The sequence below is a fragment of the Haemorhous mexicanus genome, chromosome 6, assembly GCF_027477595.1.
Source record: "Haemorhous mexicanus isolate bHaeMex1 chromosome 6, bHaeMex1.pri, whole genome shotgun sequence".
Taxonomy (NCBI): domain Eukaryota; kingdom Metazoa; phylum Chordata; class Aves; order Passeriformes; family Fringillidae; genus Haemorhous; species Haemorhous mexicanus.
The window spans coordinates 45,491,741-45,767,698 of NC_082346.1; the positions used below are offsets into that span (position 1 = coordinate 45,491,741).

The 275,958-nt window shown below is 37.6% G+C and overlaps 3 protein-coding genes across 12 annotated transcripts; 1 reads left to right on the top strand and 2 right to left on the bottom strand.

The window, feature by feature from the left end:
- Positions 1-7,475: 7,475 nt before the first annotated feature.
- Positions 7,476-173,330, bottom strand: CEP128 (centrosomal protein 128). 10 transcript variants are annotated; one of them, XM_059850089.1, is made up of 26 exons: positions 173,220-173,330; positions 172,024-172,063; positions 170,397-170,554; positions 168,952-169,038; positions 167,400-167,526; positions 166,355-166,476; positions 163,159-163,250; positions 162,381-162,453; positions 155,442-155,558; positions 148,219-148,305; positions 146,663-146,737; positions 145,247-145,382; positions 143,356-143,516; positions 138,395-138,745; positions 134,674-135,324; positions 130,777-130,941; positions 127,810-127,986; positions 126,200-126,259; positions 124,321-124,513; positions 105,228-105,277; positions 102,557-102,580; positions 90,633-90,710; positions 88,651-88,764; positions 84,916-85,021; positions 80,631-80,771; positions 7,476-11,593 (listed from the first exon to the last, which is right to left on the bottom strand). In XM_059850089.1, exons 1-25 carry the CDS (start codon positions 173,304-173,306, stop codon positions 80,665-80,667), a joined length of 3,438 nt encoding a protein of 1,145 aa, XP_059706072.1. In that variant the 5' UTR covers positions 173,307-173,330; the 3' UTR covers positions 7,476-11,593; positions 80,631-80,664. The 10 variants fall into 10 exon arrangements, with proteins under 10 accessions (XP_059706072.1, XP_059706077.1, XP_059706073.1 ...); XM_059850090.1 differs by lacking the exon at positions 7,476-11,593 and adding an exon at positions 71,659-76,941; XM_059850094.1 differs by lacking the exon at positions 80,631-80,771.
- A 10,975-nt stretch (positions 173,331-184,305) lies between these two features.
- TSHR (thyroid stimulating hormone receptor) lies at positions 184,306-226,504 on the top strand. The gene is made up of 10 exons (XM_059850101.1): positions 184,306-184,562; positions 195,005-195,076; positions 198,010-198,084; positions 206,893-206,967; positions 208,121-208,195; positions 210,911-210,988; positions 211,975-212,043; positions 218,284-218,361; positions 223,570-223,758; positions 224,527-226,504. Exons 1-10 carry the CDS (start codon positions 184,387-184,389, stop codon positions 225,929-225,931), a joined length of 2,292 nt encoding a protein of 763 aa, XP_059706084.1. The 5' UTR covers positions 184,306-184,386; the 3' UTR covers positions 225,932-226,504.
- An 8,522-nt stretch (positions 226,505-235,026) lies between these two features.
- Positions 235,027-261,418, bottom strand: GTF2A1 (general transcription factor IIA subunit 1). The gene is made up of 9 exons (XM_059850100.1): positions 261,224-261,418; positions 254,044-254,145; positions 252,220-252,424; positions 249,870-249,934; positions 247,669-247,744; positions 245,736-245,869; positions 244,508-244,828; positions 242,573-242,662; positions 235,027-239,526 (listed from the first exon to the last, which is right to left on the bottom strand). The coding sequence occupies exons 1-9, from the start codon at positions 261,251-261,253 to the stop codon at positions 239,419-239,421; spliced, it is 1,131 nt and encodes a 376-aa protein (XP_059706083.1). The 5' UTR covers positions 261,254-261,418; the 3' UTR covers positions 235,027-239,418.
- Positions 261,419-275,958: the final 14,540 nt, after the last annotated feature.

The window sequence follows — 275,958 nt, forward strand, 5'->3', positions numbered from 1 at the left end:
TTTATTTTTTTAGCTCCTTTCCTCAACCCATTCTCTAACCTTCCTAAAGGCTATCCCAACTGAGGGTTGTCAAAATTTTCTGGCGTCCCAAAATGACTCCATACTGCCTTTTCCTAGAAAGTCTTGGAAAATTTCCATTTTCTATCCCACAGGCAAACACAAGTTCCTATCAGTATTGTCATATTATGCTTCTTTCTGTAGAACATGCTGCTATCCCTGATCTCCAGCTTGTGGTTTTTGCCTGCTTTTTAGCTTTTAAGTTAAAGTGTGTTGTTTGGGATCTTGGACAGTTTCAAACTCACAGCTGATATTTAGCAAGATAGAAATAACAGTCTGCATTTTTATTGTATAATTACGGGAAGAATGCACACAAAAGGTCACAGTCTATTGCCCTGCATCTTAGCTCAAGTCTTCAGCTGCCATAGGTTTGTAGAAGCCAGAATCAGCCTCACCCAAGGACAGTCTCTCTTATGAGGTCCAGTGGTTCACGCTGAGTTCCAGACAGGACTCCATTCTGGAGCAGAGAAGTGCCTTTCTCTGAGCATTTCAGCACTTCCTTTTCTGTCTGGAACTTCTAAAACATCATAAAGAAGGAATGTAGCAGTGGCTGTGAAAGCCTGACTGAAGCTTTTTACCTAAAAATTACTTGCCGTGTCAATGCTAGCTGTATTTGCTGCTTTTCTTACAGCTCAGACTATTTGAAGATGCGGCTTCATGACACCTCAAGAGCTGGAAACAAATTTTTATTTTAAATCTTCGGGGGGAAAAATGAGTCAAAAAACATTCTCAAACCTAAGGCTCAAAACACAATGAAAATTTCCCTTGCTATTTTTATTACTATTATATATTATGAAATAACATGGTCTTAAATCATGCCAGGAAAGATTCAGATTAAATATTAGATAAAATATGTTGCCCAGAGAAGTGATAGAGTCACCATCTCTTGAAGTGTTCAAGAGGTTCTAGATGTGAACCCTTGGGGATGTGGTTTAGGGGTGGTTACAATTCTAAATTGATGGTTGGACTAGATGGTCATGGGGGTCTCTTCCAACCCTAAAGTTCCTGTGATTTTCTGTGATTCTGTGTCAAGTGTCCACAGTGTTAGAGGACTGATGCACAGAGGCTGGGTGTTCTGAGCCAGCAAGGGGATACTTACTGGACAGTCAGTGAAAATGTTAAACACACACTGATGTGCAGTAGGCCTCCCTACTGCCATGGCCCTCTTAAACCAAGGATGCACTTTGGCATAGAATGGAAATTATCCACAAATGTATTAAGACTCTGACAACAACCAACAACGTGTGTGTGCATACATACTTCTCTGAACATACTCATTTTCCACAAGACAGGTGCTCACAACTAGGTAATGGGTACATAGTTTATATTTCTAACAGAGAAGAATTACTGATGCATTTGGAATTTCCAGAATGTCAGGAAAGTGTGATGTAGAAATGTCTGCACATTGGCCCTATTCTGATTCTTTTTGCAACTATAATTGGCCACTGTTAGAGGCATGATACTAAGATAGTTGGGCCTTTAATTTTAAAAAATATTTTCATTATTTCATTGCAAAAATTATGTCATGTGGTGAGCACTGAAACACGTCCAGCCCTTATAGATGCTCTTGGGACAATCAGAGCAACAGTATCACTGTTCATACATGGATACACCAGTAGAGAAAGATACCAGAAGGACTTGGATCTTCTTAATTCAAATTCTTTTTCTAATTGAAGACTGCTGTCATTGAACAGCTATACACTGTAATATGTAAGAGAAAATTATTTCCTCTTTACTTCTCCAGCTGGGTAATATAGCATGGAGCATTTAACCCAGATTTTGATAATGGTCACAGTGTGTTATATTTTGATTTTCTGAGAATGTTAAAAGGAAAATAAATGAGGTTTTACATGAAGAGGACTATTAGTTATTTCCAGTTCTTCAGGGCATTCACAGTTCATTTCAGAGGGCAGAGAAATAGTTTTTTGCTTAGTACTTTTGAAAATTATTAATTTGCCTTAGGATTCCAGCTGGACCTAATTTGAGTCAGTAGTTAAAGTGGTAATTTCTGTTTTTATAAATGGGAATGACCATCACACATGTTGGATTCTGGTGTGCAACACTTTCTGGTATATTTCAAAAGCAGTATTAAGCTTATCTCTATATCTCCCTGACCTTTTTTTGAAGATTATTTGCTGGGATGAACAAATAACCCAGAAAAGGCTTGTGATAATGGAACTTGTGGCAAATACACAGGGATAAAGCTGCAGTAAATTCTCATTTCACCATCCTGCTGTATATTCCTCTAGCCAAAGCTCAAGGGAGGTGCAGATGCAATCTGCTGACCAGCTGACATTCCCATATCCAGTTAAAAGGTATCATGAAGACCCATGCCAGCTTCTGCTGTCATGACTTTTTTGTAGGAGTTCTCCTTGCAAAGCCAGATTGTTAATTCAAAAATCCTTGATTTTGATTGAAGTATAGAATTGTTTGACAAATATATTCATAAATTCAGAGGTAGGATTGCAGAACCTCAAGCATCAAGCAATAACAGAAAACTTTTAAATACCATTACCTACACCGCTGTTCTATCCTTGATAAATTACTGGAAGACTAAGGTATTTAATATCTGTTACAGCATTATGTGAACATTTATTAAATGCATAAATGTAAACAAATATATTCATCTCTACTGCCTCTTCATTTTTAAAGATTCTGTTAAATACAACCTGCCTCTTGCAAGTAGAATTTTTCTATTTTTTTTCTATTTTACATATAAATTTTATGTTTTTCATTCACAGAATTGCACTAGTAATTTTACTAGTGGAGTAAAAACTCCACTGTCCAAGGAGGAGAGAATTTACATGCTCTTCATCTCATCACTGCTTCTTCACAATATCCAGGTGACTGTAAAAATACAGATTTCTTTCTGTAGATGTTTGGACATCAGGGCATTTCCCAGTGCAACTTTATGCTAGTCTCAGAGTCAAGCATATATATTTAGAGGTACCTTTTTAATGACTAACAAATGTCAAAGAGAAAAGGTGCACCTCTTGGCTTTCATGAGGATGACTAGTCTACTTCCATGAATCACTAAATGTGATTAATCCAATATTTGTAAGGAGTCTATCGCTTTGATTATAATCAACTTTCCTTGGAAACCACAAAGATATAGCATTTAATATTCATATTTTTACAGACTTAAAAATTATATCCATGACTATTTCAATGAGTCAGGTGCCAAATAGTTCACTGTGATGTAATTATGCTCTATTCTAGTTTAGCATCTACTTTTGTATACATTTCTGTCAAGACAGTGATTCATCGGTAACAGATTAGGTAGTGAGAAAATATTTGTAAATTGTAGCATACAGTATGGATAGGATAAAAGAGAGAAAAAAATGCATTAAATATGCAGAATTCAGACCTGATTAATATAAAACTTCAGACTGGGACTGAAGTTCAAACATGTGCTGGAAGTTAAGCTCTGAACAGAAAGAGAATATCTTACCTAAGTGTATCAAAAACCTCACAGGCTATCTTAGGAAAGTTTCAGCTCATAATTACAAAACCTCACAAAACCCTAATACTTCCACTGTCTTGATCTATGACATCTCTAATTTGTATAAACCAGCATCAAACTTCAGAATTAAGAATCACATCAATGTGTGCTACTCTGGAAAACTGCATCACTTTAAGTTTTTTACTCAATCAGAAAAAACATGAAAGCAGGATAGACCTGAAGTGGTTAAATAGAATTGAAATGCCTTTCTGCCCTGTTTTCCTGCCTTGGAAATGCTCTCTTCCAAATTCTGCTTGAGCACCCTGCCCTTAACAAAATCCCTGAAGTAGAGAACTGAGGTTATAAGAAATCCTCATTTGCATCCCAGAACAGGTCTTAGAAGCTGCCATCTCTCTTTCACTTTCAACTGAAAACATTGGCTCTTGCCTTGCCTCTCCCTCTGGAATATTTTAATTCTATAGCTATGTTATTTAACTTGGTAAAGCATTTGTTTGGGGAAGTACGTGGAATGAAAGACTTTATAGAAGTTTAACATTCTATCCTCTTGCCTCATACTTCTCTGAATAGATAATATCATTGACACAAATCACTGGACAAAAAAAAAAAAGTCATGAGAACTGAAGATGTGTGGGCACTGAAATATTTCAAGAATTGAATAATGCTTTCCTTTCTCTGTTTAGTCTGACAGACAACAATGTGTCTTGAACACTTTGGAACTGAATGATGGAGAAGATGAAAAAGACTTTTGAGAAATGCCTTTCTTATTTCAAATGCTTCACTTTGCCTTTCAAGAGTGTGTACAAGATGGGCATAATGTTTATATTACTAAGGGCAATGTATAAGCCACATAAATAGTCCTAGTTACAATCTAGTTCCATCCTTCCTGCCCTGCAAATAATGACTGCAAGTTTAAACTAGTCTTTGGTTCTGCAGGAAATGCTATTTTATTGTAACTTCTAATTGTGAATTACAATTATATTTGTAATTGGAGAAGTCTGTGGTTTTTCTTAGCATGAGGAAATCTCTAGCATTTCTAGTAGCCAAAAACCTTCAGGCTTCTAGGAAATGTCCAGATTCCTTTAACAATGCAAGCTAGGGCCAGAATATGAAATTCCTCTTTGAATGAAGACAACAAGATCCTGTTCACAACACAGAAGAGTTTACCGTTGTCATTTTTTTAAAAGCTGAGCTCTTAGTTTTATAGATATTCACTAAATAGGAAGATAAAAAGAATTATTTAAGTTTGTTTGTTGCAGGCCTGGTCTTCTCCAGTGCAGACCATGTTCTTCCTTCTGTGGGCAGTGGGACTTTATGGTCCCCTCAGTGCCTGGGAACACTGCAGCTGCCTGCAGCACTTCATGCACCAGCTTTCCTCCACAGACCACCTGCAAAGTGAGCCAAGGGCAGAAGGTGTGGGTCTTTTCCTCACTCATTGTAGATACACAGAGAAGCAGCCAAAATGACAGACAAAAATGACATTTTACCAACTGAAAGTACAGCAACAATGGCTGGAGATCGATCATTGATGGATGTACTAGATTAGGACCTCTATCATGTGTAACCAAGTAGCAACCTACTTCATTCCCTTTTTTAGCATTACACCATACATCTTAGCATGTTTTGTCAAAAGATAACACACTACACTGCAACAATGATTTGTGTATGATGTGTACAAACTCAAAAAGATTGAAGGACTTTGAATTAGTTAAAATCTCATATTTTTCATATATAGTATTTACCTGACTCACACTGAGACTGATCTCTTTGGTTTCTCACAAGCTTAAGAGTACAAACAAACATTTTTGGAATACACATTTTCTGTGCTGCCTCTAAAAGCATCTTCCCTGAGCTTGCAGACTGTGAATGAAATTAGTACTTGCAGTGCCATCAGCTAGCCTTGACAGGCCCAGATGGATGCTCTGAAATCTGATAGTCCAGAAAACCTGCAGCGATGCACCACGAGAAGGAACCTGGAAGTCATGAGAAACCTGCTAGAGACAGTAGTCTTAAGATCCTCTGAACTCAAAGACTTTCAGATGCATTATAGTCAATTTCAAGGAAAATTCCCTGTAGAACATGCAAATTTTAAGATTAAGAAATGGGAAGTGCCTGAAAAAATATGTGACTTTAAATTTCAGAACAAATATATTTTGTCCTTGATAGGTGATTTATTATGCTGCAAAGAAGGACTTGGCAGTAGTGGTGTATGAGAACCTGAACAGGAGCAAACAGTGTGCACTTGCAGCCCAGAAATCCAACCATATCCTGGGCTGAAACAAAAGAATCCTGCCCAGCAGGGTGGAGCAGGTGATTCTGTCTCCCTGTTCCAGTCTCATGAGACCCCACCTGCAGTGCTGCACCCAGCTCTATCCTCAGCACATGGACCTGTTGGAGCAGGTCCAGAGGAGGGCCACAGAAATGCAGCACCTCTCTGGGAGGATGGGCTGGAAGAGTTGGGGTTTGGGGAGATCTTACTGCAGTCTTTCAGTGCTTAAAGGGGGTTTGTAAGAGAGATGAGGACAGCTTTCTGGTAAGGCCTGTTGCAGTGGGGTTTTAAACTAAAAGATGGTAATTGGGACTAATATAAGAATTTTTATGAGAATGGTGAAACCCTGGATCAGGTTGCCCAGAGAAATTGTGGATGCCCCATTCCTGGAATCAAAGTCAGGTTAGATGGGGTTCATTTCAGAGGCAATTGGATTAGGCAACTTTGAAACATCCCTTCCAAACCCAGTTATTCTGTGATTCTATACTCTTAGCAGATCTTCCACATCAAAAATGCTACAGAAGCCAAAAACACTAGAAGTTATTTTAAGAATCCACCTTCAGTCTGGCTAAGACTAATTTCCTAACACCCTACAATATATCTCAGGGATGTAACTATTTCCCAATACCTTTTTTGTAAAAGTGGCTGCACTGTATTTGCAAGAGTTACATGGAAAGACACATCACCCCGCTTGAGAGATATCTGAAAAAACAGCTGTTTTTCCTTTGCAGTGCAGCATGAAACTCGGACTGAGTCAAGTTATAGAAATTTTCCTTTCTAATAAAATTGAGGTTAGACATGGAAAATTATCCCATGAACAAATGAAAGCTTGAAGCTTAATAGAAACATTTCAAAGAACTCAGGGAATTTGGCTATCCTATTCCTGAAGAAAAGTGACTAAAAATAAAATAACACAATTGCTTTTTCTTATGCAAACAATTAAACAATTCTTAAAACAATTTGTAATTGTTTTAAATTGTTTAAAAATCCATGGGTAAATCCTACTTTTAAACAAAGACATTTTAAAAAACTTTAGATAGTTACAATACTTTAAACACTATTGTTACTTGCTTCATGTGATCAGCTTTAAGTAGACTGCTTTGTTTTGATATGCCCATGTACATTTCTGACACCTTAAAAGCAATTATTGAAATCATTATCTTTGTCATTTCAGGAGCATTTACAGATTTTATAAGAAATACAATGTTTTTATTTAAGGAAAATTTTGTCCCCCAGAAAGAAACTGTTTGCTTTAAGGCAGGGACTTATAAAAGAAGAAATCTAACACTTTTTTTCCTGTCTGCTCCCCTAGCTCCACTGCAAGCTGTGAAAGGATTGTGCCCTGGAACAGGGAAGACCCTACATAGAGCTTTTGCTTTAGTGGTGGCATAAGCCTGCCCAGCAGATCCAAAAAGCCTTTTCCAGACTTCCAATGCTGTAAGCCTTGGCTTCACAGCAGGAGCCTGAGACCCCTTCCAGCCGGGTGGTGAAGCCCAGTCAGGCTTCAGACCTGGAGTGAGCAGCCCTAGCCTGGAAATGCTCCTGCAGCTACCTAACCCAGAGCTGCTAATGCTGCCTGGCAGTGTTAAATCTGGCCAGGTTCAGAATCCAGGTCAGGCTCAAATTCTCTGAAAGTTTGTTAAAAATGAGACATTTTGGACAACACATTCAAGACTCAACAAAAAGGCATTTTTAAAGTAAATTCTTTTACTGTGCAATTCACAACAAATACCAACTGTGAGTTAGCTCATTACATAAACAGCAAGGGATTGGATTTTGGCTACCTTCAGTAACTCAGTCTATTGCTCTTTCTAAGGAGAATATAAGTCTCTAGTGAGATGCTAATTAAGCTTCTTGTTTCTCTTGATACCTATGTGAGTGTTACCATATTGCAGGATTTATTTTTTTTTTACAGTCACTAATAGATATTCTCACAAAAGCCTCTAACACAGGAAAGTAATTATCCCCATTTTAAAGCCAAAGTACAAAACACTGGCTGTAATGTACATGGTTGGTGAAGGGTATTTGTGGATGCACCAGAGCATTAACCCTATTTTTGAGTTCCTACTCCAGCCTGCTTTGCTGACCTTAGAACTTCTGTTTTCATTTTTTTCCCCCTTACTGCAACAGTACAGTCTCAATGTCACATTTTTGTCTTTCAGCTGCATCTATTTAATTATGAGTCAGTAGAACAAAAGAAGAACAAAGTGATTATTCTGCAATGTGAATTTTCAGAATGTTTATCTGTTTATAGATATATGAATGAAAATAATGTTTGAGCATATAAATAGAAAATTAGAGCTTTATTGTGGCTTCTTTGAAAGCCTGGAATGCATCTCAGAAGAAAGAAACGGAAACAAAAAAAAAGTCTTTATTCCAGCTGATAAATGTTTGTTCTCTCAATTCTTAAATCCATGGCAGAGAAGGCTAATGAAAGAAGCCCACAGCAGTGGCTAGATGTATTAATTTAACTTTTATTTTGAACATAAGAATATTTTTAAAAAATGATACAAAACCAGGTTTTTATGGTGTTTAATTAATCAGCACATAAATGAAAATAGGCAAGAATTATGTGTGTTAAATGCTGAATTATTCTGAGAATTAATACTGTATTTCTTTTTTTTTTTTCCCAGAAATGTTACATTTTTTCTTTTGCTAGCTGAATGTGGGTTTTGAAATAGACTCAATTCCTACAGAGCTGCTTTTGAGGGTCAGAAAAATATAAACTATGGCCTCAGACCATCTTCTTGATTTACACAGTGATTCCTCAACAAGTAAAGAGCCACCTCAAGGGGCTTTCCAGACCCTTTTCCTGTTATTGTGGGTTCAGCTATCCCATACACCACTAGCAGTATCTCCAAAACTTAGAAAAGTTAATTCTCATTCATAGTTTGAGACTAGAGGTATACAGAGGACATCCAGAAAAGATAAAAAGCCACAGTGCTGAGGTGGATCTGACATGACTTTGTAGGTATTTGCACTTTAGTGACTTCAGTACAAGTTTAATTCCCAACTCTATTCACCCAAAACCTTCTGAGGAGAAAAGGACATCGTTGCCAAGTGTAGGATGGGAGTGTTTAAGGAGCTCCAGCCCCATCCCTCCTCAGTGACCCTCATTGCTCCCCTTGCCTATAGTGCAGATAGGACGTTCAGGAACAGAACCTTTTGTTCTAGGAGAGGAAGGGCTACAGTAAATCCTAATCCTTTGTTTTTGGCATCACAAGAGTATCCACAGCAACTAAACTGATGTGATACAGAAAGGAATGTGACTTCAAGTGCCAGCAGCTGGTGAATGCCTGAGGTGCAAAAATCCTGTTGTCATGTGGATACCCCCAGCAATGCCATATGCATGAAGCAAATTATATTGACACATCAAAAATACAAATGGAAAAAGGCTGGTTTTTCCTCAAGTGTTGTTTCTGCCTCAGACTTCAGTCAGTTTAGTCACCACAACAAAATACTTCAAGGGAGCCAAAGATGGCAACTAAGTCCTCAAGGCACCTCTGTCAGTCACTGAATGGCTATTTATTTAAAAGGTCAGTAGGAAATATAAGTAACTACATCAAATTTCTGCATTTCCCATTGTTTTTTCAGAGTTCATTTATTATCTGTGTTGAATGAACAATGCAGATGAGAAAACCAAGGATAAACCCAAAGTGTGGAGAGCAGTAAACTGCTTATAAATTGGCCTTAGAACTTTGGATTTGGGAAAGTTCTTTTCCCAGACTCACCTCAGGTTTGCCTTAAGAGTATGACAAAGACCTTTTTGTTGTGTCTTTAGAATACCTAGCACAATGGGGCCCTGATCCACGACTGCAGCCTCTGGGCATTGCCACAGTACAAACAAATAACAATAGCTTGCAGCCAAAGACATTGCTGAGAATTGCTTAGCAGGCAAGCAAGCTTCTTATAGAAGTGTGTGCTCTGAGCACTTGCTCCGTTCACAGAGCCTGGGTTTTCAGAGCACTCTTTGTTGAAAAAGCAACTGTTGGAAATATCCTCTTGACCCTGAATCAGGGCCAAGATAGAAGATATTAGAGCCACTTTTCTGTACATATTACATCACTGAAAGAGTCTTCCAGGATGTGAGTTTGGTGTGTGTTTGACCAAGGCCTGCTCCAATGTCACAGCACTCATGTAAGACGACCATGGAGCAAACACATAGTAGGAAATAATTACACTACACATCTACCTATTTATGTCTGTGTGCATACATAGACACGACTGGGAGTAAAAATAAAATTGTTGTTGCAGGCATTGGGCTGGTACACTGAAAATATGTACCTGTTTCCTGGCTCTGGCACAGATATTTGCATGCCCTTTGGCAATTCTTATTTTCTTTTCCTCCTTAAAACAAAAGGAAAACAAGAATGCTTCTCCTGCCTCACAGGCATCATAAAGATTTCTAAGCACTCTTAAATATTCAGAGGCTGTGTAATGAAGCCAGGGAGATAAGTAGGAATTCAGACAAGTACATCACTGAATTGGGGATGAGAACTCAAATTAAAGTTATATAGAAAATAATTCTCGGGTTGTATCGCTTCAACTGCATTTTTCCACCTAAATATGGGTGGGTCTGGCTTCAAAAGTATTACAGCCTTTCAGTAATTCCCCAGCTCCACTCATTTTGCATTTCTTCAATAGTTAGAAAACAGTGCCAGTTTTTCATGTGTACAGATTGTGTGAGAACAGAGCAATAATCTTAACTTTTGAAAAATATGGCTGTTTCTGTGTCTAGGTCCGTTACCACAGGGAGAATATCCAACATATATTTTCCAGATCATTAGACATATTGCACACCAAGTCTAACATAAGATTTCAGTTAGATGATATCAGTAAAGCCCCTTTCTGGAGCGCCTTCACTACTGAGTGCAAGCCAAAACAGACAGGGTAGGGCTGCACTCTGGTTCTTGCACTTCAGTTTTGTCAGTTTTTCATGTGAACAAAACTCTGTCTTGATATTACATTTTAGACCATGACTCTTGTTTATTTCTATCCAGAACAAAGTCTGTAGACAAAGTCAATATATTTTATCAGATTAACTAGCAGCCAAGTTTTCAGGCACACGGGTCATTCTTCATGCCTCTTTTTCCATTCTCTGCCATTGTAGGTCTCACCTGACTTAGAAATTTCTTACAGACAAAACACACTTCTCAGGAAAGACTTGTCCCTCCCTCCCCTGGGATAAAAAGATGAAAACGTGGTAAACATTGCTTCCCTGGGAAAGAACCACAGAAATGCCGGGATACAAGTGGGCCACCCCGTCCAACGGTGCCCACAGGCTCAGCTGTATAATGGGATAGCACTAGCCTTGCTCTAAGCACTGTTTTTCACCTTCTTGCACAAGAGATTTCTCACATGAAAATCTATGAGCCTTGTTTATTCTGTTCCCTCCTACATTGAGAATTTCTTTAAAGCATATGGATATTTACAAAACAGTATTTTCCTCTCTTACCAAAAAAGACACCAAAGCTGTAGTTTTATTCCCAGCAGTCAGCTGTTTTCCCACCCATCCAGCAGTTCTTCCTGTCTCCCAATTTTTTCTTTCACAATAGAGATATCTTGAGTGATTTTTGGGGGGTACCTTGCCTTCCTCTGCAGTTCTCCCTGTCATTTCTGTTCTGCAGAGAACAATTTAGGTGTTTTCAGAGCGTCCAGGCAGCACACAGGGACCCTGCTTATCAGCATCCAACCACAGTGGTGATGGGTAGTGGCAGAAGTGGGGAGTTGCAATGGTGCTCCTCTTGTGCAGGGGCAGCTGCCCCACTGGGCAGTAGAAACTTCTGGCAGCATTTGTGCCTCTCATCCTAGAGACAGAAGATAAAAAAGTACAGGAAGAAAGTAAGGATCCAACCTGTCTCTTGAATATAGACTTGAAGGGAACTATGTCTTCCATATAGGCACAGGGGTAATGACTGGCACCAAATGCAGACATTTAGGGGTAAAATTAGAGTACAAGAGCAGCTTTAGCAGTTTAAAAGACACAGCACCATTAATGATCTTTTTTCAGTCAGACCCAATTACAACTGTTTACAGAGTCCTTTCTCTTTCCCTCAGAGGCTTTGGCTGAATTCCCATTATTTCCGGGACCAAACCCAATTATGCCACTGACCACAGCATTCTGACTGCTTATTGCAATTCCATGGCAAGGACAGGGAACTCCCAGAAACAAGAACGAGATTGATTTGCTCCATGCTGTACCTGGAAACAGCTTCCAAAGCAGCATGTTATGCCAAAAAACTATGCCTCAGAGCAGCCAATTATTTTGTGCAATTCTAGATTACAACTGAGACTATTCCCTATCATTTCTTTTTGAAAAGCACTTTTTTCCAGGTAAAAAATATTGGCAGAGTCTCCCCTCGGCTGAAATTTTAGAGCTCTGTATTTTCATGAGCACAGTTCTAGGAGGCAATTAAAAGGTGGTGAGTTGGGGGAAAAGGGGCTAGGGGTGAAGTAGGATATAACAGGTTAAACTTACAAAGCACTTGTACATACCAGTGAAACCATCAGTTCTTAGAAAAACTCATGTTATCCCAGGTCTGACCCATCTCAGCAAATGTGCTTACTCACACCAGAAAAAAACGTGTTTGAAATGCATTGCAAGATGATTTATTGGCATATTTCATACCACCATTTCAGTTTATATCAGCAGTCAGGCAGGCTGATCTTTTCTACTCAAGATTGTTATCAGCTTTTCTGTCATTGTAGAGTACCGTAAGATATTAGCAACCAAGGAAAAAGTACACAGGACAGAATATAAATTCTCCCTTGAAAGAAACAATTGGGACTCCTATGTGAGTGTAAGGCAGCTCAGTAAGCACAGAGCAAGCACAGTAGCATGTGACAGCTGCAGAAGGAATGTCCTGTGGAACAGAGAGCATTTCAGGAGGGCTTAGTCACAACAAAGTGAGGTGAGAGTCCTAAGAACTAGCATTTTTAAGTGAGCCCTTTGGCAAACTTTGAAAAGAAGACACTTTGAGGGACTAGGTTATGAGAAATGCAACTACTGGCTAAAATTAACCCAAGTATTTGCAAGCCAGCAGGAAAGTAATTTTAGTTTTTATGCAATGTATAAGAAATGCATAAAGGTCTTCAGGCACATAGGGCAAGTATGGGAACATTTGGTAGTATTCAAGTGTTCTAATCAGATTAAAGAAAATGCAATCACATTTCAGATGGGTGAAAAAATGGGCATTTGCCAATTAACCATATCAGGGACTTTCCCCCAAATTTTACTTAGCTGAAGTTAACTTTGTGATTTACCCTACAAGGCACAGCACTTCTGGGAAACCATTGCCATCACAAACATGGCCAAGGCTTCACGGATAACTGCAGCGTGTCACAATCCACTGCCATCACATAATTTTGATTTTTCTCATATTGAAAGTTGGTCTGACAAAGTTAAATACAAAGACAGAAGCAGACATTATCTTCTCTTAAATGACTATATCCCAATAAAGTTTTAAACTGTAGCTGGAGTATGCTTTATTTTCCACTGGGTTTTTTATTTGGGTTTGGGTTTGTTTTTTTGAGGGGGGGTGGTTGTTTTGTTGTTGGTGTTGGGTTTTGGGGATTTTTTTGTTTGTTTGTTTGGTTGGTTTGGTTTTTTGGTTTTGATTGGTTGGTTGGAGTTTTTCAGTTTCTAAATCTCATTTTACTCACTCAGCACTCACCTCCTCCTATTTTTGTCTGCACTCAGAAGCCAATACCCTGCACAGTCCTAGGTCTGGCCATCATAAAACTATTCAGTCAGCCCAGCCCAGGATTCAGAGCTGAATTTCTTGGAAGTCTAGGCCTTGAAGGCCTAATGCTTCAATAATTAATCATTTTTTTCCAGAGGTTAGGAAATCCTCTGAAGAGCCCTAATCCAACTAAACACTTAAGTAGGTGCCCTACTTTCAACATGAGTCTCCTTTGTTGAGTGGAACAAAGAAATACATAGGAGAGTACACTTGAAGGCCAGAAAGGAAACCTGAAAGATGAGGCAGGAATAAGGTACAAGATTCTGATTCCTACTTGCACATGGAAAGTATTCATTCCCTAGAACTTTCTCAAATTACTTTGTTAATAAGCAGCATCAAAACCAAAATATATAAATACACAATAACTTTTTATTGGTTCTTGGATTTTGTTGGACTAGCTCTCACAGAGATCTGAAAAGAACAAAGACAGTCATTCTTTGATTAATTCTCACCTTTTTCCAAAGGGGAGCTGCAGTTTCTATAAATAATAGGACTTTATATTCTCGGGCCTGATTTTGAGGATTTCTAGCAGGCACAGGAGTATTGTCATCCTTGTAATCAACAGTGACAGCAGCACATGAGTTCACCGGCAATATTACTGAGGAAGGGAGCTGCTACAGCCTAAAGTACAGTACTGCTCACCTGGAGGGGCTTGTACATTCCACCATTACACAACATATGGCCAAGTGTTCTGTCACATGGAAACTGCTTGAGATGGAAAAATATAAATGCCCTTTCTCACTGCTGCAGAGAACTGGGTATTACTCCGCTCTACACCTGTTACTAAGCAAAAGTCAAGCTCTTCATGAAGTAACACTTCCCCAAATGATTATCTGAAAGCGACAAGTTCTTATCTGCTTTCTCCACAACTGCATTCCTTTCATTTTCTTTTCTCTCTGTGACCTGCCTTTCCTTGTCTTTTTGTCTTCTTTTTCATCACACCTTTTTGCTTCAGTTAAAAGCAAAGAAATATACACGTTTCCTTTCTTCAAGCTGAGCTTTTGTACATTTTGTGACCAGAGACTCTATGGCTAAAGCAATATTCATGTGCCTCCATAGCTGCAAGGCCAAATACTTCGAAAGAATTTGAAAAGGAATGACTAACTGTTGTGGTTTAGGAATGGTATTCTCCAATTCAGAGTTCCCAGTAAAAAGCTCCAAACCATGCGCTTCCTCCGCCCCCTGTGGTGGGCTGGAGAGAACTGGAGGCACGGCACAAAAGATAAAGATCACAGGCTGAGTTAAGAGTGATGAACTGGAGGCATCAATGAGATACAAAAATTGACAGTCCCAGCAAAAACATTAATAACAGAGTGTAGAAGAGGCGCAAACAATTACAGTGCAAGCGCTCAGTAGATGGAAACTGGCAATACCAGCTGCCCCTGCAACTTCCTGAGTGGAAGGGACCCCTTCCCAAACCACCCCCTGCACATGTGTGAGGGTGTATAGAATAACCTCAGGGTCCAAGCCATGCCCCTCCTGGCTACTGCAAAAATTAACCTTGTCCTGGCTGGAACCAGGACAAAGACAAAGAAGAGATGCATCTTTCCAACTCAAGGGCAGTGGTAATTTGCTCATAGACTGATACTAGCAGTGTCAATTCCTTTATGCACCCTCTGTTCTTTAGACAGTATTATAAAATTATGGATATTACTTGTAGCTTTGGCTATTTTTTTTTTTTTTTTTTTTTTTGGTCTAGGTCACTATATTTTAGGGATGTTTACCCCTAACTTTATCTCTCATCCATTGCTCTAGTGCTGTTTTACTGGTCTCCTAGAAGGAACACCTTCTAATACCACACTACTGCTTGCCTGTCTGCCCTCCTTCTCCCTCTCTCTGTAGCCTCTTTAATCTGTTTACTTTATGCAGTTAAAACCAAGCACAAGCATTTCTATGTTTCAGATGGTTATATTCCATTCTGTTTGCGCTTCTGCTTTTCAGAAGCTTTATGAATCTGTTAGGGGAGAATTTTTTGGGGCCAATTCCAGACAAGTTCTAGGCTGATCATGGTATTTCAGGTCAGAAATACAACAATTCATTTAAAAGACAAGTTCTCACATTAATTCATCCTCATAGTAAAGCCCTGAGGCAATGAAAGACCACAAAACCAAGTACTAACTAAACATGAGACAATGGGTCACTTCAGGTTTAGTGACTATTAAGATACTGTATTTATTCTTCAAATCCCCATACATACAGTGGAACTTGTTTTTCATGTATGCCATAGAATTTGTATTGTATATGTTGAAAGACTCTTTTTTTTCTTCCTGGTAGTGGGGAATCTGTGTTATTTGCACATTGCAAAACTTGTTCCACAGGTATGTTGTGAAATTTTATTGGGTATTTCACAGTTTGTGATTGATGTCATGTAAAAGTTGTCCAGCTCAGCTTTGTGTTTTACTGATTTATGAGTACTGCATAAATGTGATTTGTTGCTTGGTTTTCCTGGGATGCAAGGCTAATACTACTATTTAAAAAGTCAACACTAACTAACACTTTCCTTTATGACCCTGAAAGAATTGTTAAAGCACAAGCTGTATATCTGTGTGTATTCTTTAGCATGGAATAGAATAGTGTTCAACCCTGGCTGTCTTAAATAGGTGGTTTTGAAATTGAATTTACTGGAAATAGAATTCCCACTTGCTTTAATAGAAATTAAAGCAAGGGGGTTTTGATACTTTTGATGGGGTAACCACAGTAATTGTCTGATTACCATGTGTTTTGAATAGGGAGAGACCACTGAGTTAGTGAGTTTCACAAAGCAAACTGACATGTATTGTATCTGATTGTATAGCCCAAGAATATATATGGACCAGGATACTAGGAATGCTGCTAAGGATCCTCAGTGAAAGGGAAAGCATCTATTAATGGTCCTTCATGAACATTTAGGCCTATGATTATTTTTCAAATGCTGTAAATCATGCCAACCATCTCTAAGCTTCCCCTGTTCCCTTTCTCTTTGTGTGTGACAAAAGGGCCCATGTTTTCTTACTTAGGAAAACTTAGACCATTCTACAGCTGAAGGTGAAGTATGTCTAAGAACAGTAGGATTACTTAAAGTGTTGAGAGGAAGCCATGATATGACTTAAAGGAATTTGTCTAAATCATTTGTCTTAAATGTAAAATACTATAAAAAAGGATAAGATGTGATGTTCCCATCATCCCTTTTTCTGCAGTTCCAAGCAAGACTAAGTTCTAGGCAATTAAAATCTCTTAGCTTTATTTTAAAATTACCACACATTCATATTTTTTTTCGTGCTAAATCATTTCAGTGATTGAATTAACAGCCTTTTCAGTTTCATAGGCTACTACACCTCTAGTCAAAGTATACCAGACCTAATATAATTAATGTCTCCCTTTCACCACTTCCTTAAAAGAGCTGTGCTTGTAACAGAGCCATTTTACCATGCTCACACTCCAACTGCAGTCCATTATTGTTAGTATCTGGATCACTTTACAAGTGCAAACTATTACAATTATTCATGTCTGAAATGGCTTCTACATTTCTCAGTCTCAGCTGGAGCCAAACAGGAGCACCAAAATACTACAGGAAGTGTTTTCTTTGTAGTATATTTGGGCATACACCAAAAACTTAATTTTAGGAATGTTAGACTGTTTATAAAGCAGGCAAATTATTGTATTCTTCTTCACCAAAAAAGAGCTTGAGTTTCCTTGAGATGTCTACTTCTGTGCGACTGACAAAAAATTAATTTACATGGGGAAAAAACACGTGAAGGTCTGTCTAAACTCGCTCCCCCTCCAGAAATTAGTATTTTATCTTACACAAGTAAATTTTCTTATAATAGATCTCCCTGAATAAAGTTGAGAGAAGGTTCAAAAGAGGCAGGCAAAACCAGGCATCACTTCTGTGGCATCCTGGTGTCTCCATTGCACTGGCTCCACAGTAGGGCTGGTCTTTCCCCAGCACTTAGGAAAGCATTGAGCTCTGGACCTCAGCTTAGGAAAGTGTTCCCCACTCAGCTGTGAAAGGGAGGGAAGGATGACCACTACCTGCAAGCACTAATTTGAAATCATGAACCCACCTTATGATTTCAGAAAGCTAACTCTGAATGGCAAAATTTCTCTCCTTTTATCACCAGCCTTCAAGTTTCCACTCCTAGGGAAGCAGTGGCAGCCAGCCATGCCTGGAGAAACCTCGCGCTGTCCTCGGCTATGCCAGGTCACAGCAGGCAGGAAACCATGCTGGGCTGTCTGAGCCATGGCTGCTCCAGGTCAGTGGCTATTTGACTTGCACATACCTCAAGTGATGTGTGCAGCATTATAATCACCCTTCTCAAATGAGTGTGTTTTTTCCCTCCACATGCATGCATTCCCAGAGGGACCAAACCTTCTTCTCAGTATGTACTTTAGATCTGCTGCCAATACATGAAAGATGATGAGCAAGAAGATATTATTGCTTACTTTCAACAGAAGAAACTATTGTTCAGTCAGCAAATGGATAATTATCTTCTAATTCATCAAAGTGTTGTTGAATCTGAAGAGGATTTACTTTAGAACAGAAAAGTGTTGGGAAATAAAGCCAACTTCCTCACCACCCAAACTTTTCTGTTTTTCTCAGACTGAACCAGAAGTAATTCATTTTGAAAGTTCAGAAATAGTTGAAGAATTCTTGCTTCTTCCAGCTCTTCTGTGTTGTGTCTGCACTTCTGGATTCCAGATAAATCTGGAAGTAAATGTGAAGTAATGGTCTCATGGCATTTTGGCAGGAACCTCTGGAAACCTCACAAAACAGCTTTTTTCAGACTCAAGGCCGGTTTTAAAAGATCATAACTTCAGCTATTTAAGAAATACATTCTTTCTGTCAGAAAACTCACTTTTTCATGTACCAGTAGGCATGATTAAAAACCATCCAATTAAAACAGCCACGAAAAAAATACACAAGAATCAAGTAAAAAAAATTATGGAGACAGCTCCAAGGTGCAATGTTTCATCTGAGTCTAGTTCAATATTGAGGACATTTAGATACAGAAACAGAACCTATGTTGGGGTCTTATTTCCAGCGTGAATCTCAACCAAACAATCTTTACAATTGTCCCTAGCCCCCAGTAAATGTATCAATCTAGACGTGTATAACATTTCTATTGTTGGCACATATATAAACTTCAGCTGCTGTCACACCAGGATCTACTTTGACATGCAAACCAAGTATGTATAAGGAGGTTGCCTCTTTGGGTGACAGAGAGCACTTTTAGCTGGAATAAAGGGGCCACAGTAGCAAAAGAGAGACTTGTGTAGCAATAAAAGTCTTACAGAGAGGCAAAGTAGGAGGGCCTCATGTCATGTATCTGCCCACTGACCACAGTGTCTGTTCCTCATTTGTGTCTGCTCCTCATTCTCTTGGGCAGGAACAAAGACAGGTTGATGGTAGCTCACTTTATTCATTAATCTTCTAGGTGATATAGGCATTTATGTTGTCTGTGCCTCATACTACCATGTGTAATTTCAACATGATATAAATGCATTTATTTCTAAAAACCTCCAAGTTTATTTATATGCAGGGACAACATATATTTTTACATTGAAAAGCCTCAAGCATGTAGGTTTTTAACTGATCCCTATTATAAATTTGGCTAAGTGAAAATCAAATTCTGCACAGCATATTTTGATACGTACAGTGCCCTGACTTTCCACTAATTTCAATACTCACTGTCTGTTGTTATTGCTCCAGAAATAAAACAGCTCCTAAAATCATGGTTTTGTTAAAAACCAGGAGAGTTTGGTCTGGCTCAGTGCTTAATAAACATCATTTTCTGGTAAAATCTGATTGGTTTTTCCCAAAATTTTTCCATTGCTTTATTTCTGAGTATTTAAACACGTGTAGATTGATTTGACCCTGCTCCTCACAGAGTCCCTAAATGTTATGCAACAGTAACACAAATCAATATCAAAGCTGTGTTCTGTGCCACTGAACATTCATTCTTTCACTATATTTGTACAAAATTCTACTACAGAAAGTCTGAGCAAGACGAAAGCATTTGCTTATCCCTGGCAAAGGGACATGGCACTGCTTTGGAGCAGCACCACCACTCATTTCACACCGTCACCTCAAAAAAATCCTTTCCAAATGAAAATCACTGCAGTGCTGCAGGACCTGACACACTGATCTATAACCACAGGTGATGCTGGGGAACAGAATTTGTTTTGTCTTCTCATGAGGGTGTGTTCCAAAGTAAGAGCCCTCCTGACCTATACATCAGAAAGATAGAAAACTTAAATCACTACCACACTTCAGTGGCAAATAAGAGGATTCAAATTTCAAGCCATGCAAAGCAGAATTGCAATGCATGTTTACAGGAACCTGGATGCCAGCTTAGATTTCCAAGGTTCATATTCAGATGTTTGATCCAATTTTCAAAAATCAGTATTAGAGAACAGTGTTCACATGATGAAATGTTCAGAAGAATAAACCTGCTGTTCTGAAGGTGAAGAAACACAAAGCCACCTGTGCCTGCATAGCCCTTGTCAGGGCTATAAGTACATGAAGAAATGCAGATGAGTGACTTAAAAGCATATTTTTTAATGTATGACATACAAATGGTATATTTGCCAGAAGGTTGATATTAAGGATCATGAAGGACATATCTCAAAATGCATCAGGAAGAGACTGCAGAAAGATCTTAAGGACCCTTATAATAAATAAGCCATTAAGCAGATTCAGTGACTACAGCTTGATGAAAACTGCTGAAATTATTATTCATGCTGGAAGTTCACCTAACAATAATCTACTGTGTGCAGTGTTTGCAGAAAAGGCAGAGATGCCTGGATAAAAATAGGTATCCCCAAAATTCTCTACAAGTGTGTAACTCTTTAATCTCCTCAGCAAAATGTCAACTATGCTATATAATCACAAAAATGCATGCACACATAGGTGCAAGCGCACAAACAAACTTCCAATTCTAAGAAACAGGTAGGCTGATTCACCCTCCTGTTGGGGAAATGAGCATACTCGTGCTTTAATCTTTTCCTGTGGGGAGGTGTCCTGGTTCCAGCCAGGACAGAGTTAATTTTTTGCAGTAGTCAGGATGGGGTATGCCCAGGGCATGCAGGTTATCCCATACTGCCTCATATCAGTGCTGGGGTTGGGAAAAGGAGCCTCTTGAGAGGAGAAGGAGATCCTGCCAGGCAGAGGGAGTGCTGGGGTAACGCTGGCTCTCAACCACAGGGAGAGGTTGGGTACCAGCAATTCTGGGCTGGAAGGAGAGGTGGGCCTGGCGTGGCCGAGGGAGCAGATGAGCATTGGCTGTTGTTGGGAGTTTCAGGGATGCATAATAATGTTTCTTTTCTTGAACCTTCTATTTTGTTTCTGTTACTGTTCATTTTCTTATCTCACTGCTGTTTCCAATAAATTGTTCTTATCTCGACCCATGATCTTCATCTTTTGTGCCTCCAATTCTCCTCTCCCTTCTGCCACAGGTGAGGGGAAGGGTGGAAGGAGAGAAGTGTGTGGCCTGGAGTGATTTCAGGGGAAATACTACCATGCCTAAACCATGACAGGAAGAAAAGAGAGCTGTTCATCATGAGTGCCCAGCACAGCTGGAAGGGGCAGCTTGTGTCCTAGACAGCCATAGATAAAGGCCCTGTTCTCTTCTAACTGAACCATACTGGCAAAGGGTCACAGTACCCCCCAGGCCATCATGGTCTTCTGTTCCTAGTGAGGTGTAAGGACAAAGGTCAGTTTCCCAGGCCTCAACCCTCCCCAGAATGACAAAGGGGATATTCCTATCATTTCCCTCATCCCACAAGTATGTACCATAATTTCCTCTTTCTTACTAATCAGTCTCTTCCCATAGATGAACCCTTAATTGCTGTAAATGGGTTATGACATGAAGCTACAGATACTTTTGGAAAATCCTTCTATTTTGTTGTCTTAAGCCCATAAGAGCCATCAGTGACAATCCAGTGTAGTCCTTTAGTTGACTCTTTCATCTGTCTTTATAGTGAATTGCTGACAAGGCTTGCTATTGCAAAAGGAGACTAAATAAAGACAAAATATCCTAAAAGCAGCAAGACCCTAACAAATAAAAAGCAAGCACCTTGGATTCAGTTGCTGCAAAACTGCTGGCTGAGATTTTTTTCACTCATAGCCCATGCAAAGCCAATGCTCTGAAATTGGAGTGTGGAAGGACAGTTCACTGCAAGTGATTTCTGCAGGCAGCCCAATTGCCTGGCCTAGGCAGGGACAGCTGCACGTGCTTGCCTGACTTTCAGTGTACAAAACATGCTCAGGAAGAGCATTTGGTCAGGATTAAAATTTTGGCTACTTCTTGTGTCCACAGAACAGAATTTGAGGACTTTGGCCCTGACCTCTGGGTCAACATGCATAGGTGGCCAGAGCTGAAGCACCTCAGTTAAGTGATGAGATTTCTTTTTTTTCTGGATGTAGTGGGGGGGGAAGTGCTGGGGACAGGGGTAGGAGAAGGGTGCAATGTGTGCTTGCAAAGCACTGTAAGGAACTTTTGAAATGAAGGGCATTGTTGCATTGCCTTAAACAATAGTCTGGAATTGGTTTTCTATTACGATACAGGACATAATTCTCAGGCATGTTTGTGTTTTCAAAAACTGTTTTCCTCAACTACACAGTAGTTTATAAACTCTTTTTTCCCCCCAAACAAAAAAACAGAATCTTAAAGTCTCTGATAATGACATGACTCCAGCCATAGGGGCCCTTGGTCCTGGTGTTTGTCATTTAATCCATTTATGTGTGGTGATTTTTATGGGAACTCTCTTTATGGCTAGCACTCCATCCTTAATAAAATGGACAGAACATTTACTCATTAGAGTACATTCCCTCAGAGAAACAGTGGGAGGAAAGAGATTAACAGAAGATTGCATAACCAGAACCAATTAAAGGCAATATCCTAAATTATTTAAATCTTAGAGCTCTTCGCCATTAGCATGACTGAGGCTGCGATGCAAATCCAACTTTCCATTGCATTTTTCCTCTTCCATTCTCTTAAAATAAGCATCGACATCAGAATATCCTCCTAGAGGTCTACTGGACCTTTTCATATTGAAAGGGATCCAGAGAGCTGTGCAGACTGTGTGAGTTGAGGGCATGATACAGTTCTCAGGCTGTTCACATCCATGTTGTTTTTTTTCTATATGTCTCAATGAAGTGTATCTCCCTGCAGCTAACAAATTCAAATCACATCAGCCCTCACTTTACTAACAATGAAGCTCAAACTTCACAGCTTTTAGTTGCACCAAGCATAAGCTAAGGACTTCTGATCCATGAGCATACTGCACAGAAATAAAAGAGCACTGAGTCTTTTCAGGTCAGCAGAGTGCTGACCCCCCAAGTGCCAACACTTCTACTCACACAAGTGCTGTGGAAACATTGGTAACCACAAGGAATTGAGGCTCTAGTTCTGTTTTTCAGTCCAAGCTCACCAGAAATCTCAGAGCTTCCTACAGAGCAATGTCTTTGCTGCAGGTGGTAAAAGTAGAAATTGTGGTGTTTGCCCCACCTGCTGATTGTTTATAAGATTATAAAAAATTGGCAAGTAGAAATACGTCAGCAGGTGTGACTGCCATTCAGACCTCATCATCCATGACTGTTTTGCTCCATTTCAGCTGTTCCTCCTATGCTGGGAGTAGTTTTGAGGTTAGGAGCACTCCTAAATTACCCCATTTGTCTTCTACACTAGAACTGTGTTGGTCTCAGGTAATTTGTACTCTCTGTTCAGTCATTAAAACTGTGCCTCTCTTGAAATATAAAGTCTAAGGGTAGTTTTGATATTTTCTTCATAAAAATGTTTTCTCATCACGTGCATACTTTAGCAAAGTGTTACTGTTTTTCCTTTCAGGCTCTGTAATGGAATATATCATTTGCACAATATATCATTTGCACAGCAACTTCTTGCCTGTTCTGCTACTCAGCCACACACCAGAATTTGTATTAGGGCTCTTACACTACAATCCTATTCAGTATCATTTTATGTAATAATGTTTTCTTGGTTTTTTTTTTTTTTTTAACACAGAGTTATTGTAACAACATAAATTAAACTCACAAAACTATGTTTGGAAAAATGTTTCCCTACTGACTAGCAGAGGAATATTTATAATTGGCTTCATCTGATTTATTCTATTACCTGTCTTTTCTGCTGATGTGAGTGTCATTATTCGGGGGTTTTTCAAATACTTACATTTCCTTAAGTTATAAGGGAATGGCTATTCAACTTTCAACTTTTCCCAAATAATGCATTCTTTCAAGATATCTCAAGATAGGAACTCCAAAGATACAATAAACAGTGATATCACTGTGGAAGCTGGTGCTGCATTTAACATCTGAACACATGGAAGAGAGCAAGGAAGTTCTGGTAAAGAAAGATGACTCTACCTTGACTTCTACCACGCCACAGCTTTTTAGCTGCAGAGAATTTCTGTTCAGAAGAAATCAAACTGGGATGGTGACTACCATGAAATTCACTTTGAGAAGGACTGATAGAAAAAACACTTTTCAAGAAAATGAGATTTACTCTGAGGCCCATTAAATTCTCTTCATAGTTCTGTTGCTTCCCCTCATGTCAGTAAAACCACATTTCCTCAAAGTTACCTAAGGAACCCAACAAGTCGGACAAAAAATACTTCAGCCAATAATACCTTACTCTTTCTGGCATTGCAATGGAATATTTTGCATTTGATTAAACTATTAATAGTGAAACATTGTTTATAAATCGGGGTGGTTTTCAGCATCAAAAGAGTAAAGGAGAGCCAAAACAACATTTCTTCTCCTTTTAGGTGAGACAAACACATCTGTGATGAATTCTTTGCCTTTACATTTTAAAAAAAAGTCTTGGTTGTTACATTTTGACTATGTTTGTATTTTGGTACAAACATAAGAAACAACAGCAAAATAGAAATGAACCCTACAACTTTCCGTCTGCAATTTCAAAATTAACACAAGGACCTGAAGATACTATGTCATCTTGGCTACCATAAGGTAGTAAACAATGGGTTGGTTTTGCTCCCAAACAGGGTAATGATGGCATTTCGTTCTACTCCAGGGAGAAAAGAACTGGGTTAACATACTCCACCTATTCTGAGAAATTAATTGGTACAATTCCTCCCATTTCAGGAGCTCATTAACTGTTCTTAGTCCTAAATGAGTTGGGCATTTCAGAAACATCCGTTCCTTTCACCTTTGTTAAACCTGGTAGCAATGTTGATACTATTTATTTCAGAGTTGATGAACCCCAGTTAAATTGGTTTACTAAAACATGTGCTACCTTTCCTCAAAGCTAATGCTTATTGCTTGAAAAATTGGCTTTCCATCAAAGACATTTCTTAAAATTTCTGTGTATTATTAAAACTTGTCCTTGCCCTGATGCACTTCATTAGGGAAATGTTTGACTGGCTCCAGATGCATGTGATAAAAATCCATGTGCATATCAACATTTTTATTCTGTGACTTTTAAAAGGTTGGCTGCAGGAGAATGAATTCAATGCAAGTAGTTATCTTAGATGGGCACTGCTTAAGTTGTCATTCACAGGCAATGTGACCATCATTCACAAGGTGATATCAAACCCTATCACTTCACCAGCAGGGTGGATTTTTTCATTTTTAAATGTTTTAGGAGAAGAATAGTCTAATGGATGTAGTCACTACACCTAGGGACCCAGTGAAGTCTTGTATGAGGCCATATGTTCTATGAACCGTATTTGCTGCTCTTCCTACATTTGCCTGTATTCCAGTAGTATAAATGGAAGAAGAGTGTTGGTGTTGCTAAAGTCAATGAGAAGACACAGAGCTGCATAAAACAGGCGTGGAACTAAGCATGTGCTCCTGTTTTTACATTCAGCAATCTGAGACTGGAAAACAAGCCCAAGAGGGAAGGCAGAGCTCATGCTTTCTTTCTTTCTCTCTCTCTCTGTGGGTCTGACACTGTGCCAGGGAGCTTGGGCTCCTTCCAGGGGTGGGTTCCTCACCATGTTCTCCACTTGGAGGTTACTCAAAAGTGGTCCAGATTAGATAAGCAGAGCACTGCTGAGCAGACAGTATCAAATTAATTAAAAGTTGAACCTAACAGAACCACAGTGGCCACAGTTGATTTCACCATGGCCATACAGAGGATGACAGCCCAGAGCCAAACTTCTTGGTCAGTGGGAGCCCCCAATGCCAGGGCTGAACCATGGAGCTTCTCATCAAACAAGGTCTGGCTACACAGCTGAGGAAGATTGGTGCAGACAAGCACATCCCAGTGGGCTTCACTTTTAAACCTATTTGGGTTTACAAGTAGATTTTAAGAGATTCAGGGTTGCTCTGTGAAAATTTTCAGCTTCATTTCAGATAGTTGCAGCTAAGAACCCTGAAGCTGGCCAAATTTCCAGTGAAACTATTTGTTAGTTTTCAGTTTATCACACAGATGCTATACATGGTTATCATGTTTCTTGTGGGTTTTTGTTTTCCTCCACACTCCATAAAAATATTTCATATTTATTCCAAAAAATGCCTGAATGTTTGCAAGTTGAGAAGAGTAATCTTCAAAATGTGACAAAAGAACTTATCCTTCTATTTATTTAACTCATAAAAAAAATATATATCCCTGGCTTTTGCTCAAACCATAAATGTTTCTTTCAAGGAAAGATTTACAGGACTCAAACCCAACACATTTTGCAGCTGCTGACACCTACAGAAATCTACACATAGCTCTTGTAGGGTACTTTATTTAGCAGTTATTCTGTTTTATGATTTTGGATTTGGCACGCTGTCTTTTGTATATTTTACTGTCTAAACAAATGAAAGTGTAGGGACTATGGGAAGCAGCAGTAGGGATGTGAATAGCTCCAGAATCTTCAAGAAGTAGGAGACAAAGATATCAATGTCTCAGACTGGGTGGGCAGAGTGTGACAGATGAGGTTCCATCTGCCCAGAGACCATAAGAGGTGATACAGAACCTGGGCAGAGCGGCAGGAAGCAGAATGGCAGGCTGGTCCTGGAAGACAGAGAAGTACAAGGTGGGAAAAAAAGGGCTGCTCTGGAGAAAGGGTTATAACAGAGACTTTGCATACTGGCCTCAATCTAAACAGTCAGTTCAAGAGAGTCAATTTGAACTGGTTCCAGCTCAGAATACAGAGCACAAAGTCACAAAGAAACAATGCTTGGTGCTCTGCAAACACATACAACTGTCCTTCTTTGGGGCTAACAGAGAATTTAAGACAGAAAATATAGTTCAGGCCTATCCAGCAGTTGTTGATACTTTCAACTATAAATAAATGAAGTAGAATTGTTTAAGAAAATGTTTCAGAAAGAAAGTGAAAATAAATTTTACTGCACTAGTGCACATTATTTTCATATGAGATTTCTGGTCTTGTCTTACCTCAGTAGCAACCCATGCCAAGAGTGCATATGCCTTATATGATGGTTTGCTTTCATATTCCTACCAAATACCAAACTCCCTTTCAGATCAAGGGCAACCTGGGCAAGGAAGAAACACAGGACTGGATCTTTGGAACTATGGAACTGTGCAGGGCTATGTTGCTCACAAGTGTATTAATTCACAAAATGGAGGGAGCATAAATAATACAGAACATGGACTTGAACATTTTTTCTTTGTTTCTTACAAAATCAAATTTATTCTCATTTGGATAATGATCTTTGATGTACAACAATAGAGGAGACTTCTGAGCCATTTCACACCTCTCTATTTCTCCTTCTCAACTAAATCAGCTGTTATGAACATTTGTCTGTAGGATAGGTAATGATGTAGAAAGAGTCAAAAATAATATCAAAGGAAGGGAAAAAACTGTCAGCTGTAGCATGGCTGATAAAGTTACTTTTCAGGTGCTTAGAGGAGCCAAGGATGTGCTCTGGTGCTTTTTAATACAAGCAGAGACCTATTTTATAGTCTAATCAAATTTGATGGAGTTATTCAGCTTAGTTTGGACCAGACACAATAACATATCTCATGGAAAGCAGCATCTGGCTCAATATGATAGAACTCCCACCATAACAAATAATTTAATGAATGCTCACCACTCCCAGAGGTGCTTAAATTACATAAGCGGATTAAAACACATTTAAACCTGTTAGTGTGCCAGTCCTGAAACACTATTACAAACCAGCTGAAAATCCCACAGAAGTACAGTTTCTCAGATGTCAGACCTCTGCTTGTGCCATTTTTTTCTGATTTCAGCATCCCATTTGTTGCCTGGAGCGCTGTGTGCTCCTAGCAGGGAGAGCTTATGGTGAGGCAGAGATCTTGTGTGTTACTTTTACACCCATCTATGAAATGGTCTTCATAAAGAGTGAGCCAGACTGTCAGCTGATGCTCAGATTAGGACAGATCTACTGACACAAACTGGAGCCTTTCCAGTTCACACCATGTGAGAACAAGGTGGTCCATTTCTTCAGATGCTTTGAAAATATTTTCTCCTTTACCACAGTTCAAAAAATCTCTACTGAAATTATCACTAGCATTTTTTGCCTCACTACTGTTAGTTTCAAAGCATTTTTAAAGTGAGAAGGACAAAAGCTACCATCTCCTTCACAGAAAAGTAGCATGGGGAAGAGGTAGATCAAGTAGCTCGATCTTAAAAAAGAAAAAAAAAAAAACAGAGCTCATTATAAAATTGTAATGATAATGTAACTATACTTCTTTTACACTAGGTGTTTTGTCTCAGACTAGATTTAAGGTGGTTTTTGAGTGCACCCCTCACAGAGGCTGTAAGCTATATACATCCAAGCCCCCTTTGCCACAACCAGCAGGTGTTGCATACTTCACTCTTACCCTAAATGATCTCCTAGGCTGCCAGTTTAGACATATGTCCAACTTCCCTATCATCCTTCCTGCCTTGTTGACTTCTATTGCTTGTTTACATTGCATAAATACCACACTCCTTCCCAGCCCCAAATTTAGCTCTAAAAGTGCTTTACAACCCATGAAGGCTAATTTCACCTCACATCTGGCTGGACACATAAAGGAGAAGCCTGCAGAGAATGTGCCATATGAACAATTTCCCTAAATATAATTAATAAAAGAACTGAAATGGAGAAACAAAACAAACTTCCCTATAAAAGAAAAAGTGTGTGTTTTTTGGGTTAGGACTATGGGAAGAAAGGAACAAAGGTGTCAAAGGAAGAGATGAAGATGAAGCAGTTGCCTAAAACTATGTTATTTTCACTGCTTCTACATTAAACAGGTGTCACAGCTCTTTTATTATGACTCTCTCACCAGCTTTCTTTTCTCCCACAGAGCTTTCCTGTAAGCTTCTATCTCTCCTGTGACTCAGGAGTGTCACAGAAAGTGCTAAAAATGCTGATTCAGTTTGAGCTACCCATGCACATTTCTAAATGTGTATTAGCACCATTTATGTGCAGTTCAGTTCTTGCTGGGTCATATGGCCACATAAGAAGCCAAAAGGAAAACAGTACCATCTCCAGTCAGTCTTCTTATGTTGTGTCTGGATTTGGCAAACTGGAAGAGAGAGAAAATATCTGAGGGACAGAAATTTCCAGGATATCTTTCCAACATGTAACTCTAGTACCATTAAGATCACTACAGGTAAAGTGTATTGATTCTCAATCCTGCACTGCTTTGAATTTAAAAAAAATTGCATTAAGGGAACAGAATTCAAGAAATTATACACAATGAAAAGATACTTCCCTTCTATCAATTTGTTCAGCATGGAAAAGACGAGACAGAGGGGAGACCTTGCTGCAGTCTACAGCTTCTCATGAGGGAAGTGGAGGGGCAGGCACTGACCTCTTCTCTCGCTGATCAGTGACAGAACTCAAGAGAGTGGCATGAAACTGAGTCAGGGGAGGTTTAGGTTGGATATAAGGAAAAGGTTCTTTACCTAGAGGGTGGTTGGGCACTGGAACAGGATCCCCAGGGAAAGTGATCACAGGACCAGCCTGACAGAGCTCAAAAAGCATTTGGACAATGCTCTTGGACACATGGTGTGGGTACTGGGGCTGTTGTGGGCAGGGCCAGGAGTTGGACTCAATGATCTTTGTGGGTCCTTTCCACATCAGGATATTCTGTGGTTCTGATTTCTCTGCTTGCTCAGAAGCCAGCAATTCCATGTCTCACCAAGAGTTGGAAAGAATTTAGTGATGAATTATCTCAATTTAAATAGTATCTATGGGCTATACCATATCATGAGTTCTTCAGGATTTAGAACCTGACGAAGTGCACCTATGAACAATGAAGGCATTCTGATTTACATAAAATAGAAACAAAAATACTAAAGATGGGGTATAAAACTGGAACAGCCTTCATGTGAAAGAGGATCAAGAGGGTCTACTAAACCTCTATAGGCAGTCTGAACAGGTCACAAGGTTGGTGCTCAGATTGGGTGTCTGATGGAATAAGTTCTCAAAGCGAGTGTTCAAATAGTGTTGAGGGTCATTTTGTCATGTCCTGTCTCCTACCCACTCTTCTGCCCAGTCACTGCAACTATCAGTGTGTACAAGACATTTTTATGGCCCATCTTTGCCTCTTCCTACCCAAAATCTGAGGCACATGAACATGAATTGGACAGAAGCAGTAGTATTATGCTATTGCAAGGAATGTGAGTTTTCTGAGATATCTATTAAGAAAACTAAATTAAAATTACTCTCACCTTGCCCTCTCTCTTACTCCTTTCTCTCTGTGAAAACGTTAATTTAGAAATGTCCTTACTGAAAAGTGTATATGAAATACTAAGGGAGTGCAAAGGAGAAACTTTTCCCAACAGATAACACATCTAATTTTTCAATATGTTTTTTCAAGCACATATTAGAAAATATCTGAAAAATATTGCTGTGAAGTCTTGGAAAAAAACACTCATGCATTCAACTTCTGTAATTCTACCCATTACTAACAGGGTTAACAACATTTAAGCATTATTATTTCAGCAGATCACCAAAGACCAGGGATGAAATCCAGTTCTGCATTTCAAAGCCACAATACTGAACTGTGGACTAAAGGCACAGAGATGTGACATGGCTGCTGCCTTTCTGTGAAGCCCCAGGCATTCAGAATGAACTTGATGGACCATTGTTTGAAATTTCGCAATTGTTGTTATTGAGTAAGATGCAAAACTGAACTGAGTGGGGTGGGTGAAGAGAGAGATCATTAATTCTTTATTCATGTATTTGTCACAGACAAGTGGACACATGAAGATGGAAAGATGATACAGAGCTATTGAGAGAGGTAAACCATGTACATCTCTGAACCACTGGTTCCAAGGAGAGAGGATTAAGTCAAAACACTTCATTATTTTTAAATCTGTAATAAGAAGCTAGATTAACAGCTACCAAATACAGTCATCAGCAGAAGTTTGGTGCCTTGAGCTTTAGGTATTTCATCACCTTAACAACTCATCAGAAGCTCTGATATAATCTTGTAATAGACTGAAAAGTGAAGATGTTTACTTCCTAATCCTTCTAGAGACTCAATTTTCAGGCTCTCATCCAAAGTCTAATTTAAAGAGATGAAAACTGCAATTTTTTCCAGTTCTTCCTTAGATGCGAATTTTCTTTTCATTCTGATGTACCTTTGTTTGCTTGCTAGATGGAAATCCTTTTATATATTCCCCAACACAAGACCAGTTAAGCCTATCTTTTTATAGCTTTTCAGCAGATTAAGGATGGGACCTTTTGTGAATTCTTTCAAGAGTGAAATCTGCAGCATGACTGAAATCTCCTGCTGCTGTTTAAAAAAAACCCCACCACCCACATGGACATGCTTAGATCCCCCAAAAAGCATCTGCAGCAGTTTTTAAATGCAATGTAATCTCTGCAAAAAGGAGGTGCACATATATTAATAAAAGCACAGCTAAGGTTGCTAGCACTGCTACTTCTACATTAAGCAATTTTCATTTTACAGACTTTTGAATAGCAAAACTCAGCATTTCTGCTTTGTGAGGGTAAAGCTGTGTCACACTGAAGCTGCTACCTCTCTGCTGCTAAACTATAAGTACTCACACTATAAATAAGAGCATCTCCTGAAAAAAAACAACAAAATAGCATAGGAAATATTAACACCACTGCTCATCAGGAGAGATATAATCTTGGAAATGAGCATGAAAAAGGTCAAAATGTATTCCCTTATATAGGTTTTCAATGACTGTGTGTCTTGAAACCAACTTGCATCCTATTAGAGCTCTGTACTCTGTTCTCTGTGCATACGAGTGTATTCCTGAGGGACAAGAAAGATATAAAAAGGATTAAATCAGTCTGCAAGATATTTCTCCTGTTCTGTCCACAAAGCACTGCAGAAAGAGGGGCCCCAGCCCTTCTACCCATTTGTGCTGTCTACTGCAGAGCCTTGGAAGTGACCAGATATTTTCACTGGAGAAACAGCTTTTAAACAGCTTCCTTTTGAAAATTATTATAACAAATTCTTACAGCACCTGGAAGAGTCAACCTAAAAGCTACTAGAAGCCTCTAGTCAATGAGTTCACCTTGCATTTTAAGGGTACTTGTGATGGCAGCTCTTCGGAGCTCTTTACGTTTTTCCAGCTGGCGCCTGCACTGAGATCCCATTTTCCTGTAAATCTCATCATGATGCACAGCACTCCCTGTGCTCTTGGCCATCATTAAATATTTTGAAGGACCCTAGCAGACACAAACTTCTTAACTAAAGAAAACATGAAAGCAGGTCTTTTTTCCTGTTACCTTATCTATAATTTAAATCTCTCTATACACCTCAAAGTTTCTCAGGATTCTTTCCAATCCTTAGAAAATCATTTTTCTATACACTAACTTCAGTTCCTCGTGGCTTGTTTGTGAATCACCAATCTTTTGATTTTGTGAAACATTCCTGCTTGGACATCATGGTTCAGAGTTGGATTAAGCTTAAATCTGCAGCATCTAAACCTGAGACTGAAGAGACCTTTTCCATTTCTTTGTCTCACTACCAAGGCTGTGTCATGCTCTATGGCAGATTTACTATTAACCACTCATCTTAGTGCCAAAAGGTCTCCCTTGGAATCAGGGCCCTACTGTACCATGCACTGTGCAAGCAGATGGACAGCCCTTGTCCAGCAAGAGTAACAAAGGAAGTGTGCTCACCCACTGTCCTGGTCTTTCTTGAGTCAATCTAGTGAAAAGCATTGTTGATTCAGGTAAGAAATCTCTCTCCCTCACCTTCCCAGAACTAGATTCAGAAATTTGTCATAACTAGAGGACAGATTTTATAACAGTTGTTGCAAAGGCAGGGGATGTATAGGCCTTCACATGACAAGCAAAAAAGGACCTGATCTGCAGGAAAAAGCATCAAAATGACAATTAAGAAAAAAATCAATTGAACAGAAAGGAGTTTTGTCAGTAAAGAAGAGCCAGCGTGCAGTAAAGGTCCTTACACTGTTAACATCCCTTCAAGAGGGATCACAGAGGAGATCACAAAGGGTTAATCACAACGACATTTCCAGTAAGTATCAGTTTCAATATTTCCCACAAGTTGTATCTTTTAATACTTGTTTCCAAATTATATACGCTGCGCTTCTATTCTACATGGTATGTTTAACGTTGAGAATTTTATATCCTAGTCAACTACCAGAAATAATAGCTGAAATCAGAGCTCTTTACACAAACAGAGCTTTTTCAAGCACAATATTTTCCAAGGGAAACAGCTACTGGAAATAAGAATTGTCTAAAAATCTAGATTAAGAGAGAGAATGCAGGAAAAAGATCACATTTCGGATTTGAATTTGGCATGCAACTTCATACTAAAAATTTATTAATTCTTAATGGACAGTTAATGCTTTCCTAGCCAACATTCTAACCAACTGCAACTAAAAAATCCTTCTCTGATCCATTCCTGGGAGGAACACATGTAAAGCTATGCTTTCTGTGCCAGTTTTGAAATTCATTTAATTTGGAGTCCACTATAACAGTTGCAGTTTTGGCGAAGTTATCGCAGAGGTCCTCTGCAGCAGAGGTAACTCATTAAACTGCAAAAGATTATGAAACTGGTCTAAAACCAAAAGCATATTCATTCCTTTGTTGTGCCTATAGCTTTCTTCTCACTGTCACACTTCTGGGCAGTGAGAGGATGGATGAGGTAAAGTGAAAAAAAAAAAAAAAGGTATTAAGGAAGAGTAAAAATGGGAGGGATGGGAGGGAGAGAGATGAAGAAAATTTCTTAACATGGAACTCACATATGGGAAAAGGACACAGCAGAAACAGATGATATATAACATCATCTCATCATGATGCAACTGATTAATCTCACTGGAGGTCATGCAGCGTAGGAAGGGTTTTCAGTTTCATTTGGAGAAAGATAAAGGTCACCATTCAAACGAACTAGCTGCGGGAAGCTTTCTTGTCTGTGTTTCTTTTGCCAAATAATCTTCAAAATGAGGTCTGGCTCTCAATCTTGTTTAAGGGTGGGACCTCTCTTGTCTTCTTTTCTTGTGGAGACTAAAGAAAAGCAAATAGCTCTTTGGGATGTTTTGTTTTCATGCTAAACCTTTCCCGGGTTTGCCAGAAAGAAAACCAGAGTAGACTAAGTGCCCTAACAAGTGAGAATTTCCCCAGCTCTAACTTACTTAGGAGATTTTCACTGAGTGTTTTAGGCAAACCTTCCCAACACATAAATCTCACTGCTGCAAACTTATCCACCTCCTTAGGTGGACCCTGAAAAGACAACAGTGACTGTGTTTGCTATAAGATGCCTTTCAGCATTGATGCTCACATCTTCATGTGTATCTTTAGCACGTACATGAGGGAGCAAGGGAATACCATATTGCTTATCTTTTGAAGATGGGGATAACCAGCAGAACTATATTCAATGTTAAAAGGTTTCAGAATCAATTTATTTTAATTGTGAAAAAGTGAAATTATGCAACAATTCTGCAGCTTGAGTTTGACAAATACTGAATTTAAAAGTGTCAGACTGCATTAAACAGCCACTAAGTCTGAACTCCAACACTATACTTAGTTGTTTTTTTTTTCCAAACTAACATTAAAAGAGTTATAAAACTGCCATCTCTGTTGTTTATTTTCATTTTTTGGTCTTCTGTGAGTACTTTAGGCCAAGTTTAACTTTCTCTATTACACTGAAAAACATATTAGGCACAGACACGAGCCAGGTTCAAAAAATAAATTATGAAAGAACTATCATATTTCACCATTAAAATAATTTTCTCTTTAGAGAAAAGATTTGAGCACGGTAGATAAGTGACATTACAGACCCACTCTCTGAATATTTTTAAATTATAACAACCCAGCTTTTTACTTGAGTCCTTTCTTGCAAATCTAGTGCAATTGCTTTCAGTGTGGTTACATAGCATCTGTGCTGAAAACCTGTGGTGGTCTTCTCATATTTAGTGCCACAGTTCAGTTCCAGAAGCATTTGCAGTTGATTCTAGGCTGATGTAAATTCTGTATGCTTTTCTTCTTATTTCCCTCAGTATATCTAGCACAGTGTACAACCCCTAAATAAGTGCACGTTGCTGACCTAGCAGTTCCAAGCAGAGCAAAGCCCTGATGGAGCTGGAGTTCAGCAGCACAGTAACACAGCATCTGCATGCTCAGGAGCATCACCAGACTGACCTCCCCACTCCTGTGAGCTTGTGTCCATGCACTGAGTGCAATCCACTTTCTGGTCTGCCACTGATGGTGCTTACACAGCATTTAGAGAGTCCAAAGAAGAGGCCAGAAGTCTTTAGATGGTATTTCCTAAAGATTCTCATTTCCTTGTTCAGCTTCATATATCCTCTCAGCATATTTACAGATAAAGCATTAATTTAGATTTTGTAATGAACTGCCTGTGTCTTCCATTATGAAGTACTGGAGAAAGATCAAATTAGAGACAGGTGTCCCTTGTCTACTTCAAGTGGCATCACATCATTAAATGCCTGTTGTTTCAAGCAGTGACAAGCAAATTGGAAAATTAAAACAAAAGAAAGGAGAAAATGCTATGCAATGGCAGGGCTATTACCACCTGCATGATTGAGAGCAGATGCAGCTACTCAATCTCTCCAACTGATAGAGAAAGTGTTCTATATTTAGAGGAAGGTTGAAGCCATAAAAATATACTTAGACCATTCTATTCCCAGGTCATTGATGCCTCAGGAGGCAGACTTTGCCCTCCTGTACTAGCTACCTCTGTGCCATAAATGTCCCTGCTCAGTGGGGAGTCAACAATACCAAAAAAAAGGAAGAAAAAATAAGTTCAAGGCAGTTCTCAAGGAAAAGCTCTTGTGTAGAAGATATGCTGTGTATTTGCTGAGGATGTTGGGAAACAAAATTACACAGAATGTACTAAGCATCAAGTATCAAACAGAAAATGAAATCCTGGTTTTTCAAAGCTGTTAAACCTTCCATTCACTCTCAGTGTAAAAATAATTTTGTTTTCAAGATTAGGTCAATGACAAAAGAAAAGTAAATAGTTCTGTGAAAAAATACAGTGCACATCAATTCTGTAGCCATTAGCAGGAAAATGGGAAACAAAATATACCTGGAATTTCCAAGTATATTCTATAAAAAACTGAACTAACATAATTCCACAAGACAATGTGAAAGACAGTCCACTGGGATGACAGAATGTTTACTCTAATTATCTCTCCAACAGAAGGTCCTTGTTCAAAATTAAAAACCCAATTCTGCTCTGATAGAACGAGTGCCAACTCTGTTTGTCTAAATGACTTTTCTTCACAACTGATGGTAACAACTGAGGGTAAGCACTGAGGAAAGCAGGGAATCCTAAGAATGACTTTGATAGAGGCATTTGTTTCTTTAGTAGGTCTATCAGTCAGATTTTCTGTGAAAAGGAAGGAACTACCTTACTGCAATCAAAGAAGTGCGCTACTTCCCCACACTAATTTTTTTCCTTCTTTCAAGTTTAAAATTAATACATTACTGCATAGAAGAGAAATTCTAATGAGAATACTCAGACTGTAGCAGCTCTTTGTTGCTCAGCTATTGGCAATTAAAGTATTAATGCTAAATATAAAAAACAAGGAAGAACCACATAAATATGAACCTCTAATGAGCTCTAAAAGGAAGCACAAGTCAGATTTCTTTCTGAGCTTTCTAAATGAAAATGTATCCAGGGTTATGTAACTATAGAGATTGGGTTTTTTACTTAGCTCTGAAGTTAATTTTTATATTGCATGTAGCAATTTTTAAAAATTACTCCACAGCATTATTGGCACACATGAGTTAATATCTAATAGGTCTAGTGACAAAATCTATCATAATATACCAAGTTTTTTTTTTCCTAATTAAATCCATGAAAATCAGAAATAAAAGCAGCCAAGGGTAGCTACAGCTGAAATATAACAATAGAATACTAAAGAGAGTGTGCCCAAGAGCAGAGTCCTACCCGAAAAAAATTGTAGAGGAACAAGCCAGATTAAATATCCATATAACAGTAATTGCCCATAGCATAATGAGCCAAATTAATCTCTGGAGTTTATGAGAGTTGAATTTGGCTTTAAGCAAGATTCTTGCTTATGGGAAATTCCGAGGATGGGAAAGAACTAAAACAGAATACCACTTTCAATGAAAGCTAACATTCAAAAATCAAAGTATCCTTTCATAAGGTTATCTGAATCATGCCAGCTGTCCTCATCCAAATATTCATTTGTCTCAGATTCAGGCAGTGAAAAACTATGTCTATTCATTAATGAAGCATATCTGCACAACTACTGGAGCTACCTGCTTTGGTAAGGAGCAACGAGTCACCAGAGGAGATTTCTATACTTCAGGTATTCATGTGCCACCTAGATGTAGTACTCCATGGAGAACAGACATGCTTTATAGAATATTTGGTGTTCTTAAATTCTCACACATCCAATATATTTGTCTGTCAAGGTACATGGATATTCATCCCTATATGCTTATGTGTGTGCATTCATGTGCCTTTCTGTCTCTTACTTCTCCATCTCTCACAAAAAACCAGATAGCATGATGCTTCAGTTTTACTACACTACTTTTTGATCTGAGACAGAAAAAAACCCAAAGCTACAATAAACACAAAAATAATTATAGGACTTGTAAATGTGCAAGCACTGAGGCTTTGTCCATCATGTATCTCAGACAAAAAAATATCTGTCACTACTAGGTGCTACTGCAACATAAATATACATGGACATACATGTCAAGCACATTAATTTACCTCAAAATCTACAAAGAACATCTACAGCCTCAGCATAGTTAACATTTTCACCTGTAAGGAAAAAAGATGCACGGCTGTATAATCACTGTTAATTACTGAGAACCTACAGTGGATGAAGTTGAAGACCACAGGCTTTCACGTTTAATGTTGTTTTATTAAGCTTCAAGGCAGCTTTTAAGTTACTCCAGCCTTCTATACAAATATAGGGATTGCAGCATGCTGGAAGAAGGACACAGGACTCACACTGTAGGGAGTTTTCAGTGGGAATTCCCAGCACCAAATCCATTTCAGAAAGGTTTAAACTGATCATCACATGTAAGTAGGTCCCCATTTTGCTCACCTAATCAAAGAATTTGAAGACCAGCAATGGGAGAATGTAATGAGGAAAAAAAAATCTCTCTCTCTTAGAGGAGATCCCCTGTTTGGATGTGCAGAATACAACTGTAGACAGGCCCTTTCAGCAGCAGCCTGTGTGTCCTGACCCAAACTTCCAATGAGCTGGCTCCTCATCTCTTGTCTGTAAGCATTCCCAGCCCAGAGACAGACATCCTTAGATCACATGGTCCCTTTAATTCCCACTAGTAAATGTTTTGGTCTAGGTGGAGTCAGTTTTTCCTCAGAATTTCCACGCACATGAGAGGGAATACTCAGCCACCACAATACTCAGCCATTAGCTCTGGCCAGCTGCAGTAAATCCTTCCCAATTCAGTCAGCTTATTACTGGAATGAAACATCAGCTTCATTCTATCACTCTTTGTTCCTCAAGTGTAAAATTACAAGTCAGCCGAGGGTCATACGTTACCATAACACCAAAGAACAGAAAGTCTGATAAGATCCAGAAGAACAACTCACACTCATTTTAAAGGATTTTGCCTGAAACATTCAGCTCTCACACTGGAGAAGTAGATGCAGTCCACAAGGTTAAATCACTGGAGGAGAAAACAGGAGAGTGGCTGCAACTTGAACATAATTTAGGAAGCAGGGCTTTGTGTTTCAGGCTCCATAAGAACCATGGATGAGACATACTGGGTACTTCAGTGAGTTTGTGCTGCTCAAAGTATCAAGAACAGCAAGAGCAGACCCCCTTGTGGGGATCTTCCCCTTCAGCCTTTCTTTCAGGTGTGACATTAACTTCTAGAACATCACTGCAGTCGCACTTAGTCTTTACTAAAGGCCTCAGTTTGGGCATCAGTACATCTTTTTGGAGACCAGCTACTTTAAAACAGCTACAACATGGTCATAGACCACAGTGGAATTGTCAGGGAGAAGCTACCTACTCTATCACAAACTCTAAAAACTTTAGAAAGGGACTCCTCAACCTTTCAAAACCAGTCAGTAAGTCAGCAAAAGAATGCATTACAGCACATATGGTTTATTTATGGCTATCTATAGATACAGGATTCATTTTTACCATGTGTATGAGTATTTTAAGCCTCAGTGGTGATTGAATTTTCCCAACAACACCTTCAAGACTAGATAACACTGAACTGCAGTAGAGATAAATTAGGGTCTAAAATTACTTGTATCACTGAAGTTCATGCTTGCTGCTAGTGTATATGCACGTGTTTGCAAATGAACAGCCTAATCCTTCTGTGTTGTCTGGTACTCCCTAGTCACCCCTGAAGCCAGTATTTCATTTACACATTGTGATCTTGGTATCCAGTGTGATTTGCAAGCTTCTGAGGAAAGTCCTCAGCTTCAGGTCTCCACATTACCTCGCCTTCCAAACATTAAAAAATAATAATTTTAAAGCGGGAAGTGTAAGGTGTAATCTTCTCACTGGCCTGACTGGAAATTGAAATGAGAAAGCATTGGAAAATCGTGCTTTATACACAGCCATGGGAAACAGATGAAGGTCAACTCACATCAGGAAATTCTTTCAGACATCCTGCAGAGGCCATACATGACAACGTTGTTGTTTATGGCTGTTTTTTTCACTATGGAAAGAGATGTGACCAGACCTGGGTATACATGAACAGGAAAAGGTAATATAGCTCTGTGCTGCCATTCAGCCACCTGTGATGAGCTCCTATGCCCTTTCTTAAAATTACACTAGATATTTAAGCTGATCCAATGGGATATGGATGCTGAAAGAAGCAGTACTACATTTTATTCCCTACTATCACCTACATGGTGCCATCCAGTCTCTTGTCTCTGGAGTGTTTCTGATGCTTTTCAGAGATGTTCTGAAAAAACATCTTCAAAAATAAGTACATGTGTTCTCTGTACCCCCTTTTGGCTTGTGGTCCTTCTCATGAAACCTCATCCTCTTTCTGTCCTTCCTCTTTTCAAATGCATCCGTCCTGTGACTTTCTTTAAGGCTTTCTGCTCCTTAGCCCTATACTGCTGGTTATTGACAGGTTATATAAAATCCTTGTGGGCCAGTTTGACAGAGAGAAAAAATGTAATATAAAAAGCTAAAGGGCCTCACAGCAAAACTGAGTTAATCCCATTATTTGTTACACTTAACTTCCCTATGCTTACTCAAATCTCTGTCTTCCTCTTTTATCTGTCTTTACTAAAGGCATTTTATTAGACTAGAATAACCTTAATGACTGCAAAAGATGGAGCAATATTTGGCACAATTCATATTTAGTAAATATTCAAAACATTGTGTTTGTTCTTTTGTGCATCTTCTGTGGACATAACTATTTTGTCACACCTAGGAGTGAAAGCATGCAATTCTACACTATACATGCTAAAGAAAATACTACATTTGTATTACCAGACCAGCTGGGAAAGTCATTTTAAAGAAAGGAACTTCAGGGATGGACACTAAATTAAATTATCATAAATAAATTCTTGCTAATCCAGTAAAAGAAATACAAATATGCAAACCTGCTATGACTGAACAAGGTGTAATAATCAAGTAACAACACTTGTCAGTGACACTTCAGCATGCAGAACTGGCTCAGCCAGTTCAGGAAAACTGTGGGAAACACTGAGGTATGAGCAGTTGCAGTTACTGTGGACAGTAGATGGTAAACAGCTGGTAATCTCCTAAAAACAGGTGCTAGGAACCACTAAGTTAGCTCTGGTGGCCAAATTCCTATTAATTTAAGAAATATTTTAACTATATAAATGTACACATTAAAATTAAGAATGTATTAGAAATAACATCACATACTTAGTATATACTTTCATTCCAGATACTTGACTGGAAGAACCACACCTAAATGTACACAGATTCCATTAGGGCATCTGCTACAAACAGTGCCCCTAGTAGGCCATCAGACAGGGAAATCAAATTCATTTCATGGTGTCCCAAACATTCCAACTGCAGGACGTGGTTTGTTTGTTTATTTTCGCAACTCGCACAAAGGAAATCCATGAAATTCTCTATTGAAGGGAAATCTTTCCCAAGATCTAGTTACAAAAAGAAACTCTCCAAGCTGTGTGTGGCCACATTCCCAGCTGTACCATTGTTCATTAGATGTAACTAAGGAGGAGGCTGAGGATGAGATCCATGAAAAACCAATGCATTTCTCCTATCCTGGGGGCAGTTTTTCACCAGCCCTGCCCTTCCATAGATGAAAGCAATCCCAGGGCTCTTCTAATCTATACCAGCTGCTTCACCAAGCCCCATGTTGGTCAGGACTTGCTGCAACACACCAAAGTCAGGTTCCCTTCTCCCTCTCCCCTGCTGCAACCTCCATGTGTAAGGTTGATATAAAGCATGAGGCAGGAAAACATCCAACATGGGAGGTGTGCAAAGAGAGCATCACTATGCCAGAGAAACCTGACTGCTTCCCCTACTCCTCTTAACACAGCAGCAGTGAAGAGGGGATGAAAGGGAGACCAGTCTCTAGTCTGTGCCTGTCAGATCTGTTTATTCTTACCCATGGCCCCAGCTCACAGTGGTCTTCAACACAAGTCTGCAGAAATGACCACCTCAAGACCAACAAGAACATGACCCATGAAAATTTACCATAAATCGTAGGCCACCACTGTCCCCAGGGAATTTTACTTTCTGAATATCTCAGGATTTATGAGAATCATGAGTTCATAGTATGTATTAAAAGCAAAATAAAAAAAGTGTGCTAACTTAACACAATTAAGCAAATGTAAATGGTGCAATGGTTGAAAGGCTGGTTTTGTTCTGCAGTTATGAGGTAATCAAATTCTGCAAACCAAAGTTCACCTTGGAAATAGGGGACAGGGTGGGATGGGCAAAGTCTCTCTGGTAGCCTGATGCCAAGATTTTGTAACCCCAGTGACAGTAAAGTCATTGCTGCCTGCTTAACAGATCAGAGCCTGCAAATCCACACAGCATGAAGCATTTTTAACTCTCTGTCCCTGCAATCTACAGCATCAACTCAGCAACATATTTGTTACAAGGGGGAGTAAAACAAGAAGAAAGAATAAAATTAGAATGCCACCAAAGGCACTGAACTTCTAGTGAGAAAAAAATATTTCTGTGCAGAAAGTTTCTGAAGATGAAAGAGTGGGAACAGAGCCCAGTGGACCCTTGAATGCCAGTAAATGATTTATCATCAAATGGTCACAACTGCTTCTTCTAAGACAGGATCAAAAGTTGTGGACATTACAAAGGCTTAGAAAAAGGCTTAGAGCTCATTGTGAGATCTTCTTTAGAGTACTCAACCATATAAAAGCCATCAGAAAAAGTTAGTACACGTGGTAAACAGACAGAACAGAAATTTTAAAAGGTGGGGAGAGTTAAGATTGAAGTAATTTTAAAACTGTACAGATTTACTTCCTTTTTTTTGCTTTCTGATGCTGTTTTGAATGCACTGTTGTCTCCAGTAAAGCCTGTATTCCTATCCTGAAGTATACAGTAGGGAAATGCTGTTTTTTTAAAAAGCAGGAAAATCACAAACACTGTGTGGTAGAAGAAAATAGTTCTCTCTCATATTTGGTCACTTATATCTGTGGGGGAACAAAACAAAAAATCCAGAGTGCTGAATTTATGCTTACACTAAATGCAGATTAAAAGAGAAATTACAACATTAAAATAAAAAAAAAAGCCACTGAAATGAAATATCTACAAAAAGTAATCTTTTGTATCAGCATTTTCTGTGTTTTGCTCAAAAAATCCCCAGACTCCCAAAATACACAAACACAAAAATTTTCATAAAGCTCTCTGGTGAAAAATTGTTGATTATCAAACCTTTGACAAAATGCTTTTAAAATTTAAGTTTTACATTTCTGATTTATTTAGCTTAGTTGTTAAAAAGCTTTTTCATAGAAAATTAATATATCCACTACTACTCTGTGTATGTAGCTGTTCCTTAGAGTAAAAACAGATTCTTATCAGATTCCTAGGCTGATAGAAATCTTATGGGTGTAAACCAGTGCTGGAGACTATATCATGGTCTACCTCAAAGGTTAGGCTCCACAGTGACATTTAGTCTAAAAGGTTTTGCTTAGAGGTAGAAGAGGCAAGCCCAGATTGCATATTTAAACACTGTTCATTCCATCAGAAGATCTCCTGTCAGTGTCCAAAAATAACTCAAAACCCAGTCTTTATTGGATGGAATGCAAGACACATCCCTTTATATCTCTATGAGAAAGCAAAAATGCTGCATGGCCAAACTCAAGTACCAAGCTCTCATTGTTCAAGAGCAGAAAGTACAGTCAAGTAGGGAGGTACTGGGAGTGTGATGAAATTTAATGAAATTTGGATGGGTTTTTTTCCTAAACGGCTGTGAACTACCATAATAAGTGAAAGTCAAAGTCAAAGTCACATCTTTGAAAAAGTGCCCAAGTGAATCCCATTTTATCCAAACTATGCTGAAAAGACACAGATGAAGACTGATTCTAAATACATGATGACTATTTTTCTAGTAGTTTTAATAAAGGAGAAAAATAAACTATTTCTTATTTCTACTGTTACCTGCAGTACCCTGAAGTGAATGAACACCATGGCTCCTGCCCAGGATCCCTGTTAATTCCATTTGTACATCTAAAAATCAGTACGAGGGGGAAGCATGACAAAGCCTGAAATGTGAAACATGGAACTTTCTGCTTTAACTATTCAGATCTGGCACGCATACATACAGCTTTTAAACCCCAGCTTGTCCCTGGAGTGCATCATAGCAGCCAAAAGATTGTTCCAATTAACACCTGCTACTATTGGTCCCAAAGGGTCACTCTGAGATCTGAGGATGTCAGAGCAAAGAACAGCCTCAGCAGCTGTAAAGAAAAGGGGACTGGACCTTACTACACAGTTCTTGCTGTGAAAGGGGAGAGATCATCCAGTGTTTGGAAGAACTGGGCTAAGGGAAGTCTTGAGACAAAGGAAAGTCACAAACTACATTTTGCAGCACTGGAAAAGTCAGGTCTGTGATATATGTTTTGTTGCACATAATCAAAATAATTGTAAAACCTTTCAGTTTTAGCCAGCTTCAAGTGATCCAGTCTTTGCAAGTGAAATTGCTTTTTGGAGAGAGGAAAAGAGCTATTTTTTCCCAAAAATTTCTAAGAAAAAAGATGAAAATCGATCAGCCCATCTGACACAAGATAGATGAATTTTGTTGTCCTCACAAGAGCAAAAAGCAACCTTTCCCATAGCAATCCAAGTCTCTGAAAGTTCCCTAAAGTGAGCCTTCTATCTTCAGATGCTATACAACCACCAACCTGTGGAGCAACATATTTCCATTTAACACGTCCAGTGCCCCCAGTCCTTCTCTCCCCTCGTAGCATTCACCCTCTGGACTTTTAGTCTCCCATGTCCCACTACTCAGTGCTTGGCAAGAAATAAGTGAGGGGCAAGGGAACAGCAGGACAGTCATGTGCCACCTGTCCACTGCATTATTTTTTTTTCCTATTGGTTAATGAGTCTCAGAGAAGTTCCCATCTACTGGCCTCCTTCAGCCTTGGTAATCCTACTTGGAGTACTTTTTTGAGAATTTTCAAGCATTTCTTTTATCTTAAGGAAAATCTAGAAAATTAAATGAAAAAAAAAAAGCCATCGTGAACGCACTGTTATGTTCTTGCAGACATTTATCTAATGACTAATGTTATCCATGTATATACAAAGTTATACAGAGGCATAAATGTTTCAAAATCTGATCCAAGTCTGGTAAACCACTTTCAAAATCAGGAAATTCCAATGGAAAGGTTAGCTACATTTGTATCTGTATTATTTTCTGCTCTTGCTTCCATTTTTGGTGAAAATTTTAATATAACCCTAGTCTCTTAGTCTAAAGTATAAAATAAACAGCAGATTTAAGCTGTCATGGACTCTAAGGCTAATGATGCCACTCAAGTGAGCGAGAGACCATGGAGAGGAATTTTGTTTGTTCATACTGAGAATATTTTTAAAAAGCTGAAGGAATAAAAAATGCTTTATAGCATAAGGAAATCAGACTCAAGTTTTACAGAACAGCTGTGGTTAAGACCTCAGATCTGGGAAATTTCTGACTAAGAACCTTTCATCTTAAAAGTCCGTTTATAACATTGGACAAGTCTCTCTCTTTGAGCCTGCCTCAGCAGAGATGAGCTTCAGTACAATAAAGGAAATAAACAAAAAACTCAGAGGAAAATCAGACTGTAATGAACTATTCTTCAAACATAACTAGTCCTCAGAGTACATCCAGGAACCTGTCAGAACTGAACACCAAACTCTGGCTTACACATTCAAGCAGGATGCCTTTACAGACATAATTCATAATTTTTAACATATTATCAGCACTGATATACATCAGAGTACTTACTGTACTTGAAATTTGGCTCAAATACTATACTACATATGCAAAAGGAAAAGAAGAAAAGGACAAAGGGGAAAGAGAAGGAACAAATACTACAGAGCAGTTTGTACTTAACTGCAGCTATTCTACATTTATTGCTCAGAGCCATTTTCCAGATGCACGTGTGCATGCAAGCAAGAGGAACTTATCTAGTACACATGAGTGCACCAGACTAGCTCCTTTTGCTGCTACAAATGCAGCAACAGCCAAACCATAAATGAGAACTAAGCAGATTAAAAAATTTACCCCATTCAGTATTCTTAAGCCACTTTTCATTTGAGTTACATACTAATGTTCTTTAAAGGCCTAGTAAAGACAAAGAAAAAAAAAAATTCCAGCAATTACTTGCATTTCATACCTTAGGTGGTACATGAATCAGCATCATCACAACTTCACATTTTTCTCAAGGATTAATTCTCTCAGCTAAGGAAAGAAAACTATTCTTTTCTTCCACTAGTGGTGTACTTGGCTAGTAATGAAGCATATGCAAAGCTAAGCAAGAAGAGTGTTAAATTAAAGACAATTTGAAAGATTAACAGCATTCAGCTGTGCTGCTGAAGGGGGGGATTATCTGCTTAGTGCCACACCCCAGCTATGCTAATTGAAGTGAAGATCAGGGGGGAAAGACCAAGCCTCAAAAGACAAGTCCAGGTTCTGTTTATAACACTACCCTTTAACATCATCTGTTCTACAGACCTTAAAAAAACCCAAAATCCAAACACCAGGACCAGTCTCAAATAAATTCACTTAATGAAAGTTGTCAGCCTAAGCAGGGGAAAATTTATTTATTCATAGAACTTGTACAGTGTAGGAAGCTGAACTGAAAGCTTACTCCATGCCTTCTTGCCAATGGGCCTGCTCCCTATCCTGGAAGAATGCTGGATATTTTCAGAAATAAGAACAAACATAATTAGAAATATGAGGCATACATACATTTTTAGCATATTTATTCACCACCACCTCTCAAAACTGAGCAAGAGTCATTAACAGACAGCCTGGATTGGTGTTTGCACCTTTTCCAAGCACTGGTACTGTTCACTCTCTGACATATCATTGCCAGGGGAAGGGGCAGTGGGCAGTGGGAGGGGTCGGGTAATGCCCCTTCCAGGCAATCTCACATCCATCCTTTGTCTACCTTTGTTATTAGTATTTTTGTTATTGGTATTGTTCACTTTCTTATCTCATTGCTGTTTCCAGTAAATTGTCCTTATCACAACCTGTAATCTTTACCTTTTGTGCCTCCAATCCTCCTCTCCAGCCTCCTGAAGAGGAGAGGAACAGGGGAAAGGGGGGGAGTGAGCAAGTGAGCGGCAGCTTGGTTTGGAGAATCTCTGTGGAAGCACTAAATGGGGAAGTACCATTCCTAAACCACAACAGACTTCTTTCATGGATTATGAATACAACAACCTGATACAGTTTACCATGATCTGATCTCAAAACTATTTTTTTTCTATTTATTGCATTGCTTTTGCCTTCTCCCAAATTGTACTGTGAAGTCTCTAGAGGAGGGACCACTATTTACATGTCTTTCCTTTTGTTTTTTAAATTATTAACAAACATGCACAGCTTTTCTGGAGACATCAGAACATGTCCTTTCCCTGTGGAGATTTCCTAGGCTTTGAACTTAATGCATGAAGGATATTAGTGCCTATATGCCCTCTGTGGTCTTTCAGGAGTGCAACAGCTTTATCTAACCAGTGATCAGGTGGCCTAGATCAGAATAAATTTTCCATCCAGAATTAATGAAGTTTGACGTGTTCCATCTCCACCACCCACTGCTAGAAAGAGGTGCAGCATCCCTTCACCACTGATGGCACCACTGTTTGTAGTATTTCATTGTAAACTGAAAAAGGGAAATGATCCTGCTTCAAAATAACCCATCGGAAAAGAAGGGTATTTTTTTCAGCCCTTGATCTAGTTTATTAAATGGTCTCAGAAAGATTTGTGCCAACAAACCTGAGAGGGAAGTGCCAATGACAGCAACAAAGTAGGGCAGTGGGTCCTTTGGTTTTGTCCCATAGGGCATGGCCTTCTAGAATGAACTACGCTTTTTAGAAACCGGTTTTAACATTTGGACATCACTCAAGTTTCAGTGAGAGCAACCACTGAGCTTTTTTAAGCACCTGGAAGCAGCAGACAAATGATGCAACACATTCTCCTGTTACATAGCTAAAGACAAGACTAAATATTAGATTGGGGTTGTTTTGGCTTTTTTTTTTTTTTTCTGTTGGGAGCTCATCCAAAAAGAAAGCAGCAAAATACTTTTAAACTCATGGCCTTTATGTTAGATGTTTTTTTCTATGTCTTGTCTCTTTTGTCACTTTTATTCCATTTAAAAATTTCTATGTTATAATAGGTCCATTGTCTATCTAATCCAAGAGGCTGATGTCCAGAGCTTTGAAGAAAAAAATAACATCCTGGTGTTGTCTGTCCATCAGAAGCAGCAAGCACCCTCAGAGAGTTTCAAAGCCACATAACTGTGCTTCTCCTGCTTCCAAGTCCCATATTGTCAGTGGTTTCAGAGTGCAAAATAGCACAGTCCATTAGAGGGGCTTGTGAAATGAGGAGAGGTATCTACTCCATTTATCTCAGGACATTATATCAGTTCCTGATACTATTTTCACTGGAAATTCATGACACAGGAAAGCCTTTACAGAGGTGAAAGGATTTCACACATGGCATGGGAAGCTTATCTTATCTCTGCTGCTCTTCCAAACTTTGTACTATATTCCAGGAAGTATTGATTTTTTATTTATTTTTACATTTCTGGAATAGATTCAAGCGAGCCCTATTCTGAACATTGAAAGAGGTGAATGTCCTATATTTTATCTGGGAAAACCTGGAAGGTCCCAGCATTTCACAGTATTCCCTTATCACTTTGTTCATGCCAGGGGCATATTTAACAAATGCTTCATGTTTAAAAATTTCAGGGTAAGAAAATTATGGAAGCTAAACTGAATACATTATGTTGCCAGGTACTGTAAAATTATTTTCTTTGCTTCTGATGGCTTGAAGATTGGCAATTTTTAAAGAGGATTGTAACTACAAATTCACTACACTAAATTTGGTAGCACGCAGAATGTCACATTAAATTTGCAAAAACAGGAATAAACTCATTTAAAAAAAGGTGCTTCTGAGATTTGAGTTGTAAAGAAAAAGAACTAGCTCAGCTGTCTTCAATACAAAATAAATGTTGTTTTACAACTGACTAATCATTTTCAAGTTATGGCAACAACTAAAAATGTTATTCGTATTTGTAGTGCAAAAGTGCCTATATTTAAATTACCTGAAGTACCTTCTTTTTTTCTCTTTCATCTTCCTTTCTCCTCTAAAGAGTCTCATGCAGAGGCAGAGATTGCACAAGCAGCAAGGGTTTAAAGACAATTCTGTCTGAGAGTTGTATCTAAACTTCCTATCCATTCCTACATTGTACTTCAGTGGGGCCCAAGGCAAGGTAGATCCAAAATTGAACAATGGGTATGAGGCATTTTTAAATGTTTTATGTTAAAACTAAATGTTTAATGTGTATAACTTCAAAACACTTATAATAGCATACAATTCGAAAGTCCTTTTTATAACTTTTAATTAAATGCTATTAAAAGAGAGCATACAACCCATAGTATTTAAGTCAGAATTAACAGAAATGTAAATACAAAATAGTAATTGGTAGATTTCCAGTTAGTGGGGAAATGAGCCACAAAAGTCAAAGTGGGTCCAGATAGCTTATCTTCATATAGACTTACCACTGAAAAAGAGGGAACTAAAAATCAACAACATATACCGATATCTGAACATGCTGAGGACTTATGACATCAATCATCATGTGCTTGTAAGATGGTTACAAGCACATACAGTAAAAATATCCCACGTTGTATTGTAAATTCCAATTATTTCTACAGCTGGGACATACAAATTATCATGCCAAAGGTTACAAACTAATCCGAGCCTGAAGCAGGAGCAGAGGTATCTATTTCTGCACCCCACCTTTTAATCAGCAGATAGCATAACCACAGGTAAGAACCATACATAGAACCATAGGTAAGAACAAATACATCTCCCAGTTAACATTTTTCATTAGTTGACTTTTTATAATGCTCCATAATTTCACATACAGAAATAGTGTTCTTAAATTCCATTAAAATAAAATTAATTCTTTAGGTGAGCATGTTGAGATTTTGTTCCCTTCATTCTACGTCTGTTTTTCTGTTACTTGCATCTAGCAAAATTAAATCCCCAGAATAAACAAAAATATTGACATGGGCCTTTTTTCTTGGACATTGTAAGCCAGCAAAATAAAGCACTTTTTCTTCCCCACATATTTCCACACATTTTTTCAGTTTTCTTTCTCAAGGGAAGCTGTACACATCCCAGTTGCATCTCTTATACTTCCCCTATTTAATCCTCTTTTCCCACAACTGCCACTTGAAGCAAATGTTTAAGTCAAATGTTTAAGCATGCTCCTTGAAAGCCACCGATCCTGATCTCTCTCTTTTTATTTTCCTTTCTTTATAGTTAATTTGTAATATTATTCAAGCCACTGTTCTAGTGAAAATGTTGGCTAATAGGACTAAGATCATCCCAGAAATGGCACTTATTAAAAGAGCAGGAGAGATCCATCTGGTGCTTTGGCTGTGTGACAGTCCTGGACCTTAAAGATCTGAGTTCAATTTTCTACTCTACAGTAAACATCCTGTATGCCTTTTAGCAATATCATGAGTCTATCCAAACTCCATTGCTGGAGCACAGGTAACATTTTCCTGCTGTCCTATAGAGCCACATCAAGATGCTTTGTCACTAGAAATATATTCCCTTCCTCTTCACTGCTTCTTTCTTTTTACTTTGTTCTGTTCTACAGCCACTCCTCCTATCAGCAGCTTCTAACCACAGCTTGGAATAGCCAACATTTATTGGATTCTCAGGACAAAGCTTTACTGCACATAAAGTCTCAGAAAGTGCCAGAAGAAAGCAGAATAAAATCAGCTTTTAAAGTGTGAAAGCACCCCTTCAGAAAATTTCAGTGGCAGCATGCTAAGTGAAAAAATAGCACAGTAAAGCGAGTCAAAAACAAGAAGAAAAAAAATCATGGTGAGAAACTTGCAAAAGACTTAAGAAATTAATTATAAGCTGTCATCAACTTCTGTTCACCCTAAAGCACTAAGGTGACTCAAGATGAAGATGGGAGGCACTAATTGTGGTACATTGCATCTTGTACCTAAAACTGCTTTGGTACTAGAGGATGGTCAACATGACACTGATTCTTCTTCAGAAGTGTCAGACACCCAAGGAGGACCTCACCAATGAGCCTCCCAGCCCTCTGAAATGTTAGTGGCATTTATCCTACATATTGAAATTAATGGACATGTGGATGAATATGAATAGAGAAGAGTCAACACTATTTGTTTCTTGTGGGTTTTTTTACAGAAAATTTGTGCCTCGCAAATTTATTTAATTTCTCTGAAGAAGCAATTAAGAATGTGGACAAGGAGTATCCCTTTGATATGGTCTACTCGTATTTTTAAAAGGCATTCAGTAATGTTCCTCACCCAAAGACTCTTAAATAATCTAAACAACATGGGAATGACTTAGGATGGATAAAGAACTGTTTAGGAGATCAGAAACAGAGCCAAAGAACAAAAAGACAGTGGAGTCCCACAGGGTTTTGTGCTGGGACCTGAGGTCCTCAGTGTATTCATAAATGAATTAAAGGGGGAAGAATACTGAGGTGACAAAGAATGGTGCTGACACTAAACTATTCAAGGCAATAAAGACAAAAGACAGTGTCAGAAAAGCCTCATGATAATGAGTGGCTTGGCAAAGAAATGACAGTTGAAATTCAGCTTAGATAAATGCATATGAGGAAAAACAACCTGAACTTCACATATAAACTCTTGCTCCAGGCTGACTAATTCAAGGCAGGATGAAAATGTTGAGGATTTACTAAATAGTTTGATGAAAACATAATCTGAATAATTTGTAACAGTCAGGAAAAGACTGTAGAACACCAGCAGTCATAAGAAGAGGATTATTCCACTGTATAATTCCTTGACTCAGTGGTACTGGGAAAATTGTGAGTAGGTCTGACCTCTCCTCCCCAAAAGAAGGAGAATTGGAGGAGATATCAAAAAAGGACATGTAGTAGTATTGTAGGGAGCCCAAACCAGAAAAACACTAATTAAGGTTCCACAGTCTGAAACTGAGAACATTTAATCTGAATTATAGTAGCGGTTTAAAAGAAAAATAGTAAAATGTGGAAGAATTTTTAGTAAACTTTTCAATTTAATAACTAGAGAACAGCAAGATGATAAGGGCTAGATTCAAAAGTATCAGAAGGAGGTACTTCTTGATTACTGTGCTGTTTAACCTGTGGCCATAGTAGACAAAGGTTATGCAGGTTCAAAAAGGGAATGTACAACCCACAGAAAAAAAATTTATCAAAATCTTAAAGGGATGTTCTCCTGGTTGCTGGGAGAATATTCTCAGGAAATATCAGTATGGAATTGCCTGTACTTACCTTCTCTTGTCATTGTCTACATGTACTGTTTCTGGTTTGGTTTGAAGGCATTCATTGGTGCAGTCATGCTACAAATTTAGAACTGCAAATTCTGGGATAAATGCTTGTTATTACATTTCCTTCAAATTTTAGGATGTCCAGCTTCATACTTGGCATCACAAATTGACAACAGTGTTATACAAGGGAGCATCAACATAACAGGGGTGGGCATAAGGTTGTTGTGGTTATAAAGCTTAATAGAATACTTCATCTGGAACTTTCTCTACCTTCTCCTCCCCATTGCAGCTGCTTGCTTCCCTGAGTAGCAATCAATACTTGTCATCTTGGAGTCTATGCTCTGCACTAATTGTGGTCCTGTGCAGGGAGCAGCAGGTGGTTTCTGAACATCCCTGTCTCAGAGATCCTGGTGCAATAAGGTTCAAGACTTATGAGGGAACCACTTCTCTGATGACCATTCACATTTTGACTCTTGCATAACTTCTGATTCTTTTCCTGATATGAATTCAAGCAGGAAATGTGTAAAGTAGCTGAAGAAAGTTGAGTAAAAGTGGGATGATGGTGAACAAGGGTATTTCCCAGCCTACTGTCTAGGCAGCAGCAGCATAATTGTGACTTTCTAGCTCTTTCCAAAGAGATAGAAAGAATTAGAATCCTGTTTTTTCATTATTCCACTTTGACAGCTTCTTCTGTTTAGAGTATCAATTCTTCACATGGTACTCTCTCTCAGAAGCCTGTACCACTGCTAGCACAAAGGGGCCTTGACACTTGCAAGTGATATTGCAATGCATGAAGTCTGGTAGTCATGGGTGCTCTTGGTATCTTGATCTGTCCCTCTGCAAATGGGATCTGGATAGGATCCTCCAGATCCTGTTCTGCTGCTCTTCATAGCTTTCCAGGCTAGGGAAGTAAAATGGGTGATCTGGCAGAAGGTTTTAATGCAAAAAAAACAAGGAACCACTTTTCACTCGACAAATCATTATGATGGGGAATCCATTACAATATGAATTGAACACTAAATAAACAAATGAAAAGGGTTCGGGAATCAGAATAATGGAAAGCATTATCACTGCTAGAAGTGTCCTGGATGCAGTTTCTAAACCCCTGCTTAAGGGAAACTGAATACAGAGTTCACTCAATACATTCTTCTCCAGGCCTTTTCTGCTGGGCACTGTCACGGATAGGCTGATGAATTACACAGATCACGGCTCAGACAAGGAATGGCTGTTCACATGTTCTTACACTGTAATTTCTGTAATTGATTGATGTCTTTAACTCCTTGTCAGGTGTTAAAGGAGATGAAGGACAGATTGACTAGTAAAGTTATCTTTGGCAGAAGACAGTTTGAAATCCTTGGATGCCATTAAAAATGTCAGTCATTAACATTTTATCAGACTGGGCACTACTAATACACGGAAGTTAAGCTGACAGATTGATACTGAACCTAATAATATCTGCAGGGTAAAAGTGAAAGCAAGGAAGATAAGATTACTTCATCAAACAGTCTGACTGCATTAGTAAGAAAAGGTGTTTCCTACTTAAAAGAGGTAAATGTTTCAAATATAGACATATCTGTATTTCTTCACCTAAATTTGAAATAATACACAAAACTTTTTGTTCCTTTATGAACAAATTTAGGTTAAATAGCAGGGGAAAAATATTCCTAGGTATGAACATATTCTTATATTAGTATTTAGTATATGGACATAACATCCTTCTGAGGTCTCTGCCTGTACCAGGACTGACTGTATTCACAATGTGACACACATCTTTCCTAAGGCAGTATTGCACTACAAAAGTTTTAGCCTAAGAAAGCAGGTACTGCACAGAAGATGAGAAGACAGAGAAGCAGCCAGACAAAATATTTTTGTGAACTTCATATTTAAAGTCAATTACTCCCACTGGGGCAGCTGTGCACTATTGCTCCCTGTGAATATTCAGGAAGAAATGAATAGTGATATTCAAAAATGAACTGTGATCAGTCATGTCAAGGTCTGGATAAATATCAATAGCGGCTGCAGGTACGTGATGTTAAAGGCATGTGCTAAATCTGAGATATTTAGCATAAGTTCTTCTTCCCTCAACAGAAATTCATCAGTGAGCACAATCAGATCCCTTCCTACAGCATATATAATTATGTTTGTGGAACTCGTGTGTTGCTGGACACCCTACATCATGCCTTAAATGAGAGTGAAAACTTCAAAACAGAGACATGCTGAAGATTTTTGTTAGCATCAGAAAACAGTTATCCATTAGGGAAGCCAAGGGAAACCCAGAAAAAAAAGAACCCAAAGGAAATTGGCATCTTGCCTTTCAGATGGAAGGCATTCAAAAATAAACTTCAGACAATGGCTCTAACACCTCCCTACTGATTTTTACCAGCCAAGTAACAATTTGCAGTCACAGCTCAAAACTGTGCCTGAAGCTCTGAAATGTCATTATGGAGAACTGTTTAATACTAAAGCAAAGATGACAACTGCATTTGTCTCCACAGGACTGAATTCTACAACAATGGAAGCAGACACTGTGGTCCAGATTCCAGGATCTTATGGACTCCTTTCCGTTACAGGGCATGAAACAATGCAAATTAAACACAATGCTCATAAGCAGGATGTGTTCTACCAGCTACACAGTAAAAGCTATTTTCAGCTTCAGAGTTTCAACTATTGTTTCTGCCTTGAGCTTAGGTAGTATATAAGGCAATGGAGGTTGGCCTGCAAGTTACAGAAAGCAGGCTGTAATTTCATTTAAAGCTTCTCCACTCAAAGAAAATTAAGAGGAGAGACTGGTCTCCAGACTCTTGTTCATTAGAAATACATTTGGATAGCAAAAGCTGTAATACCAAGTTCTTCTGCAGAATGCAAACAAAACTCTCTAGATTCTGCCATACTTATATTAGTCTCCTTGACTCTGAGTTTGCACTTTTTCTGTTACAAAATTACTGAAGTAGTTTCTTCTGATCTTGAAAGCAGATTGTACTAGAAAAAAGTAGAAAAGTACTACTTAAATTACTTAGGACATGTTCTGCATGGAATGTAAAACAACAAATATCTCTGCATCCTACCAATATCTCTTCATCTTAGTTGAGAGTTATCAGCGATGATTTTCATTTTATCTAATTGTCCTATTCAGCCTACAATCTTGACTGTGGCAGAATCAGTCAAATATCACATTTTTAAGTAGCTCTATTGATGTAAACCTCAGGATGTTGAGTATAACTTGCTCAGGCAGGGCCATTGGCCATGATGACACCTCTAGTTCCCAAACTTATGCTGAAAAGTACACATGCACAGAGGAGACATGCCTTTAATCAGAGCTAGTTAGAAGCTGTAACAGTTCCATAAACTTTCTGGTGAAGAAAGTAAATGCAATTTATAAAAAAGGTACACACACTAGAAGGTAAATGTCCCATATTTTTAGATTATAACCAATAAGAAATTATAACAATAGGAAAGTAACATTTGCTTCTTAATTTACAACCTTTTCATGTTGAGTGTTGAGTTCATAATGTTCAGAAGGTAGCCTGATTTTTACAGCAATCCATACCAGTGATTTTGATGACAAAGCTAGTAAAATACTCAAGCTTTCAAAGGTGGTCTGGGAATAGAAATCAGAAGTGCTCACCAGTTATTTTTTCAAGGTTAAAGAAATATTTGAAGTCCTTATTTTCTGTATCTATAGCTTGAAGCAAAGCTCTTTCTTTCCTATAAATATGGAGTTGCATCACTTATGAACTGTAAAAGACAGATCAGCTCTTTGAAAGAAGTGTCAGTTGCTGCCTCAACAGTAACAACTGATCATGTTTGCAAGGGCCAGCTCTAGACTTGAGTAGACTCCATCTATACGGAATGGATATCACATTTCTGACTCTGGTCCTATGTTTGGACATACAATCCACAAATGGTTAATGGGGGAGCGATTAAAGATCCCACAACAGAAGATGCCCTTCAGTTGTTGCAGAGTAGTGCTCAGAACCACATTTAAAATCTTTGTAATTAAAGAATTGTAGCATCAGCCTTAACATGCTTAGATTCAGTATCCATGAAGCAGAAAAAAAAACCACCAAAGAAAACACAAGAAAATAAATTCAAAAAATCTACACAATTGCATTCTCTTTCAAAAGTAAAAAACACCAAATACCAAGAATTTTTCTTTTAAAAACAGCTGGAAGGAACATCTAAGAGAGGTAGAACCTTTCAAGCAGTATGGTGTCTACCCAAATGTGCCTAAAGAGGCACGAGGTGAATGCACACTATTAGGAAGCCTTATGACAAAGTAAAATTATACCAACATGGCCAAGTAGAAAGTTAATACACATAATTAATAAATTCAGAAAAATAAAATGTTATCCAAAATCCTGAACTGACCCAAGCAAAATCATCAACTCATATAAGTTAAAAAATACCATGAAAACTGCCATGCTGAAGACGTCAATGTTGGAAACAATTTTCAAAAAAACAAAAAAACTTGGATCAAAATAGGTACATATGTCATGTAGCCTCTTGTTTAATATGAGCTTTGTCCCTAAGAATGGGAAAGTGACATGCTTTATGCCAATTTTAAATAATATTGCAGTGGAGACTCCCCACCTTGTGGAAGTGCCAGCTGTCTGAAAGGCTGCTTGGCTGTTCAGTGCAGACATGTATTGTTTACCCCATTCAACCATGTTCCAGGGAGCCAAACTTCTTGGAACACTACTTAAATTTGATTCCTGCCCCAAGGGACCTTGGTTTGCTCTCCAAAAGAACTAGGACTGGCAGAATCCTCCATTAAAAATCTGTCTCATAAAGAGTTAATATCTCACTAACACACAGTTGCTAACCTGAGATCATTTAAGGAAGAGAATGGATCTGAAAACATTCCAGTTTCACAGAGAAAAGCTCTCAATTTTCACTCTGAAGCCTCTAGTGTTCTGTTCCAATATCTAACCTGTTCTGTTTCTCATCAAAACCAGCAAAACTAGATTTACCAGACTTTTTTTTTAATCTAGATGGTCTCAGTTTTAAGAAGATTGAAAATTTTTTTTGCATTCAAGTGCAATTCAGACCATGAAAGACCAGGTATCCTCAGCTGGCATGGTCTGAGTACACGCAGGATCCTCTCACCATCTGTCAGGCTTTGAATGTCATACTCATTTCCCAGATGCTTTGGGGCACTTCTGTGCCAAAGATTTAGCAGGAATTATATTCTGTTGTTTAGCTGGCTGGCTGATTTGCTTATTACTTCTCCCTTCAGATGGCTGTTTCTGATTCAAACCATATGCAGCCATTTTTTCAACCACCTTCAGCGTCCTTCTCAAAAATAACTACTCCATGAGGCAAAAAACCCCTGCCATTTATACTGCAGTCCAAACATAAAGCAGAACTGATAACAATATTCAGAATACCTCAAGCCATGAATAATGAATTAAAGTTTTGCTAATATTATGTGAAGGCATCTAAAGTCAGCTACTCCAATTCTGCAAACTGAATCACTCATCCTAAAGGATTGACTGTTCCACTATAGATATTAGTTACTTAGAGCTGTGAATTTTTTTACAGTGCTTTTTAAAAAACATAAACCCAAGATGTAAATTAATATTATAGAGTGATCAGCAAGAATGGAACTGGGATGGTATGTCTGAATTTTAGAAGGTTTCAGGGTAAATAATAGCAAAGATTTTAAGATAGCCAAAATGTGAAAAGAAGAAAATCTCATAATTTGACAATAGCTTCTAGGTTGCAGCATCAAAATCTGAATTTAATATTACTGTTGTGAGACTTCCAAAATCCTGCCTGTATGGTCAAAGATGGAACCTGGTGCACTAGATCCTGCACACGAGAACTGTCAGGGTTCCATTCTCATTGACTTAAACAAATCAAAAACTGAGATTGAAAGGCTCCTCAATGGCTCAAGTAGGTATAGACAAGAGAAAAGAGAAAAAGAATCCTAGTTGCCTTTCCTTCCTGAAATTGATGCTAATTTTGGAATGCACTTTAGTGATGAGATTTCACTCTAATGTGATATCCAGAAAATGAACTTTGATGCCTATCTTGCTTTCTTTTTGATTGCAAGAGTGTTTAAGTTTCTAACTCATTTAATTTCTAATTCTGTTGAAGAGTGGAAGTGCTACTTCCTACCTAGATTTCCTAGACTTCTCTCCCTTCTTTTCAAATGTCAATTATTATCCAGCATCTCAGAAACAAACTAGTGGGTATTTAAAACATTTGCCAGCAGAAACACCTTGATAAAGTTACACAAAGTACAAGCTCAAGCATTGCCTAATCAGTTTGGATTAAGCACATCAAGTTTTATTCACTCAGCTGGAAAACTAACATTTGTTCAGCTTGGAAATTCTAATTCTTTGTGCTTGCTGGTGCTAAAAATGTGCAGTTATCTCTAGCACAGTGTTTATTCAGTACCTGTGCAAGCATCCACTGCTTGGTTAGATTAAGCTGACAAAATTCCAAAGTTATTTGGAATTCCCAAAGATAATGTTTAAACAAAAAAATCTTTAATGCTTGGAAGGATACTGTTTTCTTCTCTTCCACATTCTCTGCTGTGAAAATTGGTATGCTTCTACTGTCAGTAAAGTTTTGACCCAGTCCTATTTTTTCCCTAAAGGATGCCATCGAAAATGAACAATTCAGTTAATAAATGCTGCTCTCTTTTACCAGCAACACAACAGCTTTGGGCAAGGCTGTTCTACTCAGAAAGGAAACTAAGACAAGCTTTGAGTTACCTTGCTTGGGAGGAAGTCCTGCTGCAGAAGTACAGAATATATATACCCTGGATAAGTTGAAAATCCTGTCATTCTGGCTAGCAAAGCATTGTCCTCCATTAAGAGTGTTTCTGAAGAAGGTTGGCTTGCTCAGGAGTATGAGAGAAGGTATTTTAGTATGTAAAACAGTTAGGTTCTCATTCCCATGACAACTCTGGTTGTTGTTTCTCACAAAGCTTTCCATAAACAGCAAACTGTTTTGATCTCTTAGTCATAGTCTTGCATTAACACTTACCTGTTTGCCAGTAAACAAAATCATTTTTACAGTGGTTTTTTAATATCTCAGTGTACTTGACTTTTCAGTCTTTTAGGAAGATAATAAACAATGTAATTGTTCTTTTTGCTCTTCCTAATAAAATCAATATTTCTTCCTCAAGTAATCTCTTTGATTCCAGCATGGACTGTTTGGTTTTTGACTGAGATACTGTACTGGGACATGTATTATATTAGATCTTAAATCTCTTCCTTCTTTTTTCTCTGCATCTTACTCAACTTCAATTTTCATTCATATTTTTTTAGCTCTGTTACTCTTACTCCTTTTTCTATCACTGATGATGTGAATCTTTTCTACCTGTTGTCTCAGAAGTATTTTCTTGGCATTAGCAAGGACTTCTCACTTTGGTGTCATTGTTTTCATCTCTAAATTTCTCTCCTAGAACTCCCAATCATCTCCAACTTTCTTAGCAAGAAGCACAGCTTCTGGAACTACTGCACAAACACAAGACGATGGATGTATGCAGAGCAGACATTCTTAGGTGTTCAAGATGAATTTCTGTCCTCACAAATCCTCTGCCTTCTCTCATTTAGCATCATATTCTCACTTTGCATTTGATTAATTATTTCACTGTCTCTTCAACTAGCCTTTGGCAGCCATCTTGCCAACAGTTCTGCAGTTCACAAGTCTCTGACCCTCCTAATTCTTTCTGCTCTGTTTCATGCAGATTCCTATATGCATTCCTCAGTGTTTGATAGCTTTATTCTGCTTCCTCGATGTCCGTCCATCCATCCATCCATCCATCCATCCATCCATCCATCCATCCATCCATCCATCCATCCATCCATCCTTTGTCAATTTTTGCTCATGCTTTACTAGCAATGGCTTCAGGATGGCAGAGTGCCATGATTTTGACTGCATTCCTCTACTCTCTTCATACAGAGAGAGTAAAGCAGATTAGACTGACTGTATTGAATAAGGCAGGATGAGAACCCATTCCAGTCCAAATCAGTGAGTGTTCTGCTTAAGAACCTGGCTCTTTACCAGTTTCTTTTTTGCCTCAACTGAACTACAAGGCAGAAATCACAGAGATGGTACTAACCTTTTTTTCTTCTGTATGTTTTATAATCTATCATAGATTCAAATCATACTGTCTTAAACTGCAGAATAATCTGAAATTTTAATGGAAAATACTAGGCATAATGCTAGCTGTGATAATGGAAATGCAGCATGAATCTTCAGTACAATAAAAGTAGTGTGTCTACAGAATTGCAGCAAGCAGATACGGGATATAGTAACTGACTTGTATTACGGTCTCTACATACACAGTGTCAAACTTCTGAAGCTTATTATTTTATCAGAATCACAGAATCACTGAATATTCTGAGTTAGAAGTGACGCATATGTGTCTTTGAGGAAAACTCCTGGTCCAGCACAGCACCAGTCCCAAGAATCACATCACATGCCCAAGAGTACTGTCCAAATGTCTCTTGAGCTCTTTCAGGTTTGGTGCTGTGATCACTTCCTTACAGAGCCTCTTCCATTGCCCAACCACCCTCTGGGTGAAGAGCGTTTTCCTAATATTGAACCTAAACCTCCCTCAGCACAGCTTCAGGCCATTTCCTTGAGTCTTGTCACTGTTTACCCCAGAGAGGAGATCAGTGCCTGCCCCTCCTCTTCCCCTTGTGAGCAAGTTGTAACTGCAATGAGGTCTTCCCTCAGTCTCCTCCAGGCTGAACAGATCAAGTACCTCAGTCACTCCTCATACAGCTTCCTCTCCAGGCCCTTCACCATTGTCACACTCTTTTGGATGCTCCCTAATAGTTGAATGTCTTTCTTATATTGTGGTGCCCAAAACTGCCCCCAGCACTTGAGGTGAGGCTGCCCCAGTGCAGAGCAGAGCAGGACAATCCCCTCCCTTGCCTGGCTGGCCACACTGTACCTGATGTACCCCAGGACAACACTGGCCCTCCTGGCTGCCAGGGCACTGCTGGATGAGGTTCACCTTGCCAGTGACCAGGATCCATGGTGCTGCTCTCCAGTCTCTTATTCCCCAGTCTGTCCGTACATCCACGGTTGCCCCATCCCAGATGCAGAATCCATCACTTTCCCTTGATGAACTCCATTTAATTTTGGTGACTGCCCAGCCCTCTAATTTGTCAAGGTCTCTCTGCAGAGCCTCCTTGCCTTCTAGGGAGTCAACAACTCCTCCCTGTTTTGTATCATCTACGAACTTGCTTAGTATCTCCTCCAGTTGTGCATCCAAGTCATTTACGAAGATGTTGAAGAGCACAGGGCCGAGGATGGAGCCCTGTGGAACACCACTAGTGACCAGTCACCAGTCTGATGTCACCCCATTCACTGTGGCCCTTTGTGCCCAACCTGTGATCCAGCTGCTCACACATCATAGGATGTGTTTATCCAGCTATTTTCCTTCAGAGAGTTTGTAGGTACCTGTGGAGGTGAAAGTGATATTCAAGAAAACAGTAAATACTGCCAACTGCTTTAAACAAAGTGCTCACAGAATGCTGAAACTTCACAGAGTCACAAAGGCTGTCTGCATTAGCAAACAATACAAGTGGATCTGTAGATCAATGCAGGGTGTTCTGAAGCTCCCACATCTCAGCCGTCTGCTTTTTATGGAATTTCATGTCAGACTAGGTTCATTTTGGTCACTTAGAATGAAAGTGGTCATGAATACAGTTTGAAGTTGTCTCAAGGCTCATTCCTTCTGCTGGTGTCTCTCAGAGGCTGCTTTGCATTTGGCATGCGGAATGAAACTTCTAATTTAATTTCGATTGAATGGAGCCTTGTTCTTCTGCACCAGAACTGATAACTGAATTAATATTTAACAAATTTATTTTAATCTCTAGAAAACTCTATTCATTTTACTTTGACTGGCGGATTTTTGATGTAAGTTGTGGTCAGGTTCAATTATCTTAAAAGAAACCATCAATCTCTCCAGTTCAGTATCTAGACAAGCACCTGGAAAATACTAAGAGAACCATTTGCAACTCTGACAGCTGAAATTAGGGAGGGGTGGGGTGGTAGTATTTGTTTTATTTGAAAGATTGGTGTAAATTAGTTGACTCTGCATTCAAGAAGTTTGTAAATGTCTAAAACTTATTTCACTTTAAAAACCCACAGAAAATTAAAGGAAGTAGTAACGCTAGCTAGCATCTTGTTAAATCCTCATGTCTGAACTCTGATGCTGTTTGTTTTTCATGCACTCCAAAGTCTCTGAGTAGATATTTATTCTCCTTCATTCACAGATGATAGTCCACTTTGAGACACATGAGGTAATTTATAAATGAATATAGAAAAACTCAAAATGACACTTAACAGCAATAGCTCCACTTACAAAGTCCCTGCAGCAAAAAAACTTGGAAGCAGCATGGGAAAGCCAATGCAATCATTGTGGTATTTTAAATTATTCACAATGTTGTGCAACACAAGCATGTTACTCTATATTGGAAAATAAATGGTTTTATAAAGCAGACAAAGGTGGATAAAAAAGGTCTTATGCAAGATCAAGATTACAACTGGAACTATCAGTTATTCCCTGGTTTTGTGTTTTTGAACCAGCAGAAATTGTATTTCTTCTCGCAGCCTTCTTTTTTTTTTTCCTTTGGCGAGGCTATGTACCAATGGAAAGTCTGATCAACTTTAAAAAACAAATAGTTTTGTGTGGCTTCTAGTGATATTCACTGGCCAATTTTTAAGAGAGGTTAGTGAAATTTTGGGAGCCAAAAGGTAATCATTATTTTTTAAAAGTTCTAATTAAGATGTCAGACTGGGCAGTGGAATGTATTTAGAATCCCATGTAATTTGACTGTGTTGGCCTATTTAGGTAAATTGCTTTGGAAAGACAAATAAACCAGCTACTTAAAATGTCCAAGAGGGCCAGGCTTCAATCCAGTGTTTCAAACAATGACTGAAGCAACAGCCTTTTGTAACTATCAGGCAGTCCAACAATAGACATACAAATGTCAAACTCTGATAGAAAGAATGATACAAGCACGTGGATCACTATCACTAATAGAATAAACAGTACAAAGTGTTATTTAACTGCAAATGCCCAGCTTTTTTTTGCCTTTGAACTGCAGACCTTTGGAGACCATATTAAAGGAAATGAACCCCTAGAGTTTGAAACATCTGAAGCTGAGACATCATCCCACATAAACCCATGGGATTATTTGGGTTTGTTTAGTTCCTTTCACTAGATGTGCTAAATCTGTATAACCAACCCAAGATTTAGAACATATTAATACTGAGCTATCAGTAACTTGAAGCTCTAAACCTATACTACAATACTTGAAAGCTACATAGAGTCTGACATAGTAATGTAGCCTTTTAATTAATTTGCACCACAAAGAACATTACACACACTCAGTTGCCTTTTCCTTTCAGCAATAGGGAGAGGCAAGGGTAGAAAGGGTTAGAAAAGGGTTTTGTTTTCCAGAGGCAGTAGCTTTGTAGTTTCTTGTCCTTGCCTGCATCAGTGTAGGGTAGGTTTAGGCATGGACAGCTTTCCCAGGAGGAGGCCAATGGACCTCTTGGTAGTTTATCCCAATGGCACACTTTTGGTGTTCTTGGAGCAGCTTTTCTGTTCTGACGGCTGATTTTCATCTGCTGCACGTACGCAAAGGCCAGGATTTTTTCCAATCTTCATGATCCTGTGATTTAAATGCTTTGTAGTGCTTTAGATTCACTTGTGTTTTCAGATTTTTGTGCTGTTGATCCCAACCCAGTTTCTCCTGCCCTTTGCATCTCATGTGACACAACCACAGCTCAGTTTCAGGAGCTTACAAAGGAAACTGTGAAGTTGCCAGAACACATGAAACAAAACTTCCTCTCTGAGCTGGGGGCATAGCAAACACAGTAGTGCTCTGTAGCACTTTGGCATAGCAGCAGGGGTGTGCTGCCTCCCCAAGCACCCTTCCTGTTCTCAGGCTGTAGCAGGGAAGCGGGACACTCAATTACTGCCATGCCAGGCAGCCCCAAGGAGGACAGGAAAGGTATTTGCTCTTACTTGGGCAGACCTTGATCATTCCCTTGATTTTTTTGTTTGTATTTTTTTGCTGCTGCTGTTGTTAAGTGGGAAGCGAACGTTTTCCTAGCTGGAAGGTGAAAAAAAGAGAAGCAATTTTGCATGTCTTTGCAGCTGAAGTACCTGTTCCAACATTGCCTGGAAATTTTTTTGGGAGGCATAAATTACACTCAATTTCTGTCCCCTCACTGGCATCTGAATTTCCACAGCTTAATGAAACAGTTATATTGAATTTTAACCTACTGTTCTTCTCTGCCTTTCTTTAAAGACAACAGGGAGAATAAAGCAATATTTACTGAAAGAAAAAAAACCCTCAACAAGTTTCTGCAACCATTAATTTTATGCTGGAACCTGAAGTACTAAATCAACTCAACTTCCAATTCATTAATCAGGTTTAAAGCAATAGCAGCAGAGTGCTATGGCACAAACCTGAATAATTCCAAAGCCTTGGGGAACTGCAGTTCACATGACACACAGGTATAGCAGCTCTGAGCCAGGACAGCAAGCAAATTATGTAAAATATTAGATACAGAGTAAGCCCTGGCATGGCCTACTTCCTTGGCATGTTATTTTACATAATTAAAATTAAATTCTTCATATTTCTTCTCTTTCCATAAATAGCAAAGAAGATTGGGAGCAGTATCGATGTTTCCTGACAGCTGTAAATAATCACAGGCTCCCGCCTTTTGAAGGGTTTTTTTTTTTTCCTTCCATAACTGATGCATTTGCTTTCAAGGTCTTCCTGTGTTGATTTATTCCCTCAACTGATATCTAATTCTACTCTGTTCTTGACATGGCTATTACTCCCAATTGTTCACTTACACAAACTGAGCAAAGCAAAATCTACAGACACAATTCAAGGCTCCTGACAGTTTCAAAAAATTCAGAACTGGAGAGCAGAATGATATCTTACATTTTGTGATGAAAAAAGCGCCACTGTGCTCTTTTCCTGTTTAGCCTACTAACAAAGTCAACTAGTTAGATTATTTAATGTCCTTTTTAGTGCAGATAAAGACCTTTGCCCATAAATACCTAAATAGATTACTGCAGAGTCTTTCAGATAATGCAATTTTCTGAAAGATAACTGGGGACCTGGACTCTTTCTGGTTTAGCCACAAGTTCTGGTTTAGCTACAAGCTGTGGCCAAGACATTCTTCATACCTGGAAATGAAAATGAAATTTCAAAGTAGATATAACTCCTTATCTACCATAAGAAAAAAGAGGGAAGGTTTATTTACAGACTTGGCACACAGGAAGAAAAGGTACAGAATAACTATGAATAGTAAAACATTTTGCAGAAGTAACAGCTCATTCATGCCATTCACTGTGCAAGTGGCCATTATTCTTGAGCATAATACTAATTATTTTATTTACCAACCACCTCCATTGCATTCCCAGTGTTTGGCACGTAGCATTAACAATATAATAAATAATAATTAAAAGTTCATCAAATACACAATAGAGAAGGCAAGCAAACACTAAATAGAGTAATGGAGCATTGAAAAGTAGGCTTTTACATCTCATCCCCCATGTAGCTTCCAGCATCCTGCTGTGACATTGTTTCAGTACCGAAACAAATGGAACAACCCCTGTTGAGTCACCCACATCAGTCCTTCTGGCACCGTGGCAGACACCGCTGTCAGCAAAGGCTTCACTGAAGAACAGCCCTCCCTGCCATAACCTCTCTGCTGCCTGTAGCACACGCCTGGCTAGAAGTAGGTCAAGACTCCAGTGGTCATAGGAATTGTTAAGGAGAAACCCTCCTCTATTCCACAAAACAATGGACTTCCCCAGAACCATTAAGTTTGAAAAAACATGGAACCTTCCAGAAAACACTTCCAGATAGGCAGAGATGAGAACAGATTTAAGAGCCTGGTTGTGTGCAGCAGTGGCTGCTGTTCTGCAGATTAAATTTGGTGTGTGCCTGAAAAAAAATTTAGGTTTGTGTGCACTCTGTACTATCTCACAAAAGCTAATTGCTTTCACACATCTAAAAGGGAAGAAGTTTCCTTCCTAGCTGCAAAAAAGCAGCAGCCTCCCCACACATGTCTAACCAGAAAAACAGAACAAAATTGCAAGTTTCCTTTTAGGAGGTTTCTGAGATACAGTTTGCCAGAAGCTGGGAGAATAGTTTGAGGAGGCAGTGCCAGATACTTGCCTAAACTCTTGCCTAGCAATTTATTCCTCACCCATGTTGGAGACAGGACACTGAGCTAGATGGCCCTTTGCTATAGAGCAATATGGAGTAACACACACTTGTTCCCAGCTTTAAAATTAGCAAATTAGCTCTGAAAAGCTGTGAATTAAACTTTCTTTCTTAAATCACAGTAAATATGAGATTTACTGTCTAGGAGACTGCAGAAACACTTGATAACATGGTACATGCTGACTAGGATTGAACAAGGTTGGACTTGATGATCTTGGAGATCTTTTCCAACTTCAATAATTCTATGACTCTTAATGATTCTGTGTTAGAGCAGTCTGCTGAGATCCAACAAAAGATTACATGGGCTTTGAATTTCAGTATAAAAAACCAATCCAATATAAAACAATAATCCTCTACTGTGAGATAAAAAAGACACAGTTATAGTTATTAGTCTATACCTGATTAATCTAGGCTATGTGAGGGAACATCGATTCTTCCCAATTTCATTCAGAAACTCCACTTTGAAGAAAGCAGTTTTGCTATGCCCCAGATATGTTCTGTCCATCCATCCCCTTTGACCAACAAAATGAGCTAGTCTCATTTATTTTATTAGCCAGTCTTATCTGTTCAACAGAACAGCCTTGGTTTCTCAGAAAAAACGGTGTTCTCTTCTCTTGAAACTAGGTTGTGCCTGAGGGACATACCCTCCATCAAAGTTCAGAGAATCTGTTTCATATGTTCTTTTCAAAATGCTGTAGAATAAAACCAGAAAATTCCAACCTCTGTTGAGTAGCTAACCACTCCAACAGAACTTTCTTCCTTGTTAAAAAATTCCCATCCAGATGGGATCCTTGCTGCTAAAGCACTTGCAACATACCAGGCAGCCACAGCAGAAACTGATGACAAAAGAAACAACTTAAATCTCTAATTTTCTACATTATTTTTGAAGAGCACATTTCATGATAAAAGAAGGGTCTTCAGAAGACAATTTTCTTATTGCACTAAGAATTAGGTCACTCGAATTGGAAATTTGCAGGAGGCATATTCAGAAAGCTAACCACATCCACACTGCATGATTATGTCACAGAACTCTGCTAAAGAATCTTACAGATGATAAAACTCATACAAGTTCTAAAAGCATCAGAACAAATTCATGGCAGCAAAAAGAAACCTCAAGGCTATCATTAACTAGGAGACTATCACCACAGGTTCAGGAATTCCATGAAACGAAAATTGTTACATGATGGAAATATACGCTTAAAAACCCACATCATATATTATGAAAATTCTCAATACTTTCTTGATATCAGGAGACAGAATTCTAGATTAGATGAAATTTTGTTTGAAATGGTAGCACTCTAACTGGGTTTACACAGCCCAAAAAACTATTGCCTTTATTTGCACTCAGGTACTTTTCCTTTTCAACAGAGTATTCACATGTTAGGCAGTCTCCTCTGAGCTCTGCATGGGGAAAGTTGGCTAAATCAGGGGTTACTGCCAGCCAGTGACATCTGCAGCCATAGCCTCAAAATACTTCAACTTGGCAGTAATGGGATATGTGGAACGGCTGGAAATGAGCAAGAAAGGTTTCCTTCGTGAGTCTTAACTGGAAAGATCCCAAAGGAGATGGAAGATATCATTTGCCCTAGGAAGGACTAGGAAGAAACTTCCTTACTGGACAGTTATGTGCATGTTAAGTAAGGACGTGATACCAAGAAGAAAAATCTCCAGCCAACTTGTGACTAATTAACAGCCTTCTGGTAGAAGACCAGAGTAGCTGCTTCCTCCAAGGACAGAGGCTGGAGCTAGGAGCAGGAAACAGGAAGGAGAATTAGGGGACAAACTAGAATAGCTGCCAGGGAATGAACAGGAACAAAAAAATAAGTGGACAGGTGCACGTAAATAGTCCTGCTGAGCAGAAGGCTTCTGTCATTGTGAGAGAAATGTTAAAGGTTAAATGACTTAAACCACTGGAGGTTTGCAAAAGCAGCAGGTGCTTTGCTAAGGCCAAGTTTGCACCCCCCACCAAATGTGAGGGGAGTTTTTGTGTGTTATGGCAAAACCTCAGATCTGCAAAGGAACAGCCCAGGTGCAGAGAGGGTGCACTCCCACCACCAGAGGATGATCACAACAAACGTCAACCTTTGTTTAGCAACAAGATGGGATTTGAGCAGGTAAGTGGAAAGGCTGATAAGCAGCAGATCCTACAAGGTGGGAAAATGTTTTTTATCATGTCAATGCCCTCCTTCCTCATGAGGCTCAGGTGCAAAACTTCCCTCCCCGTGGGACTCTGGTGTAAAATTTCCCTTCCCCTGCTACAGGGAGGTACTGGGACATCTACAAAGAAGTCTGAAGGTGTTCATCCCTTCTGATGAGGCACAACAGGCTCAACTATGCAGGTGTGAGAAAAGCCATCATGTCTCAGAAGAGATCAAAGACTCCTCAAGTGCCCCCAACTCATTTCTGGGGCTTTCCACCAAAGAATTAAGTATGATCCATTGTGCTGCATCAGACAGTATAAAATCCCTACCAAGGCAGGTATCTTGGTGTTCCTACCTGAACCTGAATGTACTGAATGTTTAAATCCATTGAACTACTTCTTTTACAGGCTCCCCCCACTCCCAAAGGGTCAAGACAGTGACCATCACTTCGACCTACAGACATCTAAATTGCATCAATCAAGTATTTTGTGGACCCAGGGGTTCCTCTCACTCTTGTCCTTTCTTTCTTACTTTCCTTTTTCCTTATGTGCTATCTTTATACTTTTGTATTGTTATAGTAGTATAGACAAAAACCAAAATGGCTACATACCTCCTTTCCACTGAAACCAAATTGCCCCAAAATACAGAGATACAGAATTAAGGATATAGATATAGATACACACACACACATACACACACAAGTCATTCAGTGTCATTTCACTCTAATGCAGCCCAATGGATCTATTAACAAAAAACTGTTACCCTGCCTCAGGGGTGGGTCCTAACAAATGCTTAGGCAAAAAAGTGGAAGATTAAAAGTATCTGTAAAAAAATTTTCTCCTGATTACAAATGAGCCTTTCTTTCAGGCTTGGTCTTATATCAACAACATGATGATTTTCTAAGATGCAGACAATGATTCACAGTGCGTCCTAGGTCCCCAGGAATTTCAATCACTGCTCAGGTATGGATTTGTTTTCTGTTCTCCTCTGCAATGTCCTATTTTCACCTAATGCTTAGTTCTTCCTGTTCAAGTGCCCCATCTCACAAATTGAAAATTTTTCTGCCTAAGCACATTCAGTTACTCCTCAGGAAAAGTCATCTTCTTGCCTTTTTTCAAAAGTTCCTGACCCCATCAGCCTCAAACAAATAAAGCAAATGTGACTCATTGAATGGGGATTACAAGACAAAATGGAAGGTTGCATATGCCCTGAGGGCAAGATCAACAGAAGGTATGTCAAGAGAACAACTCTCAGGAGCTCAGATAAAATTACTAAAATCCTGGCTGCAAAATCTGAAAATACATTCTTCTAGCCTACATTATGCTAACAAATTTTGCTATTTTGGTGTATATCTATCCACCTGTATTTGATGCATGTCTTAAAAGTTGAGTTTATTCTATTTCTACCACAAAACAGAGTTTACAATAAACTAAGAGAAATAACACTGCATTTCCATATTCTGGAGAATTTTTGGGACCATCTCTTAGTAATGTCATAGTATAGTTTTTTCCAAGGGACTGTAAGGAAATCATAAGCTACCCTCTATCACTGTTGTTGGTTGCAGGTCTATGCTAGATTCAGTTTTAGATCACTGCCTGTTTGGAAGTTTTGTCACAAAACTGACGATTGAAAATTACTATATAAAATTGACTGCGCTTGCACTTTGCTATACACAGACTGTTTCAAAATTCTCAGCTCCTGAGATAAAATCCAAATTGTGATTTTCAGCATTGTCTGTTGCTCTTATTCACCAGTTTTGGGGAATCTTTTGTAGACCCAATCTTGTACTCTAGTTTAGTTCCTATCAGAATTTGAGTCACCAGGAGGTACACAGGGTCAGGTCAGGAAGACAATCACTTGATAGTTCAGTGGGTTCCTGGCTTATAAAACAAGCATAAGTTAAGGTCCACGCTAACTGAGGGCCAGCTGGGACTTTTATTTGAGGTCACAGAATTTTTCTGAGACTACAACTAAAATTCATATGAAGCCAATTTGTCCACTCTTTTTATCAACCTACTTTCCTTACCTATTGAGAAGTGTTGCTTGAGCTGTAGTGGTGTCCATTGCCAAGAGCGTTAGAGATGTTGACTGACCTGTCCTCATAGGCATCCTGTCTCCTGTAGAACCACTGATGCTTCCAGCAGTAGTTCTCAGGCAGTTTTCCAGACAGTAGTATGTACTGCTTTTAAAATTCTACTTAAGGATCACGTTCAGAAGGTATCCACACGGGAAACTAGAATAAACTACTTGTTTTCACTTGTAAAGGAGCCTGTAGGGTATTTATCTACATCACAAGAGCTCAATTGTAGGGGCCAAGGCAATGGTGGTAGAGCCTCTGGGACAGCAGATTTAAGAAGGAGGCAAAAGTGTTGTGCAACGTGTGAAAGAAACAACTCTGTTATCAGTGAAAACAATGGTCCAAAGAAAACTAAGTTTGTCATAAAACAATTGCAGATCAGAAAACTATGTAAAATACATGCAAAACCTCTTAATTTCAAAAGGCAAGGGAATATGTAATTGAGGAAAATGAAATTAGTAAAATAATTACAGGTTTTCAATAACTGATTTCTCAGTATATAAAGAAACTATATTTTGGCCAGTTTGTTGAGAGAAACCAGAATAAGAAAACTTCATTATATGCAATTATGCAATACGTTTTGGTTTGGTTTGGTTTCACTTTGTATTTTAAAATACAACACAAAGCTTTGTTTTCCATTAAATGCTTCCATAGAATTTTAGCTGTGTCAACTTCCCAGCAACAATGATTTTTGTTTCATTAAATACTGTCATGGCTCAATCTCTTTGCTTGTTTAACTGCATCCCACTTCACTGCCTCCAGGGGTGTCTTTTATTTAAGGTAATAAAGAATTTACCCTGGAATCCAGATAAAGCACACATGGATAGACCCCACTCTGTGGGTGGACATGGTGCCTATACTGCAAGCAATAAGCATCTAAGGCAGATGCCTGATTCTCCTTTTTACTAAATGGAGATTTAAATTATATAGTTAGAGCAGTTCACTGCAATTTGATCAAACCCTGACTGCTTACTTTGGGCTGAGATGAAGGATGCTGCAGATCCCATTGACTACAAAGCAGGTTCATTTAGATGGAGGCATGTGTTCTGTCCACACTCAATCTCAATCAGATGAATCTTGTTCATACTCCCTAAGACACTATAGGCACAACAGCCTCTCCTAATTAAGGGCACCTCTGGAAACACTGTCAGAAATGGCCAGTGTAAAGACCCACTCCTGCTGTAACACCATAATACATTGCCAGATGTTTGGGTCCTTAATGACACACAAATCTTTGACCTAAAGAAGTATTTTGAATACAAACTTCTGAAGAAAGTTTCATTATAAGTAGTTATCACCTTAGTTTTTAAACAAATATTACAGTAGGAGAAAGAAAACTAAATAAAAAATCCACTTGTTCCTAGAGACAAGAAGAAAACTGGGCAACATAATTCCATATCACACATCTATATTTCACAAGACTAAAAAAGATCAATTACATAAAACAGGCCTTTACATAAGTTTGGCAATGTTAGGTAAATGAATACAGATGCTAGGCATTGCTTGGAAAAATAATTTATTATGTTAGCTTACAAAAATGACAAGTTTTTATGTTACACTTTAAAAATTACAAGTACAGCTAGCAACTTTGATCCTGCAAAGGTACCAACTGTCTCCTGAGATGCAATGAAGACTTGCAACCCTGCCTTCAGGAACTGCTTGGAGTAAGTCCCAAGTCAGCAAAAGCGCAATGTAGTTTGATATTTTTGTTACTGCCACATTGGCTAACATTTTACAGTCTAATTGCAGAAAGTAGGTACAAATGTTGGTGTTAAATTAACATATGAACTTTCCTAGTAGAGCCTTAACCAAACTTAAACATACCTGCAGACTGTGCCAAGCTTTCAGCTTGCAGCAACATACTCAGAGCACAAAAGACAGCTTTCATATACTTCATACTGCAATCACTCGAGAAGATCTCAGCACTTAGTACTTTGATTGGTACTTAGGCTTTACGCATGAGATTTCATTCTGGCTTCATATTGGTATAAATCAGGCTCAGGCATTCTGAAGTCAGAGCAGCAACTCAACAATAAAATTGGTGTTCTGGTGTGACATGAGTCACAGCTCGCGTGCAACCAAGGATCTCCAATTTCACAGGTTGGTAAGGACATGTGCATTAAACCAACATGGTAACAGTTCTTCCTTCTATACTTCTACAATGCACTGTTCCTAAACCTGCACGAGGTGTTCTGAAAATGCAACCTGCAGACTTACTTTTATGTGTATCCATGTGATTTACAGGAAGTAACAGTCAAGCAGTAGTTCGGCTGAACTTGATCTAAAGGGTCCTTTCCAACCTAAATGATTCTAAGATTCTAGATATATTTTTTTTTATTCATTACATACTTCTCAAGATAGTAAAGTTGAACTTTTTTCCTCCTCAAAGATGGCAGATAATGGAAAAAGTGGACTGCAAATACCTCGTGAAGTTATCCTGGAACTAAAATATCATACGACAAAAAAGCCAAAATTGGTTTTATTTTGTGAGTCTTTTGTTAAGAAAGAATACCAACAGTACTGGAATTTAGATGTAAGACATAATTAGCTTCTCCCTACACACATAAAAATCCCCATTTTGGGTACTCATTGATTTACTAGTGGAAAAACTGACATGAAACAAAACATTTAGTCACGAGTGTGAAATACAATTCATATTAACATATGAACCATCTCTCCTTGGAGATGGCTTAATTACTTTGAAAAAGATGTAGTAGACCACATAAAGGTGGAACAAAGAGCTGCTTCAGAATTTTTCAAATTTCATAAGCTTGGATTGATATTATTCAGAAGTACTATGGTTTTCATTATATAACTAACTTTGATTTAGTCTTCTTGAAAAAAATACAGGAACCTAAATGAACTCAAAATCTCATTTCTTAGATTCTGAAAAAATTAAAATATAAAAATGAGATAGTGTCAAATCATTCCAAGTGTTTTGCAGTTTGTTACCATATGATTCTTATAAGATCATGTATTTTTCGGCAAGCATTTGTTGTTCATCAAACCAACATATATTGCAGACCTTCAGAATGCAATGAAAAAATAGACAAAGAAAATATTTCTCTCCCGTTTTCTAAAACTCTGTACAAAATCGTAACTCCACTGATACTACAGACAAGGCCTCTGCTAGCTTTACTGCAGTCAGGATTTCCAAGCAGAAAAGGTAATCTTTCTTTTTGAGCAATAAAATTTTACACTGCATGAACACATTTCTATATGTCAATGTCTATAAGAAAGAGACATAATTATGTGGACAGGATATACCTCATGCCTACACAGCTATGAGAAGTCTGAACACACCTTTACATTTCAGAAATCAAGTCTGAAGGAAACTGCAATAGTTCTGGTTACTACACTAAGGTGAACCTCAACACGTACGAAGAGCTGGACTCCTTGCTTTCCTGAGATAAAGTCCCTCAAGGACTTTATCTCAGGAAATAATTCAATGTTGAGGAATTTCATTCCACTATGCCTATTTCTATCACATTAACCAATACAATAAGTTTTAGAAGTATTCAACAGACCTTTCTGACTTCATACCAGCACAGAAACATTCCATGTCCATATTATTTGTTGAAATTCTGCAGATTCTTTGCTGCTACTTTATTCTATACTGCAGGGACAATAGTTGACTGGGAAATATGATGTAATATATTCAGTGTCACATGTATGAATTGCCTTGGCAATCTTAGTTTTGGAATATCCCAACCAAAATGCTAGTTCACAAGAATAATTGTGCTCCAGTTTTAAAACACTAACTGCAAAAAAAACACTGTATTTCATTCAAATGAAATTAAAATAAAAGATCTGGAGGAAAGTGACTCATGTATCAACTAACTTAATTAGGAGTGCTTGTAATGAAGTATCAGAATTAGATGGTTAGGTTTTTTTTGCTGTGGTTAAAACCCAAATTAAACAGAAACTGGCAGCATGAAATGGCAAAAGACATTCCAGAAATCAAAACCAAATAACATATTTTCTTCTCATATGCCCCAAGGGAAAAGAAAATAAAAATATAATATCAGCATTTGCTAATAAGAACATATAGAAATGTCAACCTTAAAAGTGATACACCTCCAAAACCTCAGTAATACACTGTTACTGTATTGACACCCTCACCTACAATTCAAGTATTTTTCTATTTGTTGCTTTCTTCTGGTAATGCAATACCACAGCAGAAATTTGAACACTTGAGCTATTTGTTAAAATACACTGCAAGAGCCAGTATTCCTTCTGTAACACATCAGCTGCCTCCAGTGGAATTATTTAAACTTTGCTACTCAGTGCATAGCACACGTAACAGACTTACCCTAAGTATGGAACTTAGTTAAGTCTAAATCAAAGTGAGCAAGTCTCCCATGTTAGGAGAGGATAAGAAGTGGGTTGATGTCTGTTCATTAACATATTCAGGAGCTTTATTTTAGTCTGTCACTCTACTGAAATTTAAGCAATTACTCACATTCTGGAAAAAATAAGTGTTTCTTGACTTTGGTACTTCATTTTTTCATATTTGCAGAGATTTTTTGACTACCATATAAGAATAATTTGTCTCACTTTTAAAAACTTTTTAGATTAGTTTTTCCTTAATTTGTAGACCTCTAATTGATCAATGGACAACATACTAACAGATTCACATTCCATGGCTAGTGAGCCTCCCTGTTGATGTAGCTCACACTAAACAAAGGTTTCTGCATCTTCCAGCTTTACCACTGCACTGGAGACTGCCCCAGTGAAGACAAAACAAACAACTCCAAGGTTTCTGATAGACTTGTTGACATTCTGTTAGTCAAAACATGTAACAAAAGTTCTGCCAGCTCCATGATGTCTTCATGGTTGCAGCTGTTTGAGTGAAATGGTGCTGTCAGTGCTGCACCCGTGAAAGCCTCAAAAAAGCTGCATGTGAGCTCCCTACACCAAACAGCCAGAGATGCAAACTGTTCTCTTGGCCACCGCAAAACACAGTTCATCTTCATCATTTTCCACACTAAGTAAAAAACTGTGTCACTCCTGGTTTCTGTCAAGAGCCTCATGCCAGAAACATAAATTGGGCTGTTTCCCAGTTCAATGCTTGTTTCTGTGTGAGCGACACAGAAATCCTTTTGATCACATTTAGCAAATTTCAGTAGTAAAATATTTTTCAAAAATACTTTAGGTGTCAACAACTGTTTATAAGGAAGATGATTTGATACTATCACACTGAAGAAATACACTTTTTAATATGAATATTTTAGGTTCTAGACTAAGCACTTAGACAGATATCCTGAATTTGTTGTAGTCTCATTTTTTGCCTCGAATCAATATTATTTCAGTGTTATTGCCTCAAAGTCTATCCTTTACCATTTCCTTCTACAAACCAATAGTAAAATCAGTGCTGGCAACCAGAAAATCTAGATGAATGTAGTAAGAGATATTTACTTTGGCCTGTGGAATAACCTTTAAAATTAGACAGCATGTGACCTGATGTTAGTCCATTTACTATGTAGCTTTTATTTTAGTAAACTTAAAGTAAGAGTGTCAGAGTCCATATGAAAAGAGCTTGCAAGAAAAAACTGCCATCAACACTAATGTAATTCCTTGGAAACATAAACTACCAAAATTATTGACAGTGGGTAGGTGAAGAAATGATGATATGTCTTCTGACACAGTAGTGTTCTGTAGATGGCAGATGAGAAATGCAGTCTAACATCAAAACAATTCTGGTGTGAAGAGAGATGAAAATAACAGACTACTCAAGAACAACTGTTATACTTACTCACACAAAACACCTATCAAGGAGCCATGTCCCTAAAAACAGACAGCAAAATTATCCTTAGAGATATCTCTGTGAAGTTCGTGTTTTCAAATGTAAAAATTTAAAAAAAACATGTTAACAACTGTGTACCAAAAATATTTAGCTGCAAATAGCACCTGGTAGATTCTCAAATAAAAAGACTAGAAATTTAAAAACATCATATTCTCACACTACAGATTTTGTCATTATTAGAAGAAAAGAAAAAAAAAATCTCCCTATTTCAGCCAGAAAAATGACAGAAGTGCAACTTTAGCTTTAGAAACAGGAGAGCTCTTGTTGCTAGCACAAATGATAAAAGTTGGATATTGCTGGATTTTAAAAACAGCAATGTCCTTCATTTTTGCTGTAAACATTTCCAGAAGCATTGCAGATTTTTGAATGACTTGGTTATTGGCTTCTGCCATGTTGTACTCTTGTACAGAGCTCTAAAATATTGTTCAGATTTAAAATCTAATTTAGTTATTTACATAGAAAAGTAAGTAAGTTCATATTCACAGCAGCCCAGACATGCTTACAGTAAAGAGTTGAGTTGTGCTAGAGTAGAAAGTACTCTAGCATGAAAAAAAAAATTATCCAAGATGGAATTTGATTTAGGGATCACTTTCATTCAGATGTAAATACTAGCTATAAGGTACTTTTTAAGCTAAGGCAACAAGAATATAAGTATTCTGAAACTTTAATTTAATCATGAATTGCTTTCCATCCCTTCTACTGTTAGTTTTCCTCTACAACTGCTTCTAAATTCTACAATTACATCAAAATCACAGGACTTTGCGTGATGTCCTCCTGCACATCCATTTTTGACAAGGCTGAGTTGTCAGATATTGACCTGCAGCTCACATGAACTTCAGTATCAATTACATCTGTGGGGTGACAAGGGCTACGAGAGAGATAAATTTGTTACTAACACACTGCAGACACAAGGAGTTTAACATGGGTACTGTAAAATTCTACTGTAACAAGTAGTGCCACAAAAATTTATGAAAAAATTTTTCTGCATGTTATAGATGTGAGAGCACATCCAGGCTGCAGACTTCTAATATTCAGCCATAAAAATTATAATTCCTACTGATTTCCCTTCAGAGTAATACTGGCATTTTCATTCATGAAAAACCATTCAGTGCTACCCAGTGCAGAGACTATGCCTTGCAAGCCAGAGATGAACTGCTATGTAGATTCCTTAGCTCAGAAATGGATTTTAGAATCGTAGTTTCTTTGTTCTATGGGTTTTTAATATATTTTCTTTATTTACTTTGCTGCCATAGTTAGTACAAATGTGGCTGAGCTTTGAATATCCAAGGAGTACTTTCACCATCACTGAAGACCGGTTTCCATCAAAAATTTGGGAAGTAAATGTAAGAAAATTGCTTTGTTTTGCACTGTCAAATTTTATTTTTTATTTTTATTTTGACATTTCTTCTTAGGATGACATAATTACACAATAAAAGTAAATTATTTTGTCTATTTAGTAAATATAATCTCAAAAGTAATTAAGTACTCTCAAGTCTGCTGTAAAACATTAGGAACTGAAGGGCATAAAATTTATAGCTTATTCATGTGACAGCTATTTGAGGCTAATATAGAGGGCCAATGCATTTTTGAAAGCACAGTATTGAAAACACTGTATTTCAGTAGAGCATTAAAAAAACAAAAAGCCTGATACTAGCTCATAAAATCTGTATGTACTTAGTACATACATAAAAATTTACCTGATTTACTAAATGCTAAACAGAACAAAAATTTAAACCATCATTTTTTGTGTGTGCAATACCACATTTTTGATTATTGAAAATTACTGTTTTGGGTAAGAATTGAGTAACAGGTCATTAAAGGGTTAAAGTATTAAAAAATCTGGCTACCAGAAGGGACAGCAATTTTTAAGATGTGAAATATACAAAAGGTTATATTTAAAAGTTTTCTGCTTTTTTACTTTAAAAACTGAAAGGGTGCAGAAGAGTATTATTTCAGACTAACATGGAAAAAATATTATTTCTTAAACCACAAAGGGACAGTTTCACATAATGTCATGAACGGAACTTTAGCCTTCAGTAAAGAGGAAACAAAATTCACTTTGTAATATGAACCTCTATCAAAGGTGGAAGAGAGACAAATATTGCATGCTATCGAGACTGCCATGCCAAGAGGGTGAATTCAAGAAAGAATTTCCTGGCTTTGGAGTCCCTAAGTCTAGTCAGTAAGAATTTTTTTTTGTGTGTGTGTGTATATGTGTGTGCATGGTTTGACATCTCTTCTGTTCTTCCACCCCTTCTAGAAAATTTTATAAAAGGATAGAAAACTGATGAAAACCCAGTCACACAGGCAAAGGCAAATTACTAAGCACTGAACATACTTAAAGTTTTAAAGCCAAAATTGTTCACCCAGTAGTAATTTCTGTCCTATATAACACAGAAGTCAATTCAATACTTGATGTAATAGTGAGGGAGATCAGACTGCTTATCCTTAGTTTTCTAACAATATGAAGCAGTAGTGATCCTGTTTTAAGAATACATATTTCAGATTTCTAAGTTACAAGTCAGGAAAAAATGTATAAACACATAAAATAGTATGATTATCACAAATTCCTTAGGAAAAAGAGAGGACATAATATTTCTGGTATTACTTCTCAGCTAAGACTCTCAAAGGCCCATTTATTTACCTACTTTCATGTCACAAAAACATTTAAACTTTGGTAAAACAGTTTGGGTATATCCATCAGTAATCCATGCACCAGACCTCACTACCACATAAGGTGTTTTGAGAACATGATTTACTGTCTATGTTTTGGCCATAATTTGTAGGTACCATACAGTCTGCAAGCTGGTAACATTTTGTTTTGTAATTTTTTAAGTTTCAGCAGTCCAAACCAGTTAAAGTATTTTAAATGCCACCTTTCCAACTCTGCTCTGATCTAATAAAAAAAAATAAATTACAAATGTTGGATCCACTTAAAGTAAGTTTAGTTTATAGTAGCTGTGGCCTGAACTAAACACTGTTTCATGACAGCCACACTCTTTGTAGAGAGCAGAAGTTTATTTGTTGATTTTTGTTCTTGTTCCTGTCATGGCCATTGAGATCAGAATAGATGGATGTGCCTGTTTTGTTTTCTTGACCCTCTGAATGAGGAGATGTGCCAGAAGTCTGCAAAAAGCCAATGCCAGCACTACCATGCACAGCACAATACACTACAAAAGGTAAAGAAAACTTTTTAACCAAGTCAGATTTTTTTTTTAAGCAGTTTAAGTTCATGGAAAATGAACAGAGAATAAACTCAGTATTTTTCACATTTCTGTGTCTGATTTTGATGTTCTTGGCATGTTGCTCTGTTTGAAACAGGTTCAGCACAAGGTGATTGTCAAGAATTGCACTGTCCAGAGCACCCACTGGGACTACAGAACACTTCATCAGAGTATTGGGGAAAAAAAAGAGTCCTCTTTTGAGATGGCACATCATGACCTGTGAATTACACCTGAGACACCCACAGTGCTAAAAAATAACAGTGTTTCAGAGAAGAAATAGGCTTCTTAAATATGACAGAAGTCTGCAAAACAAAATTGTTTGAATGGTGTTAATGTTGCTACAGTACCCTGGTAGCTTTGGCAAATCTTTTAAGGCACACTAGCAGTGATCTAGCCAGAAGGAGCTGAGAGGAGAATGAAACAAGAATCATAAGAAACACTTGCATTTCTTTAGACAGCAGAATTCTTAGACAGAAAATTCTTCTTCGATTTGCTCTTTGAGACTACTGTAAAGCAAAATTGTGTTTGATTTGTTTAGAATAGTGATATCTGAACAAATACAAATGTGCAATATTGTATTTCCATAGTATTTGACAATCGATATAACACATCTTCTCTAATAGAGAACACTATAGAATAAATAAATGAACATTAAACATTGCTTTTAAAATTTTCACAGAAACAAAGAAGTGCCTTTCAACACTATTGATACAGATGGGTGAGATTCAGATTCTTTAAAGTGCCTAATTGGGGCCATCTAATAAAACTGTTCTGGCCAAATGAATAATTCTAGACAACTTATAATACATATATGCTGAACCTGAAACCAAGATGTGAATTTTTAATTGCTTTGAGAAAATTTTTTTATCACTTCTTTCTTAAATGATTTTTTCAAACTGAGGGACCTAAAATCACAAATGTGTCTGTACAACACTGTATAATTACTCTCTATCATAGTAGTAGGCAATTTCTGAATTTTTTTTCATTATTTATAATGTTATTAAACATAATAAAAAAACAAGTGTCAGAACAATTCCTGTATAGGGGTAAATAAGCTCATAGCAAAGATTAATGTCACAGGTAGTTCACAGTACTTCAGGAATACAACAAATTTAGTCTAAGAGGACAGCAGAAACAAATACAATAGAACAGCAAAATCTCAGAAAGCCTTTGGTGTGCAAGTCACCTAAATTACCAAAAGAGTTCCTTAGAATTAGTCTTGGTGCTCTTTCATTTGAGTGTTTGGCAATTGTTGAATCATTAAGGGGGCACTCCTACAGCAGATGGAATTACTACTGTTCAAAACCAAAAAAAAAAGTGGAATGGAATTTACCACAGAGAAAACTGGTGTGGTTTCGTAAAATATTCTACTGCTTTCCTCCTTCTGCTTGCAGCTTCATATCACTAAGAGCAACTTTAGCAGAATCTTCCTTGATGCCACTTGTATCCAAAGGAACCATCCCTTTCATAAGTGCTAGAAATAAGTCACAAAAAAAGGTGATTAAGCATCTTCAGAATCATACATTAAGTCAGTTAGACTCAATGAGCTTAGAGGCCTTTTCAAACCTATGATTCTTGGATTTGTTTGACTGGCTATTAGTTTTCATTTAAAACATGTGTTTCATTATATGATATTATAATTTATTCAGCAAGTAATAAATATTCAATATTCATAATTGAGAAGAGAATATTTTCTCTGTTTTCTAGAGAAATAGACTTTAATACTCTATAATAAAGGTATAGCCATGAGCTTTCTCATACACAAGAAATGTAGATTCTGTTTAAAAAGATTGATTCTTTCACTAAGATATATTTTCCATTTATTTTTCCAGAATTTTTGTTTAAATAAGATAAGACAAACCTCTCAAAAACTTTGTGAAGGAATATGTTTACCAACAGAGTGGACTTAAGTCACCAAGTGACACTGAACAGGTGCTCATACAATGTCATACTGTGTATATACCTTCACAGCAGGGTACACATATAGTGCTTATTTCTAAATATATTAACTCAAAATCCAAACAATACGAATTGACAAAACATCTTATCATAAAATGCTGAAGAAAAAAGTCAAAAATCGAAACATTTAGCAAAAGGTAGAAATTAAGGGAAGGAAAGTGCCTAGCAGCTTATACAACATACCCTTCTCCTAATGGCCTTCTTTATAGCACAAGCATGCAAGAAAAGTGGCCCAACTGAATATCCAGGATGAAATTTTTAACAACCTAGTAAAATTGTAGCAGTACATAACCAAAAGTTATTTAACAAGGAGCAAGGCTTCCCAGTTTGGTTAGGAGGGGTGAGATGTTTTCACTTTCAGAAGAATGAAATCACTGTGTTTGGAACATTGGTATAACAGTGAGTTCTAAGTATTCAGCATAAAGTTTTCAGAATTGGTTCAAAGCTCTGCTGATGTATGCTATGTCAGTGGTACCTCCTGTGGACAGTATTCAAAGTAAGGCAAAAAAATCTTAAAGCAAGTTCATTGCTTAACTAATTCAATTTGCATTTTTCTAAGTGATGATGTCAAGTTTCCAGTCATTCCAAGTTCTTATGCTTAAGCAGCCCTAGGTTTTGTTCTAGAAGGGTGCCCATAGCATAGTGATGTTGCAATGTCTTTTTACTTGTAAGTACATTACATTATTTATAAATGCTAATAAAAATAGCCTTAAGAACTTATGAAAAAGAGTACATAGAGGGATAAAGACAGGCAGCAGCAATACAGTGCAAAAGTTAATTGTTCTGACAATAAAGGCTACATTCAGGACAACTTGGTTTTATTCAGCTGTGGTATCAGTCCTACTACATACCATGTTGACACAAGAGTGTTGTCCATCTCAACTTATGAAGCCCTGGAACATAAATTCCCAACAACAATAGAAAGCCTCTAAGACATATGGTTTCTGGGAAACCATCCAGGTTAAAACCTCAAAGTGATGAAAAGTGCAAAGAAAAAGGCAGGACTCAATTCACAAGGCTAATGCAAAGCATGTGTAACTCAAGGGACTTTTGTACCCAAAATTTCAGGAAAATACAGTGGCCAAAACCAGTTTCTGAGGATTATTCTTTAGATAACAACTAGTAGTGACTGTCTGGACCAGCCATTTTGGTCTGATAATAATAAGGACTGCAAACCACATCTAGTGAATGTTTCATTGAACAAATTATTTTCTCATTTCAACTTCTTAATTTCTAAGAAAATGGGTACAGAAATAAAAGTGTGTCCCCTCTCGACATATTTTAAAATATCTTTGTAATGGAAAAATTGTTATAATTGCAGAAATTTTACCAAAAACAAAACACAATATTGATGTTAATTACTTGTAAATTACTTTCCTTTTAACTGCTTGCTGCATTGGCAAATTTTTAGTGTGTATATATATATATATATATATATATATATATATATATATATACACACATACACACAAATATATATGGAAACAGATTGTTGTTCCCTTATTTATTTTCCCATACTATTTGTCCTTCTTTCATCAACCAATTTTAAACTTAAGTCCCATGATCTCCCTCACAAATAAGTTAAATTACATCAAATGAATCTGCTCTCCTTCTGGGTGTTCTCCACAAGTGACAGGAGACCCACATTGGGAAGGAAGCTTCTAGTACTAGTTATTGAATCTATAGTCTGTAAGGCTTCATGAGTTGAAGAGAGATGGAATGGGGAAATATAAATCAAGAAGCCTTGCAAACTGCTCCAAAAGGCAAATGAAAGAAAAAAAATTCCATCCTTCTGTTTCTGAAGAAGGAGACAATTAATCACAGAAAATAGATGATGACATGTATAGGAAGATTTATTAAAAGCTACAGCAGCTTTGGGAGCAAAGATGTCAAATTATATTTCACTGTCAAAGTCTCAAATGAAAATTAATTAATATAATTACTGAAATTTAAAGTTCATTATATTTTTGTGACTATCATGACTGAAGTAGCTGTCTTTTCATTTGCCACTCCCTGAAAAATGTCCTTAATGCTAATACCACAGCAGAATTTTCACTGTCCTCAAGAACTATACCAACAACCTCAAAATACACATTTGACTGGTGGAAATCAGTTTCAGCATGAAATGACAGTCAGTCAAAAACCAAAGTCTGTGGAGTAATCCACATATTTCAGTGCCATAAGCACTAAGTAGTGAATTGAATCACCACAGTCTTTTGTTAATAATTTATTTTTTGATTTCCAGAAAATTAGGTACTTAGTGCTGGAAAAAAACAGTTGAATCAGAGAATAAATATGCACAACTGTTTCATCAGATTGGTATTCAGATCACATGGATCCTACTTCTCTTAAAACTGCCTAAAATTTATTAAAAAGTTTTAAAGCAACAAAGTCCTAGCTTGTTTAATTCAGGTTAAGCAGTATAAAGACATTGTAATATTTTAGGAACATTTATGCTGCATTTTTAAATTTCAGTAAATTTTTGCAGTGACCACTTCTGGAATTCTTGGGACTGGAAGGGACTGCTGGAAGCCATTTATCTGAACATTCTGTGAGGCATTGGTTACTTCTCTATAGCCAAAACAGGTTCAGCTGTACTTTGATTTGCAAGACTTTGACAGGGATGAGGTTTGGGAAAACAGAAAAATCAACTCTGAGTCAAGGTAAAGTGTTCCTGTAGTACAGATGATACAGAGGTACTAGCTCCTATGCCTTATTCCTACTACTGTTATTCAATATGATTTGCAAAAAGATACTAACCCCAACCCATAGATTCTGAAAGGAAGAGAAACCAATTACCTTTAACCTCATCAAATCAGCTCAAGACTTACTAGTGAGCAGCAATGTACCACAGCACTCACAGAAAGATGCAACACTTTCAAAGTGCAATGAAGCCTAAAATAGTCTTCAATAGAATGCAACTTTCTAAATAGCTTCCCAGTACACAAACTGGCTATATTGAAAATAAATGGAAGATGATTACCTTCTAAAGAGAAGTATTTTGATATCCATGTACTGATATGCTGAAAAACCCCCTTAAAAACCTGGTTTTTAAGTTAGTTTTGACAGTCATGCAAAGGTGTGCCTATGTATCCAGTCAAGACCTAATACATTGTCTATGTTTTATTGAGCATTTCCCAGCTGTATCTGAGATCCCATGACTTCACATGAACACAAGTTGTATATGCACAAGAGGGTAGAGAAAAAACCTGTTAAAAACACTATTGAAATAGAATTAGTGAATTCAACTTTCACTGAGAAAATGCTACACAAGCATGGGACTAACCGGCACACATGAAAGATCTTGGAAAGAATCCATGTTTGAGGACATCTCTCTGGTCCCTCAGAAGACCAGAGGGTCTACACAGCTAACAGAGGATGACTCATTAAGCAGAGATTCAGAATTCAAGGGCAGCCCTTTTCTTTGCAATAGATAAACAAAATATATTGAATGTCCCAGTCAAAAAAACCCAAACTGTCAGTGGATGTAGTGAAGTACTTCCTGGTCAAAGACATCCATCCAGCATCTAAAACACAGAAGAATACTTAAGATAGTTCCAGCCCTTCTTTTTTTGAAAAGTAGCATCTCACTTATCCAGGAAAAAAATTTTAGAAGAAAAATTGTGTTACCAGAAGATTTTTTTCTGTGATATACTTACAACCTGAACTGGAAAGCGGTGAGCTGCACAAAAAGCTGTTTTGAGTTCGCCAGCTAGAATGAGCAGCCACTTCTACATCAGAAATTTCAGCATCCATTTTCACATCCTGTGGGAACCAAATAAAAATAATTTTATCTGTTCCTATCAAGCAGCTGCAAACTTTAACAAAAAGTAGTAGCACACATACAGGCACATGCTGTGATTTCAAACACTGGAAAAGACTGATTTGAATTCTCTGAATTCTCAGTATTGCACTTAGGTTCAAATTAATTTGCTTACAAGTTTTATCCCCCCTTCACCACTATAATATGTCTGCAAAAAACTGCTTTGCCTTGAGAAAAGCACTGGCAGCACTGCAAGTCTTTGCCACAACAGCACATTGTAAAAATGCTCTTTCCTATTCACATCACATCCACAATTCAGCACATACCATATCAGCAGGGCAGACATCAGTGAATAATGACTTCCTCATCAATGAATGGTTCATACTAATTCAATGAAGTTCCACAAGTAGTAATAAATACAAATCTATTTTCTCTGCCACTGAGGAAACTTAAAAGTTCATTGATTTCTCATATCAAAACACCTAAAGGTACCTTTGAATTTTTTTGTTAAACCATTAAATAAACCATAGTACAATGTTACTATTTATGGCTAAACCCATACAGCATAGCTTCTTGGTGAGGTAAGTCATTTGGTCTATAAGCTAAAAAGAGAAGATAAATTTAAAAAGGTAATTTAAACAAAAATGCCTGAAAAATCTCTATTAGCTCTGCAGCAAGTAGTCCCCAGTTACAATACCATCCAAAATAAAGATTAAAAGCTTGGCTTGGTATCCAAATTACTCAGTTTCTTGAAATGAGAAGTAATAATTCATCGATTCATAAAACACACAGTTTTACTGCTGAATTCTTATCATAAAAAGCCTCAGGGAATTTTGTTAAAACATCTTGCAATTTATCATTTATGCTGATACTTAATTTTATGTTGATACATAAGATTTGAAAACTAAACAAAAAAAATTTACATTAATTTAGAGATACAATAAGCTTTTGTTCCATCACTGAAGAAGGATTTACTCCTGTTAAGACTAATGGGAATTATACATATTAATCCCCTTATGTGCTGATGACAGACTTAATACCTAAAGTGTTCATAGCACAATAATAATTTTTAAAGAATAAAAAACGTTTTTGTCTTTCCATTCTGCTTCCAGAAATGCTTTAAAAGAAGAGCTTTTAAACAAGAAAGGTGCTTCTACCAGTACCTGCAACACAAAACGGCTTTCTTTTTACAGAAATATTAATGTATAGAATGTGCCTTTGTCATGTGCTTCATGGACAATTAAGTCTGTTGTGTTTGAGTAGATGGTCAATCATCTGTGGCAGGGAAAGTCTCCTAAAATATTTGTATCTCTACATCAAAATATTTATGTCTAGTTTTCCTCTGGCTTTCTGCTTTGATTTTGCTTCTGCTGCAATTTTCTTTCAATATGTTATATTTACGAGATTTTCACCCAATTTCATCTTTATCTAGCAGTCTATCTATTATTTGGCCAGTTCTTAGTTGAAAAATCAAGATTGTTGTACCTGATGATATTCTGCCAGCCTATGGCCTACTTTTATTGCTGGAAATCTTCCATTTTAAAATATACAAATAGAAATTATGATTTTTCTGGGCTTCTAAGCAACAGGTATTTTAAAGCCATCTGACAAGACTACAGAAGAGTAGGAAGATGGAGTGGGGAAAAAAGAAATCATAAGAAAGAAAGAAAAAGACCTGCTTTTAGAGGAGCATTCAACTTTAGTTTAATTTTTCCTCCTTAAAATGAAAAAAGATGGACACAAGATAAGATAATGCCTGTCTGAGATCAATGTTGGCAAGCAAGTGTATTATAAGAAAGGCTAGAAAAAAAAACATAACAGAGGAAAAAGATTAATTTCAGAAGTAATTTCACCTAAAATGATCAATGTAAAAATTTTATAAGAAACATGAATTTTCTTATCACCTATCAACTATTTGTCTACTTTGTATAGCAGGGGCACTGTGTATACAGCACAAACCAGAAATATCAGAAAGAATCAACTTTGGTGTCCTCAAATCTACACTCTTCCAGCAATCAATTTTAGAGACTCCCAACTGACAAAGAGTAAAATAAATAAATAAATAAATAAATAAATAAATAAATAAATAAATAAAAGCCATTTGAGTTGGTTTCAAAGGAGTGCAAGAAAGGCAAGCATTAAAAAGGTTTTTTTTTAGTCTAAGCTAGCCTGATCACTGAAATCAGATTAGCACCCGTCTGTTACTTGGTTTTGAACATTCTGTTCTATTTGCAACAGCCGTGACAGCAAAGAGTACTGAATGTCATGCAAAAACCCAATTAGGCCTGACTAAATGGAAACCATTAAATGCTCTCGGTTGTCTAAAGAAAGAGAATTGTTGTGGAATCAGCTTTGTACTGGATTCTGATTCAAATCACACAAGCTCAATAAGTTCAGTCAGCTTAGTGCAATGTTATGTTCTACTGTCAGCTGATTGCATTCCACTTAGCTTTTCAATGTTTTCCAAATTTCAATAGCTACTGATTTAGTAACGCTTGTGTGGAGGGAAGAGAAATTCAAGATTTTGAAGATTACCACCAGCAACACACTGATTGTGCCTGTTTCCTCCTTTCAATTCTTTCTTACAGAAGAGCAAGATAGCTTTTTCAAGTAACTTAGTATATTCTCACAACAGCAACTTACTAAGCTAAAATATTCTGTATTTATTTTACCTTTTCCAGTTTTAAAAAGGCATGCTCTAATGTCCTCATTTTACAGAAGGAAGACAGTTACATATAAGTTAGGGAACACAAAGATCATTTTCATAAGAGTGTGTGATCCTCAATTTAAGCTCAATTGCTTAGAGACAAAGGTATGCTGCATTGCCAAAGAAACTGATTTGATTGAGACATGTAGCAGAAATACCAGTATAATTCTTCAGGTCTGATGACTTATTTCAAACACCTGCATAAGAAATAGTAGTTCTGCTGAAGTAAGCTGCTATCACAATGACAGTGATATGACAATGAACAAGCTAGTAAGGGAAAGAAAGCATGTTAATAATTGGAAAATTGAACTCATTACAGGGAAAGTTTCTAAAGAAGAGCACTGTATTTGTATTGTAGGGAGTTAGTTATTCATGCTTAGCACTGCTGTAAGTCCAGTGAGTGACCTTTAGCAAACCACTTCCCTTCTGTTTGCCTGGATTTCATTTATGTATGAAAGAGACATCATACAGAATTGTTTCCAAAAAATGCAAATATTAACTACTGAAGAATTACTACATGTAATTTATAAATTAGTCAACCTTTCCATAGGGGAAACAGGTGTCTATCTATATCTTTTACTTGAAAGGACAAGAGAAAATTGAACAATTAAAAAATTGCTGTAGACAGCAATTTGACAAAGCAGGTAAACACTTCAGAGTAGTAAGATACAGTAAGATACCTTTCTGTAAAAGCTGAAAGATATTTGGAAAGTATCCATGACATGAATACAATGAAAGCAACCTTGAATTCATCAAATTTCCTGCCATATCAATATACCTGCCATGCCATCAGCCATGCCAGCTATATGAAGCAGAAACATTCATGCATGATTTCAGTCTGTGTTTGTACTAGGAGTTAATAAGGTAAGGTTATGTTGCTGATTGAAAGTAATTGGCACACAGAAGTGGAGTACACACACATACCTTGACTTGCCCAACTCTTTGCTTTGAATCTTCCAGCTGCTGCTGCAAAGAAGTTACTAAGTCTTTATACCTCATATACCTCTCCTCAATCATCTCTCTTCGGCAGTGGGACTCCTAGAAATACATTTAAAGATTTATATTATTTCATAATATAAAAAGTAGCTAGAAATTCTGACTATTGTAAACAAAGGTATCAGCAAGGATTTTCACCACAGCAAGAACGAATTAAGAACTAACTTTCAGAGGCTGAACTACAGGCACCATACAAAAGCATAATGTTCTGTACAGAAAAATATTGTTAAAATACATGCAGATCAAAATGAAAATGGCCTTATCCTTAACTGCTGAATGATTTCTTGTAACACTTTCCAAACTTCAGCAATATCATACCCTTCTAAGAAAAATTCTGTAATGGTGGAAAATTAATTTCAACACTATGGAAACAAGCACTTGAAGAAAAGATGGTTCTAACGATATGGACAAAACAGTATTTTCAACAAGAAAACATAATGCTTCTCACTGAACTAGCTAATGATTCACTTGAATTAACCAACCTCCTAGACAACCTGAGAGGTTTATCAAAATTTACTTCCTCTTGCTTTCTCCCTTCCTATGAAAACATTGAAGGAAGAACTTGCTAGCCACTGTACAAAAAAATCCAATATGGTATTTGGAAATAGAAACAGTAATGAAGCTCCAAACTGACACTGTTCTCAAAGCTAGGGCATAAAGCTTAGCCCTCTTGAATAATAAATTATTTCTTAAACAAAACACTGTGTTGATAGAGGCTCATCTTCAGAAAACCATATTAAAAAAATTAAGCATGATGGAGAAAGACAAAACCTGACTGAAACCAAAGATTTTGCATTCCAATCTCACAAATATTGGCTAAGTTATAACTAGAGCAAACCAGAAAATTACAGTGTAATTTCATAGCCGTGTTAAGTGAGAGAGGGCAAGTGTGAAGGAGATTGCAGATGCCTGCTGAGAACAAAATTTTTCTTTTAGTAGAAACAGAAGGTAAACATAAACCTCGGTCAGAGCAAAAAAAGCTCTTCTGGGGATACTTGGAATGTGAAATTAAAACTATACATCTCAACAATATTGTTCATAAAAAACCCAAACATTTTAACCAGTACTTGCATCACCAAATCTGTTGCTGATGACAGCAATAAAATGGTGCAGAATTATTAACTGATGACCTCATGCAGGAACACAAAATAAAAAATGCTCCGAACAAGTATGTTTTGAAATTTTTATGACAACCACAGATGAGAAATTTTACATATCAAATAAAATGCAAATCATTATGTATTTGTTGATATGTGGTTTAATATTGATTTAAAATTTATATTGTGAAGGAAGTTACAAATTATTTTCTATTAAACTGCCCATTTCATAAATGGAAAGTAACAATGGTACAGGGGTTTAGCCACTTAGCCACTGAAAATCTAATCTGAGTCTTATCACTCTTGACAGTACATCACCACTACTGTTAATATGTCCTACTGTGTCCAAACACATCTTGATTGGACAGTGGTACTCCAAAAATAAGAAACAAGTATTGTCATTATGTCAAAACAAAAAGTTGTAAAGAACATCTATCTTCACTCATTAAGTTAAAAAACTGAAAGAACTGGCATAATTCATTTAATTATAAAATTTTCAATTTTAACATGTAATATCAGAATTTACCACTCCATAAAAATATTCTGAAACAGTAATTAACACATGACCTGTTATGCCCAGTTATCAATGTTTGCCTGCATTATGGAGCAGTATTAATTATCAGAACTAAATTTATAACTTCAAAAAGATCCATAAAAACACGAAAATAAATTTCAGTATGTTTCTGTCTATATAATACATACATATGCAACTGCAAACATCTTATTAAGCAACTTATCTGTACATTCATAGAGATTATTAATAAACCAAAGTATTTCAGAAGTACTGAGAGAGTCAAATGAAATCTTTCTCACTCCAGTATCTCTGCAATCTTCTAACAGGCTCAGTTTCTCAGGCACAGACTCCAGGTGGTTTAAAGCCACTCGGGTACTCTAAAGAACAGAACACAAGTTAAAACATTAAAAATGAAACCATTCTTTCAGCCCTCTCACATATTACAAACCCCAGTCTTCTTAGTATACTAGTTCAAGCTTCCTCAGTTAGGGTGTTGACTTGCCCTAAAGCTCAATCAAAAGTAGCTGTGGGACTCACTGAAGCAGCCATGTCAGAGGCTCCAGCCAGCCAGCCAGACCTACTGATAGGAGATGGAGCTCTCCAGGTCAGAGGCTGCCATAAGTGACTCTTCATGAGGCTGGGGCTGACCATTCTCTTGCAGAAGGTGAGCTGTGCTTGAGGAGCTGGTCACCAGCTACAGGAGGAAGACAACAGGCTACAAAGTGTTTGAGCGAACAAGCAAAAGAGAGACTGATTATTTTCAGAGTCTCAAGACTCTGAGGAGTCAGGAACCTCCATTATAATGAAGAAGTAGATGGACTCAGAATGGTGCAGGGGAATTAGTCAAAGGACTGCTAGCCTAGGGTCTGTTAAAAGATGAAGACTGGAAGCAGGTCCCAGCATGTACAAGGAGGAAGGTTCCTCCACCTTCTCAGAATTCAACAGGCAGGACTGGCACCCTCTACAACACATGTGAGGCTCTGGAACCAGAAGTCTAGACTACTGATGAGGTGGGTGAAGGCCCTTCTGGGATAGTGTGGCCTCATAAAACAACACCACCTGTATTCTGCACCAAGACCTCTGTTAAGAGAAAAATGAAGGGTAGTTGTAAAAGGAAACACCCTTCTAAAGCGAATGGAGGGCCTCCTTACGCAGACTGGACCCAGGTCACAGGGAAGTCTGCTGTCTCCAGGGACTAGAATAAGAGACATTACTGATATGGGAAGAATACAGAGTCATTGTACAGCTTGTCACTGTAGGGAGAAAATTCATGAGGCCAAAGCCCTACTGGAGTTGAAGCTGGCCAGAAATGTGGAGGACAATAAAAAGAGTTTTTAAAAATATATTCATGGCAACAGGCAGTGCAAGAAAACCCTCATCCCTTTACAGGATGAGGATGGTCAAACATAGACAGAGACAAGGCAATGGCATTTAATGTATTCTTTGCCTCTGTCTTCAACATGGATTGACCAAGGGGATCACAGTGCCCTGAGCAAATGGACCATAACTGTGAGAATGATCAACCCCCAGCCGTCCCTGAACTTGTATGGGATTTGCTGCTTCAGTTGGATCCCTACAGGTCTATAGGGAGTGAAGGCATTCATTCAAGACTTCTCAAAGAGCCAGGTGATGTCATCACAAAACCTCTCTTCATATTTTTTGAGTGGTCCTGGGGATCTGGAGCAGTTCCAGATTACTGGAAGCCAGCGAACCTTGTCACAATTTAAAAGAAGGGCAAGAAAGAGGACCCCAGCAATTACAGGACTGTCAGTTTCACTTTAGTGCCTGGCAAAGCTATGGAAAAGATTATGCTAGGAGGTATTGAAAAACACCTGAAAGACAACACTGCCATTGCTCACAGCCATCTTGATTTCATGACAGGAAAGTCCTCTTATTATCAAATCTGATTTCCTTTTATGACCCCCTTGAGTCCTGTGTGAAGTTTTGGTCACCACACCATAAGAAATGTATTGAATTGCTAAAGAGCATCCTGAGGAGGGCAATGAAGATGGTGAAGGACCTTGAGGGGAAGCTGTGTGAGGAGTGACTGAGGTCACCTGCTCTGCTCAGCCTGGAGGAGATGGAGGGGAGACCACACTGCAGTTACAACTTCCTCATGAGAGGAAGAGTAGGTGCAGGCACTGATCTCTTCTCTCTGGTGGAGACAGTAACAGGACCTGAAGAAATGGCCTGAAGTTGTGTCAGGGAAGGTTCAAGTTGGATATAAGAAGAAGATTCTTCACCCAGAGGGTGGCTGGGCACTGTATCAGGCTCCCCAGGGAAAGTGATCACAGCACCAAGCCTGCCAGAATTCAAGAAGAGTTAGGACAATGCTCTTGGGCATATGGGGTGACTCTTGGGAATAGTGCTGTGCAGAGACAGGAGAGGAGTAAGACTCAATGATCCTTGTAGGTCCCTTCAAACTCAGTATAATTCTGTGAGTAGAGGTTTTTTTTAATGAAAGTGTATACAGTGAGCACTTAGCTAAATATAGAGCAATCAAATCTCCTATTTTCAGATTAGGCATATGGTATGTACTACTGAAAAATTAATTACCACTCTAGGAAGAGTTAGGGTTGGTGTCAACAACAAGATTTCACATTCACACTCATCACACAAAAAATGTAGTCTATTGCAAACTGCAAAGAACTGAAGAAAATAAATATAATGGTTTTGGTTTTTTGTCCAGATGAAGCTGGTTGATCATGCACAAAGAACAGTCATGTCCCACAGGTCAAATGCCTCTGCAGCTTCTGCAGCTTCTCAAAGGCTGCCCTTCTTGCCAAAGAGCAAGTAAAACCAGAACTGCTTGTACTTTCTGAACAACAGTTAGTATTTACTCCACAATTCTCAAAATCCCACTTCTTTGGATAAGGTTCTGCTAGTCTGGTATTGAATCTTCCTGTAATGGGCTTAATTAACCATATTAATGCCTTGGTACTTTAAAGCAAAATCTTAAATAAAATCCATCAATGCTGAAATCCAATATTATGTTGTAAAGCCTGTGCAAACCAAGTTAACTTGCTCTTAACTACAAAAGCTCTGTTACTAGTTCTGGAAAATCTCAATCTGACCACCATGAAAAACATTCCATTTAGATCCCAGAGACTAAAAGTTTCAGTCGCAACAGAAGAAGAAAAATTAATGGGAGCTTCTTTGCACAAGTGGCATCAACTTTAAAAAGATGGAGACCAGGAGTGAGGAGTGGACAATCAGAAATGAACAAAGTAACCTAAATGAAGACATACCATCTGTTTAAAAGCAGGGATGTCTGCCTTGTTGTTAGCTCCAAACATTCTGGTTTTAAGGTTTTAAGAAATATTCATAACAAACAAAGGTCAAATTTTATAAACAATGGGATTCATTTGTGGATTGAACTTGTAGTCAATATTCAGTACCAATAAACTAAATTAGATAGGGGATATGAGATTTGTTCTTCTTTTTCTGCAATTATATGTATGGAAAGATATTATGTATAGATAGCTATCTATCTATTTACCCACCTTGTTTTAATACAGATGACCTCTTATCTGTTCTCATAAAAAAAAGAACTCAGGCCCTAGGTGTAAGCCTATGCCTTAAGCCATTCATTTCTCAATTCCTTCTCTAATTTCAATGCCAAGACCTCATGTCAACACTGTCTATAAATGGATTTAAGGAAGATGTTAATCACCTGTTCTTCCAAAGTCTCTCCTAAATATATCCCCTCTATTTCCTGCACTTTTTGTAGTGGAAAAAAAAATTTTATGTTTCTCTGCTAATCTGTACTAGTTATGTTATTAAATATAATCCTGAAAGCAGAAGACCAGCCTTTGGGTTAGATGCATATTCAGTCTTTGGTTTTTTGGTTTTGTTGAGAATCATGTGGATAAAGACTGGTACAGGCTACTTGGATTTCTGAAAGGTGTTTTGGACTCCTAAAGTTTAAATCTAACTTCATGTTCAAAATAATGGGCTCTAAGGTAACCATTGCTGCTCAGGAAGCAGATCTTGGGGTTGTGATGCATATTACCAAGAATCTGCTAATGCAGTGCTCAGTATCAATCAGAAAACCAAAATCAACATTCAATATAATCAGGAAAGGATAAAAAAACCCAGAGAGCATAACTGTCCCAAATCATTAATCCAATTGCATCTTGACTGCTGAGTGCAGATGTGATTTTCATTTCAAAAGGGAAATAAGGAAAGGTCAGAGAAACTGAACAAGAATTTTCAAAGCCATGGTGTGCTGTTTCCAAGTGAGAAATGATAAACACAATACTCTAGAGAATAGGACTCTTCAGCTAGTTAGAGAGATGCCTGAGAAGACTAATTACCAATTTGTGTAAAATCAGAAGTCACATGAAGTTAGAAAATTTTATATGGCTTCAAGCAGAAAATTGGGCAAGTTCATGAATGAGGAAGACCATAGAATGGTTCCAAATTCACAGAAACTACATCTAAGTCTGGAAGCCTTTGAGCTTTGAACAGCTGAAATCAGAATGAATGAATGGGAAACAAAATACATGTCAGTCCTGTTCATACAGTCTTACCTAAGCATTTTACTTTGGCCATTGTTGCAGTGTCAATAGCTGGGCTAGATTGACCTTAGGTCTTGACCAGAAGGGTTCTTTTTATATTGTAAAATTCTCACAGTCCTCTGAGAAGTCTGAGGGACTTGAATAGAATAACTCACACACTAACACTTTCAAAAAATGTGTGTCTTTTCCATAAAACAAATGAAAAGAATGGTAGTGATGTGCAAACAGAAACAGAAAAAAAGAAAATTTTCTTGTTAAGAGAGGTTCAGTAAGGAAGGTGGCAATGAAGAAATACATTGAAGAATGTGAGAGAAAGATGATGAAAGAGCTATTAGCTGGTCCATAGAAGTGGTCTGGTAATTAATGAAAATCACAGCAACCTCCTCAAGATGGTTCAAATGCCATACTTGTATCATTAATGACTACACTCTACTCTATTAAAAAGATAGATTTAGCCACACAGATAAAATGTGGAAAAGGATGTTAGAAGCACCTGATATAGAGGCCAATTAAGTACTGTTAAATTTTTTCCCAGAAATCGGAAAGCCATATGCCATCATGCATAAAAATAATCCTAAAGACAGCAATCACATCTGTCTGCTTATGTATAACAAGCAACAGCAGGTACTGACCCAGAGCACTGATGGTACTGATAAGAGGAAAAAACACCCATTGTACTGTCTGAGGCAGTATTAATGGAATTTTACTTAACAGCAGTGCTCTTCAATAGACAGAGTGCCACTAATCTTTCTGTTTTTAAAAGAAAGACTATTTACTTTTAAAAGGGGTGTTCTATTTTTCACAGAGAATGACAAAACAAATTACTTATTTTCCATGACTTCATACAAACATTTTGATGTTTAAACTGCATGTGAACAGTTAATCCTCCTATACTGATGTGTTCTTGGTAATAGACGGTTTCACACTGTCTCAAGGGACAGATCTAAATCAAAATCAGACACATTTTATTTTTAGTCTCAAAGCTGCAATGCTAAATGCAAATAAATCAAAGCAGGTTTGTATATAGTACTCCTGAGGTTTGCCTTTATAGTCAATATATTGAAAAGACATAAACATAAACCAGAAACCAAACTTCATTGACTTTCAAGTATAGTGCTCCTTTCTTTTCTGAGGTAGGTAAAAACAAATGGCTATCTGTATTGCACAGATATTTTTTTTTTAATAAGAGTTGATTTAAGTACCAGTTAGCTAATCCTCAAAGAATAGCCATAAAAAGATTAAATGCAATGTCATTTTAACTGGCTGCAATGGATGCCAGCAGGCAGTTACAATTCAAACGGAAAATACAGCATTAGAGGTGACATAAAATGACTTATTTTTAAATGACCTTAGTGTACTGAATACCTAAATAGCAAGAACAGGATGCACACAGCATGATTAAAAGTATCTTTTGATTTCCCTGTTAAGATCTGTGAAACTATGAACTATCAGCTTCAATCTCTAGCTCTACACTGATAAATACTTTTCTTTTAAACAGGTGGCTCTGCTTGAGAGGTCTGAGGTGCTCTGCTGACTTTTATACACCAGGCAAACTCCACAATAGCTGGGACATTCTGTGAATAGTACATCATATGTAGAGAGGGAACTTCCAGAGAAAACAAAAAAATGTAGTTTATGTCTTTACATTCCACATATATCATGACTCCAATTATACCACTGTTTTGATGATTTCAGCACATCAAGAAGTGAAATTACCTATACAAAGGTAGGCAACACATGTAACTTTATCAAATTACAATTTGAATGCTCAATTGGCTTTTTTTTTTTCCTGTATTACATTGTTTCATGAGAGCTTTAACAAGTAAGATTTTTTTAAGCAAAAACTACACTAACGGAAAACAAATGACCTTTGCTAACAAAAGCATTGCCAATGTCAAACTACTTGAACATTCAATTTGGATTGCCGATGTTTTTGCATGGGGTGGACCACATTTTAATTAAAGGAACTTCATGAATGCTTCCTTTCCTGTTTGCAATGACATGGACTGTCTTTTCTCTCATCATGAGCACATGAGCTAACTAGGGGAATGTTTACATGGGAAAATATTAGGAAACTATTTTATGAATTTGCAGTTGTTTGATGCATACTAGCAGCTGGAAACATAGAGGAAACTGTTGTCTTTTGGCAAGCTAGCTTTCTGTGAATCATCAGTCAGTGCTCCAAGTACTCTGGGGGTCCACAGGAGTAGTTTTTGAGAATCCATTCTTTATCATTTGCTAAGATTTTGATCAGAGACATCCAGATATAATTCCTAGGAACTAAAAGAAATATAACACAAGAAGTAGAGAGTGTAAAGTATTGCAATGTTAGTGGGAACACATTCTCAGAAGGTGTAAAAACTTCCTTGTTTCTCATCTTTAACATTATGAAGCATTGCGGGCTAAAAATCTTTACATGTAATTTATGTTAAAGTTTTGTATGCTAACAGTATTTCATCAAGCCTTCCAGAAAGCATTGCAAAAAATTCAATTAACACAGCCTTCATGGGAAAGAAGAAATATCATTCAGTTTTTCAGGTGAGAAAAATTAAAATAGAAAGAGAAGTGATTTAAAGAAGGACTCACAGCAAATCAGTGTCAGAGTGGGAAAAGAATTAGGAGTTTTCCTTATGGATTTCCCTATTTTAATAAAAAGCTTCACAATAGTGAAAGAAAAAAAAACCTGTGGTGGCATCAATAAGGTGCAACTGATGCCTGTGCTCCTATGGTTATAACTAGATCAAATAGAAAGCATTTAAAACTAAAGTGAAGGGCCTAGCAGCACATTAGAAACATCTAGTCAATAGTCTGCTATCAAACAAAATTTAACTTATTTTGTGATATACAAACCACACCAAGAAAAATACAGCACAAATCTATGTCTTATCAAGTTACATTCTGTGGAAGAACTCAGATACATATTCCACAGATGAAAGGCTAACAATTCATATAAGAAGCAGTTGAGGGAGCTGGGTTGTTTATCATGGAGAAAAGGAGACTCGGGGGACATTATTTACTCTTTGCAACTGACTGAAAGGAGGCTGTAGCCAGGTGGGGGTTGGTCACTTTCCCCAGGCAAGTGACAGGACAAGAAGAAATGGTCTCCAGCTGCTCAAGCTGCTGTTCAAGTTGGATATTAAGAAGAATTTCTTCAATAAAAGGACATTAGAACGGGCTGCCAAGGGAGGGGGTGGAGCCACCATCCCTGGAAGTGTTTAAGAAAGGACTGGATGTGGCACTTGGTGCTATAATATGGTGGACAAGGTGGTGTTTAGTCAAAAGTTGGACATGAGGGTTTTGGAGGTCTTTTCCAACCTCAGTGATTCTATGATTCTCTGATTTCTCATGAGGATCTTGTGGAAGAACTCATAGGTTCTCTTTTTAAAATTACATTTACATGCATATATAGCTACGTTAAAAAAAAATTGAGAACACTGTATACTACTACTCCTAGTTCAACTGTAAAAAATAATTTTAGATAACTTAAGTCTTTTGCAATAAGCATTTTTCTTGAGATTTTTACTTTCTCTAATTAAAAACCGAAGGACTTCGGTTTATTAAACTTTGGCAAAAATGTTCAATATTTGCAACATGTGGAACATATTTTCCTAATTTTGAAAGGAACTTAGAGCATGTAGGGGTTCCACCAGGAGCATTGCCAGCAAGTCAAGTGAGGTGATCCCTCTCTTCTAGTCAGCCAACATTTGGAGTGCTGAGTCCAGTTCAGGGTTCTTCTGTACAAAAGAGACATACAAGAGCCAGTCCAGCAAAGGACAACAAATTTTTAAGGGATTGGAGCATCTCTCCTGTGAGGAAAAGCTGAGAAAGCTGGGATTGTTTAGTGTGGAGAAAAAAAGGCTCTGGGAGGTCTCATCAATGTGCACAAGGATATGAAGGAAAGGGGTAAAGAAAAGGGAGCCAGGCTCTTTTCAGTGCTGCCCAGAGACAAGCAGTAGGCACAAACTGAAACACAGGAGGTTCTGTCTGAAGACAGGAAATGCTTTTCACTCTGAGGGCTAGAAAACTAAAGGTGATTGCATTAGAAAAAACCTGAAAGAGCAAGTGAAACACCAAATAGTAGGGGGCAGAGGATGGACAAGTAGGTGGGTATTAAACAAGAGCAATAAATACGGAGGGTGAGAAGATAACATCAAGGAAGAAGGGAAGAGAAAACTGATCATTAGGAGGAAAGAAACAGTGGGCTGCCAGCCCACAGGACACAGAAGTTACTTGGTGGCAATGAGCAGAGGAAAGGTTCTGGGAAGCCCAGCAAAGGGAAGTGACACACTGGCTCCCCGATGAAAGGAAAGGAAAGGGCGAGGCAGGCAGGACAGAGGATCTCAAACTGCTCCTGGTCATTTTTTTAAGATCAAAGAATGGCTGTGTTCTGGGAGGACCAGAAAGCCTTTGATGTAATGGTAGTTTTGGCAAGACACTACAGAATCAAAGCAAGAGGAAAAGAAAGTATTAACCCTTCCATTCAGTGTTTCCTTAACATTCATACAAACAAAGTATGAAAACTATGAAATAGTCTCAAGAGCTAAAAGCAAGACTTACTTATTGATGGAAGGCACACAGAGAGAGACAGAAGGGGAGAACAAGCACAAAAATGCATGGTGTCAGGCAGTCGCATAATCTCTCTACAAAATGCATTTGGTATTGTTATCCTTCCAATTCTTTTAAATTGGATGATAAACCATAAAACTGATGCAAATTTGAGCCCGCTACTACAGGAGAATAATCTAATAGCTTTTACATTGCTGAGCGGATTCAAAGAGAAATCTGTTTTACTGGTATTCAAAACCTTACTTTCATGAACATAAAAATGCATTACAACAAAATGCATAAATGTTCACACTGAACCAAAAAATTCATATTAAATAACAATTTTGCTGAATACTTACAGCATTACTGACATTAACCTAGATTTATGGACATTGTAACAAAAAAGCTGAATTGTATCCAGGAAAGTCTGATCCAAGTATTCTAAGAAAGTGGTAACCTCACTCTGGGTTCTCTACTAAAAAAGCAACAAGCTGTTTTATTGATCATAGGATATAGCATGCATATGTTCACCGGAACAACTTCAGGATGTGGTTGATTTCAAAATAAATTTTGCAGTCTTCTATGTCAGACTAGTACTAGTAAGGCAGAGGAACATGACTTGCAGCTTATGCTCACGAAGAACAGTATATACTTTATAGAAACCCACTAAAATCCCAAATGTGTTTGGGACAGTAGCAGTGTGCACCTACAAAATGCATCCTGACATCTTTATGAGAAATAAATACGCTTTCCATTGTAGCCTCATCTGAGAATACAATGCAGATTGTTTTCCCCCAAAAAATCATACACCTTTCTCTATAAATAATAGAGAGCCAAATCACTAAAGTATACTCAAGAATAAAATAATTCATTTAATTGAAAGATGAATCAAATTCATTCTCTCAAAATGTCAAACTAAATAACTGATTACTAAAGTAATTAGGATATTTACTTGTTAATAGCTATTAAATAGCTATGAAATAATTAAATTCAGTTTAATTAACAGCATTAAACCAAATTAAAAAGCCAAACAAAACACAATCTCTAGATACTCAAAATCTCAGTTTTGCCTATACTTGTTACTCCTCCTGGCACTCTTCAAGAGTTGAAAGATTATTCCAGAAAACATCCATGTTCTTCAACTCCATTTATATCCACTAGTGAGTCTGTCTAACAAACCTTGTTCTTCCTTACCTTCCAGCTTCTGCTCCTGACCTGCACAACTTGCTGGAGCAAGAAGTGGTGTACCTATCTATCGACTCATACAGCAAAATTGATCTGATTGAAAAAAAGAGCCAAAATATCCAAAAGCTTCTTCTAAATGGGTATATTTGTTCTCAGGCTCCTTAAGGGAGTGATCAGATCATGTGTAATATCTTGAAGGAGATTCATAATAATGGCACTTTCCTCTGGAAACAGGAGCTGGCTAAGGAAATAGAAGACTCAAGAAGCTGCCAGGTACTGTAGACAGGAGGAGATGGAGCTTCCAGCTCAAACAGACTGCTGTGAGGAGAAGGAGCTGAAAGGGCTCAGAGAGAGGCAAGGGACCTCCTTGTTTGCTGCAACCCACAAAATCATTGGATTTTGGAGTTGGATTAAGCTGCACCTGGAAGGTTAATTCACCCAGAGCTGAGTGGAATCTGAAAGGTTCTTGTTACATTTCTTTCCCAATTTTTTTTTTTTTTTTTTAATTATCTAAGTTGGCAAGTTCATCTCATGGCCACTACAACAATTCTACTGGCAAGTGCAGGAGTTGGAAGTGCGTACATTGTAGAAAAAGGGAGAACAGTGGGATAGTATGATAAATAGGTCATCCTTTTCTTCTATTTGAACAATAACTTACAAATCTTCCTTTCTAAAGCTGGAGACACTGGAAGTATAGAAGGGAGAAAAGCTCCAGAAAAAATAGAAAGAAACATTTGTCACAAAAAAAGGACTGAATGTGCATGACATTGGGGTATTTGCAAGCAACTGTCCTCAGCCTGTGTCAAAACAGCTCTGGGAGCAAGAAGGACAAGAAATTTACAGGCAGCTTAACTCCTGGTTTGTGAGAAATGGATGTCAATGGATAAATGCCTGACTGGTTGCCATGTAAGCAAAGCATGAATAAGAGAAGGTCCTGAACAGAATTAATGTCCTGTCAACACCTGACACAGCACCATGTGAAGTGCCAGGACACTGAATGTCAGCGTTAGCTTCCTGTTTCCACAAGGCAGGTGTTGCAGCACAGCACTCTGATTTCCAAAGGGCCTTTCATGACTGAATGAAAGATTTTTTTAACAGATTGAATACATTTAAATATATGTTTGAAATCAGAAACTGTTTTCACAGATGCAGAGACTATCAGAAAGAATAAAGTAATAATTTGCACAAATAAATTTTAGAAGTTTATACTTGCAGCATTGATATTGTCTCAGAAGTGGTTTCTTTAGATGAAACTTTCTGGATTTCTCATGAAAAGAAACTATGGGCCTAATACATACAATTTGTGATATCTTATTTGACATTCCTACATGAAGGGAAAGAAGAATTGTTTCAAAATTATAGGGCAAACTGAAACTCATTCCAACTATTCCACCCGACAGACTTACTACCTTGGGACATCTGGAAAATGCATTCATGGCATGTACAGGCATAAAGTTTTGTTCTTCCAACTTAATGTCATATCAAATTATATTAATTAGTGGTTAAAAATACATTCCTTTACTCTTTTAGTTGCAGCATGGATATGGGCAGATGAACTGATTCTGTCCTGCACCCTTCTGACCAAACAAGTAAGCACACAGAGTAGTCACTGAAATAATTAGATCTATCACATTGACCTCAACCATTAGAAGTTAGAAAAATAACATCTTTTGTATGGATAAAATCTACAGCATTTCTCTTCCCAGGGATGGGATGAGGACTGAACTGTATAGAAAAGTGACAACACTGAAATACACTGTATTTCATATAATCAATACATGAATACTGTAGTAAAAATCTACATGGAGAGCTGCAGTGCAAAATTATCACATCTTCTCTTAAAAGTAAAATGACAGTTAAAAACCCAGAACTGCAACCTTTTTAAAAAAATATATAAATAATATTTTCATAATTTAGACAAATTATCATCAATGTAATTGGGATTGGTTTGGAAATTAATTTAAGAAACTTACCATTTCTAAGGCCATAATACGTTCCTAAAAGCAAAATACAAGATGCCATTAGAAAACAAAGAATATAAACACAGTGTAAGTCAAAAAATGATGAATAGGATTAATTTTGGGGTTTTGGTGGTCTCATACATACAGTTTTTTGTAAAAGACTCACTAAATAGGAACTTTTGTACTTCACTAGATGTCTTTACCATACCATCCCGCTTAGAAAATTGCCCCAAAAATAAGAAACCACCCAGAAACAAGGTGAGAAAGGATTTGACAAAAATTACTCCACAATATATTTTTTCAATTAGTGCATTAGGTTTTCAATATTGCTTATTTTACTCTTATATATCCCAAAAAATTATTTCTTTTTTTGATCATCTCTGACTGTAAATCTAGCATGATTTGAAATTCATATCATCTTATCACCAGGCTTAGTTTTCTTTTACGCATTTCCTTAGAAAACTAAAAAGTAAATTCTATATCATTATTCTTTCATCTAGAAATAGCTCTGAATAATGTTTTATTAATAACAGGATGACATTAGTCAAACAAATAAAACAAACCTGTGTCAGTTTTAATCCAGCACAAAGTACAGAGAACCCAGAATTAGCTAATTTACTGTATATATTTCAATGTTCTTTTCCGTTGTGAAGAATTTTTAAGAAAAATATGAAGTTAGTAAAATCAAGATAGTGTACTCTGGTACTATATCCTAAGTATGGTGTTTTAAGCTATTTGATGAAACATATATTCAAGTGTTTAGGTGAGTCCACATTTAGAGTACATGACCATTAAGATGTTACAGGAACTCTAATCTTAGTCAAATATTACTCAATTTTTTCTCAGGCAAGGTAGTATGCCACCTGCTAAAGTCTTTATTCTTCCTTAGAAGCAAGTCTGAGATACAGATTATTTCCATGCATCAGAACAAACTTATGACAAGAATTATTATATTGAAAACTCAGACATTTTTATTCTGTTTGCTCCTCCACAAAATTGCAGTGGCAAACACTCATATTTATTTAAAGATTCTGCAACAAAGTACATACTCATTACCATTAAAAAAATAGTATTTACATATCTCATAAATTTCTAGTGATAATGCACATCAATTCAAATAATTTTTTTTTTTAATTTAAAGAGGACTATTTTGAAAAAAAGGTATTGGAGTGAGGATGTTTCCAATGATAGGATAAAGAGTGTTTTCAAAATAACTCATGGGTTAAATAAAGTGCATGATATAGATGCCAAATTCTAAAAGTATAATAAACCTTACAATCTCGGCAGATAATTTTCTGGACTAGCATCTAATGTATTAGGAAATTTTCCGTGGATAATTTATACAGCACTTGACTGTGAAAGCATGGATTTCTGAAGGGAGAAAAAACTGCTATCAAGCATTTGAATATGAAAGAACAGGAGCCAGAGCACTACAATTCACACACTTAACCAGAACTGCTAGCTAGGGAAAGGAATAAAGCAGTTTAATCAAGAACATGACAGTCGGGCAGGCACATAGAGCTATGCAAGACACTACTATGATGCAACTTCCTGCAGTCTAAAATTACTCCCCATTCAATCAGAAGTAATATCATTAGAACAATTTGTCAACCATGAAACTTCACATGAAAGCAGATGCAGAATTGCTTCACATGAAAGGAGATCTTTTTACATTGATGTAATTAGATATGCACCTGTGTAAACTGCTTACGCAGACAAGCTCTCAGCCTTGTTGAACTCGAGCTGCCAGAAAGCCAGGCCAAGATTTTTGTTAGAACAGGAAACAGCTGGATTGGTGTGTTGTGCAACTTTTGGGTCTTGCAACTTGTCTCTTCTAACTGGATCAAACTGTTTGTACACTAACTTCTTTGATACCTCTAGCCCTCAAAATGCCTGCTATTTATTATATGAGAAGAGAAGGCTTATCTTCAAACAAACTCCTATGGTCAAAACTCAGGTCAATACATAATGTGATTTTCCTTATGAGCCTTATCTTCATCAATTTCCCTTACACATCAATTCCCCTTACACCCCCTTTCAGTACACTTACAGAACGCTGACTCATTGATACTCTTCATATTGCATGTAAACTTTTTTATGTTCAAATTGGGTATTGTTTGTAGCAATTTGTTGTTAAAATTTACTTTTTTTCTTTCTGTATCCCGAAGAATGCACACATTACCCTCCCTCACAGTCTCCTGACCCTCACAAGTCAGACATTCCAGCCTGTTTTTGCTTTCTTAGCCATTTCAAATTGAAAGAGTATTTTTTCTTTGACTGCAATGCTTAGCACAAACAGCTTTACTGCTAGATGACATACAATAAGGATTTATAATATTGTATCAGGTCCTAGAAAATACTGAGTGGTCCATTCTTCCTCAGAAAGGTGACTATGAACATTTAGTGCTTCAGAGGCTTTAAATACTTACTTGGAATACTTTATTTTCAGTTTCATTCAGTTTTACAATAGAAAGTAACACAGCCCAGAAAATTTAACCCAACCAATGAAAAAACTCAGCAGTGAGTATTACCAGCTATTGGGTCTGTATATTGTCTGCATATATTTCCAAATCTGAATTTAAGCTAGAAGGCAGTTCAGAAAATCATAATGCTGTAATACAATATGGTAGTTTAAAGAAATTTAACAAAACAATGTAGCTAGTTAATTGAGCAGAAAATATACCTGGAGAGCTCCCACTTCTTCTTCTCTTCTGTGTGTCTTCTCTAGTAGCTCTGCAAAATGAAAAATGGAACTTGTAAATTCAACTTCCTGTCTCATGGCCTGATAGAAAAAATATTGTGTAAAACAGTCATTGAGTTTTTTATTTTACAGATTTCACAACACCCCTCTTCAGCTGATCAAATAATAGATTAAAAGTGTCAGTGATATGATTGTTTCCAAGCATGGGCTGTTGAGGTAACTAAAAAAACAGCCTCAAGAACACAGTTTGACTGGGGGGAAAAGAGCTTTAAAATTCACAGATAAACTTTTCTATACTGAAATAAATCTTCTGGTGGATTTTTAGAACTGAATAAAAAAAAAAATCAAAGAGATTCTGCCTAAAAATTAACTAAAACTGGCTGTCAAAGCAATGCAATTATATATGAAAAGTTACTGTAGAATCCTGCAGACTATTTTGACTCACACTAATTACCTGCTCTCAGTAAAGTGGAACAATTTTGCTAAGGAAAATAATTCACTGTTACAAAATATTAGAAAAGTTTGTTACAGTCTTTACAAGATAAAATACTAATATCTTGTATAGTCATGTGTGACAATTATAGACATTGGCACATATATGCACATTAATTTTTTTTAATTCTGTGGCTTATGAGTTGCTTTTCCCTTTTACTTCATTCACCTAGTTTTATGATTAAAATAATGTTTTTGATAAATTGTAACATATTTAGAATTCTCGGACCTTGAAGTTATAACCTCATAAAGAGCAGGAAAAACAAAAAAAACATCCTGCAGGCTTGTGGCTATTTCAACTATGAGAAGTTCTCATGAGTTTTGCATGAGAAGAGCATTGCTTTATCTAAACCAGAGACTGACTTTGAATTCAGACATGCTCCAGTTTGCTAGCAATTAGGAGCATTAGGAGATTATGAAACTGCCTTGACAACGTCAGAGGACGGAATTCTGACTGTCAATTTCCTCAGCATCCTAGTACAGAACAGCTAACTGAAAGTACCTGTGTTTGCCTCCATAAGAAATAAACTTTATTGATACTTACACAGTCATAAAGATAAGCTTCAATGATTTCCAATAGCAACTACATAAAATATTCTACTGACATTAGTCATCTTTCCTTTAAATCTCTGATCTCTTCTCCTTCTCTGTGAGCACCCAAACCCTCTTTTTTCATAGCTTATTATTAATTTCTGACTGCATGTGGATTGAGACGTATTTCCAAGCACCAGTCCTTTAAGAGATGTAGATACCATGTAAAAAATTTTAGTTAATTGTTTCACAAGCTGAGAGATCGACTTGCTATTATTTCTTCTTAACTTCTATGCCATTTTTTCCAAATCCTTTCTTAAACTTAGTAAAATTACCATTTCTTCAGTTTGTTTTGGTGCATCTGTGTTTTTCTGGATTGTTCTTTGGTATGCTTTTTCAGTCCAGCGATCCAACTGCCACATAAATTACTGTAGCCAAATGCACTGCCATCAACATTAGTACAAGAATTTTGGGTTGAAAAGTAGCTGTCCTGTTTGCTTACTTTGGGTATATTCCAGTATTAGATGTAAGCTGATAAAAATTGGTATTGTAATACAAGCTTTAAAAAAATTTAGGAGCAAGGAATAAGTTATGAGGAAAGGGTGGGAAATGAAAAATTCATCCCCATGTCCCATCTGACCAAAACCCCTCAACTATTATTACTTGACTTTGGTGTATTTTCGTTCTAATGTAGTAATTAAGATTCTACTGTATAGACACAATTGTTCTAAGTGAAAAGGTCGCTATTACAAGGTTCCTTTCAAACATCTTCTACAAAGGCAAAATAAGTTGAACTGTTTTCTGCTAACAGTCTCTAGATTTGAAAGCTCTGCATCTCAAATTAGGGTTATCTAGAATTCATTTACTTTATTCTACCCCTGCCAAAATCAGCTGTCCTGCAGGATGCTTCACAAAACTCTGTCCCTGGAAGGGCAGGCAGGTGTTCAAGTTGTGTTAACTGACAAAATATACACCTGTACAGAGCCATCCTTTATGAACATATATCCAAAAATCAAGTTCTGCATTTCAACTGATGATTCCATTAAGTATTCTATGTGAAATAATGACATGTTTTCTCCAAAGCTGAAGTAAAAAAAAAAAAAAAAAAAGAAGCCATGTATACTAAACAGCTATACAAAAAGTCATATATAGCACATTATATCATTCCTCTGGACATCATTTACCATGACAGAATAACTTTGCTTACTTGATCTGAAAAGCTCTGTTGAGTTATTTTATCATTTGTACAATACTTTCCATATTTAAGTTCCTGTGCGAACTTAAATATATGTTTTATGCTTTAAGTCATGTGCCAGGAAATAATGTTGCAATAAAGTTAAGACAGAGAATGCATTGTGTCTGCAACAGTGCAAAGATGGTCACTGGCCCTAGTGGAAGCTCCTGTCATCCATCCCATGAAAAGCCTCTGAGTTTTTCCAGTTAAAATTCTGTTAGTAAAAGAAGTTGCACAGTGACAAGGGTTGCTACAACAATCCTGCTATCATCTTCTTTCAAGGTCTAATGTAACCACAGGGTACTTGCGGATTTTTCAAAGCAATACATCATTATTCTCATGGGGCACAGAACATCAATTTATAAATTTACTAGAAGAAATAGCATTATTGAAAAAGGCACCTTTAGGCATTGATGGCTCTTCTCAAAAGATGAATAATAGATGGAAAAAGACAAAAAGTGAAATGAGATGTAGAAACAAAGATATTCATCAATATATTCCCTTTTTATTTCTAGCTAAATATGAATCTTGCAATCCAATAAGGGACTATAAGCTAAAACTATTAAAAAATCAGATATATTTCAGATGTTTAAAACCTCACAAAATCAGCGGCAAGCTCAGGACATGGTCTGCAAAATTAGGGATCATACTTTTCTGCAGCCACACAAAAACAATTTATTTACAGTGCCTAAATTCCAAATCATGTAAAGGTTATATCTTGCTGAGCTCTGCATCAGTAAAGACCAACTGAGTGTCCTTGAAGTTACACTACAGTGACTTAGATGTGACTAATCAAACTTACAGGAAAAATATAGGTTATGATTTAAAACAGTCTGTCAGAATCATTATCTCTAGCAGTTTTCCTGACACTGAACCACCACAGTATGTTTCAAAACACTGCAAATACTAAGCTGGAGGTGAATATTATAAATTCCATCATACCACACAGACAAGTGAGGGGAAAAAAGGCTTATTTGAAAAGATTTTTCACACACAGACCCCCCAGTCATAATTTTTACTACTTTTACATGAAAAGTGTCAGAAAATAGATTTAAGAGCAGATATTTATTGATTGAAATGAGTAAAATGCAACAGTACTATCTTATTTATTCTAGCTGATCCATTAACATGCCAATAACTAACTAGAATGTTAAAACTCTTTTATGCACTAAAATATTCAACTCCTTTATCTTTGTGCTGAGTATAACAAAGGTGGCAAACAGGACATTGACTTTATATTAACTGGAGCATCAATTTCTTGATTTCAAACACTGCATGACCTCCCATTTTAGAAATTGAAGATAATGATAGACAACATTCCTCTTTACATTCTCAGAGAAGATTGACATGCCAGAGAAAAATCTGCAAATTGGACCAACAGCACATTTTTATGTGCATCTTGTTCTAGCCAAGGAGAAGGTGCAAATACGGAAGTGCACACAGAGTCAATTCTTATAGCCATAGATATCTACTCATACAGTGAAAAATCCTAAAATGTGATTCAGTGATGAGTACATTCACACAACAATTCAGTTTTGAATTCATAGGTAATATGCTGTAAACTAGCCTAGATATCTTCAGGCTATGGGTAGGTCTGACTGAATACTCTCACCTCTCCCTAGCAGTTACAGATCACACAGGAAAATAAAGAACAACTCACATAATACAAAAAATACAGCTACTATGTGGCACTAAAGCAAGAAATCCAGGTTACTACCAGAAAAGGATGGCAGTTTGGAAAAAAATTGTCAGCATAATTTTTGCATCACCAAGCTAAAAAAAGTTCTCCAAAATACAAGTCAGGGCTTTCAGTTATATATTTGCAAAACCACTTTGGATTTCCCAAAGTTTGTAACCCTAGACATTAAGGTTTTAAGTTATATAAGTGAATATCAAACTCTTGAGAAATCACTTAATTAGACACCCTGATCACATTACTTTTAAATATGCTTAGATCAAAAATTGTAAGGCTTTTTTATGTCAAGTATTTCCCATCATTCTCACTTCAAATATGCATCCTACAGCTTTCACTCACTGTTTGGATATGCTCCCCACAAAACTGCTGAACAGATACTACAGCATTCCTGCAGATGCATAAGGCAGCCAAGCAGGTTTCCATCAAGCATGAAGGAATTTTCAAGCAGCTGAATATATCAGTTTCTCTCAGCTAGAAATTACTTATCTTGCTCACATCTACACAGCCAAGTTTTATCACCTACCACTTACAATTTTTTCCCTTCACACAATCAATCTGACATGAAGGCCCTATTTTCAGAGTGAATCAAGAAGTTTCTAGCTGAACTAGTGTAACCAAAGTGTTTCACAAGATATATATATATATATATATATATATATATATATATATATATATATATATATATATATATATATAAATTCATGGCCAGTAAAGGCAGAACAACTGCAGTTTTGCCCTGTACCTGTGTTAAGTTGTGATGAATGACTTCACAGTACTGTGACAACTCTCACAATCCAGAAACACTCAATACTAAAGGATGCTTCAATGAGGCTGAAGCTTCCTATTGTCAGGCCCAACACCACAAATCACCCTGGCACTAAAGCAACTGAGATGTAAAATAGTAGCGGCACCTGCTTCACACTATTTTAATTGTAACAGTACTTGCAAGCCATTAAGGGAATTTCTACATAACCATATTATTATCATCTTGAAAGAGCTTTAGAGAAATAGGTATCTCTTAGAACATTAATTTTTGCTAGTGTGGAACAAGGTCCATACATTATTTGTATTTCAGAATGTGTTTAGGTAGTTCCAAGCAAAATTTAAAAAAAGAAAGGAAAAAAAAAAGTCTCAAGTGATTTTTACTATTGATTAGAGCTTTCCTAGTTCATTACCAAACTATTATATTAATATTGAGCACATTCCACTGTCTTCAAAGATTTTAGTTCAGTTCCCACCACTGCAAGTAATGCAATACTCATGATCACCAAGACCAAAACAGCTGTTTATCTGTATCTAAATCAAAAGTTCTCTCATCCACATTGAAAAAGAGCTTGAGACTTAAAAGAATACCATTTTTAAAAAGTAAGAATATTTTGAAATATTCTTTGCCTGTTAAGCTCCTAGCAATTTATTAGCTACTGTAGTTGTTAGCAAGTTACATAGTCAAGATTTCAAAATAATATACTTCATAGAAAACTTGAACTTTTTTAAAATTAATTCATTCTTTTGATAACTTTTAGGGATACACTTGTATTTTTACTGTGTAAATTCAAAGCAGATTCTTCAACCTACAGTGATACATTGGCTTACCCTAACATGAAGCAGCAACCTAATCATAACAGAAGAAGAAATGGAAGAAAAGCGTCAGAACTTAAAAGAGAAGGAAACAATTAACTGTTCAGATTCCCTAAGAGACTTACCACTATACTAGAAACAGAACTGTTTTCTTTCTATTCCCTGAGGTTTAGGCAGGCCTGATATTTTGTAGCAAAACTTTTAAAGGTTCACATCTCCAGTTTGGCCTTGTCTATATTTCTCTATTTGCACAGAAGTTAATTACTATTGGGGGGAAAAAAGAAAAAAGGATAGCTTATAGAAGGGAAATGTAATCATTTAAGAGCTGTGTGGGACATCAGAGAAGTGTGATTTAATATTCTCAGAGAATTTCTATTCAAGTTATACTCATGACTTTTAGAAGACTTCTAGGAATGAATGATACATTACTGGCTTATTTCCCTTTCACTTTGATTGGTAATTGATATAGATCATTCACTTATGAATATCTCCCACACTACTTTTAGAAAACCTCTTCCAACTTTTTACTTGTCCCAAGAATCAGTCCAAAATTCTCCTCATCGGTTTTATAACCTCTCTGTATCTGTTATTACCTGAACTGCTACAGTGTCTGCCTTACGGTGAATTCAGAAGTTCAAGAATGGATATATATATATATGTGTGTATATATATATGTACATATATATATATATATATTCAAATGCACAGCTTAAGTACACAAGATACTTGGCCAAGTTGCTGTAACCTCTTCTACAGTCCAAATATGATTGCACTGGAATAGTTTGTCTGAATATGAGATTAAATATATTCAAAAAACTAAACTAGAAGGTTACCAATTTAAAAATTATAGGTCCCAATGTGCTACTTTTTAAGAGGCCTTTATCAAAAGAATGAGAAGGTTTTTTTCCCAAAGCTTACATGAGATCTTTTAGTTCTATTCCTGGCTCCCCTCTATTCCTGGGAAATTTTCTGTGCTTCATTTGAACATGGCTAAAGAAAATATTTCTCTATCTTCTGACGTGAAGCTCTAACAAAGTGCACTGAAATCCACGCAAAATATTCCTATGAACTTCCTAATGAATACAAAAGGTGACGACAGCCCAAAACTTCACTACGTCTTAGCAAATGCCTAAGCTATGAGCTGGGAGAGAGAGCATGGCTATAATATTTGTTTAGGACCATACTGATTCCCAGTTGAAACTACTGTAGGAGGTTGTGAAAATAGATGAAGTTAACACATCATGAAGCAGCAATAAGCATTTTGTTGTTTTGCTTTGAATGACACTTATGTACCAGTGGACATGCTGTAGAGGATTCCAAAAGCTCCTGAGGGACCTTGAGGCTTCTAGTTAAAAACAAAAAAATCACTAAAGAACAACTTTCCAAAACAGGCATCACCTCCTAGATGCTTTAGTAAGTTGCAGTAAGTTTCAATAGGAAACAGTGATAGAGACAAATAAGAAGGCTAACCTTGAAGTGATAAATGTGGCAAAAAATTAGACCATTGATGTCACAGACACTGATATAGGAGATTTCATATTCCTGACAATGAAAAGCTGCTGCTTAAGTTTGAGACGAGTTGATTAATTAATGAGTCTACCTAAAACAGAAATCTGCATTTAAATCTCACAGGTCGTTAAAGATCCTGTGACGAGTGTCCTTGCACTACGGACCTTAACCTGCTTCACTGCTGTAGGATGATACCACAATGGCTTTTCTTACTGAAAGCCTTTACTAAGCCATGATTCTACTGACAGAAAAAAAACTACAGCAGGCTAGAATTTTCTTTAAACCTCTCTTTAACAATTTCTTTAAAAATGCATTTAAATACACATATTTCACAGTAAATTAATAATTCAGAAATAAGAACTTTCTTGTCTGAAAACAAGAACTTCAGATATCAAGAACGATACAACCGAAAAAAAAAAACCTCCAAACATGAATAAAATCATGGAAAATTGATCCAGTAAAGCAAAAAGTTTATCTAAAAGGCATGGCTTCTGCCATGAAAATTAAAATGGGACACACACCAAATACCAAAAATGCAGTTGACAATTTTTTTCCGATTATTTTTAATTAATGGCTTGGATAGCTGGTTTGGAAATGGCTTAGGAGTATTGAGTAATATATGATTAGAGAGGGGTACAACTAGGAGACATGGAACAAGGGATGGAAAAGTAGCACTGATGGGAGTGAGAGAAACAGAAGTAAGAATTCTACCTTTTATCTGCAGTGATATTAAATGTCTCCATGAATGGGAAACTGCAATTTGACCCAGTAACTCATGATTAGCTCGGATTTGTGTGTGTGAGCTATCATCACACCTGCTGGTAGCACAGATCTATGCAAGGAAACTGACAATGGCTTTTTCTTCCATAGTTTTGATTAGAAAACCTATTAAATAAGCTGGAAAGAAAAAAAACCAGCATTATATAAAAGAAAAATAAAAAAAAAGAAATGTCTCAAAGCAAGGTCCTCATAATAGCTGACACTTTAAACAGAAAATGCAGCTGAACACCTATCACTGCATATAATACATAATTGTTACAACTCTCTCCTGAATGGAGAAACATTTCCTTTCTGATAATGAATAACATTTTCCAGGAGCACACAGAAAGAAATTGAAACTTAATTTGTTTTCATTTACCAACTGCAAGCTAGAAAGATAATTTGTCATTTCTTGTTTTAGAAAATTATGTTGATATGTTTATGGGCATGGTAGCTATATAAAAATTATGGGATGACATATGTAAATGACAAAGCAGGAAATTGAATGCCACTTGCTCCAGTGAGCTTTCTCTTAATATCCTAGGATTTTCTTGTTTTGATGTTTATCATCCCAACAATATATATGCATATCAGCAAATTTCCTTTTGGCTACATCTGAAAGGCAGCTGCAGATCTTAATGCAAATGCACACAGAACTGATCTTGGACCTATCAGCTAAGGAATGGTCAATGATTAAGGGTACCCATGCTTTTGAAGCAGCTAGTGCAGCTCATTTGAATTGAAGTAACTGGGCCATCCAAAAGAGGCCAACAGCTGCAAGACAGAAAGCATTTCTAGCCAAGGTCACTTGTTACTTGAGATGAGTAATTCTCCCAAGCCTAGAAGTGCATTTCTTAATTGGGCTGTTTGAAGATCAGAACTAAATCCATTTGCAATATTCACAGTATAGGAGAACAGATAATATGGAAAGCTCAGAGATAATGGTCCAGAAATGAAGTTTCTCTACCAACCTCAGGAAAAAAGGGATCTTTTAAGCAGCTTGGATATTTTGTCAGAAGAGTAAAGCACACAAAAAGAGTCCTATCTCCATGGGATTCACTGCTTGCTAAATGCTACTAGATGGCCCTATGTATCACTAGGACCCAAACAGCTTCTGAGAAAACACTTACTTCAACCAAACAAACATACATGCAGAGGTCATTATGTCTCATTGACATCCAACATAATGCAATTAGAAATCATATAACTGTCTATTACACATGCTACAGACGAAGATGCAATAAACTGAGCTGGCAACTATGAAGAAAGCTATAATAGCAATGTTTACTTGTAATTTTTTCAGATGCAGATAGGCTTTAAGTTTATTCCTTGGTGGGACAATCCTGTTTTTCTACTATCCCATGGTAACTGATGATATACAACTGAGACTTACCAGACTTCTATACTTTCACCCCTTTTTCTAGTATAATCTTCCTTTGCTGCAACAACATTTGCTGCCGGCATATTTTTTTGAAAACACCTTAATTGACATAAGGATTGGATTTTTTTCTGTATGACAACCTACTGTTTTAATAATGACAATAAAATACAAACCATAGACAACCTTCAGTATCAAAGTAATATTTAAAATTATTCATGCTGGGTTTCTCTACTCTGTCAAGCTTTCTGACAGCATCTTTTCCAGACCAACACTTTACACACAGTATAATGTCGCAGTGCAACACACAACTGCACTTCTCCTCTACACACTTGATCCTCAAAGTACATTTGTCCCAAAGCACTAGCATGATCAGTAACAGATATTTTCCCATTTAATAAAAACTTGGTTTACTGTAAATGTGTGTCCTTCTGCTGTCTTGATGTGTATTTTCAACACTCGCAAAAAAGTTTACTTGAGCTGAAATAAATTAGTATTACAACTTCTTCTGGAATAAACTCTCTCTCTTGGATCTTGTTTGCTCTGCTAAGGCAGTGCAAACAAAGTCTTTAGAGCAAATGAAAAAAACAGTCATCTCTTACAGGACACAGATTAAAAGCACTGCTCAGAAAAAAGAATAAATTTAGATAATCAGCTTGGAACCACAGTACATATGCAACTTGCACACTATACTTCAGGGCGCACATCAGATGAGAACAGTACCTATGCAACAAATCTTAAGGTACAAGACACCTGATACTACTTTTTCTTGACCTGGTGTTATAAAATATTATTCATATTGGTGATTCAGGCAGAGAAAGAAGCTACCCAGCTTCCAATGACCACACACAATTACAGAGCTTATATAGCTCTGTAAAAATGCCCTGATTACAGCTGATCCTAGTGACACTATGGGCACTGACACTTCCTCCTAACCAGATGCAGCGTGGTTCCTGGATCTGTCCAATACTGTTACACTACTACTCAAGTAAATTAGATTATTACAAGATAGTGAATCATCATCAAAAAAATTTCCAATGAACAAAAAGAAATTAATTACAAAAACCTCATGAGTAGCAACAAATAGAATGCTCAAATTCAATCACACTATATTTGTACATTACCACTTCAGGAAATATGAAACTCTAATTTTGTGAACTAAAAGCATTTTATGTTGCCATTCTTATAGTAAGAACAGGTTAACAAATGAAAAATGTGCAATCATGCAGCTGAATGGCCCACATAATCATACCATTGATTCTCAATTACAGTAAGGATGGAAATTTTCATAATTTAGTAGTAATAACACTGTCTTTATTGTAAATAAGTCTTTGGAAGTCAAAATTCCTTCCAGATAACATTACAGCAAGACTACAAAATACTTAGAGTAATTTTAGAAGTCACACACTGAAGTGTTTTAAAATCAGATCAAAATAGGAGCGGCAGTGTACTATAAAAACCTTAGATTTCAAAATAAAATCATTCCTGAAACAGCCAAAAAAGAAATCTTAGAAAGCTTTCAGTTTTTATTCCCCTCATCATGCAATCTTCCCACAATATCAGAAGCCAGCCTGAAGATGTTATACTATATACATATTGTATATAACTTACATATATCAGAAAGAACAGAGTATTTTTGTATTTTGTATTTTCAAATTTGAGATGTTTTTGCAACAGGTTAGAAATACTTCAATCTTAAATTTCAGATCTTATCCTACTGTTGCTTATTTTCTCTCTTTCACTGTAATACATGAATAGCCCATGGTACTCATTAAACCAGTCTGTGTAGATAAGTCTCATTGACCAAGGATGAAGTATTAATATTTCTCCAGCTTTTAAGAAAATAAGCATGTATATAGTAGAATATTCGCATTCCACTTGCACGTAAGAAGTCACATCAATAAAACATAGCCCAACATATTTATAATCCCTTTAATACACTTGAGAAACACCAGCTCAACATTCCAACAGCTTGGAGAGGAAAGTCCCTTCTTCCTCAGACAAGAGGATGACACGAAGCTATGCAAAACAAACTTACTCCCAAATTCCATGACTCATGGCTCATGTCTTGACAGAAGCAAGGCATCTGAAAAACTAAGTTCTCTGCCAATTTAAATAGGCTTCTGCTAAAAAATAAGCTGGTTTGTAACAGGCATTAAGAACTTGATTGGGAAAACTGTGGAGTGCCAAACAGCTATTAAAGGTCATTGTATTATATTCAATAGCGTCCTAACTTAATTCTGCCCTTTGAGCTCTTCCTTAAAAAAATGTGCTCCATGGATTTTAAGCATGTTGCATTAGAACAAAATTACTTCACTAGGATTTTTTCATTTTATATAGTGTCTTGTAAGAAACGGTATACTGTCTGATCATTTGATTTTGCAAGTAGAAGCAGTTTCCCATACAGACAACATTCCAGCCTTACTTTCAGAAAATTCTGCTCCTAGAATTTCAATTCAATCAAGAAAGTAATGTTCTACAGCTGAGGCATCAAATATAATTAAAATCAGGAAGACAAAGTTTTTGTCCTGCCAGCTGAAGTACATGCCATGTTGATGCAGTATGTACATATGCATGAAGTACATAAATATATATTTCAATGAATCTGTTTTCTTGGGTTTGCACTTGGTTTCTTTTTTTAGTGGTAGGCACCTCAATTCACCAGGTGTACCAAAACAAAAAAAAAAAATCCACAACAAAATCATAAGTGTTAGAATTGTGAAACAAAAGGTGATAAATTTTACATTTAAATGGTTTCCACTAAACACAGATTTACATACTAGCAATATATAATGTTGTACAAAGGTACTGCTCAAATACTCAAAAATAAGTAGTGCAATATGAACATGTGTACTTTAAAAAATAATTCTTAGAGTAGAAAGGTGGTGTAGAATTAAGAAATCCAGCTGAAGAATAGGAGACCAAGCTTTACCCTCACCTGTCTCTTTTTTTTTATACATAACCATGAGCAAGCACATTCTCTCTGACTCAGATACTGTACCTGTTTAAGCAAATAAATAAAACTTTACAGCAACAATATTTACTGTTTAATGACCTGCAACTCAAGTCCTTTAAAATAGGCAGAAGCATCCGAAATCATGCCCTTTACTATGTTATGACTTTATCCTAGAGACATAATAGATGCAGACAAGTAAAATACTGTGAGACTCTCTGTCCACCCCTTTTAAAGAAGATTCAGATATATGTGCCCATTATTAGGTGCCTACAATTTTTTAAAAACTACATAGAGGAACCTGTTATTTAGGAAAAACAATTAGTAGCTTATTGTTCTAATCACTCATACTGTATGAACTGTATAGTTAATTTGCTTGTCTTGCTTGGTTCTAAAACATTTTAAGGATTTTCCCCTTTAACTGCAAAATATTTAAAATATTTAAATGTACCAATCATGGTTCCCATTTTCTTAAAAAAAAAACAAGAAGGAAAAAAAAGATGTTAGATATAGACAGTTATTACCTTGAACATGCTGATCAGAGTAAATATTCAACCTAGGAATTTGTCATATTTAACCCACTAGAAGGAAAAAATGGGTAAACAGATTAAATATCACTTATGTAATTTAATCTTTATATAGAAAAATCCAAAACCAGATAGACTTTCTTTTTTTTAAGAATTAATTTAAAATGTATATACTGTAACTAAAATGATTTTGTTGTATACAGTCAACAATAAGAATTGGTTTTACTGATGACCAATTCTTCTCAAAGTGAGGAATTTTTTGGTACTGACATGGCACTTAAACTTCAATTTTCCAAATACACTATATCATTAGGACTCACTTTAGGAAAAAAAAAGATCTTAGGTCAGCTGAAAGGATATAAAAACTTTTAACATAGCAATGAGCTACACTGAAAATCATATTCTACTACAGCCTAAAAAATTATAGGCAAAACCATTACAACAAGCACTGATTTTGAAAGACATTGAATCTTTGCAAGAGCAAGAGCCAAGATTTTGAATACTTCTTTAAGTTCAAAAATTTTGCTATACTAAATCTTATATAGCATTTTTTTCATTTCTGTTCAAATTTCCAACGTGATTCATTTGTATTTTAAACTAAGATGGCTTTGACCAAGGGAATAGGCACAACAGGAGAGGAACACAGAGCCCTTGGTTCAGTTTATATCCTATAAGACAGCATATTATTTAAATAAACTGACATCTTCTCAGATATTGAAGAGTTTCTTCAGGATGTCATTGTTACCTAAAGAAGAATAAATGACAGATAGCATGCTCCTGTTACATACTTCTCAGAAAAATACTGAATTTAAGACAAGTGTGGAAGTGCCTGGGTTGCTTGGGGTAGGATTTTTTTGGTTGGGTTTTTAAAATTTAATAGCTGTAAAATGGTGATATCAGTTTGGTATAGAAACATATTACATAGCCTGAAAGCATGACAGCACCTTTGATATTAATTCAAGGAGTCCTGATAAAGTTGTACAGTTGATTACAAGATTCTCTTAATTATACAGTGTTAAATCACTGTTAAGCTGCAATTGTGCTTATAAAGAGTCCAATGCCATCATTTCAACAGCTGTAAAAAAACCCCCAGTTCATAGAACATCATCTCTTTTAGCTTGGTTTAAAGAAAAAAGATAATTTTAATAATACATTTTAATTATTTAATATACACTGAATCCCCATCCCCCAGGTCACTTCTGTTAATTTTGGTTTAGTTTCTGGTATGTGCAGGTAAACCAAGAAATAAATCTAATAAATATAAACTCTTACTGTTAATGAGCAGTACAAACTCACTAACTTAACGGACTCATCATGCTTTCCACACCAAAAAACTGTACATAAGTTTCAGATAATCATCTAAAGTATGTGATTCAGAAGGAAAAAAAAAAACAAAGGAAGTCTTAAAAGCATCTTAGCTACAGTTTGATCCCATCTCTTACCTTCTCTTTTTTACAATGGCAGCCATATTTTTATGAGTGCATAAAAAGATAATGTCAAATGAAAATGGTTCCACAAAACAAATAAATAATTACAGCAATGCATGTCCAGTTAGATATTTCCAGTTTTCCGATTAAAAAAATTCCACAGGGCAGGATTTCTAAATGATTTGGGTTTATTTCCATTCTTCTAAGGCTCTGAACGCAGGTTCATTTTGGCAAAGTTTAAAATAACTTAGAAGTCCTCCCTCCTCCTTCCCCCATCACATTAAAAAAACTAAGCATTATTTAAAGGGCAAGAACACTATTAAGAAGAAATAAATTATTTCAATAGTAATCATATTTCAACTTAATCCATTTTGAAGCTCACTATGAAAACCAAGTACTATAAAAAGCTTCTCTGAAATCCTTGAGATTCCTTCCTGTATGTATGCTTAAAAGAGTGCTCTCTCTAGTTGATGCTCCCATTCACTGTTCAATAAAAGATGACTTGAAAATACCTTGTGATGTTTCTTGTTGCCACAGAAAGGACTCTTTTTCATACAAAGGAATATCATGCAATATATGAGAAAAAGAAATTTAACAAAAAAGAAATAATCAAAGCTGAAAGGGCAGAATCAGGCTTAAAGCTGTCTTCAAAACAGCATATGTACTTTACTATTTAATGAAACATAATAGGTCATACTAGAAAGATTTTACACTGTTTTGATTTTCACTGGTTTCCAATCTCATTCTTTTCCTCAGTTTAATAGCAGATATTGCTCTGGGTCACTATATTTACATTCAATGTACTATACTGTTTCTTATTTTAAATTTCTTACTCTTTCTGCTTTAGTGCTCCTGACTCAAACAAAAATTGGACTTCCTGACTTTAAAATAGAAAAAAAAAAAAGAAATATAATTTGAAAGATTAGGTTTTGTCAAAGCAAAGTTTTACCTACATTTTAATCTACTTTAATATACCAGGCTCTTTTGAGTTTACGTTATCCACAGCAGTTGAATAACAGATATCATTACTGAACCTAACAGAAAAAAAAATTAAAATAAACTGATGTCTTGTTTCAGGAATCACTCCCCAAAATCTTTGTAAATTTTACTTGTTTAATGTGATGAAACTAGAGGTAACTGTATGATTCATAGAGCTGACAACACCACAAAAACCAGCTAAAATGCAAGTATTTCAAAATTTGACTTTTGTATCCTCAAATATAAGACAATGAACAATGATAAATGCATGAGTGATAAACTTAATACATAAAGAAAAACACCACACATTTACCCAGAACAGTTTTGTGCTTGTGACAAAAGCATCTAACATTAGTCCATCACAGCTCAGGACCACAGCTGTTACCTTCCCAAGATTTACTTAGCAGTATATATATATATATATATATATATATATATATATATATATATATATATATATATATATAGCAGTATAGTTATAAATGTTATACCTATATAACAGATTCTGAATATGCAATAATTCAAATGTGATTGTGGAGCATTATTTCAGTAGACACTGAGAATTGATACAGAATATATCCTGCATCACCTGGGACTTAGTGTAAAACAGTTCTCACAGAGTATTTTGAGATAAATTAAATTAGTCATATAAATACAAGCAATGCACCTTCTCTTCTTACATCACTACAGCCATACTAATGCTGTTTCACTAACAAAAAGAACAGATATGGTCTTGCCAAATGTTAGGTCTTATTTTGCTAAACATTTATTTGTTGACTATCAGTATCTTCTCTGAATTAGCAGTATATTATCCTGAAACAAAAGAACTGTGCAGACTTCACATCCACCACTATATAACATAGTATGTCTAGCTTATATACATGTCAGTATATTCCAAGATTTTCTTGTAAAGGCAATTAAAGTAAATCTGGGTTTATAAAACCATTGGGTCCACCCAGGATCAAATATAGACTATCACTGATTTGAATGATGAGCTTTTCAGAGTACACCGTCTGGCTGGATCATATAGAAATAATTAAATGAAGGAAATTTATGCCAGGTCTTGGGTACAATTGCTGACAATGGCATTAAAAAATAATAAAAAATCCTGTTACCTAAACTAATTTTTAAATTGTTCTTAAGAACACCATGGCATGCTCAGTGATTCCAGAATGAAAATTAAATTCTTAGTTAAAAAATGGGAACTTATGCATTTTATTTCCTCAGACCTTTGTCTATTTTCTTAACATATTGAATACCTAGTGCAGTAAATTTAATTCTAAGACCAAAATCACTCCAAGATGAAACACAAAATCCAAGCTGTTACTGAAATATCCCATTGTGTAGCATGCTAGATAAATACCTTGTTAAGCAGTGAACTGCATCCAAAGTACCAATCTGCAAACCTGAAATCAGAAGTCACATCCTCTTCAGTTCTTCTGTATTTCTAAATATTGCTAGACTTCTGAATTTCTAAACTCTCCATCATGATACTCTTACCAAGAATGGAAGACAAATGTAGCTGATCTTGAAGCATTACCAGATAACTATGAAATTTCTGCTACTCTGTAAACAATCCTGAAACTCTGTGCTTCACAACTGTATTTTGTTTCATTCGCTCTTCTCTCATGGATGATTCTCTAGGTTAGCTTACTTGTATTTGTCAGGATTATACCACATGGACAGCCAGTTTATACTACCACAGGTACCACTGTGATAAAGTTAACACTTCTACAGAGATTTGTAAGGAGGTTTCAAAAGCGTACAATACCCCAGGTATTTACAAATGCCTTGGTGAAGGGAAAATACAGAAAAATACATAGTTAAAAGTTTTAGTAGACCTATTTAGCTAATAAAACTTCCTTAAACACAATCATCAACAAAGCAATTTAAATATTTATGCCACCTACTTTTGCTATGTCCACCATAAATCTCTATTTTTATTCCCTCTCCCCAAAAAACCCATGAGTAAATTACATTATCAGATCCACAGAAAGGAAATTAACAACCAATTTCTTGAGAATATGATTTCTCTGTCTGATTTTCATAAGTTTTGATTTAAGTGAACTTAAATTAATGGACTATTTTCAGACCATATCAGGTACTCAGACAAGTGGTTTGTGTCAGTGGCGACAGTCAATCACAACCATGGATATTCATGGTTATTCACAGAATCTGATAAAATGCTCCATCTAAAATCTGCATCATTGCAACAGAAAATATTTTCATTCATTTGATCAAATTTGATTGCATATCTATTTAATTTAGCAATACCTTAAAGGATACTTTGGTGTTTAAAAAAAAAAAGTGAAGGGCTTTTTGATCAATTAAATACATTCTGCCTTCATTTGCTTTATTCCTGTACCTGGGATTTGCCCATAATTTCATTACTGGGTGCCTTAGTATTGTGTAAATACTCCCATTTTTTATGCTTAAGTAAGAAAAGCCAACCAGCATTCTGTATCCTTAATTTAATTTTTTTATCATTTTGATGGATTGCTTTCTCCTTTTGGCTTAACACCTTTTTTATGCTTTTAGCTGTGTTTTCTTTTTCCCCTCTGGGAAAGTAGCTTTTCCAATTTTCATGTTCAAGTCATTTATCCATTAAACTATTTACATGTTTACATTCTTGTATTACTTGCTTCATAATCAAGGCTGGGCTTTTCATTCAGTATGTAAGAGTATTTGTTCGAGATATAAAAACAGTCAGACTCAGTCTTGCACCCTTTTTTTAAATAAAAACTCCTTTTAAACATTTAAATGTATCCCTTGGTGAACAACAGTACTCAAAACTCAGATTAACAGATATACATTCTACTATTTCTCTACCTTCTACAACTTCTAAAAAATAACTGATTTGGTATAATGAAGATCATAATTTCAAATTAAAAAGAAAAATCTAAGCTGACAAGACTGTAAAACAAACCAATTAAATTCACATGGAGATTGTAAATCCATTATTCTTGCATGCACTGTCACATGCACTGTCATGACATGCACATGTCAAAAGAGATAGAAATAAAATTTAAAAACCCCAAGTGATATACAGTATCACTGCTCACCACCAAGCAATGTCCAGCCCCTTCTCCAGCTGTGACTGGCTCCTCCCAGACAACTCTCCTGTGTTTGTACACTGGGAATAAAATTCTAATACATGGAATACACCTCTGACAGTTCCCCCGGCCTGATAATATTCCCTTGCAGCTATTTGTGCACCATCTCACTATTAGAGCATGGAAAACTGAAAAGTCCTTGACTTGGAGTGTAACTAAATCATCAGTGTGTTTTCAACATTACTATCCATATTAAATCCAGAACAGAGCACGTTTCAGCTACTAGGAAGAGAATTAACTTGGTTCTTGCCAAAACCAAGCAGTTTTGTTCTTTGTTGCAATTCACAAAACATTTTCAATAAGTGAACTACTAGAAGCTGTAACTACACTGACTAAAAGTTTACTCTTATCTGAATCTGCATCAATCAGCACAAAGTGACACCGAACAAAATAATGAAAGAGAATAATTATTCTGCCCAGTTATATCAGTATGGAGTCCTGAATAAAGGCCGGAACGAGATTTCGGAAGAAAATCTAAAAGGTGACACATTTCTACCAAAACTGAGGGAACAGAATACAATGAAAGATCGTACCACAACACAGTGAGCTATGCAATAGCAGTCTACAGACTGCCTCAGACTTTTGTATAATCCCTTTTTGCCCAGGTCGTGCAATGTTCCAGATGGTACAGCTGGGAAATAATTTCTATGTCCACTGTGCATGATGTAAGCTCCTGTGTTACTCAGCCACTGTATTGGTTTGAAACGTGGCTGACTGCATTTGCCTTTTTTGTCAGCAAGGGAAAACAAAGCCATAAACGAAACATTATTCTTGGTTAGCACTAGCCCATTGCAATTTGAAATAACTAGTTGATAAAATGACTGTGCCACAGAAATTATAATTAATAGAATTTTAAATTCTTTATCACTTTTATTAGCAAAAATGGAATCTGTAACATACCTCTTTTTTCTCTGTGAACTTCTTCCAAAAGTTTTTCCTGGCTTTTTATCTGTTTAAAGAGAGACTGATGTTCAGTCTCCTTTATCTGTGTAAAGTGCTTGAGCTGTTCTCGGCTCTGCAGCAAGTAGCATCGCAGCTTTTTTTCCTTACTTTCTCTTTCCTTTACCTCCTCACACAGCCACTGAAGCTTAGTCTACATTTAAAACAAAAGGTACAATAAAAAGCAAAGAATTCTAATAAAAATAAGAGGACATAAATGTTCACTGACCAAATTATGTTTGGAATCACAGATTACTCAATTGTAGCTATCCGACCAATAATAATAGGGGGCATTCAGATATATTAAGAGAACATAACTTGATTTTCAAGAGAGCCAAAAGACATATTTTGGTTGATAATTATATGTGCAAAGTGATTTTCTTTTATATTGCTTTATTTCTTTTAAAACGGAAGTATGAATTTGCTAGGGTGATATGGAAATTCACATTGAATTAGTTTACACATAGACACCAAGAGATAGGCCTTCCTTTCAGAGTACCTTTTTCTATTTTATATTGGCAGAATTTAAAAATATTTCCCCTTTCTGAAAAAGTGACATCAAGCCTTTCTAGTCAGCTAAAAGTCAATATTTAAGGTTCACTCAGAGGAGAAAAAGATCTCGTTGATAAGGCTGTGATCAATTTAATAAATCTAGAAGTGATGAAATGGAGTACAATATGGAAACTTCCACACAGTCTATTTAAAAATAAAAGAAAATAAAAGTGGCATTTTAAGCAGCCATTCATTCTAAACTTCCCTCTAGCAGCTAAATAAACTTAGGTTTTCAAAGTATTATTAGGTGGTCTTTGAAAGTTCATTTTAATAATATGTCAGTGTCACTTTTTCAAATGAAGAAAACACTTCCTCCATAACATTTCTCCTTTGATTCCAATCTTATTTCTGTCATCTATAGTGGAAGTCTTCCTTGGTCTACAAGTCTCACACAGACCAGATGCCATAAATAACCTTCTCTTACATGCAAACATTTGCAATTTGTTTGCTTAAGTCAATTTTCCTGTGGCTTTAACCTTTCTATATGAAGCAAAACCACTAGTTGTCTTCCACAGTTTGTGATCTATTTTAAAAATGAGAAATTTACTTCTTTTAAAAGACAGAGGGTAAGAAGCATGCTATGTGTGTGAGCTGAGGGAAAGCTGCAAAATCAAAGGCAAGATTTATGAGTTACAGTCATCACCTTGAAGATGTTCTCAAGCATGTGTGCCCCCATATTATAGGATTTGAAAGCTTCAACGGGGAGAGAAAAATCATTCATTTTCTGAGAATCCAATCTAATACATTTTAGATTGAATAAATACCAGCCTTATTTAAAATAATTTCTAGCCTTGTGATAATGCTGTAAGAGAAACTTAACCTGCTGGCTACATTCTCATGCTTTACTTGTCTAAAAAAATTCGAACCAAATCTAAAGGCTATCACTGCTCTTACCTCAATGCCTTTTTTTTTTGGTGAAAACAATATTGCTATTTATTTTGCTATAGAGATGGCTATTTCTTGTTGATAGAAACATTTGGAAAAATATTCTATCAGCTGAAATAACAGTCTGGATATATCAGAATAATTGCCAAAGGAATGCTTTTGTATTTTTCCTTTTACCCTTGAAGTGCCATTTTAAATGGACTTTCAACTAAATCAGATCCATCCATTCACAGACTCATCCCCTCACTCAACTGTAATATAGGGTTAGGGCTGGAAAGGCTCAAAAGGACCTGAAGGATCATCCAGTTCCAACCCCCTGACACACGTAGGGACACCTCCCACTGCACCATCAAATGCTGGATATTAGCTTACTCAGTAAAATTTCAGGAGGTTTGACTATTACCTTTGTTTCTGCTAACCAGCGATGAGGATCGTTCAGTACTGTTGGTGTAAGGGATATTGCCTATGAAAAAGCAGGTGACAAAGAAATAGACATAAAATGGGAATTAGGCATAGAAGGAAGAAAGTCTTTTCTGCTTACTGGAAATTCATCAAAGAAATACATTTCTTATCAAGGAAGATTAAGCCTAGTGCTTAACTTCTCTCAATACAAATATTTATCCATCAAATTCCTCCTGCTTACCCAAGCTGCAGTGGCGACTTCAAGTAAAGGGTGAAACTTTTCAGAAATCTTAACAATACCTGAAGCACTGGGCAGAGGAACAATATTATAAAGGAATATGCTTACCTTTAAGAAAGAAAAAAATTCATACCAGGACCACAAAACTAACTTTTTTTTTCACATTAACTGTCTAGTCAAAAACTCGCATTCAGAACTGGTTTAAGTTGGCCAGTGATAAAAAACCAAGGAGAATTGTATAAACAGGGATCTGCAAAACCTTATCCAGAAACCAAAAAATCTTCATAAGGTGAGGAACAAGTCCAAGAAGGCATGGTTCAATGATCGAAAATCTGGCAACAACAGCAGATTATAAAACTTATTAAAAAAAAAAAGACCTATCTGTAAGGATACAGAGGAGAAAGCTTGTTTGTCAAATACATTTTCTTAGAATTCTCATCTAGTTTTGTGCTGCAATACCCCAACTCCATGTGTAAGTGGAGAAATGCTGTCAATCATGAAAAAAAAAAATCTATTTCAAAAGCAGCCCAGCTCAGTCAAATGACCAAAAGCAACAAAGTACTTTCTGTTTAAACAGCAAGACAAAAAAAAGATGTAATCTGAGTGTACTCTAGGTTGTAGCTAAGGCTAAAAAGCCACTAGGTCAAGCACTTTTAAGTGCGGCGACAAGCTGAGTCAGACTGTCTGTTCTCTTTATTCTCAGAAATGTACAATGTTGATTTAAGAGGATCAGTCATGTAGAATCATATGGAGGCAGCAAGAGTGGTTTCTGTACCTGAGGAACAAATGAGAATGCTCAGAAGAAAAGCTACAGAGAGACAGGGGTTGCAGAAGAGGTAAAATAGCAAAAAAAGTTCCAGCAAGCTACCAGTTTCCTGAAAATTTGAGTCTCAGTTTTCTGGATACAAGGGCCTGCCCCTCAAAAGAGGGGGGTATAAACTCTTCCCATTTTCAGTATTCAGTTCTCTACATAAAAAACAAAGCATCCAAGTGATTTTTTAACAAAAAATTTCTTTCATTTTCTCCCAGTTTTAAAAGCATTTTAGGTCCTTCCTAAGGATTTCCCGATTCTAGGAACATCGCCTAAGAAAACCTACCTCAAAATTTTGGCTAATAAAAGGTCCTTTCATACAAACAAAAGGAGAACTATTCCTCAAAAAAAGAAAAAAGAAAAAAAGATAGTACCAATTAATGCATGGACAGTCCTTCATAGTATCCTATTCTAATACATAGCAACGTCCCTTTGTACCAGCTAAATGTCCATAATTCTATTAGAATGATTATCTATGCAACAGTGAAAACAATGCATACAAATTCCACTACAAATTTTCATCAAGAAAAAAACCTGCAGCATACTTAAAACTTAAAATTACTTTGAATTTCTCCATGGAGTCCCGAGAAAAGATTTCACAAGCAGCATCAATTTCACTTCCTATCATGGAGAGAATGGATTGCTGTTCCATTTCTAATTGACGCAACTGATCTTTAAACTGCAGTCTGGCCTCACTCATCTTTCTCAAATGATCTTCTTCATTGCTGATCTGTTTTTCCTGGAGTGAAAAAGGAAAAACAAAACAAAGATAAATAATTGCATTAATAATATAACCTATGTCATCAGCCTTGTAACATTCAATCTCATAATCAGACCATACTCAGTCATGCTAAGTTCAGCTCCTTGCCATGGAAAAATAATACCTTCTAAGAGCACTTCTAAGTTCCTCCCTTGGCTCTCCTCATTATCCTGTAAATCAGTTATGAGGAAACTGCTACCAAATCCAAACCCAACAATCATAAAGCCTATTTTCAAACTCAAAATAGATGTTCTAATACAAATCTCCTCATGAGTAGAAAAAAAGCGCAGAGTAAATACTCCCATTATTATCTTTTGCCTTGAATCTGTTGTAGGTATATAATCTCTATGATCAGAAAAGAGATCCCAGAAGGAAAATTTTATTGGCAGTCAGTGTGCTAAAACTACTCAAAGAATATCTCATAAGAGAGTGAGTGGCACTGAGGAAAGTATTTTAGGTTATCAGCTAATGTCAGAAAGTTTATCAAATATATTTCTAAAATTCATATTCTCTTCTTTTATATTTGATAGAACCACCATAAAACCAAACAAAACTGCTGCTAGATTACACAAAATATTGAATTATGCATTATAAATAGTACAGGAAAACCTATCCTGTGAGAATAAGTGAAATTGAAACACACCTATCTGCTGCTGAGATCAGGAGGATGTAATGCAGCAACGGGCAAACACTTTAACAGGCACATTCCAATGTCTCTGAGTTGCACCAAGAATGGTGAGAACAGCAAGGATTTTAAAAATGTATTAACTGTGGACCTCCACAATGACAAGGTACAACTGTTTCAAGTCTATTTGTTGAAAATCTTCATAAACTGCTCTTATGAGACACCAATGCAGAGTTAGGTAATGTCTAACACCCAAGTTCCATAAATGGGATATATATGGAATCATAGAATAATTTATGTTGGAACACAGTTATCATAAAGTCCAACTAAAAACACCATACTGCCAAGTCCACCACTAAACCATATCCCTGAACATCACATGTACACAGCCTGTTCCAATGCCTGAATAAATTTTTCCTAATATCCAATCTCAATCTCCCCTGACACAGCTTAAGGCTATTTGCTCTTGTCCTATCACTTGCTGCTAACTGGGAGACAAGACCAACATCCACCTTGCTATCTTCTTTCAGGATATATATGTATATATAGGTGTTTATTTCTACTAGCAAAACAGGTGTTTTTAATGTAGGTGGCCTACAACTGGAAACACCAGTACTTGACAAGCAGTCTGATTTTTTCACTTAATTAATACAAAAATATTTGGGACAGTAGTTATTTCAAACTGATGAAATCATAAGATTTTTTTAAGATAGACAAGTTTCAGTATTTATGTACTATAAAGATGGAAGTTGAAAGATGGGAGTTGAAATAATAGTTTTGACCTAGACTAGTATTCTGAAAGCAATAAGATTGCACTGTATATATTTCCAGTATCTGTATTCTGTTACCTCACTATTCACTGAATGCATTCCAACACATGTCAAAGTTCATTCCCAAAGACCATGACTAAAACACAACACATAACTTTATTTTTTTTTCTTCTCTGTTTGATTTTCTGAATGTGCCAACATTCCTTATCATTCTACATCCAGAGCCTACAGGAGAAAAAAGTCATTAATGACTCAGAAGTGCACAGAGGGAAAATGAAAGAAACCAACCATTATGCTCTACGCCTTCACCTTTCATGAAAAAAATAAATCTGAGCTAGCTATAATACCTATGCCCCTTTGAATTAGCATTTGCATTAAGAACAGAATATTAAAAGTAAAAAATGCATGGAAAAGAAATAAAATACTCTGTAACAAAATAAGCTTCTGCTGTGTCGCCACAATTGTAAGCTAGCATGAGATTTCTCAAGAAGTAATATTATTTCCCCCATCCTAACATCCCTTTTGACAATCCACAAAACCAAAATAGCAACTCTTCTCTTAAGTTAACCATTAATGCAAGCTAATAGATGTCTCCATCTGCCTTTACCTTCAACAGTTGAGACCACAGGATTGCATGCTTAAAACCTTCTCTGATCTTTTTCAATTTTTTTTTCAGTGTCTTCCCAATATTAGGTAAGGTTGGAGCTAATATAAAACAGACTACAGAAGCCCATGTACATTCCTATAAACACATTTTCTTAATGATAGATGTTATACAACTAAAATGCCAACAGAGGAAAAACACATTTTTGAATTTTCATTTTAAGTACTTTTTACTAGTCTGACAAGTTGAGCTTTTAAACCACTTCCTGATAGTTTACCAAGCTAAATAAATGCCAGATTTAACATTTTTCTAACTCTGTACTATAAAAGAAAACCCCAAAAAACCAAAAATCCTCCACCCCAACATTAGTTAGAATTTCTTTTACTATGCATACATTGCATATCTACTTCACATTGCCTCTAAATTATTCATAGCTCCACTGCATCTTGAAGAAAAATATGAAGAAAACTAGAAGTAGCTGATTAAACATTTGTTAGTTGTCTACATCAGACATCAGGCAAGCAACAGAAATTATATTTCTAGTCCTAAATAATATTAGCAAGTCTTGGGAGGGATACAGTTCATAATCCAGCCAAAGCATTTTTGTCTTCTTTCATTCATAAAGAAACCATGTATTATGGCACAACTGGGTGTACTTTTTAATACGTAAATGCTGGGATTTTTTAGGTTTACCATTTCTATAATCCATCATTTATTTTAGGTATTTATCAGCAGAGAAACAAATCATGGTTAATATCAGTTAATTTTACCTTTTTCTCCAGTTCTTGTTTTACAAAATCACATTTCCGTTTCAGTTTTATATTTTCTTCCTTATTTTGGGTTAATTCTTGTGTCAATTTATCACACTCAACTTTTATTTTTTCCAGTTGTCGACACTGAGCCTTGACTATGTTTTTCTCTTCTAAAAGTTCCATCTGATGGTAAAGGGAAAAAAGATTACAAAGTCACTGTATGGGTTATTTTAAAACACACCCAAACTCTAAAGTTTTGCATCAGTGGAACGCTATTGCCAAATGATAACTGTAAAAAATTCAATTAAGCTCTAAGTGCAATTATTTATCTGAACATGGAAAACATGCACCACAGAGTTGCAGAACCATACAGTGTTTTAAAAGCAGAAAACAGAAGTCTCAGGTTCTTCATTTCAGCTCTGCTACACTCATCAGCTTACATCATCCTGAGAAGCCTAGTATTTATGCAGCTTTTCCATTACTTAAATAATTTGGAATCAGAAAATCTAAAACTCATTTAATTTCAGGAACCAATGCTAAATTTATAACTGCAAGGAAACAACAGCACAGATTTTGTATTTTTAAGTTCTAGATTTATGTGGGTCTGTGCTATAACTTTGTACATTAATGCTACTCACGAAACTTTGCAGAGAAAAATGAAGACAACATGTAAGGATCTAGAAAGCCCCAAAACAATGAGTAAATAATGTATATTTCTTTCCAGTGAAAAAAATAATTGACTAAAAATGAAAGATTGGAGAAATGCTCTACAATATCTAGAAATTTTTTAAAAATACAACAAAGAAGCAAATTAACACACACATTCCTCAAAAGCAGTTTCATATTAGATGAATTGCGGGATGCAGTTAAACACAAAAATAAACTTGCCAAGTAAATTTCTTTCTGAGGAAAAGCAAAAATTCTATTCCACAATTACAAGTTTTATGAATTAATTTAGACACTAGATCTAGACACTAATTTAGACACTAAGCAGATCATAAAAACTCTTCCAAAGGACAACTTGAGAAAGAACTTCGGCATTCACAGTCTACAAAGACTTAAGACTACAAGACAGGCCTGCAATGCCCAAAACATTTTCTGTGAATATGCTTATAAAAATCAGCTTTTCAGTTCCTACTAAAGGTAACTGCATTATAATATCTATGCAGATGAAGACAATCCAAGAAAAACTCCTCACCAATATTACCCCTGAGACACAGAAGAGAAAGTTAATAATTTCCAGTACGGACAAGTAGATATGACTATAATTTAATTGATCTTTATTGAACCCAATTTCAACATTTAATAATCTTCAGGAAAAAATGGATGGCACAATGGGAAAATGTATAGAAAATAATTTAAAGAGAAATATACACACATACACAATTTTATATGTACAGATACATATCTCTATATAAGTTTAGATTAAAAATTAGTACTTCAAATACTTCCATACTGTCAGGCAGCAGGAAATTTTGTGTGTCATCATTCTAAGAAAACAAGCATGTTTTTAAAGCAAATGAGGATATATATTAAAATTAGGTGACAGATTCGGAGCTTCTGAGCACAAAGCCAAATGGGGATCACCAAGCCAACTACTTGAATTCCTATGCCTAGTGTATCAATCCTCTTAAATACAATAAGACATTGTAGAGGCATTGGTTGGGAATCCTTTAGGATGTTCTAGCAGAAACCAAATTAAAAGTTCAAACATCAGAACCTCAGTAATGAAACAGTAAGATCCTTCTTAACGCTGGTATCTTAAAAAACTATGTTCTCCTCCAGTTCTCTTGCATCATACAATATTTTTATGGTACCTTCCCTATTACCCCAAAAAATCCCTAACTACTTAATAATTTTTCAATCCAATGCTGCACTACAGAAAAACAGGCAAAAGTGGGGCAGAAAGTACCATACAGAATAGGCAAGAGAGGAAAGAACTAAAATCGAAAGCCACTTCTTTTTACAATCGATGCAGAAGTTAAACACAGGACTCTCTACCCTCAATTTCCTGGAAGTAACTAATAATGCATCCTCTTTATGTTTAAGGCTTTGGATTCTACAAATATATTAAATTTCCCTTCACTTCTCAAGTCTCTCTCAACCGACCTTTATTTTTAAAGCTTTAACTACTTTTGGACAGGATACGTTATATTCCTTTCCAAAAACAGTTACAAAGGTTGGACACAGCTGAGGCATAAATAAGGTCAATTATTACTGTAACAGTAAAAGACAGCTGGTTGCTAGACAAAAAATCTTAGCAGCTTGAAAAAAAATAATAGGTTAAAAAAACCCCAGCTTTTTCTGTTGGATTTCCCTAAACACTACTCTAACAACAAAATACTTTTTTAAAAAAAGAGTAAAAAAAAAATATAAAATGTATGTTAAGTTTACCTTACTTTGGAAGAAAACTATGTCCATAAAATTGAAATCCAAATGCAATGTAATGATGAGTTCAGACAAAAAGTAACCAAATCACCTGCAGGATGACATGTTCCCATCAGATCTTCCTAGAGATGCATATGATTTTCTATTTTGTTTCATTTTCAGTCTCTTAATCAAGAGAATATTGTGCATTATCATTTTGAATAATTCTAAAAAATTTGCCTACTCTAATATCTTAGAAAATTCATCTCCCTCAAACCTTCTGCTCTTAAAAAATAAATGTCAATTTAGGATTCTGGGGAAGGCATGGAACTGTAAATGAAATATGGAACTGAATTTTTTTAATACTCTGTTTAGGTTCACAATCAGTAAAAATAAAAAGGTCCTAACTGTAGGATTTGCTGTTTCATAGAAAAACACAGTCACAATCAACTTATTTTTTCTTATGAGCATCCAGAATACACTTTCCTTCTTTCCACTTGATATCAAATGTACACTCTTAATTTCAATGTCATTGCCACAGAAAAAACCACTTTTGGACAGACTACTTAAATAATGATATAGACACTAAAAATTAGGTCTCCAATGTTAAGCACTGCTGTCAAAATATTTGATTTTAATTATCCTTCTACTAAAAACCACCTAGAGGTTTTTTTATTGCTTTCTTCACTTAAAGGTTTCTATGTTACCAATTGCTTAAGAATTATTATCAAGTCATGAATGATACGTTACATAACTAAACACTAGCCCCAACAGAGATCCCTGAGGGACATCACTCATCACTGCTGTACATCAGGACTCCATCTGAACTCAGCCACTGACCACAATCCTCTGAATGTGACCATTCAGCCAATTTATTATCTCTCTAACAGTCCACCCATCAAATCCATCTCACTCCAATTTAGAGAAGGATGTCGTGGGGCACTGTGTCAAACACTTTACAAAAGTCCAGATAAATGACAACTGTAGCCCTTCCCTTGCCCCCTGATGTAGTCACTCCATCAGAGAAGGCCACTGGGTTGGTCAGACAGGACCTGCCCTTGGTGAAGCTGTGCTGTCTGAAATCATCTCCCTGATCTCCTTGTAGCTTAAGCATAGCTTCTAAAAGGTTTTTTTCCATGATCTTCCCAGGACAAGAGAAAAGGCTGACAGGTCAGTAGCTCACACAATCCTCCTTTCTACTCTTTTAAAAGATGGTGTCCTGGGGTGACAGTATGGTACAATGCTTCCCCCTTTCCAGTCACTTGGGACTTCACCTACCTGCCTTATTAAAACATTACAGCATCGTATATTTCCTTTTATTTTGATCATATCTATTTTACTATTTTTGAACTAAGATTTTGACCTAAAACTGGCACTGTAATACTTTTACCCTGAACTTTACACTTTTACAATGGCTTGCAACAACATGTGTGTTAAGTGCTTTAAAGCCCACGCTTTATTACCTTCATCATTCAATGGCAGGGGCTGTGTGTGGGGTGTGTGGGAGGAGGGGGAAAGTCTGACATTGGAATTCTTCACAATAAATACCTTTAGCATTCTAATCTGAGCCTCTGCATCATCTTTTTCTTGTTTAAGGAGTTTCGTGAGTTCTTGAACATTTTGTTCATGTTTGATTTTCACATTTTGTAACTCTGATCTAAGATCTGCCAACTCCTGTTGGTGAATTTCTCTTTCCATCTTCAGCTGCCTGTTAGCTGAAATCATCTCTTCATGACTAGATTCCTGCTGTTTCTGGAGGTCTGAGAGGCTCTTAAGTAATTCCTTTTTGGCTTTCTCCTCTTCTGCAATTCTGTTTGTCAGTTCCACACGTACGGCGCTTAAATGTTTTACATCTGCTTGCATTTCTAGGAGTCGTTCTTGGTCTTTTTTATGAAACAAGTTAATAGCTGCAAGTTCTGTCTTCAAGTGTTCCTTCTCAGCTTGCATTTGATTTTGTAGAAAGACTTGCTTTTTCAACTCATTGTCCAATTTTTTTACAGTACCTTGAACTTCTTTGATCTCTTCTTCAAGAGCTACCTGGTGTGACTCCATTTCATTCAGTTTTACCTCTTTACAGTGGAGGAGTTCTTCCTGCTGGGCTCTCTTTGTAAGCACATCATTCAGCTCCTTCCGCAGGTTTTCTATTTGGTTTATAGCTGAGAGAAGCTGACTTTTGAGATCATCTTTTTCTTTAAGGGCCTAGGAAAGAAAAAAAAAAACATTCTAATCTGAAGTAATTAAAGACAATTGTTGGAAGGATGTCCTTAGACATCAGGAATGTCTATGGAACAATTAACATATGTATGCAAAAATATAAAATTTTTGCTTGCTATGAACTCAGTTCCAATGTATTTACTTTTTCTTTAAATTTACACACAGATCATGTGCAATCTCAAACTTGGACTTGTCCTTAAATTATATAGCCTTCTAAATAGGGATAGTTCTGGTTAATTCTCTGCTTCTCATACTCTCTCTTTGCAGACTGAGAAGCGTTTCCTTATTGGTTCCTCCAAATAGCAAGATGGAGAAAATGAGGTAATAGAGTAATGCAGCAGCATACAGGGATGACTACTGGACATAACACTGTGCCTACAGTCCTTTCCATATGGTGACTTATTTTGTTTATTTTCTAAAATATTACATAGAAAATATATCAACATTAACTTACTTTTGAAATTATGCCCAGTAGATTAATTAATAGCAGTTAAAAGCTTGGCTCACTTATGCATCAAAGCCAAGAAATAACAACATCATCTCCCAAACAGAAATCAATCAAATGTAATAAAATAATAAAAATTCCAGTGTTTTCCTGGATCTTCAGGGCTTGGGTTTTTTTTCCAACATTGATATATTTCATGTTAAAATTAGCACAGAATCACAGAATGCATAAGCTTGAAAGGACCACAGTGGGTCATCTGGTGAAACCTCCCTGCTCAAGCACACTTGTCCTAGAACACAGACACAGGATGGCATCCAGACGATTCTTGAATATCTTCAGTAAGGGAGACTATGCAACCCATTTGGGCAATCTGTTCCAATATATCAGATTCTTTAAACTGACTTAATAAATTTTATACTAAATTTTACTGAGCATTTTCATCAATTCCACAAGCAGTGCACATTTCTTACAGATACAGCAAAATTACTCGAAACAATCCAGAACAAAAAGGCAATTAGGGTTAAAAGTGTGCAGTTAAAAATAATAAACCAATTTGCAATTACATCAAGAATAAGCAACACAAAGCAAAATACAAATGTGATAAATTGAGGACATGGACTGATGACCATCATGGGTTTTTCCAGAAAAAAAAACCTACCAGACAAAAAGACACTCCTAAACCTATCTTATAATGCTACTGGAAGAATTTGGCTTAAAAAACCCAAAACACCACCAAAAACCAAACAAAATCAAAACTAAAGTAAAATTTCAAACTACAACCTATAAGTTACTTGCTTTGAGTATGCTTGCTACATTACATACTTTAAAGAACATATTTTTCACAAGATGTCAGAAACTCCACTGTCAAACTATATTAAGGACAACCACATGGGCAAAACTTCAACCAAACTATCCCAGAAACTCCAAAAGAATGAAACCTAAACAATCTTTCTATAGCACATCAGTTGTCTGCCAATATTTCAAAAATCTCAAAATTGCAAGCTATGATTGCAACCCAATTTTGAAATTTTTCCATCAACCCTTTGAAGTCTTCTAACAGAAATCAAAGACAACAAACGGCCATTTCTTCCTTTATTGTTTTTACAGATTTTTGTCTCAGACGTTAATTGTCTGTATTTCAAAGCTAGTTAAATTATGTTCATCTAGTTACCTCAAGTTTATACTAAATGCTGCATCTAGACTGATTATATCCCTATAAGTAAACTACTTCCCACTTTATATTGAGAACATAAGAACAATAAGAACAAATACTGACAGCTTTTCTTAAATGGAGCTTAAGCCAAAGTTTAACCACTGCATTTAGCATGTGAATATACCTGCCACATAAAAAGAGGTAAAATCCATATCAAGGAATCTTACATAACAAAGAAAATTTCAATGTGGACAGTATTATCAAGTGCCTCTACAAAGACCAGCCTATGTGTTTACACGAACAGTGATTCCAGAACCTTTTTGGGAGCTATTGCTTCTTATTCACAATTTGTCTCTACTTTTTCCTTCTTATTTGTCCATTTGATAGACACCCATGATTTTGAAATGATTCAGGTTTTCTTCCTCTGCTTACAACCTCTATTTTCTTAGGCAAGAGTGACCAACTTCTTAAATCTTTGAGAATCTTACTTTCCCAGACAAGCACTAGGACTAACAAATTAAGATTACTATAGAATGAATTGTTGGAGCATGGAAAGAGGAAATATTAATAAAAAGTAAGAAATATGACAGGCAATAGGAAAGAAATAGCAACACCAGGAATCAAAGTTTAGATTTGCTAGAGTTTATTAATTTCAACTCAGTAATAGCCCCAGTTGTGACTTCTCCTGTGCTTTGACCATGCTTGTATTCATGTACCAATCTCAGAACACACCACTGGATCAGAAACCACACAGAACTAATAGACATCCTATACTGCACCCCATTTAGCTCTTGAAAACCCCAATCTTTGAGCAAGACAAAGCAGAGGATGGAGCCAGCTCAAGACCATCACATTCAGTAACTTAAACTGGATGGATGCCATGAGATGAAAAGACGATACAGCACTGTAAAGAAAAGCCATACAATATCACAGACTGCATCAGCAGAGCATGTAAGTTAAGATAAAAGCTCACAGCATAGAGTTAAGCACTATATGAGCCACTATAGAAACATGCAACTTTTGACCCAGCCACTGGAAAGTACAGACCCACAGACTCATTGCAACAGAATGGTGGTTTCTACCATTATTCCGACTGAGGATGATAAACATTAATATGGATGTGAGTGCTCATCTTTAAAACAGTGTCAGCAGCTGAACACAGAAAGGAATTCTTCTAAGTCAAAAACCAAAAAACCTGTTTTTTCCTGAGAAACTTTAGAGGAAAAAGAGAGGAATAAGTGGTCTATCATACTGAACAAAGACAAATGAAAAACCCAGAAATGTTACACAATTATTTTCAAATTGATTTTTCAAAGAAAAAGTTCTGAAAATTATACAGAAGAGGAGGTCCAGAACCTAATGCGGAAAGCAGTTTAAGTCACAGTTTGCAAGTAAACTCCTTCTCTTCTTTTTTAAAACAAAGGGAAAGGGTACCAAAGCAAATCAACAAATCTTACCTGACTATTCTTGTCCATCAGTTCACTTATAGTTTGATTTTGCTTTTCTACCTCACGATCCAGTTTCTTACACTTCAATTTCCATTGGCGGATGGTTTCCTGGGCTCTCACCTTCAAATCTTCTTTTTTTTTCTCGATCTCCAGCCTGAGTGCCTCTGAGTGCTTGAATTCACTGAGATACCGTTCTGCTTCCTTGGTACTCTCTTCAACCTGTTGAACTAACTCAGCAGACTGGAGTTCCGTTTGTCTACGTCCACTCTCACAAGCCTTGTAGCAATTCTGTATCTCCTTTAGCTGGTCCAGCATTTTTTCCTGCTGCTTCTCCCTGTTTTCCAGGTCAGATGTTAAAACCTGGATTCATCATAGCAAAATACAAATATTCTGTAAAGATATGCAGTATGAAACTTTATCAAACAATATACTGCCACATTAAATCACATTTTTATTAAATATGAACAGCATAAAAGATCTTCTTGACTATCAAGGAAAGTCCTGTTAGCCCAGAGAATCTCTCCCTCTGCAACGGTAAAGAATTCCAACACAAGACATAAAATACATACTACTCAATTCTTTCTGCATTTGTTCCTCTTCTGGTTGTTCTTGTTATTTTTCTGTATTTTAAGTTTGAGATCAATCATTGGCCATATATTATACACTACACAAATAAGAAATAAACCAAACAGTAAGATATAAGGAGATTAATGTAAAGAGATGAGAGGAAAAGGAGAACTGGAAAGGACAGAACAGCATTCACCACAACCACTGGAATTTATAGTTTATGAGCTAATTGTTACCCAGTTTTATGCTGGTTGTCTTTATGAAAGCAATGTGCTAAATAAAGGTATATTTAAAAGTACTGAATACAAAGAGAATACAGTAGCTTGGTAAATGCTTCTAGAACAAAGTGCAAAGACATTTGAAAATGTAGGAGGCATATATAAGCCTTTCAAATATGAATTAAATTTAAGACACACCTCTTAAAAATAAGATTGTTCAGAGAAATATGATTTGAGAAATGAAGCGACTCATAAGAAACTCAGGAATAATAGCGTCCATACATCTTCTGGAAGGACATGCTCAGAAAACAGTTTTTGAAAGTACACTAGCAAAATTGTATTTTACTGAGATCATCACATAGAAATTCACATTAGTATTCTGAATTTTGGACCTATTTAGACTGCTTTCATACCATTCAGCTTTTTCATGAATGAAAGATAAATTTGATAGACCTGATCTATAGCCAGTGAAACATATTATCAAGCCTCAGAGGATTGAAATACTTTAACGTGGGTTAGATTTCAGAATGACTGAAAAAAACTGGCAGATGTAGCCTGAAATAAACAGACCACAATTCAAAATGGACAAGGGGAAAGTATTTTATCTGTGAAAGAATGGGCAACTTTACTGATGGATATAGAATGACTATTTAGACAAAGATACTTCCACAAGGTTGGGGGAAGGAGGGAGACTTGGGTTTGTTGGTAAGAGCTCTCTCCTCGTCAGTTTGTTAGTTTGGGGGGGTTTTCTTCCATCCAAACTAGGCCAACACCTCCTAGGAGGCAGTAAATTGTACCAATCTCTTTGAGATAGCATTTGCTGTTCTAAAAAGATAACCAAAACAAGCTCATAAGCTACAGCTAGCAAAATTTTAATCAAAACAAGCTTAATTTCCAATGAAAACAGATTACAATACTTCTTTAAAGACAAAGATTTAAATTGAGTATAGCAGAAGTTAAAAATAGCCTCATAAAATACAATCAGATATTACATTTACTGTTCCACAGATTTTCTAAAATGGGTCATCATTTTTTCAGTCATGTGATTACACATGCTATTATCACTTCCTATTTCATGTCTTTCTGGAGACACCATAGAGGATGTCAGACTAAATTAATGGTACTCAACGCTGCACCATTAAAAACTAGTTATTTATATATAATTTCCCCAGAGTTTTGTTAACTTCATTAACAAAACTTCTGCTCCCACAAACTTTTTAATGAAATATGAGTCTAATCTTAAACACATAAAATAACGTTCAACTAACCGTAAACATTCCTCTTATCGTGTCAAAGTAAATCAACCTCCAATTTATTGATTTACAGTACAATAAAAAAGAGGAACATTTGTTTTAGATATTACCTTGCAACTAATTTATCAACCAAACTATTTGCACGAGGAGGAAAATTGGATTTTGACATGGATGTACCAATATAAAGTGACTTTTAATGTTTTATTTTTACAATATGTGTAAATAAGATAAACCTTAGCAAAGAGTTTGCACTTGGCTTAAAAGAGCTAAGCCAGCACAGATCCAACAGTTGAAATCAGGTAGAAAACAGCATCATAGCCAGTCAATATTTCATAAAACCAACTCTGTAAAGCAAGAGGATAGAGAAAGTATCTCCACACTCTGTTTCTATATCAAACAGGAATCCCAAATAGACTGATCTGTACTTCTGAATTCCTAGTTACGTACGATAAATGTGTATTTCTGTGTTAACACGGGTACAGTTGCCAAAATTCTTTCTGATCTACAGGGCTTGTGCTACTGGCCTTTAACTGGCTAAGAGCTTCATTTGTAGTAGAAAAAGTAAAAGTAAATTTTAGTGAGGATATGAATCAATATTTATAAAACTGAAAGATTTATATTACTTAAGAATTCTAACATTAATTAAACATATCAATAATTTCCCCGAGAAAAACTGATATATTTTAACAAACTGACTGCTGTAATGGACAATACTATAAGAATACTAACATCAAATCCAAATGAAGAGTAATTAGTAAATCAAACAAGTTCCCAGGCTAAAAGAGTCTAAAAGACTCTAAAGAATCTAAAAACACTTATGGAGAAAGCAGGGTATTGCATCTTTGCAATTTGTGCACTTATTTCTTAGTCATAATAGTTAAATCTTAATAGTTAGCCACAATGGTCCTGTATTTATTTGGCTTCATGCAGAAAAATGTATTTAAGATAGTTGTAAACATTTGGAAAAATCTCACAATCGCTCCCTCACATAAACTAGAGTAGCTGAAATAAATATTCTATTTAAAAGCTAATTTAAGATTGAACTCACTTCTAAACATGAGCTTAAGAATATGTTTTAACCTTTTTCATCCTCTGTATTTTACATCACACTGAGATTTTATAGCAACTGTTGGAGGCTAAACAATGCACACAACTCAAATTGTTGCAAACAATGACATTTTAATAAATCAAAAGAAATTTCTAGTATCACATGTACATCAGAGGCAAGTTAGATTCTCCCACTAAACAAAATCACACCCAAGTCAAACACGACTGGTCACTTCCAACTGGGAATCAGACTATCTGATAGGAGCAGCTGTCAGAACAGGCTTGACAAAATGCTTTGTTAGTACACAAGTTTAGAAATTCACATCCTTGCATTCCTTGATGTCTCATTAAAAGAAAAACACACTAGCTATTTTCCTGTTACTGCCCCTGTAGGAGAAAGGCAGTGGGAAGCAGATAAGAAGTACAAAGTATTTTCTGTTGAGAAAATGAGGGAAGTCAAAGATTTCCAACTCAGAGAAATGACAATGACCCCAACTGAGCACGATTGCATGAGTATTTTCAGGGCAGGAAATTAGTATTATAAAATCATTCTGACCCTTAAGAAAGCATGTTCTACAAGCAGAAGTTTAAAATAATTGGTTTTATGTGGGTTCTTACCCCATTAATTCCTGTCACCAAAATAATTCGTTTCTAAGGCACAACAAAACAAAAAATCAGAATGTTTTCACTTAGTCATGGGTTTTATTGACCAGCTAGAATACAAATGCTGATGGACACCAGGAAATGAGTTCTGCTCATCTTACCCTCCACAAAAACACTTTAGGTCTTTTTAAACCTATTCAATGACCAAATTTCATAAAGCATGTAGGAACTTATTTTGAGAAGGCCATTTTTTTCCAAATGTAATTTGATGTATTAGTTTGATTTAAATCAGCAGAGAAGCAGACAAGGTAAAGGAGCAAGAGAAGTAAACCAAAGAGTATATTCCTGCAAATTTATGAAGACAAAAAAATAAATTCCTACATTTGAATTGCCAAAGTGATGTGATATCATTTCACAGATAAGTACCTTCATTAGGAAAATATATACAAAATCCCTTGCTTACAGAATGCCAAAATACAAGCTGAACAAAAAGTGAAGTCCTTGACTACTGAAATAATACACATGGTTTTGCAAACAGTCTTTTCCCCTGACAGTCACAGAAGACAGAAGAAAATTGTTACTGTTCAGGCATTCTACTACCAATGACAAATCTAAACAAGAGCAAGAAATACAGAAATTTTCCATCTTAAACAAGAAGGTTACTGCCTACTTTGATCTCATTTTATGGTCAAAGTCTTCTAACTAAAATTCCAGTACAAAAGGCTGCTCTTAGCCTTCTCATAGAGAATCACATTAAACATTATGATATGCTTACCATAAAGAAGACTACTAATACGTATGATTATATTACTATATTGCATTTGTTACTAAAAAAAGCGAAATTGTGACCTACTTTTGTTACTCTACTACACTCTCTCATAGAACAAGGTATCTCCATTTTTAAAGTTGAACTTCAGCTCTGAGGAATGATGGAATGGGGAATAAGTGAGTAAGTACTACCTTATAAAAGCAGTTCCAAAAACCATTATTAACGGTAAGTGCTGATAAAATCAGATCAACTTTTCTTTGCACATGGCAAAGAGAAGAAATCCAAACCATGAAATCATGGGCAATGGCAAATATCTTTTTTGGTATTACATGGGAGAGAAAAAATCACTTTTCAAACTTCTTTACACAATAAATAAGGAGCATGACAGTTACTCTTAGTTTAAAGTTTTAAAGGTTAATCCCTGATCTGATACATCACCTAATGTTAAACAGATGAGAAATTATTTAAAAACCAAAAATGCCACCAAGCAAAAAGCAGCAAAACCCAACTTACCTGTATGTGCATTACAAGCTGTGCTTTCTCCTTGTCCTTGCGCTCTATACATCTCTTCAGTTCTTCTACCTCTGACATTACAGCATTATGACTCAGCTTTGCTTTAAGTTCCAAAATATGTTTCTCTAGATCTTGCTTCTCTCTCTCATATCTTTCAGCTACTGTAAAACAGCAAAAACAGAGCAACACATTCAGCAGAAATACCAACTCATGGTAAATTAATTTAATCTCAATTAATTTTTGGCAATTTGTTTCTCCACTTGAGACTATTCTACAACTACTGATTTTCACCAAAATATCTGTGAAAAATGGTATACCTGTATCATAAGCTAATAACATTTTAATAACAGAATAAAACAGTACTTTTCCATCATTTTATAGGGGTTTCCACTCTTCCCCCTGCACACAGCTGCTCCCCTCAAATAAAAAACCAACCAAAACAACCAAAGCCGCAGGAAAACTGAATAAAATAAAATAGGATGGGAGAAACAATGGGGAAGTTCTGGAGAAAATGAAATTTGGCCAGCAGCTTCAAGGCCAAGGTTTTATCTCACCAGAGTAACACCTCCCAATTTGAAAGTCACATTATCTGCAAATTTTATGTCTGAATCCTGAAACTACAACCAAAGATTTTGATAAGAGTAAGCTATAAATTCTCTCAATCAGAAATCCAAAGGTCTTAAGTCATAAATAACTACTGGAGGCAAACGGAAAAAAATCCTCTCCTTGTCTTCTTCCCATATATCTTTGACAAAACAGGAATAACACAGCAAGGTGAAACACAACTGCAAAAATTATATAAATGTATGCATGTATTTTAAGAGTTACAGTACATTTTTATTTTCTTCGTATTTTTACATCTGTTTTGATTTATAAGATCAATAGGAAAGTTAAAATATGCTTTTATTAATATTAAAGGCATATTGTTTCAAATAAACTAACATTCAAATAGATACACTACCATGATTGGAGGAAAAAACTATTGAAATTATTATTTTGCTTTACAGTTCTGAAGCTAAGCCCATTTCCAGTGCTCTTTATGAGGTTTGTAAAATATGGAGTCAGAGTCCTATTTTAAAAACCAAGAGAATTCAGAAGCTGAAGCACAAAAATACAAAAATATGTCATTATCCAAACCAATTTAACAGTCCCATAGACACTGGACTCTAGAATAGAGTCACTATTTCTTTATTACTTTGAGTAATAGATTGCTACGGTAATAAGGAGAAAGACAAAGACTTTCTCTATTGCCTATTTGATTATGTTTGAAAAGTTTAAATACAGATAGATAACTAGTAATTAATTGAAGACCTTGCTAAAGTGGTAATTTAATATGCAATTATATTTTGAAATTGTTTAAAGTATTTGTCTTCTAAATAAAACTATTCCAACTCTAAAACTCTAACATAGTGCAAGCAGAAGCCCTGACTGTATCATATGGAAAAATTTTCTTAACCACTCAGGAACATGTTGCTTAGAAATTCTACCAGAAAGTCATCAGCCTCATTAACTACTTAATCAATGACTCTTGTTATGATTTTCAAGATGGCAGAATGCAAACTGCAACTGGACTGAAATGCAAGTTTCTGGAAAATTATTACTTAGAAATAATACACATTTTTCTTCTGTAAAAACACTATTCAGTTTGCTAAAATTATCTCAAAAGCAATGTTTTGATTTTGCAAATCAAAATATTTTATAATAAATTAACTGACATTGCTATTTGTCTGTTAATATTTAGGTGTGCCAATACATATTAACTTAAATCTGAGGAATTAATTGGCTGGTTTTGACAAAACAACAGAAGAATTAGATTGCAACTCTAAGATAAAATTCATGTCCGTGCCTACTAAGTAGCTCGCAGCTCTCCAGTGCAAAATATTAGTTGTACCTGCTCTAATTCTCCTGTCATCATCTTGTGCATCCTGATAGCTCTGGCGATGGTGCATAGCAGCATATGAGATTTGATGTTGCAATTCTGCACGGTCTTCTTCTGCTCTCAAAAGCTCAGAACGAAGATCCTCAATCTAAAATGTATGCATAAAAGTGTGTGTGTGTATATATATATATATTAATATATATATTAATATATATATATTAATATATATATTAAAGTATATATATACATCAAAAGTTTAATGAAAAATAGAACAAAAACCATAAATACCATACTTCTATTAAACACTATAAAGAAAAATATGATACACAAAAAATATTTATCAATACATCTTGAGAGTACTGCAGATGGTAAACAAAAAGACAAACTATTTGCTTACAGGCCACAAATTGATTATTCAAAATTAAAGGAGACCTTTTATGTTGACCACAGATGAGCAATAATTTCCCTAGACCAAAAAAAATGCTACCATTTTATATGTTGCAATTATCTTTTTTCATAGCTAGTGAAAATGTCTATCCAAATTTAATAAATAGTATGTTTTATTTAAACTGTGCTCCTTAAAAATACAATGTATTTATTCATAAGAAACACAGCGGTCTTCACATTTTTCCTTTCTATCATATATAGTAGAGCACTTACAAGGATGACAACATGTAGGAAAATAGAGAAAATCCAACATGCTAAAGTTCAGTTGAAGAAATATACCTCTAATTCCTATTACTCTATATGCCATTCACAATGATGTAAATACAAAACAGTAATATAGCTAACTCAAACTTCTGTTAGATACACAAGACAAACAACTAATGCTAAAAGATGAGAATGCCAATTGCCCCCTGCCTAGTTATTTCAGTCTTTTAATCCAGCCCCTCTAAAGAAAAGATGTTTAGGAGAAAGGACTTTTTTCTAAAGTTATAATCCAAATTCCTACAAATTTTAATAATACATGCACTAATAGCTATTATTTAAAGCACACTTTAAATACTTTTTCAGGTATTTATTTACTTTTATTGCATGTTACAGTGTAGCAAATACTTCTAGGTCATTGATTTATCTCATTTCACCAATTATAGCACATGCTTTGCAGAAAAATGGTACTAATATAGGAATAGTTCTAAAGCATATCATGAAAGGAAATTTCACAAAATGTGCTTATGTACTGAAAACATACCATTACTATCACTACTATAATTAATGCATATAAACATATACACATAAAAGTTTGGAAAGCAGAAAAAAAGTATAACGAGCTCAGTCCACACACACACTTAAACCTGTCTCCCTATACCTCATGTTTTCCTTCATAAAACAATTTTATCAGAGTATGAGATAAGAATATTCAACAAAAAGACTCCGACACAACATAATATGAAAACCTTAGGATTTTTACCACACTAAAGCAGTTACCTGATGCAAAAGAGCTTCTCTACTGCCTTCAGATTCACTCAACTTTTTCCGGGACTGCTCCAATTCCTGCTCAAGCTTTCATTTCAGAGGATGATGAAGAAAGAAAAGCAATGTAGGCATCATAATATAAAAGTGTATTTTAACATTTAATTTTGACACAAAATCATCCATATGAGCATTTATTTGAAATCTGGTATAATATACACAGTATTTTTTTTTGTCCAAAATTTTAAGCAAACCTTCATTTATACTAAATCCCTGCTATATTTATTTAAATTACATAAAGAGAATGTTACTTACAGTCTATAATTTTTGTGCAATGGTCTATATCACATAAAGATACAAAATAATTTATATTATCCAAAGCAAAATCACAAAAGCAAATTTTTACTGGGTTAAAAGTAAAAAAATGGAAGGCAAGTTTTAACAAAGTTTCAAAAACATTTTTCTGGATCTGAAACATACTTTCAAACTCAAAATTAAAAACAACTTAGTATTTTAAGTGACCTATGGTAAATAACTTATTCCTAGAAGTGTTAAAGATGACACACATTGGTAGAACTGTAATTGGTAAAATCTGTGGGGTTTCTGTGTTGTGCATGATGATGTATATGAATTATTCTGGAAACAAGATGACAAAAAATTGAAGTGCCCTAAATTTCATAAAACTGAAAGTTTTCCTAAAACCATAATATTCAAAATGTGTAATCAGAAATAGTCATCAAACCGATGACGATGAAAAAAAAAAATAAAGCAAAACCTTCAAAATATTTTTTGACTTCTTCCATAAATAGTTCAAAGATCCACTTGGAAATAAATAGAGGTTTTGACAGTAGAAATTGTTATTGTTGAGATAGCAATCTCAAGGAGGATGTTGAAAGCCTGGCAAATGGGCAAAGTAAACAGGACCAACATTAAGGGAATGAAGAGAACAACATAAGGTAAAACACTACATAAAACACTACAGTTCATAAAGGCTTAGCGTAAAGGGGTATATCTTTGAAAGATGCTAAACTTGATGCAAGAGGAAAAAACAAACAGGGAAAGTGTAATGCAGCCCTCGCATCCTGCTAGAACAGAAATACAAGAAACTTTGTTTTCTATGAAAAGAAAGAGTGAAATATGGCAACAGTTCAGTGAGAGTAATTAATAACAACTATGGTGCAAAAAAACCAGCATAAGTTAGTTGTAGGGATGAAGAAAAGCTGCTTTGAGCTGCTGCAAATAAGCAACAGTAGACTACATACAAATTCAGAGACAAAATAGAGAAAGAAATCAAGGATTACGCACAAGTTATAAATCTGTCTGCCTGGCAGGATGGAAGAGTCATTAGAAGTAACGTACTGTAGCTGAAGAGCTTTGAAGGAGAGACACAAGCTGAGCATAGCTATATTCACAGAGCCTCTGATGCAGAAAAAAATCCCACACCTTGAATTCTTAAAGAGTAAAGAAAGTTTTGCTCTGCTGATTTCTCAGAAAAAGGAAGCATATACTGTAGCAGATGACACTATACTCTCATTTAAAACCAAACAAAAAGGAAAAAAATTACATCTTACCTGGTACTTTTCGCTTTCATATTTCACAAGTTTATTTCTCATGAGCTCTTCTGCTTCATCTGCTTTAACATCTTGCTTCCTTAAAACCTTTGGAGGAAAAAAATATATTGCAAACTTCATCACAAAATTTACAGAAGCTATCATTCCAAGGTTTTTAAAATAAAGAATGTGCTGATACATTTAAGAAAGAAGATCTAGACAAATGCTTTCTGCCTGCATCTAATATTTCCATGTAAAGCCAATGTATATTGTTATGTAAAGATAAATATAAGTTCATGCATACATAAACACACCCATGCAGAGAACAGGGACAAACACAAAGTCTAAAGCAGCACTAACATCCTTCCGATGTATAGAGCTCCAGACTCTCAAGTTGACCCCAAACACCTTTGGATTAAGGTCTAAAAGGCTCAAGAGATCCCCTACAGATTAGCTGTGCACATATCAGAGAAAAAGAATATATTCTCTAATATAAAGTGTGCGTGTTATGAAATTCAATGCACAGTAGTCAAGAAAACACTACCATAAGGTTGTGTGAGAAGTCAAAAGAAAAAAAAATTAAAAGGTTATTTTTTTTTCTGAATCTGGACAGATGCTTAAAGCCACAGAACTACAACTGAATCAACTGAAACTTTCCTGATCAAAAATTTTCAACATTGATGTGCCCTCCCTTGACAACAATAACAAAAAATTAAACAAATCCATGGGGACTTTTCCCATTCCCTCTCAGAATGAGGTATCTAAAATCACATGTGGACACTTTCTAAACCATCTTAGAGAAATAAAAGTGCATTAAATATTAATTTCAAAACCTTAGTCCCTCTGCAAACCAACACTACTTGCAAACACAGCCAATCACTGCAAAGAAAGTATGAGACATGAAAGATATTAGTGACATGTAATATTTGCCACATAAACAACCCAAGTTTAGATATCTCAAGCCATGGTAAAATCATCGAATCATTTTAAATATCACTTAGAAACATCGGCTGAAAGAGATCAGTAGCCATATACTGATAATTTGCCATGAATTTCTGTAACTGTTTATAAATCACAGTTTTTATCTGTGCAACATGATCAATGATTTTTCATACTAGTCACAGATCAATTAATTAGGTACCTGAGCACAAATCTTTTACTTTCATCCCATATCTTGAAGCACAAGTACGTCTATTCCTTTCATAATTACTTGCTAAAACAACAACAGAACAACAACAAAAATTCATAGCCTTTCTAGAAAGAAATTTCTTTTTCCCAGTCTGTCATTCCCAAGCAGCATTTTCATTTTACATTTATAGGAAAATCTCCTCCTATCTTCCTTGAAATCTGTCCCTATAAATTGTGTCATTTCATTCAGTTTTTGAACATTGTCTCTTCACTGTGCACAGAAGACCAATTTCAGTGTGTGAAAACAGAATACAAGATATTAATCAACTGCAGTGAAGCCAAGCATTCAGCTTTAGAAATTTTGGCTTTAAAAGCAGCTTTCTGAAGAAAATAAATGACTTTATATACTTACCTTCCTCTTACAACCTCACTTCAGAAAACCTAAGGGTTTCAGTACAGTTTGGATTACTCTTCTGCCTGAACAGCTTACATTAAATCTGAGACCATGGAAGACATTAATCATAATTATGCCACTGAAAATATTATGCCACATAAAGAGTTATACTTTTAGTCATACTGATCCCTAATCAGATAATAGAAGAATGTTAGACATTTAAGGTGCTTTCCTAAGTATTCAAGAGAGATTTAAATCTATCCTTCCAGTCAACTATAAAACTCAACACTGCACATATTTTACTCAAAAAGGCTCCTGAGAGAAGTCCCAAAAAGCAACATGAACAAAAGTCTAAGATCATCTCTTCAGCTAATACTGGTTTTGCATTACCCAAGTTCATTGAGGTTTTGTTTTGGTTTGCGTTTTTTTGTTTACTTTTAATGACCAGAAGTATTGGTCCAGAACAACCTACTTGAAATATATGATGTCTATTAACTGCAATCAACCATCAGCAAAATTTACTAGCAAAATTAGAAACTTTGCTCTACACAGTCAACTTCAGGCCAACTTCATTTTTGGCACTAAGTTAATAATTAACATAGTACCAAATGTGCACATTTTCATTTGGCTAGATTTGGCTAGAGAGGTCAGAATCATAAAGAAAATATTACAGCTGGGCTGGATTCAGGAATACTAGTAAAATTTTCAAAGATTATTCCTGCTGAAAGCAAAAAATACCTCTGCATCAGTATCACGTCCTAATTCCCAAAAGAAACCATGGAGATAAATATGCCATTTCAACTTCACTGACCGATATTCAGGCTATTAAATAGAAATAATTTCAAACAGAAATACATCCTTTACTGTAACTGATACTATAAATATAACCTTCCGTTTTATTTTCTGCATACTGTAAAAACAGCCCATAGCCATTTCATTTTAAGGAAAATAACAGCTCATATATAGAGAGAGATATAGATAGATACCCCAGAGTTAAAATACGGCAAAAAAAGAGCAATGTTACAATAAATGAAACATACTACATGTGCACTGCTTGGACTGTGAAACATGCATTGTACCAGTAGGTGCCAGGTAAGCAGTTAATCAAAATGTTACAAGGAAATGGAAACATCTCATCATCCACAGCCAGACAAACGTCAGCTGTTACTAACAATTCAGAAATTGTACAGGTAGAAGTTAATTCTGTGTTTTGCCTCCTTTCTGTACTCTTTTTAAAATAATCCTCTCTTGCTGTTTTGGGCCATATTTGATTTTTCCTCCACTACAGATCACTATACAAGCTTCCTCAGGGGAGGGGTAAAAGAAAAAAAAACAAAAAAACATGTAAAGATCCAACTGATTCTTTGATTTCATTTGTTGTCCCCAAAGAAGGGGTTGAGGAAGTCACATGTCAAAAATGGGAACTAGGAAAAGGATGCTAAGGACAGCAGTTCAAGCACACATTCCTCCCTGATGGCTCCCAAACAGCAGGCAGACACTGCCCAGAGTAGCTGAAGCACCAAGGAATGGGAACAGGCCTACAGTCAACAGGATTCTCCTACCAAGATCCTCCTCTGAAAGCATGAGTGTCCAGGTTGGTCTGAAAGAGACTGACAAGGTTGATGAGGCCTTGAAGGAGGCCACAAGGAGACAGAGAACTTCCCTGTACAGAGGTCTTCCCAGCATGGCTTTGGGAAGGACCAGCTCCATGTTCCACTGCCTGCTAGGTGGTCAGGCTAGATGAACTTCTGATTTGACCAAGGAAGGTAATTCTTACAGGTCTTTATAAAGAGCTCGCTAGCACAAGACAGCATTAGAATACAAATGTAACTGGTATACCCCAACTGAGCATACCTCTTCCATATACACAGAGCATCTATTGAACCCCAAAACTTCACAATCATAACTTATTGCTTCATATTGCTTTTCTTATACATGAGGAAAACTATGGGATGATTGTGAAACAACTCAAGTCCTCAATCCTTCCAACATATGATAACCTTTCAAGAGCAAATAATAATTTTTACAGCAATTTAAGCCTACTTTTCTTAGGGTTTGGGTTTTGGTCTCAGTTTGGTTTTGCTGTATTGTTTTTTCTTTTCAAATAAATCCAGACTTTTTGAAAGCTGTGTACAGACCACAAACTGAAACTTGCTCTTTCAAAGTGACACTGATCAGTGAGTTTTTCCTACTATCACAAACATACAAGTAGAACAGCCGCAAGCTATAACTTAAAGCAAGGCAAAAATGTACCACATCCTAATCTGAATGAAAATACTTTCTCTAACTTGCTACATTAGTGATCAGCATGACTCCAAGTATGCACCCTAAACATACCAGCCAGGCAATTAAAAAGGGAATACCTAGCTATTTCAGTGACAGATATGTATGAGACTTGCTCATGCTCCAAGCAAGAGTCAGATTCAAACTACAGTCAAAACAGAAACTATTGGCCACAGGTGGCATAGCACAGAGCCAAAGAGCAAGTATCAACAATGCACTAAAATATCCAGGTGGCTCAGAGCACAGATCAAGTTTATGTTTGTCTAAAAAGATCAGTGATAAAAATACGCAAAAAACAATGTTCAATAACATTTCTAACCATCAGTTTACACCACACTCTGTCCATCAGCTTCTTGCAGGTTATGGTATTTGTAGTGGGAGGCAAACAACATCTAAGTATACAGTTGCACTAGGAGAAAGTTAAAAAATGCTTCCTGACCTAGCCAAGTTGCTAGCTTAAGACATAACTGCAGGCACTGCCTTACTACAGTCAGTGGATCCAAAAGGTTCAATAATGATGATTCTGTTGACCTAAAGCATGCCAAGCATGAACACATGGACACATTTCACCAAAATCCAGGAAGCCAAGCAGAAAATTTTGTAAAGCCATCCCGGACACCCAATGCACAGAAAAGAATGCAAAGAAAACATTTTTAAGAATGATACTTGATCTTGTTTTAGAAAATAAATGTAAAAATGCAAGCAAAAAGTAAGAGGTGATGGTGTCTTTATATTCAAAAAAAAAAAAAAAAGTCATCCTGGGGAATCTCAAGATAGTTTTCATTTACACAACAAATGCAGTTGTTAAAGCAATTCATGTATACAGGTCGATACCCCTGGCAAGAAAAGAGTATTTGTTCTTCTTTCTAATCAGAAACATGCTTATATCAGGAATATAGAACAAACTAAGATATATGATTTGCATGAATTTCTTTGCTAATTGCTGTTTTCTAATTTGCCGTAATTGCTGATTAAATGTACCGATACACACTAAGGTGAAAGAGACATAAAATGTGCAGAAAATAGTTTTTCTACAACTACACACAGCACAGACAGGTTAAAGATTCAAAACAAAAATGCAAATTTAAAACTTAAAGATACAAAATTTTATACATCAAGCTTTCTTAATGGTCAGTATATACATAGATACCTTCCTGGTTCGTAATCAGTCTATGATTATGATGTAATATGTAATACTACAATACAAACAAGAAGTTTGCACATTATACAAAAAACTGAGAGAAAGAAAAGACAGAAAAGAGAAAGGCCAAAATAAACACAATCATCATGTTGTGTTAGATCCTGAAAATATATAATTTAATAATGGCACTTTAGGAAGGTGACTCTCTTAAGATGGTAAAACACTGACAAGTAGTGGTCAGTTACAGGCACTGCACCTCACTGAAAAAAAAAATAGCATTTAATCCTCACAAGTGTCACACAATTTCTTAATTAGAGCAACTACTGATCACATGCAAAAGTAAAATTTGATTTGGTCTGAAATGTGTAACAGGCAAACTAATGAAAAAATTATATCATTAAACAGACACAAACACTTTAAACAGTACTTCTCTGTAAATCATCCAGGCCATATTAAATGACAGGATTTCAAAATTCAGCCCAAACACTACCCTCCTTTCCAGTAATGTTACTTGGGAAGCATCTTGGAGAAATAAGTGAAAACAGAGGTAGACTTCAATAGAACATTTTGTCTGTGCAATGATTACCACAAGGCTGAAGCCACTGTCAGTGTTTAGAGTCTATCTAACTCACAATTCAAATTACAAGGGATAAGAAACAGAATAACAAAATAACAAGCTCAAAATTATGCATAAATATGTTTCATCCAAATAACACTTGTAGCAAAATACATACTTACTTTATTCTCACTAGGCTATGAAAAAGTCAACAGGGCAGTTCAAGCACATTCTTTCTAAAATACAGCAACTTAAACTGTATCTTAGAAAGGGGCTCCTCCGGAAAAATAACTTACAAAAATTAAGTAGAATTTACAGAAGAAACTATTAAACCATCTTAATTCACAGCTGGACATCTTTGGGGAATAGAAGGTCTAGGACGTACTTACTATTTCTTTTTGTATGGAATTCAAACGACGAGCTACCAAGAATAAAAGCACCCAGCCTGGAGGCTCATGATCACATAAACTATGATCCTTCCTATGATCTATGAAAGATCATATGGAAATTCTCTGAACTACATTTGAACCCACTCACTTGAGTTCAAGTTTTCTTTCTAAGGAAACTATGGCAGTGTCAATATATCTTTAGAGAATACAAGACATCATCTTGTAAAGGATAAAATAAGAATGTTCCACTCTGCAGATAACACTATCAAATCACACCAATACACTGCATTAGGCATCCCTTCCCCAGCCTGAAGGCACAACTGAAGAACCTAGAAGTGGACATAGGCATATTAAAGAGCAGTGAAAACTGAAATTCAGTACTCTAGTTCTTTTCACCAACTAGGACATGAACTGGAAGGAAAATGAAACAATAAGTCTTTCTGAAATACTGGCAGAAGAATTCCAAGCCTTTTGATAAACGTTACTTTTTTATCTATATTTTAAAAAATCAAATAATCCTGCAAAATATGACATCTTTGAACAATCTCTAGCTTTACATGAAATACATAGCATCATGAGCAAGGTTTCTCAGTATCACTTCATAGTATAAAGCCTTCCAAAAACCTATGTTGCATACACTAAGAGTGAAAACCAAGGAATTGCATATTTCTTCTCAATTATAGTATCCTATTGCATAGACAGAGATAACATTGCAAATTTTATCTTAAGCGGAGTGAAATAAAAAGCACACTATGTTAAGACACAGATTTTCCGAACAGAAGTAAAATCAAAAAGAAGTATTTTTCATATGTTTTCTAAAACAAGAAGGAAAAAAGCTAATAGCTGTCTCAAATTTTAACTTATATTCTAAATATTTCTATTTGTCTTCTAAACAGTATTTTCTATTTCATCAGGTATTGCTGAATAAAACTGAAAAGCAGTAAAAAGTTCTTTGGCCACTACAGTGCTTTAGATTGCTTGTTCAAATAAATTAAAGTGTTCGTTTACATGAGCAAGCAAAGTTTACCTTTTAGAAAATAAAACCTTTTAACTGAAAAAGCCCAGCTAATGACTTGCTTTTGTTTGCTTAGGTTTTCAGGAAGGGCATAGGGGATAGGTTGTTAGAAGATCTGTGGCAGTTACCAAAAAGGTCTAAATATAGTAAAGACAATATAATGAAGGACTGAGACTATGCTTGGTATTATCTGGTCATCAAAACTATGTGAGCTGGACTGAGAGTAAAAACATGTGCCCAAGATATGAGCACTTCTGCCAATTTGACAGGTAAAGGCTCACAAATGCAAGACATTCCTAACTAAATCCTAAATCAAAGGGAAGCTTTTGTTTGTATACCTCCTGTAATTGAAGGGACACATGGCCCAGCTGGTCCTGGCGCCTTTCTACGAGCTGTCTTTCAGCACGCATCTCTTCTTCTATCTCCTGAAGTCTCCTCTCTACTCGTTCTGATACCTTCAAAAGGAAAAAACACATGCTGTAGGAAATTAGTGTGCCTTTTAATACATGTGAAAATATCAATGGCAAAAAAGATTATGGGGCAAAATGAAAAGAGAACATTATTCGTATTTTATTAAAGCAGATTTAGAATGGTAGAGAAAATAATTAGTTATAGCAGTCAGTACTCCAGAAGTACTCAGGCAGGGAACCAAACAGTTATCTTGTTGGCAGTATTCTCCTTTATGTGTATGCATATTTTTCTCTACAGTGGTAGCTCTACTTAAGGGTTAAATATCTCATTATCAAGGTCAGAGCAGCCTAATGTGAAGTTGCAATACAAAAGTCATAGCTTCTCTGTCACAAGCCTGATTAACCTCTGGAAGGACATTTCTTTCATATCGCCAGCCTGCAAAACAGGCCAATGTTTGCCTCTTTCATCATCCAAAATCTGCGAGTAAAAAGTAGTAAACAAGAACTAAATACATGAGAATGACTGTAACAACACAAAATGATTACATCACTTTAAGCTTTTTTCCCAGAATTTTGTGAATCCATGTAGAAACTAATACAAACAACAACAGGTGTTTAATAAAGCAACTTGGATTATGAACATAAAAGTTCAATCAGACTAGAATGCCAGAATTACTTCACTTTTGCAATTCAAGCTGCTAGCAGACAGCACCCTCTCGAGGCAGCAAATTAAATTTATTTTGTAAAAGATTAGCAAGAAAAATATTTATGTATAATTTCCTCCCTACCTTAAAACTAATTATCTTAAAACACTAGAAAGCAATATATTCACTACCAAATTATAATTAGATAAAAAGAGAGAGATAAAAAAAGATTAAAAATAAAGGATCATTCGACTATTAGCTTTTGATGTATGTGGAGGTAAGTTATCTTTCTCTGCTAAGCACACTTCTATTAGCACTAGGCATATGCATGCATAGATAATTTTACCATGAGCAACACAACTTATGTAGTAACAGAAACAAAATCGAGGCTACACTTATGATCTGAGCTTCACAAGACTTAATGAACAAAACATTCTTTTTCTTTACAACAGAATACATCTCTCAGAAAACATTTCTTGTTTGTGCAGCCAAATGAACAGTCAGCTTACAGTCTGGAATATTGTATTTTTTCCTAAAACCATCAGGAGATGCCTGGTACTGCATCAAACCACACATTTTCATGAAGCTATGAAAGCTCTGCAGCCATACTCAGAAAAATTACTTACCAAAACCTAATATATAAAAAATTATGAAGACCACACTGCAATGTTTGTTTTGACAAGTACCACTTAGCGTTACTTCTCAGAATTCATAAAATACTCCACCTACCAGAAACAACGATACTATGTAGTAGGAACAGAAAATAACACTGTCACTAAACTTGTTATGTCTTTGCTGAAACCAAGGAAATAAACTGTCATATTTTTCCCCATACATATCTAACATGAAGAAATGAAACAGCAATGTTTTAACATTTCTTGAAAAAAGTTTTGACTATGTGCTTCTGAAGACAGAAGCTTTCTCGGCTCTCTCATGAATCTTTTTCAATGAAGCACTTTCTTAATAGCTTTAGTGCTATTAAGCACTAATTTAGTGTACTAATTATAGTGCACTATTAAGAAAGAAAACATACAATTTTGACTTGACAGAAGATTCAAAAGTAGCATCACCCCCAAAGATGACATTCCAAAGGAGAGTTCAGTAGCTTCTTCACTGTCACGGGTCTAGCATGCACAGCAGATAACATGACACAAGGCAGCACTAGACAGGCTTTAGATTCCTCCGAAGTTCAGATTTCATTATAAATTATCACTAACTCAGAACAAGTAAGACAGTAACTTTGTGAGGTGATTTGCCTTGCCTCTGACTTCCTTCAGCTCACTCCAGGATACAACTGTATTATTTCTAACAAGGTACTAAAACAGATGGATTATATATCATAATATTTGTCAAGGAAATTTCAGCTACAGACATAATCCTCTTTAACCAAAAAAAAAACCAAAAAACAAAAAACCCCACAACCAACACAAACCACCAAACATTTTTATGCTACTTATAACTCCTATTTGTTTCCCATATTTTGTATATTGGTATAGTATTGGTAACACCTTTGCACTTCAGCAAGGCTTTAATGTCCCTCAAGAATTAGGTTCCCTCTTTTTGTAGCCTCTCTGACTTTCCTAAGATTGTCACAGAGCCTGTGGCATACAACAGCAGGGATTTAAAAAAAATAATTAGAAACAGGTAATTTATTAAATAGTACATGCAGAATAAACTTAAAAACATACTTGTCTTCCTTTGCCCCAAATGACCCAACTCAGAACAACACTTCTACCATTTAAGTATGTATCTTGATCTCTGAATGTTATCAAAAATCTTAGTGTAGACAAGTGCTTCACCAAAGGACAGTACAAAGAATATGGAGGCTCTACACAATGACATTTAATACTAGCACTAAATTACTGCATTCAGAACATATTAGAATGTGATTTCAAGCATGCATTTTTAGCAACAGACTATCTGAATAACAATGATACTAGAGCTGTCTCCACACACAGCTTTAAGGCAGCTTAACCTGTTTTCATAGATTTTGCTTCTATCAAAAAGTTTCTCCCCTCCCCCACAATTAAACACAAAGAACAGACTGTCCTTTTTAAAGCTAGGGTGACATTTAAGTCATGCAGCTAAATATAATCTCGTGGAAGATGCTGGATGCTTACTGTACAAAAAGCACCATCCTACTTATTGAATTTCTGACCTGTTTTTCAGCTTTCCACTGTTATTTCTAGTGCAAAAGCCCTGCTAATGGAAATGTATTATTTCAACAGATTTTTGCTGCTGTTCTTGTTCCGACTCATTTTTTCATCAATGCATACTTGAAATGGGAGTATTACAATCACAAAAGAGCAAACTTTTTTCAGAGATATAACTTAAAATATTGTTAAACTTTTCCCTCATGGCAAATGATAATATGCGTTCTAACTTTTACAAGTCACCGGTGCAGTACCAAAAATCCTTTTACCAGATCTCCTGAGGGACAGTTCATTATCTGACAATAATCCTGGCTCTATGAGGTATCATAACCACAGTAACTCCATGTAAGACCCATTTCACTTGACATTGTTGTCCTCTGCCAGAGACAGTCTACCATCACTTTATAACAGCACCATCTCAATTAAGCATCTATTTAATTTTAACTAAACTGTGCTCTGATGAAGTTGCTTTCTGTAAAAGATGCATAAAGATCAGCATCTTGTGCTATTTGAGATGTGCTTCTATCCAAGCAATTGCAACAAAATATCCAAGAGGGCTATGTTATATAACCATAAAGTAAATATTCTTTTGATTGCTTATATGCCTGTCTAGCAAACATCCAAACCCTTTTCAAGAACAAAGGAATCTCACTCACAAAATGCCTAGCTAAGAAAGAGATTCTGATATAGAGAGTTGCAGAACCAGAAAGGCTTTTTAGCAAAACTGCACATAAATTCTCAAGTACAAGGCCACGAAGAGTGCTTGACTTGAAGCAGGCATCCAGCTATGCTCGAGTCACCACCTTCAATGTCATCTGTTTTTTATATTGGCATGGAAAAGCTCACTTTACAGGTAAAATATTGTGCTTTGATTGCAATGTTTGAATCCTAAAGTACTCAAATGCAGCATCAAAAAGGCTCTAAGAATCATAAACCTTATAAAAAATAAATTCTGAACTAGTGATTCAGAAGAACTGTAGTGACTTGGACCTTTATCATCACATATCTACATTCAGGCAATTTTCAAACAGCCCCACAGTAAGAATTTCAATATATGTCTCTAAAAAATAAAGGACTTAAGGACACTGAACTGAAAAGAATGTTTCTACCATGAGCTCATCCTGTGAAATTATCAAGATTTCACGTTGACAATTTATTGCCAAGAATCATACAGCAGAATATAAATACAAGGATGGCAATCCTTGAGGTGATAAACACTCCCAAGCCTAAAGGCACGAAGGACAAAAGTTCCTGAACAACTTTGCATAAGGAAGTTTTGAGAAAAAAGGTATTATGTCTTACCCAACTCACTTTCACCAATGCCAATCAATTCTGAATTAAGCAATCTCATTAGAAAAATTCCTACACATACTAAAGGATGTCAAATAACTACAATAACAGACCCTAGTTTCTACATGCACTCTAATCTCATGTTTTGCTATGCATACCATCAGAGTTATTTTTATTCTTAATATCCATACTAAATTCCTCTTTTTTGCATTTACTTTATCTCACTGATTCTGTCAGCCTCATCAGGTAATAGGAGATCACTAGGCTTTGAACAAGGGCAAGGGATCCACACCTAGGATTGGGGAGCCCTGGTAAAGCACAATGTTGCTACCACTAGGGTTTTTTAAGTGGTGGGGAATTGGCTGAACACAATAGTGCACTAAGTCAGAATTTTTTTGGCTCGAAAAGTAACACTCTGAAAAGCCTCTGAAGAAACTGAACAACCTCCCAAGTTAAAATTAGGGATGAAAAATTAGATTTAAAACCCAAACAGATAAACACCCTACAACAACTAACAAAAAAACCAAAGACAAAACACATCAACCAAATCACACATAAAAAAAAAAAAACCAAAAAAAACCCAAGAAACCAGATCAGCAAAAAAGCAGCAGCTCCTCACACAATATATATAATCTATTTTCAGAACCCCTTGCTATAAGACAAGATCATAATATATGCAAGTTATAACAAAGACTGGACAAGCTCCAAAAAAGAAATCCACAGAGGGATTATTTCTCAGTACAGAAAGCAGACAGATCACTTCCAGGCCAAGAAGCTCCTAACTCACAGGTGAGTGGACTTCTATTGTACAAAATTATCATTACATGACTTTCTGTTCTTATATTGTACAGTAAACTTCCACTTTTTGGCCATTCATCATACATGGCTAGATCCTTCCAAATGACCTGTTTCTTCTGCAAACTGAACCCCAGCTATTCTTCTATCTTTTCCAGGAAGTCTTTGAATTAGTGGTCTTTTTTATTTTTCCCCTTTTTCTTTTTTCCCCCTCTCCTCTTTCCAGTCTTCTTTCCATCTGGCTTTATGATGTTCTTCATAAAGTCAGTCATCATCAATAAGCAGAATAGTCCAGGTGAATTCTTACTAGTCCTACACAAAAAAATCATCTCACCGCAGCTTACTGCAACATTTGTGTCTTCACTGAAAGAATATCAGTAAATATTTCAGTTTTCATAGCTTTATTGCATTATAATGTTCCCTCCTAACTAAGAGGCTTATTCTTCTGATATTGCCCTTACCATTAACATTCTACAGAAGACTTCCTTGTTATACCTCACCTCTCTCATTTTTTGCTTCTCTCAGGTCAAAAGTTGTAACCTTCAATTTCATATCTTGAAACCCTACTGTAGGAGGTCAAAGAGCCAGTTATTTCTTTCATTAATGAACAGACAGTGGATGCCTCCATTCCAGAGGATTGAGGAAGGTTTGTTTCTCTCACACAATGGCACTGAACAGTTGTAATGTAGACAGCTGTAGCAGCTATTTTCTTGAGAATCACCATGGTTAAAACTGAGTTTGCTAATTTCCTGGTACATGAAAGAGAAAAAAAAATAAGTATACTGAGAAGTCTGCTACAAGAAAAACACAGCATTTTCCAAGTACCGAGAATTCTTTATCAGATAAACTTACTTTATCCTACCAGGCTACTAGGAGAAATCAAAATTAACAAACTAACAAAGACAATCCCATCATATTTTGATGGGCTTTGTCAGACTACAAAGGCTGACAAGGCAAGTCTTCTTTCCCTGATGGACCCTATCATATCAAGAACATGACTTGTACAGATAGTGTATCTTGAATCAATGTCCAATTTAATCTAGAAACATGAATTTACACAAGTATATTTATTAAGTCTGCTGGTACCAACAAGTGGTCCATGCCAACTTTATTGCTATCAGTGACAAACACATCATTACAGCCCTTGACAGAGCATTTAGTTCCAATTCATGCAATTTTAGAGCAAGATGAATCACCTACAGGAAAATATGCACATATAACACTTGCTCTGAAAAGTCAGCTTTGCTACTAGTATCACAGTAAATGCTTACATAAAGCATACACTCAAGAACTACCTACAGATTCTCACCTACTAATTACTGGGGTGATTCTCAACTTCTCTTGTTCCTACAGCAATATGCTGTTTGACTTTGATCTCAATAGCAGATCTCTCTCAGATTTAAGTAACAGAGTGCAGTTAGTCTGCTTCCAGCAGATACAGGAGACAAAAAAGAAAAGACTGTCATTGCTGTCCTGCCTCCTTTGCTACATTTTGTTAGGAAGCATTTAGAGAAGAGTACAGCACAAAGAGACTCCTTCCATTTTGCTACACAGATGATAAGGATTGAAAAGAACAGGGAGGGAGGGATGGAGGAAGAAGAAACAATAGTATTTATCATCATAACATGGGAAAGCTTGTATCTTTCCAAAGGTACCTCCAACAACTATAACAGATTTCAAACCAATGTTCAAAGTTAAAAAGCAGCTTTCTCCAAGGCTGTGAATTTTGAAACAGAAAAATTCACAATACACACACCTGTAAAACACTTGTAGTTAAAACAAGCACCTGAAATATAAAACTTGTCTTGCTGATTTCATTATCGAAGGGTATCATTTCAACAACCTATAGCAGCCAAAATAAGATCATGTTCAGATATACATATCAGTATGTCATACCAATTACCAACAGATACATTAAACTAGAAGCCCAAATCTTGTTTAGAATACGAGATTTAAATAATCCTTTTCACGTTAGTCACACTCACCGTTTCTTGTCTTTGGGACTCAGTGAGCTTTTCAGACAATTCTTCTAGAGTCTTTCTTAATTCAGCATCAGTCCTTCATAGAAAAATATAAGTAAGACAATATTCTACAGTGCAAAAGCTAAGCAACACCCACGATAATTTTAAGCAGCAACAACCCCCCCAAAATTTTTTGCTATCTCGATTTGCTCTACAGCCCATTCATAATAATTTACAGCATAATGAGAAACAAGCCTCAAGTGGAAAATTCATGATAGAAAGCATTCCCATTCCTCAAGTGTAGAAACAGAGCATCTAAGTATCAGCCAGGTATCAGGTTAACAAGTAAAAAATTATGAACACATCTACACATCCTTTTGAACAGTCCTTTCCTCCCAGGAATTAACAGTCTAACTCCTGTTATTGCTATTGAACAAAGCACCACATGTTGAGAAAGTAATATATATTATGGCCTGCAGGAGAGCTTGCCCGAAGGGACTCAGTAACAAGAACAAACTAGGAGCACAGCTATAATAAAAGAAATCTCCTAGATCTTGTCATTTTGTGCATATATTTGAAAAAGCTGAGGAAAGCCCCATATATTATACAGACTGGAATTGGTAGGTGTTATTTACATTTGTAAATACTGCAGAAGATGACATAAAACAAGCAGTTCATAATCCTTCTTTCATCTACATGTTGCACAATCACTCATTCTCCCCAAAATTATTTTTTGAAACAAAGGAGTTTAAGAATTTTTTTTCCACACTGTTCTCCACACAGAGTTATATTCTGTTTATACCGATTTCTTCTTGAAAGCTCGCGACTGATGTCATCTCCCAGGCGAACTTGTTCACTGCTGAGATCTCGAAGAGACTGGTGGAAAGAATGCAGCTGTAAATGAAAGTACAGAAATTATGCCAAGGCTTAGGAATGCTTTTTTCTGTGATATTCCAAAAATACATATCTACACATATACACAATTTTTAAAATAAAGCAGATAAAATAACAACAAAAAAACCCCCAAAAAAACTCCATGAACTGTAGTTGAGACTGGATGACTGGATGAGGCTTAAGCACTTCTATTTCCATCACAATACTTGCTCATTGTAGTTTAACTTTCAGTACTTTATTTGCTAAACCAAGTTTCCTAACTATGTTTTTTTTCCTGTGGTTTAGAGCTTAGACACTATACCACCTCTTTAACTAAATGCAAAGCAAATTGAAATATCTGAACAAGTAATGTTCAGGAGAGACATATTTCATATTAATAGATACTAGTATTGATAAAACAAAGTTCTGCCCAGCTATCTATGCCACCATAAATAGATTACATAGGAACTTGAAATGAAACAAGCAGAACAGTATAATGTATTCAGGAACTACCAAGAATAGCTGTTTTACCTTGCCCGAGACTTTATACTCTTTTTTCAGACCTTGGGAAAAAAAAATAAAAAAAAAAAACCCGCACATGTTCTTTCTGAAAAGTGCTTTCTGAAAAACCTCCTATTTTCCCCATTCAGCAGGCTCCTAATTTATCATCAAAGTTTTAGAGAGCAAATAAAAAAATGAATAGGTCATTCATTCTTCATGGAACAGAAAGTGACAGTTAATCCATCCTAATGCTATCAACATCCTAAACCTATTGCTGTCAACAATTCCATGGCCAGGACTATCATTATAAAAAACCCTAATTTATAATATTCCTTTGTTCTGTGTCCTAGATTTAAACCTGGATCTTCCACAACCAAGCTGACTGCCCTCATTCAGACACAGGCACTACTACCCACCCTGTGTGATTAACCATAAATTCCCACCTGACCTGAGAGACTTTGAAATAACACGTTGTATTTTCAAAATGTACGCGCTAAGAAGCAGAGGGACTTAAATGTGTTAAAAGACCGTTTAGATGAAAAATTACTTCAGCCAGAAAAAGTCAGAATGGGAATAAAGAGACAGTGGCTGCAGAAAAAAGAAAAAGCCACAACTTTACTTAATCAGTACAGCTTTATCTCAGGTGTAATTTCTACCTATAATCGTGATCAATGGCTACTTCTAGTTCATCATTCCTCAGAGCACTATACTCTTCTTACAAAACAGTTAATGAAAAGAAAAAGGCCACACTCACTCACTGAAAAGCAAGAATAAGGAATAAACCAGCAGTTATCATAAAACCAGAAAAAAAAAATGCTATTTGCCTACATAGTTACGTAATATGAAGTATTCAAGGGAGTTCCTGCATTGCAGGAATTCCCTTGAATAAAGTTTCCAAGATATTTGTAGAATATGTAGAAATAATCTAAATTAGTCCTAAGGATTTTGGATGGTTGGGAGGAAAGATTTCCATACAATATTATTTCCGTCCAAGGATTATTACCTTGGGAGAGGAAAGAATGGGGGAAGAACTAGATCGAAAAGACAATGAAGTAGGGTTAAATAAAAATCTAAAATTTCTATCATTTCCCAAAAAGTAAACTGAGAAAACTTGTTGTAGTTAAGTTTAAACTATATGGAAGCTGAGACGGATTTAATAAAGTGAATATGAATACCTTACAATCAGCTTCTTTAATATTAGTCTACACAGATTCACTCAAGCAAGTTTAGCCACCCTGTCTGAAAAAATCAAAAACAGGTACTGAAATCTCTTTTCTACCTGTAGGATAACACTATAGAAACACTATAATAGAAACACTATAATCTTATCCATTAAGGTAATTAATTTATTTTTTCTGAAGTCTGCAACCAGATACAGGTTAAGGAATATGAAAATTACCTGTGCCACACACATCTTCTCCTCTCATCATCTCCCTGAAATACAGGCTCAAATTATCCCACTCACAGGTCAGACCAAGAACTAAGATGAAGAACTACCTGGTTCAAAATCAAGTCAAGCAACACTGGACTAAAAGCAAAAGCACTAAGACCCTACTCCATTAACTGAGGCAGAATAACCCCCTTCCACAGCCTCACTGAACTTCAGCACGAAGGTGAATGTTAACTGGCTGGAAGGGACCTCTGGAGGTCACACCATCCAAGCCCCCTGCTCTGGATACTGACAACCTAGTCAGACAGAGAAAGTCAGATAAACTTACCCAAGAACTGTTCTGGGGAGTTTTGAGAAGGCTGAGAGAAAGAATTAAAGCAATCTTGCAGCTGGTGTTTCGAACAGTTGTTTTCCCACAAGATGTTTACCAAAGCGTGTCTCCTTAATTAGCCAATCATGTGAGGTGTGTTGATTAAAGGACCAGTCAGGTCCACCTGTGTCTGAGCAGTGCATAAAAAGGAATGGGTTCCTAATAAAATTATTATTAGCCTCCTGAAGAGATCTGGAGTTTGTCACTCATTCATCCATTCCTGACTCAATGGTGACACCCTTCCTTCAAGGGAGCATCACTGAGCAAAGGTGACAGAGGAACTTGTCTAGGTGGGTTCTGAATGTCTCCAGACAGGGAGACTCCATAACCTCCCTGGGCAGCCTGTGTCAGTGCTCTGCCATACTCACTGTAAAGCTCTCCCTCACACTGAGGTGGAATTCTTGTGTTTTAGTTTATGGCCATTTCTCCCTGTCCTGTGACTGGGCACTACTGAACAGACTGGCACCATCCTTCTTGACGTTCACGTTAGATATTAATATGCATAACTGAAATGCCCTCTCAGTCTTCTCCAGACTAAACAGGCTATTCAGAGATTATTTTTCTTTGTCATTAGACAGCCTAAAAAGTAGGAAGATTATTTTCATATTTTACTTTTGATATCACTACCATCTGCATCTTTTTCTCTACAATGATTTGCATGAAACTTCATGACAGATACAAGAGGTGACTGCCTAATGAAAAAAGCAGGTAACGCTGAAAGCACAAATCATAACTGAAACATTCTTAGCTGCATCCTCAGAATCACCGCATTTAATGTAAAAGCAAAGAGTCTTTGAGACTCTGACTCTCAAAGAGTAACCATACTGCCTGTTTGGAACAGCAGCTCCCTTTAGTGCTCTGTACCTGCTCCACATTATCTGCCTCACTGACAAACCGAACGCTTGCAGATCTAGACCTTCGGTGTTTATTGCCCTGTGAGTCTCCGTAATCCCTGAGAGGAGAAGTGGGCAGGAAGTGGCGGTTGCCTGCAGGAGATATGATACAAAAAAAAAAGCAGGAAAACAAAATTTTGTATGGGAAATTTTTCGTTTTGCTTCACAAAAAAAGGCTTATTTCATGTTGACAATATCCTTCTAGGGCACATGACAGACAAAACAACTACTGAATTACATTTCATGCATATGACTCTTAGCTCTTCCCAGGATCTTCTTGACTTGAAACATTTCTTACCCATGACATACAAGTATTCTAGAAAAAGGAATTGTTTCTCCAAGGAGTAGTTTTTCCTAAAATTTTATTTGCCCAACCAACCACTTTTTCCTCCAGGTGAATCTATCAGAGCTTCAAACTATTATATTTCATAGCTTTTACATAGGAATTAAATTTTTAGAGCTTTCTACTAAAATACATCAAATACTGCCTCTCAAAGGAATACTCCTCCCAAACATACCTTTTCCCAAAATATAATGAATTTTGTGAGACATACAAGGAAAAAAAACTATTGTTTAGTGTGTCATAAATAATTTCTGATTTTTTCTTTTCCACTGTTTCCAAACATCCATAATCTCATGCATTTAAAATTTAAATTCCCTTTTTGCTGTGAAGCAAGCTTCAGAAGCTGCAATATCTTTTGGATTTAGCTTTAACTTGTATGTACCTACAACTCATGCAGTGGAAAATTAATTTCCTCAGCTGAAAGAATTAACATTTCATTTAGATCTCCTGGGATATCAGCAGAAAATAGAGAAACAGAAAGCTGGAAAAAATTACCACACAAACAACCGCTTAACTTAAGGCAGGTCTCCCAAATTTCTAAACTCAGTTTCTTTGAAGTAATCAATGATGACTTTCTATAAGACTACCTCTACACATTTTTCTTGATTTCCTCTTTGCATAACACAGCCGTACGACATAATTCAAGCATACCCAAGCCCTTCAAGTATTTTACCTGATGTTCCTTCTCCATCCAGGTCACTGGGATATAAGCTTGAGAGAGATGCACTTCTCATTCCAGAGTTTCGTGCTAGTCGCTGGCTCCTCAATTGACCTATAGATTGTTCCAGTGTTTCTTTTAACTGCATTAAAGTTATAATTTATTGAAATATGAACACAAACTTGTTTTTTAAAAAGCATGGAAAATATTATTTATTTAAAAGTTCTTAAGAGAATAAGAGCTATTTTTAAGCCAAGTACAGCTATGAATTAATAACAGCTTTTCCTCAATATCTATCACATTCCTGTAATTATAGCAAAACACGCTTCCAACATTGGCAGCTTCAAATATCAAGTTTCTTAAAAAAGTGGAGCACCACATGGTGCACCACCGTGAAAACTCAAAAGTTTATCTCTTACAACCCAAATAAGACCTATTTGCCAGCAATGCTCATTAACAGTTCTGCAAAATTCAGAAAATAACGTCAAAGACATTATTTTTTACTGGAATTCTTCCACCAGCCCTACCTGGAATCAATTTTACATGGTTATCAAATATCCCTATGCAGCTTTACAGAAACCCCTATTTTTAGAAGTTTTACTTTCAGGAAAAGAAAGCCATTCCCAATTTAAGAGTACAGAACTAGCTATATTCAAAAATTAGTTCTTCATTTTTCAAACTTACATCTCATTTTTTTACAATTGCATTTGTTAACCTTGGTTCTTAGCCACTTGCCTTGTTTCACCTTTATTTGACAATCCACAAAACATCAGTTTCTAAGGGTTCTCCTTTTTCTAAGAGAAGCTTGTAAACAATGGTTAAATAGATGCTTTACTCCTGCAGAATTATATAGTGTTGGATCTCTTTGAAGAAAAAAAGCTTTCTTTTCTACACATTTGCTTCTTCACTTTCTCTACCTTCACATGTAAAATACTCTACATTTCATATGTTTTAAGGCAGCACATGCTGCAGCTTGTTTGTAACCAAATTGTAAACCTCTCTTGCCCTAGCAGCACTAATTTGTTCTGTTTTCTCCAAGACACCTGTTTTCAAGCTTGGAGAAGGCTGAGTTTTGAGTTTCTAAAACAAGAAGACTAATTTTAGAATTTTCATCCTTTCTGCAATTTAGAGCAAGCTGGTCAACAGATCCAGAAACTGTTGTAGAATGACAGGAAAAAAAGCTACACCAGTATGATCACAATCTCATTCCCTGCTGTAATTCAGCTTTTATCTTACCACTTCTTCCTGAAAAAGAAACATGTTCCCTAATACTCTATTTCAGCTACGTATCTTGTACTTGCATAGTACCATAACATCATCTACTGGGTGCTTAAAAACCAGAGAAGTAATGAGCCTACAAAACCTGTCAGAGTTTCGTTACACAACATATTACTATATTATGATTTAGTTTGCTCAAATAAATATTAAAAGATTCTGTTTACAGCTACTTAACTCCTTATATATTCTGTCCATTAATACCAAGTTTGTTTGTTTTTACCAATACCAAGCAATGAATTCTACTAATGGAAAAGACCAAAAAAGTTAAGATAAACTGAAAGTTGCTCACAGTTGTTATTGCTTTGGTTTGTTCCTTGTTGTATTCTCTGTATTGTCCTAGCAAATGGTCAACGTGTCTTAGATTTCTGTTGGTATCCTTAAATAAAAAAGTTTTAGAAAAAAGTCAAAATAGAAACCTCCTCTAATCAAACATTACTGTTGTCTTTATTCTTATTGATTTCTAAGATTAAATTGAAACACAAATGCTTTCTAAAGGGTCTAAGCATTCAAAATCCTATTCGAGTAACCAGAATCTGAAGGGATACAGCTTGGCTAAAGGGAGGAAAATGAAGAAGGAAAAAAAAGCCAACCAAATTCTATAATTTCAACAGTACAACAGTAAGGACTCAGCATCAAATAAAAAGTTTTTTCAAGTTTCAGCCATTCTGGAGAAACATCTTTTTAATCCAAAAATCTTAACATTATCTGCTTGTAGAACAGAATAGTTATCTGAGAAATAACAAGTTTTTGAAGGTGAACACACTAGGTAAGGTCAGTGCATGAGTATTTTCTGACCAGATAAACACCTGGATCAGATGGAAGATCTGCTGAAAAGCAGTCCACAAAAAGCAATTTGCTTAAAATCAGAATTTCAGAAGAGCAGCTAGAAAGAGGTTTGACAGAACCAGAATACCAAAGAATGCCTTTTAAAAAGTAGTCAGACTGTACTCTTATTATTATTTCTAGATTGATGTTTATTTTCCAGATAAGAAGTTCTGAATTTTAAATTTACCATTCTATATTGATTTTTTTCTCTTCTCATATATTAAAAGGAAAGAAAAAATATTGCTAGCCAAACAATAAGTAATAAAACATACACCCACCCACTCTAGGTATTCAGAACTGTCAACTAGAGAAGAATGGGAATAAATTCTCCAACAATAATGGTGTCAGGATAACTAAATGTCGCCTCCCATTTGCAAAACAGATATTCCCTCTGCACTATCCACTTTTTATTGCTCTCTTACTAGTTTAGAAACAATACTTCTCAGAGTGCTTTTTCACATCTAGAAAATATTTTAAATGTAAGCTCTCTCCTGAAGGAACTGACCACTTACATACTTAACAGAAATCTGGAAATTTTTCACAGTACAATGACAACCGAGACAAGGCTGAAACTTTCTGCTGGAAAATTTCATGTCTTTTGTGAGAATTTAACAAAGCTGATTTGCCCTTACTCAGTTTGTTAACTTTATAAATAGTATTCCCCAATACATCATTGTTTCTAACAACATTCTACTACTGTCTGATATAGCATCTGTATAAAAGTGTGACAAACCACACACTTTCAACTCAAAAGCAGTATAAATTATTTCCCAAAACCATCTTTGGTTGGCAGAGAAAGCAATGTTTCCTATCTACAGTACACTCCATGACTTTAGAAATTAAAATTTGACCCTGTGTTACAGAAATGCAGGCACTATAAATACTTTAAAGCTGTATTTTGTAAACAACCTGCAAAGTGCTTGCTAAAGTATGGATCTTCTCTGTAACTTCTTCAGCACCATAGTTCTGACCTCTGCTGTGGGATGCTCTCAAAGGCCGCCTTCCAACCCGACCTGTAAATAAGTTGTCTGAATCACTGGATGACTCTGCCATCAGTGTCTTGAAGCCTAGGCAGGAAGACCAGAAAAAAGTAATGTATGTTAATTCCTGTCTGTATCTGAAGTCTTGCACTTCAATATTCCCAAAACAACTTCATAAACTCAGATTACATTTGCCTTTCGGGTTTGGGTCAGCAGGATGTACTTTTCAAGCAGATCTTCCAACTGCTCCTCAGTTACTACCTTTGTTCACGCTATGCAGAAGGCAGAGCCTCTTAGGAGCAAATTAAATCAAAACGTGCAATCTCACTGCTTCCAAATGTTCAGTACCCATGATCAAACCACAGCCCAAAGCAAAATCTCCCTCCCAAACACAGAGTGGAGACATCAATGTTTTAGCAATCTTCCTGGTCTGCAGGACCGCTCTCCTTTACCTCCCACTACTCACTAAGCTGTCTTCAGAATGGGGATTGCTAAATCTCAAGGATGGCAAGATAGGTCAACAATCATCAGATGGGTGAAATGATTAAAAACTACAGACAGCTGTGCCTTGTATGGTAAAATCACATAGCAACTGATTAAAACAACAATCCTCAAAAGGTAGGTTAGATTGAAATTTTTTCTTAAACTATTACACACTGCAACAGTTTTCCTTAAGGCCATGGAATGACATGGTGAAAGAAGAAGAAATAGACTGGCAAACTCTTGAACCCCTGTAGTCAACAACAACAACAACAACAACAACAAAAAAAAAAAAAAAAAAAAAAAGTGACAGTAAAGATGACATTCTCCTAGCCATGAGAGCTGAAATTTCCAAAAGAAAATATGGATGGATTCAAATCTTACATTATATTTTATAGAGAGGCAACTTGATGTTTTTCCAAGTCTTATTTAATTTTCAAAAGGTTGCAAATTTGTGTCCCCCAGACTTGGATAAAAACCTTTCAAACATGTTCTTTCAAACATGAAAGAACAGCAAATCAATGTGCTCAGTCTGTGCTCAAATAAATCAGTAATCCTTATGTTTTCTGAACCTCATCTTTCTTCTTATCTCACCTCATTAAGACACATTTTACTAACAGTATCAGATTATATTATTCCAGTGCCTCACTCTAGTCAGCTGCAATGAAGACTCAATGAGACTGAAAAAGAATAAACACTAAACACTAGGAAACAGAAATTATGGGATATTTTCAAAGACAAAGAATAATAAAATAAATAAAACATTGGTACAAATAATAACATGGAATAATACTGGTGTTACTGTAATTTTGTAAAAAAAAAAAAAAAAAATCAACAAAACCCACTAAAGAAGTAGACCTAACCAAAAGAGCCCCAACTACTGAAAAGCAATGAGTGAGGGAAAAAAGGGAAAAAAAGATTTACAGCAGGAAAGATTAATGGGTTTATTTTCGGCTGTCCAAAAATAGGCTCATTAAGATATATACTAGCCAAAGCACAGAAGAAAGGTCACTAATCAGGGTAAAAACAAACGAAAGCACAGGATAAGGAGGACATCTTGTCTGAAGAAAACTTACTATTTATGGTTAAGCATTCCTCTTTGTTCTTATGAACAACCTAAAAGGAACCACAAGTACTTTTAAGGTGAAGAAGTTGTTTCACATAAGGCAATATCCTCATTTTTAAAGGAACCGTGCAAGTTTCACTTTAGATTTAAAAAATAAAAATCACAAAGAAGTAGAAATTTGTAGAAATGTTCCATATGCACATCTGCCTATCAAATGAAACAAACAAAAAAAAGCTTACCACTTTTTCCAAAAAGCTACACTAATTTCAGCACATATGACCTACTGGACAGTAAGAATCATGTGGCTGTTCCTGGTTTTTAGTTCCACCCAAGCAGATCATAACCTTTGCTGAACTGATGAAAAGCATCCATACTCAGTATCTTCCTTTCCCAGAGGAAGCAGAGCATTTCAGCTTCACTGAGGACTTCTTAAGAAATCTGCCAGGTAAGAAGTAGAGCTGACAATCTCAACGTCAAACTCTTCAGCTCAAGTAAACAAAAGATAAAGTCAGTGTACACAACCTGATTATTCCTCAAGTGTTTTATTTGTTCAGCTCCACGCAGACTAATCTATCACTAGGTAACTAACCTAGTGTTAAAGTAATGGTTGAAGCCTTATAGCTAAGACTGAGCACAACAAAAAAGAAAATTATAATCATTTCGGAAAGGAACAACATGACACCTGAAAGGCCCTTTCCTTCAGTGTTTGTATTTGAGTCAGGAAAAAGACAGAAAGGTGATCCTATATGGTGATATTTCACCATGGTGCCATGAGGCATCAGTACCCCATTTTAATATCTATTTGTCACACCGCGCTCCCAGCACTCTTCAGGAGCACAACACAGAAAACGGTTCCTTCGAACTCTTCATAAGCAAGTAACGCCCTCGGGAAATCCTCCTCCTGCCGGGCACGCAGGGAACTTCACTAACGCCCGACCCCAACTCTGAGAGTCTCCTGGTTCTTCCGCCCAGACAGGAGCACAGAACAGAGCCGGGCACGCTGCCGGCCGGGCCTCCGGAGCGTCCCGAGGCACCCCGCGGCCGCCGCTCCCATCCGCGCCCACCCTCCCGCCCGCGGCGCTCCAAGCCGGACAGCCGCCTCCCGCACACCGCCCTGGCCGCGGCCCTTCCCGCATCCCCAGCCCGCACCGCACAGCGCTCGGAGGCGAGGCCACCCCGTCCCCAGGCACCTTCCGCCCGCCTCACCTCGCCGCTATGGCAACTTGAACTAGCCGCCCTGCCGCCAGCTGCCGGGGCCGCGGGCCGGGCGCCGGGCCCCCCGCAGCGCTCCATGGGACACAGAGTCCACAAGTCGCGGGCCCGCCATGGAAAAGGCAGTGTGCGGGACTTCAACTCCCGAGAGGCTTTGCGGCGGCAGCAGGCGAGGGCCGGGCGGGTCCCGCCTTGCTGGGAGGCCGCTGGGCCTGGGGAGAGCGCCGGTGGGAGGTTCCGCAAGTGACCTGGTGTTTATGAACGTTGTTTTGTGAAACGCTAAGTTTTTACAAAATACACATTGGTGTTTACAAACATGTCAGCTAAATGACTGCGAAGAGCAGAAACAAAAGCTGTTGTACTGGTAAAGCCGGCGAGCCTGTTCCGCTTCCGAGCAGACGGCTGATAGGCTGGGGAAAGGAGTGTGAGCTGCAGAGAGCAGCTGTTTCTTACAAGGAGGCATCTCCCTTCCTGGTTCTTGACTTCTTGTTTCCTTATGCCACGAATTTCCCTGCTCCCAAATGTTGTATCCATTACCCTTGTGTGCAGTAAAAATGACCAAGTATTACACACTGCTACTCTGACTGGCCTTGAAAAGGGAAAAGGGATAAAGAGTGTTGTGACCGATTACAGGAAGTGTCTCCTGGGCCTCTGAAACTTGGGCAGAGCTTGCAGTAGGCTCACAGTCACTGGAATATTTGATCACCTATAGGTGAGAACTCCAACCAGAGGTAAACACAGTGAGCTTGGGTTTTTAATACATATTATATCTGATGCCTCTGGAATCTACTCCAGGCAGTGACCACTGGCCTTTGAGCACAGTAATAAGGCATGGCTGGCAATCCGTAGTGTCTACCTTCATTCCTGTCCTACAGGACTGTTTCACGAGCTCACAATACAGCAGGCATGCTTGAATGCCATATGATTACAACACACTTCATGTGTAAGCCAGGTCTCCCACACTGGCAGCTTTCACCAGCAGTCCAGGCAGTGGCTGCTGGCCCCGTGTTTTTGTGGTCATGCTTAAGAGGTATTAACATCATCTGAGCTGAAAGCAGGTGAGACACAGAACAGGAATGTAAGGATATAATTTATTTCACTGCCAGCTGAAGCATTAATGAATAAGTAGTAAAGAAATAAGTCTTCCATAGCTTCAATATATGGGCACAGTCCTGGCCTTTCCTTTGCAAACTGCAGCTTAGTAATGTCTAAATGCAGGGTGAGAGTCAGGACTTCGGGTCAGGCTTCTGCTTATGGAGGTCTCTGGGAGACAGGCCCTAAATTTTACTGAGTTCTCTGAGGATTTTTCTCTCAGTTTTGTACCTGGCAGTGGTCTTACTACTCCATAGACTCAACAGAATTTATCTATGAGCAAATTTCTTTTCCTGCCCTAGTGCTGTCTCTCAGGCCATCACAGAGAGGATGAAGGGGTAAGTAACGTGTCCTGGATGTGACTGGTACATACATGAGAAGTGTATTTACATCTGTGCTGAGTGGAAGCTGATGCCAGTGCCTGAGACCGACACACCAGACACAGCCACATGTTCTAAAGACCAGGCTAACCATACATGTGCCAACTGAGAAAGAAGCTAGTCAGCAAAAGCACTTGGTAGTTTGTAACAGAAGAAGCAGATACTTCAAAAAGCTGCCTGTATACAGCTACATTGTCAGCTGCAGCATTGCACAAATACTCTCACATATGCCTATGAAATAAAGCTTATGCCAATGATTAAGACATAGGTTTTTCATCCCCATCAAGTTAAGGCTTGCTTGGTATAAAAATTGAGATACTAAAAACTGTCACAGAAAACATGTAAGCGGGCATATATGCCAAGATTTCTGTCATAGTTTAGGAATGGTATTCCTCAATTTAGTATTCCCACTGAAAAACCCCAAACCTGCTCCCTTACTTTCCACCATCCCCCTCCACTTCCCCCACCCCACCCCAGTGGGCTGCAGAGGAGAATTGGAGACATAAAAGATAAAGATCACAGGTTCATGAGAACAATTTACTGAAAACAGCAAAAATATTATATAAAAAAAAATTATATAAAAAAAGGAAACTGTGGAAAATAACCCTGCAATAATAGACAATACCAGATGGCTTCCTCCACCACATTTCCTCAGCTGGAAAGAGCTCCTTCCCAGAGGAGATTCCCTTTCCCCTGCACCCAACAAACAAACGGCTTAGGTGGTACAAAATAACCTTCGGGTCCTGACCGTGCCCCCTTCTGGCTACAACTAGAGTAAACCCTGTCCTCGCTGGAACCAGGACATCCTGGATTTTGTGTATCTTTGCTGAGAAAGATTCAAAGCATCCAGATCCCACCACTCTCAGCAGTGAAGAATGCAGCATTTCACTGATGTTTTCACACTCAGTTGATTCAGTGAACATCAGTATAAAGTAACAAACTGCTTGAAATGCTCTGTGGGTTTTGTACAACATATTTGGTGCCAACTTCTGGTGTCTTCTGTTCTCTTCAAAATTTGAGGAATGAAAGAAAGAACAGATAAGTGTGATAGGGTTGTTCATGAGGGTTGTAATTTACCAGTGCAAACTGTCAGCTCAGTAAGTCTGTTGCTTGTACCTGTGGATTTTGATTTACAGAGGAGATGGATGTAATAGAGGGTTTTTACTACACCGTTCTGTAGAGCAGGGGCAGGCCTAAGATTTGTGTGCTTGTATTTGTCTCTGTGTCCACTGCCCTGGTGGTCCATTTGGCCCAGCAGACTGTGTTCATCAGTGACAGCAGGAGGTTATATTGAGTGAGAGGCTACGTACAGGTTAACCCTCTGTAATTTCTTCTGATATCTCCATTTGTCTTGTCAGAGCTCATTTGTAAGAAGGCTGTTTCCTTTGGTGTCTGTTTACAGGCCTGTAGACCCTAACTTTGTATAATCCTCTGTGCCTTCCCTATCTCCTTGCAGTGATTTCTGGAAGCTTACTTTGAGTGTGTGAAAAAGTGCTTTATTACTACTCTATGGTTTTGCATAATTTAAGGGCCTTTGCTGAAGACTGTGCTAAAGGCAGATTGAAAATCTAAATAAACTGTATCTAGAGTTCTGTTGACAGCTTCAGAAGACTTTCAAAACATATAAGGAACATCTGTCCTTCAAAAAAGCTTTTCTGATTCTTCCTTCAAAGAGAATGCATACATTAGTTTTATTCTTCCTAGTAGTTTATACTGATATACCTGCTACAGTTGTCAGAGTCATATTTTTGGAATTCTCTTTTTGAATCTAAATAGTATTGTGATTTTTTTTGTTTGTTTGTTTGTTTACTTTTGTCATAAGGATGTGAAATATGTGCATAAGATTGCTACAGTACATCTTCAGTTTGGAATGAGGATGATGAGAAATGATTTAACTGTGTACAACAAACCACTATAGTAGACATAATTATAAAGTAGTTGTTAAACTTTATAAGAACAGAACCCTTTGATTTTATTAGATGAATTTGAATACATATATACCAGCATTCTGTTATCTGAAGTGCTGTGTTAGACAGTAACATGATGGTGCTTGAATTTAGAGAGGCCAGCATGGTCTTTCTACTTCAGGTTAGAAGTGCTGCTTGATTAATGCTGTTGTGCCCCTTGATTAATACAAATATATAATACAAATACAGATCTTGGTTAAACTTAAAAAAAAAAAAAAGGAAATATTATTCTGAGCCATTACATTACTGCATATGTATAAATAAATGTGTATTGAGTCTGAGGACAGAGACCTTAAGGGTCGAAAATCCAGAAGGACTATAACTTTTTTTTTAAGCTTAAATTTAATTTTAAAAATTTTTGTGTTTGTCACCAATGATACCTTTTCATGGTATATTACTTGTCCTCCATGACTAGTCATTAGTCATGTAGCTTTCAGGAGATTGTTTCGCTATTTCCATCACAAGACTATAAAAAAAAAAAAAAGACAACACAAAATAAATAACTGTCCTACAGATTAATCTTTCATGGTACTCAGAAAATGAGTTCTTTTATGAACAGCTATCATAAATGCATAAAAGAGGAGAAGCACCATGTGGTAGATGAATTGTCACCTAAGTCAGTGAGCTTGAAAGCCATTTTTTATTTATGATTGTTGTAATAAACAGTCAAACTCTTCTATTAAACATGCTGGTCTCCTTATTAAAGCAAGTATGTGCCATGACCCAAGTCAAAGAAAAGTGCAAGATCTGTCTGAAGTCTGAAATATGAGGGCAAATTCATTTTTGCTAGAGGTTATTTCTAAGCCTGGATGCCCATGCAAGAGATGCAGACAGAGCAGAATGAAGTCAAAGATGGCTAGAAAGCTGACTTTAGATGAAGAAGCACAGGGAATGTAAGCCTGAGGGGAAAAACTATACAAAGAGAGACAGAAGTCCATAGGCCCTGGGATGCACCCATGGCTGCTGAGGTAGCTACTGATGAGGGATAATTAATCTTTTCATTGAGGAAAAGCTGAGAATCTGGGCTGTCTAGCCTGGAGAAGAGAAGGTTTGGAGGATCTAACGATTGTGTGTAAATACTTGAAGAGAGAGTGTCCAGTGAGAAGGCAAGAGGCAATGGGCACAAATAGAACAGGACTTTCTGTCATCATCAGAAAACTCTTCAGTTTTGAGGGTGACCAAACACTGGCACAGGGTGCATGAAGAGGCTGTGGATCTACATCCTTGGAATGATCAAAAGCTGTCTGAACACAGTTCTGGGCAACTAGCTCTAGGTGACCCTGCTTGATCAGGGGCTTGGGCAGATGGCTTCCAGGGTGCCTTCCAATCTCAATGTTTCTGTGACTCAGTGATAGACAAATATACTGCCTGAAAACAGCTCTCATCATTCTTACCTAAACTAATTGCTTAAGGCCAAGAAATAGTTTCATCTTGCTTTTCTGTCTGAGCACTCTTAGAATTGACAGCCTCAGGCTTTATAAGGCTTTACACAGCAGTGCCTTCTCTTTATCTGCAGCCTACTGGGTATTTCGATTTTCACAGATTTTCATGGATTTTTCTTACAGTAAGGAAAAGCACAAGAGTTCCTCAATATCCCATAACCATGAAACTCCAAAACAACCTTAAAATAGGAGACAATTTTTTTTATACAAACATGAATCTTCAAGAACCTAGTATAAAATTATTTCATATAGCTGTTCAAACACTTGATGAATGATGCTGTGTCAAAGCAGTGTGTCTAATGTATTTTTTTCTTAGAGGCCAGAAATTATTTGCTATACTGAAATAGAAACAGGTAGGAATTGGCATATCTTCCAAGCATCTAGTATGGCAAAACACATGGATTAGTCATAAAAAAAAAAAACCCATCAAGTCTTTTAATCTACTCTTTACTGATTTGTTTTCCCAATTTAAACATTTCCTCATGCTGATATTCCTAGATGTGGTTGCTGATACCTGGTGATCTATGTGGAATATCAATTAGACCTAATTGCTTCTTTGTTAGAACCTGTTGTAGTTTACCTGATTTGTGTATAAACCATATAAGCAGTGAAAGGATAAGTGAGAAACCACATCAAATCTGGCAGATGATAATAATGTTATTTTTTTCAGAAAGCACCACAAAAATGATGGAATTTGGAGCCTTGCAGTGCTTGAGATGATATGTACTAAATGAGAAACTGTGGCTGTCACTAGAGGGAGTGCCTGTACCAGTGGAAAAAGATTCCTGCCAATCCTTGCTGTGTTTAAATTAATAGGAACATGCAGAGGTCTGTGAAAAAGAACAAGGAAAAAAATCTGCAATATACAGTGATTTTAAAGTGACTTTCTTTTCTATATGTTTATTTGAATCAGAGCACAAGACATTCTAATTGATAAAAATTATTCAGTTGCTCTAGCCTCAGGGCATACAGGATTTTGCATGTCTGTTCTTAGGATTGTATTTATAGTTGTGGATGTACACTTGTTGGTGATACTTTTAATACATTAACTGGTTTTAGTATATAAAAGAGAAACATTTATTAATATTCTACAGGGTTGAAAAGTTGCCAGTCACTCTAAGCTGCTAGATGCCATCACTTTTCAAAACAGATGTGATCAGAACTATTGATTATTGTTCTTTTTTACAGCTTAAAACACTTGCAGACTTGACTAAGCTAAGCAACTGTGTTCTATCATTCCTTCAGTATAGGTCATGTTTCTAAACCTACTATTTTCTAAACCTTACTCTCCTGTCAATAATCCTGTTTATCTCCTTCTTGATGATAAAGTATTCCAGACAACACTATAAATGCAAAATTAAATTGAATAATTGCAACATATTTCCATATTTATGCCTTGCAGGGTGTGTCTTATTGCATGTAGCTACCTGTGTTTTTCTATTCAGAATTTACATTCTAATCTAGAGTTCAGACACCTCCCTAGCCTGGGGTTGTCTGTAGACTTACAAATATACTCTTCTCTCCCCCATCATTGGGCCTGTCGTTGAAAAAGTTGAACAGAAGGACTGGGAACTGACTAGAAGAAGCCAGAGCATGGCAATGCAAGGCTAGCAGCTCCCTCAGGGCCAGGCACCAGGAGCTACAGAGGATCCTCCTAGAGCTGCAGACAGGCCCTGGCAGCCCATCCCCTCCCACCAGCCCTGCTAGGGGCTGGGCAGCTGGTGGCTTTTGGGGCAGCTACAACCGCAGGTACTGTCACCTCCTTGGGGAATTGGGACAGGCTGAGGCTGGGCTAGGATGGCAGCCAGGGTGTCAGGGCTGGCATAGCAGGGCCCATGAACAGGCAGCCCCAGTGTGGTGGTGCTGGGGCTGATAGCCCTGAAGGCTGACACAGTCCTGAGTTTTGTGCAGGCTGGAGAAAGGTCCCAGTGGAGGCAGCGAGGTCCATCAGTGCTCTCAGCTCCGACAGGCTGCTGTAGGAAGGGACTGCAGCGTGGCCACAGCACAGTGAGTGGCCTTGTCAACAGGACACAGTCCTGCAGCATCTCAGCAAGACTGGGTTGGTGATACTGACAGTCACAGCAAGGCAAGGAATGAAAATAGATCCAGCGTCCAGATATGAGGAGCAAGAGACACCTGGAGACAAGACTACAATGTAGGTCCAAGGTCTGCCAAAGAGACAGGACTGGAGAGAAGAAGAGACAATGCTACCTTCCACATAGGTCCGCAGTAAATGTAGGAAAACCATTCAGCAAGACAAGGCTGTGGGAGTCAGGCTGGGAATGAGTTCATTGTTTGAATATCTCAGGTCTGAGCTGACCCAGAGTCCCAGAGGTGTCAGAGAGAGTACGTGGTGCTGGGGTGGTTAGGTTGGCCAGGGCAGAGCCCTGACAGAGGGAAACAACTGAACAGTGATTGCAGACTTGTAACCAGAAAATTCCTTAAACATGCTAGAAACTATAATGCAAACATCATTTTACTTAGAACATAACTTTTCCGAGAGAAAACAGTGCCCACAGAAACACCATGTGGTTTGCAACAGCCATTTTTCTCCCCAAACTCTGTTAATGTTCCTGGCTCAGAATGTGCAAGCCAAGTCTTGAAGCACAGAAGGAGGTGCATCCAGACCTGGAGCCCTTCCCAGGCTGAAGGTGCATGTTCTGTCCTGCTTCCTTCAAAGCTATTTGGCCTTCAATGACAGGAGTCCCTTGCTTCTCTCATTTATGGTTCAAACCCAGAAATTATGTATTAAGCAGTTCTTATTTATTTTAGAGTTTATTTTGAACATCTTGGTGTCAGCTTTGCCATTTTTTTAGTATGGAAATTTTTATCATTTCCATTTTTGATCCCTTAGAAATAGCTGGGAAGATACTTTTCCTTCCATTCACACTTTCTGGACTATCACCACTGCCACAGAGCTGTTGCCATGCCAAAGCTTCTGATGCCAGTATTTATGTGCCTGTTCCTTTTCCCTAATAAATGAAAGGTAATCTAAAATACTTTGCTCTCAGTGAAAGAGCAATGAAGCAAGTTACCCTTCCTCTTGTTTAGGAATCTGAAACACAATTATGATGGCGTAGCTAATGCAGGTTACCCTATTAGTAATGGTAAGTACACTAGACGAGTGAGTATTTAGTTTATGATCATCTACTGAAATTATTCCAATCTTGGGACTACTTATCTTCCCACCAGTAAACCTGTTTTTCCTTTGCTTTGTCCATACACAGTGAAACAAAAGTAACTATGAAGTTGGAATAAAAGAGGGAGAGAGGCAGGTTGCCAGAGAGTACACACAAGATACTGCAACAAATCACTCCAGCAGTAGTGTAATTAGAGACAGGATACACATCTCTGGTCTTTTCTGGCAAACTAGGTCATGTTGTGAGAAGTAAGAACTCCTCTGTTGTGCTCAGAGTCGTTCTAGGTCATCAAAATTGGTTGTGAGAAAACAGAGATTAAGCTGGAAAAGAATTTTATGCTACTTGAAGCTGACAAGCTGCCTCTGGACAGTGCCAGGCAATATTGTTTGCTGGATGAAACAAATATAACTTGTACCCACTGCATCTGGAACTCAGGTGTAGAATAGGCTCATGACAGCTAAGAAATAGGTCCAAAAGACAACAGAAATACCTTTGATGATACATTTGTTTTGCTAGATGGTTTTGTATGCTTTGTTGTTAGCCTGTGTCAACCAAAATATATCTTTGCCAAAGCCAAAAGGTACAGAGAGTTTAATTTCTCATTTTTAATAAGGTATACAGTGTCCCTGGGACAAGCTGTTACTTTTGCAGTAAGAAGCAGAAAACCAGAGGAGAATGTAGGCAGGTATAGCACTGTATGATTTTTGTAACATGTAACACATAGGTGAAACTTAAGTGGCTGATTACGCCCATTGGGTGGAGGATCCAAGGCAAGCCTAAATCCACTAAACTTTTATGTTTGTTTGATCTCTGATATATCTGCATTTAATTTTTAAAAATTATGGCCATGGAAACCACAACAACTTGAGAAGAAAAAAGAAGGCAAGTCCCACAGATCCTGGCAAAAGCCTTAATATAGTACAGGTGGGCACTGAGGTGGTGTTTCCAGATCTGGGAAAAATCAGCAGTGTTGAATGGAGCACGCAGTACAGAACCCTGAGCTTGCCCCACTACCCCATTCTGGTGATTTACCCTCAGAGATCAATAAGGCCTCAAATTATTATGAAATAATACAATTGTGTCCCACAATTGATATCATAGTGGATGAGAATTTTTATCTTGTCTATGGTTAAAGATACGGACAGGAAGACGGTATGCCTCATGGATGCCAGGCAATATTACCCTGAGCATGTTGGACAAGTGTAGGTTTTGCAGATTGTAGCAACTGTGGTAATGTTGTACTTGCTTACTCTCAGCTATGCCAAACAGTATATGGTGCATCTAGTTTCCACAGAGGACAAGATGGCTGGGACAGGAGCAGATGGGGTAGCAGCACAGAAGTAGGTGTGTTTCCACTCTCAGAACCTGTACTTCTTTTTGGCTTTCTTTTTCATGAAATGTGTCATTAGGTCTTGGCTGAGAAAGAACATGATCCCTCTGCTGAGAGATGGCAAGCTTGAACACCTTGGTAGCAGCCTCGAGCAAGCCAGTCTGGCTTACACCATGCTGGAGTTGTCTCCCTTAGCACTGACCAAAGTGGTGAACAGTTACAGAGCCCCATGTCTGACTTGGCAAGACTGAGTTGCAATTTTGTCTCATCTGTGCCTCTGTGGACTGTGTATCTCCCTTGTTCATTTACCTTGAAATTCAGTGATCTGCTAGTGGCTTTGTTGTTATTTAGTCAGGTTGGTACAGACACCAGAATGTGGTGGTGAGTGGTGGCTTCTAGGGCTGCAGGTGTGTTACAGATGTGAGCAGTGTGTCAGAAGGACATGACTGAACAGGGTAGAGGACAGCCAGTGTTTCTAAGGGAATTCATGCAATGCAGTGTGAAATTCTCTAGGACACTCTTGTGGGTGCTTCAGCTCCACACCTCTCTGGGACACTCTGAAGGATATCCCATCCTAAATGGGATAAGTGTAGCTGATGGGATTCCTCACTTACACAAGCTCTAACTGCTTAACAAAAACCCATAAGATCAGGATTTATATTAAAATTTCTTTATGGTCATAGTATCATTTGCTTACCTTAAAAAGATGTATTGAGGGGATTCATTACATTTAGGAAATTCACATATTGGTGAACTGACTTAAAGTACTTTTAAAGAGTACTTATATCAAAATAGTATCTGATGTATTGTACTCAAAATGTTTGAATAACTCCAGTGTAGCTGGAGGGGGACTAATTATCCAAGAATATTGTAATCTAATTTATACTGTACATAGGTTACATTTTCAAGTTTCCTCCTCTGAAGACTACAAACATTTATGTTGACGTTTTTCTTGTTGTGTACCTACTTAAGGTGACAATAATTCCACTTTATTTCTGTCAAAGTCATTTTTTTCTTTGGTGAATGGATTTTATCTTGTCTGATAATGTGGGAGATGCTACTCTCTCCTATTTTTCTCTGTCCTGTCATTTTCAAAATCACTCTTTTGAACTTTTGAACTTGAAGGGACATCTACTTTTTTCCCAACCTTGCAGAGGTCTGCTTTAACTTCACTGCTTTCACAGGTGAGTTAGTATGGCTCTTACTCAGCCCCTTCCTCCCGTTCCTTTATGCAAAGATTCCAGGAGGAATGGTGAGAGTCCGACGTTTCACTGCTGCCTTTGAAAACGGCTCGACGGGCCGGTCCCGCTGCCGGCGCGGGTGTCGCCCCGGCCGGGCAGAGCAGGGCTGGGCAGGGCTGGGCTGGGTAGGGCAGAGAGCCCGCTGGCCCCGCGCAGTCCCGGCCGCCCGCGGCAGGCGGCCCCGGAGCCCCAGGGCTGCGGACGGAGCGCAGGCAGCGGCGGGGTCCCGGGAGCGGCCGCGGTGGGAGCGGGGAACGGGCGCTGCCGGGAGCTCGCCCCGGGCAACCCCGCTGGAGGGGTGCGGAGGAGCAGGGCGCCAGGTCCAGGATGGCCGGCGGGATGGGCGCGGGGCCGGGGCCAGGAGAGGGACCCTGCCCGATGGTGAGGGCGCTCAGGGCTTGCTGAGACCTTTCCTGATCCCGCTTAGTGAGGAGGCGGCGTTGTCCAGCACAGGTGCCGCCTTTCCCCGGCAGCTTCTCCCGGCGGGCAGCGTGGTCTGCCCGTGCGGCTCTGGGATCTCCTCGTCTCCTCGGAGAAGCGAGGGGCAGAGCGGGAGCGGACGGCGGAAGATGCTGTGCCTCACGGTAGCCTTCCTTCACCAGTTGCTGCTGGTGCTGGTGCTGTGCAGCCGGGGTGCAGGGAGGTGTCCTTCAGCCTTCTGCGAGTGCTCTGACTGGGAGGACTACAAAATCACTTGCAGGGACATCTACTTTATTCCCAGCCTTCCGGAGGACACCCAGACCCTGTGAGTACATTGGGACGGTTTAGGGAAGCCAGCTGTGAGTGTTCATACTTTGCAGGCAGGAGATGCTCTGAGCTGATGTCCTATGAGATGAGGAAGTGGTGAGAGGGGAGAGGTGCTGCAGATTACCTGGGCGGTACAGGATGGCGGAACGGCAGTGTGCAGACTCTGCGTGTGGCAGGAGAAGGTAGGAAAAGTGACTCTCAAACCTTAAAGAGCTGTGAAGAGATGGTTCATTGGATCTTAAGACTTCTGTGAAAAATGTGGGAAAATAAGTAACTGGGCTGTTTGTGGGCAAAGTGAGCAGTAGGCTGGATTCTGTGTGGCAAGTACTTAGGGGATGAGAGGAAGGAAAGGTAGATCAAACACAATTTTGTGATTAAAAACCAATAGGAACTGGATATGTCACCTCACAAAGACTCCCACAAAATCCTCTCTGCATTTTCAGCTTCTTTGTCAAAGCTGGAAAAGAAAAATAATCTGTGAGAATTGAGAATCCAACTATACTGTCTGGGAGACAGGGTACTTCAGATGAAAGTGTGGAGTATGGGATAAAGCAGCAAGTTTAGAGCTTGCCAAAGGGATAGAGTAACTCAGGTAGCTCAGCCTAAGTGTTTGCTAAGTGTTTGGTACATTACGGGCACACTGGGTTCCTGCTGCCAGTCCAGATGAGCATCTTGTGTCGTATCTGTCAAAGACTGTAATGAGACTGAAAGGGCACCTGCCAGCTACAACTGAGCAGATGAATCACTCCTGGCTTTTACTTTGTTTCTTGAGGTACAAAAGTTTTATAGTCTTTATGGAAAGGTTCACTTGTAAATATAGATTACTTTCTGATAAAGTAAATGAACTCAAACTCAGTTGATTTAATTGCAAGGTGACCAGTAACAGATTGATTCCTTTATGTCTTGAAAATGATTCTCAGGACTTTATATAAATAAGATCCATTAAATTATTTGCACTTATTTGAGTGCTTCTCAGATTTTTTAACATTGAAAGTAAAAGCTTAAATTGGTGACTTTCCTAGAAAGAAAGAAAAAAATATTTATGTTATTTCCATTATTTTTGCTTGCCTTTAATTTTTTGGATGGTTAGACTGCAGTATTTCAGTTAAGATTTTAAATTATACAAATTTTTTTGTTATTATACTTTTATACACACAGTTTATTTAGGTTGAAATTGCAGTAATGCTACAACATGCACCAAGTAGGATGTTCTTTGAAATCTACCACAATAAGTTAGAAAATATAGCTCTTTCAGTTTATAGGAGAAAATGCCTTTGTACAGGCATTTAAAATAGTTAATAGAAACAATGAGATCACATAATGAAATCTGATACTTTTCTTGAAATATGCTGCTTTGATGGCTGAGAAGTACCTCTCTGCATACAGCTCCACAAATAAAGCACTTTGGCCACTGGAATTCTAGTGTTTTAAACACCAGTAGTAATGGGGGCTGTAAAATAATAAGCCATTGTTTTGAAAAGACAAAAACACCCTGTGAAGATCTGATTTCCATGGGAAAAGCAACTAATGAAAACAACAGAGAAATATTTTTCTGTTTATTTGGGAGGAAATATAATCATGTGCACGTATTGGAGTGACCATTGCAAACTTCTCAAGATGTGTACTCCCTGCCATGTCAAGAAAATATTCCAGGTAATGACAATTGTGGTTTTATAGCATATGGTAGAAGTGGTAGAATGTGTGCTGCAGAGTCTTTTATTTGAAAGAAAATGGGAGAATTATCTGAGGAAATAAGGAAAACAGAATTTTCACACACAACCTCCCCAAACAAACAAACAAGCAAACAAAACACAACCCAATCAAACACCAAAAAAAACCACCACATTTTTTTACTTCAGTTTGAAATTTTCTCTTTGGATAAAGTGTTTTTATTTTCCTTCTCTTCTCTTATTTGAATTGCTGAAGTCTAGTGGACTGTACCTGATTCTGTAGTCCCTTGCTCTCTGCAAATGTCCTAATATTTCCTTCCCTCCAAATGTTAAATGGGAGTCATAACATTTACTAAATGTGGTTTTTGTTCAGAGTGCTTTCAGATGCTTCAGACTGGATTGTTTGCAAGTGGCAGTTAAAACAGCACACAGAATTTTGTGAGATTGTAAAGTGTGTGCCCCTGATTCCGTCATGTTTTCATCCTTTTGCCATACAATAGGCAGCAGTTCTGAATCAAAGACAAAAGACTCCAAAATAATTGAAGTTTCTGTTAACCGTAAGAACAAATAAACACTTCTTTGAGGTGAGATATGTAGCTGTACTTATTGCACATTTTATGTTAAAACTCTCTACCATTTTCCCTAAATGCAGCAAGTTTGTTACTTTAGGCAAAGTAATTCTGCTTCTTGGTGGTAATGAGTGAACCTTAAGGTTGCCAATTTAAAAATGGTTTTGTGTGGCTATTCAGTTTTGTAGGGTTTGTAGGACTAAGAGACTGGTGAGTCTAGGAATGCTTTGCCAGCTTTTGGAGATGATGAGCCCTTTTCAATGCACAGGATCTTGAAACTCCAATTAAAGTTTCATTCTGATTATTCAATCAGAGCTGTTCTCATTTCTCTTTTACTACTTTAAAAGAATGGGGTGAACCATTTTTTAAGAAATACTTACAGGGAATTCCAATAAAAGTTTTTTTCTAACTCTTTTAGTAGAAAAGTGATAAACTGTTATTTATCCAAATATAGTTAATGCAGGTGCTTATCCAGAATTCCTGAATGAACAGATATTGATTTAGGAGATGACCTTTTTTCAGTATAAGATTTTTTTTTTTTGTTTACTTACACATCACCAAAACCCCACTGAACATTTTTCCAAAGATATAATTGCATCATAATTCTTGAATTATTGTAATATGCTTCTTAGCATCATGATGATGACATATTCAGGTGATATCACTATCCCAGCATCACCTCAATGTACTTAGCAATTATTTTCATTTTATAAATCTATTTCTAGTTGGTTTTAATTTTTTTTCTTTGACAATAAAACTATTTGCTTCTTATTCAGTGTGCATTACATCTCCTGCATTCACTTACTAAAATAACTTAAACTCTTTCTTTTCCCTTCCCTTCCCTTCCCTTCCCTTCCCTTCCCTTCCCTTCCCTTCCCTTCCCTTCCCTTCCCTTCCCTTCCCTTCCCTTCCCTTCCCTTCCCTTCCCTTCCCTTCCCTTCCCTTCCCTTCCCTTCCCTTCCCTTCCCTTCCCTTCCCTTCCCTTCCCTTCCCTTCCCTTCCCTTCCCTTCCCTTCCCTTCCCTTCCCTTCCCTTCCCTTCCCTTCCCTTCCCTTCCCTTCCCTTCCCTTCCCTTCCCTTCCCTTCCCTTCCCTTCCCTTCCCTTCCCTTCCCTTCCCTTCCCTTCCCTTCCCTTCCCTTCCCTTCCCTTCCCTTCCCTTCCCTTCCCTTCCCTTCCCTTCCCATCCTGTACCCAGGTGCTATTTTCATATCAACACAATCAAATTTGATTGAAATTGAACAAGAGGATGTTTGGCAAGGACAGAGGAACTGGTATATAAATAGATGCAACCAGTACAGTCTTCAAAAATATGCTCTTTACATTAGGTACAAAGTTACAGCTGTGCATTTGCTCCAGTAAATTTGCCATAGATAGGGTATTGCCTTTTGATTAATGCCCAAATATTCTGTATATTCTGTAGGTAATATAGAATGGCTGCACATTTTGAAATAATGTTTTAGTTGCAATTAATTCATTTTCAAAAAAATATGTGGTTATTTTAATTTGTAAAAGTATTTGACAATTCTGAAGACAAAGCCAGATTCAAACCTTCTTAAAATAATTAATTTTTTTTTTTTACCAAACACCGTTATACTTACCAAATCCATGAAATTGTTTTATCAATTGCCTGTCAGGTAATGATAGAAATAATTCTATGTACATGGCTGCAACATAAAATGTTTCCTAAATACTGTATTTTACATAAAGCTATACTTTCTTGTCAATTCTGATGATTTTTATTGTATTTACCTACACATTATGCTTAGAAAGACATCGTATTGCTTCTATAATCCTGCTATTAACACATCACAATCCTGAATTTGATATACAGTAGGTCCAATACACTAGGTTGAAAAATTAGTTTGTATTATTGTCTCAGTTAAATTGAAATGTTACAGTAAAAGGATTTGTTCATAATCCCAGTGGTAAATTGAAACACTGTTCTAAGGGTTCTTGAAGTAACTTATGAACTGTCCACTGCTTTACTGTACATACACAGGCCAACTCAAAGTGAGCAGATGAAGAACAGGAATACAGAAACTGCTAAAGACCAAAATAATATCTTGAGAACATTGAATACAATATTTTCTTTCATACCTTATCAGCCATTGTATCAGTAACATTTCTTGGACATTTGGAACATTTAAATTTCCTGTGTCATGGCACAGAAACTTATCAAATGCTAGGAACTGTACAAGCACAAACCAAAAAGACATAGAAACAGGCATTACTTCAGCATTTTTGAACTACACACATAGTTTGCTCAACAGAAAGCAGGAGGACTGCAAGTAGTTCTTTTTTAAATACTGTGAAAAGATGAACCTCAATAAGAATATCAGACATTTTTACAGAAGACACTGGTAATAAGGCAGTAGAAATTAATTTGTATAATTTCCTTGTTTGTTAAGATGACGAGTTTTGATCATCATAGTAGCAAAAGACTAGTTTATACCAGACTTAAAAAACTTTTATTTTTGGAGTTGATTTCAACAGTGATTTAAGAGACTGATTCTCTAAGTGTTACACTACACTGAATCTTGAATTGCTATTATAATCAGTTTTCATTACAGTGTTTTCTTTTGACATAACATTTCCAACCCATTACACTTCAGAAGCAAACAACAGCCTTCTCTTGAATAGGGAAACAGAGCTTATTGATACATCTGTAGAAGGAAAGGAAAAAGCTTAAATTTTACAAAAAAAAAAAAAATCCATGTGACTACTGAGGAATATTTTTCAGATTTTTTGTAAATAGCTAATATCAGTGGAGAGGGCAACTTTTAATGAATCTGACTCATACAGTCTGTTTATATATTTGCAAAATCAAGAAATTTTTGATGTTTTCCTTAACATGGGTTTACAGAACCTCCAAACGGTCTATAAAAGGTGATTATATTTTGAAAACTGGACTGTCTCAGGAAGAGTTTTAAAAATGTCTAAATGATCTGCCTTCATCACCAAGTGTGACTGAACCTTCCCACATGAAGTTCAGAGAGACGACTATGAAATGCTAATTTTCCAAAACAGGAATAGGGAAAATGAGATACTGTCTCAGTTCCACAAAAACTCAACTTTAAACATGCTTTTGTGTTATGCTGGACTCAGCCCTTACATATTCTTATGTTCACAGAATACACATTAAAGAGTCTCAAAAAAATTAACAATATATATTGTGAAGCTGCTAATGGCATAACAGCTTCTTAACCACACTTAGGTGGCTACTTCGTGGTAGCCACATTTTAGAGAGTAGAAAAAGTAGCTTGTTTTACTCAAAAATGAGAAGTGAGCCATCTGCAAAAGGCCATTTTATGTCAACACCTTCTGTTCTATTCAAGTTTGTACAAACCAGCCAGTGCCCTGGTACCTTACCCCAGCCAATGGAAAGCGATACTCAAGATTTTGCAAAGTGCAGTGCTATGGACTCAAGTTGAAGCAGTGAGGCCAGCCATAGTAAGCACTACAATTTAAGCCTAAATGTAGGCAATGAGCTGCTAACATATACTAAAAGAAGATTAGTTATCTCTTGAACTCCAGCCAGTGAGTGTCATCTGATGAATGCAAAGAAATAGGCATTTTAAATGGCACTCTACAAAGAAAGGCTGAACAACACAACATGAAAAGATTGAGCTAGTTTTTTCTCACAAATAAGTAGATACATAAATATAAAATTGAATAATCGAATTGAATTGAAACCTAATACTATAATTTAGCATAGAATAATACAGTAGTTTGGGTTGGAATGCACCTTTGAAGATCATCTAGTCCAACCACCTCTTGAATGAGCAGGGACATCTTCAACTAGATCAGGTCAGAGTACCATCCAGCCTGACCTTCCAGAGATGATTTATCTACCACCTTTATGAGCAATCTGTGCCTGGATTTCACCACAATCATTGTAAAAATGTCTTCTTTACATCTAGTCTGAATTGACTATCTTTTAGTTTAAAATCGTAACTCCCTGCCTTATTGCAGCAGGCTCTACTAAAAAGTGTGTCCCCAACTTTGTTAGAAGCCCTCTTTAAGTACTGGGAGGCTGCAATAAAGTGTCACTGGAGCCTTCTCTTCTGCAAGCTGAAAAAGCCCAGCAGAAGAAAAGTTCATCCTTTCCTCACACAGAGGGGTTCCAGCTCAACCTTTCCACACAGAGGGATTCCAGCTCAACCTTTCCACACAGAGGGATTCCAGCTCAACCTTTCCTTACTGAGAAGGGTTCCAGCTCAACCTTTCCTCACACAGAGGGGTTCCAGCTCTGATCATTTTCATGGCCCTCCACTGAGCCCACACCAGCAGGGGCACATCTTTCCTGTGCCTAGTATTCCAGAGCTGGATGCAGTACTCCAGGTGGGGACTCTCTAGAGCCGAGGGGCAGAATCCCCTCCCTTGCCCTGTGCACTTGGAGCCTTGGATAAATGACATCTGCAGCCCTTCCCTTGCCCCTGATGTAGTCACTCCATCAGAGAAGGCCACTGGGTTGGTCAGACTGGACTTGCCCTTGGTGAAGCTGTGCTGACTGTCTCACATCACCTCTGTTTTCCATGTGCCTTAGCATAGCTTCTGGGAGGATCTTCCCAGGAACAGAGATGAGATTGACAGGTCTGTAGTTATCCCACTCCTCTTTTCCACCCTTTTAAAAGATGGGTACAATGTTTCATCCCTTCCAGTCACCTGGGACTTCACCCGATTGCCATATTAAAACCCTACTACCTCATATATTTTCTTGTATTGTGATCACAGACATGCCTATTTCATTACTTTTGAACTAAATTTTGAGTTTGACCTAAACCCAGCACTGCTACCTTTTTTACCCTGAACTTTAAACTTTTATGATGGCCTGCTATGAAACGTGCTCTAACTACAAAAGAGAAGAGCTGAGTTTCTGAAATATTGAACTAAAAGCCTATAAATTGCTGCAAAGGAAGTTCAAACAGGATCATGAAATTTCAGAAAAGAGCAGTCAGAAGAGGCTCACTTCCTAAGGGAAAGAGAGTAAGATTAGGCTGTAATTGCTGGCTACTATTGCTTTTAATCAGAGAACCACTAAGTGCCTATAATTGCTGCCAGCTGCTCAGCAGAGGTCAAAAAGTCAAACTGAATGTTAGGAATTATTAAGATTAAATATAGATGAAAATAAAGGATATTTTTTGCCTCTGATTATGTACATAGTGTCTGCAAAAGGACATTCAAATGTATGAAATTACTTGCACACAAAAAATAACTACATAGCAGCCACTAGCCTGTGTTCCCTCAGATCCTCCATTTTGCCTCACTAGAAGATGTGCATGGTGCTTTTCTTTTTCAGACATAACCTCCCTTGATCACCATGATATTTCAAAGATGATAGGGTAGCCTTAGAATGATATCAGCCAGCACCCTCATTGCCCTTAGGTGCAACATGTCAGGTCCCATGGATTGCTGTATGTCCAGTACACTTCAGTGCTTCTTTGGTCTATCCTCTACTCCAGGTAATGCTCCATTTCCTCAGGCTGCACTGCCAGGCAAAGGCCTGGAGCAAATGAAAAGAAAAAAAAGTTGCAGAGAAGTGGCCTGATTTTGGCTGGAATAGAGTTAATTTTCTTCATAGTACCATGTATGGTGCTATGTATTGGATTGGATTTGTATTTGTGCTGGAAAAAAAGTTGATTATTCAGGGATGTGTAAGTTATTGTTGGGCAGTGCTTAGAGAGTCACAGCCTTTTATGCTTCTCATACTACCCCACCAGGCTGGAGGTGCACAAGGAGCTGGGAGGGGACACAGCAAGCTGGCACTTTGCTTTGTTGAAACTCATACAGTTGCCTTGGCCCATCATTCCAGCCTGTAGAGGACCCTCTACAGAGCCTTCCTACCCTCCAGCAGATCAACATTCCTGCCCATCTTGGTGTCATCTGAAAACTGACTGAGGATGGGATCATTCCTTCCTGCAAAGACTTTTTTTACTCAAATCCAGTCAGAAGCACTGGGTGATAACAAATTGAGCATGGATAAGCTCCAACATTGTGGATTGGTGTTTTCTATTTGCTATAAATTCACAAGTAACCAACCTAAATTCTTGCCTGTCAGTCTGAGAGTGTCCATATGTACCTCAGTTTGTATGAAGAGGATACATTAGCAGTAAGAGCTTACTTTCAGTACCTACTTGTCCCAAACACTGACCTGTACAATTTCATTTTGAAGGAATCTAGTATTTCTTTAATTTCTTAGGGCTGAGCCAGTTTTGAGGGATACTTTATGTTATTCTGTGGGACTGCTAGTTGTATGAAAGCAGCTATGTCGTCTTGCATGTTCAGAAGTCATTCCCTACTTGCAGAGTTCCTTTGCTGTGTGAATCATTCCCTCATTCCTACTCTGTTGGTAATACTAGCACTGGACACTAGGTGGTAATCATCTTCTGGTAAGCTTAGCACAAATGTCACCATGTGAAATGCCTTTTTATAACTATTTTTGCACCACTGAAAGACTACAATGCATTTATTTCAGAATAATTTAAAAATATATTTTTGTTTGTGTTGGATTTAATTTGATATAAAAAAACTAGAAACGAATGTGTCAATAGCTGCTTACCTAGCCACTACTTTGTTATGTTTATTTCTGCTTTATTAAAGCTAGAAGGTCACTGTTTCTTATAATTTTCTCAGAAAAATGAATTTTGAATGTAAAATTTTTTACTTTGTTTTAAATTGACAAACTCTGTTTCATTTTGACATAGGGTAAATTTTCCCCCCTGTATTGGTGGAGAATAGTTCATTAAAATACATAAAGGTTTTGTTGAGATGATTCAAATTATAAATCATATAATTTCAATCTGAAATTCTTTGGGTGGTGTTTATTTACTTATTGTGTTTTGTAGATGTGCATTCTTTTAAAATGAAGAGACAACTATGTAAAATTATATATTTACTTCCCTAATGTATCTTACTGAAGTAATATCACTGATACTGCTGTGGATGTTAAAATAATGTCTATATGGACATAACCTCTGGATCAATTGACATTCCCATGGTTGGGAGCTTGTTTGGAGCCAGGTGTATTGAGGTCAGGAGAAATATCAACCCACTGTTGGAAGAGTAGAAGTCTTTACTCATTCTTGTAACAAATATATGGAGTAGAGAAGGTAGACTGAGGAAGTAGATTCTTCCCTTGGGATTATAGCAATGTACATTCTCTTAATTTATAGTTTAATTCAAGACAAAACCTTGGAGATTTTCTACATATATTTTTATTATTAAACTCTGTTTCTGCAGTTTTATTTCTTGTATGCAAGTTCCAGAAGTTTGATAAATCTCAAGATAATAATATATTTGGCTATGTAAATCAAATATAATTGTAGTAATCAGGTACTTGGCATTATGAAACAAAACAGAAACAGGAAATCATTCTAATTTGTTTATTTCTTTTTCCTTTAACTGTTGTTAAATAGCAGTTAGGGGAAAAGTTTATCATTTGTTCTTGATTATTCTTCAAACTAATCATTGACTAGATGCTCTGTAAGTGTATTCCCAAACTGTATTGGAAAACCAAAGATTAACAACAACAGGTTGTAACTGTAAGTTTAACAGCTATCATAGGCTGATTTTCAGAAGTATTTCTTATTTAGAGGAATGAGTCTGCTGGAGATTCATGCTGTTAAGAGCTTGGCTGCTCGTAAGTATCTCCCTTAAATATTGTGGGTTTTTCTGAAATCTCCTGCAGATGGGTAAGGTACACTCCACCCCCGCGTCAGATGTTTGAGGAGAAAGAATGTTCTATTTATTACAAAGAAAATGCAGAATTCTGGGGAGGTAGTTGCAATTGCTCTAATTCAATATTGGCTGACATGCCTGAATTTCTTGCTCAGAATGAGGGATGGGATTTCGTTGTGGAGCTTGAAATGATTAAAAGAATTCTCTTAATACTTCATTAATTTCAATGGCCAAATATGTTTTGCTGATCATGCTCTGGAGTTTTGGAAGGTCCATTATCACCACTGACTGTTGAATTCTTGGGAGGGATGATGCAGAAAGCTGCAATTTAGATTGATGGAGCACAGCAAACAAAACAAGCCACATAATGAAACAAGAATAGAAATGAGGCAAAGATGGCAACACGGAGAAAAGGCAAGATAAGAACAAAAATATTGGAGCAGAGCTGAAGCTGTGTAGGACTTTTTAATCTTAAATTGTAGCTACCAAAGGATATTAACTGCCAAATTTTTTGTTTCTCTAGGAGGTTTTTGGAGACTCATCTAAGAAAAATTCCAAGTGATGCTTTTTCCAATCTCCCCAACATCTCTAGGATGTAAGTTCTGTTCAGTTTCTGATACTATTCTTTTAAATTTTTGTTAAAAATTACTCTTCTTCTCCAAAATTCTGTCTTTGTGTATAAAGATTTATGAAATGAAAATATTAGTGTACCTTTGCTACCTCACCACTTACATTTTAGAACTGAAAGTAATAATTCTATTGTTTATAACCTGAACCAGTCATAGGAAGGCATTCTGTGCATTTGTGAACAAGACCACTCCTCCTTTATTGATGTTGATGTGATAAATAAAGCTATTAAACATTTTTTTAGTTTGCAAATTACAGGAACTCATTTCACTTATAACAAATTAAGGTATTCAATTGCTGGTCCTGGCTAAAAATTTAAATTTGTCCCATAAAGGCGGCTATGTTAAGGAAACTCGCCTGTCCGACCATCCAGGAGCCACTCTGAGAGTCATGTTCACACCATTGCCAGCTCGACCCCACATTTCCCATAGCAAAGTCTCAGATGTCCAGATCTTTGAATGGTTTCATCCTGATTCAATAACTAAATAAGAAAATAGCCCGAGTTTGGTGCCTCCAAGGAGGGACTCCGAACAAAGGAATCCCTGGGGTTTTACACCCTCACAATTGAAGTGCCCCAGTGTCGTGGTCCTTGGCTCCTGCTGTGTCTCTGAGTGTGCCCCTCACCTGGCTGGGCCAAAGGACTTTGTTATGTAAAAGGTCAGCAGTTCATGGCCTCGGGCTCCTCCCACCCAGAGCTCACCTGCAGCTCACACTGCAGCTGCAGACCGAGCTACCTGTGCTGGATGGATTCCTCAGCGGCTGCCCTGGCACTGTACTGCTCTTTGATGTCAGCAGTCTGGATAAAAAGGTGTCCCACATTTGTTTGTTCTTTGTTGCTGGCCCATAGTCTGTGATCCTGTGCATGTCTGTTTGATGCAGTGAATTTCTGTCACCCCACAATTCCCGCCCCAGAATCAGAGCTGTGTAACTTAGAAAGGACCTCAGGAGGGCTTTAGTCCACAATCTGCTCACATGATCCAACCAGAATGGATAGGGCTCTAACTCAGTCTGCTGCTCAGTTTATCTGTGGCCACTATTAACTGACTAAGCCACCTCATTAAGCAATAGGCCCACTTTTTTCTTGTTCAGCTTTTTATTACTAATGTAGCAATAGGAATTCTTCTTGCCCTTGATGTTTCATGCAAGTCTCAATTCTAGATGAACTTTGAATAGCTGAGGATTACCATTTAAGAATTCATGGAAAAGGACTTTTGGGGGAACATGGTCTGCCTATTATACTTTATTACTTCATCCTGATATATTGAAATAAAGACTTCCTAAAATCCTTTTAAGTAATGGTTCTTGGATATCTGCAGCTTCATTTACCATCTGAGTTTAAACAGATAGATGGGGTCTTGTTTAGGGGTTTTTCGAGAGGGAGGGATATCCCTCACATGATATATAGTATTATATATAAAAAGGATAAATTTAGTTTAGAACAGAGTTTGATTCAATATAAAAGGGTGTCAGCCCTCCTTTAGCTCCAAAAGGTCCCCTGGAAATTTAAGTTTTAATAGTTTCAATGCCCATCTGGATATTTCTTATAGCATTACTACTACCCCAAAACATGAATTCCCACCCCCTTGATATAAACTTCAGGTTGGGGAAGCAGTACCTGTGTTTTAACTACAACTTTTACGTGTATGTCTTGGCCTCTAATGTACCATGTCTCATTTGCCTCTCCCAGCCCATAATTTCCGTGCAATGAAAATTACCAGATCGTTCCTGGTTTTGCAAATTCATCTAGAAAATGTTCTGAAGTTTCAACAGGGCAATATATACTGTGTTTATTATTCAAAATACAGCAGTTAGCAACTCATTTTGGTATATGGTGTCTACTATATGATTTCCACAAATAAACATGTTTTTTTATCTGTACTGAATAGAAAATTTAGTTGTCCTCTTTTTGAACCTTGTATAAACAAAAATTTTAGAGCTACAATTTCTCTTAAATGAAAGCATGGCTATGTACTCTTGATAGCCAGAAGTAGAGAATTTTTTCCCCTGTGCTGCTTTTCCACATGAATGAAAGAAAAAACATTTTAGTTATGTGCTTAATTGGAAAGCTAATTCCTGTCAGAAAGGCATCACTGAGTAAAAGAAGTTCTATAGGATATTCAAATGCAATTGAAATTTCTGGTTTACACCGTTAATAAAGCAAATACACAAAATCTTGGTAAAAGGGATTCACCTGGTACTTTCTGCTGACTTAAGAACATGTTGGACACTAAGTATTTTTAAGGTCAAGGATAAGGAACATTTTTTCTGGGTTTTGGATGATGCTTTGGGGTCACATTCACGAGTACCTCAGAAACACCCAGTCTGTAGCTCCTCAATGTGTTTTCTCCACAGCTTCTCCCCACAAAGGAGCATCCCCCAGTACTCCCTGCCAGCAGCCCCATGCAAAGCACGATTCCCCTGTGCATCCTTCCCCACCCTGTGCACACTGCTGCCCCACAGCCAATGCCACCACACAGCTCCCCACACCTCACATGTACCTGCGCCTCCTGTGCTCCCCAGTGCCAGCTGATACAGCACAGCCTCCACTCAGTCTCCGTTGCCTTACCTGCTCCTGGTTGTCCTCTCCTGAAGTGCCCCACGTGTCACCAAGCTGCTCTCCATCAGCAGCAGAGGACAACAGGGGCAGCAATAACAGGGGATGCTGAGGTTGGAAAAAAGCAAAGAAAGGTGGAGAGAGGGAGAAGGAAGAAAATAAGGGCTGCAAGAAGGCCTTGTGGCTGCTGCCAAGTGTTGATCTGATTTAAATCCTGCTCTCTTTCTGAGTGTCATCATAGCTGGATGAGAAAAATAATGAGACGACAAATGAAGCGGCATGATGGGCACTAGCTGTGGCTTCCCAGTGTCTGAGACTTGTTTATTTTTCTGTTTGCTGGTGTTTAGTTACATCTCTATAGATGAAACACTTCAGAGTCTGGAGGCCCATTCCTTCTACAGTTTAAGCAAAGTCACTCACATGTAAGTATTGTAAATAAATAAATGAATACAGTGATGAGATAAATTTGGAATGTGTGGAAATAACATACATGGTGATGTTCATCATTCCTGTCTCCTATGTAGTAAATATTCCTTTTTTCATTTCCTTTCTCCATAATGTGGAGTGAGTCAATCTCTTTTTTGAGCTTATTTCATTGTGCTTGCTTTCCATACATCTTTTTGGTTCCCTTCTGTACCTTCCCATAGAAATGCAGATAAATGTACTGAGAAACTAGTGGGGGTGCATAATGAACTTGATGTCAACTTGAAATAAAATGGTAACTAAGAATTATTTCTGTCAATTTACTGCAGGTAAGTATAAAACAGCAATATAAGCATAAGAAATAAAATCAGAAGGAGCAAAGCACAGACCAAAATGGCACTACCTGGAGACATGAAGAATAAGTAATCATTCTGAAAGTGCACTAGTAAAATGAAGAGTGTTTATATGGTTATTAAATGGAACAAGAATAATATGGGAAAAGGCTTCTGGGAAGTGTTTTTGCACCTTTTTGTTCTCCTCTTCTGACCAACCAACACCAAGTGACACTCTAAGGGCAGCTACAGAATTGCTGGGACTCATCCAGAGAATTCTTGTTATCCATCAGGACCCTGTCAAAATGAGAATGTAATGTATTGAATGGAGAGCTCCATAGGACCCCTCCAGTATCTGGTACTCTTCCATGTTTCCATTACTGATTCAAAAGAGGGATTGGAAAGTGTGCCACTGTTTTAAAGCACAGCTGAATTACAGTTTGGCATATTTCAGAGATTTTTGTTTGCAGAGGTTCCATGGGAGAGCATTGTTGGTCACCATGGATCCAGAAAACATGGTCAGAGAGAAAAGTCTTTTGTGTCCAGAAAGAAAACATGCCAGAGGCAGATTGATTTTAAGGTTGTTGCAAGAAGTGAAAGCTACCACCCATTTTCACACTAATGTTTGAAAAAAGTGATAATAATGTTAAAGTAGATTAGATGAGACTCATGGCAACCTCTAGGAAATGTATACCTATGGATGGTATTTATTCCTATGGTAATAAAAACTAGAATTGTTTTCCTGGAGACACTGTCTCTACCACTGCAGGCCTTTAAGCCTGTATAGTCTGAAATTCTATAGATCTATTTAATCTTCACTCAGAGAAAGAGACTGAATTAGATGATGATTTAACACTGCTCTATTTTCTATGATTTTTTTTCCCTTTTACTTTACACAGTATGAATCAGAAAGGCTAACAAAGTTACAGGAGAAAAATATAATTATTGTTAATGAAGATAAAGAGAGAAACTAATGCTGGAAAGTGTAAGTGACTCCTCTAAGAGAACATGAACCTGACTGGCATACCTAGAAGCAGAGTGCGAGGATCTTGAGATCTACTTCAGGCCAACAACATGCTCCACTAGTACTCCTGAGTTTCACAGCAAGGCTTTGGTGTGATATCAGTACTTACCTTTGGTTAGAATACCATTTCCTGTTATGTTGATATTTTTTTCTAAGCCTGTCGTGTCCATGTTCTCTCTTCCTCTTTCATAGTTGTTGTGTCTTTAAAATTTCTTGTTTAATACAAATGAACATTAAATGAAACATTTACTGGCAGCCCATTTAATCAGCAATGAATAAAGCATCTGCCACTATGTACTACAAATTCCTCATATGGTACTTCTTTTGTGGTTCACCTCATTAGAAATTAAAGATAAAATGCTCCAGAAAGTTCCAAAACCACACCCACTCCAGCCCCTAGACCTGGATGTGTTGTCCATGACCAGGAAGCTGCAGGTCTGTGCAGGAGTCAGCAGAGTTCACAGGCACCTACTCTCATGTCACCCCTGGCACAGGCTTGTGGGGAAGGCATGGAGGGAATGTTTCCTGCTCCACTATACAAGGGTATGGTAAAGTGGGACCCCTTGTATTTCTCACAAAGCACTGCCAAGAGAAACTGCAGACAGACATACAAGATTTTTTTTTTTTTTACTGCACAAGAGCCAAAAATATTAGCCAGGACAAGACATCAGAACTCTGCTCACAAAAGTTATAGGAAAACCCCAAGACTTTGCAGATAGTCCACAAAGAAGCGCCACCTCTACCATTTATAAGTGCTCACCAGGTTTATAAAATATTTTTGGAAGTAAGGCACATGTATAATTTAATCAGGGAATATCCAAGCACCTGGAAAATTAAACAGTTGCATATAAGCTGTGAAAGAAAGCAATTTATAGATTTGATAATTTTTATGAATTGTTTCTATAACTCCTGATTTGTTAAAACCTATCACTGTTGAGTTTGACTTACTTTCCAAACAACAGGATAATAGAGACATAAATTTGTAACTTGTGCTATGTGTTAATTTAATGTTGTCCATTTACATAGTATTTTTAAAGTATTATTGCTAAAATAATACTAGGTTAAGATTATCACAAAGTATTTTAAAGGAGGTTGAGATTAACAGTTTTGAAAAGTCATTTCACAGAGTTTTATTTTTATAACTTGTTTTCCTTTGAACTTTCATAAAGTGCAGCTTTATGTAAATAATCTTTTTACCCTAACTGAAACTTATACACACAGTTTCATTCTCAAAACATTTGTTTTTAAACATAAGAACTTTTCAAGAGAAAATTCAGTGTTTGCAGAAGGGAGAAACGAATGCTTTGCTTTGAGCCAAGTGTTATGTGAATAAGCATCCTGTGTTCATCATGATCTGTCTGCCAAGCTTAGTTAGTGCACTTCAGCCTTGATCTTCAGCAACCCATTTTCTCAGTCCTTAGTTGGTTCACATACCTCTGTCCTGACTTTCTGTTCCTTCCAGACCTCAGCTCTTTAGGCATAGGTCATATTTTTATGCATCCATGCCTTTCAAGTACTGAGCAACTTCTGCAAACTAAGGATACTGATCACCTGCTCTATTTTAATGGCAAAATTTCCACTCCATGAAGATGTAAATAAGGAACAAACTTCTGGTTTTTCTTCTCCCCAGTTGTGCTAAATTGGTCTCACAATGGTTTCTTGTTTCTTCTTTTTGTATTTACCTTTTTTAAGCATGTCTGTTTACGAATTCAGATCTGTCTCTCTCATACAATTACATGAGTATGCATTTTTTGTAAGTGCAATTGTGAAAGGGTCTGATTAGCAATCAGTGGTGTCTCGGTGTAGTTGCCTTACGAGTAGAACTGAAACCTGGTAACATTACACTAAATAAAAACCTGATGTAATTAGGTCTCTGTTTCTCAGGGAAACATTCCTGCAAACAGAACCTCAGAGCCTCATTCTTTTTTTCTCCTTTCTTTCTTTTCTTTTCTTTCTCCTGTGTCCTGGCTCACCTTCCTCTGGTCTCTCCCTGCTCTCTTCTCCTAACTCATAAAGGATTCTCCCCTTATACAACCACATGAAAAGCCCTCTCAGCATTTGGGAACAAGGCCAAAGGTTATGGTTCAAGTGGCTTGCCCTCATAGATGTGACATCATTTGGAGAGCTGGTGGGGGAGCACTCTGCAGGGAGATGGAGCCAAGGGCAGAGCAGCCCCACCATCCTCTGGGCAAGGGCTGCCCTTCTCCTGGACAGCTCGTGATGCCAGGCCAGGGGATATGGCACTGCAGGAAGAAGAGAGAAGCACCTGGAGAGATTTGTGGGGGAATGCTGTGTACCTGCAGTGAACTTCAGAGCTGGGATAAGTGCTGTGCAAAACAATCTTGTTAAAATCTGCAGTCTGGAGGTAGGGAGAAGACTGCTGGGAGCCTAAGCCAGTTTTCTGGTGCCGGCAGTGCAAAGGCTTAAACAGGTGCATGCAGATGAAATAACATGGATGGTTTGGCTGCAGGGGGAGAATGAAACATGGAAGCAGTGTACAAGTGAGAGACGCTAAGGGAGCTACTAATTTAGGTTATTACAATACAATAAAACAAAGCTTATTTAAAACATTTCACAACTGCTGACCTGGATACCCTTAGTCTTTGTAGGTATCACAGCACAACATGGTTATATTGCTACTCTAAAGCCAGATTTGCAATTTCTGAATCCTGGGCTTAAACAGACTCAAAAATGTATCAATATTGCAAGGCAGGTATGAAAAACATGTCTGGTGAATGACATTTAGATTCCACTTAAATATGTAAATTGTTTGTGCTTCTTTTAATGTTACCAAATTCAGATAAAATTTTAAGTAGCATATTAACATTTCTGAAAAGTTAGCTGGAAAACATATGTCTTAATTAATTAATTAGCCTAGTATTTGAATAGTTCTTACTATTAGTTTCATTTTTAGATACATTTGGATTTGCAAGAAGTTATAGCTTTGCAACTAAACATAAATTCACAGTTATTTGTAAGTCTTGACACATATCTTTATAAAATCAAGTGACTTTCACTGCACATCCTTTCTTGATGAGATAAAGTTTTTTGTGTATTTTCATTAAAAAGGAAAAGTGAATTGCAGTTCTTGGACAGTCAGGTGGTGATTTGATTGTGAACCTAGTACATTTTTAATTCCTAGTCTGAGTGCCAGAACTAAAATGTCAAACATCAAGTATCTTTAAAGCACAAATAAGACAGTTTTAAAATGGTTTCTGTACTTCCAAGAATGGAGTAGAGTTTGTAAAGCAACTTTGAATACTTTTGTAAATACTCCATTAATAATTCTATTAGCTTGTAGGTAAGTAGCAGCATCCTTTTTTTTTTTTAATGAGCATTTCTAAGTAATTTCAGTTAGGACTGCAAAGTTTATTGTTTATAGGACTGAAATGTTTGTTCAGGGCACCTTTTGCCTTTTTGCATCAATGGTCAACAAAAGTGCCAACTAAGTGTCTCAGGTTTTCTTATACCTTAAAAGCACTTAATGCCTAGAAGGACTCCGAATTGTAACACTGCTGTATGCCATGATTTTTCTATTTTCTAAAGCTGCATCTCAAAAGTAATTTAAAATCAGCTCTCACAGACACAGAGATATTTTGGAACTAGCTTACTAGGCATTTTAAGTATAGTCTTTGGCTTTATCTGCATTTTAGGCAGCTTAAACAACTAATAGTTTTCCTAGAGCTGCTTTTCAAAGAACCGTAACTTTTTAAGTTCATAAGTTTCAATATTTTCAACTCACCAATTCATAGAAGATAAATGATAAAAGTGCAAACCCTGCTTAATGAATTTACTGATAATCAACTTCCTCTTCTATCTTTATGGACCTTTTTGGGATTAATCTTTACACCACAGCAGTCTTTTGATTACAGCTTGAGAATTAGGATCATACATTTATGTGTCTTTGAGTATACTACTCATGCCTGATTACTGTAAAAGAAATTGTGAAATGCAGTTTGTCCTGCTAATTGATAAGATCAGAATTATTCAAATGTCCTTCCTCCTTAAGGGCTTAACTTCATAGGGTCCAATATTAATGGAGCAGTAGATATCCTTGAAATCTGTGATTTTTAGGGAGAAATTCCTTCCAGTACTCTAAGACTAGTCGTGTTTGAATATTTAAAACAAGGACAACAGCACAGTTCATGAATGGAAATTAAGAACTCTGGGGAGGAAAGGGTTGGAAAAGAGAATATTGGCAAGAAGAGAGAAAAATAAATTGGATTAGAATTGTTTTCATTCAGAGACCAATCGTGCACCGAGGAGATGTTAGAAAACAGCGTCAGAGAATTCATGTATCTGTGTTGGTTTTGGTTATTTTTTGTCTACTGAAGAAGTGACATTTTCTCACAAGATAACAGAAAATTTTGAAAGACTTAAAAGCATTCTTCTCATAGACTTGGAACCTCTTTGTAAGCAGGGAAAAGAGATAAGAAATGTGGAGATGGCAGAACACAGCCCGGTGAAGATTTGCACATGTTCCAGGCGCCCTTTGATATGCAAGGCAGCACTCAGGCCTCACTGTGTTTTGCCCCTGCTAATACGAGCCCAGCAGTCTGTGTGTCTCTACCTGATTTTTTTTTTTGAATCCTCCAGCCAGCAAGATGATGGAATAAATCTACTCTTTGCACTTCAGCTGTGTGTCGTGGTCACCTTGGTGTTACCTACACTTATCCACAGCACACAAGATCTTTCTCTTTTTCACCCAGATAAAATGAGAGGCCACACATTCAGGCCAGTCAAATGCAGAAGGCACATTTGACTGGACTAGAAGTAGAGAAAATTGGATTTCTGTCCTCATTTTTTCTTAAGTGTAACACTCACTTCTGTCAAATCACCTTTTATTTTTATACCTCTCTCATCTGTTTTGACTAGACACTTCTGAGCCTGGCTGTCTGCTCCACAGTGACCCTTTTCTTCCTTTTGGGCTTTAAGGCACCTCTGCAATACAAAGAGTAGGATGAATTGCAAGTATAAATACAGTATATATTAAAGCATACTTCTTTTTGAATCCAAACATTACCAGTTCAAGAAAATTGAACAGCAGGCATATAAACCTTTTCCCAATGTTTAGTTGAATCATATTGATTCCCTCACTCACATTAAGATTAACTCTCATTACTGTGCTGTCTCATCTGGCTGTTTAAAATATTTTATTCCCAGATTAAATAGCTTTTCATTTGCCTTTTTAAATCAGCAAATGCCCTCTCATGGCCCAATTACTTAATAAATCAAAATTGTATCTCATTACATTATTTTGTTCTTTTAATTTTAGTACCATCTGCTGATTTTGAATTCTTATTTCCAGTACCCTCATCCAAATAATTTAGGCAGAATACTATGAATAGCAACAAAACAAAACCTGATGACTCTTTGATACTCCAATGCATTATCCATTTCCAGGCTAAAGGCTGCACTGAAGACTCTCCTTCCCTGGAATATGCTTAGTCCACAGAGGATTATCAGGCCAGGAAGCTCACAAGTCCAACATTTTGAAAGCAGTCAGTGATGGAAAAAACATGTCAGTTAATGTTTATGAGTTTATGAAGTAAATTCCACTGTTGGGAATGTGATAGCTGCATAACTAATAAAATAATTGGAGAGAAGCAAGAAACTGCCACTGAGAGGATTTCTTTTAAATACAGAAACACAGCTACAGTTCAAAGTAGCTAACAGATGTGACGAATAGTTGAATGCAGCACTACAGTAGCAGTACTAGAGCAGTTAATGACATCAATTTAACATTCAAGTGAAAGGGTAATCCTCATTTCCCTGCAGTGTTTTAGTACACAGAGAGAAAACCGATGACTTGAAAGGTGAAGCAGAACTGTTTCATCAGTACAAAAATATATGGAAAGGTTGAAGTCTTTGTACCAGTGTCTTCATAGTGATTTATCCATAATTTCTGTCTCTTTTCCCACTTCTATTTCTTAGACAACTTGTCTGGGTTGATTTTATCCTATTAAAACAATTCCAGCGTCAGAGACAGTTTTAAATACCAATTTTCTGATTCTTATATTATATAGGTTACGTGGCACAGTTAGGCCATGGTAAATTGAATGCTACTGGTATTTGCCCATTGGGTCTCTGTCCAGTAGCAGCTCTACTCTGACTGACTTAAGGCTGGAAGATCACCCACATAACCTGCACCGCCATGCCATCTAAATCTGTCATCTTTGTCAAATTTCTCTATATAAGTAGCTTGAAATGTTTTCTTCAGACCCATTGCTCCACTGCTAGTGTCAGAAGGAAGCCTGGCACCATTCTTTCTATATGGTTTCTATATTGAGAAAGACTGAGGGTTGTTTCAGCAGTGTTATGAGACCAGTGTCTAGAGCTGATTTAAGGTAAACAAATAGAAGCAAACATGCAAAACCATCCATGCAAAAATTCTGGAATCAGTAAAGAGTCCAAGAAATTAAAAGTCTGCATGTGATGGGGGAGGGCTTTTTTAATAAAAGATGAAAATCGGTAGGTCTATCGAATCTACCTCAATACTGAGAATTTTGGCAGAGTCTGCTTGGTGCAGACAGACTGCTGACTGTTGTTATAGATAGAAAAGAAAGAAATCTGCTAGAAAATAGAGGAATTAGAAATATTAAGGGAAATTGTACTAAGGGAAGAGACAAACGTTTCAGAAAAATGAGGAAGAGTAATGACTCCAGGCAATGATGGTGGTGACACCCTCACGGCCATAGCTGTGATTAGTGTCAGGCTGGTTTTTCAACATGTGCAGACTAAAAAGCCATTTGCAGACCAAGCTTTCTCTTGGGTAGAAGTATTTAAAGATTTAACTGTGGACAGAAGATATAAGGAATGAAGTCTATGTTATGTCTTGCCTTGTTATATAGCAAAGAGATATGCTATCCTCTGTACTGCTGGGCATGGTTATGTAGTGAATATTGTGGCCATTTCAAGTCTCAGAACAAAGATGATTTAAGTGACTGAGCCATCACTTGATGGCCTCTTAAAAGACAGGAAAAAAATAATACAAAATACTGTCAGACCCACACAGAAAATAAGCAGAAAAATTGTACATAAAATTATAAGTTGCATAGATGGTTGTAATTTGATAGGATTATTATATACAAATAACAAAGGTTTTACTTTTCTTCTTTTTACTCAATGTTGTAGAAACAAAACCCTCACCATGTTCAAAGTAACAGCCATTACCACAGGGTATTTGTTTTGATTTTAGGACCATGCAGACAAGGATCAATAATCAAATCTTAGGTACTTCTTATCCCCTTGCTTCAAAAGGCCAGTCCCCAGGATAGCACCTATCCAGATGATAATGCATCATTGTAAGATCACTCTGATTTGAGCTAGTGCTGTCCAGAACAAAAAGCTTATTGCAGGAATTAGGTCCCTGAAATTTAACTTTAACATTGCTGATCTCTGTTGTCATACGTTATTAAATATTAATTGTCAATGTTCCTCCCTTTTTACAGTGAAATTCGAAATCTTAGAAACTTGGATTACATAGATCCAGATGCTTTTAAGAACCTCCCACTTCTGAAATACCTGTAAGTACTTGGTACCTGCAACAAACTGGTACTTAAATCTCACAGATGACTCTTTACATTATAGCAGTTTTGCTGGTTTACATTTGATTTTGGAGTTGACTGCCATGTTTCTCCCTGTTACTTTATTCTAATGACAGAAAGCCAGCAAGGGTAGGGGTTGGAACTCTTACTACTTTTGTGAGAAAGGAAAACACGTTCACAAATTCATCAGTAGTTTTCCCATTTGTCTTATCCATTAAATATCTAGAATACACTAATATTTCTTAGCAAAATTCCACAGCTAGCTCTTTGCTTATGATAAGTGCTGTCTTACTCTATTTTTGTAGGAAATAGTTGGAAGAAGGGACACAACAAATATATACACGTCTTTAGTGTTTACTACACATTTACACAGGGTTTTAAAGCATACCTGTCAGCCAAATGGGAAAAGCTCACCTACAGACACCTGATTTCATATGACCTCTAAGGCAGAAAGAAATCCTGAACCTTTCCCATGATTTTCTAAAGAAACTTCTGTGATTTTGAGTAATATTTGGAAGAAAAGCCTCCATGTGTATGTGGTGGGGGCAGTGGCAAGGAGGAAAGACTTCTCCAGGTTTTTCCTATAGATGTGAAAGCAATAAAAAAAGAAAGTAGTAAAAAATTCCATTTCAGGATAATAGTTTTAGAAATTGAGAATTGCAGTTGTTTTCATTCTATAGGAGTTCATAAAGAAGGGGCTTTAAGCATTTCACATTTTAGACAGTTTCCGTTTTTAGAGCCATATGAACAACTCTTAGCCTCACTGAAAGATAGGGGATTCTGGGGTCCAGACCATTAACTGAAGCAGCCTTAATGTCTCAAGTTAAAATAAACCAGAGATTTAATTATTTTCTTCCTATCAACCTCACAAGTTTCTTCCCTCTGCAGATCTGCCTGGCTGTCTTATTACTATGTGTTCTCATTTTTTTGATTCTATAATTTATCAGTAGTCTGGCATTTTGAATTCTTTTATGCTGTTCTTGCATCCTTCTGTTTTGGACAGTTGATTATAAATGGATTGATTGACAACAGAGAGGATGCAATAACCATCCTGCTCTGTTGAACACTTTAAATACATTGTTTGTTGTTGTTCCGTGATGCAGTCATTCTTTCTGTTTCTCCTCTCTTTCAGTGGTATTTTTAATACTGGACTCAAAGTATTTCCAGACCTCAACAAAATCTATTCATTTGATGTGAATTTTTTACTGTAAGTATCTGTCCTTACAGCTGGTTAGAATATTGCCATCCTCAGACCACATGAAAATGTATAATGAAGGTTTCTGGTTTTGAGAAAAAAATCATTTAAGTCTGACAAAGTGGTTTTCTTCAAGCAGTATTTCAATGATCCTTAGCACCAAATCTAGAAAATGCCAGCTCACCTAGCACTACACATTTGCCCTGAATTAGAGACAGGGACACGCAGCACATTCATGATACACAACTTCTACAGGCCCTGCGCTTTTGTTTCGGTTTTGGTTTTGCAATACCTGAATTAATATGAAGTCAGAATAGTGTGACACATGGGACCTGAGCTGGCATACATCCTTCTAACATCAAGCCATCCTGTCAAAATTATACTAACAAATTTGTGCTGGCACGGTGAAGCAAACTGCAGAACAATTTCTTGAAGAAAGAGAATGGGAATGCAAATGGGGACAAGGAGGTCTCCCACTATTATCTTTAAAGGTATTATAGAAACAAAGGGTTCTGCTTTGAACCCTAAAATAAGCAGGAGTTTCTTGGTATTTAAAAAGCACAGACAATATCCACCTGTATCAATCTAAGTCAGAATTTTGAGTTGTAATCAAGCTGAGGAGGAAGAGTAGTGCAGATGAAGACTTGCAGGCTGACACAAGGTAAAAGTATCTTGGTCACTTCTTGGTCTCAGAGAGGAGTTGGAAATCTTATATTGTAGCAGTTTTCAGCTGGAAGAGAAAGCTGGATGGGCTAGGCAAAAGGCAACTGAAAATGAGAATTACGTCAGAAAGTGATTTGCAAAGATGTGATTGATGATCTACCACAGGCCTTGTTTTTTCAGTGCTGCTAAGAGGTGTTTTTGGTCAGGAAGGGTCAGTTCCCACTGCATTCATGGTCTGCCACCGACAAGATGAACCTCAGAGCAATAGAGAAATGCTGCTTGTTTTGCTAAAAAGTGTAGACCTGTAGGAAGTAATGAGATCTTCCCTTCCAAGGATCTTCTGAGACCAGAAATAAACTTGGTTCTAAAACACATTCACCTTGGCTGTAGGCCTCCAAGATTGAAACCTGAGGCAGTCAGAGCTCTGAGTGAGATGCAACTATGTCTTTAAAACTCTTAGGGAGTTTCTCAAAGACTAGAAAGGCTTCAGCTTAGATTGAAAACTCTGCTAGATCTACTTCTACATAGTAGAGAGAACCAGGAATTGAACAGGCTAGATGAAACAAAGCAGTTTATACAACCATCTGTGTTCTTACTTCCAACTAAGTCAGTGCCTTTCTAAGTGGCAGAAAGCCAAACATTGTTTTACTTCTGCCTTGATATTTTTTACAGTGATAACTAACAAAAGATAAATACAGGTCTTATATGCTGCACAGAGTTTTTAAAGAATCAACCTGTACTTTCAAGGAAGATAGTTCTATGATATATATTTCTAAATATTGTTATTTAATGAAAGACTTTTTGTTTCTTCCATCAAGAAAAAAAATGCTCTTGAAAAATCATAGGTTTCTAAATAATGAATAAGGTATAGCTTGGGGGAAACCCATTCATTATATTACTATTTGCCTTTCAGGTCAAGCAACTTACAAGTAAACATTTATTTAGAAAAAATGAACCAATCTGCGAAATGTCAAACCCAAATAACTTGTGGTGGTGGAAACCACCTATCAGGGAAAATTACTTGGAATGAAAATGGTTGTAGCACTGTTCAGTGTCAGCACATATATATACACAAATGTAGCACATTTGTGCTACAGAAAAGGAATGAAGTTATTTCTGGCACATGGGTAATTGTTAGGACTTCTCAGCCCATGGACTTTATGCATGGGCCTTATTAGGCTGTACCTAATCCACAAGATGAAGAAAAATATTTTCATTTCCAGACTATAGTATTATTCAGGAAAAAATCAGAAAAATGGCAGTCAAAGACTTTGCTCTGCCCTTTGTTTCTACCAGCTTTTTCCTCTCCTTTCTCCAATTTAGTAATAGCAAATCTCTTTAGTTTTCCTTTCTCCCTTTTGTTACAACAGAATTTTGGTCTGAAGATACATAGTACTTATTAAGAATGCAGAGTAGGAATTAAAAAAAGGTATATAAGAAATGAGTAGTGAAACACTCCTTTGGACAAGAGGTGAGAAGAATCAATAAGTTATTTCACTTACTAGTGAAAGAGATGTGCTAGATGCACTTCTGTAAAATGCCTCTGTCCTGAATAATGTATTATCTGATATCTTATCTGAATTTAGAGAGCAGGATTTCAGCTCTAAAGCCACATGGGTTGTTCAATTGACACTGCAGCTAATGCTGACTCACTCTGCTAATCCTCTGGCTCATGAGACCAGGGACCTGTCTGTGCCATTAGCCACTATTATCACACAGGCTGGCACACCTCATCAGAACTACAAAAACCATTTACCTCATGAGCTATCTTCCTGGGTGCTCAGTTCTTCATCCTACATGTTTCTTCTGGCCTTAGATATAACTTAACAGGTTATTATTTAAAACTTATTTATTTGAATAAATAAATTTAAATTTCTAATATAATAAATATGGTGATGTTGTTTATGCTATATAGTATTAAAATACATTTAAATTAATTTATTTAAATAATTATGTTTTAAACTTCTATTTATTATCAAGGCAGATAACAATTAATAACAAAGCTGTTCTCCAGATGCTCTATTGGGCAGATGTTTGATTGTGATATTTTGTCTCCTTTTTCAGTGAAATTGCAGATAATCCTTATATGACTTCAGTGCCTGCAAATGCTTTCCATGGGCTTTGTAATGAATCTCTAACCCTGTAAGTTCTTCCAGTTTAAGTCACAAGGCAATCACCTCTCTGATAATTGCCTATGGCAAAATGTTTAAAAATAAAATTACTCCTGTCCTACTCTCTAGCAGTTTGCAACAGAGAAACATCACAGACATCATCTATATTCTAGTTTCCATAAATTCTGTTCTTTGACAGCTATTTGAATCAGTCCTGCTCTTTTCTTTAAACTGGCTTGACTAAAGTAGTTTTTCTATGACCGTAGTGCCAGTGAATGTTTACATTTGAAATAAAAAAGGAGAAAGTCTGCAAGGAGAGAGTGCAAAAGGAGAAAGTTTTCCCCCTGTAAAGATTCATCAGGGTTATAACTGTGTCTAACTTTTTTTGCCACCTGAGTGGTACATACCATGGAAACGAATGGATGGCAAACATCAGAAGAGTTATATTTGAAAGAAAATTCTTAAATAAGTTCAGTAATGCAAGTCAGTCAGCGTGAGCCACAAGAAAGAGCTGATGGGAGTGAAATTACTGTAATGAGTTATGACCTGAACGGGGAGGAAGAGCATTAGAATGCGAACAGAGGAATTCTAAAGAGATTCTAAAAAAATCCCTTTGCTCTAAGGTAGTAAAAGAATGAATTCTAAAAAGGTAAGGTGTGCCTGATAGTAAAATCAGACCTTTTTTGCTAGTTAGTTCCTGTAGCTTTCCTTAATCAATCCTAGCAGGATTTTGTTTCCTTGCATTTAGTTTAAAAGTGGGAAGATTATGATGAAGTGGTTTAGTCTATCACTGCTGTAAAAAGAGGTAGATGGCACACCTGCCAAATGGCATGCTTGACTCAGGTGCACTCCTGGGCATTTGTTTGATCTTGCACAGCAACTACTGCTTCTTCAAGAGATTAAACTTAACCCAAACATGAATGTGCTGTTGCAAAGAAAAATGATGCATAAGATGTTAGGTATTCATGTATTGAAGCAGCCCAGAATACACTGATGTAATTTCTTCCTTGCTTGCAGTAAACTCTACAATAATGGTTTTACCAGTATTCAAGGCCATGCTTTTAATGGGACCAATCTGGATGCTATGTAAGTAGCAGGTAATTCTCTTCTTTCAGAAGAAAAAACCCAAACTTCTCTGCATATTTGAGGCTCTGAAATACATATCTTAGTTTAATTACTTTAAAGGAGCAAAGAGAGGATGTTAATTTCAGCCAGCAATAACAGTATCATTGCTTAATGCCTTTTGCAGCATGCTTTTATTTAGTATGTATATTTAGAGCTCAGAAATAAAATCATGGCAAGTAATTCCACTGTGAGTTTTCTCCTGGTTTGAAGCTACAGTAAAACTTCATTTGATCAGTACCTTTTCTAAGAAAATTTGGAAGACAATTATGCTTTTTTCCACAAGACTGTTTGTTTTAGTAAGTGTAGCACTGATAATGGTAGCAGTTCTCTCACATGTGTCACTTACCTGCAAAAAAGAGAGTGGTGTAGGGTGCTGAGAGCAACTCAGAGGAACCTGTCACTTACACTGGAAATGAGATGCACATCTCAAAAGCATGAATCAACCTCTTCATACTTCCCTGCAACTTCTGAATGTATTTCCTGAAAAAATAGTATTTAGTGAGTGAACATCCTTTTTACACCATACCCACAACCATCTGCCTCAATCATTAAGAGTGAATAAATGTCAATTCTAGAGACTCCATTCTCTTTGGCAGAGCTTACTCTTGTCCTACAGAGGCTTGACCAAAAACTCTGTCACTCTCATGAGTAAAGAGATTTCTTCATCGTGACCTCTTAAATTAACCAGGGAAACATGAGGATAGATATGGGGTTTTTTAGTACTTTATTTTAAATTAGGCTTAAATTCTATAAGAATTCCATAAGAGCATCCTTCACATGGTCTTCATCTTTCCAAACTGCCTATTTAGCTTAGCAGCTAGCTAGACTTCTTAAAGTCTGAAAGGTTTGAGGTAAACCAAAGATCTGAAATAGATCTGATTTAATTCACACTAGTTCAGTTACTTTGAACTTTCACATGAAAAAGGAAGTTGTCCATGATGACATAGTGCTTGTACTAGTGCCCACAGAAATCACAAGATGTAAAATATGGCAAACATAAAGCCAGTGTCTTGACTGAATCCCTCTAAGCTGCATGCAGCAATACCCAGAAACTTCCAAGCCTTGGCCATTATATTAACTGTGTTGGCTCTTCTTACATTTTGACAAAACACAGGTTGGACACTATTTTGTAGCAATTTTTCTTTATGCTTCTCTCATAGTATGCAGGTGCTATTGCTTCTGTCTTCTTTGGAATTCTCCTTATTATTAAAGAATCAAAGGAAAATGTAGTTTTAGAAGCTCTGGAGTCTTAAACATCTGCTTTATTGAACTGGGAAGGAGAGAAGCAGACAGCACATACTAGCCTCTGTAGATACTGTTTGCTTATTTTTAGAAAAAAAAATGTAATTAGTATTCTTTAAAGATATATAAGTATTTTTTAAGGCTAAGAGTAGAGGGCTTTACTGAGAGATCTGGACAGACCTGAGAGCCAGGCACTCACCATCTCTACTGAATTTAAAACAAGAACAATTGCTGGACTCTCCATCTGGCATGGTGTAATCCTGGTTGTAGATACAAAGTGTGAGGCTGGAGAGCAGCCCCACAGAAGTAGAACTGGGGGTCCTGGTCACTGGCAAGGTGAACCTGAGCCAGCAGTGCCCTGGCAGCCAGGAGGGCCAGTGTTGTCCTGGGGTACGTCGGGACAGCATCACCAGCCAGGCAAGGGAGGGGATTGTCCTGCTCTGCTCTGCACTGGGACAGCCTCTCCTCGAGTGCTGGGGGCAGTTTTGGGTGCCACGATGTGAGCAGGCTATCAAACCCTTCAGTGTGTCCAAAGGAGAGCAGCCAAGATGGTGAAAAGCCTTGAGGGCAAGACTCATGAGGAGTGGCTGTGGTAACTTGGCTTGTTCAGCCTGGAGAAGGGGAACATGAAGGTGAGATCTTGTGGCAGCCCACAGCTTCCTCAAGGGGGGCAGTGGAGGGTGCTGATCTCTCTCTGGTGACCAGTGATAGGAGACAAGAGAACAGAAAGAACCTGCATCAGGGGCAGTTCAACTGGCCATTAGGTGAAGCTTCTTCCCCAAGAGGGTGGCTGGGCACTGGAACAGGCTCCCCAGGGGAGTGGTCACAGCACAGAGTTCAAATTGCATCGGGATGATGGCCATGGTCATGATTTTGTTTTTCACTGTCATGCAAGGACTAGGGAGTTGGACCCCATGATGCTTATGGGTCCCTTCCAACCTGATACGTCCTATGATTTATGATCCTAAGTGAATCCTACCAGAGACTGGCTATGATGCACTAGTCAATCAAATTTTAAAAGAATTAAAAAAAAATAAACCACCAACAGAGTAACTAAAACTAGACTTATGTTCATGGGTTTATCTACCAGCAGTAAAAATGATTTATTACAACAAACACTTTTCTCCTAATTAAATCATATGACAGTTACTTGGAGCAGAGCACTGCTCTAGATGTACAAGGCAAATGAGGGAGCTGAACATGAGTGGTAAAGACTTTATCTGTTTGATAATCTACACTGAAATTTCTAAACTAATTTTCTGAAGTAGTTTGGTTACCATATGACAGGATAAAGTATAATTTTGCTAAGTGCAAGCTTGGAGATTTGTTGTTTCTAGCGGCAGCATTAAGTTAATGTAAGAGGCAAATATTTCATTTTCTCTATTCTGACATTTCTAATTTGAACTCCTGTTTATCTACCACTGTAAAAATAGGAGCAAAAATAAACTAACAGAAAAAGGATGAGGGAAATTTGAATGTGTTTTGAATGACTATCTCAAGAACAAAAGTAAGTAATAAAGCAAAACTATCAAAAACAATAATAAATGTTTGGCAAATTATTCAAAGACTTCATGTTCCATCCATAAATCAGAAGACATTTTGGGAATCTTGGAGGCTATCTTCTACTATGCATTATGCCTTTCTTCCACTCTTACAGTATAAAATGCCTGTCTAATTAAAGGGGGCCAAAAATTTAATGCAGGTGTAGGTGAAAAACCGTGGATAAAGGGTTTCCATTATCATACTGAATAATAGCACTACCTATCTGATCTTGTCATCCAACAAGGACTGGTGTGTAACAGCAAACCACAGTATTGCTGGGTAAGTTTTATAAGGGCAGGGAAGTCAGGAACCAGGAATGAAGGGCTCAATGACACTTTTACTGAAAAGCATTCATCTGACACTTGAATCCCTCATCTTAACCCATCATTCAAGTCCTAAACTGCATCACTCCTGCAAAGCAGTGCTGCTGCGCCAATGTTTATTTCTGTAAGGTAATTGGCGAGGAAAGAAGAGTTTTTAAAAGATATTTTCAGCAAATGGCAAAATATATTTGTGATGAGCTTTTACAGAACTATCTAAATTACTGAAGTGGAAATGGTGCAATCTCCATCTAATCACAAAAATAAACTCCAAAAGAATATATTTACTTTAGTATACACTTTCAGGGTTCACTTACAATGCTTGGCACAGCTCAGAGTTAAGATAAACAATTGTGTGGAAAAATCATATGATGAACCCTTAGTACTGCTGACTTGCATCTTTTTTGCCTGTTCTCCCTTTCTTTAACCTTCATTTCATAATCCAGCTGGATGCATATATTTTACATAGCACTTGAAATGTCCTGTTAGTGTTTTGTGCCCTCAGAAGGTCCGGCTCAGCATCCTGCAGTCATGGTGTTTTCTGGTGTAGTTGAGGCTTAACGCAATATGCTTCCCACTTACCCCTGACCCTGAGTCCATAGAGACTGTTAGACACAACTATAGGTGGTTTCATGCTCTGACTGGATTGAAAAACATGAAAAAGGGCCTTCATTTGCTTAGAGCACTACAAAACCATCAGCATCTCCTACTCCAGATTCTGCACTTACTGCTACGGATTTCCTGCAGTTTGCACTGGGGTATTCATGTCTATCTGATTGCCATCCACCAGCTCTCCAAAATTACAATTATTCTAGTGTCCCCACTGAGGCTAGATACTACACATCAGCTATGTGATTTCAAAAACTTCTATGATTTGTTTAGACATGTTGACACCACTGTTGTGGTTTCCTCTTCTCCAGGGAATTTAAATGACATTCTATATAATTTAACTATCAGTAACAGCAGGATTAGTGGCACTTTCAGAAGGAACTGACTCTACATAAGCTTTTTTTTGTCAAATTAGTATTTACCAAAGCCTTATTCTTTCCATCTAAAAGCAGTACCTATCAAAATAAAAGGGCCTAAGCAACTGAAACCAATTAGCATCAGGAAATTGTACATTCTGAGGGGCTTGACTCACTGATGTGGAAACTGGCAGCTAACACTGCAGCCCCTCCTTAGTAACACATGGTTCTGTACTTCCCAAAGTCTCTAGCTGTTTCTATTTGTAACTTTGAAGATTTTTATCAGGCATACAGCTATTATATTTCAGGTTTATTAGTCACTATGGTACTCAAACATCAGGGGAAAATATTTTGAAATTGGACAAGCAATTTAGTGGTTGTATAATAGGGTCTAGTTACTAAAGCAGATAGGTTTTATTAGGTTAAGCAGGTTTTGTGTTCTTCAGCACTACAATCTAGATGTTGAAATCTTGGATTAATTCTTAACTGTTGCTCTGGTTTTAATATTTGTATTCATTTTGCAGACAAAATCGTAAGGAAATTTGCACACTAAAGGAAAAGATCAGAACAATAATGTGCCATTTACAAAATATGAAAATCAGTTCTCAGAAAACACAAACACCAGGTGATGCTAGAATGCCATATATTAATAAAGAATGAAAGCTTATTTCAAACAACAACAGCTAAGAAGGTGATGTAAACTATTTTCCTCTGTAAGAAACAAGGCTTAAGGCATGAGTAATGTCCAATGAATAGCATGCCAGAAGCATTATTTGGCTCCCTAACACTTTCTGTTGTGTAACCCAGATGAAGTGCATTTACTTCTCATTTCTTACTATGGTGATCAATATAAACTTATATCCACTGAATGTTATGAAAAATTTGCCAATGACTTCAACCAGGACAGGATTAGAATATTTACTTAATTTTTTCCACACCACAGCTTGCCAGCTGGGCAAGGGAAAGGATTGTCCTGCTCTGCTCTGGTGCAGCCTCACTGTGAGCAGTTTTGGTCACACTATAAGAAAAGATATTAAACCATTAGAGAGTGTTCAATGGAAGGCTGGATGGTGAAGGACTTTGAGGGGATGTATGAGGTCACTTGGTCTGTTCAGCCTGGAGGGGAGAGCTCATTGCAGTTACAACTTCCTCATGAGGGAAAGAGAAAGACCCTGATTTCTTCTCTGGGGTACCCAGCGACAGGACAGGAGGGAATGGCCTGAAGTTTTGTCAAACAGGTTTAGGTTGGATATTAGAACAAGGCACTTCACCCAGAGGGTGGCTGGGCACTGGAGCAGGCTCCTCAGGGAAGTGGTCACAGCACCAAACCTGACAGAGTTCCAGAAATGTTTAGACAACTGGCACGTGGTGTGACTCCTGGGGCTGTTCTTTGCAGGGCCAGAAGTTGGATTTTGATGATCCTTGTGGGTCCCTTCCAACTCAGAATGTTCTGTGACTCTGTGAACTTCATACCTTCATACACCCTCTGACATCTGTTGTGACCACCTTCCTATTGCATTTTTTATCTTACTAGCTAGCTACATCACAAAATTCTGAATGTTTATAACGGAGTACCAAACATCCCATTCTTTCCTTGCTGTTCTTATAACAAAACTTTGATCTTAACTTTTGGCCTGTATATAGAAACTTCCACTTGACTATGGAGATTTTAAAGCATTTAAAAATTTTATTGAACTCACAACATGGAGGAAATTGTTTTCCTGTTTGTTCATGATGTGTTCCATCATGTAATTCCCCATACACCATTCTGACAAAAGAAAACAAAACTATTTGACCTCATCCTCACACATATGTTCTTGAAGATAGTGCATATGCATGTGCCCTTATGTGTATGACAGTGAGAGAAAAAATTTGGAACAAAGATAATAAATAAATTAGCAAAAATGAAGTATTTGTTGAGGAATTAAATTGCTTTTAAAAATGGAAAACCTGTATTTTGTTTCTTGGGTACACAGAAAATGAAGTAACTGATTATGTTTCAATATGTGGTTGGGAATGGATGCCCTTTATACATATTGCTTTTGTACATTTGTGCAGGCAAGTAAACTCAAGATCTTCAGTAACCTATGGATAACTACTTCCAAATCACTGTATTGTGTTTGTTTCTGCAGCTATCTGCACAAGAACAAATATCTCAAAGTTATCAATGATGATGCATTTCTGGGTGTGCACAGTGGACCAACTCTGCTGTAAGTAGGTGAAAATGAACTAGAGAAAACTTTAAAAATAATACTGTTTTAGCTTACAATTTCTTTACAACCATTAGCATCAGAGCAGCAGGGACAGGAATAGCATGTTTACAAAAATAATACCAGCAACAAAACCTGTGCTTTAGGAAACTGATTTATTAAATGCTTGTATCCTACATTACATATACTGTTCCTACCAATTATTCTTATGGAAGATTCTGTACTACAACCTGTCTTATGGTTGTACAATTATAATACAAAAGAAGGACTCTTGTACCACACATGTAAAGGCAATGAAAGAGAGGAAAGAGAGGAAAAAAATAATTTTAGACAGAAAAATAGTTATTTCTGATGCTCTTCTTTTTTCTCATGTTATTTGGCTTCCAGTCTGATTTTATAATCCTCCAAAGAACTTTTCACTAAAATTAGGAATGTTTTATACTTGCAGTCTAAACAGCCAGCTATCCATCTCCTCTTCGAATGATGTACCTTCATGGCTAAGAAGAGTCCTAGCAGTACTTATAACTAAAGAGAGATGTGGTACTGACTATAGTGTCATTACAGAGAGAGGTCTTGCTTCTCAAAGGCAGAGGGCCAGAAATGGCATGTCAGCACAGTAAATCAACAGTGGATTTACAGAGACAGAGTATTTCATATCATGATGCTTTGCTATCTAAGTCCTAAGATGAAGCTCCTAGGATGGTGTCACAGTTTACCACTGGCCTGCAGCTCAGCTCCACACAGCTGCATATTTGCCCCTGCACCCAATGGGGTGAGGGAAAGAATTGGAAGGGTAAAAATGAGAAAAATCATGGGTTGAGATAATGTCACCTTAATAATTAAAAAAGGGATGTCGAAAAAAAGTCAGAGGGTCAAGAAAACAAACCAAATCCAAGAACAACAAGTGATGTAACAAAAACAATTGCTCACCACCAGCCCATTGATTCCCAGCCAGTCCCCTGGCAATGGCAATCTTGGCAAACGTCCACCCAGTCTTTACTGCTGAGCATGATTTGATAAGGTCTAGAATATCTCTTGGTCAGCTGGGGTCAGCTGTCCTGGCTATCCTCTCCCAAATTCTTGTGCACCCTTAACCTCCTTGCTGGTCAGATGGTGTGAAAAACAAAAATTGCCTTGTCTGTGTGTAAGTGCTGCCCAGGGAGAGCTAAAACATCCCTGTACTATCAACGCTATTTTCACTCCCAATTCAAAAACATAGCTCCATACTAGCTACTGTGAAGAAATTTAACTCTATGCCAACCAAAACCATAACTAATAATAGAATTATTAATTCAAGTTATTAGTTTTTAATTTTATTTTAATGTAATTTTAATAGCAGCTTAGGCACTTGTGTTACCCACAGATAACCAGGAATTATTCTGCATGTGTGATGTGGAAAAGTTTTGCCATAAAATGAACAACAATTTAAAGCTGAATCCTTCCACCTGGACAGATCTCTTAGGTGACCTTCAGGAACTAGAATTATTTTAACAGGAACAAAAGAGTTTCTGAAACTCCCACATATGCATTACCTTAAGCGGGCTGAAGTCAAAAGATGAAAACTGAGTGAAAACCTAGTATTTGTGGTTGTGTCATGTCAATGGCCATTAACATCTCCCACAGGCAACAAAAATGTCCTTGCAAATGGTGCCTTAGTAGACACCCCCACTGTACCATCATGACCAGTGAGTTACTTACAGAGAGGCCACAGATTTGTTAGCTAGGGCAACAGTCTGAAAAGTCTGACCAATACAGCCCTTCCATATTCCCTTGGGCAGTGCAAACAACTTAGCCTGTTATAAGGAATAGTTTAAGTAATTTTTCAGGCACCTTGGTGTTGTTAGCTGACCATTTAGTCTTCCTCAAAATAGTTTTACTTCCAAGTTGTTTCATCTTGAAAATTAACTCTATGGAAAATTATTGTGAGAATATTGCTTTTTTTCTGGGACAATGAATGACATTGCTTATAGTGGCAGCAGTGTGCACCAAAAAAAAAAATTCAACAATTCCAAAAAGGGAACATTTATGGAGCTCTAAAGAGAAATCAAGTCTTGCTTCCCTACCAAGCTGGCAGAACTCATTGTCTGGAATTCCCTATATGCACTCTTCAGGTGAGACAGGAATTTATGGTAGTTGGAATGTGTGCCCCAGAGATCGTGCTTTTTTTCTGATCAGGATTTCAACAGCAACCTAAAGGCTGAAATACAGACCATGGATTCACTCAAATGGGGTAATATTCCATTTTGGTTTTGAAAGAAACCCAATGAGCAAGTTTAACTACAAAGAATTGTGCCTGACTATATGTATGTTGGGTGAGTTTGGCCATGCTCTCAGACCACCTAATTAAACATACTCAAGTATTGAAAAGCTAGGTAATTTCTTTTTTTCAAATTTGCAGTTGACAACAGCAGAGGAAGCAGGGATTGTGCTCACTGAATAGAGGAAAACAGATGTCAGCAATTCTGGTTCCTTTGTCACTGTTGCATACTCAGATGTATGTGGATGTATAAACTGATTGCTCCCTTTAGAAGACTATTTTAAGAGAATGATGACAGTACATTGCTCTTCACCTCAAAATGAAACCTTGGCAAGGATTCAGCAACTCGGTGGACCTGATTTACTAAATGCGACAAGAGCTGCTGCCGAGAGCAAAAGTTCAACAGAGTACAACAAAAATACAATCAGGCTCATTATTCAATTAGCTTTTGAACATAGTCCAAACCCAAAATGTTACAGTCACATAAGATACATGTGAGCAGTTAATTATCTGTAGAATGCAGAATTGCTCTTTAAAGCATCATTTCCCAGTCTAGGAAATGGTTCCTCCCATGGGAAGAAGCAAGTCTTTGAGCAAGAGGAGCACTCTGTATTTTGCTAATCAAACAATGCTTTTTTTTAGATTTAAACAATCTTCCAGTAGAGTTAAAATAGTATCTGTAGTTTAAGCTCATCTATTTTATGCTTTATCTATTCCAGTTGTCAAAAATTTGTATACGAATAGGTAAAAATTCTCAATTGTACTATGATGCATTCTATCTCATTTTCTTAACTGTCTTTTAATTTATTGCTGCTACTGAATTTCATACTTGAGTTGTATGCTTCCAGCAATGAAAAGGATTATTGACAAAAGCTATTATCACTTAGATCTAGTTCTGAAATACTGACTTCATAAAACTAACAAAGAATTAGACTGAAATACAATAACCCAGGAAAAAAGAAAAAAAAATCTGAGCAAATGAATATCTGTTTAACCCTTCTATAATATACAGTTGGTTCAGAAAACAACATCTGTGAATTCATAAGCTATATTTTATTCCCATGTTTATATGGACCTCTCCAAGGTCTCCTTAACATTCAATATAATGTGTAAATTTCAGCTGAGATAAGCAACAGCCTAGAAATACAAGAAAATAGGTGAGGACTAAACAAAACCACTACCAAGCCAAAATGTTGAGAGTGGTTGAGAGCACTTTGGTTGCTGTTCCACCTCACAGCACAGAACTCTACACAAGCACTTCCAGTACCTGAGTGGGCTCCAGACCATGGCTACTTCAAAGCTGAAGTCTGGTCTGGCTCTAGGCTAGCTGAGAATGTTGCTAGCCTTTTCCATAATCCTGAGCATTTGACACCTTCCACAAGAGTGTGTCTGCCTGGTTTCTTTCTCAGCCTTGTAGGCACTTGTCAAAGGCCTTGTAGAAGTCCCAGGAGACTTTGAGTATATCATACAACGCTCAGAGAAGTTTGCAAGGCAGGATTTATTTCTACGTAAGCCCCTTATGTGCTGACTTTCCCTAGGTATATCACATTCAGTGGTGGCTTCTTTGCTGCCTTTCTGCAAGAGAACAAAGCTGAAGGTTCCACGACCCTTTCACCAATTCAACTACTTCCTCCTTCAGCTGCTTCAGAACTATTCTGGTGAAAACCATCCAGTCCTTGTGACTTGGTAGCATTCATTTTATCAGTTTCCTGCTAGCCAGTTTTATGGTCACTTCAGTTTGAGACAGATCCTCTTGACAAGCCCATCAGACCTCTTGCCCATTCTCTTGTGTTTCTTTAAGGGTGTAAGCTACAGCTTAGCAGTGCCAGCAAGACACTCTTACATGCAATGTAAGCACTGTTGTGTTAAACCTCATCTTAGTTATCAATATGGTTGGATGTTAATGAGACAGACATAATTGCAGTCAGTTCCCATTTTTCTCAGCAGACCAAAATCAGGACTGATCATCCTTGACTGATTGGGACTGACCATATTTGGCTGATCAGGGCTTGGTAAGAAGCAGCAAGACAAGAGGAAATCGCCTCATGTTGTGCCAGGGGAGGTTTAGATTGGATATTAGGGAAAACTAGTTCTAATTTCCTTTTGGGTTCAAAAAATCTGACAGTGAGCAAGACTTCTAGAGGGGTAAGAAAGTGTAGAAAAAAACAGATTTATTTATTATGAGAGTGTTCATGATAAAACAATGCTCAATGTTCTTACCCTAGAACTACTTTTAGAGGTTTACTTCTTCACAGACTGTAATTTTAAAAACTTAACTTCAAGTGTCACTAGAAGAGGTTCTGGGATAAAGCAAAAAACTGGGTAGAAAACACTAGCAGGACCAGGTGACACTCACCTGGCAGTCTGAAAGGAAAGCCACTGCCCCATCAACTGTGAATCATCTCTCTCATAAGTCCGCTTTAGCAGACAAGTAGAAATCAACAAACATAATACTGAGTTTTCTGAGAGAATCAGGATGGACTACAATAGAAGATCTGAATTTCAGTATATAGAGAATATTCTTTTAGGAATTGCAAGGCTTTCTATTAAAGTGTGCCAATGGGTTAAAATTAATCTAAGGAAGTCTTAGGGAATATAACTCTTCCAATGGAAGATGTGATTTCTTTAAAGGATTTTTAAAACTGTGTGGTTGCCTATATATTTGTATCTCATTGGCTTTAAAGGTGTAATTTTAAAAGTCATGATATTTCTTTATAATACATATTCTTTATAATACATTACAGACATTAAAGACAAGAGCTTTAAAAGACAGTGAAAATCATGGAGAAATTAACAGCCTTCTTGAATTTGAATGGTATCAGAACTTATCCAGGCAATATGAAACCCCCACCTCCTTAGGATTTGATTTTTATCGTAGAATTCTGTGAAACTCCTGAAGAACAGTAACAATCTGAAAAAAAATCTGATCTAGTAATCTTTTTCTTTCTTAGAGACGTCTCCAGAACAGCTGTTGCCAACCTTCCAGCCAAAGGACTGGAAAGCCTAAAAGAACTAATGGCCAAAAATACCTGGACTTTAAAGAAATTACCAGCTGTAAAGGTATTTCTTCAGCTAATGCGAGCTGACCTATCATATCCAAGTCACTGCTGTGCTTTCAAGAGCTGGAAAAAAAAAAGTGGGTGAGTTTCACTAACTGGCATTTATTTTTTTAAATATATCAGTAAAGACAATGTTCATAAAAATACATCAATTGGCACTTTTGTAACAATTTTTTCTAGGTATAGAGCATGTTCTTTGAAACAGGTTACAACTGCAAAGTGGCAGAAGAATTTTTTTGTAAGACCTTTTGCAGCAGTTCCTCCTCTTGTTGAGCCCAGAATTAAAGTGAAAGAAAAAAGAAAAGGGTAATGTGCTACAGCAAGGCCTGGAAAAAAAGTGCTGGAGAGGTTATAGCCTCAAGTCTCATGCTTTGTAACTGAAGAGCTGTTAACTACTGAAAATGGTTTGACTACAAATACTGTTGCAATGAGGTACAGAATTCCAAATTGCTGCACTGCTAGTTAGACTGATGGAAGTTGTGGGAGAAATTGAATAGTGAGCAACAGTGAAAAATAAAGTAATATTGTATGTCATACAAGAAGTTATAAAGAATAAATAAATGCTTTCTTACCTACTAAGAATGTAGATCTCAAAAAAGAAGATGGAATATGGATGTCAAACAAGTAAAATTACTACTGGGGATAAAATTAAAAATACAGTTAAATAAAAATAGCCCAGAAAAGCTATCGTACGTTTTATGGTCTGTTAACAAAAATATATCCAATCACATTTTCATAGCTAAATTTTCATCCGGGATGATTTGCTTTTGAAGCATTCTCTTTGTTCATAATCTGTGCACCAGTCAAGACTGTAAATGCCAGCAGTGATTTCCCCATCTACTCTTTCAGGATCCTGGAGTACCTGATATGTAACCAGAGCAGCCACAGCATTCATAAGAGATCAGTCAAGACTCTCAGAGACCCATTTTACAAAGATTATGCAGAAGAATACACAGACCACACCAGTGCTATGTATGACACAAACACCAAGTTTACAAGTTTTCATGAAAATCCCCATTATTACATTTTTTTGGAGGAGCGTGGAGAAGGAAATCTTGGCTTTGGCAAGGAGCTCAAGAACCCTCAAATGGAAGATGTCCAGACCTTTGACAGTCATTATGACTATCCTGTCTGTGGAGGCAATGAAGACGTAATATGCACACCAGAGCCCGATGAGTTTAATCCCTGTGAGGATATAATGGGATATCAGTTTCTGAGGATTGTGGTGTGGTTTGTGAACCTGCTTGCCATCCTAGGCAACATTTTTGTCCTTTTCATCCTTCTCACAAGTCATTATAAACTGACTGTACCTCGCTTTTTGATGTGTAACTTGGCCTTTGCTGACTTTTGCATGGGGTTATACCTCCTTCTGATCGCTTCAGTGGATCTCTACACCAGGTCAGAGTACTATAATCATGCCATAGAGTGGCAGACGGGGCCTGGCTGCAACACAGCCGGGTTTTTCACGGTCTTTGCCAGTGAACTCTCTGTGTACACCCTGACCGTGATCACCCTGGAGCGCTGGTACGCCATCACCTTCGCCATGCGGCCTGACCGCAAGATTCGCCTGCGGCACGCCGTGCTCGTCATGCTGGGAGGGTGGCTCTCCTGCATCCTGCTTGCCCTTTTGCCACTGCTTGGTGTCAGCAGCTACAGCAAAGTCAGCATCTGCTTGCCTATGGACACTGAAACACCAGTGGCTGAAGCCTACATTGTCTTCGTTTTAATGTGTAACATTATCGCTTTTGTCATCATTTGCGCCTGCTACATAAAAATCTACGTAACTGTGCGAAACCCCCAGTACAAGTCAGGGGACAAAGACACCAAAATTGCCAAGAGGATGGCTGTGTTGATTTTCACGGACTTTCTGTGCATGGCTCCCATCTCCTTCCATGCTTTATCTGCCATTATGAACAAACCATTGATAACTGTCTCCAATTCCAAGATTTTGCTGGTACTTTTCTACCCGCTCAATTCTTGTGCCAACCCCTTTCTTTATGCTATTTTCACCAAAGCTTTCCGCAGAGATGTTTTTATCCTGCTAAGCAAGTTTGGTATATGTGAGCATCAGGCTCAAGTCTACAGAGGTCAGACAGTCTCAGCCAAAAACAGCAGTGGGTCTTACGGGCAGAGAATCAGCCGAGGGATAGGTCAGGTTCTTACAAGCATTCAAGACCCAGTCAATGATTTCCTTCCTGCTGTGACAATGCAGAACCAAATTCTCATGGAAGAATGCAAGCAAACTGAGCTCTAACATCTCAAAGCATCACAGCCAAAACCTGGGCAAGAGGTGATTGTGCATACAGTGAATCAAGTGAGAAGATAATATTGTCCATGTCCTTTTCCCCTAGGTTATGTGTTGCTATAGCTGAAAGTACCTCTGGAGTGGTCTTCTTTCAGATAAACCACTTATTTGAAACCTCTTATTAGTGGAGGGGAAAACACATGGTCCTGATGACAATTCTTGAAGGAGATGTGAATGCTCTACCTAAATAAGAAAATTATATATAAACTGAGCAAATATACCCTCATCCTAAAAAAAAAAATTTAAAAAAGTAAGAAGCCCAGCAGTAAGACTTGGGGGTACTTATATGACTGAAAAAAATAGACAAAGTTGGATAATTAAAATCATACTTAAAAAAAATTTTAAAGGCTGAAGCTCTCAAACACCTACATGTCAAAAGGTTGGGGCTTTTTCTAACAGCAATTTTCTAAGACTTCCACCACAACTTAAATGGAACAGGTTTCTTCTCATTCTGTCATCCTGACCTGAAACAAATCTAGTCTTTTGTTTGCTGTTCTTGGTTTAATTTGGTGAGGTGGGAAAACAAGCTTCTTCTTCATACTGCATTTATAGTGGTAAAAGGCAAATTATCCCTGATTTTGCAGCTGCTCATAAGGTAACAGGTAAGAAAAATTAGGGCATTTGTGTCCATTACTATCACTCTCTCACTTTTGGATAAATCTATTTAGGAACTGGTTTATTTGAATTTGTTTTGAAGACCAGGCTACCTAGTCAATTTAATGATGTTGTTTTGGGTTTTTTTGGATGACTGATCCAGTTGTTACCATATTTCAGAGCTGTTTTATCTGAGCATATTTATTGCTCTGAACACCCTGCAATTCCTGCTTTCTTACGACTTCTGCTGTCCCTACTTACCTCCCTCTCACAGGGTAGAATTTTCCTTTTAGCCCTTTCTATGTTGAGCCACCTCAATACACCTTTAGGTTCCTTCATGCCCTACAGTTTACTGCATTGAAGGCTGACTTCTAGCTCCTCAACATGCTTTAAGAACATCTGTCTTGTAGCAAGACCTGTTACCTGTCATTCGTAACGCCTGCAGCACAACTACAGGAATGACATAGTTATCCTTTGGCTGACCACAGCCTGGCTGAAGCTGGGATATATGCTCTCCACAGTCTGCTTAAGGAAATCCATGCTCAGACCCAAGGAACAACTCCCAGCCAAAAGCATTAAGGCATCCTTCGGCCCTACATGCTGCTCGATGGGGCCAGACCAAGGTCAGGCTTGGCTGTGCTCAGCTCATTCTTACACCACAAAGAAATGAACGGAGGCCTGGCCCTCCACCTCCTGCAGACATCAGGACTCGGGGTAGGAGCTGCTCTGCACCAGCTGCATTGTTAACACCTGAGTGGCCTGAGTGCCTGGCTTTGCTGGCAGGATCACACCTGATCCCAGCCAGCTCCACAGACTGGCTCTGTAGAACTGCTACCAAGGTTACCATGGATCATTTCACTCAGCCATTTGAAAGCCTTGGCATAGGAATGGAAAATATTGTGCGAATATTTGCCTTCAGGTAGGAATTTTTAAATTAATTTTATAATATCTCTGCTGGTTTTCATGGAATAATAGTTTTTGAGGAACTATAATTAAATTGATCAGACAATAGTCAGGATTTATATAATGTGGGCTACTAGTATCCAAAAAAAGGTAATGGTAGAGCCCTTTGAACTGCTGGCGACTACAGATGGAAACAGAGTGATTGCAAATACCATGTACATACTCTATTTGATTCTATATTTTCCAAGTATTTACAACTCAATTAGATTCTGTTTTTCTCATTGTAAATGAAAGCTGCTTGCATGAGCAGAAGCAAGGGCCTAGATTCATGAATTCCATGAGATGGTGGTCTAGAAAATAAATAATCTATCTTTGTTAATGCCATTTAAAAAATCTACAGTATTGTATTATAGACTAATTTAGCTGTTTATTTGGGGGAGAGGCATATTTTCACTTTAGGTTGATTCTCAGCAAACTCTGAAAGCAAAACTGCTGGAATTCAATAATAATTTATTACCTCCTCTTCTGTAATCTGGAGTTGCCCAGTGTTACATCAGAAACAAAGACAGCTTCTTAAGTGTGCAGATCAGCAAAATTCCTTACTCCTTACTGGAAAAGAAAACCCAAGCTTAAATCATATTCCTTTTTGGAAAGAAAGGAAAGACTAAATCAAAATTTATGTTAAAAGTGCTTTTAAAAGTAACACGAATATTTTATTCACAGAAACTAGCAGGACTTGGGAAAGGTGTGTTAGGTTGGACTGGTACAGGTTGTTTGTAAACTAACAGCAGCTGTTTGCTGTTACTAATGGATGACATATGTTTACACATTATTGAACTTTTCTCTCATTATTACATATACCTTATGCCTGTTAAAAGAATTCTGAGATACTGCCTTTATCAACAAAGTTTGGCATTTCCAGTTTGTCTTGCATAGTCCTTGTGTTTAACTTGGTAAAAAACATTTTAGTAGTTTTTTGCCTCTTGGAAAGGTGCAGGCAAATACAATTTAAATAATTTTTTTGCCAGACCTTTTCTTGTAAATGTTTGTATCCTATAGGTATTCTCTTCCATTCCTGCTCTGATCAACTCCTTGAGCCATTTTTGGGTTTGCACACACCTTTATGTAGTACTTGCTATTTTAAATCAGTCTCAGCAAGTTGTATTATTTCTGTAATATTTCATATTTAGTATGTATGTTCTCTAGAATACTTCAGAAATAATGCAAATCATGGGAATAAAATGCTTTGTTTGAAACTGAAAGAGGCTCGACAAGTATTTTTTGGGAAATTTTAAAATACTTTTCCTATACAAGAAGTTAATACTATTTCTTTTGCATTCAACTTCATTGCTCTCCTTGGCTAACCTATCCCATGACACACTGTCTGATGCAGGTTTGGGGGGCTTTAGCTCCATCACTAGCTGTGAGAGGGATGACCTAAATGGCCACCTCAGACAGTGAAGTAGGGATAGAAAGGAACAGAAGTAGTACTGCTGAGCTCAGGGGCTCCACAACCATCATTCATTACATCCAAGATAATCCAAAAGAAAAAAGAGCCGTAAAGTTGAGATGGGGCCTTAGTTATGAACACTTGGAACTTTCTCTAAGCAATTTAATGGCTTTAGGTGACCTTGGGTAGTCTCCTCTCTCTCCAACAGAGAGAGATGTGAGTTTTTTATAGAGTAGGTATTGGTTCCAGATGACATCATCTGCAACAGGTCAGCTATAGTCCAAGTAAAGCATACCCTGCCCTGCTATTTGTGTTTGGATTCTGAAAACAGCACAAGCCATCAAAGATAAATTTCACATAAATAGCATAGCATTTTGGCTCATTAACACAAATGCCCTCTTGCTTCCTTTCTTGTGGGATAAATAGAGTATTCATGCTCACATTACAGGAAAATCTGTACCAAAAAAACTCCTTAGAAAGAGAAGCCCTATATGCTTATGTGTTAATAATATAAACCAAACCCTCCCTCCCAAGCTGTTTGGGAAGGCTGATGAGTAATAGCAGCATAATCTGTATTGTTTTTCTAAGAGATGCCAGGCATCTGCACTCCAAAACCACTTGGTAATCAAATGATTCTGGGTTGCTGTTACAACTGGACAGGGAGGCACAAAATTAGTTGGATATTATGCCTTTCCCTTAGGCACTGTCCTCCTTTGTAGAGGCTCTGAAAATATGACATTATACTGCACTTACATGTAGGCTTTGTGGACTAAGGCAGGAGATGTTGAAGGGCTCTCATCATGCCCTGGAACAGAAAATGGTTAAGAGGTCTTAGTGACGCACACCAGGAGATTCTGACAACATCGTCAACCTGGAATTCAACCCATCTCCATAAAACTGGAATACTTTTCATCTGTTTAGTCAATTCCATCTGACCAGACTGATTTTTGTGTGACTGGAAATCATGATGTGAAAGTAAACAAATGAAGGCTCAATGGGGTCAATACACAGAGTATTTCATCAGAACACATCAGCTCTAACTTCCTATTCCCATTCCACACCTTGCCCCCCCTGTGCCCCCGTGCACACACACTGGTATGAATTTCCACAGTATCCCAAATTTCTAGGTTCTCAGACACGATACTAATTCTATGTAGCTTTGTAACTGCCTGGCCTTACATTCCACCCTGAATAAATTTGCTAACTATTCCAAAACATGGGAAAGTCTCATGAACTGCAGCACCAGAATTGGACCTCATTGGGGCCATCTTGAACTTACTCCTTTCAAGGGTTTAACTTCCATGGGATTATTATAATCAACTTGAATCTTACCCCACCTTTTTGGGAGGACTTCTCTGTGCTGTCCCAATTATAGGCAACACCAGGGCTTGTACTTGTGGCCATCTCAAGTCATATTCTTACTGCTGCACACCTGTGCAGTTCCACTGAGTTCCACTGAAGCTTGTGAAGCTTTGATGAGTTCAAGGAGAAAGAACACACTAATTTTGGTTCTCAGCTATTCAATATGCAGCTGTGATGAGGAGTATCCTTTCTTTTTCTTCTCTCTTAAGGAAAAAAATATGTTGTGAAAATCAGCACATTAATAACATGTTTCTGAGAGCTCACTAAACGGTCATTAGAAAGTGACTGAAACTATTGGATTGTTACTCACATATATACTGTGCTAGTTTTTACAAGACCTACTTTGCTGTCTGGAAGAGACTCTGTTTCAAACACTGAGACTGATAACTGATTGGACTGCCAAGCCCATACTGGCTGTCTTACAGCTTCAGCTGAAATGACAGTGGCTTTTTGAAAAGTGAAGAAAAACTGCAGTACTCATATCTTTTGTGAAGGCAGAACTGCAACAAATTAAACTGGACCAGTAACATGAATTTTAACAAAAGTCTTCGCACTGCAGGCTCTGCGGTGTTACCTGAATGTCTGTCTGCCCCATGGCCTGCTGCTGACACATGCAGGATAGCACTGAAATACCAAGCAGCACTTAAGCTGTATTTGTGCTGGTTTCAGTCTGACTGTAGTAAGAATTCCCTAAGTTATATGTGGATTACTGCTGCTGCCTAGAGGGAGCTGTGGAAACAACAAATTAATTCTTTTTTAGCCAACTACAGATTTGCGACTAAACCCTGCAACGGTCAGTATAAAGCAGCAAGAACAATATTTTCATCAAAGCAGTTAGGAGAGTGCCTGACACACTGGCATGTACACTTTTCCCATGAAAACTCCAGAAGGGGAAAAAAAAAAGTGGTTTTTCAATTGATACATACACTTCTCCTTTGACATGAAAGTAAACTTGCAGTCTTCTCCTTGATTTTTGTTTTTTTAAGGGATGGCTGCATTATTTTATCTTTTTCTCTGTACTGTTCCCTTGTTCCAGTTTCTCTTTACATCTCTTTCCTCTGCTATTGCAAAACCCCCCACACAATTTTAAGAATTACTTTATGTTTCCCATCTACTATCTGAAGGGATTTAGGCTACCCGGCAACACAGGAACCTCTGAGAGAAATAACAAAGTAGTTTAAGGACATGAAAATCATTTAGGACAGAAAATGAAAGCTAAAAGATATTCTGAACAAAGATTAACAGTAATTTGATCTGGTAAATTTAAGAACTGCTCTACTTTCTCTCTGCCCCCTCCCAAAACCAACTTCAATGATACATGCAAAAACATCTGTGATATGAATGTATTTCACCTTTAGCTACCTGATTTTTAACACCAGTATCATCATCACACTTATCAAGCCCTTTGTCAACTCTTTAAACATACAGGGAATTTCACTAGATGCTGATTTAATGTTTTAAGACTGAAACTACTTATTCAAATCAGCCAGACAAATTCAGCCCACAAGAACTAGGACATCAGAAATATTATCCCAGCACTAAGGCTTTTTCTTCATTAAAACCATGAACAAGGTGAGCTGAGGAGGAAAGGGCTTCCATCCTGCAACAATTTGAATTTTCTGAAACAAAAGGCAATCTGTGCCAAAGCAGACCTATAAGCAGTATTCCCAGCAAGAGAATTCTGCAATAAATCCATTTTTAGAAATGCTGTACTTCCCACAACACTTTGTCTCCCAGAATCCATTACCTGGTGGAATCAGACAGCCCACCTAGAGTCAGCCACTTGTTCCTCCGAGGGGAAAGGTCTGTATGAAACACTCAGATGCTGGTACAGCAGGACACATGAGGAGCCCAATCTGCAGGGGAGTCGCAGCAGGATTCCTAGGAGAAATGGGAAAAATCAGGCAGCCAAGAGCCTTAGTAGAGAACTGCCTTCCTTATTTTGCTGGTCAAAATGGTTTTCCCCATCACAAGCAAGGAAGGCTGTTTTCACCTTGACATTAAATTCAGCAGCTCCAGTACTCATAAAGCAGCGTCCGGACTCTCTTGGGATTCCAACTGTCTTATGTTCCTGACATTAAGAGGGATTTTTCCACAACATTTTCTCCTTCACTTGGTTCCTCTAGCAAAGGAAAAACATTTCCACCTTGACAGAATCACACATTCACACATAACATTTTTTGCTGTTACAAGATTATTTATTATTTTTACAATTTAATGATAGCCCTTGCTTTGGATTTGCTACTGAAATATACTTATCCAAATTAAACACCATGCTTTCAATTTCAGTAAATTTTTATTCACCAAACTGAACTAAAAAGGAAAACGAAAACTAGACGTTTTTTTAAACAGTTATCATTAAAAAGCATATTAAAATAGCAGTTTAAGAATATCCATCTTCAGAGAGCAGTTTTTGACCTATGGAAGTGAATGGGCAATTCAGAATCATTTGCAATGTAAAGCACTATTTGCATTTATTCTCTCCTTAAACTATCTACTTCAGATAATCCTCTTTCAGGTCACACAAGGGCATACACATTTATACTGTGGGAAAAAGCGTAATTACATAGGCACTTTGCACAAAAATAACTGGGAAAGTCTTCACTCTAAAGAAAAAAAAAATGTCCTAAACCAAATTTTCTAAATGTTATATATCCACGCTGAAGGTCAAACATGGTTCAACTGCAGTTCATCTGAGTGTACTACAGATGTCCTTACCTCTGAAATGATTAGATTTTGGCATAATCCCATTAGTGGTAGAGTGCTGAAATCTGCTCTGAAAACAAGGGGCAAGTCTTTAACAGAGTATTTTATAAACAGAAGTCTGCATTAGAAAAAACAATACATACTCAAAAGCTGATGCAGTTTAAGACAAGTTGTAAGGAAAAATGTATAGTTGAAAATAAATGGGGATATACTGAAAGCTATGCTAATATCCCAAGATACTTATCCTCTCATACCTCTGCAATGACAATAATTAAGCCATATAAAAATCAGAAGAAATTTATGCATTTTAAAATATACTTGATTTTGCAAAAAATTAAAATCATTGAAATACTTTGCTCAGCCACAGCTGGGAGAGCACAATTAACATTCAATTGTAACACTCTCGTATTTTCTCACAGGAATGAAATCTAGCTTTTTTTGTGTTTTAACTTAAATTTGCTACTAATTTGTCAGCATTCTGCTTTGTCTCCTCTTTTGTCAAGGTACTTTTGAAAACCTTTTGGCCAAAACAACAGGCCATTTTTCTGACCTGTTTGTTTCTTATGTGGTATGCAAGCTACAAAGATCTCTTTTGGAAAAATGCTGGATTTTTAAATAATAAATAGTTATTTACCCAGAATCAACTCCAACTCCCTTTCAAGTAAGGTAAATTTTATAGAAAAAGCAGTATTGCATTTTTTTAGATTTCCTTAAGTGTTGAGGGCTGGAGAGGAAAGAGGAATATTGGGGGGGGCAGAGGAGGGGGGTTCCATCCTTGAATACTAGGGGAAAAACAAAACAACACCACTCCTCATGAGGCTTGGTTTGCTATAAATTGACACCACTGTAGATAAAAAATTACTTAAAAATCATCTCATTCCAAAATACACTCCCCATACAGGCAGTATAGCCTACACTTATTTTCTTCCTAATTATTTTAGAGTTCCAAGTTAAAAATTTAGATTTAAAAATAAATCACAAATCATGTCTCAAGATACTGCTTTTAGATAGGAACTAAAAAGATGTCACCTGCTTGAAAGCAATTCTGTCAGATTAGATTAACTGATGAAGACAAAACCTTATTCATTGGCCACTTATCCAAGAACTCTGCATTTCGCTTCTCACATTTCCACATACAGGACTAATACCAAGATGTCACACAGAATCATAGAATCAATAGTGTTGGAAGGTACCTCTGGAAAGCATCCAGTCCAACCCCCCTGCAAGGCAGTGTCACCTGAAGCAGGTGACACAGGATCTAATCCAGGCGGGTTTTGAATGTCACCAGACAGGGAGACTCCACAACCTCCCTGGGCAGCCTGTTGCCAGTGCTCTGCCACCCTCATTGTAAAGAAGCTCTTCCTCACGTTGAGGTGGAATTTCTTGTTTTTGCCCATTGCTCCTTTTCCTGTTGCCGGGCATCACAGAAAAGAGTCTGGCACCATCCTCCTGACACCCATGTTTGAGTTATTTATATGCAGGAATGACATCCCCTCTCAGTCTGATTCAGACTAAGTGCGCCCAGCTCTCAGTCTCTCCTAAGAGAGAGACATCAATCCCTTGGCCATCTTTGTGGCCCTTTGCTGGACCTTCTCCAGTAGTTCTTTGTCCTTCTTGTACTGGGGAGCCCACAACTGGACATGGCACTCCAGATGTGGCCTCACCAGGGCTGAGCAGAGGGGGAGGATCACCTCCCTCAACCCACAGGCCACTGTTCCAATGCACCTCAGGATACCACTGGCCTTAATATGAAGTTGTTCAACCAATCTCATCTCAACACCTAAGCCTTAGGGTACCACAGGGAGAAACCCTTAAACAAATACGCAAGTCTGGCCTCACGATTAAGCTGTAAACTTTTTTAAAACATTGTGATGGTATTAAACAGAAAGTCTGCACAGCAAACTGAACGAGTGAAATTACCTCCATGTGATAAAAATCAATGCAAAATCTTCGACATTATTATGGATTAGTAATAAGCCTCCTTTATAAAAAAAATGCACATGCAAGATAGTAAATGAAGTGGCAAACATTTTTAAATAACATCTTTAATTAAAGTTTTTGCAAAGGCAAAATATTAAACTTAAAATAGGTCTTAGTACATCAAAATACTAAGTTCTCTAATCGTATTCCAAGCATGGCCTTTGAAACATAATATCCTGTATATCACAGAGGAGCAACCTTGATCTGCAATTGTACAGAATGAATTTTACAAACATAATAAATATATTTACCCCCTTACACATAACAGTATATGTACAACAGCAGTTGACAATAGTAGCTCAGAACAGCAAAAAAGGATAGTCCCCCACTCCATAATCTATTGGTACCCTATGCACTCTGGAACATGTCTCATTGGATGACTGTACATATAGCTAACCCAAGGTAGTTTTTCCTGTTTCAAAAAGCTCCTTTTGTTCCACAACATCTAATCCACCAAATAATAATTAAAAAACACACTGCATGAACTGCCTGAAAAAAGTAGACGACATGGAAACCAATGTACTGGTTTTTACACATTTCCCAACCAATCACAGCAATGGGAAAACGAGACTTTAAATGCCAGACACCAATACAGAACAATATGCAAGTTTCTTCATCTTGTATAGTCACTAATCTCAAAGTCTGAGAAGAACTCTAATATCAGATGGGGTGCATGGGTGGTGTGGGATGGCACACAGTAAATCCCACGGTGCTGTGTAAGGCAGCCCAGTATCAATCCAGTGTGCGTTGCCCTAAAACTACTGTTCATTTCCTGGACATCTTATTGCATTCTATTAGGAAGCTTTTGCTTTGGGGGAAATTCTGGGGGGCTTTATTGTTTTTAAAGGAGCTTTTACAAATTGAAGAGATTAAATCAATATGAACTTTAGTTAACAAGGTCTCTTAACTCCTTCACTGAAATTAAGAAATTTTACTCTGGTAGTGTTATCTGGTAACGTAATTACTACTTACTGTCAAAAGGTGAAATTATTTTCACAGACTCAATGAAGTTTACTTTAACACTCCTAGTTGTGCAGCAAAAAGATAAGAAAATATTTATTTAAAAAAATCAGTTACATGACACAACATGTTTTTTGCTCTCTTCTAGAAAATGTGCTTCAGAATCACATATCAATCCTGGAAATAAACTTGGACCACAACTATCACTTTATAAATAGTGTTGAGGAAACTGAATGATGTTTTAAAGCAAGTTGTGAGTACAAGGCAGGAACAAGGAGTATGAAATCTCAAAGAAATCTTGTTGCTAACCAGCAACTGAGGGGGAATAAAAACATATTTTATTTAAATAGTCCAATAAAGTTCCTTATGTGACTAAATTCTCTATTATCTCCTTAAAAGAAAACACTTAATTTTGTTTTCCACTTAGATGGTTTTAAATGATTGCACACACTAAAACCTAACAGAATTAGCGCAAAAAAGTTGCTTTTCTGATTGAAGCACTGCAGGAAATTTACTCTCTCAGGAATCATTGTCATACTGGCAAAACAGGTATTCTGCAAACTGAAAAGGCACAAGACTCAATTTTGCCCAGTTGCTCTACAAGTTTCCATCAGCCATCATGGTTATAATTCTGAAGTTATCTTCCCCATTTTTTTTCCATCATAAAAAAGGTGCTCCATTATCTGTGCAAATTTTAACATAAGCCCTCTTGAAACCATTAATTGTTTCCATAATACTGAACTATTTAAATTGGAAAAAAAAAGCGCTATTTCTAAGGGGGAAAAATCACTTATGAACATGGGAATCCCTTGCCCTCTGAAAGGAATGGTTTCTTTTGAACCTAATGAAATGGTCTGTTCAGTTATATAGTTAAAACCATGATTAAAAATTCAAGTATAATAATAAAATAAAGCAAACTACATTCTTACAGCAAGCTGCTACAATAAAATGAAATTAAAACATGCTTTTTGACTTAAAAAAAGGAACACTTGATGTAGCAATAAGAGCACAGTTTGGTATGTGCACGGTTTGACTGGCTTTCCCAAAACTTCACAGATATTTGTATCTGAAGACAAAACCTATCTGAAAAGCATACCATACAATAGCTTGCAAGAGGCTGTGCAAGTTCAGAAAGCTTCTAACATCCTTCAGAACAGACTAAGCTTAATTACCTTTAAAGTTCAGCTACCCTTTAAAATAGAGAGGCTATGTAGCTTCTAGTATATGTATGTGGGTGAGAAATATCACTAAGTTGTATGAAAACAAAGTGTAATATAAGTAAACTGGGTTCCAATAGTATAAAAAGGAATCTATAGCTAAAGGGATGTTTTTCCTTTTATTGGTTTGGTTGTGCAGCATTATGGGAATTTTTCTGAAGTCCACTACTTAAGACTTATTGGTAACGGACATGGAAAAAGGTGAGGGAAGGAATTAGTTGGTATATTATTGATTTCCTTGCAGTTGTACATAGACGTGTCAACAGTGGTAAAAAAATAAAATATCTGCGTTGTTCAGAAGAAAGCAAACACCAATCAGCAGTTTGAGATACCTTGAAAGCCCCCAGGTAAAAATGCAGTCTAAATGATGATTCCATTACTGAAGAATCAATTAGAGGAACCATCAATTAATTTTTCATAAACCTTATGAATGTAGACGGCTTTCTAACAACCATATGGCTCTAGACATAGCCCACAGGCAGGTTCAGTCATTATCAAGGAGAGAGCAGGTGTACAAAATCACAGCAATAAAACCTTCTTTACAATTTGTTGTGATTTTTCTACATACTGCTGAGACTACAAATGCACTTGGAGGCAAATGAATCAGAGAATGAAAATTAAAGCAGTAGTTACATACTGCTGAAACACACTTGTGACTTTGTTGAAAAATGTTTACGATACCTCATTCTCAAGCAAAAAATAAAGTCAGAAATCATGTCTGCTTCTCATGGTCTTACCTAATTCAGTAAAAATTATCTTTGTTGTGTCCTTTTTTCATCATCTTTTCAAGCACCCAACAAAATGCAAAATTTTTTTGAAATGGTGAGCCACATGAACATTCCTTCCTCAACAGTTTCTGAAGTATAATGCCCATTCCCTCTCCTCGTTCAGAAGTAACTGCATTTCCAAAAGCAGGCTTTGCAAGCATGGCCCTATGCAGGAGAAAGTTCTTCAACTTCTGAGATGAGAAAGGGAAGGAGGGGGGAATAACTTTGTTGCTTTTCACAAATTGAACACAAAAAAACCCCAAACAAACAAACAATAAAAAAGGCAAGTGAAAAAGTGACTACACAAGGTTTAGTGCATCTGACTGCTTGATTTGCTCTTACCAAGACAGTCTAAAGATACTCTAAAAAATTTGTGTTCTTAAAAGCTGTGCAGCTCTTCATGAAATTATACGCCATCTGGAAACTTTAGAGAGATTAACTGCTGCAGGTCATTTCTGGCTATACTTTTTAGTAAAGCAGATCTTTGATTACGAGTTGCAGCCAGGATGTTAGAATTTTTATATGATTTTCTGTATTAAAAATTTAGTCATTCCTGTGGTCTGTTGAATTATTTGTGGGTGTCTGGACTACAAACATAGTAAGCAGGTAAAGGAATGCATTTATTATGGCATTACCTAGATATTGGGTTCAAAAGGTCTCCAAACCCTTTTAAAAATGTTTTTGTTAAAAAATCAAGGGAAACTTATTTGTTTCGATTCAGTGATGCTGAACCACCACAAAACAGCAAGAATATAATTAACAAATTAAGCAATCTGACTTTTGTAGGGGATGAGGGGCTGCAAATTTGAAAACTGCAGCCCTAGATAAAACCTATCACATGAAATTAAAATAATTTTGAAACAAATCATTTTACCATTTTGTAACTGCTAGGAACAACAACCTGTTTATGGGGAATGGCATTGAAAACAACAAATAGATATAATAATTAATGAGCATATCAGAATTAAAAATATTTTCCTTATACAAGTTATTTAAAATTTAATACCTTAATTCTTACCCTTCTGTACAAAGCTTGCACGCGGTTTAAGTAAGATTCTGACCATCCTCACTACCAAAAGGAAGTGTTCAAAGCAAAGATTTGTACACACAATAAGCATTTTCAGATTAATAATCTATCAAAGGGAATAGTTCCTTCAATCAGTGGAAGAAGTATTTTAAAATCTTAAATCAAGGGCAGGGGGGACAAAGCCTTACATGCTAAATACCAGCTGTAGGTACCTGTATGTAGAATTGATAATTAAGGTATTCCTAACACACAAAACCAGCTCCCAGACAATGCTATAGCTGCTACAGTCCATGGCTTGCTCATCTGAAGTAGTGTCTTTGTTGCCACATTTTACCTTTGTTCCAATACTTTTGTTTATTTCTGATGTGCAGATACACATTTTGATTGGAGTATATATCCAAGTCTCAACCTTTTCTGCTTTTGTTTTTATTCCTTTTACAGGGAGTTCTTTTGTTTTGTCTTTTAAAACTTCACCATTCTGCGTCCCCAATGGCTTTGGAAAATACATAATCTCTTCCATTAAGATTCATGATGCCATCTTTGAGATGAAATTTCCATTTGTTTTTACTTCTGTGAATCTAGAAACAAGGCAAAAACATTAACCTATTACTCTGCATCAGAAATAGCTAATAATGCAGAAGTAAATTATAAGGGCAAGAAAAATAAAAATAACTATTAGACATACATTACTAAATTATTAAAAATACTGAGTGAAACATCCAGCCTTTCCTTAAACTCCTCCAGGGACAATGACTCTACCTCCCTGGGCAACCCATTTCAATGTTTAAACAACCCATTCTGTGAAGACATTCCTCCTGATGTCCAGCCTATATGTTTAATTTAAAACTAAAGAAAACAGAACAAAATTCAGCCTAAAGGCAGAGGAGTAAACTTTGGCAAATAAAAAAAAAAAACCAACCAAACAAACAAACAAAAAAAAACCAACAACAACTCCCCCCACCATATGCTGTAAGCACAGAGCAGACAAATATTTGCCATCTATCAAAACCTGCATTTGAAAGACCAAAAGACCACCAGATGACCAGATACTCAAAGAAAGCAAAGACTTTTCAGAAAGCTGAAATGCTGTTCAAAAGGAAAGGTCATCATGAACTTTTGCAGATGGAACAAAGGTGTAATCCTAGACCAAAGATGGTCTAGAAGAACTTAAAATTTTACGTAAATCATAAAAACAGGAAACCCTGCTGCAATTTTTCAATTTCTATCAAGCATAGGAAGTCTCATCATCTACCATTAGTGCTGTACAAACAGTAATGTGGCACCAAACAGCTATGACCATATCACTCTACTCATTATTTCTAGTACTGCTTGATCTGTTCTCACTTTGAGCTGAGAAAGAGACAGTCAGTGGCAAAAGTTAGTCAGCAAGTAAATGAACAAAAAAGGTCTGGCTTATATACACTACTTGCCCTACTGAATGGCACTCGACAAAAATCCCTCATCAGAAGCATTTGAGCTGCCATGAGGTTAGAAGGTCCTCAGATGAATAACTGAATAAAGATGAGAAAACACAGGTAAGATCACATTTTCTACAACAAAATGAGATCATTCCAGCTAAGGTTTGTGCTGGTTGGAGTCCACACAGTTTAAGAGCTTACTAAGGATCTGAAAAATGACAAAAAGTACTGATGATACAAAAAAACTAGTTACTGAAGAGCTGCAGAATGATGTTACTGCCCTAACTCATTGTGTAAGAAAACAATGGTGGCATTCAAGGCATATGAAGATAGTAACAATGGGAAAAAAATCAATTTCAATTTACACAGACAATAAAAGCGGTGGGTTTGAAGTAACAATTGCAAGTCAGGAATAAGATTCCAATGTTCTAAGATTCTCTCATGAGAATATCAGCTCTGTGTCCAATGGGGCCAAAAACATACACAAACTAATGCAGAACATTGCTGGACCAGCAAAAAAATTGAAGCGTTACCTGTGCTCCTCCCTAAACCTTATCTACCCTTACAAGTAAGATACAGAAAGATCAAAAAGATCTGCAGAATGAAAGTAAGCACAATCACATATTTGAACAGCAATTAAATATTTGAATTAGGTACAAATAACGAAGTGCAGCTGTGATTTCAAAGACATGACTGAGGAGGGTTACAATCATCTGCAGTATCATAAATAGCACCAAGAAAGCAAAAAAGAAAAGACTCTTTAGAACTAGGAAGTATCATATGAAACTAATGGGTTTAAAAATGAGGTGACCCTAAACACATCACACAATATATTTCTAAAATTTCTTGTCGCAAGGCAAAATTTTCAAGGATTCAAAAATAATCAAACTGATTTCTAACAAGTAGAGGAAAAAAATCCTCTGTTGGCCATTTGAGAAGAAGGCATTTTCTCTTCCTCAAGAGACAGCTCACAGAAGGATGGTAAAAAGCTCTACATGAGCATTGCTATCTGTCTGTTCTTGTCTCATAGTTCCAGAAGCACCCACCATCAGGTGATGCAGGACACTGGGCAGGAGGGAACTGCTCAGATCTAAGCTGATCCTATGTATTTTAGAGGCAAACTGAATAATGATTTCTTGAAAAGAGATTAAGTCCTTTCAGAGTATGTGGCACTGGAAGCTAACAACAGACACTGCTCCCTACCAAGTTCCCATTCCTAACTTTTAAGAGGGTGAGGATTTCAGAGTAGTTCCTGTTGCTTGGTTTCAGCAGCTCCCAATAAGCTTTTCTACCTGCTGTTCTGAGGTCCCTCACTATTCCTTACAAATTGCCTCAAAACTGTTTAGGATTACAGTCTAGAGGAGACAGATGGCTGGGATGTAGGTCTTAAATTCTGTGTTGAATCTGATGCCAAGTCTAAGCAGAGTCTGGGCATAACTGAAGACCTGCTAACCCAGTCATTCTTTGCAGCACAGGAGCTGACAGTTTTTTTACCCTGCTTTAAAAAGGATCCCTATTTGTTGTAGCCCAATTAATCAAGTACAGGAGAAAAAAAAAAGGAAAAAAATCCACATCAAATAATCTGTGTACTACCTCAGCCAAAAGATTCTGATTTCGTCTAGACACATTTAAAAAGTTTCCAGCACAGATGAATCAATCCAGGGAAAATCTGATCCCCTTTAATGACTAAATTCTTGCAAGACAGTTCAGGAGAATTTAAAGCAACACAAGCATTCCACACAGCCAGTTGAAATAGCACAATGCATAGCACAGGAAGAGCATTCTCCTCTAGTAACAATCCTATCATCGAGAAAAGATACTTTTAGTGATCAAGGAACAGTTTTCCACAATTCTAAATCCTGAGGACTACTTTTCCTGTGTATAGCCAAAATAAATGTACAAACTTAGCAACAGTTCACCTCTCCTAGTGCCAGAAGACTGCTGTTTTAATAAAGGGCATAAAAAGACACCACGAAGAAAAATAAAATGCAGCCAAATTTTTCTTAGCTTTACCTATTACCAAGTTTAGTACAAACATGGTACACAAACCTGTTTTAAAAACAACAGGTAATTCTTACATTTCCATTCAATGGTCTGTGTAACTATTAAGTACATACAGATATATAAAGATACTACTTAAAAATTATAATTTGATAGTAAGAACAAAGAAAGTAAAACTCTTGGATTGTTTTCTGTAGAGATTTACCTTATCATACTGGCACACAACAACATTTTCTGTATCAAAGAGTTCTTGTCCTTCCTCATCACTCACATCATCTTCACTGTTCAGAGGTTCCTGAAAGAAACACATGCAAAAAGCTGTGATGGCTGGCAAGATTAGAGCTGTTACTTCAATTATTAGCATGAGGCTACAGCGTTGTCTATGAACTGCAGGATGAAAAATGCAGGACCCAAAATGCAGTATTAGACTTTCCAACAGAGCACTGATGCCTCCTACCCTCCCTCCTGAGAAGATACCCTTATGAATTTTAGTCTGGAACTTCAATGTCCAGGCCAGACTGTAAGCACTGCAGCCTTTTATCACAACTATTCCATTCTTGCTCCTTCACTGCAAATGTTCATGCAAAAGTATGGAGATTTTCATTTTTGTAAAGCATCTAAGCAGTGGAAAGGTGACATCAAATGTGAATAAGCCACGGAGTTGTATTTTTAAGGGCACATAAGGAGTGATGTAACCATAAAAATAAAAACTCCATGTCTTATTCACATTTGATGTACAAAAATTGAAAACAAACCTCAGCATACACAATCTTATGTGCATAATAAACACTTCAACAGCTAAAACAACCACTAATAAACACAGGACAACAAATATACTTCCAAATAAATAAGCTAAATGGAGGAGATGCTAATGAGAGAAGAAGGTGTACTAGAGGTCCTAATTCCATTCAAAGTAATGCTATGTTTAACTGAGTTCAAAATCTGTAAGGAAGTGAGCCACTTAAAGTATCTGGTGAGAGGCAAAGGAAGCAAAAAATAGATTTCTGACATGCTGATAATGAAATCTTGTTATATAAAAAATTCTCTCCAGAATGTTAGCATTAAGGTCAAGGAATGCTTAATATTTAAGAATGACAACTTATACTAAATAAGGCAACTATTAAAACATTGAAACTGACATCAGTGCTTTTCCATATAATGGAAAATTGATGTGAACCCAACCTGTAATTTGTAACAGAAAAATAGTGTTAAGACCCCACCGTAAATGTACTAGAGAAAATCTGATTATTTACAAGTTTTACCTGCATATCTTGTATGGGTGATACACACTATGAATTAACTGTTCATAGTTGCATTTTAAAAGGAAACTAAAATAATTGGAAAGGCTGTAGAGAAGTTTGGAAGCAATATGGGAGTTCAAAGTGCATCTTAGGGATGGATTTAGGGAATACCAATCTTCCTGCCTGAGACTAAGTATCAGTACTTTTAAGTTAGTAGTATTTCCTCACCCTCTACCCATTTTATACAATTTCTTCTTATTCTTGTAAGGCTTTTTGGTGCAACACACCAAAACTCAGGAAGAACCACTGGCTAAAGTCCAAAAACCAAGCCAACTCAAAGACAAAATTAGGCACATACTATTAAGAATAGTATGCCTGTTCCTGTCTCCTTATTTTATTAAATCAAAGTAAGATGTGTTTCTAGAAGATGCTTTATACTCAAATTTGAGTTCTCAAGCTTGTTCCTGTGTAACAATAAGCAATGGAATAGCCAATGAGATACAGGCAGACCACATCTCTTGGTCCCATCATTGAATCAAATGCTGCTCTCCTTTTTGTCTGTCTTAGCACCCTGCTTTTGTACACGCTTGGTGCCAAGCAGAGTTGACCATTTCTGTTTGCTCATGAAGGTTATATGACTTCATGACTGAACTCCCCATAACATCAAAAATATTCCTATTGAAGTATTTAAATGGTGTTGGTCACAGCTAATTTTTGCTATCTCCCCCACAGCCTCCCCAGCCTGCAGTGCTTTGCTAATACACACCATTTCCCCAACTTCAATAAGGGTAACAGTTATAGACTCAAAATTACTGAAGTAATTGTTTGATTTGATATAGACAGCTTTCTTTAAAATATCAACAAAAAAAATTGAAACACAACCATAATATTAAGTTTACCTCTTCAACTTGGCCATCTTCACCCCCATCTTTTTCTTTCTCTTCCTCTTCATCATCATCATACTCTTCTTCCTCATCATCCTCTTCTTCAGACGATGTGTCCCCTGTTCCATCAACTTGGAGAACAAGTGGTGCTTGTGGTTGTGCCTGTTGCTGCTGTGGCTGCTGCTGACCAGCTGCAGGAATCTGTGCTTGAGCTGGTGTAGGGGCAGCCACTGTTGTAGGTATAACTTGAGTTTTATTTCCTGTAAACAGGATCTGCTGAGGCTGAATAATCACTCCTGTCTGCTGGGAAAGCCCTCCAGGGAGAGGAGCCAAAACCTGATGGAATATCACTGTAAGTACTGAGGCTGCTAACGTGACAGACCATCACATCACAGGCTCAAAGGAAACAACTAAAGCATATCAATCTGACTTGAACTAATTACAGAACAGTTACAAATATTCCACCTATATCAGGTAAATAATTTCAATTTTAATCCCATACCTTCTTGCACTACTTGCTGTTAAATTTTCTGCATTTTGCATTGCTAAATGTAAGAAAAAAATTTAAAAGTCTGTCCATTCTAAAACATAAGCACTGCCACCATACCCGAGCTCCAAACACAGCACTGGAATGTTTTAATCCAAGCAAAAGATTATTTTTAAAAATTTTCTTTATAAAAAAAATTAAACTCTTCACAAATTGTTAGTCCTTCTTGAACTCTACAACTGTGACACTATGACAATGTTACTAAAATTCAATGCTAACACAGTCTGGACACAGAGCTGACCTTGTCAATGAACAACAATCTTTCTAAAACATTGTATTCACTACTGAAATAACCAAGGAGTGACAGTTTTAGGTATTTTGTTCTGCGTGTTAGGTGACTCAGAATCATTTCAATTAATTTAGAACAATAAAGGAAAATAAAGGATTACATCCACAATAGAACTCAGCAGGAGATGCACAAAAGAAATTTTAAACTGCAGCCTATCAATACCTGGCAAGAATAAAAGTGACACTGAAAATAACATTTCAAGATTGTTTATTTAAAAAAAAAAGCCCCACAAAAAATAACAAAAAAAAAACCCCACCACACTTGACACAACTTTATCTTTTTAAAATTATACTGTTTCTGAGTTTGTGTTCTAGTTCAACCTGTTCACAAAAATGCAAGCCCCTTTAGTAATTACTATAATGATTTTTTCTTCCAAGTGTACCTATTCAAAAAAAAAACCCCTTTACCTGCTGAATAACAGGTGCTTGTACTCCACCAGGCTGCATTTGGGGTATAACCTGCTGCTGTAGAACCACTGGCTGCTGTGGTTGAATAATATACTGAGCTCCATTTGCAGTTCTAACTACTTGGAGGATCTGGCCTGTAGTAAAATAAGTATCAAATTAATCAAATGTACAAGTTCACTTTTATTATATTAGTTTAAAAGCTCGTTTCCTGGAAGAATACCAATGGCAATTAAAAGAGAGAAATACTAAAATGATTCACTTTCATCAGTATAAAGACAGTATGCAATTGCAGCTGTGCCAGAAACAAGAACACGGCTGTCTACCATCTAAATATGATCATGAGGTACACAATCCAAAAATAAATTTACTTTTGCAGGAAACAGACTAATCCTTTAACACAGCACAGTATTTCAAATAATAGCTCCCATTTATGAGCATACCTGTTTTAAAAGATAGATTTTACAGCTGTAAAGACAAATTATTGTAAACCAAAAAAGAAGTACAGATATTCACAAGATAAAAATTCTATCCACTGCAAACACCATGGTATTTCCAGGGTCCAGTGAAATGATGACCTTTCCTCAGAATTCTTCCCTTCTGATTGTCACGTTGCAAGAAACTCCTCTGTCCATAACTTTCTTTACAGTATTATTTGCAGGTGTTTTTTGGAAAAAAAAATTCCATCCTTACATTTATTGTGCACCTGTCCTTTCTGTTCCCACAATGCCTGTACTTGATTTCCTTTTCACCATTTTATAACTTTCATCACTTAACGAAATACATCCAAGATGCAAACACACATTTGCCAATAGCCTGAAATTCTGAAAAGGCAGAGCTAACATACACTCCAACATTAGTTTTTCATATTTCTTATCAGAAAGGTGGCGTAAGAAGAGAGAAGGAATTAAATTAGATAATCCTGAACTTCATACATTTCCCTCAGATGGATCTCCTGTTCTTCCTTCACAGCAAAATGCAATGCCCTAATTACTGAAACAGTTAAATGTACCTAAAGAAGGGACTATCCCAGCCCTAGCCTAAGAAATTACTATAAATGTTCAAAACTGAATTATTACTACAAAAGTAACAAATGTAGGCTGCAGATTATTCTGTGCCATAACAAATATAGATGCACTTCCTTAAAACAGGAAAGATTTTGATTTTTAGAACAGCTGCACATTTAAATTTTACTTCAAGTATATACTATTAAACATTATAGTGCTTAAAACAGGAGGATTAAGTCCCAGGTGATCCTGGTGAGCACAGGTGAATTACTCCAGGAAAAGCAGCAACTAGATCTAGAAAATGAGTTTTCCTAGGCTTTTCTTTACTTCCTGTGCAGTACAGAGCTATAATCAGGTTAATAAAATCAACATAATATGAAAGTACATGAAATGTCAAGATATACTGTTCATTAAAGTAACATTTAATTATATTCTAAATGCTTGGCATAACAGTACTTAGAAACTATAAATATGAAATAAAGCTAGCATTGCTAGCAAAGTTAGAAATTCCACTCTGCATGCTTAGCAGGCATGAAAAACCTTAGGACACTACTCTTCTGAAGTCACAGAAGTAGTGATCCTACTTCATAGAAGCTCAGTGCCTGAGCTTGGATTATACACCACAAAGCTCAGAAATACACAAAGGGGAAAGACAGCAACACCAATCCCTGTACATCTAGAACTTCTCTAAGTGAGGAAAACTTAGACAGATTCTAAGCTACAACACCATTAGGGCACAACCACAAGATTCCTAAGAAAGTCAGTGAGCACAAAGTGCAAGAATCAAGCAAGTAAAGAGACTGCACTACCCTTGTTAGGGTGGATTCCCACATCCTGCTTTTCAGCAGTAAATAAGAAGTGAGGCACAGAATGCTTCCCTCTTAAACCCCCTTAGAACTATAGCTTGTTCTCAATATTAAGAGAGTTACCTGAATTTGTAAGTATCTGCTGAACTGGAGTAACACCAGCGGGGAGAGCCAACGTAGCTGCAGTGGCTGCAGCACTCTGAAATACAGGAAAAGCGTTTTAACCACAAACGTAATATTGACAGTGTTTCATCTCACAACATGCTGCCTGAACATACCTAACTTTTTATTGCCATTTACAGTGTTTGCACACAAGCTCCTGCAGCTATTAAAATGCAGACATTTCAACCATACATTATATTACATTAAAAAATTATTTTATTTTCCTTCTCTAATAGTAAGAAGACCAAAGCAAAAATCACTAAATATCACACCCTAATGCAACTTGGTTTCTTGCTTTATCTGCAAGTTCAGCAGATAAACCTCTGCCTTCTCTGCTGATCTACTAAAACACCAGAATACATCCTTGCTCATGTGGCAACTTCAGTTACACTTTTTCAAAGCAGCTAAGGCTATGGGCCTACAAATCTGAAGCAACATAAGGTACTGACTGAAGCAATGATTATGTTTGCCTGCCTTGTTTTCACAAGGCATAGTAATCAGGTTTGCACTCTTCTTCATTCTGTAAGTGATTTGCACGTCAAGTCCCACATCACACAGCTCCTCTGAGTGAACCTACACATACTGTGTACTGACTGTTCACAGAATGACTGATTTTGTCTCTCAAGACAGCTGGTTCAAAGATAAAGTGGAACTATCAATGAGTAATGATTTGAACCTGCAAGGAAACAGAACTTCAACACAATTATGGGAGCTCCGAACACAAAAATCTGTATTAAGTCCTTAACTTGCAGAGGATGATGGACTTCTCTAGAGGCCTCTCCATTTCAAGAGTCCAACCTCAGCTGCCATGGAAAAGCTTACCTTCCCCTACCATAAAGGAACCATGGCAAATTATTCTTTGTTACTGAAAGGATTTAAACTTCATTACTGAGTAGAGTGCATACCTCCCGTTTAGAAGAAACAGGATCTCCCCATACTGTTTAGTCGATATATTAGCTATATCTCCCAAGATTAGAGATCACCACATAAAACTAAAATATGCTTTATGCATCCTCACAGCCCAGACAAACACAGATGAATGAACTCTCATTACTCTCCGCCTTCCAAAATACTCAAAAGTCTGTAAGATCCACTCTTTCATAGCAACTCAAATGTTTCTAATAAACAGTATTTCCAAACTGATTGTAACTCTTTGCTGAACAGTAGTTCTCTGTGGTAGACAAAGCACCAACATTTTGACAGGGGTAGGGTTAAAAAGCTGGGCATACTCATTTTTTTCTATACCCTGAGATAACTGAGATAGGACAAAAACACATTTAACTGTTGGATTTGTAAAGTTACAAATCCCATTGAAATGGTTGTCAAACATAAAAAAAGGTGAATGTTTATGTGCTCTCGGCTTGTAGGTAAATCATGCCGTTCAAGTAACAAAGTTCACGCTATTTTCTGTAGCATGATCAGCAGGTAACAGAAAAGTAAGAGAAGGCTGTTCCAGCTTATTGCATCATGAAACTTTGCTTCACAGGCTTTTAACATAGAAGTGGTAAGAATGTAATTAATTCTGGTCATAATACACATAATTAAACTTATATTAGGGGTTGTTTCAAAGCTTTGCAAACAACTTATTTCTCTTTAAAATAAGCCAGGGCCTTTAAAGCAAGATAAGATAGGCAATATTAACCTCTAGAGATACAGAGTGCAAGGAAACTGTACATGACCAGAGTCAATTCTATATGCTGCTACATAATTAGTGAATGGAATTAATGTGACCAGCAAAGACCTACGTGAAATGCTAAATCCTCTCTCATTCAACATAAACTGAAGTTTCAGTGTATTTAATGCTTTTTTCTGCATCTAGCAAATACATTATGCCTGCATCAGTTAATGGTGGTTTTGGTATATGAGAATATCATCATGGAGATTCATACCAGCAGTATTCCAATTTCTGATTTTAAAAAAGTTTTGGTAAATATATTTAAGCAGAGGGCCAAAGTAAGTCCTAGATTTGTTAGCAGAAGTTATATATCACTGTTCCTAGACTGTAAGTGCAGCAGCAAAACTCAGAAAGGTGGCAGACGGGTTTACCTGAGTGTCCTAAATTACTTTTAAACATGTGATGACTAATAGAAATTTCTGTTTACTGTTTAATCAAAACAATTTACATAATGACAGTGTAAGCCTGTATAAACTTCCTCTCTTACCATGCCTGATGCATTCATATGTGGTATCAGCTTGGAATCTGGCACAATAACCTGCTGCTGAGGTGCTAGAAATGAAAAAAACAGCATTTAACGAAAAATACACAATCTGCCCAAAAAACATCCAAGCCAGAGCAACTCAAAGATTATCACCCAAATGTCAGCCGAGCTTCATCACAAAACCAAACACTAAGCAGTCTCTGGTCTTAGTAAGTTTTACTTTCAAGACAATATTCAACAGCAGCTGATACAACTGCCTTTACAGATCTTATTTCAAGGGCTTTGGTTACCTATTCTGTATCTAGGTAAAGCAAGACTGAAAATGTATTTCTGAAATGAAAGGTATTAGTGAGATGTTGATAAAATTTATGATGCCCAATAGCAGAATTCTTCAAAAACAAAAAGGTAACTCTTGAAACAGACTTAAGCAAGAATTACACCCAGATGAAGAGTAACAGGATGCTGCAGTTAGCCTGAGCTATGCACAGACAGCATAGCTTCAAGCTGATGATCTTCACTGTCTTTCTACTGCAGCAGAAGCAGATGAAATGTGATAAACCACCTCTCCCACACAACAAAGCAGTTTTGGTGCACTAAAGGAAAGGCTAGCTAAACTATAAAAACAACCTGTTGATCACCTGGAAGTGCATATGGCCAAGCGTTTGGAACAAGCAGGTTGCCACTGCTATTATCAGTGACAGTAAACTTCAAAGTGCCAGAGCAATTTCAATTAATTTATCACTGACAAACTATCCTCCATCCAATCCTTTAAACAAATGACACTTAAGAATATTAGGAATAAGAGTTTCTGGGAAAGATTCTAGGGCAGGAAGCCTCAAAACCTGTACAGAGATCTGAGGGCATCTCCAATTTTCAGGGAAATGAAGGAGGGCAAAAGATTAAGGGAATCTCATGAACTTGTGCCAGGAGCACAGAAAGGACAGCAGGAATCACCATGTCGATCATCCTGATCCCTCCCTGGGACTGCACCAGGTCATGTGAACAGCTACTATACCATCTCCGCCATGGAACAGGGAAGTAATTCAGAAAACTGCATCTCTGTGATGGAAGTGCTTTGATATCCTAATTTAATTTAGTCTCCGTGCTGTCATTTAGTTGTAAGCCGCAGCACTGGGCAACAATAAATCAGCCTGACGTGTGTTACCAGGGGCAGGACCTGGCCTACCGCGGGAGCACAGGAACACCTCCATGTTCCAGTGCAGGGAACGCGGGCCAGCGGAGTCGCGGCTGCTCCGCCAAGCGGCCGCCAGAGGGCGCGGTGAGCGGCCGCCCCCGCGGAGGCCCGAGCCTCTGCAGCCGCCGTGTTTATTGAGAGGCTTTCATCTCAAAATAATTTTATCCCAACGCACAAAACTCATTTATGTCTAGCAAAAATAAAAATTACTATACGAAGAAAACAAGCAACCAACACGCATCTTTCCCTCCCAGTCAAAAAAGTGCCCCAAGCCAACCACAAAAAAACCAACCAAAATGACATCATGGAAAAACTGATCACATTAGTTCTATACTGCGTTGAATACATGGTGGTGGGGTTTTGGCTGGTTTTGGGGGGAGACAGTGAGGGATATCAACTCATATCTATCTTTCGTGCCTATGACAACATAGGTTTTCTGATCCGTGAAATCTGACACGAAGACTGAAGTCTGTGACTACCACAGACAAGTATTTTATGTCACCAATTGAATACACTGAAAACTCAATCAAGCCTTTCATGGGTGGCAGGTATGTTTACTCAGCATGTATGCAGTAAAATTCAATATTTATCTCAATTTTCAACTGAAATTATAACTGCTGAAAAAATTTTTCATTAATGAACACACAAGACAGTTATTACAAGAAACAATACTGTTATGCCTAGCTAAGGTATACCTTGCACATCCACATCTACACAATGTGCAATCTTTTAAGACCAAAAAAAAAAATCTACATATACTCAGACTATTATACAAGTATTTTATGTGTCCTATCATTGAGTTATGCTAACCAATAATGATTTTTTGAAATAATTTGCTCCTAATGACATTACCACCTCATGACTAAACTGTCAACTGTTTCTATTGGCTTGAACTCAGAGCTGCCAATGAAATTTTTAAAATTGTGCATTCTCAAAGCATGTTATGTTACAGATGACCAAGAGAAAAATCCAGCTTTTTCAAAATCTTCTAAAGAATATGACTTAAAACAAATACCAAAACACTTTTCCCCCAGCTTTCTTGACCCATTGAAGAGAGGCCAAGTAGAAAGACAGAAAGTTGACCACCAGAGAGAATATGCAGAGGAGTTGGACTAACTTCAGAGTGTTTTGCCAGAGTGTTTAGAGATTAAGTCTGACCTTGCTGAGATGCTGGAATAAGGACCTGCTGTGGCTGAGACTGCTGCTGTACAGTCTGCTGAGGCTGAGGTGTGTGATGGTGGTGGTGATGATGCTGCTGTTGCTGCTGCTGCTGTTGCTGTTGTTGCACCTGCAATAAAAGCTGCTGCTCTTCTGAATGGAAGCCATCTACAGCCTTAGACTGCATCAGCTTGTTCTCCCACAGCTAGTTTGGAAAAGGAAACAAAAATATCTGTGTATAACTTTTACTCTTCAGGATTTGTAACAATATAATGACAGTACTCCAAAACTCAGTTTCACTGTTTATTTTGTGCAAAAAGCCCAAAAGGGCTTCAGGAAGATACAGACAAAAAGATAACTCCACAGAGTTAAGAAAAGGAATTAAATATCCCTTGTCAGTCCAAGATTAAACTTTAACATTCTTTCTTTCTTCCAAGTGTGGAAGATTCACAACAACCCTAATAGGAGCATGAACTGAGATAAACTGGTAATTTTAAGTAAGACTTAAACTGTTCCATTTCTCTATATTCCTTCTTTCTTACCTCTTCTATCACAAAAATAATTCTTTATTACAGCTTTCCTTGAGCCATTTCTTCTTGGAACTCCTCAATAAAAGTTTCTTAAAGACTACTGCCTCCTACAACAGAAGCTACCAGTATACCTAAGATAATGCCTCTCTACAATCATTTATACAGTTTCTACCACAATATCAAATTCACCTTCTCCAGCCCTACAGTTCTTTATGTCAGCTGACATGTCTCCAAAGGACAGAGAGATGCAAAAAAGCAGCTCCTTTAAGAAGAGCAACACGAGTATTCTGTAATACATCAGAGCCTAGAAGACTACAGGCACTCAGGACTCATGATTTCAAAATCTGCTTAGGGCTCCTCTTCAATACTTCATTTTCCTTCCTGTCTCTTTCCTCATTAATTTTTTCTGACATCATTTGCAGAACACATATGTGACACAAATACCATAGCACTTTTTTAACAGCTCTCACTGTGTTTCCACCAAGCCAGGTCATGGTCTCATGGGGAAAGTCTTCATCTGTTTCTGTCTAGTCAAATTCAAAATTTTTTTCCCACTCCATCCATTTTTTAATACTTCAAAATTATTGTGAATGTGGGATACAATGCTCACTGAAGAAGATTATATAAAAAGTCATCTACTTTCCCAGTTTCCTTTCTTTTTGCTGTTTTGTTTTGCCCTTTTTTCCCCCTGCTTTTTCCCTTCCCCTATGAAGGGTGTTTTTTACTCCTGAAAAATTTGAAGGAAGCTATAGGAGACACACTAGAGCTCAGGTTAACATCCTACCTTTATTATGGACCTTTGATTCAAACCCACTGCACATAAAACAATTCTGAATCAGAACTTCAGGCAAGTGTGATTTATTATGTACCAACCCCCCAAATGACAATACTTTTGAAACTACAAACCATACATGCAAAAATCTGACAATGTATCTAACAATGCAACCCTTCTGACAAAAACATCAAGCAGGGCAGGCATTTTATTTTTCCTGCAGAGAAACACTAAGAACTATGTTTCTCTAAAATAAACATATTTTTCCTTTTTTAAAGATGCAGTGTTTTGGGGATCAAAGTAACACTGCATTCAGATGACTACTGTCAGATTAGGGAAAATACCAAGGTGAGCAGACCTACCTATACAACAGTGCAATTCAAATGATATGGTGATACAGATATGCAGATTACAGTCTTTAATTAACTAAAAATTAGTACTTCTACTGTAATCAACAGTAGCCAGATTTGGAAACTAATTGCTGCATTGGTCTATTAAAAAAAACATTTAATTTCAACTTACTGTTTTGAGTTCCATGAGAACTTGCTCATCCACTCCTTCATCCAGAAAAACTTCTCTGACATCATTAATGACATCTTCAATTACAGACCTGTACAATTTAGGCTTTAAAAAAAAAACAATAACTAGTCAGCACTGTTTTGAAAAAAATCTGTCATTTTAATATTAAATAAGATTCCCACCCCAAAAAACTGCATTTCAGAATACATCACTTGTTTCCAAGTGACTGAAATATCCAGGAAGGTAAAAATCAGGAAGAGCAGCTCAAAAGGTGAAACAGGAAGGGACTGCTCACAATATTCTGTGACATAACTACAGCACAAGAGTTATCAAGCCATGAAGAGAATAATTTAAAACAGAGACAAGGAGATTGTTTTCCATTCAGTTAATTTCTTTTCTGCTTGAAAATGTAGATCCTAAAGATGCAAAAATGCTGAGATGTGTGCAAAATGCATTAAAGAACATTCAAGTTTGAAAGTATATTAAAGACAGGAAAAGAAACTTGTTAGTACTTGCACCAAGTATGGCTCAGAATGATCTTGAGCTGAAAAACATTGAAGGCTCAAAAAACTGGATGGATTCATGTGAACATCCTGTTCTTCCTTGCACACTTGTTTTCACAAACTCCTTAAGACAGGATACTAGGTTAGACAGACTTCTGTTTTCAATCACTACTTATGCTTTTACATTTTGAATTTTTCATGGGGAAATACTAAAAATATGTTATTATTACACTGCTTTCACACCCAAACTATCAAAAAAGTAAATTGTCAGTTCACTTTAGGTTGCCAAAAGAGGTTCGGGAGCCTCCATTCCTGCAGACACTCAAAGGCCATCTGGACATCATCCTGGGCTCTAGCTGGCCCTGCTCGTGCAAGGAGGCTGCAAGAAGTCCTCTAGAGGTCCCTTCCAACATCAACCATTTTGTGAATTTTAAAATGAAGGTACGATTTAAAATAGAGAATGTAAACATTTAACATTATAAATTAAAGCACAACATTTAATTCGTAAAACCACATGAGAACTGTACTATGCACATCCTGTACCTTTTAAATAGCACAGCTCAGACCTCTGTTTGTATGTATGAACCTCAATGGGATTTTGGCTAGGCTTAATATATGTGCTATCTAACTGTAAGGCACCACTACAAGCTGTAAATTATGGTTGATAATCTTGCAGGCTGTGAACCACATATACTTCACTGCCCAAGGTTGCTCCTTGGGCTGCGAGTACACCAATTTTAAACTATGAGAAAGTAGCCACAACTTTCTCTAAACTGTCATTCTCCTCAGCCCCACTGCCCAGCTCCCTTAAGCAATAAATCCTGACTGATGCCACACACATCAGATATGTTATACATATGGAAAATAACCATCCTGTACCGGTGCAGCGGGTTTGGTACTCCAGGAAGGCTGTGCCTCCAATGCACACACAGGAAATCTGCACCAAACATAAGCAGATAGTCCGGAGGTGCAAGAACTACACAAATTTACTTAACTAACACACTGAAGCATTTATTTTACACACAGACATTTTCTTAATGTATTCCAGAAGTGTTGAATTTGTTGCAGACATGCTAAAAATTGTATTTCACATGTTATGGAATTGTTATGCCTAAATTATGGAATAATATAGGTAGACAAGTAGCCCTTGATTTACTAATCCAGGGAAAATCTGAGTGGCCAGTAAGCACAAAAAAAAAAGCTGAATATCTTTACTTTTAGATGTAGATGGGGGAAAAGGAAAATAAAACTTAAGAAAATGCATAAAGATTACAAGGGAATAAAAGACCATATCTGGAACCTAGAAATAAGCAGTTTCATGGCTGCTTAGTGCATTACACCCTTACTGCTTAAAAAAGCTCTGCACTGAGGCATAGTCAAGTTATTTTTTTACAACCCTTGCCCCAGCCCCTTCCTCCCAAAAAAGAAAAAAAAGTATAAAAATAAACCAAAAAAATCTCAACAAAATCCAACATACCACTCTATGTTATTTATGGCATTTTAGCTTTAAAACATGTTGCAAATCAAGTAGCTGAGATGTTATCATTCATCCTTTTATTACCGGTCATTCAGAAAAAAAAAAAAAACCCACTAAAAATTTCTGTCTTCAAGTAACAGAGGAAGTTTGCCATCCTTGACAACTACATTTACAGCACTTATGTCCACAACTTAACTTCTTCAAAAAAAACCAAAACACACCATAGTGCATGCTCTCTGATCCACGTTTGAAATACTGCATTAACTGAGTTTATAAACATTGAAACAGACTTTCAAAGCCAGACTTCTCTTGAGTGCTAGTATTTTAAATCTGTGTAATAACTCAGAAATACCAAGCACCATTAACAGGATTATTTTTCCACTTAATTCATAACATGCAAAAAGATATTCTACTTAACAATATTAAGTCCTATTATTCCTATAATTAAACATATTGCATTAAGCATATACGATTCAAGCAGCGTGGAAATACTACTTAACCTATTCCATACACAGTTCCTTATTACATTAAAAGCATCTGTTCCTTAATGCCAAAAATACATTCTGCAAATAAACATGCTTAACCTCAAGCATGTAAGTTACTTTATTTAAGTCAAGAGAAATACCTGTATGCCTAAAATTACAATCAAAATTTCTGCAGGATGGAGGGTTCATTTTCTCCTTTAATCCTCTTCTCCCTAAATTACCTATTAGGTCTACTTTTCTAATAAAACAGATTTTACACAAACAGGCCCTAGTAATTTCCACCAGTAGCTACTTCCTCCTATCTCCACAGTCAGGTATTTTTGTAAGGTTTGTTCACAAAGCCTTCTGAGTCTATAAAGCCCTGGAAGAAAGATACCAACATTCAGATACAACAAACTGACTCCGCAGCCCAACATTCTGTTTGGGAACTTCCTTTTTTCCCTAGGTAGGTAAGACAAAAAACAAATTCAAGCAGTTATTGGTTTCTAGTGTCCAGCACTAGCTTAGCAAGACCTTAGAAAGGCAGGCTAAGAGCACAGATGTTCACTCTGCTCTTGCTGACACAGGATCCTTCTGCACTACTTCCAAAAGCCCAAGCACGCAGGTAAGTGCCCCAAAGAGGAAAGTCCTGCATGGCTGGAGTGAGCTGAGTGCCGTGTGGGTTAACCAGCCCACCAGCAGTCTGTACATACACGTGTCCTTCTGCATGAGCCTCACAGTGCACTGGATCTCAAAATGGGTCAGAATTTTCAGACTGGTTAAAATCACACAGTAATATACATGATACACTCATGGCTCTGTGATTAGGAAGAAGGAAAGAGAAAACAAAACATTTGCACACTTATAATGAAACAGTGTCTATCTGATTTTACCTATACACCTTTACATAGTACTCAGAAATACCCTGTCCAGTCGAAATTCTCTTTTGTACACTCCTACTGAACATCCTAGGTGGATGGAACATCTCCCATACTGGGGGCAGTAATGCCTTCAAGAGACATCCCCAGTGGAATTCTGAAGAGTATCACAGAATGCTCTTTTCCTATGTCAAAAGAGGCATATTCAGTAAAATTACAAAACAGTCTTAAGTTCCAGACTTCAAAAGAAAGCACACTGTACTGTTTTCAACATAAACTGTGTTAGCATTAAGCATTATTTATATGATGCTGAAGCTGTTTATATAAGCCATCTAAGAGTCTGAAGTTGAATGACAAAACTATTTGCATACACTGCTTACTCAAAAAATAAACACGGTAATACAATTACCGAATAAGTCTAAAGATGGCATAGTAGATGTGCTTTCCAGTAAGTTTCTGCATTCAGCCAGAGAAAGCCATGCAAACAAATGGAAACTTTAAAGATTGCTATTAAAATAATTGTGCTTTCATCTGGTTTATATTTAAGTGCCTCCCTCATAAAGAGTACATTGCTGTAAATGTCAAGCTCTTTTAAGAGCAAAATACTCAAATCACTCTTCAATAAACACTATTCCAAGCACTTAATACAGATTAAAGACAACAATTAAAATTCCTGATTTATTAGATACAACCACAGACACATAAGAAATTATCTGGAATCTTACTATTTCCCCCTCCAGGAACATAAGGGAATGATTATATTTTACTTTCTCTGTGCATCTTGAAAAGAAAACTCTTGAGTATGGTGACACTGCTACACCAACTCCAAATCCAGGAGCAACCAGCAAGCTATTTTAAGAAATGCCACATGCCTTTGGGGGCTTACACTTCCTACATTCCTTCCGCTTCAAGGCTACAAAACCTGCAATCCTCTGTAATTATTATCACAGCACTTGGGATTTTAGCAATTTGGGTTTCCAATAACCAAGACCTTATGGAGAGACAGACCACAGCATGCTCTGTACATTTGACAACAGGTCATTCCTAGATGCTTCTGCAGCTCTCTCTGAAACATTGCTAATCCTTCTCTCAGCTGTGCAGTTACCACTGTAAGCTAGCCACAGGCAGCCAGCAGAGAACACTGTAAAGGTAACTACTTATAGTCACAATTACATCTAAGATGTGCATTAAAAAAGTAACATATATAATCTACATTGTAAGCATTAAGATTTGAGCTTTTTTTATGTTGTTTTGGACTTTTACAAATATATTACCTTTATCACACATAAAATCCTACACAACTGTTAACATCAAATATTTGTCCTTTATTACAGAGAACAGATTTCTAGCAATTCAGATTTGATCAGATGCTGACATGATGCCATTGACACATCAGGCTCCTAGTCCAGCTTCCTAAAGTCACATGGCTGCAGCATTTCAAAATGTTCCTATTCATCTTTGGCAACGCTTGGGTAAGTAATATATTTCTTGCTACTGAATGAGACCCAACTCGACAATATTGTGCGATTTTACTACTTAACTGAAAATTAACCTAAAGCATACCTATCTGAAGCAGGCTCATTTTGAGCTTGGCTTCCACTACTCCAAACACTGACACCTTTCAAAAGAACTTCCAGTAAAGAATTACAGTGAAAGAAAAGAAGTCTTAGTAAATAGTTGAGTCAAAATATTTAAAAGTCCTCTGCAGATTATTCAACATACGTATTTTTTTGCAATTCATTACTACCTCAGTCAAGAAAGAGAAGAAAAACCTCTAATTTACTACACAGAAATGAAATTTTTCTTTCAATAAATACACAAATCAATACGTTCATAAACAGAAGGACAACTAAGATTCAAATCACACACATTCAATATACATCCTCCTGAGTAACTGCCCTCTGTGTAACAGCTGACTACTTTCCTTAAGTTTTCTGATCCAAAAGCTGAAAAATATCAAATCAAAGACGTTTCCTTGCAATTGCCTAACCTAACTCATTAGCATGTCTCTAACATTTCAGATTAGGAAAAGAAAACTAGGACACTTTCCGTTTTCTATTGTATATTTTGTAGTATACCAAATACTGTAATGAAACTAAGTAGCAAAAATTCCAAAACCACTGCTCTGCCTGGAATGCAATAAAATATTTGTACACTTTAGGCACCAGAAACACACATAAATCATTGAGCAGCATCTGCAGCCCATGACCCACGAATAAAACTTGAATATTAACTTCACTTTTGGGGAGACAGCTGTAGTCAGACCTTGGCAATGCGCCATAAAATAAATACCACAACTCTCCTTGATACACTGGGTAAGAACCGTTAAAACACTCCTTTCCCCACGCAGCAGCAAAGCTACTTTGAAGACTTTACAGGAGCACAGGAACGTGTGCGAGCTGTACGCCAAGGACAAAAAACCCCAAACCCTAAACAAACAAAAAAAAACCCCACAGCAAAACCCAAAGCCAACCAAGAAAAATAAATTTTAAAAAAATTAGAAGAAAAAAAAAAAAACAGGTAAAGGGTAGAACAGATTCAAATGCAGGAGCAGATGAAAACTGTCTTTGTGCAATGCGTAGAAGCAAAAGAAAGCCCATTTACACGGGCTAGGAGACACCCTCGCACCCGCAAAGCACCATCGCTCCGCAGCCCGGTGGCGACGGGGACGGGCGGCGCGGAGGGAAGAGAAACCGGTGGGCAAGGCCGGTCGGGATCCGAGGGACAAGCCGCCCGTCTCCCAGCCTCCGCCGCGGACGCATGCACCTCCCAGCCCGCGCTCCGCGGCTCGCTCCCTATTTAAAGGCTGATGTGGTGTTTAAATGGAGAGGCGGTGACGTGGGGCTGGAAAGCACCTTCCCATCCTAGCAGAGTCTATATTAGAGAGCGGCAATAGCGCTATATAAACAGGGCAGCCACAGGGAGGAGGAACACAAGGAGCAGGGAGGCAGAAAGGCAGGGGGAAGCCATGATGGATCTGAGAGCCACAAACAAGGGGGCCGAGCCCGCCGCCGGGACGCCGGGTTTGTCTCCTCCAGCGCTTCGGGGCGGGGGTCGCGGCCGGGGGCGCGCCGGGGAGCGGAGCGGCGGCCGGGGGGGCTCGGTGGCAGCGCAGGTCTGTGTGACTGCTTGTTGCAAACCTCTGTGAGTACAAGTGCAGCAGCGAGCCACCCGCCAAGGTGCAGAAAGCACGAGAAGGGAACGGGGAAAAGGTTTGGGGATTTTTTTTCTTTTTTTTTTCTTTTTTTTTTTTCTTCCTTCTCTCTTTTTAAAATAAATACTGCCTCGCTCGCCAGAGTTGAGGGCTTTCACTCGGCTTAGCCGATCCGGCCGGAGTGGGATAAGTGCTTTTCAACCATCGTCTCCTTCTTACAAAGCAACATAAAATGGCTCCAGCGGAGCCCAGGCGGGCTTCCCCGACACCGCAAAACCGAAAGCTGTCTCGGGCGCCCCTTCCCCTCGTCTCGGGGCGGGCGTTAGCGCCCGCGCTCCTCCAGCTCTCGCCCCTTCCCCGGGCGCCTCCCGCCGGCAGCGGCGGCGCCCCCCGCCCGACGGCCCTTCCTTCCCTTCCCCGCCGGACCCCCGGCCTCCCCGCGGGGCCGCCCCCGGGCCGCCGCCCCGCGCCCCCACCGCTCCGCTCCCGCCGCCTCTCTCCCCGCCGCCGGGCGCCACAAGTTGGCTGCCGCCGCGGGGGCGAGGCTGCCCCGCGCCCCCCGCCGCCCCTGCCCGCCGGGGGGCCGGGACCGCCCGAGGCGGGCGGCGGGAGGGAAGGGAGTACGGGGGAGGGGGCGGCGGGCCCCGCCGGCCACCTCCGCCCGCGCTGCCCCCGGGGCCCCCCTCGTCCCCCGACCCGGTCCTTACCACGGGGTTTGTGTTAGTCGAGCTCGCCATGTCCCGAGCCCCCCGGGACGCCCCCAACCGCAGGGGGGAGTCGCCCCTAAAACAATAAACCTGCCCGGCTGCGTCCCCCCAGCGCCCGCGCGTTCCGCCCCGGCTCACGGGCAGCCCCGCGGCCTGTGCCGGGCTCGCTCGCGGCCCCGGGGCTGCAGCCGCCGCGCTGCCGCCTCGCCCCTTTATATAGCGCGAGTCGAGCGCTGCGCGAGCGGCCGGCGAGCGGGGGACGCGGGCGGGGGGGCGCGAGGCACCGCGAGAGCTGCCGCGAGACCGCGCCGGGACCGGAGGCGTCACGTGGGGCGCCCCGCCCCCGCCGCCATGACATCTACCGAGGCGGAAGTGGATGCGCGAAGCATCCACTGGGCCGGGCCCTATCGAGGCGGAAGTGTCTTCGCCTCGCTCCGGAGCGCCGTCTCCGTCCGGCGGGTGATGTCACGAGGCGCGCGCCGCAGGTGGCGGGCGGGGCCGGGGCCGTACGTTGCATGGTCTCGCGCGGGACGGGAGAACGGAACCGTTTAGTTTGGAAAAGATCTGTGAGACCGTAGAGTCCGCCCAATGATCGAGCACCACCGTGTCAGCTAGACCAGGGCACTAAGTGTCACCTCCTTCAACACCTCCACGGATGATGATTCCACCGCGTCTCTGGGCGGCCCATTCCAATGTCTAATCACCTTTTGTGTGAAGAAATTCACCCTGATGGCCAACTTCAGCCTCCCCTGTCCTCCTGTTCTGTCACTGGTTGCCTGGCAGAAGAGGCCAATCCCTACTTGACTGCAACCTTCTTGGAGGTGGTGGTAGAGAGCAAAAACCTGAGCCTCCTTTTCTCCGGGCTCAACAACCCCAGCTACCTCGGCTCCTCCTCATCAGACTTGTGCTCCAGACCCTTCCCCAGCTTTGTTCCACTTCTCTTGTTATACATGAGAAGCTTGACTAGGCCAGTATTCAAGCAGCAATCAATTTATTAATTAATATTGTAAGCTATGAGCAATACAGCACTGGGTACAGTTGGGGTTTTCCCTCCAACTGCACACCAATAGTTGAGGCTTGCAGGTATTTATAGGGGTACTCATAAGCTTTCTCAGCAGTTTCTATTCCCAATTTTTACGTCACAATTCTACACACTATTGTGATTTAGGTTTTTTCAGGATGTACATCCCAAAAGGAACATCCCAGGTGGTGGTAGTCCAGTTTCCGAAAGAAGGAAGGAGTATTCCATCTGGTGAGGTCCAGCTCTCCAGATGTGGGTCCACCTTTTGATTGCAAGGACTATAAATCTCAAACAGTGATGTCCAGCTTCCCTTGGTCAAAACTATTAATCATTGAGTTGATGTTCATCTTCCTTTCTCAAGCTGCTTTTCACTGTTTTGTTAAGGTGTGAGATAAGCATATTTCCTTTTTATATACTGTAATGCTATAGTTTCAAAAGATCCTTACTACAAGCAATATTCTAAAATTAGACTTCAAACAGTTATTGCAAAACTCTTAATGGCTTAGCTACAAGCAGAAAGTTCCTGTCAAAAAGCAACATCCTTAAAGCTTTAATTCAAATGCTCATAAATCAACTTAAGACTTATAAAGGTTAATTGCAAACAAAGGATAGGTTCAAAGGCCTTCTTCCATGCTTTACTTTCCTCAGTTATTATTAGAATTCATCTTTATGACTGTCCCATGGTGGGTTTCCACACATATTACAGTCACAAATACACATATTGCCTGTATGTACCTGACAGAAACACAGCTTCGTATTTCACACTCTGGACATGGTCCAGCCCCTCAGTGTCATCCCTGAAGTGAGAGGCCCAGAATTGAGCTCAGAATTCAAGGTGGAGCCTCACCAGTGCCAAGCAGAGGGAGAAAATAAATGCCCTGGTCTTGCTGGCCACACTATTGCTGATACAGGCCAAGATGCCACCAGCCTTCTTGGCCACCTGGGCCCATCCTGAGTCATGTTCTGCTGCCGACCAGGGCTGGGCTGCGATGGCCACACCAGGGCAGAGTGCTGGGAGAAGGGCTGGCAGCCCTCACGGAGGAGGTGGCTCAGGCCCTGCTGTCCATGCTGTGTTGCCAGCATATTTCAAAAGTCTCATATCTTCTTGGTGATTTTTCATGGGCAGCTCCTCACAGCACTGACTCCTTCTTATTCATAGCTCACTAACAACTCCAACTCTCCTCACAGCACAGCCAACAAATGCCAACTCTCTCCTCAACTCGCTCACCCTCTCTTTTGTAGCACTCTTATTGGACACAGCTGTGGCCTATTAAGGACAGGCCTGTTCCTAATCTTCAGTGATTAGTACAGCTGCAACTCCTCAGGGGTGAGATTACCTTCTGCACTATTTTCTTACATTCTATCCCTCCACAATGCTGCAAGTCACAACGGTGCCAGGCTCTGCAGAAATCAACATGCCTCACCTCAGTCCCTGGGAGGCTGCTCTAAGGCAATTAAAAACCACAAGTAATCACTACAGAAGTGGCTCTTCTGAGCCCGCAAGGAAGGGGTTCTGAGCCCTGCTCGGCATTGTGAGCGCTGGTGCTTTCCCTCACAAGCAGCTGGTTAAAGGCTGCCCAGGCCTAGGTGCCATGGTTGTAGGCAGTGTGCCACCACTGGGCTGGTAGCTGAGGCTGGAGGCGGCCAGGAAGAGGGAGGCAGCACAACCTAAGAATTCACAGCTGTCTTTCCTCAGGGTCCCGTCAAGGCCCGCAGGTGCTTATTGATCTGCAAGGTTGCTGCTTTTAACTGTTCTTCATCGAGTCACTGGCAACAGGATCTCCCATCTGTGCAAAGGTTGTCAGAGCTCTGCCAGCTGGCTTAACTTCCATTTTCCACTCTTGGTTGTCTTTTCTTCCATTCCCTCTTTATCCTCTTTCTCTATGGTAACCTATGAGAGGCATGATATATGGGAAAATCTTCTCAACTCAGAGTATTGTTCCATCAGTGCTGATCACTCCCACCTTCACTCACTCCTTAGCACAACTTCTGAACTCCACTCATCCCTTAGATCTCCACCAATAACTCATTTGTATGAAGTCCACTCAAGCATAAATGAAAAATAAAGTTGAATTCTGTCTTGGTGTACACAAGGCATAGTAGGTTACATCTCTTTAGCAATTGAGGTGGTGTAGACTACATTTGTTATGTAACCTTCAGCCTGAAGTCCTCTCTATTAATCAGCCCAAGTAACAAGTTTACGAACTCCTGTCTGGTATCTTTTGATGGGGAGGAGTTTGTTAGTGGGTGTAGTGGGTACAGGAGGCCTTCCTCTCCAGTTCCTCAAAATCTTTCATTTCTACAGTTGAAAAGCCATGGGGGTTACTTCTAGCTGGATAGCTGGGTTTCTGCAGGGTCTGTGTGTCCCAGGCGAGCAGGCAGGCTTGGGCCGGATAGCTCAGCCTTTCGGAGGCTGGGTGCCCGGAAACCCAAACTGCTCTATAGCCACAGCTACCTTCGCAAGCTTAAGTGATATTGGCTCTTAGTGATCTCAGCTCTTTCATAGTTTTCAGCTCTTAGCTTGCTAAAGGCACTCTTGGCTAGCAGTGGCTTCAGGAAAGCAGATGGCGCGAGAGAGAGAGAAGAAGTCTCGGAGATTCTGCAGCAAGGTTTATTGAGAGGTCCGTGGAGGGTTCTGGTGACAGCTCTTCTAGCCAGAATGGGCTAAAGTAGCCCCTTACATAGGGGTAGAAGGGATCAGAAACTGTCCAATTGTAAGGTTTAGGGGTAAGTAGCCTATGGGGTCACAGCTTAGGTCTTGGAGGACCGGAGAGAGAGCTTCTGGCTTAGTTACTATGACTTGGCATTTTCTTATCTCTAACCTTCTGTCCTCCATGGGGCTCTAGCTAGCCCCATGTGTGCTACATACAGTAACATAGACTACCTTCCCTGCTTTAGTGCAGGCTTTGTATAGGGACATGACTAGTTGCTTTTAGAGTGGGTCCACTAATTAAGTCTGTATTCACTGTGCACATTGCTGGAGCCCTGGCCAAAATAATAGCATAATTTACAAAGTTCTACCATTCTCACCTGTCCAACCTCACCTTTTTGCTGGAGTTATCCACCTGCATAGCACAGCCAACAGGACTGAGGAGGATCTGCTCACTCAGAAGCCCTAATTCATTTTCTGATGAATGAATTACATGGATTGATTGATTGATTCATTGATTCATTGACTGAGATGCTGGTGTTACTTGACACTTCTGATACCTCTGATAGGAATATAGTAGTCTCTTGCAAGAAGTTTGTACTTCACTGTAAAAAAAACTGCCGGAATGACCAGCATGTTAACAGGGAAGAATCAGGTTACCACTCATACCCCTCTTCTCTTCAAAACAAGGCATTGTATAGCTATAGTTTCCTACCCTGGAACCACCTCCCAGTTTTTCAGAGTGGCTTACTAAATAGTTTGAAAATTTATCATTTGGGCATGTTAGCAGTACTGCCTCAGATTAGTGTCATGCTCCTTTCCATATTTCATCAGACTGCCTTCGCAGAAGATAAGACTTGTTTGCACAGCCCTCTCACAGTTTCTCAGGCAGTAATACCCAGTTGTAGCACAGCACTGCAAGCCCCTGAGTGCCTCTGAAGAATATTGCTGTGAACAAAATCAAGCCCTCATGAGAAATGCCCCATTGAGTAAAACTAATGGTCCATTTAATTCATAGCAATTCAGCTGCTGCTTGGGGAGTCAAGCGAGTTGGCCACTTCCTGAAGTCTGTTCATCCTGTCTGCCTGCTGTATGGATGTTAGGGGATTTTACTTCATTCAGCATTTTGTTAGTCTGGAATAACACACATGCTTGCGTATAGTGCAGGAGCAATGCTGATAGTCTGGGGAGCATCAGAAGGCATAAGCTACATAACAGCATTACTTTTATAGTTATCTGTATTTATCTGCCAGCATTCTCCTTTGTTTGCTGGGCAAGCATGAATATTCCTAAGTTTGTGTGTTACCCTGTCTGTCGTCTTTTTCCCCAAGGTTTCTACCACTGACAACTCAGGGTGGCTTCACCAGGTTTAGCAATAATGTCAGCTGTGCTGTTGGGAAGGCACTTCTATTTTAGCTATTGGGCTGGCTAGACTTGAGCCCCATAGTGAAGATGGACAGTGCATCAACAGCAAAGATGATGACATTTGGCTAAACTTTCTCCTTCAATGCAAAAATTGTTCCAAATATGGGATAGTGTAGGGAAAAACCAATTTGTGCACAAGATCAAAAGCTGATCCTTGATGTGTTAGAAAAGGAAGTAATATAGGAAAGTTTTCACTCAATCCTAGACACAATCATATTTCTTTCTCTACCATATGTTTGAGACAAACCATCTTTTACAGCAAACATTTTGTTCTCAGAGACACACAGTCTGCATTGAGTACCCTGAATGATTCCTGGCCTGTTCAGAAGCATCCATCGCTTCTCCTTAGCAGGCCAAATTACTTACCACTGCAACAGTAGCTAAATTAATACAAAGGGTCTAGGATAGGGGGATATCTATAGTTCATCTTCTTTGTAGTTCATAATGGAATTACTTCTTTTAGAATGGAGATTTTTGAACTTGTGAATAGGAAGCCACGGGGGGTGGGGAAGGAAAAAATAAATTTTCTTCATTATGATTTTTGGGTCGACCACCCGTCCATTTTGAAGTTCGTGGCAAGTACTAATGTGTTGTTCTACACAGTATATCTTTCAAGAAGACATTTGCAAAGGGATAACTGATCTATAAGTATTTGCTAATGGAGGAGGGATGGGACACACTTGGATCCAGAAAGTCAAAGATGCAAAGTGTCTGTGATTGCCACAGAAAACCACCAGCTAGCAACTGAGCTGGAAGAAAGAACCACAAAATCTTGATGCTAAGTTAAAACACACTCGATGTAAGTTGCAATCTTAATTTCTATTTTTCTCTGTTGCTCATTTGTTTTTTTTAATTGAGGCTTTTTTGTGGTTCATCTGAAAATTGTAAAAAAAAAAAAAAAAAGTGAAAGTATTTTTATGCCCCCAAGAGCAGACTGTGCCTGATCTCCTACACCTGGAGAAATCACTACCAGAGTACTATCAGCATCCACTCATTTTTCTTTGAAATAATTGAAATAATTTTTGATCATACAGTGAAAAATAGAGCACTTAGTAGGAGGTGTTGCTGACGACACTGGTTTTTAATTTCCTAGTTCTTGAAACAAAACAAAACTTGTTTTCTTGATGATTTGTGATTATGTCTACTAGTTCCCCTTCCCTCTGAGGGGGGTGGTCAAACAAGAAAAACAAAAATTGGTCTTAACTATATTACAGGATGACAGAATGATGTTCACCAACAGCACACCTTCCACACTTCTCATCATTATCTTGTCCACATTACTAATCTGCTCTTGTACTGGTGAAGTCTCCTGCTTCAGGCATGAACATAAAATTTTCACCCAGTGTCTTTATTACACTCTTACCTTAAAAACAAGCTAAGCCACTGAACACTTTTCAGAAGGCTTTAGCAACACACTGTATTACTAGTCAAAAAGTAAATCTTCTCACCTAATCTCTGAAATGGCATGTTTCCAGAAGAATGAGATACACATTGAAACTTCAAATTGCAATAGCATGTGTTAAAGGATAAAACAGGAACATACGCAGAACTAAGGCAGTCTAAAAAATGTTCTTAAGGGAAAATGCTTCTAGAAGTTATGTTCACACATTGTGAGATTAGAGGTTATTTTCTCCTGTCTCTCTTACTGCTTCCATTCACTGTACCCAGGAGAATATAGCCTTAAATGAAATTTGAGAATTTCTTTTTGTTTGTGAGGGGTAGATGGTTTTGTTCTTTTGTTTCTTTGGAGTTTTAAAGTGTCCATACAGAGCTAAAAACAAAAACAAGTGGCCCAAGCCACAATCCCAAATGTTGGGCACAGGCAGAAGTTAAAAGCAGGCACATTATAATGAAGCTTTTCTGGGTGCAGCAAGCCCCCAAGAGTCAGAAGGGAGGCTGACGCATAACAAAACTTACATGATGTGACTTTCAGACAGTGTTCAGGCATTGAATAAAAATTCCCTAATTAAATGGTATAAAATATATATATTAACTGACATTCTCCTAACAGCCTGCTCACCATGATCTAGGAGCTGGAAGCTAAAATCAAGAAACATGTCCCTCTTGCCTTCAGCAACAGGTTTTCCAAAAAGGTTTTTTTAGCAAGGCAGAAATGGAATGAAATAGCTCACATCATCCTTATTGCAAGGCACCTCTATTCTTCTAGTTGGACTACTCTCATATCTAGAATTTGAAGCACAGCAATATACTTTACCAAAGCACACTAACACCAGTTTTGAGGATCTAGTATATCTACAATTCAACAGCCCTACTCACAACCCACGGAGAGCTAAACCTTCTCATCCTACAGCAACATATTTTGCATCATGATTTGCAGAGGGCAGACAATGTTTCAGTGAAGTTTCATCTTTGAGGTGCTACAGCAGGCAAGGCCTTCAAGCAAGCTGAAGAAAGTCCCTAAAATTCTGAAGGTTAGAGCTTCTCTGAAAGGGTGTGAGTTAAAGGAGTGCCTCTGAGTTACACATTAAGCTTTTATTTCAATATTAGTTTTGTAGAGTGTCAGGCCTGCTCTGCTCTTACCAAGTACTTACTGAAGCAAAGTAGGAAACACAAATATTTTTTTTCTTTAATATAGTCTGTTTACTGTCAGAATACATATAGTTTTTTGATAACAACTTATATATAACCCTTTCTTATTAGGGCATGTCTGAACTGGACAATAAAATTATGTGCTTAGTTATCCAGTCAGAGCCAAATAGCTACCAACATAAGAAAGCAATCTTCCCTGCCCCAAGCAAAACACCTAGACTGCAACTTTAACAGAAGGCTTACATGAGCAGGTGACCAGGTATTATTCATTACTGTAACTCCTTCTGTCCTCATCTGTTTTCAGCACATCTCTCACCTCTTCAAAGACTGAAGAACAGCAGCACAAAACCCAGTGGACCAATCAGAGATTTTCTTCTAAAGCTGCCACTAACAACTGCTCAACCCTCTCCTGTCAATGCCAGGGTTTCTCTTCTAGAAGAATCAGAGTGCCTTATCTGATTTACACACAAACTCCATGTCAGATTTTGCAAAACTATTCCTTTTCTACCACTCGTGCCTCCTCTGCTTAGGAAATTGACTTTGCTTGAGGAATCATTTCACACCTGTGCACCGTAGTCTTTTTAACAGCTGTTTCTAGTAAATGAACAGCTATAGCTGGAGGAAACAAATAGGTCTTTTCCAGACTCTTGCCATATGCTGCTTTTATTTTACACATTAGCTGAGGTTTTTGAAAACGTGGATTTTGTGGACCAGAGATTGTGGGTTTTTTCATGTTTCTGGTTGACAAAAGTACACTGAATTTGTAAAGGCAAAACTTAATTGAGACACTGACTCAGTTTTCTCGTGACCCCCAAGTATTCAGTGATAATGAGAATTTCAGGCATTTGTACTTCCTTCCCATACCACTGTGTGCTCATTCTGTCTCTGTGCCACCACGCTCTGCTTTTGCCAGTTCCTTGCTGTGCTGCCTCTTTTTTTTTCTTTTTTTTGCCCCTCCTGTGTTGGCTAATTTTTAACCTGGATCAGTTTCCTGATCTGGATCATAGGGCAGCCCTCCTACAAAAGACATGTTAATGCAACTGAAAGAGCTGACAGGAGTAGAAATAAGTGACTAAAGGAGGAAACGCTTCAAAACAACATTGTTGCCAAATGCTTTGTCATGTAGAAAAGTCTCCAGGCTTCCTTTTATCGAGGAAGAATTGGCCATTACTAAAATGCTTGCTGTAATCAAACTCTCATGCTTGTAACAGGAAGATTACTGGTCTTAGAGCATAGACCATCCCTTCGTTTTTCACATGTGTGTATGTTTGACATAACGCTGAAGTCTCCGCAAACTGAATGATTCCTATTTTGAATAAAGAGAACCAGTGCTTAAATAGCTAAAAAAAGTCCCTAGAATTCTGAAGGTTAGAGCTTCTCTGAAAGGGTGTGAGGTAAAGAAGTGCTTCTGAGTTCCACATTCTGCATCAGTACCTTGCTGAAGTGCTTTTGAAGTAGTAGCACTATTCACTCAGACTGCAACTGTTATGAATCACAGCTACTCAGCTGTGATGATGTTTCAGCAGCAGCCAAAATATTGCTGGCTCTGATTGTGAAACCAAATAACAAAGAAGTCAGGTAAAAAAAAGCTAGACCTAAAATACCAATTAGTCTCCTCATACACAAAATGTCCTACTTTACTGATCCAAAGCAGAGCTGTACATAACATGCTGATAAATGTTTTTACTGATTACTGCCATACATTCCATCCAGCAGCTATGATGTGCAAAGGTCCACAGCAGAACTGAATTAACTTTAGCAAAGTTATTCCTGATAGATATAAGCATCAGAGGATGAAATATCCATAGAGAAAAATTTGCAGAGTGACCTATATAGTGTGCCTTTGGAAGCCTTGTGTACCTTTGGCTCCAGGGGGTGACCTAAGCGTGATTCACCTGGGATACACCAGAATCCAGGTACGCAGTGTGTAACTATGGCATGGTGCTGCTCTGTGTGAGAGATAACTCTGTGATTCCTTTGGGAGTGTGTGTGTTTGTGTAGCCTCAGCTTCCCTGGCACAGCTGGCAGAGTGGGAGACAGCACACAGGCTGCTGCTCCCAAGCAGAGATGTGCTGTGATGGATTCTACTCTGTGGTTTTTCCTTCAGCCGTATGTTCACACATATGTCTGCTAAAAACGCTTTTGTGCGAGGCAAATTTGTTCCACTTCAGATGCTCACTGCCTCCCACTTAATACTTCTGTTCCTTTGTGCCCAGGTGAGTGGCCTTGCAATCCACACCAGCTTCTGTCTTGCTGAGAGTTTCACAGAGCTGATTTAAGGGCAAGGGGTCTACAGCTTTCATGAAAAAACCATAGGTGTGCCCTGCACTTTGCAGCCTGTTCAGAGGTGATCCCATGTCCTCTCTGGGACCCAGCATGACAGGCAGATCAGACAGATAAGCAGTATTATTTTTTTTTCCCCTTAATGGGTCCTAAGGTTGGTTTTCACAGGACTGGGTGAAATTTGCAGAAAACAACTCCAGTTCGTTGTTGCTGAATTTAGTCTTCCCACTGAAGAACAGTGAACATAAACTCAGTTGGAACCAACCTATGGCTTATGAGTAGTTAATGTGGAGTTCTCATTCTGAGGCAAGTTATGTAACTGCAAAGCTGTGTTAGTGTAGTGACTGCGGGGCAGCTGGAGTACCTGGCTTTCAGAGAAAGGAAAACAGCAGGAATGAGCCAGCCCAGTTTATCCTGCAGTGGAGCTTTAGGACCCTAGGCATTTATTGTCATTCCTAGCCTGTGACCCATTTCTAGAGCTCCTCTCTGCTCCAGTCTTCATGGTAATTGATATATAACCTGGGAGACTTTGGCATACCAAGATTTTGACAGCTGCCAACATGTTAAAAAATGGAAAGCTGCACACAGACTGGAATTCCAATTTTTCTTTAGCTGCTTCCCACTCCCTGCCTTGCTGCTTTGGATGAAAGGGAGTTCTTCCATTTAAGCATCATCTTCCACTACAGATCTCCCTAGATTTGCAATATGGCCTACTGACATCAGCCATCTCATTTCTCCCACTGAGACTCTGGGCAGATTAGTGGTCAGTGTGGCTGTGTCTCTATTGAAAGAAAATATTTCTAGTGAGACATCCCATCACGTCTGCAATACTTGCACTATTTTATGGTATGAGCAGAACATCTGCTCAGCAGAAAAGAGAACTTCCAGTTTATAGAGTTTTCACAGAGCTGAATTTTTGCTGGAGAGACTGACCCATGCTCTGACCCATCTCTTCAGATGCAGACACAATTTCAAAGTTACAGGGTGCCTTTATTGGATGAGGTCTGTAGGCACAAGGGATGATTTTTCCCAAGGAGTTCTAGCTGTCCCTGCAGCCAGCCCCTGGTAGTGTGTACTTTGAGCTCAGCTGGGCTCAACTCCCATGAATGTTTCCACTGGTCAGCTGTCAAGGAGGTGCTGCTGGGTAACATCTAATGTGAAGCAAATGAGAGTACCTTCAAAGCCAAAGTGATAAGGTCTCTATCCACATCATCTGAACAGTTATGTAACTATGTGAGTGCTCAAAGCAAGTCCCTTGCCCTGCTGCCAAAGCCAGATGAAGTTGGGGATGAAGCTGGAGGACGCAACCAAGTGGTGTAGAACTAGAAAGACACTTTGTTTTAGTTCTGACAAAGCAAGATGACCAGCAGTAGTGTTTGAACTGTGCAGTTTATTCTCTTTCCATTACTGTAGACGTCTGCAAATGTTTGTGTCCCTTCTGCCCACTTTCTAGCTATGGCTTTGAAGATAAAATTCACATCTCTTTCTGAATGGCATGTCAGGATATAAAGTGCTGTACTGATACCAGTGTAAATTGCGAAAGAATGAAGGGCACAGAGCAGGCACACTCAAAGTCTGTCACCCTGCAAATGCTGTAAATCTGCTATGGACTGAAGGGAGAAGATGTTCTGGGTTGGGGAAGCAATGGAGGGACATTAGATCTGCGTTCAGCTGGGGCTCTACCATTCCGAGGCAGCCATTTAATGTTGTCTTGGTTTTCCTATCATCTTAAAGGTACAGTCCTTTATTTAACTCCTCAGATAGCTTGATTTCTTAGTGTTTTAAAAGGACTATGTAATACTTAAATGGAACGTGATAGGAAGGAACAAAGTGATATCCTAAAATACGTAGGCCATGGCTTTTTGGATGATTTGAAAATATCATGTCCCCTGAAGTATATCTTAGTAGCTCCTAGGTCGATCTCCTACATGTGGGTGACTTGAATCCGAATATTCAGACCCAATTATAAAATGTAACCAGCCTGGATTACCACTGATTTTATCAAAAATGTTCAGTTGTTCCCGCATGAATGTGAAAAAGAATCTCTCTCTTAGGCAGACAATTCTTTTAAATTTTTATTTTCTTTTTGTGTAGGAGAATCCAGACATAATGGGGTTTTTTCTACTAAATTTAAGGAGGAGACATATCAGGAAGGCAACTATAAGGAACTCTGATCATGGTTGCACTGTGAATGTTTCTTTTCCAAGCTGAAAGCAAAAGAGGTAGCCACAAGAGGGAGGCAGAACTCCAGTGGCAGTATAGTAACCCTAGCAAAAAACAAATCAGAAATACACGTTCAGATTTTCCTTCTTTGAGCTAAAACTGTGCAGTAGCCCTTGCATTGAGAACAATAATTGTTGGCTGTAGCTCCTATGAATGTAGCCTCAACGCATGGTAAATACTAAATGGTTAATGTAAGCTGAAAATTAATAACTAATTAATCATTTTCCTAAACCTAAAATTTAGGTAAGAAACTACTTCAGGAGAGATTGAAACTGATTGTCATGTGCTTTTTTGTAAATGGGAACTAAGACTGCCCCCATTATTCAAAGGCATATAGCTGTATGTGTGTCAGGCTCTAATACAGAAAAATAATTTTGTTTCTGGAAGAATACTTTTTATAACAATTTGCTTCTTAGCAAATACATTGTAAGGATGTATTTAAACAGTTCGATTTCCATGGCACCTCAGCAAACAGATAAAGAACTAGCTTCAAATGTTGATGCTATTATTTATTCTGTTAAGTACTTTCACTGGGCAGCATGTCTTCTAGATTCAGTGAGCTCAAAAGAGAAGGCAATTTGGATGGAGGGAAAGGGTACGTCTGGTGTCTTATTTCTGCTCCAAGGGCATATTATTCTCAACAGAATTCCATAAACTGCAGTCCAGGATTGACAAACCTGGTCAGTACTCTAAACTCTCAAAGTCTTCAATCCTTCTTTTCTGTCTTTGTTTCCACCTCTGTACTCACCCTCTAGGTAGCCTCAAACAAGAAAGGGATCCCAAATCCCTTCACTTCCCAGCAGTGCAGTGTTCTGAAAAGTGCACAGCTTTATTGTTCTCAATGCTCCTCGTGAGCACAGCAGCAGGTTGGAATCCTCAAGAGAGGGAGAGTAAAGGAATACCTTGCTTGAAACCCAAACTGGACTTGGCTGTACAGAACTGTGGTAGTTTGGTTCACATACAGGAACAGTTGGTACTTACAGACATCTTTCATGCAAATTTATGAGAGCTTCTGGGAATTATGTACTTCCAGAATGAGGCAGCAGCTGCATGGGGGTGGATGAGACAGGATTAGTGGGCTTGGCTGCCCGGACTTGGACTGAGCCACAGCAGCTTATCTCGGGGTGGTGGGGAGTGCTGTCTCTTTTAAGAGTGTCTGGAAAATAAAAAGGTCAACCTTTTTTGTCTAATTGTTCTTTCCATCAATGCATAATTGTACATATCCTTGCATGCCTATACAACACACACAAATGCTTTTGGTTTTTTATAGAAAATAGTTAAACATTATCCTATTACAGCATTTTTTGTTGGAGGTATTTGAAGTGCTTTATGGATGTAAATTTAAACTGAGTATGTGCATGACTGTGCAGACAGGTAAAGATACTTGGGTGAAAAGGCTAGTCAACATCACTGAAAAATAATTTGTGGTCCTTTTCTCAGCTAAACATGGAATCGGCTGAGGTAGTCAACTCTTACACCCAGTTTTGAGATCCAACTGATTTACAACGGGCCAAATTCTGCATGGAGTTTATCGTCCTGAAAACCGGTGGGACTTGAGATTCATTCAGGCTGCTTGGTGCAGCAGGTCAATAGTCCAGGCAAGAACCTGGCAGTGACCGCTAGAGAGCAACAGTCCCTTCAGTTCTGAGAGCCCACGGAGGGTGAGCACGCAGCTAAGTGCCTTGCTGTTCAATCTGTGGTTCACTACTCCAGGTAAGACCCATACCATGGACCCCAACTTACCAAGCAGAAATGTCAGTCAACTCACAGTTTCATCATGCCGTGTCTGCTGGCCCTGAACAGTTTGAGAGCTGATTTTGACAATGTGTTTCAGATCCAAATCTAATTCTATTTGTTCAAAAGCCTTCCAGTCTTTTATAATATTCATATTATTTTTACAACATTTCTTCCTTTGTTCCAAAGATCAGTGTTTGTAGACTGGGACTCCCCAAGTCTCATTTGTTTGCATAGTTCCTGACTTGTCACAGGACTTTGTGAGGTATTAGCACACATTTTTCTCTGCTGAGATTGTAACTTCAGCATATCCCATTTTGCCACCAGCACTCCCTGGGTGCTCCCCTTGCACCATCTCTTCCTGAGAGCCACAGCAAAGGGTACCTGTAAGAGTGTGGGGGAAAAAAAAATCAAAGAAACCTGCTGACTGCTGCAGAAACAAGGTTTGGATAACAGGGAGATGGGCACAGGGGATGCCATAGAAGTTGAACTCCTAATTTCAGTTGAAAACTGTTTGCAGTTTTGCTTTTGTTTTGGTTGACCTGAAGTCAGAACTCTGCTACTCTGCCTGCATCTGTGCACTGACACGAGGTTTTCCCACTTCATTCCCTTTCAATCTGAGGACTCTCTGTATTACTACAATTACTGAACTGACCGTGCTCTAACAAATTTGTTTGCTTCCACGGAGGAGTTGAGCTTTCCTTTTCAGTCCTGCATCAGGAAAACCTTTACAAAAGAGGGTCCCGATTTAAGAAGTTACTTTCAGCTGTATTCAGCCTGTATCCAACCTTTTCCTTCAAAAGCTCTTTAGGCTGAGCTGACTGCTCAGAGTTTATCTACAGCCCCTGG

Bases quoted from the DNA above. Each gene is read 5' to 3' on its own strand.
- GTF2A1 (XM_059850100.1), bottom strand. From the start codon at position 261,253: ATGGCGAGCTCGACTAACACAAACCCCGTG. The intron at 244,829-245,735 runs GTAAAGGGGTTT...ATATTCCATCAG, and splicing joins AAGCACCTGTTATTCAGCAG to GTTTTGGCTCCTCTCCCTGG. The intron at 242,663-244,507 runs GTAAACTTAATA...TGTTTCTTTCAG, and splicing joins AAGATGGCCAAGTTGAAGAG to GAACCTCTGAACAGTGAAGA.
- CEP128 (XM_059850089.1), bottom strand. From the start codon at position 173,306: ATGGAGCGCTGCGGGGGGCCCGGCGCCCGGCCCGCGGCCCCGGCAGCT. The intron at 126,260-127,809 runs GTAATTTTAAGT...GCTTTTTCATAG, and splicing joins ACTCCATGGAGAAATTCAAA to GCAATATCCCTTACACCAAC. The intron at 90,711-102,556 runs GTAAGTTTCTTA...TCTGTTCTTTAG, and splicing joins GTATTATGGCCTTAGAAATG to AGTACCCGAGTGGCTTTAAA.
- TSHR (XM_059850101.1), top strand. From the start codon at position 184,387: ATGCTGTGCCTCACGGTAGCCTTCCTTCACCAGTTGCTGCTGGTGCTG. The intron at 198,085-206,892 runs GTAAGTATTGTA...CCCTTTTTACAG, and splicing joins TTAAGCAAAGTCACTCACAT to TGAAATTCGAAATCTTAGAA. The intron at 218,362-223,569 runs GTAAGTAGGTGA...TTTCTTTCTTAG, and splicing joins CACAGTGGACCAACTCTGCT to AGACGTCTCCAGAACAGCTG.